Source organism: Athalia rosae, chromosome 5 (assembly GCF_917208135.1).
Source record: "Athalia rosae chromosome 5, iyAthRosa1.1, whole genome shotgun sequence".
NCBI lineage: Eukaryota > Metazoa > Arthropoda > Insecta > Hymenoptera > Athaliidae > Athalia > Athalia rosae.
The window spans coordinates 13028184-13316541 of NC_064030.1; the positions used below are offsets into that span (position 1 = coordinate 13028184).

At 43.6% G+C, this 288358-nt stretch overlaps 15 protein-coding genes, 3 long non-coding RNA genes and 1 pseudogene across 44 annotated transcripts; 16 read left to right on the forward strand and 3 right to left on the reverse strand.

Moving 5' to 3' along the window:
- The first annotated feature begins 15964 nt into the window (after positions 1–15964).
- Positions 15965–51455, forward strand: LOC105684351. 3 transcript variants are annotated; one of them, XM_048656130.1, is made up of 4 exons: positions 42555–42713; positions 42814–42968; positions 43074–44204; positions 45169–51455. In XM_048656130.1, the coding sequence occupies exons 2-4, from the start codon at positions 42874–42876 to the stop codon at positions 45515–45517; spliced, it is 1575 nt and encodes a 524-aa protein (XP_048512087.1). In that variant the 5' UTR covers positions 42555–42713; positions 42814–42873; the 3' UTR covers positions 45518–51455. The 3 variants fall into 3 exon arrangements, with proteins under 3 accessions (XP_012253060.2, XP_048512087.1, XP_012253061.2); XM_012397637.3 differs by lacking the exon at positions 42555–42713 and adding an exon at positions 15965–16807 and having other exon boundaries at positions 42814–44204; XM_012397638.3 differs by having other exon boundaries at positions 42814–44204.
- On the reverse strand, positions 21243–27109 carry LOC125501124. Of its 4 annotated transcripts, none has more exons than XR_007278638.1 (8): positions 26974–27109; positions 26194–26355; positions 25111–25725; positions 24877–25012; positions 22864–23063; positions 22644–22790; positions 21880–22014; positions 21243–21775 (listed from the first exon to the last, which is right to left on the reverse strand). It is a non-coding gene; the product is annotated as an uncharacterized LOC125501124 (long non-coding RNA). The 4 variants fall into 4 exon arrangements; XR_007278637.1 differs by having other exon boundaries at positions 26194–26379; positions 26974–27101; XR_007278636.1 differs by lacking the exon at positions 26974–27109 and having other exon boundaries at positions 26194–26926.
- A 1945-nt stretch (positions 51456–53400) lies between the features above and the next one.
- LOC125501123 lies at positions 53401–63680 on the forward strand. 7 transcript variants are annotated; one of them, XR_007278635.1, is made up of 3 exons: positions 53401–56372; positions 62148–62233; positions 62338–62474. XR_007278635.1 is itself a non-coding variant. In XM_048656131.1 (3 exons), exons 1-3 carry the CDS (start codon positions 58060–58062, stop codon positions 62590–62592), a joined length of 474 nt encoding a protein of 157 aa, XP_048512088.1. In that variant the 5' UTR covers positions 57499–58059. The 7 variants fall into 7 exon arrangements, 1 of the variants encoding a protein (XP_048512088.1); XM_048656131.1 differs by lacking the exon at positions 53401–56372 and adding an exon at positions 57499–58192 and having other exon boundaries at positions 62338–62592; XR_007278631.1 differs by lacking the exon at positions 53401–56372 and adding an exon at positions 58200–62084.
- On the reverse strand, positions 63583–76512 carry LOC125501126. Its single transcript, XR_007278640.1, has 3 exons — positions 76142–76512; positions 63815–63906; positions 63583–63712 (listed from the first exon to the last, which is right to left on the reverse strand). It is a non-coding gene; the product is annotated as an uncharacterized LOC125501126 (long non-coding RNA).
- Positions 67389–72537, forward strand: LOC105684369 (RNA exonuclease 1 homolog). 3 transcript variants are annotated; one of them, XM_012397675.3, is made up of 8 exons: positions 67392–67808; positions 68243–70228; positions 70294–70442; positions 70502–70963; positions 71026–71323; positions 71402–71567; positions 71678–71937; positions 72006–72537. In XM_012397675.3, exons 1-8 carry the CDS (start codon positions 67709–67711, stop codon positions 72089–72091), a joined length of 3507 nt encoding a protein of 1168 aa, XP_012253098.2. In that variant the 5' UTR covers positions 67392–67708; the 3' UTR covers positions 72092–72537. The 3 variants fall into 3 exon arrangements, with proteins under 3 accessions (XP_048512085.1, XP_048512086.1, XP_012253098.2); XM_048656128.1 differs by lacking the exon at positions 72006–72537 and having other exon boundaries at positions 67389–67808; positions 71686–71898; XM_048656129.1 differs by lacking the exon at positions 72006–72537 and having other exon boundaries at positions 67389–67808; positions 71695–71898.
- Positions 76513–83146: 6634 nt separating the features above from the next.
- Positions 83147–92580, forward strand: LOC125501160 (gustatory receptor 68a-like). 3 transcript variants are annotated; one of them, XM_048656333.1, is made up of 4 exons: positions 83147–85007; positions 85101–85169; positions 90824–90913; positions 91001–92580. In XM_048656333.1, the coding sequence occupies exons 1-4, from the start codon at positions 83967–83969 to the stop codon at positions 91115–91117; spliced, it is 1317 nt and encodes a 438-aa protein (XP_048512290.1). In that variant the 5' UTR covers positions 83147–83966; the 3' UTR covers positions 91118–92580. The 3 variants fall into 3 exon arrangements, with proteins under 3 accessions (XP_048512290.1, XP_048512289.1, XP_048512291.1); XM_048656334.1 differs by lacking the exons at positions 83147–85007; positions 85101–85169 and adding exons at positions 85307–89454; positions 89550–89618; XM_048656332.1 differs by having other exon boundaries at positions 83147–85169.
- Positions 92581–92733: 153 nt separating this feature from the next.
- On the forward strand, positions 92734–164866 carry LOC105684368 (Down syndrome cell adhesion molecule-like protein Dscam2). Of its 6 annotated transcripts, XM_048656326.1 has the most exons (27): positions 92735–92973; positions 107741–107860; positions 126859–127179; positions 127293–127454; positions 132050–132199; positions 142060–142385; positions 142798–143047; positions 150067–150211; positions 153600–153862; positions 153958–154119; positions 154426–154707; positions 155828–156169; positions 157280–157591; positions 157675–157974; positions 158055–158186; positions 158299–158438; positions 158678–158841; positions 159004–159218; positions 159281–159874; positions 159942–160214; positions 160293–160747; positions 160817–161090; positions 161179–161337; positions 161577–161731; positions 162437–162656; positions 163024–163114; positions 163198–164866. In XM_048656326.1, exons 2-27 carry the CDS (start codon positions 107788–107790, stop codon positions 163433–163435), a joined length of 6198 nt encoding a protein of 2065 aa, XP_048512283.1. In that variant the 5' UTR covers positions 92735–92973; positions 107741–107787; the 3' UTR covers positions 163436–164866. The 6 variants fall into 6 exon arrangements, with proteins under 6 accessions (XP_048512287.1, XP_048512283.1, XP_048512285.1 ...); XM_048656328.1 differs by lacking the exon at positions 162437–162656; XM_048656329.1 differs by lacking the exon at positions 155828–156169 and having other exon boundaries at positions 92736–92973.
- On the reverse strand, positions 115296–146803 carry LOC125501161. Of its 3 annotated transcripts, none has more exons than XR_007278690.1 (3): positions 146237–146803; positions 116013–116139; positions 115296–115950 (listed from the first exon to the last, which is right to left on the reverse strand). It is a non-coding gene; the product is annotated as an uncharacterized LOC125501161 (long non-coding RNA). The 3 variants fall into 3 exon arrangements; XR_007278688.1 differs by having other exon boundaries at positions 116013–116159; XR_007278689.1 differs by having other exon boundaries at positions 116013–116162.
- An 11635-nt stretch (positions 164867–176501) lies between the features above and the next one.
- On the forward strand, positions 176502–178406 carry LOC105684345 (cytochrome P450 9e2-like). The gene has a single exon (XM_012397629.3). It carries the CDS (start codon positions 176653–176655, stop codon positions 178159–178161), a length of 1509 nt encoding a protein of 502 aa, XP_012253052.2. The 5' UTR covers positions 176502–176652; the 3' UTR covers positions 178162–178406.
- A 140-nt stretch (positions 178407–178546) lies between these two features.
- Positions 178547–180786, forward strand: LOC105684346 (cytochrome P450 9e2-like). The gene has a single exon (XM_012397630.3). The coding sequence runs from the start codon at positions 179136–179138 to the stop codon at positions 180639–180641; it is 1506 nt and encodes a 501-aa protein (XP_012253053.2). The 5' UTR covers positions 178547–179135; the 3' UTR covers positions 180642–180786.
- Positions 180787–180932: 146 nt separating this feature from the next.
- LOC105684329 lies at positions 180933–187278 on the forward strand. The gene is made up of 3 exons (XM_048655996.1): positions 180933–182923; positions 183963–184048; positions 185585–187278. The coding sequence occupies exons 1-3, from the start codon at positions 181419–181421 to the stop codon at positions 187168–187170; spliced, it is 3177 nt and encodes a 1058-aa protein (XP_048511953.1). The 5' UTR covers positions 180933–181418; the 3' UTR covers positions 187171–187278.
- Positions 187279–187428: 150 nt separating this feature from the next.
- Positions 187429–189959, forward strand: LOC105684330 (annotated as a pseudogene).
- A 2861-nt stretch (positions 189960–192820) lies between these two features.
- On the forward strand, positions 192821–194692 carry LOC105684359 (cytochrome P450 9e2-like). The gene has a single exon (XM_020851371.2). It carries the CDS (start codon positions 193055–193057, stop codon positions 194567–194569), a length of 1515 nt encoding a protein of 504 aa, XP_020707030.2. The 5' UTR covers positions 192821–193054; the 3' UTR covers positions 194570–194692.
- A 502-nt stretch (positions 194693–195194) lies between these two features.
- LOC125501078 lies at positions 195195–196197 on the forward strand. The gene is made up of 2 exons (XM_048655955.1): positions 195195–195378; positions 195452–196197. Exons 1-2 carry the CDS (start codon positions 195195–195197, stop codon positions 195718–195720), a joined length of 453 nt encoding a protein of 150 aa, XP_048511912.1. The 3' UTR covers positions 195721–196197.
- Positions 196198–196340: 143 nt separating this feature from the next.
- Positions 196341–198306, forward strand: LOC110116906 (cytochrome P450 9e2-like). Its single transcript, XM_048655998.1, has 2 exons — positions 196341–197047; positions 197147–198306. Exons 1-2 carry the CDS (start codon positions 196511–196513, stop codon positions 198014–198016), a joined length of 1407 nt encoding a protein of 468 aa, XP_048511955.1. The 5' UTR covers positions 196341–196510; the 3' UTR covers positions 198017–198306.
- Positions 198307–198372: 66 nt separating this feature from the next.
- Positions 198373–202419, forward strand: LOC125501076 (cytochrome P450 9e2-like). Its single transcript, XM_048655953.1, has one exon. The coding sequence runs from the start codon at positions 198881–198883 to the stop codon at positions 200387–200389; it is 1509 nt and encodes a 502-aa protein (XP_048511910.1). The 5' UTR covers positions 198373–198880; the 3' UTR covers positions 200390–202419.
- Positions 202420–202923: 504 nt separating this feature from the next.
- LOC125501075 (cytochrome P450 9e2-like) lies at positions 202924–204740 on the forward strand. The gene has a single exon (XM_048655952.1). It carries the CDS (start codon positions 203121–203123, stop codon positions 204630–204632), a length of 1512 nt encoding a protein of 503 aa, XP_048511909.1. The 5' UTR covers positions 202924–203120; the 3' UTR covers positions 204633–204740.
- A 1401-nt stretch (positions 204741–206141) lies between these two features.
- On the forward strand, positions 206142–207421 carry LOC125501077 (cytochrome P450 9e2-like). The gene has a single exon (XM_048655954.1). The coding sequence runs from the start codon at positions 206355–206357 to the stop codon at positions 206937–206939; it is 585 nt and encodes a 194-aa protein (XP_048511911.1). The 5' UTR covers positions 206142–206354; the 3' UTR covers positions 206940–207421.
- A 12907-nt stretch (positions 207422–220328) lies between these two features.
- Positions 220329–277548, forward strand: LOC105684371 (Down syndrome cell adhesion molecule-like protein Dscam2). Of its 5 annotated transcripts, none has more exons than XM_048654999.1 (28): positions 220329–220600; positions 239785–240105; positions 241353–241514; positions 241919–242068; positions 248168–248285; positions 253190–253433; positions 254425–254629; positions 256569–256865; positions 257200–257310; positions 258911–259069; positions 265113–265463; positions 268986–269105; positions 269490–269669; positions 270244–270391; positions 271524–271822; positions 272259–272407; positions 272518–272672; positions 272749–272930; positions 273163–273474; positions 273556–273852; positions 273924–274065; positions 274136–274263; positions 274537–274965; positions 275034–275318; positions 275402–275688; positions 276382–276637; positions 276735–276838; positions 276960–277126. In XM_048654999.1, the coding sequence occupies exons 1-28, from the start codon at positions 220477–220479 to the stop codon at positions 276990–276992; spliced, it is 5748 nt and encodes a 1915-aa protein (XP_048510956.1). In that variant the 5' UTR covers positions 220329–220476; the 3' UTR covers positions 276993–277126. The 5 variants fall into 5 exon arrangements, with proteins under 5 accessions (XP_048510956.1, XP_048510958.1, XP_048510955.1 ...); XM_048655001.1 differs by having other exon boundaries at positions 220330–220600; positions 276382–276641; positions 276960–277101; XM_048654998.1 differs by lacking the exon at positions 265113–265463 and adding an exon at positions 261580–261918 and having other exon boundaries at positions 220331–220600; positions 276735–276825; positions 276960–277548.
- The last annotated feature ends 10810 nt before the right edge of the window (positions 277549–288358 follow it).

The window sequence follows — 288358 nt, forward strand, 5'->3', positions numbered from 1 at the left end:
TTTAGATGAAAATTGACAGTCTTCTGTTTATCACGTTCAAATATACCTAGTTGCATGCCTGTTTTTACTCATCCAGTTCGCTTTGAGTAAAACGTCCCGTATTTAGTCGAGAATTGACTTTGTCAGTTTGCCTGTGATGCACAGCCGCCTCTCTCAGACCCGCCTCAGAATGATGCGAATAAACATAGTTTCAGCGCAAAATATTTGCTCATCCGTCTTATTTGTCTTACGAGAAAAAAATCGCCGAGTGTTTGGAAAAGTAGAAAGAAAAATTCGCAATTCGCGGGAACAATTACCTCTAATAACAGCAATGAGGGGAGAAAATATCGTTCTATTTTTCGATACGCACAACTGCGAAAATCGATTTTGTCTACTTCGTGGTAAAACATATAATTCAATCAATTTTTTTTTTGTTTTACTCGAATTGAAATTCCCTTCAAGATACTTCTTCTCAACGAGATTTGACTTATAAAGATTTCATTCCTCGATATGGATGTGTTCTTTAATTTTTCGACCCGTAATATTACCTGCCGCAAAACAATCTAGTAATCACCTGAAATGTGCCTTGAAATAGTAGCCCATTTTCGAATCAGCGAAACTCTTTCAAAAGTGAACAGATTCCGATGACAAAAAATTGAGTTTTAGAGCTCTTACTTCAAAACCGCAGTTCTGACTCTCCTTTTTTGCACAAGGTTTCATCAAGCTGTACAGCTTTGAAGCGACAGCCGCCAAAACGTGCGGCTCTCGGCGGAAAACAATCGCACGATAGTGAAACCAATCGGATTTTAAAAGGAAAATTCCAAGCTGCGAGACTCCTGTGACGCAATTCTTGTGCGATTTTAATAACACACGGTATCTGCACCGTTAAAAAAACAAAGTCGGACAATTTTACGGCCGTCGCTGCAAAGCTGTGTAACGTAATAAAAAATTGTGCAAAAAAAAGAAAAAGAAAAGAAGACAGAGTAACGGTTTTGGAATCTGAACTTTGAGCTTCGAAACTCAAATTATTCCGTTACAATTCGGGTTTTTTTTACAACACTCTTCGAAACAAGCGGTCCTCCAATTTGGAAAATCCAAAAGTGCACGCTCATGTTATTTCAATAAGAGTTGGAAGAGCGAAATTTCAGGATCAGATTAACGGCGCGCTATCTATGAACGTGAAATAAAAACTACAAACATGCGCTTTAGCGTACATACCTATATTTCTCTCTATATTATTTTTTGCCGATGAAAATTACAAATCCGCGCGTTTCAGATGGAAGAAATTTCCGACGGTGATCAGTTCTTCAATTAATTGTAACCAAACTATGACAGTCGCTGTAGCGAAATTCATTAGGGTTCTATTGTACCAAATTCTCGACGTGATAAACATGAAATGAGCTCGATTATTCGAGTCTTTCGAGAGACACCGTGCCCACGCACACGCGTAACGACGTACGAACCAATATTTACGTCCGTAAATAAATATTCAATTAGCTCTTTACATAATAATCTACATAAAACGACTTTAGATCATATCAGAATTATTGAATGGACTGCCCTCGTATTACGAGTGATATTTTTCATTAGATAAGCGTCCTACGAAATTAGTGGCGACGATTGGAGATAAAAAATCACGTTTTTTATTTTTGACCGATAATAGAGTCTAACCTGTCCCCCGCTTCGCGTCCGAGACGTGCAATATACACAACAAAGTATGTAATCTTTTTTTTTTTTTTTTTTGATTCCAATATCCATATGCATGCCGCGCGGATATTTTGTTCACATAATTCATAGATTGCCTGCAATCACGTGTTATCATTTCTCAAGTGTAAAAACAACATAATTATGTCTGTCTGCAGCACATTACGTCGGTAATAGTACCGGGCTATTTGTCATCATTTATCGTACAGGTTAGAATTTTTCAAGCTGACGAATTGCGGAAATATGGGGGGAAAAATCACACTCCACGCACGACCTTGTGCATGGATACGAAGGAGGCGAATAAACTCCGCCGTCTGGGAGAGAGAGAATTATAGCTGGTGTAGGAGTCGGAACTCACTGATCAAAAAAATGGTATTCAATTATCCAGTTTTTTTTTCCCTGTGTGAAGCTAAATAAACGAGAAACAAATTGGCTCCAAAAATGATATATGGGTCCTCGCAACTGTATGTATATTATAGGTTATGAGCACATATAATTATTTAAGCTTCGCTAGGATCGTTCGATTTTCAATTTTGAGTTTTTTGCGCCTCTAGTTTAATGTTTTTAATGAGAGAGATCGGTATGTACCGATGAAACATAAAAATCTGTTTGTAAGCTGATCTTATGAAAATAAGATTCCCTATAATTGTATTGTAAGGCTGGTGGGATGTTTCAAATTACAGACAAAGTAACTCTAGAACGATATATCAGACTCTGAGAGAAACAGTTCAAATATATTATAAAATCATTAGTGGTAAAAGTCTTTGGTGAAATTAGAAAGATCTGGGAATTTTTCTTCTGGCATGATTGGATTTATTGCGATATCACATTTTCCCTTTTTTTTTTCTGTAATGCGCTTTTGACGGGAATAATTTTATTTGTTTTCTCGTTTCTGACCAGATTTCTGACCAGCAACGGTTGACTTAGAGTAACGAGAGCTCTTAGATGATCTCAATAAAAACCAACACAATTTTTCGAACACTGCGGGGCACTGAGGATATTACACATAGATTCCATTCAATTTGATTCATATTGATCTCATCGGATGTTTTTTTTCCAATTTTTTGTCCGAACGGTTCGAGGAACAGAAGAAAATTTCTCTCACCTCTGTCGATATTATTTGGCAATTCATGGAGTCCAGGTCCGTTACAAAAACGAATGCGGGAATCCTGTTATTTTCGAAAGGGCTCTCCAAAAATATTTTCAAATTCTATACATTCAACAGTTCCTTGTTACAGCGTTGCTTTTGTGATCTTTTTAACACATTTATAATTGTTTCGAGCGTGGCTGTACAAGAAATAAGTGAAAATGAAAAATTATTAAGATGTAAAAAATGTGCCGACAAATTGTGTTGAATGAATCAGATGTTGTTACATACGTGCTTGACTGTGTATCTAATTCGTTAAATATTACTTTTTCACCCACGTTATCGTACTTGAAGAATTCTAGGTTTATGTATTTCCCAAAAATGCGTCGGAATAATTTTCGACTTCAACTCATTACAGTTTCGACAGTTTTCGAAGCTCCATCTCTTAGGTCGCGCCCAAAAAATTCGTTGCATGTCATTCATCGTAGTATCATTTTGTAGAATTTGAGAAAAAAAGAGTTCTTATTTGATATTTTTTTTTCAAAACCCAAATTCTGAAGAAAAAAAAATCGCCAAAACATCTTTATCGGTTTGGCACTGAATGCCGGTACATGGACATAAAAAAAAAAAAAAAAATTCGATCGAACTGCAGAAATTGTACGTCAAAGCAGGTTGGCGTAAACACTTCGGTCGTCGGTTGTTTCTTTTTTTTTCCATTTTTATCTTCTTTTTGCTAAAGTTATTCGATTCCGTTACGAAAATGCGATTTTAATGGCGCCACTAATGGAGCCTCACCTTCCAGAAGACGGTTCTTCCGCTGAGCAGTGTTCGTCTCATCTTTCAAAAGAAGCTGAGACTCGGAATGCCTTCCGTTTTTTATAAATCGCAACAATAATCTACGCCGGACGTGCAGCCGGGCCGGGTAGGGGGCTAGCGCGGGAGGAGTAATCGAGTTGCATTTTGCAGTAGCGCGGCACCTGCGGGACCTGGATCTTTTGGAGGGACGTCATCCCCGAGTAAATTGTAAAAGGGGAGCGATCGATCTCCCCAGACAAGAACAACTTTCCGCCGTTTTGCCAGTAGTTCGATCAATAACACCGAATAAATCATTGTCAAACTTGTTACCCACTTGATCTGGGGTTCCCCTTATTTTGTCTGCTCGCTTCCTCCTCCCTCACCTCCCCTCCCCTTCCCATCGCACGGCAAAGAAATAGCTCTTCAATCATTTAGCGAATGTGCCCGGGTCCGTCCGCGTTCACTCCTATCACTCGTTCTAATACGTATACTTTCTTCTACGATATATGTACATACATTTACTTCTTCTCACAATCAGCGAACATCGGACGATTCAAGCCCATTCGTCAATAATCTTTACTTTTTTATGCGGCTAAAAATGTTGTCAATTTTAATCTAGTCATAATAGTTGAACTTTGAAACACAGCGGTGGAATTTCACGCTTGGTATGAAAATTGCAGAGGCGAAACTTAGCGGGATCCAATCGATTCTCTTTTTGCCTTCTTTTTTTTTTTTTTTTTTACTTCACTTTAAGCCCTGTACGAAAAATTGATGTCTGCTTCTTTTTTTTTTTTTTCAAGTTATTTCGCTTTCATATGTGAGAAAATGTTTATTCTTTACATCTTGCCTGAAGTTTTACTGTTTTTTTTTTACCATCGAGATGCTCAAGTTTCGGATACAATCAAAATTTCCGAAAGTTGGTTCAAACCGTGTTTACTTTTTTCAAAAACATTGATCGTTTTTTTTACTGTACGTAGTGCTTGATTTTCAGATACTTCACTTCGAATTTGAAACTTATATTATGAATTGGCCCAAACAAATTTGAGATTTTCATAATTTTTTTTCTGATGTACAAATTTTTGAAAAACGTAAAATATTAATTTTTTTTTCCTCAGAAATTCGAATAACCAGTGAGAGGAAGAAACTTTTTTCGATGCGACTTAACGTTCACGTTGATAAAGTATTAAAAAAAAGAAACAAATAAGTGAATGAATAAAGATCACTTTACCTGATTAAAATTCCTGATTCCATTTACTCACGGTAATTTTTTCTCCAACCCTCGTTTTATCGATATCGTAGGAATCCAGAGCAGGGAGAAAACAATGAAAAACAAAAACGAATAAATAAAAAATTTGCTCTCCTTTTTTTTTACAGGGCATGTAATACGTGCACCGACCGTATATTTATCGTTCGTAGTAAACAATAACTTGGAGAAACTCCCCCGTGGCATTGCCCGTATACATATAGCGGTTGTGTATTTTGTCGGTGGGATTGAGTCGGGGACGTAAATTTCATGTAAAGGTATATATATATATATATATATGTATGTGCATATAGGTCCTGTACAGGGACGTTAACTCCCTAGAAATGTACTACGCACGTCCCCATAGTGTTTTTATTATTGTCGTTGGCTGAATTAATATTCAACGGACGTTGTTAATTATGATACAAATGTGACGTGGTTAGCATGCCCGGAGAGAATCACGTTAATTCACGTTCGCATCTACCAATGCCGATACACGCGCACGGGTGTTACGTGAAACACGCGACGAACGTGACCTATGATCGTGATAAATTGATATCAAAAATATTCCATTACGGATGGATATAGTTTTTTTTTTGTTTTTTGCATTTTTTTACGTCGAATTTAATTCAACTTGCATTTTTACATCGCCGGAAATGTTTCCGCGTGATTGAAAAGAAATGAGAAAAAAATCGGCCAACGATTATGTAGATGGTATTAGGCGATAACGTCGTAGACAACACTTTTGAAAGAATCGTACAATCGATACATTTTTGTGACGTGGGAGGCGCTTCACGTTTTCGCAGTAGTTTGAAAAAAAAAATTATTTTATTCGTTAGGACGTTCTCGCTTACTCGTCGGCGAGAATCAGTGCGCTGATAATTCTCGATCGTTGACGAAGAAAGTAGTGAAATTGAAATAATTCACAATTCACGCGATGTGAGGTTCGAGACAGTGATGGGATTTGAGGCGAAAAAAGGGCAAAAACGTTGAACTCTATACGTACACGTCAACCGTGCTGCGGGGAAACCAGGATTCGGCGGAGGATTTACACGACGAATTCCCGAGGGTGCGAGCTGAGCAGCCCGTATAGTACGCCGTTGTTCGTGCTGCTGAAGTCACGTGACTTTATCAAATATGTGCCCGACGATATTAAATATTCGTGTTTCGTGTGATTGAAGCCGATATATAATTGCACTACCTGAATTTGCACGCAGCTGTGACGTAATTGTTTTTATGTAATCGCGACTCCGAAAGTTCGATTTCGGAGCGTTGGATGGCGGTTGAGAAGCGAGCGATTCTGACTCCTGATCGACCTAACCTAACCTAACTATTTATTATTCCACAGGGCGCAATTATAGAAAATATTATTTCACGATCTAGTTGTTTAAATAAAATACATGTAGCAATGTATGGGATGAGTCTGGAAAGTTCTAGGAAGAACCAATAACTACAGATTCGGCACTCTACAGGCTTATGGCACGCAGTATTTTTTGCAACACCTGCCTTGAAAGTTAAATGTTTTAGCACTAAGTGTCGTATCGTAAGCAACCGATTTATTCTTTATTCAGCCTCAATTAACCATTCTACTTTGCTGCAATAGTGCGGTAAGTACTCTGTAATTTCCCTATTTCGACTTAACTGTATCTACTGTAGCCGTAAAGGAATGTAACGACCGGTTTGAAATTGAAAATCGTTTTGTTGTTTGTTATTTTGATTTAAAAAAAGAAGCGTAGCGCCGTCTACCAGACTCGTCGTCACGTGACGGCGACATAACCTGTCACGACGACTCGATTTTCGAATAATTCCACGTGTAGCATAAACTACTATCATGCAAATTATGATTCGAAATCCGAAGTTCTGGAGAAATTCGCTACTTTAACGTCACATTTTTTAAAATTCTTCCCTATTCGTTACTCTATCACAGAGCGCAGCCTTTATGCTACTCACAATCAGACGCATCTCGTGAATGATTTTTTTTCATCCATTTGAAAATTTGACACGCCATTTTTTTGGTTTTCCTAGTTTTTTCTTTCGAATAAATTCTTCTGACAGAAGTAAGCGATATGGCTATGAGAGCGCCAAGTTTTTTTCAGCGTTCAAGAATTTTCAAAAATATATAGGTAATTCAAAAAACCAGAAACAATTCGAAGGACGAAGGATGTGCATTAGAAAATACGAAAAAATGTCAATCATAATTGGAGAAATTGAAGAGATTTCTGGAAATACAAAATTGTCATTTTATGGAAAGACTTTTTTGAAACGAGGACAAAAATAAAAATTATTATCTTTCAACTGAACTGCCCCACTTTTCCCTGCTTTGCCGTACCAACGGATCGTTCCCGAATTTTTCTTCTGACAGCTCGAACCGTTCGGACGTCATCGGAACTTCACGGGGGTTTCTCACAATTCCATGGAATTCTAGAACTGCAATTCAACCACGTAATGGTTTCCCCCTTCAAGAATTGAAACCCTAATTGAAGTCCAACCTTCACCTGACCATGGTTGTTTCAACGTGGCATTGGTCTTCCGTACAGTCATCAGACTTTTTCCGTTCAGGCCGGAGCTGGGGGATCAAAGTCTCACCGGCGGTGCTGCCATTAAAATGTCGTTTTGAACGTCTCACGTTATCTCATCGGCTATCGATTTCAAGATATGCGGTGTATTTCACATAAAGTGTCTGCCGGCAATAAGGCCTAGTTAAAAGACATTTGAGACAAAACGAAAAATATCCACAAATTTGAACGGTAATCGCTATTTTGAGGCTTTTTCTACAAAATATAAACGAAAAGTGGCCGTTCTTACCGTGAACAAAAGAAAAAATTAAAAATCCTAGGTGTAGTAGGGTAATAAGGTCTACAGGTTTAGCATACATATATACTTAAATAATTGAAGTATACCCAATAAATTCGTATTTGAATTCAAAAATCATGCGAATGCAGCAATAATACTGTGATTGTTGATCCTAATTTCCAAAAATCTTCAAATTATAGTTAAACTATTCGATAATGTTAAAAAAGGCCTTATTACCTTCATATAGTAAAATAAGGCCTATAACATGTAAGGTTTTTCAAATCGTTTAATATTGTTTTTGTTGGTGGTGAATGTTACCATGTTTTGTTTTTATTTTATGGAAAATAACGGTTTACATCAAAACTTATTGATTAAATTGCATATTTTTTGCATTTTATCACAAATATCGCTTATACTACACGCGGGTACCTTACATACTACAAGTAAATATCGGCATCGTTTCACGCAGAATATTGAAGAAACTTGGAGCACTTCCGCAAAGAAAAATATACCATAACATAAACTTCAATTTTGAGGAAAAGTTTACTCCGATTGTGACTTTTGGGAAACAACATCTGGATCCAATTGGGCATTATCCCCCTTTTCCTGCGGCTCCTTTTCCCGCCCCTCCCTCTTCCTACCCAATCTTGCACCTTTTGTACTTTATGGATCGACTATCGCCTTTTTTTTTTTTCTTTTGTCAAAGCAAATTTGCCCGAAGGGGCAGACAATTAGAACGAATCACTCGCTGCGAAGTTAAATCACGTTTGCAACGTTCTGCCAATCGGGGAGTTCGAAGTCGCTTCCGAAATTCACCGTACGTGTTCGAACGTCATTCTCATTGGTGTTTGCTTTATTTATTCATTCGCTTATGTTTGTCGACGCCATGGGAACTATCGGAGACTCGACCGCAACGTACGTACCTCTGCATGAGGACATCGAGTTGAGCCGACAGATTATGTATTCCGGTATCTCGCATAAAAAATGCAAAACAGATAACGGCACTTGAGTTACCAACTCTTTCGCTCGCTTCTCCTAGTTCAATGTATCTATGCTTCCGATATACACCATTTATTCATCTATGTTCACACTGGGTCTCAAGTTTCACGTAAAATACTTGCGATCCCCAAGATGTTCGGGGATCTTGTTTTTGAATTATTTTGTTATTTGGCTTCCCGTGCCACCTTGGAAGGTCTGATTACCAAACCTTCACAGTGTTCGAATTTACATTCCGTACGTTGACTACTTGTGCTACGATTTAGATGACGAATTTTTTATTTCTCTCCATTTTTCTTCATTTTTGTGATCCCTAGTCATTTTCTAACAGCTGGCACTCCGTTTGATGTGAACAGTGACAGAAATCGTGCAGGCTCACAATCTCAATATGGTTGTGAATTCGAAAGGCGAATTGAAAAAAAATTTCCGTTTTATGCATTCTGACGACAGTTGGAAGCTTTCGGTAAATTTTTCTCCAGAAATAGCGCGAAACGCGACACACGGTAAAAATTTTTATCTGTGAGCGAAAATTCCTTTTTGTTGGAAAAGGGCAACGATTCGTAAAATTGAAACAAAAAAATTAAGGCGTCATTACATGGTTACTGGGGTGGTCTTTATTCGGGTCATTTTTCAATTTTGTGGCTCCCCGGGGCTAAGATTACTCCAAATAAATGAACAAAAAGGTACGCGAAACCCGAAACTCGTGACTGAAGTTTTAATGGTTTCCCGAAACCTTCGAATTTTGCCGTATAAATAACACGTAATTTTTTACGCTTGGCTATAATAATCTGATCTGAATCTGAAAATTGCCAAATCTTTTATCTGTATCGGCAGATAATTGACGAAAATTTCATGGATTTTTTTATCGAATAATTGTCGCGTCGATCTTTACGAAATGCCATGTTTTGAATTTATTATTGTCATTCGGCATATAACTATAGTTTCGATAATTACGTAATAAAAAATCTCTGACGATTATATTTTCAGAGAATTGATACCACGAATAAGAGATTTGACGAGTTTCAGATTTTTTGGAGCAACACGGGAGTGGGAGCAAAAACAAAAAAAAAACCGTTGAGTCACGAAAATCGTACAGTGTTATTTAAATGGGAAAATTCTAAGGTTTCGGGGAACCGCCGAAAATTGAGCTACGAGCTTCGGGTTCAGCGAGCATTTCTGATTATTCATTTGCAGTATTTCCAGCTATCGGGAGCAGCAAATCTGAAAAATGACCAACCCAATGGTTACTCGCGTGCGACACCTTTTTAATTATTCAATTTTTCTTTTTTTTTTTTATTTTTATCGAAAAAACTCTCGGCAGATACTCGAGCCACGTTCTTACGAAATTTTGGAATAATTGCTAGAAAGTAGTGAAAACTTGTAGGGAACGGATATAGACGAGTGGGCGCGAAAGTGTTTTCACCTCAAAGTTGCATAAAAATGCGTGCCGTCTCGGGACGAAACGCCATTAATGCAAATGTCACGCGCTGACCATTCTCGGGCGAACGATAACGGCGGCGCGGCGGGCGAAAAAAAAAAACCAACCGGGAGCCCTCGCGAATTTGTAACAGCTACGAACGTATTAAAAGACAAAATGAATATTCAGCTTCATTAACCCCCCGAATATTTTCACAATATCTTGGAATTTTATAATTCAGTTTTTTTATTTCTGGCTTTTTTCTCGCGACCCATAATTCCGATATTGCAGAGCACCAGCACGGAAAGTCGGAATATCAATTCGGTAAGGCAAAGTTTAGAATTCTTAAACTTTGCAAGAAAAGTCTAGGACCTTCGAAACAATCGACTTCGATTGATCTCTCGCGATTGCTTTTCGGATTTCTTTATGAACTGTACCTACGTTTTTTAACAATATTTTTGTACCAAATTTATGAACATGAAGCACTACAGGTGCAGTCATCGGAATCGCATTTCTAGGGCAAGTCACCCCAAAGGACTGATTCCGGAGGAGCTTCGATTGGCAGATGACCAGTAAGAATGGACGAAGGCGGAGACTCGGCCAACTGGAACCCCTCCCAAATCAGATCTTTGACGCGACTCGCCCTGTACATTGAGTGCAAAATATATCGCCGTAAATATCGGACTTCGCTCCGCATCGAATCCCGAGGTGCGAGTCAATATTTACCTACACATAGGGGAATACGGGGCAAAACGAGGTTCTCGAGGAAACCGCGAAAAACAATGGAAAAAAAATTTCGAATCCATAATGACGTTTGACCTTTTTTTCGACCATTTTAAAAAAAATTTTTACTAAATTTTCGGGTCACCCCATTTTGCCCCGTTTATCCACGTCTTCCCCTATATACCTGCGCTCTCGTCCGATTCATATCTTATTGCTACGACTTTCACTTGTTTCGATGAATTTTTCTCTAGAGCTAGAGATTTTGGATCGATTCTTTCTAATTTTAGTTTTCTTCGTCTGCCTTCTTTCGTCTTCGTTAACAAACCCAATTCGTAGATGCGATTTCCGGACAATCAGGTGCGGACTTCGCGCAGAAATTGAACTGCAAAAAAAGAAAAATTCTCAAGGAAGGGATCCGGTCAAACGATCGATCGTATATTGCGGTATGAAAAATACGAAAATGAAAAGAATTGAAAAATTAATCAATCGATTTATCGATTTTTTATTAATTTTCGTCACCAGCCACAATAAAGAATCGTTAAAGAATTTTCCAAACGATCAAATTTATGTGCGCACTTTTTGCACCCTGCGCAATTTCGAACGAATTATATGAATATTTGCCGATTGATATGAAATTCGTATGCGTCGTGTGCAGTTTGCATACGTAATTATTTTTTTCAGAAACTGCAGCACTTTTGGTTTCCAAATATGAAAAGACGCTGAAACTTAAAAAAAATTCATCGAACCCGTCTGTTTTTGAATTTGGTAAATTTTTTGAAATCAGTTGTATACAGCATCAATACCGTAATCAACATTTTTTGAAAAAACATACAATGACTGCAATAATTCTGATAACATATTCCACGTAGTTTAAAAGCAAAATAAAATCCCAAAAAACAAAAACAACATTCACCAAACCTTAAAATATTTTCACAATTTCTATAAATTTGGTTCAAAATTGCTGTTGATTAATTTCTCGAGTTTTACAAAAGGTTGGGTTGGGTTCCTGATGTTTTCGTGGGGGTATTTGAAAATTTCAATCCAAGCATGTTTCATTTTCTCTTCTTTGGAATTGTGAAAAAATATTCGGCCACATGTTTCACCAAGTTGCCCCTTCACGTGTATCGATTTCATTCAATTCGGGCAGCGCGTTACCCTACGCAATTCTCTGAAAGCAAAAAAGACTTTCACTCCTTCGTTCAAACTTTGAATTTCAACGTAATGAGAATTTCCAGATATAACTCTATTCCAATAATCCGAACAATACGACTACTCTATACTCCGTAGAATCCAACGCCTACTCGAAAATTAGTATCGTTAATGGCCGAAGTTTGAATGCCAGTTATTATAATAAAATTTTCAGGACAATTTTACTCTTGGAAATTTTATATTTGCCCAAGTTGTTTTTTTAACGCGATATGACTATACGAGTATTTACCTACTCACTTACATTTCCCGACACTTTTCATACGTAGGTATGCGCAGAATTCAACCGACTGCAGCTGTCTCTTGTATTTTCACGTTCGCAGCTGGCGCGCGCACAGATTTTTTTCAGCTGTCACGTTATGAGGTAAACATGTTCATCTATGTACGTACATACATACATACTATGTTTGTACACCTAGGGTGGTTCTTTTTTGGGTGTGTTTGAATTTTTTTTTACGTGAGTCCTAAATCGGTTCAAAATATACAAAAAAAAAAAAAATGCCTGCCGAATTTCGGCCCTTGATTTTAATATTGACCCGTGCCCCTCGGCAGTCAAAGTTTTTAATGTAAATAACGTGTGGAGATGTCATCTCGTTCTTTGCAATTCTGTAAGTCGTTGACATATATACTTAAATTTTAGACTCTATGGTTTCTTATAGGAGATTTAACGCTCTACAAAAAAGGTCGATTATGATTTGTCGCTAACTTTATCGGTGCAATAGATATTCGAGGTCAAAGTTTAATGTATGGGCTTCATTAATTTGCCACACATGTTGTAAAAAATGTATTCAGAAACATATCTTTTTGTTCATCGTATTTTCAAAACAATCTATTTATTACATATTTGATTTTTTTTAAGTATCAGGAAACTGTTCTCTATGATTCTTAACTAATTGCAATACGTAATGAAGTTGTTTTTCATCCTCAGTGTATCGCCCACGAAAATCTTGCACTAATTCAACTTCTCTCTCAGCACAGTCAGTCACAATTGATCGCTCTGATTCATACGTCGAATCTCGCGACATCGATTAGTCCGATTGATAAAATATCTTCGTCGCGAGTAAATCCGCTCCGATTTGTAAAAATCATCATATGAATTTAAACGTCCGTACATCGGACGATTTCGCGAATTGGTAATCGATTTGAAGAAAGGATAAAAAAATACTGTATACCCCGTTCGACTATCGTACGTATTTATTGAATGGAAATTCTGGAAATTCTGGCAATCGTGATTCCCGATATAATAAGTGCTGATCCTCGCAGATCGAGGACCACGGTATTCAATTAACGCACTTTGAAAAAAAATCTAATTAAAACGGGACTAATTAACGTCTAGTTTGCGGATTCCTTATTTTATTTTTCGATTAGCTTGCCGCGAATTCAGGACTCGCAATCAGAAAGAGGAAGAAGTAAAGAACGTCCTGTGCGGCGTTCTTCGGGGAATTATCACAAACTTATTGTCAAAGTTGCAATTTTTTCCACATTCTCGTGGGAAAATATACTCAAAATTAACGAACGCAACGAATCTCTCTGCAAATATTCGGACGATGTTTTCAGGACAAGGAAACTATATGACAATTTTTTTATCGATGAAAAACTACGTAATTCTACAGTTCCTACGGAAATCAATTCTTAAAAGGAAAATATGGTCTAAATTGAACCAGCAGGATTTTATCCTGCTGGTAAAACTATGTCGCTCATGATTCACATGTATGTACTTTAGGGTGGGTCAAAAAAAACTTCAATTTTTTTTTTTTGACTCTCACACACAAAAACTTGTTGCTAGGCACCTTTAGAAAGGACACAGCCAGTATGGGCTCTTAATATTAATGGGAACATCCTCCTCATCATCGATTTCTATCTTCAATTCAGTTTGATATCCAAAAAGTCATGTTTTATCACCAATAGCTTGTTAAGCCCGTACTGTGGTCGATATCTGTAGGAAATTGAATGCTGTACAAAAATGGTCTCTTATACTTTTTCGATAAATCTTACCATTTCAAAGATATTCAAGATCAAAAATTGAAGAATTTAAAGAAAAATCAATTTTTCTTTCTGAAGTTTGTTACTGACTGAGTAATAATTATTATCGAATGAGCTGCATTAATTCTTGTAGGGAATTTAACGCTTTACAAAAATGGTCTCTTATACTTTTTTGATTACTCGAACCATTTCGAAGATATTCTCATTCAAATTCCAATATGCAGTACATATGAGAAAAAAAAAAAAAAAAAATTCGAAAATTCGCAAATTCGAAAAAGTATAAGAGACCATTTTTGTACAGCATTCAATTTCCTACAGATACCGACCACAGTACGGGCTTAACAAGCTATTGGTGATAAAACATGACTTTTTGGATATCAAACTGAATTGAAGATAGAAATCGATGATGAGGAGGATGTTCCCATTAATATTAAGAGCCCATACTGGCTGTGTCCTTTCTAAAGGTGCCTAGCAACAAGTTTTTGTGTGTGAGAGTCAAAAAAAAAAAATTGAAGTTTTTTTTGACCCACCCTAACGTACATATAGGTATGTGAATCATGAGCGACATAGTTTTACCAGCAGGATAAAATCCTGCTGGTTCAATTTAGACCATATTTTCCTTTCAAGAATTGATTTCCGTAGGAACTGTAGAATTACGTAGTTTTTCATCGATAAAAAAATTGTCATATAGTTTCCTTGTCCTGAAAACATCGTCCGAATATTTGCAGAGAGATTCGTTGCGTTCGTTAATTTTGAGTATATTTTCCCACGAGAATGTGGAAAAAATTGCAACTTTGACAATAAGTTTGTGATAATTCCCCGAAGAACGCCGCACAGGACGTCCTTTACTTCTTCCTCTTTCTGATTGCGAGTCCTGAATTCGCGGCAAGCTAATCGAAAAATAAAATAAGGAATCCGCAAACTAGACGTTAATTAGTCCCGTTTTAATTAGATTTTTTTTCAAAGTGCGTTAATTGAATACCGTGGTCCTCGATCTGCGAGGATCAGCACTTATTATATCGGGAATCACGATTGCCAGAATTTCCAGAATTTCCATTCAATAAATACGTACGATAGTCGAACGGGGTATACAGTATTTTTTTATCCTTTCTTCAAATCGATTACCAATTCGCGAAATCGTCCGATGTACGGACGTTTAAATTCATATGATGATTTTTACAAATCGGAGCGGATTTACTCGCGACGAAGACATTTTATCAATCGGACTAATCGATGTCGCGAGATTCGACGTATGAATCAGAGCGGGTCACGTGTTTCATTTTTTGTCTTTTTTTTGTGTCGACCGACTGATCCTTCTTTTTTATCTCCTTCTTCTAATTGAGTTTGAGTCAGCTCGGCGGGCGATTACATACCTGTTCCAAAATAGTCGAGCACCATTTTTAAAAACCGTTGCCACGTATCCGAACTGGAGGTATTTCCTGATACGAAGTTTATCTTTCATCGACTTTTTTTTCACGATGCAGGAAATCGGATTTGACATGAGATTACGCAATGATGTTACTTATGTTGTCGCGATACGGTGTTAGTTTAATTCAAGATATGTACATTTAAATTACCATTTTGAGATTGTCGAACCACCCTATCAAACAAATTCCAAATTCGAAAATAAACTATTAGAAATAATTCGAGCTCTATGAGAGCCAGAAGGGCGTACCTTTCAAAGTCGTATACCACAAAATAGAAAAAAAAAACAGAATAGAAATCACGCTTTTATTCCATAATGAATTGACAGCCGTCTCCTGGAAGGAATTAAGAAAACAACGGAAAACCGAAAATTGAGATAAAATCGGGCATTCCGAGTCAATTTTTCGTGTCACCCATTTCATCGTCGAGGACTACGCAATGCGTTCGTTATCCTGATCGCGTCAGTGGTGAAATATTCGCAGTTCGTCTTCTAGTCGCTGCGAGTTTTTCCTCCAAGTTTTTATTGTCCGCCTCGCCTACCTCCTTTTTGGTTCGCCGGCGGCGCGGGGCGCTGGTGTTTGTCTCGGGCGTCCTGAACCGGTCGTCCACCAGTCGCTGCCGAGACGCCGCGCCGGGATAACGCGAAGGGACGTCGCGACGCCCGTTTGTCCGGTAGGGAAGGGAAGACTAAACTAACAACGGAGCGACGATCAGCTGTGTCCCGCGAAAAAAGAAACAAAAAACGTGCGCCATTTTTCGCGTACAACCCCCGAAACGAACACGTGATCCTCGACGTCGAGGACGAAGTAAACTCGCGTTCGGATTCCAACGGACGAAATAGAAACGATTCGAAAAATCGTCGCGAAGAAAAGAAGAACAGATTTCAGGGCCGTCGTCCTCGACCCGCGCAGTGTGCCTAGTCCTGTCTCTCTAAAAACTGTGATAATCTTCAAAAATCCGATTTTCGAGGTGAAATAATGAAAAATTTCATCGCCCCTTCATCCGGATCTCGAGACGCGGAATGAGAGCAAATGTTTTCGGAGTTTCCTTCTTCTCCTGAGGTAACTTGTGCGCGATGTAAATAATCCCCAAGGAGTGTGGAAAACAAACGAAAAACAAAAGAATCAAGAAAGGAAGACGTATCATTCCGTCTCACGTCGGACGGACTTTATACTTTAATAAACACAATTACCATCGGTGTAAGTTTTGAAACTTATGAAAAGTTTTGTGATTGTTATCGCCCTGTTTTTTTTTTTGTTTTTTTCTCCGACTTCGCTCTTTGTGTGTGTGGAATAATATCTGAGAGGTGATAGCAAAATATTCTGGTGAAAAATCGAGCGGTGAATCTCACGTGCGGTGATCCCGCGCGGCTGGTGGTTGTTCCCCTTCAACTATTTCGCGGTGTCACCCTGACCTTCGACGTCTCCGTGTTGCGGCGAGGGTCTCAAAGATTTCTGTAAGTTCGATAAACGATCGGCAACATTTCATGCAGATCCCACCTCCCCGTCATCCCGCCCTTCGTTCCGTCCGTTTCTTTGAAAAAGTAACGCGCTATACGTCCGATATTCCCAGCTCTTTTACTCCCCGTACATCGTGCGACGGATAATTTTTTTTTCATTTGTCAAGGATTTCCCCACGTCCCGTCGTCTGCTCTGAGATTTGAAGAATAAAACCGCAATGTGAGCGATTAGGTTTAGACCGCAACGGCGTAGATATTCGCAAATTTTTGTGTCGATTCGATGGTATGTAGCCTCGTACATTACGGAAAAATAATATGTATCCCGCTAATCTGAAGGTAATAATTCGTCACGTCCATCCCACGAGGATTCGAATATCTCGTGGTCCTGAAAAAGATGATTTCTAACGTTCCTACGATCCTTTCAAACCTACCCTTTACCTTTTACCTTTCAAACGTTTCCAATTTTTGAATAGAAATTTTCAATTTTTTTTTTGACTACGTCTTCTCGAAATATTTGTATAAGCGTTTAGAGTTCGTGGTTTAATTACTGAGCAAATTACACCAAAAATTCTGTATTTTCTGCGGTTTTTTTTTCACAAATTGATTAAAAACTGCAGTTTTTACGGTTTACGCGGTTGTTGGGAAGAAAATTTTTCGATTCTCTTATCAATTAATTTATCTTGATGATAATTTATTGCAGAAGAAAATTAAAAATTATTAATACTTTCTGAAATTATAATACAAAAAACTGTAAGCTTCTAGATTATTTTTCATTGCTTGAGACAAATGAAAAAGTAAAAAAGGCTAGCCTATCTAAATAAATTAAAAAAAAGAAATTCAATCCATCCATAGCATTCATCGAATGTTGAACTGAAGCAAAAAATGATCACTTGCACAGATTTACCGATTTATCGATTCATCGATTCAGAGCATCATAGATGTATTTCGAGTCGATGCAAATCAAAAAAAAAATTTTGAATTTTCTTTCGAAAATCATCAAAGAAAATTGTGCTGCACGTGTCCTTGTCGAAATTTAATAGCTCTAACTTTGGGGGGGGATTTTTTTCCGTGATTAGAAACGTTCGAGAGGTGCTCGTTATAAAAATTTGAAAAATCCCCCCTTTAATGGTAATTACAAATCGTTAACTGAAAAAAACTCTACAGTCCACGTGGTGAAATGGAGCTACAAAATATACACAATGAAAATAAAAAACGCATCGGCCTCCTTAGAGGTTGGCTGTATAATTACCATAAATTATCAGTAATTAAAATTAAACGGTGGTAAACGATGTGAAATTCATCACGAAATAATAAATGTCACCGCACACACCGCGCGCCACGGTGCACGCGCCGCGCCGCGCCGCTCTGAACTTAAAATACCTGAATAGGGTCTACTGCAGTCGCTGTTACAATATTTAGTCCGTGCAGGTTATCAAATAGTGATTGTAGGTGATTAACGTAGGCCAGAGAGACACGTATTTATAGATATTGTACTCGGGGCTGTAGGTCAATTACGTGCACAATTCGTTAGCAAATGTTGGTTACGGAACGTTTCACGCGTGTAACCATCGACACTAGATCTATACTCGATAATATTTCTCCATATTTTTACCGGCAGGGTCAAATTGTTAACATTCTTCGGTCGACAAAATCTCATAGAAAAAAAAAGGAAAATTTCAGGCTATTATACAGGGTCTTAATCTTTTTTTTTTTTTTTCCCAAAAAATGGGGGTCTCGCGAATAACCATTGCATATGCGCATATTATCCGATTAACTTTTACCGCGTCATTATTCATGGCGTGTCATTAATGAGGGGATCAAATTTGTTTTCGTTAAATTTTGTTCGAAAATTTGAAACTTTCCCGAAGTATAGGTGTAATCAGGAATTATAGCTTGTTATATGCGCGCTGCCGTGTGACGCAAAATATACATAAATGTAGTTTTATCGTCGATTTTGTCTCCGCCCGATCGACACTCTCTACTGTTTAATAATATCAAAACACGTAAATCGTTATATTCAGGTATTCAAATAAGTTCGGTGAAAGTGCAGCGCGGAGACGAATTAATTAATTTATGCTTTCTTATAATCCGAAGCAGACGCTCCTCGTCGATGCGTGGCAGCGGTATTAGGCCGCATTATAGAAATTCATCGCGTTTTTTTCTCTCCTTCTTTCTTGTTCCTCAATCCTATCGCGTGTATTACTCGTCCAATCGTTGATTCTCCATCATTTTGCCTTCTTCCTGCGTCAAAAAATTAACCGAAATTTCCGATTTTCTTTACTGCTCAACGAAATCCGCACCAGAGACATTTTGTTTTGTGGCGTCATCGAAGGTGGTCTGACAAGAATGTAAGAGTAGACATTGTTTCAATTTACTTGGTTAGAATTGGACAGTTTTTAGAAAAAGTTCGCTGCACTATCGAGAGGATACCCACTGATAATTGGCTCGGCCCACGTATAATGAAAACATTTCAATTAGGAGATTTTCCCAAATCGTTGATCACGATTTTTTACTGACTCCGATTCACTCCGTAGTCTCCAACCACCCGATCTCCATCTTCAGAATGTTTACAAATCGAAATTAATATACCTTAGACTGGTCGTTAAAAATTGATTTTTCGCAGTTTGATTTTTCGATAAAATCGTAGTTTTTTAGAAACACCTCGTCGAATATGCAGATTTGAGAAAACAACCATAGAAACAATTTTGTAAGAACTTGAACTCTCTACGAAAAAGGATCCATCGAGGGATCTACTGTAAATGCGTATTTATGATATTTAATTTAAAAAAAAAAAAAATTCGTAGATTTATATATCGAGCAATTTAGTAATAACATTTTTTCTGAAAAATCTTCATAAGTGCACATTTCATACAAAATAGAAAAAAAAAAGGATACAACATTTTTCATGAAAACAATTTGATTTTCCACAAAATTTTTCTACGGTCTTACGGCACGTGTTCTCTTAGTTAGAAAAAAAAAAAGAAATCCTGTTATTTTTCCAACAAAAAAGGAGCCGCTCACGGGCTGTCCGCCAAAACTTAATTTTCAAGGACCAGTCTGCTATGTATTAAGCCACGGCGATTATTGGAACAAGAACAATTGAATCGCAATTCAATTATCCTACAACAGAACTCGTACCTGATCAAAGAAATTGTCACGTACCGTAGATAACTATAGTCAAAAGTATCATATCCTGTTAAAGTATACGATTATCTGATCGGCCGATGGCGTGCGCGCGTTGCAATGTATTTCACGATTTATTGTTGTTAGTATAAAGTTGATCGTAGCCGGTAGCCGCAGCGGCAGCGGCAGCGGCAGCATTCGTTCGTAAGAGCGTAAGTTGTTGTTGGTTTGTTCGTGAACAAAAGTCCTCGACAGCGGGAACACAAACGACTAGCCCGACCGGCGAGCCAAGATGTGGAGCCCCTTTACTTCGCCCGGTGGGGTGAGCAGCGCGGCGCAACACGTCAGCTGCTCTTAAAGTTTACGACGAAGCTAACTGACGTAAGAAAATTAACTTACAATAAGCGGTCCTCACGCAACGACGTGATCAGCGCGCGGTGCGGGCGAACGGACGGACGGACGGACGGACGGACGAACTCGCAACGAAAAACATCCAGCTTAGATACATAAACGAACGAACCCAAAGCGCACAACTTGTGTATAGCTTCCGGCGAGCCTCACGGCGAGATTCCATCACCGTGAGCATCTTCTAAGATTTGAGGTCGACGACACGCGCAAGCCGCACCGCTCGCTCTATTCTATACTCGTATAATGATTGGCTGCTGCCACTATACTGCTGCTCCTGCTCCTGCTCTCTGCAACTCTGCAGCTCCGTGATGTTCGGACAAAAAGAAAAACCGATTCGCTTCGGTTGAGAAAAATTGAAAAAAAGTTCGGACCGATGACGGGGCGTTGAAAGGAATCCGCGGATCATTTGAGTTATGGATATTTCACGGATGTGTTTTATGCACTTTGCATGAGCAGAATTTTTTTTTTTTTCTCTTCGAGTACGAATCGAAGTCTCCAAAATACAAGTATCCGATAAGAATGGAAGACAAAAGAAAGAAACGAATAGAAAGAAAAAAAAAAAGAAGAAGAAACTTGTTCGTCGGATTCATTCTGCCGTAAATATACATGATTGAGGTACTCAAAAATGCAGAACTAATTACAAGTCGCTCATCCTAGTTCTACTTTCTATGGATGGTAGATGAATTGTACGGTGAAGATTTTACAACGCGACTTTTTACAGTCCAGTGATCTACGTAGGTATATTTAAGTATATTACAGTCTTTACCTGCTGCAACAGCAGGAGGCTGAAAAACTTTATTATTAAGTCTGTTTAAATTATTAAAAATCGTTTGTTTTTACGACTCCTTAACGCGGCGGTATTATGTCTATGGAAATCTGTAGACATAATTCATTTGGAGAAACTACCGTCAGTCATTTTTGCGTAACTTTGCTAACCCTAATGAGCAAAGCTTAAGTGACCGAACGGCACATATAGAGTAATTTTTTATTTTTTTATACATTTTTTTTTTGTTTCACAGAAACGAACGCCACTTGCACTAAAATCATTCTTGTGATCATTATTCTTCTCATTATGCGAAATTTTGCAATATTTTTCAAAGAGAAGTGAGACTTAATTCATATTTTTCGATGATGTCATTTTGAATTTTTTGCCTATAAGTAAAAATCGTTTTTACAGCATGTGGAAATGCGTGATTCGTGAATACAGCAGGATCGATCTTTTTTCATTATCAATTTCATCATATGCATGAAAAACACGTCCGTGTTTTGTCAAAATTTCAGCTCGTTCCGCTCCTCGGTTAAAGCCATAAAATGAAAAATCGGCGTCGTTTCAGTCGGTAAAGAAGGGCTGTTCAGCCGCCCGTGAACCGCAAAGCTCGTAGCGATGCATCTCCACCGGAGCTCTCATCGTACAACATTTCCATACCCACCCTACTAATTAGCAAGGCAAAATCCGAGGATTAATTTATTCCACATTTCTCATGGATTTAGATATTCGAAATATCATTACTCGGGGGTTCCCGGTGATATCGGTGTACCTGTACAACTTCCGGATGTGATTCGCTCCAGCCATTGACAGACAATCTGATCGTTATCGGTGGAGATCTCCTCGGAGCTGTCGTGTTCGTTCGTTTCGTACTTCGGTGGTAAAATACTTTCAATTTTATAAAAGCCTGTGGATTAGAAGAGAAAGTTGATTCAATTTGTATAATTTGATATCAACGCGGGTGCCGGAATGTATAACCCCCTCGTTCGAAGACCCGTTCGAGCTAACTCAAAGTACACACCGCACCTCAACAGCCCAAAATTACACAGAAACTACCGCGACAGGATTTTGTCATTCAAATATTTACTCGGATCAGACAAATCTCAACAAAGCTCTCGCGACTCGTTTTTCAACTGCGTTAACGACCCGTCGCTTGAAATCATCCTTTCGTAAAAGTTCAAAGCCATCTCTCACCTAGCTAATTAACAAATCATTCGAGCACATTTTTTTCTCAGCTTCGTAAAGATTCAAATGTAAATTATTCGGAATCAATTGTCATCTTGACTGACACGTTCGCTATGAAAAGGAAGATTTTTTCGAGTCGGGAAGACGTACGTCGAGCTAAAAAGTCAAAGAATTTAGCGTAACGGGGATGACATCTCTTGGAGAAACTAATTTTTTTAGAAATTTCATCACCGCGCGAAAGCAAGCGCGCTTCGAATTCCTTTTCAAAGTTTTCAATGATCGCGATGACACGTCGACTCGACGAGAAGCTCATTGAGTTGCGAGTACGTGACTCGTGTGTGTTTCACCTACCTGTAATCACCGATGTGATATGTAGACTCGATTAGAAGCAGCACATTAAGTCGTAACACGTGGTGTTACCTGCTGCCTGTAAACACACCGGCGCTAATTGCGTCACGCGTGACCTCTACGACTGCACCGTGGAATATTATGATAAAACTAAGAGAAATCACGAATAATTAATTGTCTCATCGAATAATTCATCGTTTTCAAATATTCGGCATCGCCTTACCGAAGGCTCAATTTTTTTACGCCACGGTAACGTGATATCATCATTTTTCTGGGTTAATATCGAAGAGGTCATCCGTCATTCGGATCGTTAGTTCGATGTTTTTTCGTGTCGCGCGTGGTTTAAACGGTCCGTTCGAATTAGTTCCCAATTTTGCCGTTTTCCGTGATTCGAGACATTCCCCTTCCGATGTCCTCACGTACCTTAGAGAGAAAAAATACAATTCGAAATTGACAGTTAGCATGAGTGTAACGCACGTATAGAAACATTGCGTAACGTAACGTCAAACGACTGGAATTACAAGAATATTGTTGGATAACGCAAGAGGCAATTCTTTCCCAGCGTTATCGCATGTTCCGTTCGTATTTGCATAACCTATATTTTTCGCTGGAAGACGCACCGTGCAGATTGCACAGGTATATACGTCCATATTGTAAACGTGAACCGCGTAAATTACGTTTTAAGAAAGTAAAAAAAAAAATTTGTACATTTCAAACGATTCCGGGCACGCTCTTGTACCTTATCACGTCAGAAATTTACGCTTTTCTGAATCCGTGCGCGGGCTGCCAGCAAGATTTCACGCCCGAGGTGAAAGGCGACTTTTCTCGTTGTGATTCAATTTTTTGAACATCCATTTTCAAATCCGCGTATCTTTTCGATTCTCTTGCACATTATCCACCGATGATTAATCTTCACGAAAGTGAAATCATTCAGGTTAACATTATTCGATTCGATGTTAATATTTCATTAAAAATTGAAATCATCTTCGATGTTTTTATAAATTTACGCTATTTCGTAACCCCATATCTGCATTTTCTTTCAAACTCACGTGTAAAAAGTTGCTCACCGAGCGGCAAAAAATGATAAAATATCCACAAGAATTCATAACTTCTGCAGACTAAAAACTCCTGATTTTATTGGCTTTTGATAATTTACAACGAGCGAAAAGATTTAATCTTTTTCCCTTCGATAGTACCTTTTTTTTCCCCGTAAGAAATTTAGCACATGCGTTTCCAATTCCATTTTATCAACTTCGACCTGGCCAAGCCATAAAAATGCGCATGATCTCCTCGTCACTAGACAGCTTATTTTTATACTTCTGCTAATAACCGCCAGACGTCGGGTCTGAACTGACCGCAACTACGCGTTTTATATCCATCTGTGAACGATATTTTCTTAGACACATGACATTAAAATGATCGAAGACTAAATGCGATTATACCGCAATCCGAGATTACGAAGACCGAGTGATTCACAATTTAGTAGTGACGAACGAATGCAGAATGCGTATGGGAACCGAATAAAGTGCGACGATATTTTATTGCATTCATAAAAACCGAAGTCTACAGTTTTCCTTTCCCTCCCCCAGCTGTATTGAGATTCTGCCGCGGCGAGGAGTTGGTTTTGACAATAAAGAAGAGAACCCAGCTGCAGTTCCTAACGGTGGAACGTACGCCAAGACCAGACGTTGCAACAATTTAAAGTTTGTCTCGGAAACCACCGCGGCCCCGACTCCTCGACAGAATCTGGAAGTTATTGTTGGCGCTATAGAGAAAATTCTATGCGCAAGTCACAACTGTTCCGACAATTCACCACCTGCAACTGCGATAATTCTTCGTGATTCAAAAGTCGGTCGCACGTACGTTGAACTTAATTACATCCCGTGAATGTGTTATTATCATCGCCGTTATTATCTCGGATCTACGTGAGAAGGTCGATCGTTCCTCATTTTCGGAATTTCCGATACTTGGACGGAAGCGATGATCGCGAAACCTTGAAGAATTTTAGGTTAGGTCAGGCTTCGCCTCTTCGCGCGGAAGGACGCTACAGCAATCGAATTCAACTCTCGTTGGATTCGAGTGCTTTTTATCGCGATTACTTTTTCATACTGTACGATTCTTTGCCGAAGTGAAAAAAACTATAATTTAAGGCCGCCCTTTTGTGAATTCATTTTTGTTTTTTTCCGTCTCTAATTTCTCTTTGTAATCAGTGTTCGTGAAATTCGACTTTGCTAACTTTTAGTCGGCTGAATTGCGCAACTCCTCGGTGCCCTTACAGTTCGCTGCCACCGGATCTTGGAACTCGGCCGTACCAAAACCTTGCGTTTCTCCTACTAAACTCGTTCCCTCTCCAGTCATCGGCGCTCCAGCAGCTGCAACACGAAAGTATTGTGGGTAAAAACCGACGGAAAACTCATTACACTTTGTACTCGTTCTCCAAGTTTAGATTCTCGAAATCTAACGCGCAAACCTTTGTTAAGGTGGAATCGATGTCCTCGTCGATCAAAGTAGAGCTTTCTCTATTTCCAGTTTATTATACCAGACATTGTTTGCACCATATATCTAACAAATCCTCGAAAAGCTAAGATTTTTCCCCTTCTTTTTCTCTAGCGCGAATTTTTTTTTAATGGACTTTTTGAAATTCAAAAGTACATCAATTTCTTTAGAAAAAATTGAAAAAATAACTTACACGTCTTACACTCATGACGGTGCGCGTAACATCATGGATACTCAAGGTCGCTTCAAATTACGAAGGTACGAGTTTAAGGTCGCGTTTTTTTCGCGGACCTTATTTCTTTGTCCAGGTTTTCTCGACCGACAAATATCTCCCATGGTAACGCGCGTTTTTTTTTCTAGTTTTTTGCACTCGAAGAGAAACTGTACAAGCGCCGTTCGGACATTGAAATATTCGACATGGAATGGGATGGAAAGAAAATGAAGAACGTTGAGAATCTAGTTGCAATATACACAGACATTCAACCACATTACCTCATCGTTATTACCGCAACCTTGACGTTCGTACGAAGGCTTCACCTGAGGTTATATCTATCTGCAGGTTCATGAAGGACCTCCGGAAGATCTGATCCTGCTAAATGTCGTCCAATTAACGCTTTCAATTTTTACGATCGGATCGCACATCCGGAAATTTGCCTAATTTAGTAGTTTTAGCGGTATTCAAACAGATCACCACGTATGCTAGTTGAATATCTGATATATTTCCGTCTAGATGAAGTTTAAGAATTACATTACATCGTCGCTCTGGTAAAAAACGTACGTGTGGTGGTTAGTGGAAAGTAAAGTGACCTTCACGAGGTCGAGTTTTACCGACCCTTATTCTTGTATTTATACAGCCAAGTTACAGTTGGCTTCAAACCGACGACAAGGTGACGATTAATCTCGTGAAACTCATTAGAGACCGGCGGCTAAATTTCAAGCTAATTATCGCGCTAATTAAGTGCTTTGCATAAGCTGCACACCGGTACACTTACCTCCACTTAAAAAAAAATAAAAATCAATTCCGACAAATATTCAATACAAAAAAGTCGAGCTTCACCTGTCCTTGACGATATTATAGGTGTACGTCGTCCAAATCAAATATTTATTGGAAATTAGCAACGAGTTTATTTCCTCCCTGGAGTTACAACCACTTGTTTTTTCTTCTCACTTTTTTTCACCTTCAATGCATCATATCGATTTAGTTTACGAATCCGACGACCTGCGCCAAAGGGATCGATTCCGTCTAATTTGAATGTCGAAAAATATTTTCGCGAGTAAATCAAAAGTAAGTCGAAAAAATGAGTGTGCAAAAAAATTGAAACATTCGATCAGATCTGTAGGACTCAATTATGTCCGTGAACTTAGCTCCACCATTTTGAAAATGTGTAAAGATTGTGCTGCATTTGTGCTCCGCTGTGCCACAAAGCTCACGAAAAAATGTTCAAAAAATGACGAAAATGGAGCGAAAAAGCATTTTTTTTTCAACGTCAAAATTGATTTTGTTATTTTTCAGTTTCACTGCGATGATTTTTGAAAACCTCGATTTGTGCAAGAACCGTCGCAGTTTCTGCAAATACGCCGGCGACACAACGTTCGATGCACCTTCCACCATCCGGCACAATAATTTTTTTTAAACAATTCCAAAATGGCGGAGCTACTTAAAAAAAAAAAAAACGCTTTTTGACTCATTTTCGTCATTTTTTTATCTTTTTTTCGCGGGCTTTGCGGCACAGTGTGGAGCACAAGTGCGGCACAATCTGGCACAATGAACATTTTTAGACATTTGAAAAATGGCGGAGCTAAGTTCACGGACATGACTTAATTCCCATATATATACCATGTGGCCATTGCCTATTTTATTGTGGGACAATACACGAGATCGCGACATGGATAGGTAACTGTAGTAGGCAAGTACGTTCGCCGCGGTGTTGATGACAATGGTGATGGAAGTCTGGCTAACAGGGCGGATAATAATCACTTCGGTACGTCGTCTCTGGAGACCTCGTTATATCTCACGCTCGCGGGAACACATAGTCGAGTCGAGGCAGTGTACGTGCGCGCCTATAACGCATGTACACGCGCAGAATGTGATTTTCAACTGCAATATCATTATTGTCATTATTGTAGTTATATTATTATTATCATTGTTACGGAGCGTGTTTATCGATCGATATGGATTTAAATGGTTTTTAAGTACATAATACGAATCAATTGAAATTCGCATAGTTCGTAGAGCAGGCGGTAGCTATCGATAGGGTATATACATAGTGTAACGTAAAATATATCCTACGCGGATAATTATTTCGACCTTTCTCTCGACGGGCCCGTGCTATAATGTATGTGGTCACCTTATACAGCGGTAATCGCGAGTGAACGTTGAACAACACATAATCTTACGCATGGGCGCTAACAATAATTAGAATTCTGTGATGGGCCGTGGTTGAAAAAAAGAAATAGAAGAAAAAAAAAAAAAATAAAAATAGAAGAAAAAGGTTGCCGGTAAACTTTACTTCGAAACCAGCAGCGCCCTCTTTCATACGATAGCGATTGTGCTGTTCGGTTATTAATCGTGCTACTCGTCGCACGCTTTGACCTTTCTTCGATAATCGAACCGCACCGGTGTTCACGTGTAATGCAATTAGCTACAGCGATTATATCGATCTTTTGATTCATTTATTTATTCGTTGCAAGTCTCGGACGCGAGGCGCGAGAGGTTAGGCTCTGCGATTGGTCGAAAATAATATACGCGATTCTTCAGCTCCGATCATTGCCGCCTATTTGGTACGACACTTGGATGACAAAAGAAAATCACTGATGTTGAGAGGACAGTCCGTTCAACAATTCTGATATAATTTCCAGTCATTTTAGTGAGATTAATACAAAAAAAAAGCTCATTGAGTATTTATTGACGTTTTTTTATAAGTTTAATTCCCTACGAGAAAAAAAATCTAGTCTAGTCTAGTGTCTACTTTTAGAATACGGGACGATATCTCTCGAAAGACTCGACTAACCGAGCCCATTTCATTTTCAATGCGTTGAGAAATCGGTACAATAGAATCTCATTGAATTTGACTTCCTTAACTTGCGTCGTTTGTTCATAATTAATTAAAGAAGCGATCACCGTCGAAAGTTTGTTTAATCTAAATCGCGCAAATGTGTCATTTTCAGCAGCTGAAAATAATATAGAGAGAAACTCGCTGAAGCACATGTTCGAAGTTTCGATTTTACGTTCATAGATGGCGCGCTGGTAGTTCAAGCCTGAAATTTTTCACTTTTTCAACTTTCATCGCATTAACACGAGTGGTACACTTTTTTCTTCATGTCAACGAATATGTATTCAATTGCATCTGGTGCTGGTGCAGATCGGTCGATACGGAATAATAAATACAAATTTGAATAAATTTGATTTATGTCTGTAACGAAACATATTCCAAAGACTTTCTGTTAATTATATTGTACTCGATTGGTATCCCATTCCCGATTCATCAACCCATTGTTCTTCTTTTCTTCCCGAACTATTGAGAATTCTGACGTTCTGAAATAAAGAGAAAGAAATTTTTCTATTCCATCTTCACTTTGACACACCTTGTACGAAACGTACTCCGACAATGAAGCGAAAAGTCGATGTTCCCTGTTCCCCTTCGTCTGTACACGACATCGCCGCAAGATCTTTGTAATGCGATAAAGAAGCATCGCCTCAATTCTAAAGACTGAAAATACTCGGAAAACGTCTTGTGGCCATTCAGATGATTGAGAGATTTGTAAAGATTCTTACTCCGATTTCAATCACGGATAGTATCATCCACGGTATTCAACTAATCTAACAATAAGCCCGCGTTCCCACCATCTTCAAATGTCACATAGCCGTCGCATGAGAATTTCAAAGATATCATCAATATTCCATGTGAATCATGGGACTTCCGACGTTTGTGAAAATATTCTTCATCGTCACGTGCAGCGATAGTTCCAAAGTTGGAAAATACGTCCGTCGATCCGTCCCCTACAAAATTACGTCGATTCATTATTCATCGAGAGAAATTGAACTTCTTGAAATGTCTCGCAACCTTGACCTAGAAAACCAGAGGCTTTTCCTCTCATTTAGCGTCTGGCGGATGGAGGGTCAAGTTTTTTGGCATCGTTTCAATTTCAAAAACTTCGCAGTTGCCAGACACGTGGTTACCGTACGAAGGGTTCGTTTGCTCAGACGGAAATGTTGACACTCGTCGATATTCCGGTTGGGGACAACGACGTCAGCTGAGATTTCATTGGAAGGATTCCCTTCAACTGAGAATGAGAATTGAGTAGCTCTTCAGACGTATGGGAGATGTAATTTTTGAAAAACATATTCAACAATCTAACGACTAATTGCCTAGGAATTTGCACCAAAAATTATTCATCATCTTTCAAACTTTCACTGTGTGTATATTATATAAATATATACATATGTACGCAACTTTATATATCGGCTAACTTTGTATTGTTCGCAAAGTTCTCGCCCTCCGTCTCCGTCTTTTACTTGACGTCCCAACGAGGATGCTTGTCGACTAATTAAGGCGGTGCTTCAATTAGCATCTGGCTACCGAATATGCTTGGGGTGTCGCGAGGAAGTAGCGATGAAACGAAACGAACGTTATTTCAAACAAGTCGCAACTCGTTTCACGATTCGTTTCGAACTTTTGAATAACCTAGTAAAAGTTGAGATCGAGAAGAAATTAATCGGGGGATCGAAAATTTGGTAAGGTTCCACATTCGGAGAATTTGATTCCAAACCCCCTCAAATTTGATGTAGGTATAGGTATATCGAACAGTCTCGCATAATATTCAACGAAACCTTAGGAGATTCTTGAAAACGTACGCGGATGCAATATTGAATTTAATTAAATGTTCGCCGAATTTTTATGACTTCGCTTACCACAGAATTCTGCACGTCCCGAAATCAGTTGTGTAGATAACGTACCTAACTACGATTCTCAAGTCTTTGGAATCGTCGGGGTCTGGATGAAACGTATACGCGTTCGAATAGCTTATTTTCTAAACCCTAAACTTGCCGAAAATGGATGTACATAAAAAACACCGTATTCTATCAGGCTGGATATATCGGAGTTCCGTTCGGAGTGGCAGTGGCGCTGAGATACGTGCGAAAACACATTGCAGACGGTAATGAAATTTCCTTGGCGCACAATGCGTCGTAAAATATAGTTAAACGTGAATAAGTATATATGTTGAGCGTACCGAGGGAACGGATGTTAGAATCTCATGGTTTCGACGTTGCCGTGTGGCTCGAATGGCGATGGTATCGATGAACTCTGAAATGAATGTGCATGGGGTGAGACATTAAAAACTCTAAGAGTTCAGTTTTTTTGCCCAATCAACGCGCAGTGCACGAAAAAAATTGAAAGAATGAGAAAAGTGGATTCTAAAGTAAATGATGCTCAATGAAAAAGTCTAGTCTGCCAAAGCAAGCACCTCCCAATTTCGGAGTTCAGAAAAACTCACTTTTACGCGCTAAGAAACACTCAATTTTGAATTTAACTTCGGCTGTCACACCAGATGAAGATCGAGAACACAGCTGATGTCCGGTTTTTCAGATATGACGAGGTTAGGTTTTGACAGCTCCGGAACAGTGTGCCTCAAAACCAAACTCCAATAATCAGCTATATTGCAAACAATGAAATAAAATCGATCAACCAATATTTTTGCTATAACTTTTTAAAATTATGAGGGTTTGTTGTGTCAGTTTGAAAACTATGCAACTCAAATGATCCTAAACCTAAAAAAATGATCAGATGATTAAACCTGACATTGGATTGACCAAATGAATAAATTATTATCAATCCTTTCTGGTATTAGAAAGGTGGGAATCACAACTCCAATGGAAAACTGTAACTATTCGATGAAAGTCGTGTTACAACCCTCGACGGAGAGCCATACTCATCTGCTTCGAAGAAGTTTATCTCCTCCGCAGAAGACAGGCTTCTCGAAGAGATCGCTGTTCTGACCTAGAACTTCGTTACCCCCATCTACACCATAGGAGTTCTTTCCTCCGTAGAATATAGAGTCGAACTAACCCTAATCGATCCTATCAAAATGTCTGAAATCTCTGATTGGTTTTGACAGCTGAATCCAAAATCTGAGTATATTGGTTATTCCGCGGAACAAATGTACGGATTATAGGGTGCGCAATTTCACCGTGACCGCTCCGTAATGTAGACGTATATCGTTCGCACGCGATATTCGTAAACTCATAAAAGTGTCGCTGATCGTACGTTGCAGACACTCCGAATCACGACCAAATGTCAATTGGGTGAACGAGCAAGGCTGGCTAAGCTCACCATCGTGGTGTGGAACATTATGACTCGTTTGAAACAGATTAGCAATCGTGATGATTTAATATACCTCGGGCATGAATAATCATGACGGGGAATTGCAGCATGGATTGGACATTATCACGACAACGATTTGAGAATTCGAGTGTGCGACGGAGACCCCGATTTACGTCGGGCATATCACACGACACGGTTATTTTCTCTCGACAAATTTAACTGCGACACGCGCAAAAAAAAAAAATCAAGTTCCAGCTGACTGACTTGGCACATGCTAACGCCTACCGATTTCTTTTTTCTTTTATGTCTTCGTAACCAATGACGTGGTACTGTACTGTTCACTCTGATTACCGACAGGACTTGCATCGCCATTGGCAGCTTTGGTTTTTCAGCATTTCTGATTATCTAACCGAATACCATAAATTAAATTCAACGATGAAGTAATCGGAACGAGTGTCCTTGATCCTACCAGAAATTGAGCATATAGTCAACGTGATGAAACGCAGAAAAATGAGAAACCCTTACGGGCTTTTGACTCGGAGTTGTGAAATATTTCAGACCGGCGGTTGTCCTTTTCCAGTAATTATAGACTTCGAACCAGGACTTGCCTTCTCTTGTGGCCCATAAGTTCGTGTAATTTTTACGCTCTTATGTGCACCGGACTTGACCTGATCCACACCACTGTGCAGAACTTTGAAAGTCGAAAGATAAGAAGAAGAGAAAGTCCAATATTTGGTTGTCCTTTTTCGTTCAGCTAGAATCCTGTCGTATTCATCGATCTTTGAGTTGCAATAGGCGCCATATTTTTAATGTTTGTACATTTTATGGAGAGAAAAAATTTGACGAAAATTTTGACAGCCAATTTTTACTCGATCCATTAACGCACCTGAAGGCGGACACGGTGTTTATGGAAATGGAGAGCATCGAGATTCCTCGAGCCAGGTCAGTGGGTGACCAAAGCAAAATAGCCAATCGAATGTGGTTCTTGTTAACATCTTTTTCAATCGTCAATGGCTCGTAAAGCTTCACTTCTCCATCGGACCACCCGCGGAGCTCTTGTACCTCACCATTTTCCACCGTTTCGATTGGGAGTCTCGAGGGGGTTATGATTGAGGCGAGTTCCTTTTTCGTCCTTTTTCTCTTTTTTCACTATCAGGACGAGACGCCGCGAACCCCCCCGGGAAAGATTCCTTATTTCCACTCGACGTCTGCGAGCCACTCGTTCCTTTCTCGATAATTGAATAACTGACCAATCCCACCATCGCGCCTCGCGTCTTCTGTTTTTTGAGATCCCAACTCCGCTCTCCGGTATACAGCGGAGATTTATTACGATGTATTTTTATCGCGTCGGATTCGAATCCCCATTCTCTGCAATCGGACTCGAAATTTTATCACTCCGCTCAATCCAGATGTTGTATCTTCCGTTCATCACCACCGCGTGCGAATGACATGACGTGACATGATTTTCTGTAAAAAAACGAAACCGCCCCTCATTCATTTTTGATCTTTTCCCGGTTAGCAATAACTTTTCGCTCTTGACTTGGATAGTTTTCTTCTACGAGAATTTGCAGTCGAATGAATTTTTACAAATGCGGTAAGGTCCGGACTCCGGAGCCTGATATCAGGCCGTGAAGTCAAGGTCAAACTGGAACAAGCAAGGGTATATAAGTTGAAATAAAATAAAAGTTGAAATAAATGAGAAGAATAGCCAAAGATGAATTATACATCGATCCCTAAGATTTGGTAATTGGACACCCGACGCCATTTTCAATGTTGAATGTTGAAGCAAACCAGATACGAGCACTACCGTTCAACGATCATTATTCTACCGATCATTTCCGGTTTTTTCCAGATTTATTCAATTTTTCACACTTCGTTCGGTCAAAATGTATCCGCATTCTTATTACACAATACAATAATCGACGTTCGCACTCAGGAACTAAAAATTAACGTTTTACTGCTACGATTGAATTCACCGTCTTCTTTTCAGCATTTCGGCCATTCAATCATTATATCGTTAACTTTTTGTTTCAATTTATCTCATCGCTTTTCAATTCTCCTATGTTTTTTTTCTCTATCGAAGTATCATACGCGCAGCGGTGTTTTGTGGGAAATAAGTTTAGCGCGATTAATTAGTGACAAAAAAAAATTAGAGACGCTCTATTCGCTATTCACGGGATGAACTCTAACGGTCCAAACGCCGCACACATTCTCTGGCACGTAGGAGCTCGTTTCACAACACATGTGCCTCGCTAATTCCTTTTCAGATATAACAGTATAATCTTCCTACACATACGATTTGCAAATCTGACTCCGCGTGTCGTTACGTTTCGGAGACCCTTTTTTTTTATCCAACTGTCAATAATACCCAGGCGAAAATCACGTCGAACGATCGTAGTAGGTACCAACATTTTTCTAAGACCTTACGCGATCTGCTTCGATTTTGACGATCGGCAAACTTTGGTGGCTGAAAATCGACGAAATTTCGTCAAACTCGCCGATGCGGACAATCGTGTCATAAATAAATAGTTTGGACCCATGCGAAGCCCCGTAATTTTTCATCGCGGGATCGTATGTGGTGTAAAAAAAAAAAAACAGTCGTTCCTCCGGGTCATCAACTCTTGAGATGCCGACAACAGTTCTTATGTTTTCCAACATTAGGACCCTGTAAAACACGATCTTGATTGTTTGCTTACGACAGCGGGACGCCAGATGGAATGATTTATTAATCCGTTCCGTATACGCTTCCACGAGTCACGTTACACGGGTGTGCGTACATGTAGGTACCTACCTACCTACCTACCTATCCGTCGGCGATACGGCGAGGTGGAACGTAGTACAGACGGTCGGTCCAAAAACGGCACAAAGCAACTATGAACGTCACGATTAGACGTCACGGGACGTTAAATCGGTGAACGGGTAGAATTATGACGACGATCGGCGAGTATAAAGATGAATGATGATGATGATGATCGCCTGGTAACCACGATTTGGTTAACATTCGGCGTGTGTCAAGTCCAGTTGTTAGAACTCGACGTTTTCGAGTCATGTAACAGTCGTCGGACTCGGGAATATATATACCTACCTACTTAGAGAATGTGGAGTAGATTAACGGTACTTTATCTCCGACGTGTAGCGAGATCGACTCTTAACGTGGAGGTGGAACGGACTCTATACCGCTCGTGAGTTATATCTTTACACATAAACCGAAGCGAGCGCTTAGATCGGACCGCACGACTCGCGTATACCTATGTCGTATTCATCCCGTTTTTCAAGCTCGCTTGTGTGTCACCGAAAAAAACGCCCCCATCTCGCGTACTCGGAATCCTTGGAAAACCTCAACAATCTATGTATCAACGAACGATATGAAAAACTTTTTTTTACTACAATTACATCCGAAATGTGTAACTTGCACTCGAAACTTTGACCTTGAATCGTAGGTTAGGATAAGTCGTCTGCATCGTGCAGATTTTTTCCGAACATGACAAATACCTATGGCAATTTTAATGGAATCTAATGGGGAACAATCTAACGACGAAACGTTGAAGACATTTTTTCTCGCGAAAGCGGATCGTTTATGGCGGCATGGCGTGTAATTGACATCTTGGGATCCAAAAGGCACGTAGATTACGGATACAACGGCCGATATTTGCTGAACGAAAGTCAAAGATGTGTCGACGATTTTGCAAAAACTATTCCATCGCGCGAATCAAACTTTGAAACACTACGTCGGTTTTCGTTCGATTCCGAGATGATCTGCCATTGGCGGAAGGAAGTCAAAAGCGTGTCCGAAAATGTCTCAGGAAATTTGACATTTTTTTGGCGATTTTTTTCCAAGTCCAACGAGTTACGTCACATCCGTTAATCGTTGGAAGTGGTCGTATATTCGGACGCCAACTTCGCAGTTCTGCGAAACGTATCACGTCCGGCCGAACGCATTTTGACGAGCTTCGCATCTGGTACGTACGTACGTTGCACGCAAGCTGGATTGAAAAGAGTTTTATGATTTCACTGAGAATCCGGTTGAGAATCTAAGAATTACGGCCACAAGAATCGCCCACGCAACTGCAGGGTCCGTTCGAAAGCAACGGAATTATACTCACGTAGACGAGGCTTGGAAATCAAGGTTAGATCAGATCTGCTTCAACTTTCTCAAAAAGAAGATCTACCTTGCCCACCGGCAAGGTCGTTCCGTCTACTCTTGCGGTTCGTGTGTTTCAGGTGAGTCGCTACCGAGACCCGTCGACCGCGTCGAGCGAAACGACGTTTTTTCTCTCCTCGAATTTTCGGTCGCGAAAACGCCGGTCACGACAGCCGTCTGATGCGGATCACGGCCCGGAGCGAATCGAGCGAAATTTTCACAAGAATGAAAATAACCAATCGCGTCGAAATATGCGCGGATCTGCACGGTAAACTCAAGTCGACGGAACTCGGATCGATTCGGATGTGACGAATACCAATGTGGACACTTTCTCGATGAGGTATTTTGTTTTCGTATCGACCTTATGTCCCGAGATATTTGATCCGAATTCAATTATGTAAAATACGTCTCGTTTCGTCAGCATCTATCCGCGTGGATATACAGGGTGGGCCTAAAAGAGGAAAACGTCAACTTCCCGCGATGGATTCGAAAACGTCGAGAAAATTGCATGAGAATCTAAAAAAATCTGCTAAAGCTTTTCCTACTGGTGAAGTAAAGTTTTTATTCCGTTTTTGGGAATTTGGAGAATCCCAAACCCTCGCGAGAAACCAAACACTCGAGTTCGATTTTCGAAAAATTGCGGCGATTCAAAAAATTCCTTCGAATTCTCTGGCTCGTTTCTGGACTTACGACTATGTGCTTCTGGAACAATATTTGGAACAACTAAAACAACGTGGAACAATCGAAAAAATTTTAATTCCTGAAAAAGGGGCGGACGGTTCAAAAGAACGTATTTTCGATGTTTCGGAGATTCAGTGTACACTAGACATTGATTTTCTGGAACAATAAAGAACAAACCTAGAACAATTAGGGAGAATCGAGAAAATTCAGATTTTCGAAAAAGGGGCGATTAAATCCACGGAGGTCGAGTTCGGGGGTTTTTAAAAAATTTTGCCAAAATTTATTCACGCGTTCAGCCCGAAATTCACGTTTCGTATTGACTGTAGATTTTTTTTTTGTTCTTCATTCTGGCCATATCTTCACGTACTCAGAATCAACCTTTGCCTTCTACAGGGTGTGTTACAATTACGTATTTTCGCTTTTCCGCGTGTTTTTCGAGCTCAAAATCGTCGAAGATCGTCGAAAACTTGATGTAACCGGTACAAGTTAATTTTGGCCCTAAAAATTGAGGAAAAATTCTTATTGGCTGAGAAAATTTCAGTTCTTGAGAAAAACAAAACTCTTCATCACTTTATCTCAAATTGCTTCGATTTTACCTCAAATTACATAGAGTTTGAGTTTAATTCTGCCGATTTCGCGGCAACAAAGTTTTGAACATCTTTACCGATCTTGAACCGCAGAAATCATACGGTAGCGCGGCGATAGATACGTGATTTTTGCACACCCTATATTCGTACACGAAGCTATGCCCACATCAATTTATTCATACGCGACAGCGACGTGTGCATCCAATTTTGATATCCGGCCTCTCCAAGGCCCAACGTTACGAGCATGTAAATATATATCTTCATCTTGTTAATGGGATTGTCAATTTGAAGAAGCATAATAAGTGCTTTTCACGTGAGATTGTTAGAGAATATATAACTTATATGCGCTCATCATCGTTAAATAAACTACAGAATACGTACATTTGTTGAAGGTCTTTTATGTACCCCGCACGACACATCGTACAGATAAGGAGGATAGAGAAGAAAAAAATGGATGAAAAACGTGCCGCTATTTTCCACGCGTGGAACTGTAAAAACCAACCCCGAGACGAAGAATATAACGTCAGTTTATTATATTCGCAGCGTACATAAAATTGGTTATACGCCGGGCGTAAAAAAAAAAAAAAAAAAAAGAAAAATCGTAGACGCGATATTTATTCATATCTTCGCAGGCGCATAAACCCCCCCGGGTCGTTTCTAAGTAATATGTGACGCCCGCAAATTCGCGCGCGCAAATACTGTTACATTAGCATATTTTTGTTTTTTGTGCATTTTTGGAATGTACCGGAAAATATGAGCGATATTTCGCGATTTTCTGAATTTTTATTTTACTCGAGAATCCGATCGAATGTTGAATAGAATTTTGTTGAACGAACTTTTGAAAGAATCGTCTTCGAAAGTTCGTTCCTTTTTTCAGTTCGGTAGAAAAAATAAAATTCAAAAATTGAACGAAATCGATGCTTCCGTTTCCTTTGGTTCGGAACGTAAAGCCGAATTGAAAATTGAAGATCAATCGTAACTTTGCACTGCAATAAAAGGGGATTAGTTACATGTTATTGATATTATTCTTGGATCGATTAGTGGAAAAATTGGACCCAAGTTGGACCACCATATCTTACTAAGGATAATAACGGACTATTTGATAAAGTTTCCGCGAAATTCACATTTTTTTGAAGGAAATTTTTTTGTTTTTGCCAACCAACACGTACATATATTTTTCGATATGGTGCAGGAGTGCATGTATTATATTGAATAATAATCGATATTAAATTGCCACAATGTAATTATGAACTTGTCCCATTGCACTCGAGGTTTTCTCATACCAGAGTCACTTCGGCTCTCGCTTTGGCTGCTATTTACTGCAGACCATTCGAGTCCCATGTATGACCTTGCGGTGTCACCGGGATGGATTCCGGTTGAGAAAATAACCACGCAGATATTGCGCAGAAGTGAACTTACAGTGAGCGAGAAAAAAAACCAAGCTACACCGTCGACTGCAGATGCTAGAAACGAAGCGGATCAGATTTTTGAGTCACTATAACTGAAAATGAACAACCTCTAAGAGAGACGTGCTCAGCTAGGCGCTGATTGAAATTTGAGGATGACGAAAAACAGGCCTTCCAAAGGTTCGGAATATTGGATTTCAAAGAGTTGTTCGTTCCAAATTATAGATTTTAGATTTTTCTGAAAAATCAGAGAACGGAAATTTTGGAAGATAATGACAAAAGACTTTTTGACCCATCGAACGGTAAAGTTAGAGAAATCATCAAAAAACTTTCGCTACTCTTTCAAAATGAAAATTCAAGCCGACAAAAATTTGTTATTTTCTCAATGCCGCGCATATCGTAGGTTTTGGCACAATGTGATAAAATTCGACACTCTTCTTTTATTCACATCTAGATAATCTTCTCGTTCTCAAGCGCACGCAGCGGTATAGTCGTGATTATTTTGAACTGCGGAGAGATTTTGGTAAATCTGGATCAAGTTATCCCAACTTCTCTACCGCGCAGTTCGCGACTATTCCGTTTATTTATACTTTTTCTCTATACTCGTTAGACCATAAAATTCCATAGAACGTACACCTAACCTAACCCCCGCCCTCTGACACGACACACTCAAGCCTATGGCTCTTGGAAGATTTACGATGCGGTGCGATATTCTGCCTTTTCTTTTATTTCGTTTTTCTACAAAAGAGTAGAGCTTGCGTCGACTCGCAAGTTCCCGACATTTCTTTACTTTATTTTATACGAATCTGAACTTATATCGTACAGTTCGCGCGAAAAGTGCGATTACTTGAACGTGTGAAGCGTATTTAAAGTGAGATTGGCAGAGCATGCGGAAAAATAAACAACTTCTCAAGTATGCGAATCGAAAGATTCAATTTGTGGTAAACCAAAAAAAAAACGAATAAACGTATAGGAAATGTCCGTTCAGGTCTCAATTTCTCTGTACATTTAGGGATGAAAGAGCCAGTCTGAAGTTGTTTTTTTTTTTTTCATCTCGAGAAAGTATGAAAACTGGAATTCCTGCCTTTCATGTTTTTAAACTGATTGGAATTTTCGTGGCAAAAAAAAAACAAACACAAACAAACAAATAACGAATTACAATAAACTGTTTATAAAAATTGATCTCAGATATATAAAAAAAATGGACAAACTAATAAGCTCGATTTTGGAGTTATTAACAATGATTTTTTTCAAACCAAAATCTTTCGGATTTCATTTTTTTTTTTTTCATCTTTACAAAATCGAAAATTCTTGTCGCCATTATCAATAAAGTATTTGCTTTGCAGTACATCTTTTGTGTTTAAATATTTTTCAATGAGATTGAAATGAGAATTTATAAAAATTTTCAGATTCCGGATAAAGAAAAAAATTTGTACAAATTCAATCTCGATTTCTGATTAAGGTTTTGCAGGTCAAATTCAAAATTTTTCATGCTATAATTCGTATTCGGATTATGTGGTGTTCAAAATTTGTTCAAAAATATTCTCAGGTATTTTTTTCGTGCTAATATGCAGATTGAAAAGTAATGATTTTTTTTTCGTTTCATTGAAAAAAAAAATTACACTTCATAATAAGGTTAGTAGTATTATAGAGGACTCCAGCGATATTATACACGCTTGGATCCGATACAGCGACGTGAGATGTGCAATGGGCCAAAGTATACGCATACGTTTATGAATTACAGGGATTTAGAAAGCGCAGTGAAAATGCAATGACCCGCAAAGAGCCGGGAAGAATTAGAAAATTTTCGTCGCTGCCGGTTACGGGAACAAACACAGCCTCCGATTAATTACACATAGCAAATAAATTACGATTTCCGGATCCCCGGAACCAAAAATTGTAAAAAAAAGTTGGGTCCGGTGCTTGCAGTCTATTCGATACGCAACTAGATTCAAACTTTCTACAAAATCGAACCTCGGCTCTTCGTCAAAAATTACATTCAGTGTCCAGAGTAGCAGGCATCCGATAGCAAAATTCACGAAAATAATGTTCTTACTCTCTTCCATCTTATGGAAATGAAAAACAAAAAAAGATTCCGAATTTTTATCTCGGTTTCAAGAATTCATACGAATCGAGCGTGTTCCGTGAATTCTTGACGAATTTACGATCGGCGGCTGCCGAATGGAAAAAAAAAAAAAAAATTAATGCTCGGAATTATTGGTTAAGCGAGTCCCATTAAAGATGTCGATCGAGAACGTGAAATCCTGCCTAATGTCCCGGAGTGGATGGAATAGAAAAAATGAGGAAAAAAAAATGGGCAAAAAAAACTATCAGTGATTCGAGGCTGCACAGAAATTAGTCATTTGGATATAATTTTAAACCTCGAATTATCACGGCTTATTTAAAGTGAAACGAAAGTATCGCCGCAGCTGTGGGTTACTTATGCGTTATATATTACTACATCGAGTTCAATTTAGGCGCGTTGTGGCAAGGTCGTCTGAAAATAACTACGGTCGCTACGATTTTATTTCTCTATTAATATAGGATTTTTCAATTACCGAGAGTTTTAACGGAAATTGAGCTCGATTATAGTTTCATCCTATTTCTGGCCACATGATAAATTAGATGTGGAAATATTGAACGAAAATTTCATTTAACGTTGAACAACAATAAGTGAGTACCCATACGAGGACTTTCTAGACGAATCGTCATCGCCGGTTTTATTCGACGGTAGCGAAACGCGAATATATATAAATTTCCAGGATAATTAAAACTGCTGCAATTGCGAAAGTTTCGGCGGCTATTTATAATTTCCCTGTAGTTAATTAACGCGCTGTTTTAATTAACGAATTCCCGAAACGCGATCCTATAATGTGCTCGGAGAAGAAAAGGAGGCGGGGAGGGGAGAAAAAAGAGTGGAAAATAAAGTGGAGCAGGTATAATAGTGAATGGGATTCGTAAACGATAACCGATTCGTGTAACGAGAGTGGGAGTTGAAATTCGCGTTTTCCTCGTCGTTAGCGCGAAGAAAAAAAAAAAACATTTTTTGAGCCAACTATATACCACAAGTAGAGTAAAAAAATGCACTCGTCTCCTAATTTCAGTCTAAAAATAAAAGTCTAAAAATTTATGTCGGAGCAATTAATTTTTCTACATAACCTGAAACTATCCATAAATTTTTGCAATAAAATTTACAACGTTATGGCGTCCGTTCAACGATAAATTTATCGCAGCCTCTTTCGATCAGAGTAGGTATGTACAGGGTGAGCCGTCCGAAAGGTCCGATTCGGGAGGAGCTTCGGTCGGCCGAGGCTCTACGTCCGTCCTTTCTTACCTTTATCCTCAAAATGTCAGGCGCCAATCAGCGATCATATAGCGTGTCATTCGAATGTTTCTATTATTCCGTTTATAATGTGGAGCGAGACAAAAGATCTACGCAAATACGATCTGGGCGAAAGTCGGAAAGGGTTAGTTCAAATTTTGAGGATAACCAGTGAGAATGGATGGAGGTGGAGCCTCAGCCAAATAAAAATTCCTCCCAAATCAGACCTTCGAGGCGACTTACTCCGTACGAGTACGTTTATCACAACTGCAAGTGAACTTGATTTTTGAATTCCATTAAATTTCCGGAACGTCGACGAAACCGAACTATTTATTCTACCGTTCGCAACATCCGTGTGAGAAAAAATCTCTTCGAATTCGAACATTGCGACGATGCTCGTAAACCTGTTTGTAGTTGGAATTTTTTGTTGTTTTTTTTTTTTGTTTTAAATTCGTAGCAGCAGAAACGAGGGAGTTTAAACGTTTATTGTTAGTTGCCGCTACCGGAGGCTCGCTAATCCGAAAAGTAAAAGCCTGCGTGTGACCCTCGTGTAACATATCGACGCGGGTTTGCAATATCAGTCCATCCAATTGTACCAGTTGGCTCGTATCAGCCGAGCAGGAACCTTTGTTTGGTTTGTATACCATAAAAAAATACGTTTGGAATTAATTGAAAACGGCCGGTGTTTCGTGACGTTCATTTGTCGCGCGAACAATACACCTGTAGCCGAATAGCACGCTCCGAGGAAAAAGAGGAATAGAATTTCACCATTTTCCAAAACACATGTGGTTCATATCGGAACGGAAAATTATGAAACTTGGAACGTGCAGCGAACTGCAGCTACGTCTTATCTCAAAACGATCAGCAGCAACTGACTTTTTCATAGTTGTCTTATCTACACCGTGTAAAAAGAATAACATTATCTTACTGTCGCCATAGTTTTAGTTTTCCGCTCGTAATCTAACGGCAGAAATAGTCACGAGATTATCCAATGCGGCTCAGTTGGCCGAAAGAACGTTAAGTTGTCAAACCGTGTCCCAGGGAAGTGGAATGAAACGTTTTCCGAAACGATGATATACGCTCACTGTTGTAAAACATTATCGAATATCGTAAAATGGTATTCATGACATTTCGACTGATCACGAAGTCCACGTGTGCTTTACATTCGTTCCGACCGACCGTCGTGATAATCCAGTTTGTTTTTCTTCTCTTTCCAGATATGAAACGCTCGAGTAGAACGTGATCTTTTGGAAAACCGTATTGACGCGACAGCGAAGATGTTACAGTCCTGGTGCAGCGGGAGCGCCCGCTGCGTGCGAAAAGCGCTATTTTTCGTCTTCATATGGGGCCTGATAATGATAGCAGCGATACAGTTCCGTCATATGGAAACAGTAACGGAGAATTCGGCTGGTTCCGGATCACGCGGGGCCAGTCTAAGCTCCGGTCGTTTTTTATTACAACAATTGATTGATTCCAGTTACACTCGAGAACCGGTAGTCTCCACCACTCAGAGTCCGCTCGAGATGGAACCGCTTCTCGACAAAACACCGTCGAAAACCGAAGAAAAACTAATAGAAGAAATCGAAACGAGGCTGCCCAGTTTGCCCCTAGCTTATTGGAACCGCAACAAAAACAACAAGGCGATGCATTACAAGAACGAGAGCTGCGCCAAATTTCCCAGCATATTCGATCTCGAATTCAACAACATCTACTGGCAGAGCATGCACACCACCAACGGTTCCTTTCAATTATTCGGCGCTTTCTACGACACGAGAAAGCTCTCGAGAATCGGACCGGCTATCAGGATAGTCGGCATGATAAACAGAATCGAACCGACGGTGAAAACGTACTGTCAGATCTGGTACGAAGGCGAGAAGGAACCGCAGCTGGTCGATACCCTCGAGTACAAGTACATCTGGTATCCGAAATGGGGTAACTACAAACAGGGCATTTATCAGCCTTACATAATCGCGTGTAAGGTGCCGCAAACTCACAGAAAACAAGTGCCGGCTTCGGTGTCGCTCGTGGCGAAGGCCTGCGACACGGCGACGAACAACCTTAGAGTGATTTACAACAAACCGCCGCGGAAAAAAGACTTCGCGGTATGCGTAAAAGGTCTGGATTTCTTGCACGACGATCTCTCCGTGAGGCTCGTCGAGTGGATAGAAATGATCAACCTCTTGGGCGCCGACAAAATATTCTTCTACGAACTACAGGTTCACCCGAACATCAGCAAGGTTCTGAACTACTACGAGAAACAAGGGAAGGTTCACGTCACACCGCTAACCCTACCCGGCGGACAACCGAATGTCCCGGCTTTCCAGCACATGTATCTTACGAAAAAAATGAACCACAAACGACAAAATGAACTGATACCATACAACGACTGTCTGTACAAACATATGTACGAGTACGAGTACATCGCACTTTTGGACATCGACGAGATCATCATGCCCGTACAAGATTCCAATTGGAAGGAACTCATGGACAGGATATTGCCGAAGGCGTTGAAAATCCGTAACGAATCCAGAGCTTCCTACAACGTAAGAAACGTTTACTTCCTCGATGATCTGTTACACTCGCATGGCTGGTTCAAGGACGTGCCAAGGTAAGTTCGATCGCTCATCTGGAATTCCTTTTCTGATTTAGTTTTGGTGGAAAATTATTAACGGAACGTATTCTGCATAAATCGTTTTCAAAGTACACTAACCTCATTCATAACTGAAGTAGTTAGACACTAGGCGGTATGATTTGGGTTGGCGCAAAATAACCCTAGTGAAATTTACGTGCGATGGATGCGGGTCGAGCCAGACCACACATTTTCGGCCCTATTTTTACCCCTCTGGTGAAACTATCAATAATCGTCCTACAGTCCCGGGAGTTGAGACTTTCCTCCTCTTTTTGAATCGTTTTGAAAATTTAAAAATTCTCAATCAGTTTTTGAGATATTTGAAAAAAACCAAACCCCCGTTTTTTTTTTTGACTCAATTGTTTATAACTTTTGCAATTTTTGTAAGCGGACCTTGATTTTTTTCAACAATCATCTACGTGTTGTTCCGACTTGAATGACACCTCGTTCATATTTTTCCGAGACTGCTAAAAAATGTTGACCGAAAAAGAAAACACTCGTCGACCAGGTCTACTGAAAATTTCGATTAGTACCAACCCATTTCTCCTCGCGTTCTGTCTAACTACTTCAGTTATGAATGAGGTTTGTGTACATCAAAATTTGCAACAGCTTCGCTTCAAGGTTATCCATTTTTTTATTCCGAGCTATTCTGCTTCTGGTTGAAATTCGATAGATGTCCGGAGATCCGATCATGTCTCAACAAGATCTTGGGATCATTTTTCATGAAAAACTGTTGATATTAAAAATCTTTCCAATTGAAATATCGCCGGTACAATGTGGAGCGGTTCCGAGTAAAACGAACCCACGAAGTTTTCCATTTCAAAAATTCGTTTCCTTCAGAATTTGGTGAAAAAAAACCATAAACCCACCCGCTGCCACCCTCGAATCCGATCGAAAGATTTGATGCGAATCATTTTCCGTTTTTTTTTTTCTTTGTTTTCAGGTACATGCACATGCTCCAGCACGTCTACAGGTCACAAAATTTCACGAAACCAAATCAGTACGTGAAATGTTTCCACAATCCGGAGCGCGTGGTGACTTTGCACAATCATTTCCCGCTAGCTTGTCTCGGTTCTGGTTGCACAAGTTACCCCATAGAAACTGGTGACGCTCAACTTCAACATTATCGCGCCGATTGCGTGAAATCGTTGAAGAAAACCTGCGTCGAGTACAGGGAGAACAGTGTAATGGACACTACGATATGGAAATACAAAAGTAAATTGATCGACAGGGTCACGAGGACGCTCAAAACTTTGGGGTTTTTTGGCCCCGGCCACATTTCGAAGAGATAGTCAACGGCCCCTAAGCCGAAACGCAATTCGAGAACGAGGCGAATAAACCCGTTAAGACATAGGATGGACTTCCGATGATGGCGCGCTGCGAGTCGGAAGAATTTTAAAGCTCTTGTATTCGCGTCTACTGAGTTCTAGGTTCATGGTTGAACACCGAAGGTTATTCGTTTGTTTGTGCAGTGATTAAGTTTTGCCATTATTATAGTCAAAAATTAAAGAAAAAAAAACATCTTGTTATCCAGAGTGCATCGTGTGATGGGGCAAGCTGTTGATTATTCAAAAGTGGTGAAAATCAAAATTTCAAGGTGAAAGTCGAAAATGGTCGAGATTTTCGTAAATTCACTTAAGGTTGATAACTTTTGAACACCGAGTTGAATGGGATACCCTAAATTTTTTAATTTCCGAATTTAGTGAACATAGTAATTCTTTTAAAAACCTACGAATCAAGATTCATTGAAACTCTATTTTCCGCATCATATGTTTTCAAAATGGCATCAACGATAAACTGTGTTATAAAATATGAACTTTGTTGACGTGTGAAGTTCTAAGAGGTTCTAACGCGATCTGATCGTGATGTGCACGTTATTCCGAAAGATCGAGCTAAAATTAAAAATAATTCAAAAAGTCGAAGATCTTATGTAACCTAACCTAATTGGCCATTGCCAAATTAGCCTCAAACTAACCATGTGCGGTGAAATCGCTCTGGTAAAACCCACGCATTCCAACTTCTCCGGAGATTCGCCCGAATCTTCCCGAATCAAAGAAAAAAAAAACAGTGAATAAAGAAATGAATGAATAAATCGTCGTATGTAAAGGAAAAGAAAAAAAATAAACGAAAAACAAATGAACTGAAGAAAGACTGACTTCGTGCACACGATACCCTGATCGGCGTCGCGTTATTCCCGCGTCAAATGAATTTCACTAAGCACACCCTATAGATAAACGGAACACATGATCAGTCAAATAATAAATCTCTGGAATTGTGTAATTAGATGACATGCATATATGTTTTTACATATATCATAATGACTGTAAGTTATTAATTAGTGGTGATATTTTCTCCTACTTTATAAGTGCCAACCCAATAAATTGAGGGTGTCTCAGTGCCTACGGAACTTAATTATATGATATATACATGTAGAGTAATATAAGCGTTCAATTTCGTTAATAATAATTTCTCATGGGAATCGTTATTGACTGTATAATGTATATAAAAAAAAAATGTCCTCGATGCTTTTCTCTTTTCTATGAATTTCGCATCGCTGAGAAATCTTTAAATTATTCCTAATTATGTAAATTCATCTATAGAATATACATATTAAATCTATAAATATATCCACGTACGCATAATATAACGATAGGTACGATACATATGCATATATACATGTATAGTAAATTTTTCTCTTTACCAAAAAGTATATATCGTATCTCTTCGAAAATCGTAACATAATAAGCAAAAAAAAAAAAAAAAAGAAGGAAAAAAAGACGAAACAAGGATATACGAAGAAGAAAAAAATCGAAGCTTCCGCAGGGGGTTCCCTCCTTTCCATTCACCGCGGGGGCGGGCAACCCTATTACATAGTATACCTCCGATTCAAGCCAAGTCTCTTAACCGAAAACCATTTTCTGTCACTGTACAAGGCTTTTGAACCCGTCTCAAAGTCTCCAAAGGATATACGCGGTGGCTGAGAACGCTTCACTCGCTCTTATTTTATCATTATGATTTATTTTTGTTTTTTTTTTCTTTTCGTTATACCTAACACAGCTTCACAGCTCGGCAAACCGAAGTTATATTCCCGCGCGGAATATGTCGTCCCGCGTTTATCCGCGTGAAACAGAGAAAAAAGCGAGTAAATAAAAAAGTGAACGAACGTGGCCGCAAGCCTCCGGTTGTTTTTCTTTTTTCTTTTTTTTTTTTTTCAAATTCTGCACCGCTCAACGGCTGTAAAAACAAAAAAAAAGAACCAAACAAAAGGAACGAAAAAAAATATGAAAGAAAAAAAGACTAAACACCGCCCTTTGTTTCCCAACGGCTTTACAGAGTCTCGGATTATACGGCGATGAAAATGAATGAATTAATGAATAAGTAAAGACGTGTATATAAATAGAAGATATGATAAAATCGTGATTCTACTGCAGTCCGTGTGTAAAAGTGACGTGGTAATTTTTTATATATTAACGATGTAAATCGTCGTTTCTTATTCCGTACTCGTTACACGTACGTAGAGCGCGCGATCATTGTGTGTCGGAAAGTACGTAATATTTTGTACGCGTGAATTCGTACGGGTGCGAACGATTGGCGAGATCTCGTTGCAGTCGAACATAATCCGGTTAGAGAATTTCGGAATAACATACGAGATATTGACGGTCCGTGAATACCGAATCGCTTCGTCATCGCGTGAGAAATTTATCACGTTTCCGAAGCTGGCACATCTCAGAAAAGAAAAGCCGAGTATCTCGATTATCCTCGTATCCCGACGGTGATAAAAGTCTCGCATTTTACACCGCGGCAGGAGAGGCTCCCCCCCCCCCCCCCCCCACCACCTCCGTCATACCTACTCCACAGTGCAGTACGCTCCCGGGCTTGGTATTAGTGCCGATGCCCCTCGCCCCCTTCCCACCGTCAGCCCTTCTTTTCTCCGTCACGCATTAATCCTGTCCTTGAAAATCTTGCGCGCCCTGTATCTTATCTACTAAGCCTCCCTTTTTTCCTCTCTTTTCTCTTTTTTTGATTTTTTTTTTTTTTTTCAAGTCGCTCTCGCCCGAAGAACCAGTCTCGGGTATTCGCATTGCATCTATACCGGGTAGGGTTTGTAAACGCTGCGCACGCATTTACGATTATCTCAATTATCAGAGGCGTTTGTCGTATGTTTTTTTCGAAAAAGCTAACTTGGGGATTTTTTGAAGTTATTTTAGATTTTTATGAAGTCAATGTTTCGTGATTGAATATTGTCCGATTGAATTAGAACGCCTTCTGAAAATCTATGTATATCTATACAAGCGAATCAGATTTCAAGAATTTTTCGATTTTCACATATCAAAGTTCAAATAAGATTTCAATTTTTCGAAATTGCATTTTTCAGTCTATATATCATATCTTCAGCTAACAGTAGGAGAAATTCGTTCTTCTACTCTTAGATCTTCGTTTTTTGGCGGTGTGGATTCATACTTTTCTTTTACTAAAATCTGAAAAAGGCAAAAAATGTCAGATAATTTGACGAATGTGACGTGAAATCCCTGTATTCCTCGAACATCGAGGATCTCGTGAGTCGAGAGGGTATTTCCACCATTTGTATGAGTCGCTGGAAAAATTGCTGTCCTCGTTTATCGCGATTCACCTTCAAATATCGACATATTGCGTCAGTTTCTTTCGCCACTACTCGAACGTATCGTATGTACTTATCGGTTATAGTTTCCAATCAATTTATCTAACGATTGCACTCTTCCCCCATATTTCTTGTTTACTGCAAATTGCAAATCCTCTATAAATTATCGCACGAGAAACAATCTCTTTTTTTTTATCTCCTATATTTTTTCCTCGCCTCTCCGACTCGATATCTCCACCACTCGTTGACGCGAATCGAACGAAAGAAAAAAAAAACCGGCAACCGTAAAATAAAACGGCGTGAAAACCAGCAAAAAACGAGTCGGAAATCTCGTCGATTTTCGAACACCGTGAAAACCCCCCCTTTGCGGTGAATCAATTATCTCGTACATCGTTTCGGATGTCTACCACCGGGGCAGCATAATTCGCGGAATTGTCCCCGTCTTAAGAACGACGAAAGGAGAGAGAGAGAGAGTGTGCTGCCCTGCGGGGGCCGAGACACTGGAACGAAGCCGACCCCCTCCCCTCGTATTTCTCCCCCTCCCCCCTCCTCTCCTTCGCACCCGCCCCTGCTACGCTGATGCGCCGTTCGACGACGCTTTGTTCTGGAGATCTTTCAAGGATACGGCTCGACTCGAGTACTGTAGAACCCACTTAAGCGCCGGATGTAGACGTCCTCTGTGTGTATATTATATGTGATATATAACCCGACGTGCATATCCTTACGGGTGTAAAATGTACTATGGTATTGCGTGCGTGGAGGAGGTGTGGACACGTGGCGCTGCATCGGTCGTAAGAATGTGTCAAGAATATTGTAACAAGTGCGCAACGTGTGGTTCTCTCTCTTCATCTTTTTTTTTCGATCGAAGGCCCGGTTGTACCGAACCTTCGACGAAATTGCGATTTATTTTATCATTTGAAAATTGATGAAAATCGTTCGATCGAAAAAGTGCATCCTACAATTTTTCAGCATCGCTGGTACAGGCGATAACAAAAAAATTTACACACCTCTCGATCCGCCGCGATGAAAACGTCGACGCGTGAAATTTTATCCTAACGCTACCGCGTTGCGGAAGATTACATGCGTCGTCGTTTTTCGTAGCAGGATTTCGATTCGCTGCGATGAAAATTTCTGGCGCTTGGAATCTTTCTTCGCGCAGCTGATCGACACTTTTTTAAAGCACGTGCTATCGAGATCTAAAAAATTTTAGCGTGCATTTTTCATCGTACAATTTTTAGCAGTAGTTTGTAGAATAACCGAAACATTCTTCCTCGATTTTTACTCGAATCAGGAAGATGAAAGATCCGAGAGGCACACTTTAGTTTTTTTCATCCGATGCATCGCGAGGAGCTACAGGCTCGAATTTCAGTGAGCTTGCTGCCCGACGAATAAATCGTAGATAAAACTGAATTTGGCAAGGAAAAAATTCCAGTACTTCGTGAGCGTTTCCGATTTATCTCCAGAACGACGCTGTCCCCATTCTCATCGCTGTTCCTATAGCTTCATGGCGAACCTTGATCGCTTTAACGATCAAATCGTGTTGTTTTTGTTGTTATTGTATCATTATTATTAATATTATAATTATTATATGCTCTCCAATTTCAAACACTGTACCTTTACTGTTACATACATAACCTGATGCTACAATTATGATTATAATCGTCACCTTCGTTGTCATCGTTGTTATTACTATTATCATTATTATCATTAAAATTATCGTCATTAATTATTATTGTTAGTATTTTTTTTTCATTCATTGAGATGCGTGTTTCTCACGAAAAGAAGAAAAATCAAAAAATCTGGTGCACGGGTTTTAATTATTTTGTTGAATAGAAAAACAAAAAAAAAACATTTTCCAACACGACGTCAGGTGTCCGTTCCGGAAAAAATTTCTCACGCCGATTTCGTCGATAATCCAAAGCGACACGATAATCGAGTGAAATTTATGCCCGATTTTCAGAGGCGGACGAAAAAACAATTAAAATCCTACAAACTAACTGATTTTGAGTTGGATGTAAAAAGACAGTCAGAGTTAAGTCTGATTTTTAATTAACTTGGTATTGCGTTAAGTGAATGATTTGAAATAATTTTTGCTCAAACATCGTTTTCACAATTTTACCTCACTGTTTCACGTATTGTTATGTAATGGAATGTAATTATGAGTAAGTAAGGTGCAATTTTGGATTTTTCATTTAATATAAATTCAAATGAGAAATCCGCTGTTTTGTACCGCAAATCAAGAACATTATAATCAAGAACTATACATGCAGTAATCAAACTTAACTTTTTTATATTCAAGAATACATAACGATAACAACGATGAAATAATAATAGCAACAGTAAGGATAATAATAACAGTTGTAATCGTAATGATGATAATATCGATATAAATGTACATTGAATATCGATAATGGTATTAAATCCATAACGCATAATAATATATATAGGTATATAATACCAATGATAATAAGAATGATGATGATTGTATGATGGCGATAATCATAATTAACTATATAATATTATTACTAGAAATAGTACCTCCTATTGTACTTTAATATCACGCTCAATATACTATAATTGTGGTGCTACGTAAGCATTATGTTAATCGATAATCGCCAGTGTATTTTATTTAATACCTACCCCCCCCCCCCCCTTTCCCCTTTCCCCCACCACATTATACCAGTAGCTACATTATAGCATAGCCATATAAATCATACACAGGTAATTTTCGTCGTCGGTCATCCATGCAAATTTTTCACATCTGCTTTTTTCATTTTTCTAATAATCATCGCATTGGTTCATATTAATATACTTCGAAGATCGTTTGACGAATAATTGATTTAAAAAAAAGAATTTTAAATCAAATTGAACAACCCGTGTCAAAAACGTATACGTTTTCAAATCGTTTATAAGACAAAGGTATGCAAAAGAAGCTATTGATTTGAAATAAAGAAAAAAAAATAATAATCAAACGAATTGAATTACATTGATTAATGATATAGATCTGGCGATTGCTTAGCGGAAAAAATTATAAGGTCTGATAAAATCAGGGAATTTTTACAACAGACTTTTGATTTTACGCATTTTCGTATTTTCAACTGGAATTACCAATGAGTCACTCTATTCGTCTAGCCACCTTATTGTTAGTGCGTGACGCGCCGCTCTTGTTATCTAGGTACACCGACCGTGTTCATAAGTGAAATATGTAAACACGACGCCATCTGATTTAGGTTCTCGCAAAATATCCCTAGTCGAATTTACAGCAGCGCCACAGCAGAGGTGGGGGGGATCGCATCGACCGGCCACGATCTGTTATGATCCACGGCGTGTTTACCGAAAATATTAGAATCTATCTGTCGATAATATCGTAGAAATCACGACCGATGTTGTTATTTTGATCAGAGAAATGATACGGTGAATTAAATAGGATAGGATAATCGCCGTCGATGACTGAGTTAACACTTGCCATTGATGCATTCGAAATGAGTGTTGTAAGAAAAGGACAATAAATGAGACGCATTAAGGATAATTGCATGCCAACTTCTAACTGCTAACTCCTTCAGACTGCTAACGCGTCTCGTTTATCGTTAAATCATCGTTGAATGGCTGTGTCTGTTTCGTGAGGTCAACACGCCGTGGATCATAACAGATCGTGGCCGGTCGATGCGATCCCCCCCACCTCTGCTGTGGCGCTGCTGTAAATTCGACTAGGGGATATTTTGCGAGAACCTAAATCAGATACCGTCAGGTTTACATATTTCACTTATGAACACGGTCGGTGTACATACGTGTAGTATACATACTTCAATATAACCTCGTGCATTTTTTATCGAATGAACCAAGTTATCGGTACTTTCATGCCTCGTCCGACCACCATGTCCGTTAGTGGACGACTTTGATTTTCGCAGACACTCCATAAACAGCTTTTTTTTTATGACAAAATATATGTAAATCTTTCATGAAATATGCCAATTTAAAGGCACAACTATAGACAGAATTTTGTGGTAATTAAATTCTGTACGAAATAAATTCATTGGGTATTCCATCTGAAATCGACCCCTTTCGGTTTAGATGGATTTTTGTCAGGAGTTTCTTTTCATTATGAAGCAAAGTCCTGCCGATGATCAAAAACAAAAATCTGAACAAAATCTGAATAAAATATTTGGGGTAATGGAAGAAAAATACATATTGTAAAAAACAATTTGAAAATTGATCACTTCACAGAATTTTGAAATTTAAAAATCGGAAAAATCGAGATTTGGTATTAAAAAACTGGCCTAATTTTTTTTGAGTGTATTTTTGAAGCAATAAATTTTGGAATTTCAATTAAAAAAAAATTCCTCAATTCACTTTAAATGGTGGTTTCTTGTAGCAAATGATAAATAAAAAAAATCTAAATCTGGTAAACTTCGATCATTTTCTTGATTCAGAAGTAGAATCTAGAAAACGGTTTTGGAATTGACGTCATCGTTTCTTCGTTTTACTCTTAAATTGAGAAAGAAATCGAATTTTACCAGGATGAAGTTTCCTCTTTTTATTTTTTACTACAAGAAACCACCATTAGGAGTGAATTGAAAAAAAAGGAAAAAAAAAACAACCTCTTTCATTTCACATGACTTAAGAAAAGAATAATTTCCTTTTCTTCTCACGGTAGGACTTGTCTCATGATAATAGGAAACTCCTGACAAAAATTCATCCAAATCGAAGGGGGTCGATTCCAACCATCGGTCGACTCGAGGTGAAATGACCCAATTATCTTTATAAAAAACTCGTAGATCTTTTATAGTAAGCATTTTAACGATACCATTTTTTTCTGAAACAGCTTCATAAATACACATTTCATAAACGAACGTGAACGCATCCTTTTTCGTAGAGAGAATTTAATTCTCTGCAGAATTGTTTTTATGGTTTTTTTCCTAGAATATTGCTGAAAAACTACAGTTTTATCGAAAAGTTACCTACGGTCGTCCTACGGCACGTGTACCTTTTAAATACTAAAAGAAAGAAATTTTCTCAAATTTTTTCATCAAAAAAGCTGTTTATGGGGAGTCTGCGAAATTTTAATCTTTAACGATCCGCAATCTATTCAGTAGGTTGGGTCGATTTCTTTTTCTTCAAATTTTATTTACTTATATTCCATCGTTGGAGTATCTATTTTTATTTAATTCGTCGAAAAACTTGCAAATTTTTTAACGTTTTTCATGATCAAGGCTACAAGTTTTGTCCGTGACGGAATGCGGAAGCGAGGATCACATTCAGGTAAAAAGCAAATACAATAATGACCGCAACGTGGCAGATCTGACTCATGAAGAGGCGTTTCGAAAGAATTTTTCAAAAATTTCTTTGCCCACGCGTCTCTCGAATAAGAAGTTCGTAAGACGGAGTGATGTATTGTTTTACTTTTCGTCACCTTCGAGGTTATACGCAAATTTTTATCAGTCACGACGAACTCACTCGATCATCTGCCGAAACAAACCGAAGCAAGAATCAAAAATTCGGCAAATTCAACTGACATGGGGATAAAATATGACCACCCTGCCGTTTTTTCTAGCCGTTAGAAGGATTCAAAATGGCAGACTCAAAATGGCGGACGAAATCTGAGAAACTTATGTATTTGGATCACCAGTTGCGAAATGGAGATTGAATTTTCGAAATCCAAAATAGTCAATTTCGAAGCATGAAGAAAAAAATATATGTCATATTGACCAAAATCCCTCATCGTCATACTCGATGGTATGTTCAACCTAATTTTTAAGATCTCAATGTACCAATAATAAAAAAACAACAACAACAATAACACGAAATTATGTGGATACGAAATTTTCAGGGGGTGATGGAAATCTCGAGGAGAGTATGAATTATGCTCCTTGGCCACGGCGAACGTATTTATTTCAATTTACCGCTGAATTATTATCATTATTATTATTACAATGGCGATGGATCATCGACTGGCAACTACGCAGCCACGTATGAATAGTTCAAGAATTTCCGCCCAATTTCGAATAATTCATCTTCGTAGAATCTGATTGCATAATATAATTCGGAGCTAGGCCGAATAAGAGGTGCACCGGGTGTTCCGCCGGCTGAAAATCATCGCGCTCTATGCAACACGGTTGATGAAATAAACAACTTTCACAACTCATCGCGGTATAGGTGTAACTACCGAAGATAATGTTTGCGCTACGCGATGATGATAATCAGTTAATATTGCGTAATGAGAAACCGTGCGCAGCCGAAGGGCAATTCTCGATTGGTCTGAGGGGGTGTTCTGCAATCAAGCGAGGCGCGAATTTTTGACGTTTTTTTGAAGTTCGATGAAAAAAAAAAAACAGAAGATGGTTTTGCTCTAAATTTGTTTTGCCATAGATTTATCGATGTTTGAAGAATACACAGACAAATTCGAAAAAAAAATTCATTCAAAATTGAAAAATTTGAAAAAAAAGAGCGCGGTCCGGTTGATACGATTCCAATCATATAAAACAAAAAAAAAACAAGATTCTCGATCAATACAAGAATGTCCCTATGGCTCCTAGCTTAGAGAAAGAACAAAAAAATAATCGGCAAAATGGCGAATGTTTGAAAAAAGTTATTTGGTTTTCAGTTTTTTGAGTTTTTAATTTTTTTATCACGAAACGCTTACGGTATAAAAGAGATGGTACCAAATTTCAGATAAATAGATTCTAGAACTCGAAATGTCACGTCAACCGTGTTGAAAAAAGTAGTTTCCAGAAACACGCGTTTCAAGATCGGCGATTTTTGATCCGTGAATTGAAATTTTCAAAATACCTTCAAAAGATATGTATTCTTGAAAGTCTAAACTTTGAAAGTATGAAAAAAAAATCGATTCTCTCAAAATCCCAGAATAGAATACCGCCTCGAATTGTGCCGCGAAATACATCAAATTCGAGTAATTACTCTGCTGGAAATGGATATTTTCAATTGACTAGGTTATTTCTAGCAGCCCGGTTTTATTCGTCGGTGATATAAATTCAAAGACTCGTAATGTACCGTGGGTGTACGAAAATAACGAGACTGGAAAGCGAAATCGGCCCTTTGGGTTTCGGCGCAGAAACAATATTATTCATTCCAGAGTAAACATGCGAATATTTGTGTGTACGTAACCTGCAGCGCTACAACGGCCGGTATCAGAGGCTACGGGATATCAGCTATACCCCGTCTACGGTATTATTATACGCTACGTATGTTTGAATTTCGATAAACCTAGCCTCGTGAAGTTATTTGTTAGGATATAATTGTTACCGCGAAGTGAAACTCCGGGATACATACACCATTGTTAAAACACGACGTGACGTGATAAGATTCGGTAGGCTTACGCGCGCGCCTAACCGTTACGCGTAACACTGCAACAATAGGTTCTCACCTACCGGGGCTGATTGTGAGACGAATCGGTCAATAGCAATCTTCGGCTTATCGCCGGACTGCTGAATGGACAAGAGAAAACATACAACCACCACCGCCTCCGTTCCCTCCACACGAAACACGAACTTGGTCCATTTATATGTATATTGGTAAGAAGGATCCGCTAGGCGGAATTTGCTACATTTTTTATATCTATTGACGCGATCGACTTCAAAAAAGCTTCAGCTCCGAACGCGGTTAGGGGTTAGGTAAGGTTTTACCGTTTCGAAGTGAAGTTTAGAAACGAAAAGCAAGAGGAGCAGCAGCTTCGAAATGGAACCGGAGGTTCTGCTTTTTCGGAGTCGAACGTAATTTAGTGCGGTTTCGAAGTGGAACGTACGGTTTTGATGGAAATCGAAAAGTCGTGATTTTATGAGAAATGAAAAGTCGATCGCGATCTGTGGGTAGCTGCCGAATCGGAACTATGATTCGTCCATCGAGACCGATTGACGATCCAGATTAGTTCATTTCAGTGAAAAAAATTGAATACCACTTACATGTTTCAAAAATCTATAGATATCGGTAAATGGCAACAGATTTTTCGATTTTAACCATTCAAATCGTGGGTTTAATTGGGCATGTATGTTGTATCGATTTATTGATTGAACGATAAAATCATATGGGTATCGAAATTGATGAATCATTGGAAATTCCATGACTGGGTAACGTTACGTATCAAGTAGCAATTGTTACTTTCCCAACGACTTTTGATGCAATCAATAGGGTGGGTCGAAAAAAAGGATTCTCTTTTATTGGGGTTAGAATTTGTACGACATAAAAAAAAAAAAATTTGTAACATAATCTCAAAAAACGATTCTTACAATGAGATGTTTTTTCTTTTTAGAAAATATTCGAAATACGAATTATACCCCAAGCTGAGAGAAAAAAAACATGAAAAATTCGACCTGACCTAAAAATCAAGTAAACAAATCTCCAATTTTCTACAAACCAGATTTGCTGCTGATTAACGAGTTACAATTGGTTATTTTTGTTATCAGACTAGAATTTTTCATGAAATAGCGAAAAATCAATGTGCACCATGGAGGTTTCAAAAAAATCGACACGCTTTCAAAATGTTCTCTCTTTTTCCACGGAAAAAGTTTGGAAAAATTTCCATCGACCGAGATGAACTGGACGACATAATTTCCCGCGCATTATCTCATCGTCGAAATAACGCAGATCTGTATCGCCATATTGGCCACAATTATGTATAATTGGGTGTTCTAATGCCGCGGACCAGAAGCACCCACTGTGGTGTCGTATAATGGAAATAACGTCACACATATCAGAAGCCTAGCTCGCGTATCTGCAACACCAGAAAGGGGTGCAATCCAATTAGCAACATGTGGTAATCTGAACGCAGCCGCGATTTGACGACGTTTACGCAACGGTGACCAACAATACGGGGCAGATGCCCGTGGGGATCAGTTCGGAGTTCGCATTGTCAAACCGATTGTAGATTCCACTGTGACTAGATTTCGACTTACGATGAAACGAATTGCTCGTGCGCTTAAAGAGAGGTTGGGTACCATTGGTCGTACTCTTCGTTTCGCGCTCCGCGGGATCGTTCCAAACGACCTTGAAACGCTGCCCCGAATAACGGAACGAACGAGCTTCCATCTTTTTCTCGTGTTATCTACGAAAACGCGATTTCCACGTTTTTGTTTCTTCATTTTTTTTCTCACGACGACGTGTACGACGTCGGAATCGTGTCTGTTTCGTACGAGCCGCGGTAAATTGCGCCAAGGAAAATGAACGAACGGATCGTGGAGGTTAGGGTGAACATGTGGCGCCAAAATGCGCGCAGATGTTGGAAGTTCAGAGGTCGGAAACGCGACGAGAACCAAAATGAGGGTTGGCGATCTTCGAGTTTCGCTCGCTGTTCACCAATCTCAACTTTTGCCGGGCTGTTCGTCGGAATCCTTCGACGGTAAAATTTCTATAAATACCCGAGCGTTCGAATTCTGCGGCGTGATTTTATTTTAGCAAACAAAACTTTCAGTGCATTACGCCTGGATTATTATAGTTCAGTGGAGCAACGTGGAACTCAATTCGCGTATTCAGTCCATTTTGTCTATCTATAGATATAATACACGGCGTTAAATTATCTGTAGACCTATAACAGAAGACATTGGAGGGACAATTTCGTAAAGGGTTGATTGGGTCGTTGGCTCGCAGAGCTGAGATTGAACAATTGCAAGCTGCGATAGTTACGATGGTATGACGCAATACCTCAATTATATTCGTAAATTGTAGCTCCACTTTTTAATTTAGATTAATCTACCGCATCGTGAACTCAATTGTCCGGGTCACGTTATTAACCGTTGACAATATTCTCATCGCATAATTGAAGAGTCTTATTCGAAGAAAAAAAATTAATCATACTAATAATGGTTTTTTTTCAACAAACGATACCACAATGTAATAATTATTATTCTCATATGACGTCGATTCTGATATCGACTCGTCGTTAACCACGTCAGCCATTTTTTTTTTTTTTTTTTCTATTCAAATCATTTTTCTTTAGGTTATTCTATTGAACAAATGCGTTGAAGGTAAATAGCATTCAAGGTCAGGATCTTCGACATTTACTACAGCGTATGCGCAGTAATCCAACCGGTCTCGATAATTTCACTAAAAATTGTTCGACAAATTCGCCTGGCGCTTCGTTCTCATTTTTTTTCCATCTCTGAAAAAGGCATTGAAAATACTCAAACAGACCATTCAGAATTTTTTTTGAAATTTTGGAATATTATTTCAGATATTACTCTATATGGTTACAAATTAATGAAGTTTGAAGTCTGACTAACGTGACTCTGAATGGGTTTATCGAAACTCAAAAATTTACAAAACCTAGACTGGATGTTTTTTCATGAAACTTTGAAAAAAAAAAAGAAATTTAATAAAGCGTCACATGTGCACATGTAGTGTTCAAACCGATAAAATACGGTAAAACTGAAACTGCGGAATAAAAGTTTTTTCAAAAAAAGCTCGACAAGGCTCAACCAAAACAGGAAACCTGCAAGTCCACCTTCGATAAGTTTATGATGTCTTTTTCGTGAAATGTAACAAAATGAAATTCACGCGCCTTAATTCTGAGTATATTCAGAGTGCAAAGTTATACTCCGCACGTCATTCATCAAACACGTGTTTTTTTTTTTATCATTGATTCGATCCATTGTTAGAAAAATCGGATCTACCTTACCGACAATCGTGGACGAGCGATTGACGCGATGCAATAATTAGATCGTATCGGATCAAATGCGACGCGACGCGACGCGACGCGAAGAAGTTTTTCTCGCAAGTATTTTCTATTCCGTCAGCTCGAAGAAGTTAATGGCAAGGCGAGCTGGTTTTATTGCCGTAGGCGACTGTGCTCTGCTTTCGACTCGGTCAGGGCCGTTCTCGCCGATGATTCCTCGATTTGCGGACACTGTATAAATTCAAACAGTCTTGAATCGGCACCTGCGAAACGTCGCCGGCGACGAAAAAATGCATCCGTATGTAAGTAGGTATGCCAGCCGGTCAACAGGAGTTTGTAGAATCATTTGGTTTGGCATCGAAAATGTTTTGCTATTTTATGAGCACATATATGCGTGTATTGTCTGTCACGAATAGATATAATCCATGAAAATTCGAGGACATACGCATCCGATTAAAACGTTGGAAACAATTTCTCGAAAAATCTGTTCCAAAAAGTGTTCAAATTTAAAAGAAGAAACAAGAAACAAAAAAAACTACGTAGTCAGTGATTGTTAGTTTGGGATCGGGAATAGAATTGAATTGTAAAGTTCATCGGCACATCTCCTCGATGAAAAAAGTATCCTCTTCAAATTTCAGAAAAATCAGTTCTGTGCTGCTTGTTTGCCTAAAGTTTTCAAAATTTCTTCTGAAATTCACTCAAACAATTTTCAAAACCCCCTTTCCAAAGATCTTATGAATTTGGATAATTTGAAATCGCATGTGTGCGTTTCGAAAAAAAAATTTTCCGTGAAGAACTTCTTTGAATTTTGAAATGAAAGTTAGGGAAACATCATAATGAAATATGTATGTTTTATTTTGTTTAGTAAAAATTTGTATTTTTTCTTAAAGTTTCTGAGAATTCCTTCTGAAATGAATTCGTTAATACGCAGATAGAAATTGAACGTTCTGATTATTCAAAAAATATAATTGGACGATATTTTTTCGGTAGAAATGAATAAAACTATTATGACGTAAACTAAAATGAAAAAAGAATCGAAATTTCAATCACGGATTGTTGGCGAAATGTAAGAGAAATGTAGTAATACAGGTTAAATCGATACACGTACAAGAGTGATCCTCGAAATAGTGAGTTTTTAACATTTTTAGGTTCACTTTTCCAACGGTTTCATTATCCGAACAAAAAACTCCCTGAAGTTTGAGCTCTCAATCTTTTTGTGAGATTTTGGTGAAGAATTTAAAAAATTTTTTTTGCTTTCGTGTCCACTTATAAAAAATAAAAAACGCTTGAAATCGATATTACAGATCGGTGAATCTCTACAACTTAAGCATTTGTTGCCTGATCTTAAAATTCGACGAATGCTATGTAAATGAATCTAATAGTAGTTAATACGGTATTAATTCAATATAGTGGTATTTAAGTAAATTTTGAAAGAAATTTAATTTATTCCTATAGCATTTATCGAATGTCAAAATCATAAAAAAGTGTCTATTTGCACAGATTCACCGATCTTACCGAGATATCGATTTTGAGCATTATCAAATTTTTTTCAAGTGAATACGAAGCAAAAAAATTGATTTCTAATATTTTTTTTAAAATCACAAAAAAAAAAAAAAAATCCCGCGGTGCGTGTTCCCGGCGGAATTGCCATGAGAGCTCAAACTTTTGGGCATTTTTTTCCGTTATCGAAACCGTTCGAGAGGCAAATCTCAAAAACAGAAAAATCATCATTCTACATTCTATACATATGTATACTATATTTTTCATTCCTCGTCGATAACATGCTTTGAATATCATCAAGGTATCACGATGTTAACGAATGTAAAGCTAATCTATCGATTTATCATTTACGAGTTTATCCGAGTATAGGCGTGGGGATCATTGATTCCAATCGTATAATCCCACTATAATATTCGATGGTCTGGAGTTATGCGGTAATAATATCGATTCATTGTTTTATATACGAATTTACCATCAGTTTCACACGAATCGAGTTCAACTCCGCATATACAGGGTGAGGCATTTGTCTTGAAACACCCGAATATCTCGCTATAGCTAGACGTTATTCGAAAAAATGGTTCACGACGAAAAGTTTTTGGCTTCAAAGACAAAAAACGCCATTCTTTATCAAGATTACTCAAAGGTGACCGTCGGTTTTTCTGACATAAATCCATATTTTTTCATCAATTTCGTAATTTGTGGAAAAAACAAACAAATTTTGTCCAAATAGTTATTCCGTTAGGCCTATATTTTTCAGACATTCGATTTCAACTTTTCTCACATTACATGGGAATTGTCGATCAATAATGATCTCAATCCAAAACTGAATCTAAAGCTGCCCATATTATGGTAAAAAATGCTCGAAATCATCAATATGTTCAGCTTATTGTTCGGTTTTAAATTAACAATAAGATCGATCGACAATATTCCTATGAAATGTGAGAAAATTTTGAAACTGAAGTCAAATACCTTTTACACATTGAACCATTTGTTCGAAAAAGGTTGAACTATAGCTTGTTTTCGATCTAGCGAAATATCCAGGTGTCTCAAAATGAATGCCCCACCTTGTATACCGTACACTATATGGACGAATAAAATAAATGGCACTCCCGAAAAAAACGTAATATTTAAAGCGAAACTCATTATAATTGTCGCTTTTAAATCTATTTCGATAAATTTTCAGTCGCTCGCATTTGGATTATTCAATCGGAGGCCTTCGTCATCGCCTTGTCCCAGTGCCATCTGAAACTATTTTGGATTTTGAAATTTGTAAGCGTATCTGCCGTTACGAAACCTATGTATAATATAAATATATAAGTTAGTATGTGACATAAATATGAGTTAGAAGTTTATACAAACATTTCCTAATACAGTGGGACGAATTCGATGTCTTCTGGAAGAGATTCAAACCTGTTCGAAAGTGTTTCTATTTTCTATTAGAAATTCGCTTGCAGATGAATATCTGTACGATGCGTTACAGAGAGCAAAAATGTTCACAAGCGTTTGGTCAGTTGCACTTTGAAATAAATTTAAAAAAAATGAAAGAATCGAAAACCGTGTTTTTCACGGTCATAATTGTGATAGTCGTACTTTTTTCGTTTTTAACTAATTTTATTTGTAAAATGTAATCGATTCGACAACTTCAAAGTCACTATTTTAGATATCGAAATTTCATTTCCGATTCCTAACCTGCAAGGATCCAAAAAGTATTCCAAATTTCGGTTCGTCTTTTCGAAAAAATTTCGAAAATTCAACATCTGCAGATTCGTCATGATCAACGATTCCAAAGATCCGCTGTCACTAAATGTCACGATTTTCAGCGATTTCGATCGTCTATTTTGACTTCTTTTGCATAGCAAAATAGTTGGAAACGGACCCACGGCGGAAATCCCTCAAGGACCGATGTAATTTTTATCTAGCCGTTTTCTAGATCATCGCTGCATTCCGTTGGAACGAACTGCGACATTTTTTGAGAACCTGTTCATCTTTAGAAAATGGAGATTCGGGATCCGAAGATTCATTGAGATCATAAAAAGTTGTCTTCGATCAAAACTAATATATCAATATAATTTTTTCTTGCATCACCGAAAGTTCTGAAAAATAAAAAACATACTCCCAACGAATATACATATATAAATATTTGTCTGTGATTATTTCGGCTTCCTCTATGAATTTTCCCGCGTCGTTCCTTTCTGAAGAGTATTATCCATATAAAAAAACGAAAACCTCATAGGATTACACTCGTGTTATCTGTCTCTCTGTCCGCCCGTGACAGCTATTTTTCTCCGAATCTACCGCACGAAAAAAGTTAAAAATTTGACAAATATGCAGGAGTTAGATGACCCAATCACAGACGTACGGTGTGAATAAGCGAATTCCGATTTTGGGGATTGATTTTGGCGGGCAAATTGGAAATTTTTTCCAAACGTATCGCATGATACGTATCGAACGAAAGGGTTCGTTGTGAGAAAAAAAAAAAAATACATTTTTCTCGTAACTTCGAAATGCATAGTTCAAAAAATATCGACAAAAAATGTACGAAAATTGAGCATCCCCCGCCCCTCTCTTCTTATCACCGAAACTACTGAGCCAAAAATTTTGAAAAAAATAGGGAAAATCTTGAAACAAAACTTCTAAGTCTTCAAGTTTTCATGGAGAACGGAATGAAACGAAATCACCGGTGTTTTTTTTTTTATCCTCATGGCAATTTCCGTAGCTACATCCCTCGCGATTCGACGTGTCGATCTCCTGAGAAGAATATTAGAAAAAAAGAAATAGAAAGAAAAAGGAAACAAAAAAACGTAAGTGCCGGTACGTAGGTATGCATGGTATAATTATACACCTACGTACCCGATGGTCCGGGTTCAGAAGTACAGTTGTCGGTTCTCCCAAGCAAAAGTGTCGCGTGAAAGTTATAATGCAGTTTCTCCGGTTGACCTTTCCTACGCAAAAAAATAAATAAAAAAAAAAAATAAATAAAAACAACAATAAAAAAATCATGGTATAATACATAAAATGGAAACAAATAAATATACAATAATAATACATGCATCGCAGTTTAATGCGAAAGTGCAATGTGCTACTTGAATACCTACAACAACGATGAGCGCGTGCACGCATCTCCATTTTTCAACATAATATTCATATAAATGTGCACGCAAAAATACCGGCCGTTTTTCGGTCCAAATATCGAAACTTTACTTTGTCTCGAAGAGCTTCACTTTATCCTTCGACTGAAGGTTAACTTATTGCTAGAGAAAAAAAGGAGGAAGGAAAAATCTGTTTTTCGCTATTACCTGTTAGGGGTAGGCAAAACGGGGTACTTGGAAAGTCCGAACTTTGTGAAACTTGATTACGACGAATATTCTTTCCATTATTCGTATTCAAAGTGAATGAGAAAGATTTCCGGTGTCCAAAAGAAATAAAAAATTAATAATCATTTCATTGGACATTGATAATAAAATTCATACCTGTTAACATTTAAAGTTACCACCATCAATATTTCTTGGAAATTAGTTTGAAAGAAAAAAAAATCAAAATCCAGGACGATGCTTGAAATCCTTTATTGCGATCATTTTAAAAAAAATGTTCACACAATTTTGGGGGTACCCCGTATTGCCCCATCTCCCCCTACATTTCGGTCTCGTCGAGAATACAGAGGTCGTTAACGCGGATCTTGCGCCCATGCTCGCACATCTGCTAAACTAGAAGGCATGAAAATAAAAGCTGAAGAAAAAAAGACCACCGCGTTGAAGTCTCTCGGCGGATATTTTTTCGCGCTCCGCCGACCCCTTCATATAGATACACACTGCAAGTATACAGCGTGTCCCAGAATTCGCGCCAAGTAAGTACGGAGCGTTGATCCTCGTAGAAAACTGAAATAGGAAGTCGGGGTGAAAATGTTTTAGGTCCTACGTGTAAAAAGACGAGGGGTACCAAAATTTCACCGATCGACGGGCACCGTCGACTGGAATCACGTTGGTAAGGTTAGGTTGGACCTGGAACATTGTTACCCTGACCTCCCTATTCCGGTTCGTTTACCAGGAACAACGTTGCGTACTTTTCGCGAATTTCGAGACACCCTGTACACGTATGCATAGGATGACTTCACCCACTTTAAGAGATGAAAAATTAAGTGAAGCCCTGCCGCGCTGCAGACGCATTCACGTCATATTATTCCTTACAACTTGTGTAGACACAATTTAACCCGCTTCGAATTGGATATTGGATCACTTGATGAAATTAATCTAGAACTACGTTGTGGTTATCCTATTTTTTTTTTTCTTTAAATTTTTTATTGTAGATTTGACAATCACGCTGTCGTTTCATGTTCGAATTATTTATCTCACTTATAGCTATCTACTATTTGAAATTTTATCATAACTGTCGATCTTTATGGTAACACTATTGATAATTTATTATTATAAAATTTCAGCAATACTTTATTTCTTATCTTTGAGATACTCGTACTATAAAGTATGTACCTATAAATTTTGATCTTTCCCCTCGTCTCCTGCACCGACTTGACTATTATATTGTTTAAATAAATATCTAGTATTTATTGGTTATTTTTCACCTGGTAATTAAAAAAAATGAAGACAAAAAATCGCTGACATGGAAAGTACGTGGCAACGTTAAACGGGTGATTGATTGTGATGAAATTTAAACTTGGATCGTTTTTCATTAGACCCCCCTGTGAATGGGCAGTAGTTCCGGAAAAATTACGTAGCGAGTTCATCTTTTTGTTTTTTGTTTTTTTTTTTTTGGTTTTCACGAATAAAATAACATTGCCCGAACCAAATTTGCCGCTGGTTCGTTTTTCTTCGCTACGTTATCAATCTCACCGCAAAACAAAAGTCTCGATCCGAAGAATGAATTGCAAAAAAAGTATGTTCAAGTTACGTCGTATCTTTGTTCGTCGCCGAGTTCGTTGCAGTACAGAATAGATGTAGAAACGACTAGCATACGGAGAAGAAAACTCTCTGTTTTAGCTTAATTTGATTTTATTTTTCATTTCCAAAGTTATTACGTAATTTAAAGTTTACTAACTGATAATTATATTCATGGAAAGACGCACCTCGTTCATCAGTATCATTTGTCTCGTGCGCTGTGCACGTGCAGATAAAATTCAGCGTGCATTCCAATAAACTACGGGAGAAGCGAATTATTGACGCACGTTATTCGAATGACTCACAATCGGTATTTCGTTTGGTTCAAATTCAGGTATGCGTGATATTTGAATCTACGAATACGCCTCGTAGGTACGGTACGTAAATGCTACTCAAAATATGCAATGACAGCTGCGGTATTGCTGACACAGGTATTACCGCATTCTATTGTCATTAATAGTTTTCAGTGCAGATGAAATCGGTGAGCAACAAATCACGTACGCGAAACTAACCGACTAGTGATAAGAATTTTGTACCCCACTAAAAATCGCGACGAAATTTTTCGACATTTTTATCTACAGTAGGCACGTTCCGTATTTGGGGATGCTGTAGTTTTATAAGTTACAAAAACTAGTTCCAACTGTTTACGCAATTATTTTGAATTATGTATTGATAATTATTTTTTGGATGGAAAATTTAATTTTTTACTATAATTTGAATATTATAAGATCGAATGAACAAACAATTATTGCATAGATGAAATGGAGTTATGTGTATTCAAATTGATAATATTCATAAATTGTAGAAATAATTTTTGAATGAATTGAAAATAATCACTGCAAGCAGGACAAAACATCGAACCCTGATCACTCGAACAATGTACGCTTTTACTTGAGCTTTTTGGCGCAATTAGGTGATGCCAGGATTCTTATTTTTAGAACTTTGAATGCTTGTTTTCTCGGAATTCGCTGTTTAACAATAAGTATGTTTGTGTGTTAGTGATGTACCGACATTATTTTCTGGTAAAAGGTGTACCCCTATTGGCGTACATTAGGCGCCTCGTCTTTTTACCTGTTTAACCAGAAAATTTTTACCCCAAATTCGTTATTTTGGCGTTGACTGGAAGATTGGTAGTTAATGATATCGTTTTTTTACGAGGAACGACGATTCGTACTTGAAATTAGGGCGAATTCTGGGACACCCTGAATGTTGGACTGGTAATATCAGCTTCATATTGAGTTGACAATAAGTTTTTCATGGCATACCCTCTCCTCGAATTGTTTTTGCCTGTAAAAAAAAGTTTGCACGTGCCAATCGAAACTCATCGTGGTCGGTTCTGTATCTTTACCAACGAAAGTCTGAATTCGTTGATCTTTACCTTATGTTTGAATCATACTAAAGCTCTGTTTTATCGTGAGTTGATATACATTGTGTAAAAAATGTCCATCTGGCGTCTCGCCCGTGCATTTCGTTACAAATGTATTAACTCTGGCGAGTGAACCGATGACTAAGTCGTGGGAGTCGAATAGTCTGAGGAAGACACAAACGCCTTAAAGAACGAAATATAACCTGAAATCTACAAAACAGTGTAGATTCGATCCCGTTTTTGACAATAAAAACTTGAGCGCTCGTCTGATAATAATAACGATTTGATTGTTGACAAAACACTAGGATACTACGAGCTGTAAATAATCAATTGTCAAATGAGAAATATGGGTTTGCATAGCCATGAAAGAAATTAATTCGTCGCTCATGTCATGTCATATAGTTGGACCGAAAGACAGAAATTCACATTTTGTTACGATACCATTATGATCACGTGTTAATTCATATTTATTCGACGGCATACATAGCGATGTTGCCCTCAACAGGGTACTTTAAAACAATCAACTGCCCATTTTATGACAGTGGGTTGTGCGAAAGGCCTTATTGTCACTTCAAACATCCGAGGAGAGGTAATCAGTCTATTTTATGTGTATATCATTCCCGAGTTTCGAAATTCATGTCTTTTTGAACACCACCGAAAAGTTCAATGGTTTACTTCTATTTCAAAAACGTGGTAATGGATAAAACAATCGCATCTTGCATTGCAACCCTATCCCAATACTGTCCGATGACAATAATACTAATTATTTTGTTCCATCTATGCGGAAATGGATCATTTTTGAATAGGTAACCACATCTCAATACATTCAGTTTGAAAAAAGTGCATCATTAATATTTATGTCCTCATCTTCTATTGGCAATTAGAAATGATCTATCGAAATCATTTTGCTTCTTTGGAATTTGATCTGAAACTATAATGTTGAGATGTAAAAAGTGATCCAAGAGAACATCTCGATTGATTTGCTTGAATAACAATGATGCAATGCAAATTATTTTTTTGCAGATGAAGCGGCAGCAAATTCTGGTCTACCGATTCAAGCTGTGGCATTAAACCAAAATGAGGGAATTGCCGCCATAGATACTCAGAATTCTAGTACCTTCCAAGAGTTGGTCTCCCAGGCAGTGAAAAAGGTTTTAGCTACCCAGGATGTGACTGAAACGGCTAAGATATCAGACAACATTGTATCCAGGGTAGTTGAGGAGCTCAATCCAGCCTCCAGTTCTGCGGTTCGACCAGTAATTCCAACACCTCAGGCCACAGTTCAACCAACACCTTGTGTCTATAATCCTACACCTATAGCAGAGTTGAAGAAAAGGCACATTCCTGTTGTCCCTTACATGCCCACCAGAGATAGTAGAATAGCAGTGAAACGCAAGACTTCTCCAGAGAGATTCAAACCCTGGCTTAGTGTTCCGCAGGATATTACCAACTCCTTAGACAATGCTTTGTCCGGGCCTAGCTATTCAACTGGCAAGGTTACGGAAATAACTTACAAACCTACTGCGATAACAAACATTACAGACACCACTAATGTGCAAGGTTATATACCAACCACGAAATCTGATTCCTCATCTTCTAATTCTTTCGAAGATGGAAACTCAAGCGATTACATTTTCAAGACGAAAGAGGAGTACTGGCCAAAGTCCAAAAAGCGCAGAGAGGAATATGTTCCAAAGAAACTCAAAGTCCCCCTAAAGATTGTACAGCAATTAGACGAGCCTGATGCAGATCAAGCAGTAGCTGAAATGGGGACCACAGGAGAGGTTCCAAATACTAATGAACACAATACCGAACGACTTGAAAACAAGGGCTTAGAGGAATATGAGCTGGAAGTAGAACCACAATTTTCTGATGAGGATGAGCGCGATAAAATTTGCAATAATTCTACTAAAAAAACGAACGAAGCAGAAGTCACGAATTCGGAGGAGTCTAGAAGAAGTCAGAAGTCGAGTAGTAGATCAAACGACGTAAAAGATAGTAGCCGTGGCAATAAAACAACGGATAAAACGACAAGCAATGTTAAGGATAAGGAAAAGTCCAAAGAGAAATCTGATAAGGATAAGAGTAGTAAAAAAGAAAGGAGCAGCAGCACAAGTGAACGGAACAAGGACTTGAAGGAAGTGAGTAATCGAGAGAAGAGCAAGGATAAGGACAAGCATAGGAGTAGTTCAAGTTCAAAAGAAAAATCCCATTCGTCATCTTCGAATAAGGATAAGAGTAGAAGACACGCAAGAGAAAAAGGGAAGAGCAGGCACAGTGACAATGAAAGCTCAAGGCGGAGCAAAGAATCCTCTTCTAAGTCAAGCAAACATAAGGACAGGAGTGTGAGAGGAAAAAGCAAGGATAGTCACAAATCTAGCAGTCGGGATAAGCACAGAAGCACATCGAGTTCGTCATCCAGCAAAGATAAACACTCCCACAAGTCAGACAAGAGTTACAGATCGAGTACAAAATCGAGCACTTTGAACAAAAAATCCGAATCTAGGAAAACGAGCGGAAATGAGACTAGCAGCAACGAAGACCACGACGAAAAAGAGAATAGCCCATCGATCAGGTACAGACCCTCTTCTCCGTTCTCCGAAGAGATTCTGGAGATCTCCGACTCTGACCACGATATTGAAGAAGAATGCCTCAAGATATTTCAGGAATACGAAGTTCCTGACCACCCAAAAGAGACCAACGTTGCAGAGCGGCCTAAGCCGGAGCCTCAAGAAACCGGAGAAACAGGCCGCAAAAGAGTAGCTCATCCCTCGGCGGATCAATTTTGTGAAATCAAAAGGGTACCTGCTAAACCACCAAAGATACCAGTGAATCCTCATCTTCGATTGACCGAAAGGTGGCGATTAATGAAGGAAGCAATCGCCACTGCTAATGCCGAGAAAACAACAGCTCCTACCGCCGTGATTAACGCTTCGCAAAGCTTTTCGGCAGAGTCGAAAAAAACTTCAGGAGGAACAAAACATACCGAACAAGTCGTCAATGGAAACGGTAAGTTACAAGGCTCCTTCGATCTCTCGCGTACCCCTCAGTATATCTCACCAATTTTTTCACAGGTCGTTTGAGAATCGCGCACGTACCTTATGCAACTTCTCTTGCATTGGCGAAGCAAAAGGTAACGCAGGCGATGAATAAAGCCGTGGAAAACAAAACTGTCGCACAAACGGCAAAAGGTGGATCTCGAGTTGCACACGTTCCGCAAGTGGTGAGTCCATTCCTGTGTTTTGAAAATTACGGCTATTAACGAGCAGTGCGTTTTTTCAGATTCCACAGTTGATAAGACCGGAACCATTGAATGTGGTAACACAGAAATTCCCGCTCAACGTTCGCCAATACTACGTGAACATGATGCAAGATGTTTGTGTTCAAATATATACAAACGCCGAAGACGCGGCGCAGAGGGCTGTGAGGGAGGAATTCGCTTGTCACGAACGTTGTAAGGCAGTGGCTGTGTACAAGAATTCTTGTATGTTGGCCACGCACAGGCTTCGAAAAGAGTTGGACCAGCGATCAGGTGACAGCGGTACCTCTTCCGCCAGTGGAACAGTTTCGCACGAATCAGTGCTCGCTGGAAAATCCAAGGGGTCATGGAGCGTTGTAAAGACGAAGAGATCGGTGATGGAATTCAAGGGAGCAATACTCTACACCCTTCTCTCGAAATGGATTCTGACGGAAGAACAACTCAGAGAAAATGGATATCCTAGGCCGCACCCCGACGGGCCTACGGTGAGTAAATCAATCCCTTTCAAGGGAGTTCTACGACATGGCAGAATTTTTTGATATTCCAGGGGCGCGTGAAAGTCTACGTTACGAACACGCGGGGTCAAACGATTCTTTCCAAAGTGCCTAACGAGAGATTCTGCAGTCGCTGCAATCAGCCTTACATGGTTGACAAGCACGGATACGCCACCGCGCAACAAAACTGTATTTATCATTGGGGCAGGAAGTTTACGGTGAAAGGCGAGGGAAGGTACAGCTGCTGTCGCCAGTACGGATCCGCGCCTGGATGCTGCGACGCGAAAACGCATGTCTGGGACTACGTGGATTACGAAAATCTTCGCGGTTACGTTAAAACACTGCCAAAAGGTAAGCCTCTCATAAATAACTTTTGTAGAACGTTCCGACAGTTTGCCGTTATTTCACTCCTCTTCCCTCTTCTCGAAGATGACCTACCGGTCGAAGAGCACGGGGTCTATGCCCTGGATTGTGAAATGTCCTACACTACGCAAGGTCTCGAATTGACCAGGGTGACTGTGATAAACGAAGAGTGCAACGTCGTTTACGAAACATTCGTGAAACCCGTCCACCCTGTGGTAGACTACAACACTAGGTGAGGAAAAAAATTTCTTCCAAAAATGTTTCCAACTACGAGACAAACGACTTTCAAATTTCCAATTGTGAATGTCGAGAATAAAAATGATTTCCGTGATGTCAATTCAGATTCTCAGGGATTACAGAACAAAATATGGAAGGGATCACCACTACCTTGCTCGACGTTCAGGCCACTCTCTTATCAATGTTCTCTGATAAGACTATACTCATCGGTCACAGTTTGGAGAGCGATTTCAAGGCTCTTAAATTGCTCCATGACTCGGTGGTTGACACCAGTATTATGTTTCCTCACCGAAACGGGCCCCCGCAAAAAAGAGCGCTCCGAAATCTTTGCTCGGAATATCTACGGAAGATAATTCAGAACGACGGTAAGTGAATATCGGTCGATTCGTGGATGAGTAGAAAAGGATTTTATGAACACAAAATAATTTTGCAGTCGGTGGTCACGACAGTAACGAAGACGCTGTCTCGTGCATGGAGTTAGTCCTTTGGAAATTGAAGGAAGAAGCAAAGTCGCAATAAGAAATAACTATGAAAGAAAATTATCAGACGATCCTAAAGAAACAGAGGGGGTTACGAATCGCTAACACCGTTCAATTTTCCTGTAATTTGCGTCTCTGTTCAATAAACTATTACGCACCTCTTTGATTTAATTTTAGCGTCGCAGTCAATCTGTCACAAATGTTGTCACTTTTATTTTCTTTTATTTAAAATATATCTGCGTATGGGTTCGATTGTGTTTCTGACCGCACGATAATGCAGAGTTGGCGCAAAGTACAGGGAGATGCACGGACGACGATGAGATCTGAAAAGAAAGAAAATATTGAAAAAAAAAAAAAAAGGAAAGATATAATAAAGAACAAATACCAGTAACAGCTATTTCCTTCGTATATTTCGATCAATAATATTTTTGTACTCAGTTACTTACTTAAATCAATCGGCACATTAAAGTGACAAGATCAGTCGAGTCCCAAATTTATTTTTCCCCCGAATTCCCGGCCCCGTTAATTTCATCAAATCTCCCAACACGTTTGGAAATTCTCGAGATCTCGCTGCTAATGATAATTTACCTTTCGCAAACTGTGAGACAGTGTTAAGTTTCCCCGAGGGTGTGTATCCAAGGGATCTCATGCGGAGGTTCAAAGCAGGTTTGTACGGATTGAAGTGCACTGGGAATTCCCCTTAACATTTCACAATGGGATATAAACTGCATAATGTAATAGAGCTGCGAGCTACGTGAGCTTTATTTAGGTGTGCCTAATACAACGCTGCAACGTCTTATTATGACGTAGCATGAAGAGGGAATTTTTTATTTATCTTCTCTCAGTTTTCCCGTTTCTTTTTTTTACTCTCCCTCTCTCTCTCTCTCTAGTTTTTTTTTTTTTTTATCGCGAGCGTTGTAACACGCTTGAGCTCTACGTGCTCTGCCACCCTAAACAAACACCTATTTCAAGACGATGAATATTTTAGCGGGCGTATGAAAGCCCTGTTTTTTCTCTTTATTATTGTCCAGGCGACAAAGAGTACCGGGGCACAACAGCACCGCACCGGTACCAGATGGTGCGGGATGTACACCTATACACCCCATGTTTAGAAAAAGACTACCGAGCGTGAAAGGTAGCGCTTTCCAAGGACCATCGTCATTGACGCGGAGGGGTGCCACGGGGGAAGTTGAACGTAGGCGAACGAGATCGTTCGGGAAAATCCAAACAAAAGCCTCCCCTTTGTTTTAAACTTGAAAAAAACAAAAAGAAGTACCAGCGCAGTTTCTCTTACCGCACTGTTCCGCTAGTATCTGCAACCCTCCCGCTAACGCCGGGCCCACTTTTGCCGATAGCGGATCAATGAGAAAATTCTCCGTACGGCGTGAAACAAAATCGATTTTACGATTGCGCACGGCCGAATGAATAAGCCGTCGATGATTTTTTTTTCTTCACCACAAATAAGACCCGCGTTGGAACGAATCACCGTGACACGCATGGCCGATCGGTTGATAATTTTAACGGCGATCGGGCGTCCGCGCAAAAGTGGACAATGATTTGGTGAATAATTGATGGGCGCCACCGATGACACACACTCTATTTCCGAGCGAAAACGTTCGCGGAGCGTAATGTAGGCGTTCATATTTTTTGACCTAAAATACACACCGCGGTACCGCTGGTTATGCGTAATGGTAAATAGTACGTTTTAGCATTCGGAAATGTTGTTTCAAAGCTGGCAACCCTTCCGAACAAGTAGTACATTATGTATACATATGTATATCCAAGCTGGTAGGGACGTGTATCTGTCACGTCGGTAGGTACGTACATCTGTTTCGCAAATCGAGTGTGAATTTGTTCTGTTTATTCATCGAATTCGCCAGCGATCCTGCAGAGCAAGCCTTTGCGCCGTGCTCGGAATCTGGGCACACGAACCCGTCGGAGTTCTCGTATGTACGTACGTACGTATCTACGTAGAAATGTGTTATACGTATACAATATGGGAGTGATGGTTGAAAATTTTATACGCCAAAAAGAATCCAATTTCGCTAATGTATACCAATATAATTAATTAATTTTCCTTACCCGCATCACCGCACGATTTTCTAGTTTCTCGACGGTAGTATATTCGAATGAAATTTGAATCCACTTTTCACGCATGTAAAATTGAATATCACGAAGCGCAGGTATACATAATTATATACACTTACGACTTCGTGTACATACTTATGTATACGACGTCGCGATGTTATAGCCGTTTATTGTACGCGATTCATTTATAAGAATTTAAACATGAGTCAATGTTTTCGGTCGAATTATTTTCCGTTTACGAGAGAAACCTGGTTTATTTATAAATACGTGCGCGTACGTACGTACACCGCAGCACTCGATATACCTGGACGCAATGTGCGTGTGTTATACGAGTGATGCGAATCGTGCGCAGCGATATTAGAGTTAGCGGGCAAAGTCGAGTAATTAGATACTGTCTACAGCGGTTAATTAGCGTTGGATTCGGTAGCAGCTGCCGTTCAAAATATGCATATTACTCGTTACAGCAGCACGGTTGAAACGGGTAATAATTCCATTTTATAAAACCAATCGAATTCCGTGACTTGATGTATACGTAGGTACAGCGTATAGGTATGTACGCATATATACGGCGCAACGATAATTCCTATTAGAGAAATCCCTCGTTCTGTTGAATAATTTTCATTAATTTAACTCGTTTCCTTCTTTCAGAAGCAGCAAAATTATACGCGCAATCCGTAATTGCAATTAATTCGCGAATTCGATAATTAGGGGTATAATTCTCATCGGCATAGCCGGATTATCGATCTGACGGAAGTACTTTGATTGAATAGCTACATACATACATAGGTACTAGGGTGGTCGTTATTTTGGGTATTTTTTAATTTTATTGACGATAGTCCTAAATCGGTTTAAAATCTATATATAAAAAGATGCCTGCCAAACTGCAGCCCTCAATTTTTAAATTAACCCGTGTCTCACGGCAGTCGAAGTTTCAAGTGTGAATAACATGTGGAAATGTCATCTCGTTCTTTGCAATTTTGTAAGTCGTTAACATATATATTTAAAATTGTAGACTGTATGGTTTCTTGTAGGAAATTTAACGCTCTACAAAAAAGGTCTGTTATAATTTTTCGCTAACTTTATCGGTTCAATAGATATTTAAAGTCAAAGTTGAACGAATGGGCTTTATCAATCGTGACTGACTGTGCTGAGAGAGAAGTTGAATTAGTGCAAAATTTTCGTGAGCCATACACTAAGGATGAAAAGCAACTTTATCACGTATTGCAATTAATTAAGAATCAGAGAGAGCAGTTTTCTGCTGCATTAAAAAAATCGAATATGTCATAAATAGATTATTTGGAAAACACGATAAACAAAAGTTATGTTCCTAATTATATTTTTTACAATATGTGTGGCAAATTGATAAAGCCCATACATTCAACTTTGACCTCGAATATCAATTGCACCGATAAAGTTAGCGAAAAATTATAATCGACCTTTTTTGTAGAGCGTTAAATCTACTATAAGAAACCATAGAGCCTCAAGTTTTAAATATATATGCCAACGACTTACAAAATTGCAAACAACGAGATGACATTTTCACATGTCATGGGGCACGGGTTACTATTAAAATTAAGGGCTAAAATTTGGCAGGCATTTTTTTTTAAATATATTTTGAATCGATTTAGGACTGTCATCAAAAAAATTCAATTATACCCAAAATAAGAACCACCCTATTAGGTACGTATCAAAAACTAAAAACTAATGAATGCCGCATTTCATGAAGGGTCGACCCAAGAAAGTAGGTGAAAAAATATTTCATCGAAACTACGGTTATTCGAATAAAATGTGCGACGGAAAAAAAACTTTGTTACAATTTTTTGAATTAGCTTTGTCAAATTTTCTTTCACGCTGACGAGTCCTTGCGTTCCTTCAATATGAAGAACCGAAACGATGTTTATATTCGCATCACATTTCACTCGAACGACCATAATTTTTGGTAGATTTTTTGCTTAACGTTATGGATTACGCCCTCGTGATCGTTGGCCCTTGATTTTTATACCTTAAAACTCGTTATCCTTCAGACGTTGCAGAATCCAATGTGCGGCCGGTGGACTATTCGCGAACTCCATAATTACGGGCATTTTGCATCAGGCGAACGGTCGAGCAGCCGGAAGTGGTCCATTCGTCGAATCGTTCGCCGTTTCGAGTTCGCCGAATCACTTCAAACGATGACAATTATACGCGAGCGATCGAGACGAGCGGAGAAATCGCACGAGGATCTCCCCCCGACAATACCTCGAGAGTCAATAAGACAAGGGAGAGTCGCGCGAGTTCAAACGGGGCGAAACGGACGCCTTACGTTTCGACGGGCACATGCGGAAAAATTGCTGACGGCGAAAAATCGCCCGTTTTATTGCCCCTCCTTTTCCTATATCCACACGAGGGGACGGGGGGGGGGGGGGGGGGGGGGGGGGGCGCTTAACCATATGAAATGAAAGTTCGGGAGTTATCGCGTAGCTTTTCACTGTCTCAAGTGAATTTTTTTACCTCCGTTTTTCGTTCCGTCATTTCTTTCTTTTGTGGCAAGGGTAACAAGCTGTTGCCTTGAAAAACCCGAGAACCCAACGTCGCTCTTATACCTTGTACTCCAGTTCACCAAGAGCTATACGCAGACCGCAGGTATACCTATACCGCGCTTATATTTATATATAACGTGGAACGCCACGACGCCCCTAGTCGATTTACAATTCAAATTTTCTGGCGACGCCTTGACTTGATAAATATATATAGCGAGGTTCCGCGAAGTACTTACCTTCTCGCCTACACCTCCCCCCCCTCTCCCCCCTCCCCCGGTACACGAGCGTCCGTGTACGTACAATATTGAATACACATAACCGAGAAACTAGTGCGGCGTGACACCCGCGGAACTTGGTCAAACGAAAAGAAAAATGAAGAAAAATGAAGAGAACAAAAAAAAAAAAAAAAAGAAACGTCTTATTTAGTAAGTCGAATGAACTTGTAATCCGGTGCACAAATCTGCTTAACTGAAACTGGAGAAAAAAAGGGGGGCAAAGTGCATGGGTAGTTTTGTCTAGAACTGGACAAAAAGGAAGCGTCAAAAATCCGCTTCTTATCGCACAGAGGTTCCGAGTAATCCGAGACGATCTGAAACTTGAAAAATGTCATTGTGATCACGTGTAGAATGTGATGGTAAAAAAGAAAATTATCGATTTCAAAATATACGAAAACTTACCAAATCCAACAAAGTCGCGAAGGATTGACTTCGTAGATAATCTGTACGGTTGGTCTGGAGGTGCGAGTATCTGAAATGAAATGAAAAACGAAGATTACAGGTCGGACAATTTGAACATTTGTCGGAACGAAACTCAACTCACTCGAAGGATTCCGGCTTCCCATCATTTTTCAAATAATTGACGGCGTCATTTCAATGACGTTGAATTGAAAATAAAAACAAAAAAAAAACAATTGATATAGAAAGACGAGACATTGATATGGTTTAAAGAGGAACTTTTTTTTCTTATAAAAGAATCAATGAGTCGGAGTCAAAAAATTTTGGCCATCTAAATAGCACCTTCTCTGCATTCGGACTAGGTAGCTATGTCGAGCCAGCCGCAGGTGGGACGTCCTGATCCCATTTGATATAATTGTGAGTGCAACTTGTTTTTCCACCGAAATTTCGGTATTTTTACCAACGAACAATTATCGCGATTCGTTTGTAAATATCGATGAAAAATCGCGAAGCTGCGCGAACAAATTTGGAATAATAAAAATCGAGCGACAATTCTTCAAAATTGAAAAATCAAACGCACGGTACACCCTCATGTCGTATAAGAACCATGAAATACGTAACCCACAAATATGAGCAAAAGAAAAGAAATCACAAAAATTACGAGCGTTCGTATGAAATGTGATGCGAAAGAAACTTCATTACAGTTTTTTGAAATGATTTTCTTTTCGGCGGATCGCTCCGCGTAAGGTAATGAAAATTACGTGCTTCTCAAAGGTCCTATATCACTGGAAACAAAAAGTTTACTACTAGAAATCGTGGAAGATTTATTTTTTTTTGTTCCTTTTGTTCAGAATTGTAAACATTTGCCTGCCAGGGCTGAGATATTTGAAAAAAAGAGCTTTGTCATAAGCGAGGTTATCCGGAGAGTTCTAACTACTGACAATGAGAAAAATTTTCGTAAAATTTCAGATTTCATAGGTAAACTACAATTGGTCATCCCCCCTCCCCCCTCACCCATCGCGAAATTACCCTAGTTGCATAATTTTGTTGTACAGCAACTATGTATATAAAGGCGATCGATCCAAATTTCACTTGATTCTAATATTTTTCAATTTTTAGTCACACCCGAAAATTTCGTTTCGTTTCGGTCAGAAAATAAGTCTCGCGGAAACTGCAGCTTGACAAAAATTATTTAGAGGTCGGTCAACAATTTTGAAATTTTTTCTTTTCAATTCACCTCAATTTACCCCCAAGTTCTCACCCCTAATTTCATTTTATCGTCGGATTTTTACATTGTGGCTGAAATTTCTAATAAAAATATCAAAATCGAATGGTCTCTCAAACATGTTGAGAAATTTCTCAAGTTCAACAATTTACGTAAACTCTTTGAAAAAGAAAATTCGATCTCTAAAATATTTTTTGTCAAACTGCAGCTTTCGCGAGATTCATTCTCTGACCGTAATTAAACAACGAAATTTTTGGGTGAGACAAAGAATTAAAAAACAGAAGCGAAATTCGGGTCACCCCGAGCAACAGATTCTTCGTTCGATTTTTCGTTAATCGTTACCACGACGTTCCAAACACGTGCATTTTTACGCGCTTCACACCGAAGGGGTATAAAACGTAGAGAATAGGCTGAATATGACCCTAATCTTTTTCCGGCTCTATTCATAGCGGCGATCCTCGATACCTGGCTGTCGGGAACGAGACCAATAGCGTGGAAGGAAAATGCCACTGACCACCGCGTCGGTGTACATCTGTATCCGCCTAGGTATACACATTCAATTTATCCAATTGATCGACGCACCCGTGAGAATCCCACAAAGTCGTACGCTAGAAGAGAGAGAGAGAGAGAGAGAGAGAGAGAGAGAGAGAGCAAAAGGGTGGAGGGGCAGGGGAGGAGAAAAAGAACGCCCGCGATAACGAAAAAAGTGAATAAAAAGCTGCAGGGAAAGAAGGAATCCACGTGCCGTTTTAACGACAAAAAGATTATGGAGGAAAAGAAGAAAAAAAAAAAAAAAAAATTCTTCATTTTTTTCAAATGCCGGCTCGCTAGGCTAGGATTTCAAAGACCCATTTAAGAGGATTACATTCTACTTTGCGTAAGTTCCTCGACGACTCGTGCATTTGTTACCAAATGACGAGTAGAGGTATAAGGTACACAATAATCGTATTTGAATCTTTTCGAAGTTACCGTACTACACGTTTTTAGTTTAATTTACTACATTATTTGATTTGCCGCGATGTCTCCCTTTTTTCTTTTTTTTTCTTTTTTTCAATGCGAGTCGGAAACTTTTCATCTTAAGTCCGTCGGCGCGTTCTACGATTGCTAGATGACCGGCGGCGCGACGGGGTACCGTGTTTCATAAACTTGTTCCATATATTCGCACCGAAGGTTGAGGAAAATAAGAGAAAAAAACCAAAAAAAGAAAAAAAAAAAACAAGAAGGTGAACATGCGAAGACGAGCGTTAGTGTTTTCTTGAAAGAATATAGATTTTATGCATGAGTAGAAAGAGGCTGACACCCGCGTGTTGCAGGGACGGTTTTCAGTACCTACCCCTACAGCTATAGGTATGTATAGCCGTTGGCTGCTGCTGCCGCTGCTGCTGTATCAGCGCGCGCAACGTTGGTCGAGAATACTGGGGATATTGTACAGCTTTTAGAGAATTTATTCTAGCGCCCAACCATCTCTTTTTTTTTTTTTTTGTATTCTGTTCTGTTTTTTTTTTTTTTTTTTTTTTCCATTTTTTACTCTCAGCTCTCACCCTGAACCAGCCGCAGGCTATTCTGTCACCAGCCGCGCGTTGTAGGCAGACGATGCGTCTGCATTTTACGTTTTTGCGATTTTATGAATACACCTCCATCTATATTGTGTATCGCGTACAGACTAAGACAAAATTCGAGCAAATTACACAGAGAGAAAAAAAAAAAAAAAAAAGAAAAAAAATTATCACACCCATTCCGATATAATTGAGCGACTAACTTTCGTTGAACGGAATACCGAAGATTCGAGTTATTTTTTCCCACATCCGTTATCCATAATTCAATGGTATTAAGCAATAACGTTCTAACCAACAAAATTCAAGATTTCCACGTTTTTAAACGGTTTTATTTAGCTCGACCCGTACGGAATTTATTTGTTTTTTTCCATTCGATTTGATAACTTGATTTTTTTTTTGAAAATGTTGGTTAGGACGCTATTGCTCGATACCATCCAATATGGCGCTTCGATTTCTTGGTTGAAAAAAAAAAAGAGGGAAGATTTTTGTGACACGAGGATACGCGTTGTATTTCCGGTCAATACGATCCACGTTTCAGGGCGCTGAAATTACCAGCGACGGTATGAATAAGATGGATGAAAATTTAACGACACTGATCGAAACAGCGCTTTTAGGGTCCACGTTAACTGCAAACTGCAAAAGCTGTACCGGACGAACGATATACGCAACATAACCTCCCTCGCGGCTAACGTAGTCTCTGCAAGCCTGCAAGGTTAACGAGCGTGAATGGATCACCGGATGGGAAAGGAATGTGAAACCTGAAAATCCTAGCCACGCAAAATCTGAGTTCAAAGGAAAGTTCAGTTGACACCTTTGAAATGTACGCTTCGGGTTATTTTGACATGATTTTATGCTTCATACGGAAACGTGTCTGTTTGAGGTTGTCAAACGAAGATCAGGACTCATTAAAACGGTAATTTAGTCGTGTTTCAAATATTATTTTTCGACCGTCGCGCGGGTATATTTATAGCCGAATAGTCTGAACAAGAAATGTTAGGAAAATGCAGATCGAGTAACTTTCGGGTGACATCCTTCCGTCTCGTTGAAAAAGTCAAGTTACTTCGCCCGACGTAGCTGGAGATATTTGAACGAAATTCTGGCTCCATCGAAGCAAAGGAATCGCAGCCTCTCCTCTGCAGAGATATCTTGAGACCAAGGATAATACTTATGCTGCAGTTAGTTGGTCGGTTGGTTGGTCGGTCTGTCGTTCGTCAGCTCGTACCGCGCGACGCGACGGGAGGAAAATCTTCTTTTAAACTTAGTCTTTTCCGATATTTTCTTTACTTGTTCTTGACGTGTTGTCGACCTGCTTACACCACTATGATATACAATAAAAATCCCACCCAGCTACCTCCGAGGAGAAAAATACGTCAAACCTCTTGGATATTTCTGCTGCTGCTGTTGCTGTTGCCGCTGAGAAAGACGTTATTAGATACGGTATACTTGCACGTATCAATTCCCAAACCTGCAAATCTGAAATATGGCTGCACTTGTTTTTATTTTTCACCTTTATTTCGCCGATATTTCATAGAAATTTTTCGATAGCTCCGCCTATTCAACAGCCCCGTTCGACTGACCAACCTAACCTCAAATATGATCTGCTATCGGCCCATGAAATAGGTACATATGGAATTATACGGGGTCGAGATAATCAATACCACGTAAAACTCAACTCCTTCCTGTGTATGCACCAATTAGTCCTTGTGCGATTGGTACCACGTATCATGAATTTCAATCGACACTCAACGCCCAGACGAAATACTAAAGAGAGAGCATATACGGATGGTCGATCTTGAGCACCAATCAACTGCGGTGATTTCGTAGGTCATGGCGCTATTGGAGATCGTTGCACTTCGGAAACGCGATTAGTAGTTTTGGCGAAACAGCACTTTGCATTGATAAAAAAAACTTTGAGAAATGACAAATTATTTGGGAAAATATTCGCTGGAATATTGATTTGTTCAAGATTTTGGAATATTTTGTACAAATTCCCCTCCCGCAAGAATGAATAATGCATCACTTATCGTACTTTCGAAATAATCAGCTACTCGGCGATAAAGATGATTCATTTGGAAAAATAGTTCACCTCATATGAGAAAAAATGATCTGAACACTTTCCGATTTTATGAAAAATTCAGTAGCTATTCCTATGATGGAAGACACTAGAAAAAAATAAAATCGGATGGGTGAAATATTGGACCAATTTCTGCCATAAAAGTGTGTCGTTTTCCGAAGTTTCGTGTGAATCCAAAGCGTCATGTCAGGGAAACTACGAATTGGATTCTTGAAGCGGTCAGACTATCCAATATGGCCGCCAAGATGAGCGTTCGGCTCGCGGTCATACCCACGCCTTATCGCGATTCAGCGCGATCGTAAGGAACATCATCTACTTCCTGTTTGTTCCAAGGTCGTCAATCGTCACGCTCTTGGTGCAAAATATATCTTTCACCGTAGATCGTGGTTATGATCTCCACAGTCTCGGGCAGATGGTTTATAACACAAATATGGTGTTCTGTGAGTCATCCGGAAACAAAGAATGTCATTGGAGTGGTGAATGTTGAAGCGATTTCGGAGGCACGTGTACGATCTCATTGACACGCGACAAGCCCACGTGCAAAGTCACGTTTGTATATACATCCGATAATAACGACGATGTTTTGGGTAAACGGATTACACAGGCGACGCTGATGTCATACGACAGAGAATGCTCAACGAATTTGAACGTTTGCTCAATTAATTATAACGACTGATCGTTTTTCACATGCAATATTAAGCGGAGATATGTGTCTGCACCTAGGAGCCGGAGAAAAAGGTCATTTTTGTGAATTTTTTCAGGGAAAACTATTTTAAATTTTGGATTGGGCTTTTAATTATTTTAAAGCATACACATTCAAAAATATGTTTAATTTTTTTTATTCAAAAATATCAAAAATGTACGAGGATATTGTATGATCCTTGGAGCGCCGTAAACAAATCTGCGTACACGGTATCCACTGGCGTTTCTTCAAAAATCATCTGAAAAAAACCAAAAATATTATCAAATTAGATACTATAATCTATTACATATCACAATTTTTTTTTTCTGATACTTAGTTTTTGTTATAGGCAAAGTAATAACTAATTTTTGGTCCAAGAATCACTATTTATTTTCAAACGTCCGCCATTTTGTCATAAATCGATAATTTCAAAATCGGCTGTGACAAGTACAAGATTATTGTATTAAATTCAATAAATTGTTTTTTTTTTTTCAAATGATTTTCGAAGAAATGCCAGTGGGTACCGTGTACGCAGATGTATTCACGGGTCTCCAAGGATCATACCAATATCCTTGTATATTTTCGATATTCTTGAATAAAAGAAAATTAAACATATTTTTGAATGTATTGAAAGCCCAAAACGTAATTTCAAATGGTTTTCCTTGAAAAAATTCACAAAAATTACTTCTTCCGGCTCCTAGGTGTACATCTCCCCTTAAGTATTCGACGTTGTCGGTATCTTGAAATTTGGTATTTCCAATTTTTCATTAGCTAAAAGTGTTGAACGCTGCATAATTTGTTTGCGTTTTGTCGTCCCTGCAGAAAACAATCGATCGATCGTTAACGATTGAATTAATTTCTCCGGTCACTCGGGGAAGGGAATACCTCCGTGACCATTAAACCTAATTGTTGATGTTTTGTGCGACAATGGAAAACATGTCAAAAATCGGTCGACGTCAAATCGACGATAAACTATTCACGATACTATGCAGGTGTGCATGCGTTAACTCCGGAGTACAGTTGCACCCGATACTTCGATCTTCCGGAACCTAATCGGATCGGAGTATCGCTTCTCGCGAGCAAAATAATCCCAGAAAATGTTGATCAGTTCGAACGTGTACGCTAAATTTTTATACTTTCTGGTAAAGATCTCCGGAATGGCTCCCTTCGTACTGGAAAATAACAGAGTGTACTCATTCTCATGGAAACACCTGATTTTCTCCACGTTTCACGTCGTACTGTGCGTTTCTCGTTTCATCGAACACGTTTTGAACAGATCGAATTTAAAATTCACCGATCAGACGGTAATGATACAGCTGAGCAACACCATAACCGCTCACGTTTCCAACTTCGGCAGCGCTCTGTTCCCCCTGATATTTTTGCTGAAGAGAGAAAAGCTTGTGAAATTATTACGAGCTATCCAGAAGGCGGACGATCTGCTCGTCGACCTGGGGGTCGAACAAAATTACGAACGGTACTTCAGACCTCGCGCGATCGGCGTTGGTCTGACGTCCTTCTTCATCGTGACATACGCCTACGGATGCGCCGTTTATTGGTACAGATCGCAGGAAATCGATTATCGCGGATCACTGCTCTCATTGGCGCTGATATTCTGTCCCTTCACATTTCTGGTCAGCCATCACGGTGTACTTTTGTTCGCGAACGCCGTCGACTTTTTACGAATAAGATACGAACAACTGAACGGCGTACTTCGCGACATCTGTTCGCCCGAACGACCGCCGAACGATCCGAAGCGATCGGGTTTCTCCGGGCGCGGGTGCGGGCGATCCAGAGTTCTTCCGGCGGAAGTTAACGGCGAAATCTACATAAAAACCACGCTTGAAACGGAACGGCATCGTCGCCAGGAGTTCAGAAAAATTGGTCAACTTTCCCACCATCTTCACGATCTGACCGAGCAGCTGGTAGATCTGTTTTCGCTACTGATCATCGTGAGTGTCGCACATTACAGCGCGGCATGTTTGACGATCAGCTATCAGTGCTTCGTTCTTGCCGTGATTTCGTACGACGCATGTGATTCGAAAACTGTTTACCAACTGCTCAGCATTTTGTGGTGGCTGTTCGTGGTATTCGTCGAACTTTTTTACATAGCGATCGCGTGTTCGCGGATCCAGAGGAAGGTGAGAAATCGTTATTGTACCAGCTTCTCGTATTGCCCGATCAATTTTTGTATTATTTTGAAAATTATTGTAAAATCGATTCCGTTGCTTCAGGCCGCGGGCACGGCATTGACGCTCCATGAAATGTGGATCAAGCACCATCCCGTCGAACTGAAGAATGAGGTACGTGATAAACCAGTCGATGGACTGACCTGCTCGCCAATTTTTTTTTTCGTTCAATCGATGCTTTGCTCGAACATCCTCTGTTGCGTCCAGTACTGTCCAACGCTGTCCAGCGTCACGCCATCCTGATTCAGTTATCCTTTTTTTCGGCTAAAGTCCTCCGGACTGTTCATCGATGGATCAATGTCAATCGATGTAGTGTTTCCAAGACGTCGAATTGGAAAGATTCACGATTATCCCTGATCGGAATAAATCTTGACCTTCGCGTTGTCCTTCCCATCACTCGTAGCGGGGATCTGGTGAAGAGTCATTTTGACTCGTTTGTGTGAATTATGGTCTTTGGTTTGAATTGACCTGTGTCGATTATTTTAAAAATTTCATGTACGGGCAGGACAATAAGGGATCATACAACAATAAACACACAATTATAAATTATATTCGAAAAAAGGTTTGCTTGTTTTTATATGTTTGTGTTTTTTTATAAGAAAGATTTTGTTAGATGTACTTACCTTGTAGATGGGTATGCTTGCTGCGGATGTGAGAAGTAATATGTGGTTGTGTTAGGGTGATGCGTATATGTCGCTGGATGCTATGTTACTATTGAAATTGTTTCAATGTATTTCGTGTGGATGAAAAATGCTGTTGTTTTTTTACTTGTGTTCGTGACGTCGATTATAAAATGTTCTTTTTGATAGATGTCTCGTGTGCATTGATGCAATAAATTCTCGATGTTCGTCAATCGTAATGTCTGGTTTCACGGGGCGAATACTACCTCCTAATGCCTCAACACCTTATTTCGAACTTCTTCCAAAAATCCGCCTCTTCTTCCCCGTCGTTCTTCTTCTTTTTTCATTCTCTCTCTTACCAATACACTTTTAACACATCTTCGCAATTACGATGGACTAGATAGTTTTCTTGGTAATGTACATGTTGTTATTAGCATTCGACTTGATGGATAAATTATAAACGAAACATCCGAACGAATTCTAATCATTGTTGGTGCGGAAACAAGGTTGAAAAAATATCAAAATGTCGTTTGTAAGAGTTTTAAACCTTCTGACTTATGATTTGTCATTCTTATTTTCATATCAGACGGGCTTTGATAATCCAAAGTGTAGAGCCCGATGAATTTTAGTTGAACATTCGGTTGTATTCGATAACTGACCAGCACTGTTCAGCTGAATGATGAATCGAGTGTTCCGAAAAACAATTCGATCGATAAGATTACTTTCGATATTCATTTCCATCGTAGAATTTCACACACATGGATTTCAGGCTGATATTCGTGAGTACCCATCGAATCGCTTCATTACTAATTGAACTCAACCGCTGACCGAGCGTTATGAATATGTATAATATCGAAGACGATTATGCGCTGACCAATTACGATAGGTCCTCGGACAACAACGATAACCGCTTTTACTACAATTAGTTCGGGCCATCGAGCACTGTACCAAAGTCGCTCTAAGCGGGTGATGGTCTTTTGCTCACTAAAAACTAATTCAACGTCATTCTAACAATGAAGTTTACCTCCACGTCGGATTATCAATCATGAATAATCGCGCGCACGTGCAAGCTGAAATTTTCTATGATACACACCGAAGTTTTCGGACCTTGGACCGTTCGCTTCAACACCAGAAAAAAAGTTCACCCTGGATCATGGCTGGAAATCGTATACTCCCTGCCATTCGCATGCCCGGGCACACCCGGCTTCGTTTTTGCGGTTTTGGACGGCGGTAACGTCGGTTACACGTTGATCAAACGGTCATGACGAGAATCACAAACTACTCGTCTGATCACATCGGTAATTCGTGCAGCTGCATTTCTCCGACAACGCTGGAGGCCTGATGAACAAAATAATCACGGACGCGTCGTCAACGCGACGCACAGAGTGGACGAGCTCTCCTCGCGCTCTTGTGGAGTCGAACGAAATTACGAGTAGTACTTCAAATCACGTACCGTTTTACGCGTTCTGTTGTAGGTAGATACTAGTACAAAAATGACAGTCGTCTATATGATGACGGCTGGCAACTAGCTTGGTACGTTGGATCGTCGAGGTATTTTTTTTTTTTTTTTGTTTGTTCGCTGCTCGTGTGGGTCGTCTCGGAGATCGTCGCCGGGCAGCTGAACGACGTGCTTGGAAATGTGCGTTCGTCTTATTACCCGCCCAATAACGCGAACAATCGGCTTGGCGATTCTTCAAACGTTCCACCGGATTGTCAACGACGACGAGATCTCCCATCGCCCGAGGCTTCGATGCAAGTTCAAAAACATCGCGATCTCTCGCGACGAACCGTCAAAATTGACGAATGATATTCTCCAAGTATTTTCTCTGCCGATACTTCGTACCGTCGTGTATGTCTACAGAAAGGACAACGTGAAATTGCGCATCCGATTTTTGTGCGCAAGCGCGAATCGAAACGACAGTCGAATTCATCAACTGCTAGCGTGTTGTACCAACTGCCTGAGATTTCAGCTTTAGTTGTCAAATTGACGATCGCCAATACAGCCGAGATCGCGGTATTTGAATGTGACTGGGGTACTTTGTGTCAGGGTGAATAACGTGGCACAGATAAGTAGGGTGGCATAGCATGAAATAAAATTGATCAATTCAATGAGAGATTAATTAAATTTAGACGGAAATACACTCATCGAAAAGTTTAGGTTAGGTCCTTGAATTTGACAGCTAAATTTGAAATCGGAGCGTGTTGGTCATTCCGCGAAACAAATGGCGACTGTCGGCGCACGCGCAAATCGGGTGCGCAATTTCACGTTGTCCTCTCTGTATTATATATCATTCGGCGATGTCGTTGACCATAGTTCTTTCATCGTTTATGATTGGGAACGGGATATCCGAAAGCAATTGACGAAACGATGGTCGAACTTGTTTGTCTGAGCATCATCCCGCCGTCATCGTCGTCGTTTCGTGCACTTCGACTCCAAAGAACGGTACGAATCAATGGAGAAGTATTTTTTCCGGTGACGTTTCATTTTTCTTGATTTCTGTTCGGGGGGAACTCGACGGCCCGGTACCCTCCGCACTCCTCGTCAGGCGTTGCATCGATGTTGACGTTACGTCCGCTTTTGTCGAGTTCCTTACTTTTTCCCCCGCTACCGATGGGTAGCGTAATATCGATCCGTTTAGTGCTTGTTTTACGAGCGCTTTTGTTAGATTGAACAAATTAGCATTAAGATTGATTGGAACGGCGGACGTACGTCAGCCGGCGTCGGTGCTGGTGACGAGCACTCGAGTGTCGCCTCCGAAAAGACGAAGATGTACGGAACACGTCGCGCAGTAAGAAAGTCAAACGGCTGTTCGAACATGCACATCGTTTCCCTCTACTATGTGGCAAAGATCTCGGGATTGGCGCCGTTTTCATTCAGGGACGACAAAGTTTCTCGCGGCTCGCCGTCCGACAAGATATATTCCCTCGTGTTCGCCGCGCTCGCTCTACCGATTTCCGTAGTAGTGCCGGCGTTATTTCCCGCCTCGGCCGTTACCGCCGTCTCAGAGATCGCCGAGTTGACCGAGAGTTTTTTGTGGTACTTGGGCTTCTTCGGGGGGGTTATACCCGTGGCGACGTTCGCCAGTAAGGAAGGAATTATCGTGGAAATCATAAAGACGTTGACCAAGGTCCAGGAGATTATCCACCGTTCGAAGATGCGAAACGACGACCGACACAAGTCGAGAGTGCTCGCGATTCAAATCGGACTCGCGATATTCGGCTTCTTGTGCCTCAACTGCGGTGCGGCCATTGCATATTGGTACAGCATACTCGATTTCTGGACTCTGGGCGTCATCGTGACGACCTACTTGTATTGTTTCACTCCTCATTTGGTGATCATCATTTTTTTGAACGTATTATCTTTCGTAGAAAATTATCTCAAAGAGCTGAACAACGGACTGATGAACTTTTGCCAACCGGACCGTGATTTGACTTTGGTTCGGTTTCGCGGCGACAGAATCGAGAATTTTCTAGAACCGAGGACTGGCCACGAAACGACGGAAATCGAGATTCTCTTAGAGATCGAGTTCGTTTACCACAAACTTCTGAACGTTATCGAACAAATCATGGAGTTATTCTCTTTGCCGATATTGTTGACGGTCGGCTATTATTTTTTGAACCTTTTGTTCTGTTGCTTTTACATATTCACCACTTATGTGAATCTCTCGAAACTGAGCGCCACGGCTACTTATCAGGTGATCGGACGAATCTTTTGGATCACGTTGTACTTCTTGGAGTTGTTCGCCATCGCGAGAGTTTGTAGTTCGGTTCAGAATACGGTAAAAATACGACTTTTCTACTGGCTAACCACCAGCGAAACTTTTCTTTATGAAAGGTTTCACCGATTGAATTATTTCTTCTGTTTCGTATTCAGGGGAAAGCTACAGCGATTATATTGCACAAGGTCTGGTTAAAAAGTCATCACAATAAAATGTTGGACGAGGTGAGTTCTGTGTTGCCCGATCTCATTTTTTCCCAAATACATACTTCAATCGCAACACCTCCTGTAGATATATCTAAACATATTTCCGATCATTTTTTTGCCTTTCAAATACGATCATGAAGCATTTCACCAGGCATAATTTTTTGTTTCGATGTAAACGAGTCACATGAAACTTGTATCATCGCTCGCCTCAGCTCTGATGGTAATTGGTACGGTTCGTTTGCATTGCGAACTAATCGTCTTAAGTGTTGATCCGATGAGCCAGCGGACGGCACATCGCTAATCGATCAACGTCATTTCGATTATAAAATATTCACGTTATTTGACGGGTGGATCAGCGTGTGTGCGTTCTGGCACAAAATAAAGACTGCTAGAACCAGAATCGACAATACGCTATTTTGCTGTTGCCAGTTTTCGTGGCGTTGAGCGAGCGGCGGCCATGTTTTGACCATGTAGATCAGTACAAGATGGCCGCCAATGCTACGTCTATTCATTGATGTTTCAGAGAACGCGCCGGAAAATACTTGTTCGAAACATGGCGACCACCGTTCAAGGCCACGAAAACTGGCAACAGAAACATCAAAGGACCCGCCGTTATTGTCGCTTCTGGTTCTACTGGTCCTTATTCTGTGGTTCTGGCGTATGGTTTGCACGACCGGAAAAAGTTGAGCTCTTCTGAGCAACGCGCACGAGTAGATTCTCGTCGTCGAAAAAGTCCAGAAGACTTTCCACTGACGCTCTGATACATTGGATATTTCAATGTACCGGGCAACAATGGGTCACCTTGAACGAGTCGTGCACGATACAATACGATTTAATTATCGTTGTCGTAGAAGCCGAGGGCGGAAAAGCGACATTAAATATTTGAAGAACTGGTAATGAGATACGTCACGAGTGACACAAAGCTAACCACTCACGTCCGGACATGATTTGCAAAATTTTTTCCGCACGACTTCGATCATAGTGTGAAATTTATGGTATGCTCTTTGAAAAATCGTTGAGACTACAGCGATATGCGACATTCAATGTATTCCCTCATTCCGCATTGGCCAAAATCTGTTTCTGGTTTTTTGCAAGATCTTCTTTGAAAACTTGTACCTAACCTAGATTCCCCGATCGTGTGGTGTGTGACATTGAAGGTCACCGAATATCAAAGTGTCTCCAACGACGTTGTTGAATAATCGGATATTCGCTTTGCTTTGCAGATTCAGATGCTCTCTCTCCAGCTTCTACAGAGACCACTGACGATATCGGCCTTCGGTTTTTTCTCCTTGGATTATTCTTACCTCTACAAGGTGACCGCGACTCCGAGAAGCGACGGTTCGATATTTCGCAATGAAAAAAGAAAAAAAAAAAAAAAAAAACTTTCCAATTTTCCACAGATTTTCTGCGCCATGGTGGCCTACTTCGTGATCATGGTGCAACTGGATTCTTCGAAATCGGAGCCCTCCGCGCTCCAGCACCAACCGAGCACTTGGAACGTAACGATCCCGATTTGAGGTAAAGAATCGCAAGGACTCGAAGCGATCGCAGGTTAGGTCGTCAGGTGTCACGTTGCCGTACTCGAATTATTCCGGCGATCGCTGCCCCCCCCCCCCCGCGGAGTTGAAACGGCGAATGAAACCGGCGTGGCTTACCGTTCGTAGTTACCGGAGTCGGTTTCATAACTGTACAGAGTCCAAGGCGAGGGAATACGGAAGGGAACAGGGACGAACGAGGTTAGGGCGAGGCGGGCCGAGGCGGAGGGCGCAGCCCACCCCAACTATTTCCCAACAATTCTAGCGCGCTGCTGCAATTATAATTAATTGCAACCCCGGCCCCCTATTAGAGAATATTCTAGGCGTTTGCACCGAGTGGAGTACCGGTATAACTATACCAATGCTCTCCGAATACAATAATCCATTTCACGTGGCTCCGCGGTCTTGTTCTGGGAGTACGAACCCTTCGTATCGCTCGGACCAGACCCTCGGACCCGCGGCCCGCACACCCTTCTCCTCCTCCCTCGGCTCAATGCAGTTCGCTACAAGGGGGTCTATTACGAGTGTCACGTGATCCTGACGACCACCGAAATGCCCGTCATCGAGTCGGTGTCAAATTTTCACCGCGGAGATCCGCGTGCGGACCGATGAATTTCGCAGGTCGTCCGATCGAACGTTACTTCGTCTGTCTCGGATGGATTCCACACCCCGCATCAAGGTCGTCGATGATTAGCCTTTCGACTATGTGTGTTGTACCTTTCACTTAGCGGCATCGCGTTATGCTGATTCGTAATTGTTTGAAGTAGTTGTGTAGTTTACCGTGAATTGCATCACGTCGGAGATTGAGAACCGGAGGGGCTTCACTCGCGAAGACCTAACCCAAGTTTACCCACAACGGCGAACAAAAAAACTATCATCGAAACTACGGGTGTTCGAATGGAATGTTATGTCAAAGAGCAGTTCAGAATATTTCAATTTTTTTTTTGTGTCTTGTGTTTTCAATCATTTTTCAATCATGGATGCGCGTGATTTGGTGAAATTTGAACTTTGATCGCTGCCAAAAAAAGGTCGTATCATCAGCGAAGAAAATTCAATTCCACAAATCACGCGAAGAACTGATTTCGATGTTTCTTTATTTGTCAATTTTGTGCGGTACGCTCCTATGTCAGAAAATTGATCCAAAATCAAAAACAGGAGGTCTTCGTTGTTCCGGTTCTCGTTGTCAGCCACCCTTGTAAACCCTTAAAACCTATCAATGTACATGTATGTACGCTTAAACCGCTCACCAATAAACATATAATTCTCGACAAGTTTTTTTTCCCACCAAATTCCGATTTCCCCCTTCTTCAGAATAGATAGCGGCAACTCACGCGGACTTCATCCCACTCGAGGGGACGAGAAATCAATGTTTGATAATTTAGGTTTAATGCGTCAACCCCATCCGACACCTTTTACCGTAAGTCGGTGTTTCCGCGGGCTCGCATCTGCCGGAGAAAGGAATGTGGGTGGCATAAGTGCGGAGGCAGAAAACGGTCCACGGGGGTGGGGTGGGGTGGGTCTCGTGAGTACTCGGGCGGTTTCGGTGGGGGCCAAGGGATGCTGGAATCGCGCGTTCGCACGTCAGTTCTGCGCGCGGCCTCCCTACGACCAGTGGTGTGCATGGACCAAGTTTAACCACCACCGTACGCGATACGCAGATGTAGGAGCGAACGAGCCTCTTTATCAAAACGACCCGTGAATGATCAGTGAATTGTCACGCGATTTCGGATTCGTTCGTCAAACGTCCATATCCCCGAATCGTCGTCGAACAGATACTCTCACACGTGGCGGCCTCGAAACTGCATTTCCCACCTTTCGGAATGTCCGGCGACTGCAATGTACGTAGCATGCGGATCTAATTTTTCATTCCCATCTTTACCTCATTCCCCATTCGCAACTCGAACGTCTCGATTGCGATCGTCGAACGACCGATCCAATCGTTCGGGACACACGTAGCACGGCGGCGGTACCACGAATGCCGTCGGAACGGCGCGAACTTCGTTTTTCCGAAATTCGTCCGGAAATCGAACGCCGGATTCCCCTGAATTTCCGACCAATAGAATCATCGTCCATTATCGCTACCGATCGGCGAACGGAAATTCGCCGAAGCCCCAGATTTAAACTGTACATATTTGACTGAGTTCTATTGTTGGAAATATCCACGTTTTTCGCACAGAAATCTGCATTTCACGTTCTCATTATTTATCGATCGATGGATCGATCGATCTTCATTGATCGGTAAGAGATTCGGCTGCTGATGAGACGAAACGTGCACCACGCTTACCGAACGATCAAGCGGCTCCGTTGTCGACCCTGAAAAAGTATAACGTTAAAAACTTTCGCGAGTCAACAAAAAATGTACAAACGAACTAATAAAGCAATCAAGTTACCAGAAAACCCAAAAAAAAAAAGACCAAAAAACGATGACGGAGAAGAAAACAATCTTTACGGAATCTGAGAGCGGTGTGAAATTGGCCTTCATTTGCACGAAAGAACGTCGTCTTTTGAAAAAAACAAAAAAAAACAGCGTACACCGCCGGTACACCGGCGTAAAACTCGGCCAACCATACAGAGAGAGCGGGGCGGGAGGAAGCAGACGAGCTAATGAATAAATAACTTTGAATAAATCAACAAACAGGCGGCGGCAATTACTCACCAGATTATAAATGAGGGAATACCCTTCCGTCATTGGGTTCGAGCTAGGGAGAAAAAGCCCCCGGAGGGGGGGGGGGCAGGGCCGTTGTTGAAAAATTTCAACCTCGTTGAATTCCGAAGAAGAATTCCGACGTCCGCGGATCGAGATAAAAGTGGAGAGGGAATGAAGTCGATGAAGACGATCCCGAACTACTCGCACCGTTCTCGATCCTTCTTCGAATTTCTGGTTCCCTCGTAGCTAAAACTTGACTTCCGGTGCACATTTCGTTCCTCAGAAACACCCCTCGCCTATAAGTTACTACGTAAACACGTACGGCGAAAGCATACGCTCTATTCCGTAGGCCAATTATCGGGGCAATCTACTTGGAAATTGCACAATTCGAAGCACCTGTTTCCCCCCATCCCAACGCGCGCAGCCCCCCAAAAAGCTTACGTAGACAGAATAGCGGAAGGAGGGAACAGGTGCCGCGTCCCAGAGCTTACCGTGAATACAAAAATTTATGTCCGACTTTCTCGTAAACCTTGAATTTCTCGGCGCTATCCTCCGCCTCGCCTTTCAATTCACTCGAGTGACGAACATCCATCAATTGCGGTCTCGGCGTCACAGAGACCCGGTCTTCTTCCGTCGTCGTCATTTCAGATTTCCGAAGAAACGATTGGCTTCAAAAATTCCAGAAACATTCGAAAATTTTTTCCGTAACTCGTCCGTCGAAATCAAAGTGGTCGTGTAATTTTGTATGGCGCACGAGGAAAGAAGTGGGTATGGCTTTCAACAAAAAAAAAAAAAAAAGAGAGAAGAAACAAAAAGCAAACGTACGCGAGGGAAGGTGCAGATTGCAGAGACAGAGAGTAACAACGCGGTCGGTCCTGGTTGCCACCGTTACTACAGCCGGCGGAACGTTTTTTATGCAATAGACAGTAGTGGCGGAAGTTCCGTAAAACTGGGTCACCTTCTATTCTTTTTTTTTTTCACTCATAGATTTTTGTCAGGTATTCGCATACATCGCCCGCTAAATTCCCGGACACACACTCGCTCTTACAATTATCAATACCGTTGCCACGTCGCACGTTTAACCCTCCCCCCCCCACCCCCCCCCCCCGGAACACCCAAAACACCCGAAACGATTGGTACTCGAAGACACGACGAATTGATTCGCTGGAGGGGTTAGGTCGGAATGACGTACGAGGCGTTCCTGCGTCTCTTAAAATATCGCCGAAAAAATGCGACCGCGAAATTTTTATATCCCGACGAAGACACACCCGGAGTTCTCTCGCACGGTGAAGACGTAGGGAAGAACGAAAAACTAAAAAAACGTCGTGTGTAATAAACAAAAAATCAAAAAAAAAAAAGAAATGGATGAAAAATAATGGAGGGACAATGCGCTCCGGGAGTTTTCATCCGATATCGCGCGCTCCATTTATTTGCGCCGGTGTTGGTACGCGGCAGCAACGACCGAAACCTGACGGATGAGGATAAATCTAACGCCGCGGGAAGGAAGTTTGGCGCGGGTACTCGACCGTCTCTTTACTTCGGAAGGAAACCCGCCTAGTGTTGCCGCAATTCATGCCGGGCTCGTGCGCCGGGGATTTCCCGCTGTCGCTGCACCGCTGCGGCTCCTGCGTTTTCTATTCGCAATCGAACGGGTTTCTTTAGGTACGACACACGACGCGAAGTTCCCACTAGTTCGGTCCACGAGTGGACCACATGCACGAATACACGTTTTTGACACAATAAGGAAGGTGAACACGGGCGCGTAGTAAAACGTACTAGTAACTTTCGGAAAACAAAGCTTTCCACGCGTCGCTTCTGATCCCGTAAATATTTCAGACGGAAAGCCGTTCGAGAGCGATTTTTTCCGTAACTGCGAAGACGGAAAAAGTCGACTCGCTCGAAATTCAAAGACTCCGTTAGCTTATCGAACTCTGATCGTCGGATTTTCGCCGTCGGATCTTTTTCTCGCGCGCGTGCACTCCTCGTCACCGTTTTTTTTTTTTTTTTTTTTTTTTTTTTTGTTTTTCGAGCGTAAACGCTCGCCCTTTGATCGCCCGCCGTACGAATGATTCCGATGATTATTGGCTAGAATAAAATCGCGAGACGAGGTGAAGCGGAGATGAGAGTCGAGCTCGGAGGAAATAGAATGAGGATGAGGAGGACGAAGAAGAGGACGATGACGAGAACTAGGGTGAGGACGAGGACGAGGGTGAGGTCGAAGAGGAGCGAGAAAGAGGGACGCGGGATCGACGTCGGGTCTACTACGGAGTGGCGAGGTGAGGGGTGTCGGTCGATGGGTCCGGGACGGCGCGATATTGACTAAATAATGCAGGGGCTATCCTACATCGTGTGTGTGTGTGTGTGTGTGTGTTACCCCTCCTCTGTTGTGTTGTATCATCGGTGTACGTACGCCTCGTTGAAATATACCGGCAGCTAGCGGTGGAGAGAGAGAGAGAGAGAGAGAGAGAGCGAGAGAGAGAGGGAGCCTGGAGAACCGTTGGGCTCACGCCCATAAGCATCACCCTCTTCTGTTTCAAATCTCAAGTACATTCGTACAACACAATGAGAGCGCGCGACTGCCGGCCTATTCGGGGGTTACTACGATTCTAGCTGCGTAACGACGCCCTCGGTCACGAACTATACATACGCGAACGCTAGATAATCGTAACATTTCGCTGTTCGAGGATCGGTGTTCCGGTGGAAACGACGCCGTGGACCTTCGATATTTTATATCGATACGTCCGACGGGAAGGCCCGCTTTCTCACGGACAGCTGAATAAGATCCGATGATGAACCGGGTCGGAGATGGATTCGTCTCTCGCGGTTGTTGCCTTTTTTTTTTCGTTTTTTTTTTCTTCTTTTGTTTGATTTCTTTTTTTTTTTTTTTTTCTTTTTCACACCGGGGAATAAGGCGGGATAATGAACCCGATGCGAAAGAGTCATTCTCCGGAAGAAACCCGCCGCGGTGTCTTTCAAGACTCTCGCTTACTCCAGACGCGCCTGCGGACGGTAACAGATCCAACAATTACCGCTAATGAGGATAGCAATAGCGTTATTAAGTTTCGAATTTACTTTTGTCGCAGTTTGCCGGTGATTGTTGCCGAGCGAAATAATCGATGAATCGGACGAACGTTTTGAATGAACGAAGGAATATCGTAGATCTGCGGCATCGGTAAGGGGGGATCAATGAACGATATTCATCCGTCGGAGGCTATTGAAAAATTATCGGAGAACCGGCGAAAGCCTGGCGCTCTTCAGTCAGTCCGTCGAAGTTAACGAAAGACTCGCCGCCGATTCTAGTCTTCGGTCGTCCGGAAGCCTCGGGATGCCCCGACGTACGTCGGCGTCGGTTCAACGTACGACTCTTATCGCCGTCTTTGAAGTCTTCTTGTTATTCGTTAACGACGGTCGGGCGGACCGGCTGAATTTACGGGGGGGGGCGAAAAACGTCTGGCGATTTCGCGGATGTGGCGACACGTGACGCGAAGTACCTAACCTATAACCCTAGGCACCCGAGACGACCGACTAGATTTTCTCGTCGCAAAGAAATCGGCCATCCGGTATGACAAGGTTATCCGATCGCGAGACGTAACTTCACTTCCGGAAGTCCGAAGTCTAGCGGGGGAGGAGCGGCTAGCTGTAGGGAATGTGGGCGAACCCCAATTAGTACGTATGGAAAAAAGTTGGTGCGCGCGATAGGGGCGGCGGCGGGGGGGCGATGGCGTTTCCATCGGTTTCGCGTATAATCTGCAAATCGTAAGATTGGAAGTGGGTAAACTGGAAACGGAGCAACGTAGGAGTCCGTGGACGGTTTTGCTGGTGTCGGTGTGTGTGCGCGCGCGCGCGCGCGCTCATTACCCGAGTACAATGAACGCGTCCGTACAGAGTCCCGGAGTATTGGCGTTTGCACGAATTCCAATAGAATTTAATTGGAGAAGATTGAACTAGCGGGCGCACACCCCGGCAGCCGGGGCATAAAATGCCCCGGCTGAACGCGCCCGACGAGAGTCGAGCTTAGCTCGACTTTCCGCTTTGTTCCGCGGATTTTTCGCCCCCGAGGACCCCCGAGGGAAAAAAAATCGCCCGACGATAATTTCGGCGTTACCGAGCTACCGACGCTCCGTCGGCAGACGCTACTACTTCGATCTGCTAATCGAAGGCTGCTCCGCATCCGGTGCGGACCTGGCCTTCCGGTTATGTCGGCCCTTCTTCCGCCCGCCCGCGCTCTCTTCGGTCTGTCTCGAGTCGATTTCACGCCGAACGAATGTCATCCGGTAAATAAACGACGCGCGTTACTCAGTTTCCCGTCAAACGGTATCATCCGGTCAAAGGACTCCTCGGAGGACTCGGGATGATCTCGTTATCCTAAACGCCTCGGCTTACGTCGCGACGTCCGACTTTGCGAAAGAGGGTTCGTGGAGGGGGGGGGGGGGGTTCTCGGCACCGAGGAGCCTTCAGCGGTTAATCGTTAACCGCGTCTATTACGAGTCTGAATTATGAATGAAATCGCCGAGTGTCGACACTCGGCGTCGATAGGGTTCGCCGCACCGGTTTTATCCAAGCGCGGTTTCCGGCGTCGTTTCGCCGCCTGGGCGGCTATCGGGCTGATGAATTTTTAATTAGCGATCGTCGGGGATAGTTTGCGAAAAGAAATTTTCTCGCGACTCTTTTTTTTTTTTTCTTTTTTTTGTTTTTTTGTTTTTTCATCAAAACTCACGGCGCACTTAACGAACCTCGGTTACTCGATGTCACGCGACTATTGATTCAGAGCATTACCTGCAACCGAGAGTTGACGGTACACGGAATAGTTGGTCGGCTCGTATTCCCACCTGGGATCCTGGCGGGGTTCTCAGGCGCACTTTTTTCCTATATTTCTTTTCCGGAACAAAAAAGACAAAGAAGAAAAAAAAAAAGAGAAGAAGAAGAAAAAAAAAGAGATTTGAAACGCTTTAAAACTCTGGCAAAGTATCATCTTTTTCCTACATTAGGAAGATAAATACACTGTTGCATAACGCGCACTCAATTCCAACAAGCCATTACGAAGGCGGCAGCACTTCGGCTGAATGGTCGGGACACATCCCTTGTTCTAAATGTGCGCCGCTCTTACCGGCTGGAAGACCTGATGCTTCAAAAACTTGACGACAAAATACAACGCCCCCCCTCCCCCCCCCTATTCTGTTTCGCGCGTCCTCGAGGGCGAGACGCCGAGCGAATCGAAATCGAAATCGGAATCGGAATCGGAATCTGAGTCCGGGTCGCGGTCGCGGTCGTAAATCGGACCGGCGTCGGGACGATGTTGTTCAAAATTGAAATTGACGAGGTGAATTTTTGCACACTCGAAAATCGCGACGCCGTTAGCCAGTCGGGTTCTCAACAGTTCGTCCCGTTCCCTTCCCCCCCCCCCCCCCCTCTTTTCGGCTTTCGGAACGCTCGAGGGAAAGTCGCGATGAGTTTGAGCGTCGTTACCGTCCCGATCAAAGCGATCCTCTCCTCGCGACTCTCGAGGACTCCTTTGTTCTTTTGGTTCGACAATCGGATAGAGAAATCTCTCGTTGTACTTTCCGTAACGTCGCGGGGGGGAGCGGGGGGGGGGGGGGGGAACGGTCTGATTATATCTTTTGAAGGCTTTGGACACTTACAATTAGAATACGATCGTTCGAGCAACGCGCCGTTTCAATACCGACGAAAAGAAGCGAGGTAAATGAGAGATGGAACTTTTTAATCATGTCCGAAAGTAGACTTTGCACTCGGAGGTTAGGTTTTCATTCTGCTGTCGCGATATACCTCGGTGAGAATCGATTTCGTTACTCGCGAATAGGTGTTAGGATGTGATTCTCAAGAAATGGGACGTCCACGTTCGGTCGTCCGCGGAAGGCGAAGAGAAAGAAAAATTTATCAATAGCAGCGGTAAGAGAACAAAAAGCGCGCGAAGTGGTCCACCTTTTTTTATCCCGGCTCGGAGAGTATCTCCTCGGCGTATCCGAGTCGCCGAAAGTTCCGCATTATAGGTAGGTGGTGGGTACCTGAAACTCGACACGGGGGTGTCGGGTTGCGCGGGTCTTTTTTTCCTCCCTCCTCCGGATGTTCACTTTCGTCGATGAAGCGGCGTAACCCGCGGCAGGGGACATCGGGCCCCACCGCTAACGGAGCCGAAAGTTCGAGGGACGACGAGGGCCTTTGTAATCTTCTACCGAGTCAGAGTCCGCTGGAGTATTTCTGAAAACGTTGGGGCGATGATGTTTTACATGAGAGGCGGTATAATTCGTGCTTTTTATTCAGTACGTCGCGGCGGCGGCGGCGGCGGCGGACCGCTGGAGGTTCTTCTTCTTCTTCCTCTTCTTCTTCTCTTTACGTTGCGGCGCTTTTTGAAACACGAGTGTTTCATTTATTCCCGAACATGTTTTACCAGCGGCAGCGGTACTCGCGGCCTCGCTCGGCGTTGTCGTGCCCACGTGTCGTTTTACGTTTCACTCGATTCTACACTCGCGACGGAGCCAACGAAAATTCCGAGCGATCGGACTCGGCAGAACGCACCCTGAGCGTGTCGCGTTCGTTGTTCGGAAGTACCCCACGCGCCGGCCAAACTTTCATCCGATGTTGTCGGTCGGCTAAGTTTGCCGTTGCGGAAAGTTAGGTTAGGTTGGCGCGACGGGTTGACTTTGTGCGAAAAATGGAGGACAAAGGATTCTCGAAGATTCTGACGCCGAATACGTTTTTTTCATCTCCCGAAATCCGTCAGCGGTCCGCGCTCGCGAAGAGGGTTCGGGTGGTCGGAAATTTTTGGAAACCGATTGGTCGATCGCGCGAACGGATTCCGGGTGTGTTTCGCCTTCGATTGACGCGGGCGTCGCGGATCGAAGGAATCGACGAATATCTCGCGATTCATCGCGGCCGGGAAGCCGGAACGTCGGGACGCCAAAAAATGCGGGCCGCCTCGCCTTTCTCCGTCTCTCAATCGCGCCGCACTTCGTTCGTTCGTTCGTTCGTTCGTTCGTCGGTCGGTCGGTCGGTCGGTTGGTTTCAGCCCCCGCAGAATTCACCGCGTCGTATAGCCGCATACCTCCGTGCGATCCTCGACGTACGTTCCGCTTCCCAATATCCGCGAGTCATAATTTTAATGAAATTCTCCGGGTATTTGCGGCGCTCGTATATCAGTCTTCGATAAATAAAAGGCTTCGCCGATGAAATAGTGAAAAATGTCCATGGATCGCCCGCAGCGGGCGCACCCTATAGTGTCACTTCGGGTGCATGTTCCTGAATAAAACAACGAGCGTTCCGCCATATACGCCGTTTCATTCCGGATTTATATCGCCCAGCCGTACCTGACGCTCTTTGTTTTTTCTTCGCGAAGACACCGCCACCACCACCACCCCCTGGAGGGAGACGACGACGAAACCGACGTATACCGCACACCGCGGTCGGCGTTCCGTCAGGTTTCCCCTCCTCGCAAGACAGACGGGTACTAATTTTGAAAGTGGTTGCCGCACTTGAGGGTTGCGATAGAATATAGAGTTTGAATTCTTTCAACGTGACTGAGCGCTGGATTCGTTCGCGTATCGTCGATGGCGATGCCGGGTGGCTGGGGCTGCTGGTGAAGTCGGCGGCTAGGGGTTCGGCTTTGGGGATGAGAGGGATATGGACGAGTGGAGACACTGAAAGAAGAAAAAGAGGACTCTCGTGGAGTACCCCGTCGACGACGGTGACGACGGTGACGGCGGTACTGGTGGCGGTGGTGGCGGTGGTGGTGGTGGTGGTGGATGGAAGCGAGGTACAGGGAGACGTCAGCTTGACGGGCGAGGGATGCTCTTCGAGTTTCGTAGCGATGGGACGAAGCTAACCGTGGTTTGATCCTCGCGTGGAAAAAAAAAACATCCCGCTAGAGAGAGAGAGATAGAGAGGAGTACGAGTCTACGATCCTCGCGGATCGGATTTCCGGGTGGAAATTCGTCGGCGAGTTTCGGCTCCGTAGTCGGTCTTTGGAACAATACCTCATCGAGAACAAAGCTCGGCAACAAGAAGCTCAAAGACGTCTTTCCGCGTCCTTTGGAACCGACGATTAATACCGGCGTCACTCCGCGAAGCCGAGAAACGAACGGGGAAAACGGTGAAAAAGACGCGTATCGTGACGTACGACTCAACGATATCGTCGCAAACGTCCGAACGGCATGACGTACGGAACCTCGGGCATCGTCGTCGGAATGTCCTTCGGCGGTACGCCCGAAGTCAAACGGAGACGTTGCCGCGCCAGCGGAATGCGCGGAACCGTTCCACATGTCGCCGATCCGTCACAAAAAAAGTCCTTCTCCGAGTCCTTTTCAGGGATCATGTTTTTCCAACGTCGACGTGAAAGAGAAAAAAAAAGAAAAAAAAAGAAAAGAAAACGTCCTTCATCGAACTCCGGCAGACAATCGTGAGTGACGTTGTCTCCGATCCGGTCCCAATTATCGCGGCTAATTATTAATCCTTTCGGCTTTGGGTGCCGGAGACGAGTGGGGGCGGTTTTTTATTTCTACGTTTGACGAAAGAAAGATTGCCGAGGTTCTCGGGATTCGGTGGCGCGAGGGTGAGACCGACCGACCGAGCGACCGCGCCGTTCGGGAAAGGGTGAGCGAGAAACGGGACGAGTGGAAGACGTGACTGTGCAGCCGTGAGGCGAATCAAACGATTTCACGCTCCAGATTGTACACCTCTTTGAATCAACGAGGCGACCGAGCCGAGGAAACCCCTGGAAGTGTCGCGAGCGATTCCCTCGCCGAGCGAGGGTTCCTTCCTTCCTTCCGTGAACTTGAAATGGTCTTACCTTCGACCAACTTTGGTTCCACACCCCCCTCCCCCCCCCCCACTTTGAATTTCCACAACGAACCGATTTCAAAGCGACGAGAGCCGAGGCGGCTCGAATCCCCGTATTGGGGGTTCGATGTTGCGGAATTTTTTCGAAATCATCGAACGATTTTCGTCGTTTTCGCCGCGATCGGGAACCTGGGAATCGGCGATCCACCGGCGACGTTCCTGTTGCCGGTAATTGAAACGTATCCGCGTTACGGATATTCGACAAAACGACGATAACTTTTTCGAATAAGTTCTGGATTCGGTTCGAAGCTTCCTCGCAGCTGTACGCGTTTTGAAAATTGTTCACGGTAACAACTCATTGTACTTATCATACCACTCGCAGCACATCTTGCGGTGGGACCTGTACGGATCTCCCATCCGAAAGAGAGCCTCGAACGCGAGGATCTATATTTTATGCAAAGTGGTTCGAAGGAAATTATTCAAATTGTCGCGTCGGCGTGCAGGTGGAAAAACGAAGTGAAATAGGGACGGGAGGGGGGATTTCGTTTTCCCAAAGGTCCGTTCCTTATGGGGTAGAGAAATATTTCGTCCAGACTCGATTCGAATTTGGAAATTCAATTCCCCGATCCAGATTCAGCTGCGGAGAAAAAAAAAATAATGAAAAAAATGGTTCCGCCGACCTTTTAGCATATTACAGCGGCGACCTTTTCGTCGGCGTCGGTGGGAAGAAAAATGAAAATGAAAAACAGGGACAATGGTTTTATCTTTGATTAGTTCAACCCTCATGTGTAAATATAAGGCATCCGATAAAACATGCAGCAGCCTATCGCTTTTCGGAGGGCGGAAAAAGTCCGGCAAACCCTCCGGCGGATATATCGCTCCAAGGCATTCGGAGGAAGATAAATATATATATATATGGGCCATTCCACGTGAACCGGATCAGTCACCTCTCAGATATTTTTTTAATTTGGCATGTCGATTGTCCATGGGGAGTTAGATTTTTGTGCCAAAGGATTTTTGAATTAGTGCAAATTTCGATTTATTATGAACAATCGAAAAATTGAGAGGCGGTTTCTTTAAAAAATCATAACTTCGTCAAAAATGATGTTAGATTTAATTTTTTTTTTTAAATTTACGCGGATGAGGCTATAGATTTATGAAAAAAATAAATCGTGCCGAAAAAGTTTATTTATCATTTGTTTATTTGACAATGAATTTTTAAATGATTTTTAAAACACTGATGGATAGCACCGAAAAATTTAAAAAAAAATGCTGACATATACTTTGAACTATACTACAGCCTGTGAATTAATTTCAGAGATGCGTTCGGCTTTGTTTTCGAGTAAAAAATCATCGAAGTTGGCGGCGCGCATGAATTCGAGCTCGTCGACGCCTATGCGCGTGATGACGCGCGTCGAGCGACAGAGACCCTATCTACTCTCTCCGGACGCTACTTGGTGTACGCTCGACCGCGGTATTCACGAATCATTTTCGCGATGATAGACACCGTTAAAAAATCTGGAAAAAATTCCATAGCTTCCCCATAACACGGCAAAGCCATAGAGTAAGTTTCAGAGATGTAGTTATTTCTCGTTTTCGAGATATCCGGACGCATTGGGACTCCGCGCTCGCTACTTGGTAGACACTCGGCGACGGAATTCACGAGTCATTTTCGCGATGATCGACACCGTTTAAAAATCTGAAAAAAATTCCATAGCTTCCCCCTAACACGGCAAAGCCATAGAGTAAGTTTCAGAGATGTGTTATTTCTCGTTTTCGAGATATCCGGACGCATTGGGACTCCGCGCTCGCTACTTGGTAGACACTCGGCGACGGAATTCACGAGTCATTTTCGCGATGATCGACACCGTTTAAAAATCTGGAAAAAATTCCATAGCTTCCCCATAACACGGCAAAGCGATAGAGTAAATTCCAGAGATGTGTTATTTCTCGTTTTTGAGATATTATTGTGGCTTAATATGTCCAAGTAGCGAGCGCGGAGTCCCAATGCGTCCGGATATCTCGAAAACGAGAAATAACACATCTCTGAAACTTACTCTATGGCTTTGCCGTGTTATGGGGAAGCTATGGAATTTTTTCCAGATTTTTAAACGGTGTCGATCATCGCGAAAATGACTCGTGAATTCCGTCGCCGAGTGTCTACCAAGTAGCGAGCGCGGAGTCCCAATGCGTCCGGATATCTCGAAAACGAGAAATAACACATCTCTGAAACTTACTCTATGGCTTTGCCGTGTTATGGGGAAGCTATGGAATTTTTTCCAGATTTTTAAACGGTGGTCGATCATCGCGAAAATGACTCGTGAATTCCGTCGCCGAGTGTCTACCAAGTAGCGAGCGCGGAGTCCCAATGCGTCGGATATCTCGAAAACGAGAAATAACACATCTCTGAAACTTACTCTATGGCTTTGCCGTGTTATGGGGAAGCTATGGAATTTTTTTTCAGATTTTTAAACGGTGTCGATCATCGCGAAAATGACTCGTGAATTCCGTCGCCGAGTGTCTACCAAGTAGCGAGCGCGGAGTCCCAATGCGTCCGGATATCTCGAAAACGAGAAATAACACATCTCTGAAACTTACTCTATGGCTTTGCCGTGTTATGGGGAAGCTATGGAATTTTTTCCAGATTTTTAAACGGTGTCTATCATCGCGAAAATGATTCGTGAATACCGCGGTCGAGCGTACACCAAGTAGCGTCCGGAGAGAGTAGATAGGGTCTCTGTCGCTCGACGCGCGTCATCACGCGCATAGGCGTCGACGAGCTCGAATTCATGCGCGCCGCCAACTTCGATGATTTTTTACTCGAAAACAAAGCCGAACGCATCTCTGAAATTAATTCACAGGCTGTAGTATAGTTCAAAGTATATGTCAGCATTTTTTTTAAATTTTTTCGGTGCTATCCATCAGTGTTTTAAAAAATCATTTAAAAATTCATTGTCAAATAAACAAATGATAAATAAACTTTTTCGGCACCATTTATTTTTTTCATAAATCTATAGCCTCATCCGCGTAAATTTAAAAAAAAAAATTAAATCTAACATCATTTTTGACGAAGTTATGATTTTTTAAAGAAACCGCCTCTCAATTTTTCGATTGTTCATAATAAATCGAAATTTGCACTAATTCAAAAATCCTTTGGCACAAAAAATCTAACTCCCCATGGACAATCGACATGCCAAATTAAAAAAATATCTGAGAGGTGACTGATCCGGTTCACGTGGAATGGCCCATATATATATTTTCCGCTTCGAAATACCCCGCGGAAGATTACGCGCGCGGTAGCTAATTAATTATTCATCAGGAATGAATATTTCAGCAAACCCTTGAATCAAAACACCTCGTTTTCCACTTCCATCTCGTCTGAAGGTGGTCCACGAAATCCCCGAAATTGAACGAACTTCACTCGACAGCCTTTACCGAAATTTTCAGTTTTGTTTATCACGCAATGACGGATAACGTCGTTGCTTTCTTTTTTTTTTACTCACACCCTGATCCAGTCTGGTCTCGTCCGTCGACGTTGGAAAAAAAAAAAAGAGAAAAGGATCCCGCCGATGCCGAGAAAACTCTATTTTAGGTTCCGCGACATAACCTAACCGGAAGTCTCATGAACAATGAAATTTACCGACTTTCACCCTTGATTACGCTGATATTTATGGTCGAAGTCCAATATAAAGGAGATTGAATACGTGTCCGTTCACTTATATTTATGATTTCATATTCGAAGAACCTTGGAAAAATGAAAAGAAAAAGGAAAGAAATGAGATACCGCGGATACCGGAGGTTATAAAACGGGAAACGGAAGCTAGATGGGCGGAGAAATTGAACGCCGTGGAAAATCTGATTATCGTATAAAATCAATGGTTCCGAAGGTGTCTGCGGAAGTGGCCGTCCACATATCACCTATCCCCTCCTCCTCCTTCTGGCACATAAATTTCATCCCAAGATTCAGCCACTCCGATAACGCGCAAAAATCAAGGACTTTCGTTCTCATCCCGAGCAGCTACTCCCTTGGCTTCATATTTTCTTACGGGTGTACCTTGCTTTTGTTTCTCACTGCGTTCCGCTCTGGTTTGAATAACATTACCGGGGAAAAGTGTACTCCACGTTCCGGAGAAGAACGATAAAAAAGTTCCGATTCAACCGCCGAGAATAACATAACCTCATCAAACCGTGGCGCGATGGTGACGGCATCCGGTACTTTTCGGCGTCGACTTTCGACAATCTCAATTATGAAAGGAGCTGAAAATTAACGAAATGAGAAATAAACGAAGAACGTCTTTTTCCAGAACGAATCACCGACGAAGTTTAAAAATTAATTTCAAGCAGATACGGACGGGCGAGACGTGACGCGGACCGTATAAAATTCGCTGAATAATTGGTCACCGTTGAATCGAGTAAAAATAAAAGGAGAATCGAATCGAACTGAAGTAAGGATATTCGTCCACCGCGGAGATCGCGGAGTGTAACGTAATCGCGAATCGCATCGGACGCACGGTGTAGTACGTCGACGCTGGAATAAATCGACATCGACGTCAACGGCGGCGGAAACTTGTGCGGGATTGTTTGGACCGCGGACATGTGTTTCCGCGTGTTTTGTCGCCCGATTTAGATCCTCCCAGTGTTTTACGTTGCGCGACATATTGTTACGTGTCGAGGAGTGAAGGTAACCGCGGAGTTTGCCGTATGGAAACAACTTCGTTCAACCGACGCTGACGCGCCCAAGGGGCTCACAACCGCCCCGTCTGAAGAGACAACGACGACGAGAAGTAACGATAACAATTGTTGATTCAAATCAGCCGTGTATTGAATTGAAGTGGTACGCGTAACGCGACGCGTTCGCCGCAGCGAACGCGAACGTCCGAAATACGGAGTTCCGCACTAGCGATAACCGAAAATAAATTCTCCCATCGACCGACGCACGCCCCGGAATAATTTTTTTGTTTTCTCCAATTTTCCCTCTCGACCCCTACGCGTTCTACGCGTGTGTACCGCGACGTGTATGTCGAGCGCGGATTCCGCGAATTTACACGGACGCCTCGGTCGAGACCGGGGAACATGTAGAACGTGGGGCGCAGGGTCGTGTTCGTAGGAATAGACAGGGCGCGATAGATGGATAGCTTGATTGATTGGACGTGCTTGTATTGTTTCAGGAGGAACCTGAATCGACGTAGCGCACGAAGCGCTCCGGGCCACCTCCATGGCCTGCTATCTACAGCGAAACACGGCCTCCTACGCCGTGTTCCTATTCGTCATCGTAGTTTTCGTCAGCGGTGAGTAACTATTTTTTGAAAAAAATCCCACGTCATTTTTTTAACGCCGTCCGATTTTCGGCGCTACCGTAACGACGACGTCCTTCGATGGGCGTCGCCCGTAATCGCGCGACCGAGACCCACGTTTCGCGGAGGTGAAAAAACGGGAAGAAAATAATAATAATAATAATAATAATAATAATAATAAAAACAACGATAAAATAGAATAAAATACCTCGGGATAATTAAACGCCTCGGCCCTCCATAATATTCTCGCTACTTTGGAGGGAAAATTGAAATTCTGGGAAACGTGGGATCGTCGCGAGTAGAACGCGAAATACCGTAGTCCCGGTATCAACTTCCAGGAATCTCTGTATCAAGAAGTAAATAAAGAAACTTTGCCAAAGAATTTCCCGAAATATTTCCTGGGAATTCGCCGGTTTTGATATAACGCGAAAGCTTCGCCCACAGCTGTTGTATTCGGTGGCGAGGAGTGAGCGGCGGGGGGGGGGGGGGGGGGGATGGGTAAAATTCGGCGATAAGTAAAACCGTGAAAATTCTGCCAGCCCCGATAGCTTTCGTTGGAAGGACTCACGCTCCCGTTCACAGACGCCCCATTAATCTCCATCCCCGACCGTTCGACGCCCGGATTTAGGGCCGGACGGAAATGCGTCGGGGTAAATAATGACCTTTGAAAACGTAAAGCGCACGAGAATAAGAAAGAAAACATCACAACGAATATAAGTCGTTCGACTCGCGATCTTTCGAAATTCTCCAACCTTTTTTTTTTTTTTCTTACCTTCGTTTGCGACGAGAATTTGCCGGTTCACGGATCGCGTCAAAACTCGTCCGTTCTCTCCGCCGAATCTTCGTTTCGGGGGTGCGAAACGAGGAGCCGAAGATATTCTCGCTGGCTGAGGGAGGCCGTTAAATTTTTTATCGCTGCTTATTCCCGTCCGCACTCTTCCGAGCGCACCGGTGTGAATTTATCGCAGTTTGGGCCGCCCGCATCAACCGCTCCCCCCCCCCCGGGTTCCTCCTCGCTGTACCACCGTACCCGAGGTACGATTATTTCCGCCCGGACGATCCTTCGACTCGCCGATACTTTCACCGTTGTAATTGGCCGTTCGTCGATCAACGGAAAACGCGAAACCGATGCGGCGATCTGTAAATGCGAAAAAGTGTAAAAATTTTTCAAGGATTTCTTCTTCAACGCCGGAAAAAGTGAAGGAAAGCGATCCTGCCGCGGGAGGAACGCGTGCAGAAGTAAGTGTTGCGCGTTAAAGGTGATCCCACCACAGCCAAGACGAAAATAGAAAAAGGCCAAGTTGGCCGGCGACGGAGAAAGTAGCGTCGAGTCGCGTCGAAGTGGGCGACGGGGGTGTTGGGGGGTGGTTAGGGGGGTTAGGGGGGGGGAGGAGGGGGGCAATAGTCGTGAAGGTTGAGGTAGCGATCGTGGGGTGGTTTCTTAAAGACGTTTGCCACGGAGGCACACACTTGTTGCTCCAACTTTGCCGATGAGACGACTACGGTTATATACGCCCCATGTGCCGTTGTGTGAGCGCCGAGCGGAGCTTTCCACCTTCGACCTTTTACCTTATTCTTCCGCGCTTTTCACAGACTCCTGAACTTATAGATACGGGTTGGTGTCGCCTGCCTTCTCCTCCCCCGCCCCCGCCGCCGCCGCCGCCGCCGCCGCCGCCGTCTCTTTCCTCCCGCACGGCGAACCCCGAGCCGTGAGAATGGCGCCGTAGTCGGACGACGGCTAAGGGAATCGAATTGATTCTCCTTTATGCGCTAACGCTACCTATAACCCCGACCCCCCGAGTGGGGTTTTCTCTCAACTTATTTACCGCCCTCGTACGTGGCGTGAAACACCCGAAAGTAAGTAGCGTCGGAAACACCGCAGAGTTCCCGGAACGTTCGAGCGGAACAAAAGGTGCGGAAATATAAAGGGTAGCTGTCGGATTTTGTTCGGGTCGGATCGGATGTAGGCGGAAATGAGAACGTATCGCCGCCGGTGGTTTCGGACGCCACGTAAGGTGCCCGTCATTTAAGGTCAACACCGCCGGGATTACGCAACGGAGTTCGTTCCACTAAATGCTGGAAATCGAGTTTCGGCGGCTTCTTTACTTTTTTCTCCACTCTCGTTTGACGCCACGCTCTTTTTCATGGAACTCTATACGGAACCCGCTACCACCGCTTGAGTTTTTTTTTTTTTTTTTCGCCAATTTCCTTTGCATCAGATTTTTACCGATGGTCGTTAAAATACGCCGAAAATTGATTGGCGTCTCGCTAAGATTCAATTTATTTTTTGATCATCCTGAGAGAGTCGAGAAAAAATGAGAAACACAAGGTGCGGTGTAATGAGCTCGGTAATCGTTATGAGAAAAAATTGAACGACGAGGTAAAAATGGTCGGCCATTTTGAGGTTATTTTATTTTCTTCTTCAATACTTTTCCCAGGGTTTCTAATTTGCCATCCGGATTTTATATCCCGGTGACGTCATTGGATTGATTTTCGCGCCGGAACTCCAACGAGGTTCGAGGCTCTTCATTCTTCGTTTTTACGACAAGTTCCGAATAAAAATTTGAAGGAATTTCTTCTTTTGGAATAAAAAATCATCGCCCATCGCAACAATTTTCTTTCAAAAAAATTTCCGAGTTATTTGAATGGAAGATTATATATGGAGATAATCAAAATTTTCAAACTGTGAGCTCTTTTATAGTTTTCGAACAATTTTTTTTTTCAACATTCTCAACAACCTGAGCCTGCGGCGGGGCCGAAGTTCACAAATGACGTTTCCGAGAACCACCCGACCGAGTTTATGTGTCAGTCGTCATAATTTTAGGGCCTCTGTTTCTCCGTTCAAAATCCGAGCGGTGTAGGCGAAACTTGGTGGAAGGGCGCGATTTAACGGTTGGTCGCTTCTGTTTGACTCCACGAGAGGGATTCGCGCTCTACCGCCCCGAAACTCTCAAGTCACATTCGCCGCTCCCTCGTCGACAATTTCGAAGCAAGTCCGTCCCGGCCCTGGATATTGGCATCGGTTTTCAGCCCTCGGAAACGACCCGTAAAACTCACTACTTCGTTCATCGAATCAATGATCCTCGAATCTTGTCGGGGCCACCGAGGACAGTTGTCCAGCGAAAGTTCCGGACTTTCGCGTTTCGGCGTCACGCTTCGAAACCGAGATAACCTCGAACTCGAAGGAGTCCGGAATGACGAGATCGAGGGGAAAAAAAATGAAAAAATTTCCGAGTATCGCCGGGACCGTTCAGAATCACCGGGATTTCTGCGGAGTTTGAGTAACTCCTACGCGAGGTTTTAAAAAAGACGGGGCTGAAACTCGACCGTTTCGGGATACACCTTACGGTTGTGTGGGTACTATTTGATTATCACGGCTGTCTGCCGCTTTGGTAGATGGCGTATTTCACCCACGAGCACCTTTTGATCTCGTCGGACTCAGTTCAAAGGACCACGTCGTCGTAGTCGTCGTCGCTGTCGTCTCGTCATTTTCAACGGCGCGCTAACTCCGCAATACCATTTTAACGTTCGTGTTTGTGTTAATTCATCTTCGTGCTCGTGGAACGCGCGTGGTTAGACGGATTCAAAGAGGGATCGGAAAAATCATCGCAATCGTCCGCCCGACGGATGCCTGCGAGACGATGTCGCGTTCCGAATATTTCGATTATCCATTTATTTATTCGTTCTCTTATTTCCACCCGTTTTTTCTTTTTTTCTCTGCCGTCGGCAAAATGTGACGCTTAAGATTTAACGGAACTTTGAAGACGTTTCAATCACTTGAGAAAGTGCCAACGCTATTCGAGCTTGTACTGGACTACGAAGGGCTCGAATCCGAGATTGTAGGCGCCCTTTTCCCGCAAAACGAAAAACAAAAGAAAAACAACTCGAACGAATTAAAATTCCAACACGATCAATAAAAGTTTCTTCTACGAAGGTTCGTTACACGGTTAATCGAATCGGTAGTACGGGTGGAGATAATGCGATTCGTCCTATAAATTCGCATTGACGATTAAAACTCTCGATGTCAAACTTTGTGAAACGATGTTTCCGTTAATTAGAAACATAATTGCAAGGGCAAATGTAGTTTTGGGGAGGAGCGTGTGTACGACGCGCACACGTGAACGTATACACCAACGGGGGAAACGGGCGAACTTCATTTACTCACAATCATTGCATAATGCTGATTATACCGACTGTACACAACGGACATGTTCGGACGTCGGTGGCCGTGGGTGATCCGGAAATTGCAATTCCGTTCTACCCAGAGCGACGTAAATTTCTACCCTTTGTAATTAAAACGGCGTGGTGCGGCTACAGAGACGCATGATGGAAATTTTTAACTAGGCTTTTCAAAGGGGGGTTCCAAAAAAAAAAACAAAAAAAAACCGTTACCCACTACGGTGCGTCCCATATTAATCTTCTTTTTTTTTTTCCCCCCGTTTGTGCGTGTATTGTTCAATTTGGTAAAAAAGGAAAAAAAAACGAAATCAAAAAAACAAGAAAAAAAAGCTAAACGAGTCTCTATCGAGTACGGGAAATGAAAATTCGAAATGTTCCGAAAAAAGAAAAAAGCCAAAAAAAAAAAAATGATACGCGGGCAGTCGGATGATGTGCAAAATAAATATGTACATACATACGGCTATATGCGACGTGTACATATCGGTGTAGTTAAGTATACATAGGTGTCACCTTAACTCTGAGAAGCGTTAATTGTAACAACCGTTATAAAGAAAGCAAGTGAGCGAGCGAGGGAATGAGGAGTGACTCGGTTGTTTAAGTTGAGTAAACTTTTACAGCACGGTGGGACTTTCTTCTCACTCGCGGGAATAATAACCAAGTCTAGCGAGGAGGCGGGTGCCCCCCTTCCACCCCCCCTCCCCCCCCCCCCACCCCAACCCCGTTGTACATGTACAGAAAACGTACAGTGGCTAAACTTTTCGTCTTATAAATACAAATTCGCAGTACCTAAGGCTATTTTTCTTCGAACGTTCCCCCTGCAACGGAAGAAGAACTGAAGAAGAAACAAAAAAAAAAAGAAAGGATCGAGGTATAGGTATATACGGGAATATTTTTAACTTACAAATCACGTAGAGTCCGATAAATAGATGATTCGAAAAACGGTGTCTGACTTTTCCCACGGAGAGGCCGAGCGCGAGATACTTTCTTGAAATAAACAGCGATTCGTCATCGATGCGACGTTACGCCGTACGGTTTAGCGTACGTACAACGTACGTCTCTACGTTATGCGTTCAGGTAGCGGTTCATTTTATACCAGCCTCGATATAAGCCATTATAAAAATAGTCTCGCCTGCGTTGAAAACGCAGCAATTTACGCCCATAAAGCCCATTGAATATGCCAAAGCTCGCGATGTGTGTTTCGCGGTGGTATAACCTAGCTGCATACGCGTATAACGAGTGCAGCTCCTCTGCAGCCGGAGTTCCTAATTAAGGGTTTTTAATGTGCGGAGTCGTCACAGTGACGTCGCGATACGAGCACTAGGGGTCGCAGGTGTGCGAGGATTAAAGTTCAATGACTGAGCGCGCATACCCTGAAAAAAACTGCGAACGTAATAAAAATAAACTGTCTCACTTTTTCGAGATTAAAGAGTTTCTCAAATTTCGAATCTGTCTCGCGTACAGCGTTATCACGATGGCTGTGAAAATTATTTCATCAAATCTGATCGCTGTACTCAGTTTTCACGTTGAAAATGGACACTCGCGGATCCGCCGATTTTACCGTTGGTGACTCGACCGATTTTGATAATTTTCATACTGGGGGAAAATCAGTGGCAATTGAACGCCGTGAAAATTCACCAATTACAATGAGAGAGGCGCGCACGTGTGCGAAGATAGCGGCGAAGCTTCTCCGGATGATGTTTTTTTTCGAGGAAAATGAGGATAAAAAAAAAAAAAAAAGTGTCGATTGGCAGGGGGAGCGGGAGAAAAATTTAATTTTATCCGGTTGTTGGTTCGCAGTGTACGAAATTGTTTCCTCCAAAGCCCTCGAAAGATGTTTTAAAATTTCCACCGTCTTAACGTCCTTCGCAATTTGTTGAGACTAGCTGATAGAGCTTAATTGAGCGCTTTAACGTTCAAGTCTGCTGCTGGCGACTATTCGATTACCCCTCGGAGAAAGTTGTAAAGAGAGAGAGAAAGAAGAAGAGAGGGACAGTAAGGAAAGGGAGAGAGGGCGACGCCGTTCGGTTTTCTCCAGAGACGTGAAATGGAGGTGTGAGAGCGCTCTCGCTACCGAGAGAAAAGCAGAGAAAACCAATAAAAAAAGAAAAAAAAAAAGGATGAGGCAGCTGCTCAGCTCACCTGCACTGGCTGAACTTTCTTAAACCCTTTCAAAGCCAAAACAGGAATTATCTGTGCTCGGAGGGATTACATTTGCATAAGTTATTACGAACCGTGTCTTTTTTCAATATATTATACGAAACTCTGCAACTGGAAATAATAAAAATAAAACAAGAGGAAGAAGAATTCTCAACCTTTTTGCGAAGGGAAATTCTCAATCGTTTTTCAATATATTCATCATCTCCGTCGTCTGACAATGTTCAACGATAACGATCGTGAATTTCTACCCGACGTGATCGTCGGAGTAAATTTTTATCCGAAAATCTTGCTTGGGTTAAATTTTTAAGCGACCGAGTTTCGCGGTGTGCCAAAATAAAATATATCCGTATAGGCAAGTGCCTACCGCTTAAAAATGACCCTTCAACCGATTCTCATCCTCGAAAAATCGGGCGCCTAATCTCTTTTATCAAGTTCAGTCTACCCTTACTAACCGAATTCAAGGTACAAATTCAAAGGTGAAGAAGCTAACGGTGCATTTCAAAGCACCCTCTTGCGGCCGAACATTAGTCTGAAGTTTCAGGTAACAGTTACGAGGGTAATTACAATGTACTTATAATTATAAGACATTTTCCATAACTTGATGATCATACATCTACATTTTAGGTTAAACTTACTCATCGTTGATGATTATGCGCTCAATTCGTAGCCCGGCTTGGAGAGTGTTGCGAAAGTGGATTGGTAGGACCAATGAATGCGAACTACATTGCAAATCAAGCATTCGCCACAAGATTATGTATTTGATTCACAATTATAACGCACAAGCGTCACAGGACATGACAACACAGGTAGCACGTCTTGGCTGAAAATATGTAATGCAGGGTAGAGGTGAAGAGAGACGACTCATGTAGGATTTTCAACGAAAAAATAACCACCGGAAAGCGACCAATAGTAGTTTGAGAAATCACCAGAACGACGCTAATAGGCAATAAGGGTTCAATCTGACAATGAAACTTGGCGGTTATGAATATACAGCAATTTTTTTAATAAAAATTTTGCTACAAATTTCATTCTCCAAATAAATATTTTAACCCTAAATTCCATAGTTTTCAAACATTGATTTTTTTTGGGGGTTTCTTTTAAACGTTGGACTTAAGCTATAGCAACGTCATTTCAATTGTACTCTGGTTCATAGACACTTTCCGTACACGGAGATGGTCCTAACCTCTACCCTCCATAATTGAGAAGAAGAAACATAGACTAGATGCAAAGCCATAGACGGCATAACTCGGCTCTAGTCCAGATCAGTCTAGTCGTAGAGCAAAAAGAAAAAAGAATATCGTAGATGATGGTCGGGCGTTTCTGAATTTCAAATTCACGGCCAGAAATTCTTGGAACTGGCGTCGTCGGATCAAAAGAGCAAAGAAAAAAAAAAAATTAATTCACTTTGCCGAGCATTTTTTTTTTTTTTTTCTTTTTTGCGATGATAATAGTTTATTGTTCAAAGTATCCAGCGGAGTTTCGTGGCCCCCTGGGGCGTTCCTCTTCACTTTTTCCTCTCATACTTTTCTCACTTTCTTCGCCACCTTCACGAAATATTTTCTCCTAAAATTCACTTGGGCTCGCGTTACTTCGGGGGGGTATATTTTTCCAGGTGTTGTCAACACTTTTTCCGCTCAGGCATCGAGGGATGTGGAAATCCCGGAACACTGAAATGCTCTATGCCAGCTAAACCCAATCTATTGTTCCCTGATGGCGTCTCGAGAGAGGGTTCGCGCATAGAAAAAAGGCTTTTCACGAAAGAAATCGATAATTAACAAGCTCGAAGTCAATTGTGTAACGTAGGACGTACCGCGTTCCAGAAGAGTCGCACAGCCGCCGCTAGTACGTGGAAAAATAAATTCCACCCATTGACGTTGATCCATGTCATCAGTGCCGCCAACTTAGGAGTGACACTAGATTTTCTCCCCTAGTCTAACCTAAAATTCGGTGATTATCTCTACTGAATAAAAAAGAATGAAGAAAAAAAAAAAACAATGTAATTACGGCAAAATGGGTCCCTCAGAAACGGAATAGATTCCGAGGGATGAATTTACAGAATGGATTCCGAAGAGGAATGGAATTCGTAAAGGAGAGACTGCCGTACCTCCGGGGTGCGAGAGGAAGGCGTTGCGGGGGAGGGAGGGAGGGTGGAGGGTGGACGGAGGGGGGGGGGGGGGGAATTGAAGCGAGGAGTTTCCGCGGGTTTAATTGGGCGTGAAAACATCGGCGTTGCAGTACGTTTCGAGGTAGTACGAAGTTGTGAGACGTGTACAACCCGAGAAGTAACAACCGCGAGCGATCGATGGTTCTCACGGGCTTCCCCCGTCACCTAGAACGATTTAATTCAATCGATACTGTGATCGCACTAGTTTATAAATTATTCGAAATGGCTGGCTGCTCTCCCGGCGTAGGACTGTAGAACTCGAATCGGGGAAAGCAGCAGACCAGGTAATATCCGCGATTCAAATTTGATATAATGTCACTAAGCAACGACCTGATTCAAGAGGAAATTGCGTTGAGCGTACCACAAACCTGTCCCCTCCCTCTACCTACCGACCGGAGTAATTCAGCGGGGGGGAAATATAATCTCCACGCTCGTACCGAGTCACCTTCGGTATTGTACCTGCGCGTAATTTTTACCTGCAATTTCGTCGTCGCTCCGGCAGCAAATTGCTGGGCGAATGGCACAGACGCCGAAAATCTGGCGAGAGCGATGGCACGGAGACGGGGCGGCTCGCAACACCTTCGGCTATATTCAAGCCAGTGAAGCGACGTGACTTGGTTCAATCAATATTAATTCTGTTAGCAGATCGTGGAACCCTAGCCCGCGGGGAGGTACGGTGGAACTTTAAGGTCGGAGACTGAACACCGTAGTGTTGAGAGTGGAGAGTGAAGTGGATGGCCCCAGCGGGGTTATGGGCGAAGAACCTGTAGGAGACGAGGTGAAGGTTCTATTGTCCGTAATAGGGTTGAATTTGATTACAAGGGCGAAGGGACGCGACCGGCGCTACAAAATATTTGAATGTTTACACGCACGGTTGTCGGGAATTCCTCCGTAGATTGGGAATCGCCATGGACAACCCGTGGGAATGAAACAATGCGCGTCGAAATTCGAACTACGACATTCGCGACCGATATGAAAATCGGCGCCAGTTATATGCGATCGACGGACTTCGCGTCCATTCGTCTTCGTCAGACCCGGTGAGCAACGGTTCCGATCATTTTTATCTCTCCTCGATCATCCTCTCCATTCGACCATCGAGAGATCAAAGCTGCGGGTCGCGTTGTACACTTGGCTTAATCATAAGTGGTACAATTAGATATTACGCGATGAGATTCAGGTTGGCACAAAATATCCCCAGGCGAAATTTAAAGCAGTGGTGATACGAACGTAAAATCCTCCTAGGGATATTCTGTGCCAACCTAAATCTCATCGCGTAATGTTCAACTACACCACTTACTATTGAACCGAATGTACACCGAACGTGTTCATCAGTGAAATATGTAAACACGACGCTATCTGATTTAGGTTCTCGCAAAATATCCCTAGTCGAATTTACAGCAGTGGTGGGGGGGATCGCATCGACCGGCCACGATCTGTTATGATCCACGGCGTGTTTACCGAAAATATTAGAATCTATCGGTCGATAATATCGTAGAAACCACGACCGATGTTGTTATTTTGATCAGAGAAATGATACGGTGAATTAAATAGGATAGGATGATATCCGTCGATGACAGAGTAAACACTTGCCGTTGATGCATTCGAAATGAGTGTTGTAAGAAAAGGACAATAAACGAGACGCATTAAGGATAATAATTGCATGCTAACTTCTAACTGCTAACTCCGTCAGACTGCCAACGCGTCTCGTTTATAGTTAAATCATCGTTGAATGGCTGTGTCAGTTTCGTGAGGTTAACACGTCGTGGATCATAACAGATCGTGGCCGGTCGATGCGATCCCCCCCACCTCTGCTGTGGCGCTGCTGTAAATTCGACTAGGGATCTTTTGCGAGAACCTAAATCAGATAGCGTCGTGTTTACATATTTCACCTATGAACACGGTCGGTGTACATGCGATCCGTGAAGAAAAATTTGTTCAATCATTCGATACCGTCCATATAATTGCGACGGAAGCAGACTGAGAAAATGAAGTTTTCACTATCGTTTGATGAGGGCATACGAACGACGCTTAATTGAACAATATTTCGCTGGATGGCAAAGTCGATGCCTCGATTGGATGGGAAAATTGCAACCTCTGTAGTCGGAGCCAACAATAAACTTCGTACTACCCACTGAGGAACTTTCGCTTCAAAGAAACATGCTCCAGCGTCGCTTCTATTCCGTCTCAGTGACGAGAAGAGAAAATAGAATCTTCGCCCGGCACGCACTTGCAGTTTACGTAATGCTCGGTTGAGTCCCGAGCCGTGATCATCGCATGAACGTGAGCCGTTCAACGTCGGCCGTCCACTTCGACCCCCTCTCGTCAGGATCAACTTCAGTCTCCGTATTACAAATGAGACGTGTGTGCGAGAATGCGTAGCGTTACGCTCGCGTGCTTACGATCGCTGTCCACCCGGACTAACGCGATTTCAGCTTGGAACTCTGAGCTTTTAGATTCCACGAGTAAACTTTATGCGGAATCAACGTTTACCCGAAGGCGGAATATTTAACGTTCACTGTCCCGAGAGATTCCCACCTCAACATTGAGTACCGAAAAGAAGTAATTCGGAAGAATTCTGGGGATGCTGCCATAAGGGCGTATCCGAAAATATGGACAAAAAAAAAATTATTTTCAGGTTAGGATACGCCCTTCCGGCCGGCGTGTCGACGTGATTGCGTCCAATTCGCGCTTTGAGTGCGAAAATAATAATAATAATTAAAAAAACAACCATTCGACGAATTTCAGGAAAAACTGTTTCGCGCGTCGTTTTTCATCTTCACATTACGTGTGACTTTGATTGGTTCTCTCGCTTACTCTGGTAGCAAGACATTGCCGTTATTTATCGTAGGAAAGTGCAAAAACTTAGGGGTACGTCCTTAGGATCCTTAGCCCTTGATACAAAACGTCAGCTTGTTTCGTGTTTTCGGAATGTTGATAAAATTCTGGTCACAACATTTGAAAGTCTGAAGATAAAAAAATGAAACGTGTTCTAGGTTAGGTTCAATTTTTGTTTCAGTCGAAAAAAAAGACGACGACGTTGAATAAATATGTCGCTGACTTTTGTGTCGCTGAATTTTGTGATGCTGAATAACAATCGATAGTCATTGGAATCACGGAGGTGCAGGTGTCCAATGAAAAAAGGGTTGTTTCAACGTCGCCTAATCGCACGGTGGCACCGATAGGCGTCCCACGTTAGTTCATTGTTCTAACGCAGAGGAGCGTTGGTTGTACCAAATATTTCCCCGATACCAAGAGGGACCCGAGGTGGACTCTGGCGCTTTGATTATCCACACGCGTAACGGACACCCGAGGGACCCGATTAATTTCTACAAACTAATTAATCGGAGAACCGGACTATCAGGGAAAGCCGTACGATAACTGGATATCGTACGGTGGCATCTACTCGCTCCTCCAAAGTACCGGTTGAACCCGGATACTCCAGAGGTGCACGTCAACCGAATTCACCAACACTATTTCACTCCGCGGGCACACAGAGACCATCGCCTATCGAGGACAGTCCATTTAATTACGTTCTCTCGTGAATGGCGGCGTATCCCGCGGAAAACTTGACTTGTTTCGAAAGATTTCCTCTAGGGAGGCTCTTCATCATAGAAAAATTGCCACGGGCTGGACGGAACGTGTCCGAAGGGTAACGAAGCCAGACGAAGCGATCGGAAAAAAAAGGAAAGGCAAAAATAGCGTTGCCGCTCGACGTATTTTCGTCGACGCCACGATGAGTTATACCGTTTCGCTCGTTTTTTTTTTTTTTTTTTTTTTTTTTTTCTCAATTGTCGACATTTTACCGATGTCGAGTAACAAAACCTGAGCACGGATTAGAGGATTATCGAGTAAGTAGAATGGAACACGCCCTCCATTATCCACCTAATTATAAACACGAATGTTCGTACCGTCCAAGTAATTACCAGCGGATTGTCTACAGCTACAAATGCTGCGAACAATGGGGGTTTGCATGTACTACCAAACCACATCCAACCATCGGGTAGCTTGAAGAATTTATACACACTTCTATTTAAATTGTAATTAACAATGTTTAACCGCATCGGGTGTATGCACATATAAACGCAGTTTCGAGCAATTAAAACGTGCTACCCAAAACAGTTTCCTTCTCCTCTTGAATGAGAATTGTATGAAATTACAGTTTCTCCGCACTTACTCGCCGAAACTCTGCCCTTTCGCCTCTAATTTATGACCAGATTATGAATAATTTAAGGCTCACTCCGAACGTAAGGTAACTTCGCACGTGAATACAGCGAATAATCGAGAAAGCGGATCCACCAATTACGATGCACGTACATCGGAGAGATCGCATCATTTTTCGTCGCACCAAAGGGGCAAGGGGGGGGGGGGGGTGGAGGGTGGAGGTTCGGTTTCGACGTGGAATATCGTCGATTGGAAGAGAGCGGGCGGTAGCTGAGGTTATGTCAGCCAATCAAGGATGACAACAGCGAGTGCTGATGAGAGAGTAGTTAATCCAAGATATCCCCGGAGGGTTTACTTGGAACCCTCTACCCGCTGCTCTCTCTCGTTCCCGCGTTGTATCCCGGCGGGTTCTTTATTCTCGCTGAACAACCCCGTACCACCCCGTTCGTCTCGCCCTCTCGTATCCGCGAGAGCGTCTCTCCTCTTTTCTCTCTTCTCACCGGCGAGGCAACTGTATCTTCCTCACCTGATCGATATTCTATTGTATTGTTGCGCTCGAGCATCCTGTCATGCCTCCGTAGTTCACGAGTACCCGGCGAACCCTATTTCGCGATACACGGGGTAAAAGGCAGCACACGTACCCCGTTATATGAATTCAACGTGTGTAACAATGTTACGCGACCGTTTCGCTACTTGACACAATACGCTCTTTGCTACGGAGTGAAATACGGAGATCGGTTTAGAAATTTCTTCTTTTTCCTTTTTTTCTCTTTTTTTGTTTTTTGTTTTTTGTTTTCCTCAACCAACGGCGTTAATTGTTCTCAATTCATTACCCGCAGTTTTATAAATAGCGCGAAAGGCTACCGTTGTTCCCCGGAGACCTTAGAATTTCCCGTTCGTTGGTTGGTCGGATTTCGAACACACCAGTCATGGCCCCGGAGTCTAGACTAGTCATCGGTGTACCGAGTCTACGCGGTAGACGGGGAACTTCCATAGTTTTGAATAACCAACGGGCACAGAAACCCACCTCGATGGTCGGAAACCCTACCGACGACTCGTTCAGGTGTTCCATAAATGCATGGGGAGCATATTTTACCCGACCCGGAGGAGATGGCCCGAGAATCTTTCGCTCGTTAATTTTCTCTCCATGACGAACGCCTCCCCCCCCCCCCCCCCCCCATCGCCCGCCGGATAAAGTTTTCCTACCGTATTGAATATCGAAAGCAACCGGCGTGTACCTTGGCGTAGAAAATTTTCAGTCACCCTCGCGCTCGGTAAAAAATTAAAACAAAAATGACAAAAAAACGAAAAAACAAAAAACAAAAAAAACGCGATCGCTCGACGAGAAAAAAAAATCAAAACAAAAACGGAGGGTGCGGATTTTTATCCAACGTGTTTGCACTGCACCCGTATAAAACAAAAGCGCTGTACATACATCATGTTTTTTGGCAATCATAGGAGCAGGTTTTCGTGCCTCCATTTTTAGGGGCTGAGTGAGTTGTTGTTTTCTTTTTTTCGTTTTTCCGTTTTTATCCTTTCACGAAGGACGGTTGATTTTTTGCAGAAAATTTGGCAACGCCAACCGCCCTCCGAACGAACCTCCGAAACTCGGGGTGTCTGAAGTGGAACTCTCTCTCGCGCGCTGGAGGGGGGGGGGGGGGGGGGAAAGGAGAAAAAAAATATCGCAACGGATAACGTCGGGTGCATCGCGGATTTCCCCATATCTCGCCTACCGGGTCTATTTCACGTGTTTACGGCAGTCGTCACGACTCTCGGTCCATCGGCGAGTAACGGCCCCGCAGAAGGGCGGGCGGGCGGGCGAAAGCGGGGAAGAATAAAGAGGCGCGCGCGGCGAGGAAGCCGCAAGCCAGTCGCTCGGAAAGTACCCGTAAATTTCGATTAGCGTGAAACGGGTTGTCGGCTGAAGTCCCGCGCTCTTACCGCCGCCGTGAAGTGAGATGTATACGCCGGGAAGTTCGGAGGTGATGATGGAAATTGTCCCAGAATTACCGGAGGTACTCGAAGGACTCCGGAGCGCCACCCGCCTCGCCGCCCCGTACGTGCGCCTGATCGGGATAAATTCCTCGAGACGTTCGCACGCCGCCGATACAGCCGAGAGATGGTGTTGGATAATTGAACACTCCGCGGCTCGATGGGGTGTGAAAAATATCGTCGGAATCTATTAATAATTCGTCGGGAGGTACGAAAATTCCCCGCCGGAGTGTCCGCGTCAGACGTATACGTGTAGGAAAATATCGTCGGAGGGAAAAGGGCGCGTGCGAGTCGAAGATTTTTTGACCCACCACGTTGATTGCGCCACCCGTGGGGACGAAATCGGAGATTTTTCTCGCCGATCAAGCAAACGGAGGAATTTCCTTAAACGAATCGGGAGATACTGAAACCCTGGGACTTGGGGGCGTTCAGACTTCGGTCTAGCATGAAGTTGAGGTTGATTGCCGAGGCCCCCTGGAAAAAATATATGTGCTGGGAGGAACGTGATAAGTCGCGGTGAAGCTGGGGGAGGGGAGGGGGGGGGGGGGGGGTGAGAGAGCTCGAATTCCGCGAACATTACAATCCATTTACTATGAGAGTTTCGTGATATTACGAATCGACAAATCGATCAAGAAACGCGCGAGATATAGAGATAGATAGGGAGAGAGAGAGAATATACGAATACAGAGATGGAAATGGAGACGGAAATGGAGACGGAGCAGAAGACGGCTGAAATTGCCAGTCACAGTCTACGAGGTACGAAGGGATTAACTCTCGGAGGAATGCGCTGCGAGGGCCGCATCATATATATATATATATATACACCACCACTTTGTACATCTACTTTACGTTTGTTCGATCGATTTCACGTGCCATTTTCGATAGGCAAAACTGCGCCGACCCGCTCGCTCGCTCGCTGGTACAACCGCCACCCCTCGTTCCGATACACGACCACTTTTATTCCTACGGATCGACCGCGAACGGAGCAACTTGCGTTTCTTTAGTCAAACTAGTTTCGCAAAAGCATCGATCCGCGAGCGTACCCGATGCCGACGACGCGCATGAAAAGGGGTACGGAAAATAGTCACCGTGTATAAATGATCACCCGTCCATTAATAAATATACTTTTATGCCATCGGCGCACATCCCGCGCAACGAGAGCCGAGCGTAAATAACGGAAGAATGATGATCACCGGCATATGCGAACGCAACCCCCCCCCCTCCTTCTCGTCGTCGTCGAGCGGCACGGAGTGTGGATTGGAATAGCGGCGTTGAGTTTCCATTCGAAGCGGAACAAATGACGGGTACGACCTATCGGTGGCGCCCTGGGTTTTGTCGAGCCGCAGCAAATGCATTTTTTCTTTTCTCCTCGTTTCTGTTTGCCTTCTTTTCTTTTTTTTTTTTCTCTTGTTTTTCACATCTTTGTTTTTTTTGTTTTTTTTTTAACACAATGATTGGCGCGGAACAATGTACGACTAATCCGCGAACTAGGTATTGTGAAATATCGCGAGCAGAAACTCGACTTCTCGACGCACGGATCGCGAGAACCGAATACATTTTAATTCGGAGTCGAAGGATGTCTTCATTGACGCGTTTCTTTTTTTTTTTCTTTTCTTTTCTTTTTTTTCTTTTCTTTCCTTCTTCTTTTTGCCATTTTTTTCCATTTCTTGTTGACTCTGTCGGAGTCTGCGGAGCACTTTTTCCCTCGAGAACTTTATATACATTTATTCAATAATCATTTCAAGTAATTGAATATCGTTACGGCTACGGGTTTCGTTTAATTCCCCCGATTTGCGATTCCGATTCCACCCGTTAGAAATACATATCTCTGTCGAAGAATGACGATTCGCGCGCGAGGAGAAATATTATGAAGAGAGAAAAAAAAAAAAACGAAAAAGAAAAAAGAAAACAACGCTTCTCCACGTTAGACGAACAAACGAGTCGACAAACATCGCTGTTAACCTACACCACCTAACCTCAACTTTGAAAAAAGTAAAAACGGAAACACCTGACCTAACCTTCTTATTCGATGCGATAGCCATTGTTCACTCTTCGCGTTCTCTTCCATTATTTTTTCAGACACTATTTTTCGGTTCCTTCCGCGAATGGAAATAGCATACGTTAAATTCGGCCAATTATGTCCGCGTACGGCAGCGGCTCGGTGAGACGCGGAGGCGGCGGACGGCATATTCGAACGAAAAGGCACCGCTGAGCGGGGGTTGCTTGGTAACCCGCGGGGCTTGGAAACGTGTCGCAAGGTATACCGAGCGTACGACCTAGGCTTTAGCACGAGCCCCCTGCTAATCCAATATATCTGAGTGTTGGTCTGATGTTGATGCTGTCCGTGCCAAGGTACGGCGTACGGCGTACGGCGGTACGGCGTAACGTGGCACAAGTAGAACGCGCTTCTGTAATTAATCACTGCTCAGTGCTTGAATACGGAACACCGCCCAATGGGATTCGGAGCTGGACCCGAACCTGCGGGGATCCGCAGGATCTGGAGCCGCACGTCGACCCGGTCGGACCGGGGCTGAATACAGAGAGAACGCGGAGGGTACGGACTGGACGGGACACACGATTGCCCCGATATCCGATATTTGTAAACGTGCCGGGCAAACGACGAATTATGATTATGTGGGCGTACGTTGTTGAATGACTTTTGTAACGTCGCGTCCATTCGGATAGAACTGACCACGGAAACACCACCCTGCACCCCAATTCAGAGCCGAATTTCGGCTGGCTAACCTAAAAATGCAAGGAAACTGCGTTGTTTTCCGCGTCGTTTCAGTAGCGTTTTTTCATTCTACATAAAAAAAACAGTCGACATTTCAAAAAAGTTCACATGTTTTACCATGGAGTACGAAAAAGCTCGTTCTGAAAACTTCAGACTTAATAAAGAAGACAACAAAAATCGAAATTCGAATTCCGGACGAAGTAGCAATCTGAAGTCACTTCCTGATTGCAGGTGCGTTCGAAACTTGCGATCGTCCGAGACTCGTCTAGAAGGATATCAAAACTTAATTTGTGGGACTCTCACGTCCTTCGATATAATTAAAAAATCTGAAAGCCAAAAATCGAATTAGGATTGATTGCTCCATTTCGATGGATATTAACCATAGATAGTGGGAGAAAAATGGTCGAAATATCGAGTTACGAATCGACACCTGGAATTTGCGAAGTGAGAGGAGAGTCTGTTTCGGGTATACCGCTTTGGTTTATCTTAGCTGGCTAATTACGAACCGCATCCGAACAAGAAAGCGAGTCAAGAGTTTTCCCTCTGTTCGGGCTTGTGAATGAAGGAAGCTGCGGAGCTGAAATAGAAATGTTTGGGGTGAAAGGATGAGTTTTGTTGAGAGATGGAGAACGGGGAAAAGGTGAAGGGCTTTTCGGCAGTAAGATTTCAGGATAGAAATGGTAATGAACAGATGTTTTTTTTTTTTTTTTTGTCCAACGTGGCCATAGACACTGTTCGAAATCCAACTCCACTTGTCGAAGAGTATCTTGTTCCTAGCCTAACGACGTGACCTCAGCTGCCGATCAAGGACGACCTCTGTCAACGAATATCATCTGTTTCTGATATCACAGTGGCACGGTAATGACTATCCTGCGAAAAAAAAAAAAAAAAATACTGCAAATAACGGGGGAAAATGTGAGAGAATGGACAAGTCTATTTCGATCATTTCGCTACGCGAAGATGGATCCGTCAAAGGAGTTGTTTGTAGGACCGTAAGGGTCGTGCGAAAGCCAGGAAGAAAAAACAGATGTCGGAGTCAGTTAAACGTGTCAGCGACAACACTTGAAACGAGATATTCCGACCAAAGAATAGGGCCGGTAACCGAGTAGGAGGCTGAACCGAGTCGCGAAATCTATTTCTCGTCACCGGCTCGATACATCAACGCGCGAGATTCGTCGGCAAAGTGCAGAGTCCGTCCACCGTTTCGAAAAAGCTTCGAGCGACCGGATGATGCGAGGGAAAACAAAAAAAAAACAAAAAAAAAAAGAAACCGCTAAAAAGCGGAATGAATCACGTCGGCGAACTACGTGCACCGGCCGCCAACTCCCATTCGTTAGAATAATCCTTGCAGTATGAGAAGCGTAATCATTAAACCGATCCTCCCGTCGCATTAATTTCGATAACCCGATAGCTGCGGAAAACGCATTTCTGTCAATCCGTTAAATTTATGTAACATAATCCGTGGCGCGGGGCGTTGTAACGCCGTCCGATAAATCCCAGCGATATCGAACCAGACGTTCACCCTGCTATGATGTATAATTATCCCGACCGTAGCGCGAGTCCGTCGTCGCCCGATGAATACGGTGTGAAAAAAATTTGTTTCAGGACGAGGCGTGATACTGGACAGTCAGGGGCCGGTATTGGTGGCAGAGCCGAGATCGACGATAGAATTCGCGAACGACAGCGGCACGATGATGCACTGTTCGGCACACGGGAGTCCGGCGCCTCGTGTGGATTGGCTGATGGGTGACGGGGCGCCGGTGCTACCGATACCGAATATCCGCGAAATGTTGAGGAACGGCTCCATGTACTTCCTGCCGTTCAGCGCCGAAAGTTATCGCCACGACGTACACTCGGCTGTTTACAGATGTCAAGCCTCAAACAGCGTCGGTCGAGTCCTAGGCCGAGAGATCAGCGTCCGGGCTGGTGAGTGCGATACCTTGTCATCCTCCTACCGAAACGTCGGAGTCTGAAACGCCGATTGCTCTCGATGATATTCCGAGTTTTTTTCTCTCTCTATTTTCCACCTTTGCTTTCAGTTGTGAGGCAAAAGTACGAAGTCCAAGTGCGCGACACCTACGTCCTGGCCGGAAACACAGGTGTCCTCAGGTGCGAGATACCGACCTTCGTCAAGGAGTACGTGGCCGTCACCTCGTGGGTCCAGGACTCGGCGTTCAACATTTACCCGGAGCCAAAAAATGGTTAGTATTATCGCCCCGTTAGAGTCGATCGGCGACTCGGGACTCGACTATGAGTCCGATCGGCAGCGTCCGCGGGAGAAGAGGTTGGGGGATTTTGGTTCGGTACCGCGATAACCTCGTCATTCCGATAGGTCGAGGCGAGGCTGAATCGATTAACGACGCCATCTTGACGTTGGCGGGTGTGTGACGTGTCGTGCGCGACCGTGAATTCGGCAAAAAAATATTTCACGTCGATCGTTGGAGCTGCCGGTGAGAGAAAAATGAGAGACGCCTGGCGCGCGTTCGTTACGTTCGGCAACGGGGATTCGAACGAAGCGGTTCCCGTCCAGGCCTCTCGTTGTTCGCTCCACTTCTCCCGCAACTCCTAACAGATATGTACCCTAGCGATGCACGGATTGTGGAAATTGCTTTCGCTCTCATAATCGCCGGCCTTCCGGCTGTCTCTCGAACCATTAAGACGTACTTTGGACTACACCCGGACCACCTGTGCCGGTAATTTAGTCGGACCATTAAGTAGCGTAGGGTCGCCCTCCCTCGACGCCGTTGCGCTCCTAACTTCACGCCGAAGATTGTTATCGCGTACGGCCGCAACAAAGCGACACCGGGCGACGGCGTTCGCCGGCTCGAACGCGACGACGTTCATCACCCGGCGCTGAAAATATCCGAACGCTTTTTCGGACGAGATAACGACGAGCTTGTACATTTTCGCGAAAAATTTTTGTTTCACGGTCCAGGAGTGCGCGCGGTGCCCCTCTCGGCACTCGGAGCCGGTAGCGCTGTTCCCCAGCAGACGGAATTGGATTCCGACTACGTTCCGAGTCAATATCGCAGTTAATTAGTGGCTGAGAGGGCAATTCGAATGCGTGCACCGCGGAAATGTTTTCCGCAGTGGAAGAGAAGAGGAGAGGAGAGAAGAGGAGAGGGGAAGGAGAGGGAGCTTACGGTTCAAGAGTGTGGAAATCTAGGTCTACGTTGCTCGCGGCTGCTCAACACGGAGTAGTGTATTAATGCTGGAAGGGTCCGTTAGCTCCGGAATACAGCTGCTCTCCATCCCTCTTGGGGTGGTGTTTTGTTCGCGTTCCGTTCTAGCGCTCCATCTTTCTTGTTTCGCCATCTCTCTCGCTCTCTGTCTCTCTCTCTCTCTCTCTATCCGGCGTTGAAACAAGAGAGGCCAGGCGAGAGTTCGCTCGTCTCCGTCTTCGGGGTGCAGGCTCCTTCAAGCGCGTTTGTTTTTCGGGTGTAATTCCACGTTCGCGGATCTTCGCTTACAAGGGTTGAAAGAGACGAGGAGCGATTATTCCCCCTCCGGCCGCTCATCCTCGAAATACCGAGCGCTGGATCGGTATCGTCGTAACATTCAATCGACGACCTTCAAACACCCGCTAGAAGTCCCCCGTACCGCGATAAGGAGTTCGAAAGTTTTCGTGAGTGTCGCCAAAAGTTTCTCACTTCTCATTATCGCGGCCAGCGATCCGACGCGATAGAGCGTCGATGAAAAGAAAACGCCGTTAACGAAGGTATCGAGGATGCGAAGGGGTCCGATCGATGGACGCCTACCGCCCCCTCGAGAGGCTCACGGTTGATAAATTTTCGTACCATCGAACCCGTCGGCGCGTTCAGAATCCTTCTTTCGGTTGGTACTTGGTGTGGGGGGGGGGGGGGGGGCCCTTCCATTCGTTCGTCGGCGGAGACTATTGAGACGAGAAGGAACACAGTCGGTGGAAGCCTTTAATCTCGCTCGTTACAAAAGAGTTGTGAAAAGCGGCGCGGAAACCGCGCCTTTCGTCCGCTTAATACCGCGTCGAACCGTTCGCGATACCGTCGAGAGAAGAAAACTTTCCGCACTCTGGAAGCGTCGCGGAACTCCTTTGTCACTGTCTCTGGTCCCGGCATCAAATGTTGGCGAAGTTTCGATCGACCCGTCCGCGCATCTCCGCCCTTCGCGCTACCCTACCCCTTTACCGCGTTATACGGCAGAACCTGTTCAAACATCGGGTACTAAACTCCCAATGTAAATCCGAACTGGCTAGCCAGCCGCCGGTGTTCGACTGTCCACCATTATCGCGTACGAACTACCAACCTCACCTCCGCACACTCGCTTTCGAGCGCCCCCCCAACCTCCTCCGGTTCCAACGCCCGCTTAGTCGGCCGCTCGGTTCGCCGAACTGCGTATTGTCATTATCGTCATCGAGCAGCAGCTACTGGTCTATCTCTTGAACGAGTACGGCGAACGGGGAGATTCGGCTCTGGTTTCGTTTCATCTCCGTTTCTACGCTGTCGGGGTTTTCGCGGTAGAGCGTAGGCCGCGTCTTTCGGATCGGCTTTCGTTATCGGAGCGATTAAAGTTGCGAGTAAATAAGGTTAAAGCCGAACGCTGGCTACGGGGGATCCATAACTTGTGGTAATATTGCTCACGACGTCATTTTTTTCGCGTCAATGATCTGAGTGGGTTTTTGAAAAGTCGAGAGCCCCAGTAAGGTTGAGTATAGCGCTATACCTCGCGTTTCAATCCTCGTGTACGAGACGCGTAATTCTGACAAGCGGAAATATTAAAATGAAAAAACGAAAAAGAAAAAAAATGACGACGGTCAAGTTTCTCTAGTACCGGGAGAAAACGATCGAGAATTACTCCTCTCTCTCTGGATGGGGTGTTTCGCAACCACGCGATTTTTTTTTTTTTTTGTCAATTTTCGTACCAGGGTAAAACATAAAAAACGAATCAAAGCGTTAAAGCCGTAGATAAATTCGGAAGAAAATTTTTTGTTCGAGCGAATAATAAAAAGTAAAAAGTACAACAACGCAGCGTTACGCGGTTTTCTTGATTTATCGAAGCTAGTTAGCCGGCGATATTTTTACTCGGACGTTTCGCTCCGGACTAAAGCAAGAAAGAGAAAAAAAAAAAAAAAAGAAGAAAAAGTCCAATCTGGAAGTTGTATACAATATTTAAAACGCGGATAGCACGGCGATTTAACCGGGTATTTTCCCAACACCTCGGTACACGGGGAACCGCGGAACCCTTTTTTTTTGTTTTTTTATTTTTTTTTCTTCTGTTGTATTATCAACGAAACCGCGTTGAATAGGGAGGTTCGTAATATCTGTAAGCACCCCGATGCGACCGAGTCGGCGGTATTGCGATGCGGAATTCTTTGAAAGCGTTCATCCAGCAGCAGCGGAGGGGGGGGGGGGCGGTGGGGGGGGGGGGGAGGTACGCGCCACGGCGATATCCAGCGATATTCCCACTTAATTTTAAAAGTCGGAATTTTATAGTCATATAACTTTTCAAGGCTCCGTTTATAAATGGGCGAGGTTACGTGCGGCCGGTTATACTATTTCGGCGTATATTTTCATCCGTAAATTCGATTATGCGCGATACACAACCAACTTTTCTACGGGAGCCTGACAAATTGGTTTTGAATTCCCGTATACCATGAGTAATACCGTCAATACCGCGTACCAACACACACACACACACGCACACACACACACACACACACACACACACACACACACGGCGAACTTGCATGCGGAGCCGCCTGAGCTGGTATCGATAGAAAGTGTGGAATTATCGGCATATTGGATTTCATATATTACTTTATACATTTGCCGTACACGAGCGTGCAACCCGAGCTGAATTTGAAACAAGGCAATAAAATGGCCGTGCGGAAAACCGATGCGTTCTCTGGCTCGAAAAAAAAATAAGTAGAGAAAAATTAGAGGGGATTCGAAAATAATTTCAGGGAAAAATCTTGCCCAGCGTCAATTGATTAGCGTTCAAACTTTCGGATGGGGAAAAATAATTCGGGAACAGAAGATGAAATTTATCGTTGCAAAACTCAGGGAGCGCGGCTTCCATCGTGGAAATTCCGAGCGTTCAAAATTTTCGTTATCTCGTTAAAGTTCAATTTCTAGAGCCTGTCGGGGTTGATGGATGAGATAGTGGGAGCCTCACGTCTGAACGGATATATATATATATATATATATACTTGAGTTGAAAATCGTATTCGTCAAGTGAGCAAATTACGCCGAACTGTCGGACTCGTTTTGCAGGTTATACACGGTATGAATGTTGAAACAACGGGTTGGGTTAGGTTGAAAAATACAGCCGAACGGTGAATCAATTTCGTCGGTCGTCGGTCTATGAAAAGATTAGGAGTTCCTTACGTGGATCCGATGAGAAAAATGAACCCGAGCCAAAGATTTCGGAGGTTAGGAATAAATCCACACGCGATTCATCAGAGTTTCGCGAAGTTGGTTAAACGACGTCGAGCCTTAACCCGACAGCCTCGAAAGGAGCCTAAGATTCTCGCGAAAAAGAAGTTCTTCCCTTTCCCCCGTACTCGCACCCTTCCCCCCTTCACCTTTATTCCCCCGACCGACTCTCGCCTCAATCCCAACCTCCGGCTCATCGACAAAGCGTGAAACCTGTCGAATGTTCGCCGTAATACCGACCCTTATCCGACTTTCTATCGCTTCTCCCACACACGTTTATACCCACATTTCCGAAAATACCTGTGAGCCAAGGGGGACGAAAAGTATGGTAGATCGATCGAGTTGGAGAATCTGAGTAATGACCGTCTTTATCATCTTATTTTCAGACGGAAAATATCACATGCTGCCGACCGGAGAGTTGCTCATATTTTCCGTGAGCACCGCCGACGCCCATTCGAGTTACCGATGCCGGACGGTCCACCACGTGACAGGCGACACCGTCGAAAGTTCGTCGTACGCCCGTCTGGTGGTTACCGGTGAGTCTAACGATAAGAGTTAGGTTAGGTACGTATCCCGAAAGCTTTTTTAATCAGAGGAAGAAGAAATCCAGGAATTACGAGCCTCGGAACTCGAGCAATAAACTGCATTCGGTTCCTTTCGAGGATCTTTGTGGTCCGTTAGGGGGCGTAAAAAAAAAAAAAGAAAAGAGTCGATAAAAAGGGACGGGACGTGCGAAGCGATAATAACCGGTCCCGAATCGCGTTCCTCCCTCCCGCGGAGGGCGAATAAGACAACGAATCGAGGGGGAGGTTTGCGTATTAGCGCAAAATGAATCCTCGCCCCGCTCCAGGGATTCTTCCTTCTCTTTTTTTTTCTCTTTTTTTTCGTGTTTTTTTTTATTGTCACTGCCGCTATTCCCCTTTCAATAAAACCTCCGAGGCTAATCGCCGGGCCAGCTGATCGCCCCGGCGATCGATAAGTTCCTCGCCGTTCGTTTTTCTCGCTTCGCGTTTCCAGCGTTCGTTCATTTTCCATGCAATAAGGAGGCAAACAAAGGGAAATATTGTCGAACACGGGGGGGGGTAACGGGGAACAGCGGAGTCGTCGAAGGTGGGGGGGGGGGGGGGGGGGGGGATAGCGGCGGTGGTATCTGTGGGTTACGAGCGGTGGATAGTCGGTACTCCTCCGAGTCCTTTCCCCCCGTTGGAAAGAGTCGGAGAAGCCAGGCCGCGTTGGATAATGGAGAATGAAGGTATGGGAAGAGAAAAATGACACCGTCGGGAAAACAACGAGGCACTGATGGAGGCGGACGGACGGAGTTTTCTCGCCGTCGGATACCCGGCGTTACCTTCCCAACATCACGTTCCTCTTTGCGCCTTCCGACAGCAGGTTACGTGTATCGGTTAACGGATGTTTCCCATAAACTAGGCTTCCTCCACCGCCACCACCTCCCACCCCCGTAACCCTCGCCCTTCCCGCTCTCACGGCAAATTATTTTATTACATTCTCCACCTAGCGCGAATAAAGCGCGCGAATTAACTCTCTTCCTCCTTTTCCCCCCTCCCACTGAGCTTACGAATCTCATTGAGAGTTTGAAATTATCCCGACACGATTATATCCTTCGGATGGCACAAAAGTGACGGAGGATACAGCTTTTTCAGACGGCGTATTCCTTTCCAACGTTCGCCGAAACGAACACTACTCCGATTCGCTCGGCGTGAACGGAAACCGGAGACGACTTTGATCGACGACCGCCGGCTCCGGAATCGGATCTAACCCAGGCGGCGATCCCCGTCCGTAGGCAGAGTCGAGCGGGGCAACTAGTGACCGTAGGGCAACCTCGCGTGAAGCTCGAGCTCCGCAACTTCCTAACTTAATTACCGCCGAGGACGGATACTGTAGGGCGCCGTTGAAAGCACCCGCTGAATAGAGCGGATAACGCGCCGCGGAATCCAGCGAGTTTTCCAGTCGTTACCTTACGTTACGCGTAGCGTTACGGGGAACGTGAGTAACCGGGAAATAGAAGCGAGGGGTAAAATTGAGTGAAACGGGAGAGGCGGGCGAACGCGAGTGGCGTCCGCATATTCCCGGTTTCGCTACAATAACCGCTTATCACGTACCGCGCGCGGTCCACTCTACCGGTTCGCCGTTTCCCACGCGTGTTGTTGTTGTTTCCGTTGCTCTTCGTCCGCCGTTTCTCTCTTTCACTTTTTTTTTCTTTCTTTTTTTTTTGTTTTTTTTCCTCTCTCCTCCTCTTCTTCTTCTTTTTATTTGTTAGTTTTCCCCGGTATCAAGCCGCGTTATTGCGGTCCCGCGTTCGCTGCGTAGAGATTACACCGTTCCCCCTACGGTGTTTTCGTGCCTCCGACGGGCTGGGGCGCCCGTCAACCTTTTCCCGTTGACCGTTCTATCCAACGGTATAACTCGCTTACCGTCGCTGTCCCGCGCCCAATTTTCTTCTCCAATTAAAAATAATCATCCACTCTCTCTCTCTCTCTTTATAGCCCGCGTGCTCTCGAAAACAAAAATATTCAACGCCGCGATACTCCATGTTTTCATAAACAATCCGACGAAACGTCTTCCGTTTTTGCGAGTCATTTTCATTTTCATTTTTTTTTTTTGGGAAAAGTATTTTTTAACGGCGTTGGTAAAATTCAACTCGATTGACGAAATGAATCGGATAATTTGAACAACGCTAAAACTCTGCGATACGGAAATCGTTTTGGACGAATGAAGTTTTTTCATCAAGTCCAAGCGTGATAAGTTGGTCCACTTCGGTTATCGGCCATAAAAACAGCTGACGAGTATTTGGGCGAAAAACGGTGTCAGAAAAGTCTTGTGTTTCGCGTTCTTATCGTTGATATGGTTTTTACTCTTTTGTCGGGGGAAGGAATGTGTCTGACTTGGCTCGCGGTTCGGGTTTGGCTTGGCTTAACGTCGAGATGAAGAAGAAGGAGAAGAAGCAGAAGAAGCAGAAGCATCAGCAGCGGCAGCAGCGACTCTACATCTTTCTTTGTGCATTGCGGATTCCCAGCGTGACGTCGAAAGACGGGAAGAAACAATGCGGACGGTACTCTCATCGTCTGGGATCTTAGCCAACCAAACTGGCCGTGATGAACGTCGAGAGACGGCCGCCGCTGCCGTACACGCGGGGATAGAACAGAGACAGACAGGAAGACCGAAGAGAGTGGGAAGATTTGCTTGCCGCAAGTTTTTTAAAGGCAGAATAGCGGCAAGTCTGCGAACGTGGCGCAGTTCGTGTTTAATCAAGGTTTGAAAAGTGTATCGCGCCGATCGATACTCCCCCCCTCCTACCCGCGTTATCGGTCCGCGTCAGTGTCGGTTCAAAGACACACCAGCCCACGGTCTCGCTGGGCTGCCGCCGTCGCAAGTGGCGAACAGCCCCCGTTCCTAATTGGAGGCAACTTTGCAGCGCGGAGATACCCGGCTGCCTTTTTTCCGCTGTACCCCCAGCCGCACCGCGACGGGGCCCCGTTGAAAACTACCAGCCAAACGCGAAGACCGATTCCCCCCCCCCCCCTCTCGGATTTCGTGACCAACGATAAAATTTTCGCTTCGCCGCTCGATCCCGCTCGCGCGTCTTCCACTCCGCTCTTCGTTTCACCGGCGAACGAACGAACCAACGAATCCCGGCTGCCCCGTGGCGCGGGAAAACGACGGACCGCGAAACGGACGCCTGGCCCGACGGCTCGCTCGCTAACGTTCAACGTTTATCCGTCTGTTGTTTCGCGCGGTTTCGGGTGGCAAAGCTTTTCTTTCGAGCGGTACGTTTCGATATAATCGTCGTACGCGCGCGTTTGCGTCGCGGTTTACCCCGTTAACCTCAAATACTCACCTCAGCAAGGCCTTGCGGCGGACGAGGGTTCCCGACGTCTCGGATTTTCGGCGAATATTCAATATCGTCTTTCGTCGAATCCAAAGGCCACGCAGCCGTTGATCGTTAAGTGGAAAGTGCTGCCGGAAATAAACGGCGCCTTTTATCGACGGATTTTTTTTTTTTCTTGGGGACGCAGAGATCTCGGATAACGATCAAAGGAGACGATGATGGGGTCGAGGACGATGATCCTGTCTCTTAAGAGTGCGGATCGTTTGTCGTGATCGTAACGCGCAATTTCAACGCACCTCCGATACGTCGCTAATAATCACCTGAGACAGCGGATTCCGAAGAAGGTAGAAGATCGCGAACCGTTTTCTATCGCGTCCGCAGCGTCATCTATCTTTCATTTACGGGAAAGTCGAAACTGACGAATAAATGAAAACAGAATGAAGTTTGACGGATGTTCCGTTGACCGTGAAACGGAGCAGTGTGTTCGAAGTCCACGTTGAGAACGAGGGGTGGATTGATTGATTCTCCTCAGGGCGAGGGAATAGGATGTCCACTGAAAAGCACTTTCGAAACTATAAACTTCTCGTCTATCCTCCCCCCCTCCCCTCCCCCCCCCCCCTACTTTCTAATGGCCGAAAATCAACGCTATCTCGAGAACCACTCGCTAACTTCTGGAGCCCAGCGCATCGGCGGGGGAATCCCGGTCCGACGCGAGTCTTCCGAAAGCACGTGGGAGTGTGAGAGAGAGAGAGAGAGAGAGAGAGATGAAGAAAAAAAAAAAAAAAAGAGCCATCTCCCCAAAAACCACTCCGCGGGGAAAGCGAGATAAAGTATGTGCGTATAATACCGACGGCGGTCGTACGTATCTCCCTCGCTATATCCACCCGGAGCTACTCTCGGTAACATTTTTAAAAAGTAAAGCCGTTAATGTTCTCCTCCAAGGCTATCTAAAATTTTTCATTCTTTTTTCCTTCATTCTTTTTTTTTATATACCTTCTTCCTACGAGTGTACGAGGGGCGACTGGGAGGGGGGGGGGGGGGGGGGGGGAGGTATTCCGCGACGCATCGTTGATGCATTTGATCGCGCTCCCTGCAAAAACCGACTAACTGCGTAAGTGCAGCGGCGAATCCGGGCCGATTTTTTGCTCGCGTTTCCTTTTTTTCCCCCCTGAGAAGAACGGGAAGCGAAGAGCCATCCACTTGTCTAGACGGATGGCATTGTTCGGACGGGCGTCAAGAGTTCCGGTTAGCGAAGTCCTACCCCCGAGTATTCATTCTGTCCAGAAATTGTTCCTTCGCTCGGACTATATCCTTCGCGGGTCCCGGTGCTTTCTAAAATCCGCGGACCCGTCGAGAAACGCGTCAACGCGAACGCGAGAGAGAGCTCGGCCGGAAAACCGTTCGGCCGAAAACGACAATCTGCTGGTTTTGAGGTAAAAAATTTTTCCAAAAGATCATCGGCGAGGAATGGAGGGGATACGGTTCTCAGCAGCGGCGGCGGCGGCGGAAAAAAAAAAAAAAAACAAACAAAGGAGAGGAGAGGAAAAGTTTCGAGCGAAACTTTATCAGCTTTGACTTTAAAGGAAGTGACGCAGCGGGTGGGTCAATTTATTAGAAACAGGGGAATGAACGTATAGCCGGGGACAGTTTTTGCGAGTAATTCATCAGCCGATCCATTAGAGCTGAGATAACTTTATCACCGACGGAAAAAAAAAAAAAGGAGGAGATTGAAAAAGGAAGTTTTTGTTCGGCGCGGGTCTGATTATCGAATATAGTAAACCGGTACCGTACTTAATAACGTCGACCGCAATCTCCGACCAGATTATGTCGCATAAAATCCATAGATCGATGGGGGGAGGGGGCTCCACTTTACGGGGTATGAAACGATCGGCGGGGAGGGGGTAAAAAATTTCCGAATTTTCACGGGACGATAAAGCGTAAGGCAATGACTCCGTATTATGTTTTTTATTTTATTTTTATTTTTTTCCGTCCACCTTATTCGTTCGCTTGTTTGTTTTTGCCCCCGTTCCCGCTTTTCGGTCTTTCGTTTGATGACGCGACACAATTTGCAAATGGCGGAGGCTGAAACTGGACCATGTGGAAAACGGACGATGCATTGGCGGAGGCTGAAACTGGACCATGTGGAAAACGGACGATGCATGCAAAGCCCCGGGGATGTACGAGGCGAGTGTGCCCAGGACCGCGATCAATATATCATCAGCTTAAATTACAATAATACGCGAAAACGGGGGCGGTACTGGACTTGCCATATTATGAAGTACCGGGGGGTGAGGAGGGGAAGGGGGGGGGGGATGGGGTGCAAAAAAACACTGGCGCCGGTCCACCGCCGGAGACCATCGCTAACAATTTCGTCCCGATGTATATACTCGCGAATAAACTTCCACCGAGGCCACGGTTGTACGTACAACCCCCGGCGATCCTACCCCGGAAATCGACTCCGGAAGGCTTTTTTTTTTTTTCGAAAAACGCACACCGCCCCCGAACCCCCCGAGTGGGCGATTATAACTTTTTAAAGGGTTGCTCGGTTACGGGGACGTACAAGGACGAAACAATTCCCGATACTCGTCATCGCCTATCGGGGGATAACGAGGATACGGCAGGTGTCCATCGATTTACTCTGAGCTGTGCCGGGAGCGGTGTCGAAACTGATGTCCAGTTGCACGTAGCCCGGTGACGTCAGCAGCGGAGCGATCGAATCGCGTCCCCCCAGTTTCGGGAAGCGACTGGTAATCTGCGGATATCCAAATATGGACGTCATCGTTCGGTAAGGTTAGGTTAGGTTCTCGTTCACGTCTGTGCGACGATGCGGCGCTGACGGTTTTTCCCTCGAATCGGAAAAAAGCGTTTTTTTTTTGATCGGCGTTGGGAGAAAAAAGTTTGAGAAAACGGTCACTTGAATCTTGGGGATGATTAAAGTCGGCGGGGAGCGTAGTGAGCTCGGATTGTTAACTCGAAGGTTTTGTATTCGACGTGGTACACCTCGGTTCACCCCATCCGCGCACAGCGAAGGAGAGAAATTCCATCTGCAAGTCACTCCAAAGGTTAATCTCGTGTAAAGCCTCTCGTGGATCCTTCGCTGAAGAAAAATGCTCTTTGTGCTGGTTTCAAACTTCTGGAATTGCGGCCCCGTGCGGCGTAGGACTCGAACCAAAAGTTTTCCTTCGACTCCGAGGCGGGAGGAGGAGGGGGAATATACTCCCCTACAGAAATATGCTTTTCAAATTCAAAACGTCGGAGCAGCAGCAACATCGTGTGTGATCTGCTCGCCGTCGGTGAACCGGCCCCTTGTTTTCCAGATTTACGCCGGGTCTATTGACATTTTTTTTTCTTCGAACGGAATCTAGAAAACTTGAAAAATATTAGAGGCAAGTAATCCGGTAGGTTGTTAGTTATTTTCTTCAAAATGATATCGCGAAATTCTGACGGATTTTCTTTGAGTTTCATTTGTGATCAAATGTTCCACACTTTTTCCCGCGTTTCTATCGCACGAGGAATCTGGAACGAGTGCATTTTCGAGATTAAGGTTTCCGAGAACATCACGCGTTGTTTAAAGGGGCAACAAATTTCAATTCTCATCAGGTTAATGCTGGCTTACATGCTTCTAGCTTTAGCTTAATCAAGACACGCGTGCACCTTGTGAAGAATCCGTGCGCCTGGGAAATAAGAAAAAATTAAACATCTCGGAAAACCGACTTCAGCAAAAGTGTTCAGTTTTGGCGACTGAAATAACAACCACATCACGCATCGCGACGATACGACGAACAAATTATGAAAATATCTTTCCGAATGTGTGAGTGAAATTTGCTCACTGTTTTTTACCCCCCCTCCTAGTTCATTATTTCCCTGTTCGCCGAAAACGTAATTTTAGGTTGAATTCAGTGGCGTCGTAAAAAAAAATAAAAAGAAAATGACAATGATTTTTTTCACAGCTCTAAACTTTCACAGATTTAGCAATCATTTCTGGAAATGGAAGCATTTCGATTTTTCAACCACCAATCCGATGATCAGCCCCGATGCGTCCGAATAGGACGTTCCGAGCTAGTTTCAGAAAAAATTCATCCCCACTCGTCACTCGCGTGAGCTTTTTTCTGAATCATGGCAATCTGTAGATCGACAGATTCTTCGAAGTAGAAGTTTCAAGCTTCGGATCGATTCTTACCATCACATCCGACCTCGTCCCTCGAAAATTCCTTTCACCGGAATCGAATGGATTTTTGGACACGCTCTTTACCGTCCTTCGGATACACGTGACGGCACATTTGACACGCATACGGCCTGATCGCCACTGATCAAGGGCAAACAATGTCATGTACCGATTGGCGAAGAGCGATGGTCTAACCTTTGTTTCCAATACGTCGGGGATTCCCAGAGTCCAAAATGGAGATTCGGGATTTCTGACCAGCAGAGGGCGCAATTCATACCGAGAAAACCATAAGTTTTGCAATTATTGTTGATTTATTATTGTAATTGAGAAGATCGTCGATTTCTGAGAGCAAACGACTTTATTTTACGCGTTGAATTATTTTGCGAAAGGGAAGCGTTCGTTCCGAATTCTCTTATTCTGGCGGGTCGGCAATATTTCATATCGGAGCGATATGACTACGCGGCGGGGGGTTTGAAGAGTGACAGAGAAAGAGAGAGAGAAAGAGAGAGAGACGAAAAGATAAAACTGCGAATCTACATAAAATAAAACTTTGTCCCATCCTTTTGGAAGCGCGAATATTGTGGATTCGGAACTTTTGTACGAGGTTTCAAAAGCTCAAAGCTGCTTACCAACACCGGCGCGTTCGGTGCAGTGTACCGCTTTTTCTTTTTCTCTTTTTTCCCTCCTTTTTTTCGGCAGATGTCTTTTTAAGAAGCTCTCTAAAGACCCTCCCCCCTCCTCGGAATCGGCGTATTGTCGTGAGTCGATCACTTCGTTTCTGAATTACTACCAAGTATCGTCGTTCACTTTGCGAGGAACACTTGCCGTCGAGAGTCGAGCCTAAATAAATAAGAGCGTCGTCGAAGGCGACAATGTGGCCGCAATCTCGATGTGCCCAAGATTTCAGGGTGGCCGCGATCGATCGACGATCGATTCCCCTCTCGTCCTCCTCATCCGCCATACTTCGCCTCGCACGTGGTCTCGCGAGACGACACTGTTGCTCCCGAACGAATGTCGGTCTCGCGAGACCCGAGGATCCCAAGGACGATGAGAGCCGCTAATTTCGAGTGTCGAAGCTTCCCGATCGCGAGCCGCCCCGCGCCGGGACCAGGTTAGGTTAGGTTCGTCCGTTAGGTAGGACCTTATTCGACACGCTCATTGTCATACGTGTGGGGAAGGAGCGCTTTGAGCTTACCACCATCCAACGCGCAGTCGCCGAACCATTATCATGCAAACCGCATCGCATCCATTAGGATTCCCAAAGAGCAATTAGCGAAAGGTCGCATATCGTGTTACCGGCACATGCGCTCCACTAGGTGCACCATCTCGAGCCACGGTGTCCTCAGATGCGTCGCACGGTCTCCTTTCGTTAACCCTTCGAATCGTTTCCTTTTTTTTTTCCGGCACTGCCACGCCATATGCCGAACACTGGCGCACACCGACGCACGTCCGCAACCGCGGACGGGGTATCCGGAGCAAATGGCGGCTCGCGTGTACCAGGGATGACACCCTTCCCCGCCGTCCCGAATCCCGGTAAATTACACGCCGTATAGGAAGCCCTGGGTCCGGCTGGCCGGGTGACACAGTGTCAAAGGAGGAGGGAGGGAGAAAGGGAGGGAGGGAGGGAAGGGTGGTAATTGCTCGATGCAAACCGGGTGCTCGCAAAGTTCGTCGATTCGGAATCACCTTTTTCAGCGGACGACCGTCGATCCGGAAGTACAAGAGGTTGTAGGAAAAGGTCGCGCTGTCGTAATTTATACCGGTGGAAATTCATCGTCGGTTCAGCGAGAACCGGCAGTGAGGTACGTTTGGACAGAAATCGTTTGGACAGAATTCGTGTCTACAGAGAAAATTTGCCCATGGTTCGTTTGGACAGAAACTGATTTCTGCAGCGAAAACGGATTCTGTCCAAACGAACCGACTTAGGTACGTTTGGACAGAATATGACCTTTCTGTACAAATGCAGCGAAAGCGGATTCTGTCCAAACGAACCGACTTAGGTACGTTTGGACAGAATATGATTTGGGCAGCGAAAACGAATTCTGTCCAAACGAACCGACTTAGGTACGTTTGGACAGAATATGACCTTTCTGTACAAATGCAGCGAAAACGGATTCTGTCCAAACGAACCTAATTCGATCGGTAGAAAAAAAAGCTAACCTAACCCATGTCAGTGTATTTGGGCAGAATTCGTTTTCGTTGCCCAAATCATATTCTGTCCAAACGTACCCTCAGTTGAAATATCCTCTGTCCAAACGAACCCCGGGCAAATTCTCTCTGTAGAATCGAATCCTATCCAAACGATTTCTGTCCAAACGAACCACTCCCAGAACACCGGTGAGTGTCCGACGGTTTGTTTCAAAGTGATTTTCGTCGGTTTTCAGAACACCTGAACCCGGTGCCACCGCGATTCAACGAGCGGGTGAGTCCGGCGCCCGTGAGGTCCGGGGAGACGGCCGTGTTGTCCTGCATCTCGCAGGGTATACCGCCGCCGAACTATCTGTGGTTTCGCGAGAAAGGCAGCGTTTCAGAAGTGGTCGGTAACTCGGAACGGGTGCACGGCAGGGCCGGGGTGCTCGTCCTCCAATCGGCGCGTACCGAGGACGCCGGTCGTTACGTGTGTCACGCCAACAATACCGCCGGTTCCGAGAGGGTGGAGCTGGAGGTGTTCGTCATCAGCAGCCTATCGGTCCATCTTACTCCGCAGCAGGTCAGTAATGATCAGCGGGACGATTCTATTGCACGTGATGGACGATCGGGCTGGCGGGAACGCCGATGCCATCGAGCGCGATGCGTGGGTCCTCGTTCGAGGACGAGGATCGAAACGAAGGCCGAAAGGGACGTTGTTCGATGGGAAGAGGTGTTCCCGACCGGGTCACGGGGTTGAAAATTTGCATCTCGTTGTCGGCTCCTCGCTAACTTGTTTGGGGATAGGTGGGCGACGATGAGCTTTCAAAAGGCTTTGTGAGCGATCCTTGATATCCTTTCTCGCAAATCCGCCCTTGGAAGCTCAGGGATCGCGTCGAACTAACAATATCCCCCCCCCCCCCCCCCCCCCCCCCCTCTTCTCTTGAAAACCAGATACACCGTACTTTTTTCTTTTTTTTTTGTTTGTCACGCAGATCACCGTCGACCTTGGAAAGGACACGGAGTTCCAGTGCGTCGTTACCGGGCAACCGAGCCCCGTAATTTCCTGGACGAAGGACGGCCTACCTCTGAGAGACGTTTCGTCGAGCAGGATCAGAGTGGTCGGACACAGCGGATCGACGCTCCACATCACCGGGGTGAATCGAGACGATCGCGGGATGTATCAGTGCTTTGCGAAAAACGACTACGAGATGGTGCAAGCCACCGCGGAACTCAGACTGGGGGGTGAGTGTGAGAGATCGGGACCTTGTCTCCTCGATTTTCGTTCGGAAGTCCGCGCGTTGACAGAAATCGATTGCGTAGTGGAGGAGCACTTCGAGTTCGTATTATACGTAATTTGTGAAGCATTGGGCGGGATGACTTCGATTCGCGTCGGATTAATATCGAAACATTTCATAGAAATCCCATCGGCGTCTGTGGTCGATGAAAATCCGGAGAGGGCTAATCAGATTCGTCAGCCATAGGCGAAACGGGCGCTACATCCGTTTCAAATTTTTTTTCTTTTTCTTCCATTTTACGGTCTTCCGAAAACAACGGAAAATTCTGATTAGACTCGTTAATAGACTGCGCCAAAAAAAGTATTTTTTTTCTCTTTTTTCCGATTAAATATATGTAAAAAGCTCAATATCTCGAAAATTGAGCTGGCGCATAGGGGGGTCCCCTTTCCCATTTAAAATACACGAGTAAAATTTTTTTTTTTTTTTTTTTTGGTTTTAAAATATCTACATGAATAAAATTGTTGAAAAATTTTACTGCTCATTATCTTATAGGAAATTTAATTCACTACAAAAATGTTTTTCGCGTTTTTTTTCTAAACTCAATCGCAACGAAGTTACAGAGCGCTGAATAAAAGTAAAGAAATCAATTAATGAATTAAGAATCGAAAAAAAATTATTTTATCAATTTATCAATTAATTAACTCAGAATACGCAGAGAGCAAGTTTGTAAGGAATTCAATTCCTTATAAGATAGTGAGCAGTAAAATTTTTTAATAATGATATTCATGTAGATATTTTAAAACAAAAAAAAAAAAAATTTTACTCATGTACTTTAAATGGGAAAGTGGACCCCTCTATGCGCCGACTCAATTTTTGAGATATTGAGCTCAAATTTCAGGAGAATTTGTTTTTCAAATTGAAGAAACTTTTTACATATATTTAATCGGAAAGAAAAAAAATTTTACTTTTTGACGCAGTCTACTCGTTAATCGCGACGAGGTTCTGCGAAGGATTTTCATCTCTGAAATAGAATCGGCTATCGCAGGATGAAAAAAAAAAAAATTTCGTTCACTCCGAAAGCCGAAAATTCCGAAGCCCATCGAATTGGATTTGTAAATTTACGCGTATTTTGGGCATCTACGTTGCCAAAATCAGATATGAGAAACTCGGTAAGGAGAAAGGATTTACCTCACGTGACCGACGGTCTCGGTAGCGCTGAATCTAGATTTTCATATCTGCCTCGGAATTTAATTTTCTTTCGCGGCGTCACGCGCGTTATTTCGGCGAAGCTTTTTTCGATCAATTTGCCAAAATTTGCCAACAAATGTATCGACAAAATTTCACCCCGTAACGCAATTATCAGCTTTTAATGAGCGCGTGTTTCGACGCGAGCGTCGGAGGGTGTTCGAGTGTGCTAAAATTTGGACAAGAGCCTGCGATTTTTACGGGGTAAATTTTGCGATACCCGCCTGGAACTTATCCAACGGGCGAAGTCGAGCTTAATCGTCGTTCGCTTCGGCTCATACAGCGACCCCCTTCCGAGGCGCGATAACGAACGCGGATCCCTCCGCCCATTTTACCGATCGTCCTTTTTCTCGACCCCCGCATCAAACCCACTTTTTGAACAAATTACAGAACAAAAAAACAAACGCAGCGGGCCGAACGAAAAACGATAAACAAATGCGAGGACGGTTGAAGGACCTCCTCTCGATCCGTCTCTCAGCGTGACCTTTCGGTCACCTTTTCTCTCGTCCCGTTCCCCACGGTCGATGGACCAGGCGAGAAAAGATCGCGTGCGTCCGTCCGACCGTCCGTTAATTTCGTTGGAGCGTTCGAAGTCGACGTTCGAGAGTAAGGAAGTCGCTCTCGGAAGAGAGGGACGATCAGTTTTGTTCGTTAGGCGTCGTTGAACCGTAGTGGCGCGTTTTTTCGTTAAGGTTGAAGAAAAAAAAAAAAAAAAAGAAAAAAATAAAGAAGAAGAAGAAGTTCTCGGTGGTCGGGGTTCGACTTTAGTAACGGGACTGTAACAACGTGCGGAAACATAAAATGCGAATGAGAAAGTAGAGAACTAGAAACACACTGGGGCCGCGCAGTGGTAGCGGGCGGGCGGGGGGGTTGGTAACGGCGCGCGGGCCGCTCTGGCGTTTCGTTAAATAAATATATCCCATTTGTCTTTGTCGCGGTCGCGGTATAAAGGGGAGAAACTTCCCTGGCAAAAACCCCGAGAGCGAATACCCTCCAGACAAATAGCGCCAACGTGCCCGCCCGCCCGCCCCGTTCGCTTCGTACCATCTTTAAAACCTAAACTGGAATCCAGTTCGCTACCCCACAGTTTCCGCTGCCAAGGAAAAGGTAATCAATTCCCTACAACCGACAATGCTATTTGGGGGGGGGGGGGGGGGGGGGGCTAAACAGCTCTATTAATAACGTTTGCGCGTGACGATGCTCCACACCGCGAATTCGATATTAAACGTTGCAAAGTCGCGCCGTGGGGCTCGTTCGTCGGGCCTCCGAGAGTCCTTGGAAATTAATCCGTGAAACGGAGTCGAATCGATCGGCGGGGACTCCGTGTATCGAGCATCCGAGGATGGCGCGAAAATTTCGTCCGGCCGGTAAAAATTTTTCGCCACGACGTTATCGCGTCGTTTACGAGCACGCGGTAAACTACATAATAAGAAGAATTTGGCGAGTTTCAGGTCGTTTCGAAAGCGTCGGAAACCCTAATGGTTTAAGTAGTTGAGAAGTTCTCGCTCGGCGACATTATTTAACGTGTCGGTGGAAGTGGAAAGTTAATAGCGCCGTTTTCCAAGGTTTACCACTTCGTGGATTCGCGTCACGTCTACCGAGCGAAACGCCGCTACACCGTGTCACGCGGTTCGGCGCTCGCCTCGCAAAAATTTTTCTTCTCCTTCCAAATTTTTTACGCGCTTTCGCGCCTATCGCGCGCGATTCCGGCGATTCTGATCAACCCGAGTCGAACCACGAAACGGTCGATTTTTCCAAATTCCCGCAGCGAAATTGAGTTCGGAGAGAGCCGGATAAAAAATGAGGGGAAGAAACGTGGAAGAGGCGGACCGGAGGAGAGGGAATTATTAAATAATAATGCCCTCGCCATGATTCCGTACACCTTGTCACAGCTGAGGCGTGATAAGGGTGGTGGTGGTTTAACTTCTGTTATAAATTCGTTATGACTTACTTCACTTTTCCTCGCCCCGTGCGATAAATCCCGAGGCCTTGGGAACGCCCGAAGCCAGCCCCCGCGACACGTTACTCGGTTCAATTTTCATCCTCGATATCGCCAGTCAAATTATGATTTTCCATGCCGACGAAGCGAATGTATACATATATATATATATATATATATATATATACATCGGTTAAGACTATGAATAGACATTAAGCGAGGAAATTTTAAGGTTAGGTAACGACGACGACGACCCGCCGCTGGCGGTTGAACTTCGCGCTGAACAAACAGCCGGCACGACGGATATAAGCGAGCCGTGCGCGGCTGTGGAACAACAGATTCCGTTTGAACAAATGTGCTCCACAGGAGCCGAATGAATATTAATTTACGAGACGTATGTACGTTGGTATCTTTGAGGATCGATCACCGCCGACCAGATTGACGTAGAAAAGTGTCAATGCCCCCCGACGGCTACGCGGACGCCGATCTCCTATAATTTTTCTCTCATCGCCGCCGTTCCGACCGCATTTCAAATATCACGTCGTAGCCGAAATATCCGTTCCGTCCCAACCGAGAACAAGGCAGGTGTGTGAAATTTAGAAAAAAAACACTCCGACACGCATTTTGAAAATGCAAATCCACGTACGTATGTACGTGTGCGCGAACGGCGAGCAGCTGATTATTATCGGTTCGAGCGCAGCCGTATATGGGTAAATAATTGATGTTCAATAGTTACATAACATGCAGTGACAGTCCACAAAGAGCAGCGTTCGACATAATTGATAATAATAATAATAATAATAATAATAACAACAACAACGATCACAGCGATAATTCTGGCACCTGCAAACCCGATAATGATGATAATAATGATAATAACGATGATAATAATAATACCAACAACTGCAACAACAATAATGATGATAATATTGAAAACATACAGCGTGCAAATGGCGTGCGTTGGCGTCGACGTCGGTTGTGTTTGCAGTTTGTACGGGTTAATAGATTATAATTTATGTTTGTTTGTTTTTTTTTTTTTTTTTTTTTTTTTTTTTGCAAATTAATTAAACGAACAACGTGGCGCGGGGCGGGGGGGGTGGGAGAGGGGGGGGGGGACGTCGTCGGAGGTCGTTGAACTCGCGAGGGCGTTTCGTATGGACGAAATCGGGGTACGGAATATGTTTTTTTTTTTTTTGCGATGTGCCGGTGCGCGAACACGTTACTGCACGTAGAACGCTAGATTATGAGAGGCCAAATTTATATCGAGGTTTCGTTCCACGAGGCGGGCGGAGGGTGCGAACGCGAATGTGGGAAAAGTAGTATCGGGTACGTACGCGTACGCGTGAGCACCACCGGCAGCTATAACCGAGGGGTGAACATGCAAAGCCCATTCGTTGTGTAATTTCGCGGGTTTAATTCGCGAGGCGGTACCGGAGTTCAGGCGTCAAACCGCAGATCGATAATTCACCCCCTTCGTACCTCTTTGTCCCCTTCGCCCACACCGTACCGAAACCCTCCCCGCAGATGCTACCTAAACGTTCTTCGATGTGTAATATTCTCGTGTTGCGTCAAACGCTCCCGAAGGCACCGAACAAGGTCCGGGACATGGCGCTCCCGAATTGCCGCCGCGTACCCCGAACTACTACGCAGTCATCTGCGGTCGGAGAGTGAAAATTTATATACCGTGAGGGATCATTGTTACGCTCGCTCACGTCGTTCGGAAGGTTTTTTTTTTTCATATAACCTTGCATCATTTTCGGTAATACACATATGCATAGGTATTAGGGTGACTCGAAGTTCTCGTCTATTTTTTGATTTTTAATCCCGCCGAAAAAATTCGTCGTTCACGGTCAGACAATGGATCTCGCGGAGGCTGCAGTTTGATAAAAATTATCTGAAGGTGGCTCAATGATTTTTAACAAATTTTTTACGACTTTTTTTTTTATGCATCCAACTTCTCACCCCTGATTTTATTCCATCGTTCAATGTCTGATTCGTGGTTGAAATTTTTATTGAATATATCAACATCAAATAGTCGTTCAACAATTTTGAAAATTGTTTTTTCAATTTTTCGAAATCCGTATACTCCTAATTTTATTCTACGTTAGATGACTAGTTCGTGGTTGAAATTCTTGTCAAATATATGCACATCAAATGGTCGCTCAACAATTTTAAAAATTGTTTTTTCAATTTTTCGAAATCCGTATACTCCTAATTTTATTCTACGTTAGATGACTAGTTCGTGGTTGAAATTCTTGTCAAATATATGCACATCAAATGGTCGCTCAACAATTTTAAAAATTGTTTTTTCAATTTTTCGAAATCCGTATACTCCTAATTTTATTCTACGTTAGATGACTAGTTCGTGGTTGAAATTCTTGTCAAATATATGCACATCAAATGGTCGCTCAACAATTTTAAAAAATGTTTTTTCAATTTTTCGAAATCCGTATACTCCTAATTTTATTCTACGTTAGATGACTAGTTCGTGGTTGAAATTCTTTTCAAATATATGCACATCAAATGATCGCTCAACAATTTTGATAAAATTTTCAGGTTTAACAATTCGAAATTGAAAAAAGAATTTCGAACATTTTTTCTCAAGATTGTTAAGCGACCATTTGATGTTCATATATTTGAAAAGAATTTCAACCCCGAACTAGTCATCCAACGATAGAATAAAATTGGGAGTATACGGATTTCGAAAAACCGTAAACAAACGAAAATTTCCGGTGAGACTCAAAATTAAAAAATAGAAGTGAATTTTGAGTCACCCGAATAAGTGAGTATGCATTTTTTTTGGCTCTATTTTCTCCGGGGTTTTTACCGCGCCAAGGTGAAAAATGTATCCCGGGCTTTTTCCGAGCGAAGTTCGAGAATCGGGAGAACCACCTCGGGGCAGACATGCGGCATGTGTAATCCGGTTAGACGTGTACACTCGTTTTTCCATACGTTTTCGCGCTCGCAGATATCGCGGTGGAGCACGGAAAGGGGGGGGGGGGGGGGCGAAAAGATTCGTGGGACGAGACACGTTGCGGATTGGATCTTTGAGGCGCGCGAGATAGCGAACGAATTACAACAAAACTGCCTTTTTCGAACTGTAACCGTACGTGCCTTCCATCTTTCTTTTTCCCTCCGTTTTTTTTTTTTTTTTTTTCCCGCCCCGCCGTCGTTCCATCGAGCCGAAAATCCACGTAATTGCGACACCGAAAATTTTCGTCGCCACGCAATCGCCCTCGGCCGATTCGACGACGTGAAATTTCACGAAATATTGCGCACTCCGCTCGTGTCGAAATTGTGTCCGCCGCGATACTGTCCGCAAAAAATTTGAAACACACTCGCCCCGGGCGAGATTTCCCACGCTCGATGCAGAAAAAAAAAAACTTTTTCGAAAATTCGCGGCACATATTCGTGCCCAGGGACGAGGTAAACGACACGCGCGTTGCCGTGGCGCATTTGCGGAACGGAAATGCAAATTCGTGGAAACATTTGCCCACCGCCGCGCCGGATCGCTCCGCGTACCGGATACGCCGGGGGCAAAATTTTTCTGCCCATAAATGTGACGTGTGCCAAATGAGTTTATTGACGCATGGTAACCGTTTGCTTGGCGGTAGTGTACTTTGTGCCAAATTGGCTGTAACAATTATGTAGCGCGGGCAAATATTGACCTCTAGGAATTTCGTAACGATGATTATGAAACTATTAGAACAACGGTGGGGATTCGGCGATTCCTGCCGTTCCACGAAACATCCCGAAGTAATTGCCGGTAATATCGCGATTAACTCGAATTATTTCGCCAGTTCGACCGGGGGGGATAAGAAATTCCCATTAATTGTTTTTAGACGCCGCTCCCCAACTGGTGTACAAATTCATCGAGCAGACGATCCAGCCGGGACCCTCGGTGTCTCTGAAGTGCATCGCTGCAGGGAACCCGACGCCACATTTCACCTGGACTCTGGACGGATTCCCGCTCCCTCAGAACGACAGGTAAGAGAATTTTTCCCACCCTCGTACGAAACCGAGGCTGTTCGTCGATCGGGTGGCGATTCCGAAATCAGAAATCGAGTGGCGACACCTCGGGAGGTTCGTGAGGAGAGCAAAAGAAAAAAAAAAAACTTTCTTTCAAGCTGAACTCTGAGTAGCTCTCGCTTCGCTGAGTGACTGATGCGATTTCGGGTCGTCTCGCTGCATTTTTTGCGCCCTTCCCTTCTCCAAGTTCACAACCATATTTCCTCTTCATCCTGGAAATTGAGCCGTTTCAAAGGGCTGAGTGAGACGATAGGATGGACACTAGGGTGTTTCGAGAATTTTTTTTTTTTTTTTTTCTATTGATGGTGTCGAGGAGTTGGAAGTACATTCAAAAACGAGAATTTTGACGCCTATTAGCGCCCTCAATATTGATATCAAGGTTTGTCTCAATCCGTTTGCAATTTTTCCATTTAAATAACACAGGAAAATTTTTTTTTTCATTTTTGAATTTCAATTACTCCGGAATGGCTTGTTTTCGCAACATCCCAGTGAAAGGTTTTATAGGGAATTTCACGCTCTGCAAAAAACGTCTGAAGGTCAAAGTTCCTCTGATCAACCGTTTCAAAGATATCATCAATCAAAAATTTCAAATATTCTCCAATAAAATTGCGAAAAAAAATCATACTTTATATTTAAATATAAACATAAATATAAAAGTTAAAAATATCAAACAAATGATTTTTGGGTCTATTTTATAACAAATTTATTTTATTTTCCACCAAATACTAATAGATTTTGTCGAACAATCAAACCTTTATAACAAAAAACAATATAAATATAAAGTATGATTTCTTTTCGCAATTTTATTGGACAATATTTGAAATTTTTGATTGATGTTACTTTTGATCGCAGATATCTTTGAAACGGTTGATCAGAGGAACTTTGACCTTCAGATGTTTTTTGTAGAGCATGAAATTTTCTATAAAACCTCTTACTGGGATGTTGCGGAAACAAGCCATTCCGAAGTAATGAAAATTCAAAAATGAAAAAAAAAATTTTCTGTGTTATTTAAATGGAAAAATTACAAATGGATTGAGGCAAACCTTGATATCAATATTAAATGCTCTCATAGGCGCCAAAATTCTTGTTTTAAAATGTACTTTCAACTTCTCGACACCATCAAGAAAAAAAAAATTTTTTTTTTTTTTTCAAACACCCTAATGGACACAGGTGGACACCGGTTCGATTATCTCAAATTGCTTCCGTATCTCCATATCGCGGTCGTCTAATCAATCGACGCCGTGTTTTGGCTGGAATTCATCTTCGTCAGACTCGTTCTTTTTTTTCTTTTAAATCCCAATCGGTATCGATCTCGATCCGATCCGTAGTCGGATATTCTGTTTGGAAAGCATATGGTGTTTAGCGATAGACAAAAAGCTGAACCTGAATCGGACGGATGAAATATGGCGGGGGGAAATAAAAAGCGAGAGGCGTAATCGTCGGTAGGGGTGGCCATATGGATTGCCTGGGTTATTGCTTTCGCGAGTCTTCCCGACATGAGACACGTTATCGTCATCTAAATGTTAATTCAGACGCGAATTCCTCAGTCTCACCGTTCCGAGACATTTCGCAGGTAGGTCTTAATAAGAGACAGAAATTTAATTCGTCATTTAATGAATCGTCTACCCTTAACACTGCGCGCTGACTTCTTTAATTAACGGTTGGGATTAATTAAACGGCAGCGGCGCAGAATTTCTCAACCCTTTCACCGCCACCGGCACCACCCCGTACACCCATACAAACACACCGGCGGCTTCGTTGGTATCCACGGTGTCATAATCGATTTCGCATGAAGTCAAAACTGTCTTCGAGAGCGGCCATCTTTTTCAACGCGATATAAATCACGGCGATCTCTCGTATTTTTCACACTTCGTCTCGAGATCAACCCTGCACCATGCCACAGCAGCGAGACACGTAACGAATTCTGCTTCACTTTCATCGCAAAATTAAATTCGCGTTCGGAGATACGTCGAACGTCGTCCTACATCTTCACCTGTGATCCCAAAGTATTTCAATTCTGTTACATCACGTCGAAGAGTGGAGTGGTAGAATCTTCGTCTCGGATCGGCTTCGTAATCCAGAGTCTGGGCCGAGTTGCGCCAGTCCGCGTTGTTCGTAGCCTCGATAATATCGAGAGCGATGGGCAATAAATTTTTAATTCCAGACCTCCGGACGATACGTCGGATCTTCGGACATCGCCACGTTTGGATACACCCGCGTTGTATTTCGCGCTAACTACGGACGGGCAGTTCAGTTGGCAGAAAAATGCGAAGTATTCTGATAAAAGACAAAAAAGTATTCCATTCCAGCCCGACGTTTCATCACCTTTTCCGCACCCATCTGGAGAATATTTTCATACAAGCGTATCCCGACGCGGAATCAAGGTGGCATTCAAAGACGTGCAGTGTAAACGCGTCGCAGGACGAACGAACTATGAAGTAGCGCAAATAAGCTTCGGAAAGCGAAGGGTGGGCTGATGGAATTAACGTTGTTTGCCGTCACGTTGAAACTGCCATTCGATTCGCGCGTATTAGTTCACCATTCGCTATCGGAATTGCAGAGCTTCGAATTATTCCGAAACAAGTCGATCGCACGCTCCGCTCCACAGACACATTTCAGCGTTCGAGTTTCTTCGAACGTAAATCATATGTTACGTCCGGACATCGGTCCAAACGTCTCGCCCAATCATTCTTACCAATTCTCAATACATATCGATTATTACCAGCAATTCTACCGGATGCAATTCGATATCCCTTCTCCTGCCTTACTATTTCAATTGCCATCGGTCATTGCTCGACCTTGCATCAGCATGACATGGAAGTGGAATGACTTCCCGATTTGCACCCTGTCAGCTACACGTGCACTCCCACTCCACCTAACCCCCTCTTTCAATAAACCGAGTTTACCTTATTCTTTATCGTTGTATCAAAATCACTTCCGAACTTAGAACCAAACAGTACGGCTTTCCAGGACATAGTTCCTTGATCAAACACCGAAATCCTGGATCGGTCACTCTACAAAAATTCATCAAACACACCTGTAAGCCTCACCGAGCCTGGTCAATAATAATCATTACTTTTCGAGACTTAAACACGTCTGATTACGCCTGTAATCCTCCCCGAGCTTGGCAAATAAATATACTTCGCATCATAATCATCTACAAACTCTGAATCGCCTTCATCACTTCGAATCGTTTCCTACAGTTGCATTTAATTGCATAAAACGAGAACGAACCTAAATAATAACGCCGGTGAACCTTTGACCTACGTAACAAATTGGTGGCAGCGTTTACCAGAAAAAAAAAAAAAAAACAAAACAAAAACAAAAACCAAATACTTTTTCGCAGATTCGTTATCGGTCAGTACGTCACGGTGCACGGAGATGTTATATCACACGTGAACATCAGCGCCGTTCGGGTCGAGGACGGAGGGGAATACAAGTGCTCGGCCTCTAACCGGGTGTCGAGGGTCCATCATTCGGCGCGTCTCAACATTTACGGACTTCCACACGTCCGTCCGATGGGCAACTACGCGGCCGTTGCCGGCGAGACGACCGTGATGAAATGTCCGGTCGCCGGTTTTCCGATCGCCAGCATCACGTGGGAAAAGGGTCAGTGTTTTCCCGAGAAAAAAATGTCGCGCGAATTTTTCGCGCGGAAAAACGATCGACCCACGAATCGCTCTGTTTGTATTCGTTTGTCGCAGATGGTCAACTGCTGCCGACCAGTCGACGTCAAGAAGTTTCCGGTAACGGAACTCTGGTGCTACATCACGTCGACAGCAGCACCGACAGAGGCGCGTACACCTGCACCGCCAGGAACAAACAGGGTCACTCGGATTCGCAGACGGTACAGATCGAAGTCAAAGGTGAGCCGGTCGTATTCGCTCGACGAAAGTCAGTCGAACACGTTGAACACGATGAGACTCTTAATGGAATTATTGAGACAGGGGTTCCGGTTGGATTCAGGGATATCTGGCATCCGAGCTGAACGAACTAGCTTCTACTTTCAGGGTTACGAGACGAAAATCCTCCGGAGCGGCGCTTTTCGACCCGGAGAACGACCCTGCTTCTGATCCAGTGAAAAGTTTTTCGTTTTTCGTTCTTCGTTTTTTTTTTTCTTCAATAACGTATCTTCGCCGTTTGAGATATTTTTTGCACCGTTGTCGTTTCAGTCCCTCCCAAAATCGAACCGTTTAGCTTTCCCGCCAATATCCAGGCAGGGGCGAGGGTCCACGTGACCTGCGTGGTCAGCGAGGGTGACGCACCGATAAAGATCACATGGCTGAAGGACGGGCGTTCCCTGAAACCGGAAGAAGTGACCACCCACCAGATCGGGGAGTACGACCTCGCGTTGAGGATCCAAAGCGCGTCACCCGCTCACGACGGGAACTACACGTGCGTGGCGAGCAACGACGCCTCGAAATCTACGCACACCGCATTGTTGCTGGTTCACGGTACGGTTCGCGGCTTCGAAAAATCCAAGGATGGTTCTACTCGATCGGGACGTAGACTCTTTTCGCCGGGGGGGGCGGGGGTAACGGTAGAATCATCCTTGCGATGGGATACGTAAATTCGGTCGATCGGCGAATCGTTAACGACCGAACGAAAAAAACCCAAACCCCCTACGGGGTAAAATTCTTCGTCACGTGTTGTGCCGACAACCAGAACAACGCTCCAGACTCCAGACTTCAGACTCGTCGCTACACGCTCAGCTCTCTTTGGGCGTTAGTCACGTGACACCCTCTGGTTCTACGTTTCCTCAATTACCCTCAAACAACTTTTCCCTTTGTTCGCCAACCCCACGGGTACGCCTCACCGGACAGAGTTTCTCAACTCTCCCGCTATCGCAGCACGCGTTTTCCGAGCGAAGGCTGTTCGGCCGAACAACGCCATTCTTGATCTTCGAAGGATCACACGTCGGACACTTTTCGTTCGACGGTTCAATTGGGACGAAATTTTCGTCGTTCGAAATCAAGAGACGCTATGACCGGTGAGGCGTCATCCAGATCCCCACACAATTGTACAGTCTCCGACAATATATATTTTTTTTTTTTTTTTTTTTTTTTTTTTTGATACATCGTGAGACAGTCGTACAGTCTCTTACACAATACTTCACTACACAGTTTCCGGGGGAAACATAACCTGCGAAGCAATCGTCGAAAGCGAACGACGTCATTTTACAACCACTGTCATCCCACGTTCAGCATCCTCGTGATCTTGCCGTTTAGTAAATCTGTGTAGTATCGAGTTACTCTATTGCGTCAGAGCTACCAGATATCCTTATACTTGTATCCAGCACGCTGTAACAGCACTGTACGTCATCGCCGAATTCAAGGCGAACTATTTTGATCAACAGATTTCTGATATATCGGATACATACGGTATCACCGGAAGATTGGATTACGGCTGAAACGATGTTTCTTCGAGCACTCGATGAACATGAATTGACGTTATTTCAGTAGAATTTGATTGCAAAAAAAAACAAAAAAACAAAAAAAAAAACAAAAAACTCACGAGAATGAAAAGAAAGATATTTTAGTCATGAGAACCCGTGTTTATTCTTGTGCGTTACAGTTCCGCCTAGGATAGCTCCTTTTAGTTTTAACAAGGACTTGTCCGAGGGTGTTCGGACCCAGGTGACCTGCATGATCGAAAAAGGTGACCCTCCGTTCACGATCACCTGGTTGAGAAACGGTGTTCAGATCGGCACCTCCGGCGGAACGATTTTCGGCTCATTAGGAGCCTCCGGATCTTCAAGAGCGGTCCAATCTCCTGGACTGAGAGTGACCAGTATCGACGCACACTCGAGTACCATAGTTATCGAAAGGGTCACTGCCACCCATACCGGAAATTATACGTGCGTCGCCCGGAACTCCGTCGCAGAGGTCTCTTGGACGGCAGAGTTAGTCGTTAGTGGTAAAGTAGATTGCGAAACGCGACACGTTTCAAAGTCATTCGTTAAATAAAAAGTAAAAAGTAAAAAAAGGAACCAAAAAACAGAAAACAAAGAGATAATTAATTAGAACGATCGCGTGTCATAGCATGAATATTAACTAGACGCAGATTTGCCATGCATAGAACTCAGCAGCCACGCCAGCAGCAGCAACAGCAACCTTCCGCCAGTCACCGCCAGAGCACAAAATGCACGTGATATAAATCGACGAATAACGATGAAAAAAAAAAAAAGAATGATAATTGATAAAGAAATGAAATAAAATGAGCAACGCAAAATAGCACAAAAGCACAATGCCTAATTCACAGTATATTGCACATGCACCACATGCACCACATATGACATTCATCACCTCCTTTTAGTAACAATCCAAGGCGGTTCATTTCCGTCGATCGATTCGCTTCGATTCAAACTCTTTCGTAATTTTTTTCCAAGAATTTTCTTGCGGTTCGTGTATCGAAACGAATCGAAAACGGAAGTGGATTTACCTTGAGCACCGGCACACAGTCAGCACCAAAACACATTCTTGTCTATCCTTGTGTTGATTTTCCTCTTTCTACTGTCTTATCACCGTGCACAAGTCTTCTCGATTGATTGTTTTTCGATTATCTTTTTATTGTCACACAATTTTGCGCATCACTTTCTCTAATGTCAATTTGGCGCACAGTTTCTGGGTGTCGAAATGTCTGCACAGCACTGATAATATTTTTTATCGTAAGAGTAACACGTACAACGAGTCCTTGAAATATCTTATCCAAAGTTTGGTGTTTACTGTCTTAACACGGTATTCGGTATCACGATCCGACAATCATTGATAAATTTTAGACGAGATTGAGTTTCATTTTTCTTTTTTTTTTTTTTTTTCTTTGTAGGTTACTTTCCATATCATTGTAAGCTTACATTTGAATTCGCCTCAGCCTTCGGCATAGAGTCCAAAAAAAAAAAAAAAAAAAATGTTCGATTCAAGGAATCAAGAGAAAAGAAAGAATTGAATATGATAATTGATAGGCGATATCTTGGCTCCGAAGAAGATCAAACGTCATTTAATCTGAATATCTTGTTCACGAACGCAGTTCCTCCGAGATGGGTAATGGAACCCCAAGACGTTCACGCGCCGGAAGGCATGCCGCGTCTGGTGTTACATTGCCACGCGGACGGTTTTCCAAAACCGGCGGTCACATGGAGAAGAGCGACCGGCAATCGCCCCGGCAACTACCGAGACATAGCGCTGGCCAATCACGAACACACTCAAGATCTCAGAATTCATTTGAACGGTTCTCTGGTGTTCGGCACGGTCCAAGAGAATCACGAAGGCTTTTACCTCTGCGAAGCCATGAACGGAATAGGCGCGGGCCTCAGCAAGGTCGTCTATTTGACGGTCAACGGTTCGTACCGAGAGAACCAATCTTTCGATGGAACCTGACGAATCGGGAGGCTGATATTTCATCATTTTTTTTCTCGTCCGCAGCACCGGCTCATTTTCCCGAAAAACATCGAAATCAAACCGCGAGACTGGGATCGAGCGCGTCCCTTCGATGCGAGGCGAAGGGCGATCATCCCTTGAAAATAGCGTGGCGGAAGGCCGGCTCGGCTCTGGAACCGGCTGTCTCGGACTATCGTTACATGGTCAAGGAACTGAACACGACCGACGGAGCCGTTAGCGTTTTAGGAATAGTCAGCACAACGAGAGACGACAGTGGCCTATACTTTTGCATAGCCTCGAACGCCTACGGTCGCGACGAAATGACCTTGCAATTGTACATACAAGGTGAGACAATGTGAAAATTCACCACGAGCATTTCCGAATCCGGAACAGAGTCGAACGTAATTATTGTCGATCAATTTCAGAACCACCCGATTTCCCGCGAAATCTTCACATCATCGAAAAAGGCAGTCGATACGTCAAGTTGGGATGGACCACCAGTCAGGATGGAAACAGTCCCATAACGCAGTATATCATCGAGTACAAGACCGACGCCGGTGAGTCTCGAGATCGGATCTTGAATTTTTTTTCAACGTTGAAACTTCGTGATTTCGATGACGTGCCTGAAACTTGTTTTTTTTTTTTTTGTTGTTTTTCTCCATCCGACAGAGGTTTGGCACGACCACACTTTTCACATCAACGTACCAGGCAGCCAAGCGTTCGGCCACGTCAGTTCTTTAAGGCCGGCTGTCAGCTACCAGTTTCGTCTTTTTGCCGAGAACGAACTGGGTCGGAGTCAATCGAGCGATGTAGGTAACGCATGCCGGAGTGCTTTTCGCATATACTTTTCCGTTAAACGAGACTAAAAGGTGCTCCAAAGTCCATTTGGCACAAAAAAAAATCAAAAGAAAAAAAAAATCCCAGTGTTACAACCGCCTCTCTTTCTACCTGTCTTTTTCTCCGTTTTCGCGAAGCGAAAAAATTGATATGGTCCAGATTAGTCGGGCCCATCGATTACCCGTTCATGTTTCGAGATACCGTTCCCCAGATACTGGACGTAACAACGGAGGGAGAAACGCCGGGTGGACCGCCAAGGAATTTGAAAGTAGATCCCGTCAGTTCGACGGAATTGAGAGTAATTTGGGATCCACCGGACCACGATCTGTGGAACGGGGAAATACTGGGATACCACATCGGCTACAAGGAGCACAGGTGAGTACGAAAAATCGAAGGGTCGGTAAACGGAGCGGTCGGGAGGGTAGAGATTTTTCCGGGGTTTCGAGGTGGTACGAAATTCCGACCCTCGGTCGATAAGTTCTTCGCCGCGGAGCGCGCGTACCCTGCAGACATCGGTGACCCTTTGACCTTGTGCAGAGTCGCCGCGGAGCAGTACACTTATCGTACGGTCGAAGGGAGAGTATCGATCGCGAACGTGGCGCTCGGACTCGCGCGAACATCGATCCCCGGTCGGCAGTGCCAGCTGACCGACTTGAAGAAATTCACCAGGTACAGCATCGTCGTGCAAGCGTACAACGCGCTCGGTCCCGGACCCGTCACCACTGAGGTGGTGGTAGCCACACTTGAAGACGGTGAGCAGATCTTGGATACTAATTTTCGTTTGGATGTTAAAATCGCGGATATTCATTCGCAGTTCCGAGCAGTCCACCTCAGGACGTCAGATGCACCGCGTTGTCGTCTCAGTCGCTACAGGTGTCATGGGATTCTCCTCCGGACTCGAGTTTGAACGGTGTACTGAAGGGGTACAAAGTGATCTGGGAGAGCATGGACAACTTTGTAGCCAGTTCCAAGTCCGAGACGAAAATCACCACCGGTTTGACCGTAGTGATGCACGGATTGGAGAAATACACGAATTATTCGGTCCAGGCGTTGGCTTACACCAGAGCTGGCGACGGTGTCGCGTCCTCGCCGCTCTATTGCCTCACGGAGGAAGACCTCCCGGAAATGCCCGCCGCGGTGAAAGCGGTCGCCAGTTCCGCGACGTCCATTATGGTCTCGTGGCAGCCCCCGATAAGAGCGAACGGGATAATAACTTCCTACAATGTGCATTACAGAGCCGTTGGTCCGGAAGGCGAGTGGTACCGAAGGACATTGGTACCTCAACGTACCAGCTACGAGGCGGAAAATTTGCACAAACGTAATCAGTACGAATTCGTCGTTGCCGCTGTGACTTCCGTCGGTGAAGGGACTCACACCGCTTCGATTATATTGGGACCGTCGGTCGAAGGTAAGAGAGATGCGTCGATCGACGAGAAATCTCCAGTTAGTAGCGACGATTGTCCGTTTGATTTCAGTACGCGCGGCGATATACTCTTTCGGAATGGTATTCGTGGTGCCCTGGAAACAGGACATCACCCTCCCTTGCCAGAGCGTAGGAAAACCGGAGCCCTCGACGACGTGGAAGCAGCGCGGCGGTCAGCTGGTCAAACCGTCCGCAAAGATATCCATAAAAAGTGACGGCTCGCTGAGAATGTCGGAACTGCAACGTGACGAGAGCGGAAACTACACTTGCATAGTGGAAAACAGACACGGGTCAGATCAGATAACGCATCGTTTGACCGTCCAAGGTGAGTCGATGACGGAAGCAGAACGATTTCAGGAAGGGGATGAACACGCTCTTAATTTTTTTTTTTTTTTTTGATCAGTGCCCCCAGCGCCTCCGCTCCTCCACGCCACCGTGTCGACGAGCACCTCGATAACGGTACAGTGGAAGCAGGGCGACGACGGCGGTGCGCCGATCAGAGGCTACGTACTCCAGTACAAAAGGGAATACGGCGAATGGGAGGAGGTCAAGGTTTCCCACAAGATAAGCAGCTATCTTCTGTCCCAGTTATGGTGCGGCACCAAGTATCGAGTATACATGACGGCCTTCAACCGCATCGGAATGGGACTGAGAAGCGACATAATCGACGCCATGACGGAGGGGTCCAAACCAGACCCGTCACCGGCCTCCGGCGACAAATTCATCACCGTCAACGTCTCCTGGATAACCTTGCACCTCCACACGTGGCACAACGGCGGTTGCCCGCTCCTCTATTTCGAACTCGAGTACAGAAGAAGTGGTGAAGATTTGTGGACACTCGTATCGAACAATATCGAGGTGAGCGTCCACTTTTTTGGTAACTAAACATTCGACGGTCCTTCGTTACACACTCTCCTCTTCGCACAGGTGCAGAGGACCTACACCCTCAACGAGCTTCAGCCTGGCACCAGCTACGAGGTGAGGATTCGAGCGCACAACAACGCTGGCTCAGCAGTTGCGGAGTACCGTTTCACGACTCTTCAGCCGGCCGGAAGCTCGACCGTACCCGCGATTGATTTGGACCAGTTCGTTCCGCAGCACACTCCGCTCTACTCTGACCTCAAGCTGATACTTCCGCTGGTGCTGAGTTCGTTCGCGATAATAGCCGCGGCCGGAGCGGTATTCTATTGCTTCAGAAAACGTACGAATCCGATTTGAAATTGCCAAGTTATGGGCACAATGATACCGTTCTCGCGTTTTTCTAATCTCACGGCGCGACGCCTGTGCAGGACCGTTTCTGGGCGACGTGGGTAGCTTGCACGACGCCCAAACAGCCGCCGCTCTGGACAACAAACAGAACATGGAACAGAGGGAACAGTATTACGCGACGGTTCGAAAAACGCTCAGATCACCGATCAACGAAATGGCAACCCTAGAAAGGATACCAGGTAAGAACGAAGGGTATTTATTGATTTTCCCGTTTAACGCACCTAATGCTTCGCTACGCCACGAAGCATCGTCCGGATAACGTTTCGCATCACTCGACGACACACGTAGGAGAGTGTAAATAGATTTCTTGATGAATCGCTCGACCGGAAAACAAAAAAAAAAAAACATGTAGGAAGTAGCAGAGCATCGGTTTCGCTTACTAGTTTGTACTGTGGCTGCGATGGCTGACTGATTATAGAATACTCCGAAGACATCTACCCTTACGCGACGTTCCAGCTGAAGGAAAGCGTACCAGCGCCCGGAGAGAGCCGTTGCGGCTCCGCTGCGCCTCTCCAGACATTCGTTTATCACGACCCCCGACTTTCCACTGCCGATACCCTTCAGCTGCGGGAGGTAAGTAGAGAAAGAAAAAAAGTCAGTTCTCATTCTGCTACGATTTATTTTCAATCACTTCAACGGAACATTGCTGCAGCGTTTTTTGTAACTTGAAAGTCAATTTTGATTATCTCTACACTCTTTGCTATTGTTTCGTTATGAAAATCGCACCTTTAATGGCCTGTTTCTGTTACACCAACACCCTGTGTTGACGTAGTACCTAATGCACGGTTGCTCGATAATGTTGTATCTGGCCTACACAACTGTCACCGGATCTTTGATCATGAGTCCCGCTGCGGTATGCGATACCTCTCCACCCGTCCGTACCCTCCGATCCTCCGATGTTATTCGCTCTACTTGGAATGAAACATTAACCGTCGGACTCGATAGTGGAGGTCAATTGCGAGCTCTGCGCTCCTGCCGAATTTCGATGATAATTAAGAGTTGCGAGTAGCGGAAAGCCAGACGGAGGTTCAAGGTCTCTACCGAGGTCAATGTCAATGAATCCGAGTAAAACACGTTGCGTCTGCTGGTCCCCCTTTGACTCGCTTCCGAATTTGTACACAACCGGTGAACAAACCAATGAAACACAACGTAAAAACCGACAAACCGCCGGTCGTCGACAAAAAAAAAAAAACAAAAAAACAAACAAAGTAATGAAAACCATCAATGAAACAACCAACCAATCAACCAACTACCAACAAATCCCCCGTATGATTGCAGTCGGATTGCAACCGGTACGCAAAGGTTCGCGGCGGTCGCTCGTCATCGGTGCCATTGCACAAAATGAACAAGGGCAATCAAGGGAAATCCGAATCGGAAGAGTACGACACCCTGGGCTCGGACAGTGACACGGAAGTGGGGACCAGCAGCCGAACGGAATCTTCGAATCACCTGGTGGACTCCCGGCATCCCGTCACCAAGGCTGATTCGCGTGTTCACAGTACGACGGTTAAAAAAAAGACAAAAAAAAAAAAAAACCAAACAAAAACGAAACAACAACAACAGCAAACAAAGACAGATACAAAAATCGCACAAAAGCAAACGCATAATGAAAACAAAAAAAAACAAATCTTAAACGAGCCCTCCAAACGGCTGTTCATTACGCTCTTCCGAATTTTTATTCACTTTCTCTTCGTTAAATGTTCACTACCACCGGATTATTTCTCTACCGTCGATTATTTAGGCACTGATCTGAAAGTTATCTGCACGTTTGCACAAAAATGAATTGAGTAAAATAAGAAACAGATGGAAAAAAAAATGGCTCCAGTCAAATTTCGATCGATGAAATGATTCCTTTTGTCTTACAGACTTCCTGTACCATGGACCAGAATCTAGCACGTCTACAGAACCCTCACCGATTTTTGAGAGAAAATCGTTTCCTCGAAGAGGAAGACCCAAGTGAGTACGAACGCCCGTTTGCCCGAAGCTTTTTTCCGTGCCGACGCAACGAAAAATTCTCTCTCTTCCTTTTTTTCCGCCAGGATGCTACAGCTGGCGCGTTATACCAGCGAGGAGACCCGTGCAAGCCTCGGCTCAGTCGCCATGTCTGGCGGTTCCAAGCACCAGTCGAGCATCGACGGATCAGGAAGCTTGTTCGCCACCAAGTTGGATCCACCCTCGGGTTTCACCGACACGCTTGAGTTAAGTGAGGCGGAATGTGACCTTGACCGGGGTCGTGGCCGGCATCGCATACCTCGGGACTTTACCATAGCAGTATGAGGAGAAATTTCGAACGACGGTACTAGTCCGGAGGATAATTCTCATGACTCTGGAACCGATTTTCAGATCGAATGACTACAAATTACTGCCACTATTGTAATTCGTTTCAACGCACAAAAAAAAAATCATTCTTCTTTCGTTTTATTCATTTCACTATTGTTAACATTGTTCATTGCAGTAGTACGCATACTTTCAACCGATTTTCGACTGAAATTCGCAACGACTTGTGGTAAAAAAATAATCGGTTCCATTTTCTTTCTTCGTCAGAGTTTCTCAACAGTGTTTCAACGTTCGCGATGGTTTTGAACAATGGTAATTCTCTCATTGAATAAAACTAGTCGCGAGAGTCAACGAATTTACCTCGTTTATTCAAGCGGGAAACAAATCCTGAGTAAAACAAAAGGCTGAACGTTTTGCGTCGCGTACACGGTTTCAATATACTTCATTTTTATTGTTTTCACTTTTATTGAAGTCACTATCCAGCGCATGCTTCGCTACAAAGTCAAATGAGAGAAAAAAAAAACAAAACAAATTGAATAAAGATCCAAACCAATAGATACAATGGAAGTTAATTTATGTGTGAATAGAAGATGAAATGAAGTAACGTCTATTGAAGTTCTCTCACATCTGTCGATCGTGTTGCAGAGAATATTGAAGGTGTCAATGAAACGGCGCGGTGCTGATGATGCGTATAAATTCGACTTTAAAAGCGATTTAGAAAATAATTAAGATTATTGTTTGGGGCATCCGCTCCTTCTATTTAAGAATAAGTGAACCGCATACATGTTTTGACATCGCAACGTTCGGACCAAATTCTATATTATATTATTACTAGATTGAATAGAATACAAAATTATGAAAAGAGATTATACGGCCGAGGGAGGAATATGATTGAGAAGGAAAATCTGAGAAAACAAGTGAATGAAATTAAATTAACGAAGATTTTTCTATACCCCCTCACGATATAAGATAAATATTTCTACGAATACGAAGAGTAATTTTTATACGACTGAATTAAATTAATTGGCTAACTGAATCTGGAGTGGCCGGGTCATGTGGTTCTGAAAGTCAAAGTTCAAGAATGATTACTTAAATTTTTTTTTCTCTCTTTTCTTCTCCTCATCATTTTATAAAGAAAGTATCGATCGCGAAGTACGGTTTTGAGGATGTGATTCAGAATTCGGTATATATACACACATTTTGGCACCGCTGCCAAAAAAAAAAACAAAAAAAAAAAAGAAATTGAAAGAGTGATCAAACATCGCATTGAGAAGATGTAAAAAAAAAAAAAAATCAGAAAAAAAAAACTAAAATAGTTTATGTACTATAACAATTAACAAAAAATAGATTTTTAAATTATACGAAGTAATGCAAGAATATCGTGATCTTTATCTTAAGTAACGAACGAGATGCACTACTAACTTGACTAACGATAAGATAATTGATCACTTACACCACTATAGTTGAATTGAATTTCTGATAAATGAGCATACAAGGAATACAAAAAATGAATAAGAACGATTAACAAAAAATAAAAAAAAAAAAAAATACAAAGAATAATGAGTGTGAAACTACGTCATAATAACCATAATTACAATAATATAAAAAAACGACACACAAAAAATTGCTGACGATTATTATGAATATTGTATGGAAAATATATGATATAATATATATTATATATATTAAATATGTTATATATACATACGATATAATATATAATATATATATAGGTTGTAAGTCGGAAAAAAAAAAAAAATATTATTACGATAAGATGTAAATTGGTAAAAGTTTTCCTTCATTTATTTCGTCGATGAAAAGATATCCGCGCGCACATATTTTATCCGCAGCTCCTCCTAAGGCGATTAAACGACCCGATCTGCATAGTAAAAACGCCATAGGAAAACGGCCCGGATTTCAGACTGGTCCGATGATTATAGTTTGACATTATGCGAGAAATCATTTCGTCGTCCCAACAATTTCTTTTTTTTTTTTTTTTGTTTTTTTTTTTCATTTTACCGCCGGCGGATTTCGACAATTTTTTTAATTGAGAACAAAAAATCAGAACTGTCATAGGTTATTCGTCAACATATTCGTACATTGATCTGATTTCCTCTCTCATTTCGTATTTCCTTCGCCGTGTAGATGTAAATCATTCGGAAGTAATTCAACGTCAATCAATAGGCGACGTAGCCTATGTACACTCGCGTTGTAAAATTCATGGTATTCAATAATGAACTTAGGCGTAATCCGTCGCGACCTCAGTCAATCAGCGATCGGATAGCCTCGGAGAGATGCCGCGATCGGGGCGGTGGGTGATAATTTTCAATTTTCTTCATAATCGAGTTTTAAAATTCAGCGACTCCGGGGACGGGTCGATTTTGCGGTCGGTGTATCCGGAACCGCAAATTTCGTCGGGTGACGGTTCTCTGCTCTGTGTCTGTAAAAGGGGGCTCGGTAACGATACGAAAAAGTGAGCCTTCCACCCCTGCGAAGCAAGCAATCGTCGGTCTGCGGGTTCAATCTGGAAGGTTGATTTCGTAAATATATCGCGGACGAAGCGAAAAAGTGGAAAGATCCGGAATACCGGAAAGGGGAAATAAACAGAAGGAAGCGGCGGGACGGGGGCGGGGGGAGGCGGCGGAAGCGGAGACGGAGGCAGAGATGTCGGGGCGTGGAATTGATCGCAAGGTACAGTAGCGTAGCGTTGGATATTTAAAAAATGGAGATAATAAGGGAGCCCCGGGCCTATGATTCCGAGATATCGATTTCGGTGTTAGTCGCGAGTAAGGAATTGCTGTCCTTTCAAAATTTTATTTCGCCAAGTGAACAAATCCCCGCAAAATATTTACGAATATCGAGCCGAAATCTTAGAGGAGAGAGAGGCCTCCGAAGGTACGATAACCAGATCACGGGTAAATAACGAGAATTCCAGGGGTGGATTTTCCAGCATAGGATCATCCGGCGGTGCGGATCGGGGACGATTAAAGGTCGTGGGATTTGCGGTTTCACGTGAATTTCGTCTTTCGATGGGGGTAGAAAATGTTATACAGTCCTGGATGATGAAGTGGAAATAGCGGGGGTTGTGCGCCGGTCCAGATTAGGCTGTATACCACCACTACTGGTACCACAACCACCGACGTTGCCGCAACATCAGCAACCTGCAAGACCGCAAATTTCTCTCTCCTCGGTTACCCCGCCTCGTCGAGGTCGTTTTTCGCCCGTATTTTTGTTTTTTCGTCTTTTTGTTTTGCTTGTTTTGCTTTTTTTTTTTTTTCTTTTTTTTTTTCTTTTGTTTTTGACTGCTGCTGACAGCTTTTCAATTAAGTCCGAGAGAACTACTCAGCGGTGAGATCTGTTGGTACTGTGAAGGATAATATTGATGTTGTCGAGGATGAGTATTATAACAGAGGAAGCTGAGGACCAGCTCGGGTTTTATAATCGCGATAAATTAAAAGTAAATAAAACATTCGCCCGCTCCTCCTTCTTCGAGCGTCAAACCTGATCAAAAAAGCTTCGCGCTATCGACGTGAACACATTCAAAGTAAATACTCCGATAAATGAATGGAAAATTCGACGGCAAGGCGGATCTTAGCGCGAGAAAATGAAGAAAAAAAAAACCGAAGAAAAGGTGAGCCACCACCGTTTCAGGAAAACGAAAGGAACTGGTCGTTAATTTTTTTAAAAAGAAAAAATCGAATCACGGTAGACGCATCAAATACCGCTTCGATTTGGATATAAAAAAAATTGGAAAGTTTGCGGCACGGCGCTCACTGTCGTCGAAGAATCTATCGCTTCGTTTCGAAAGACGAAACGGTAGCACCCTCCGCGACGGGGGAGGCGCGGAAAACGGAACATGTATAAAACATTATCTTCTTCCGCCACGAGTGGATACAGAAATAGCGAGGTAACTTTGCGACTACGGTTTATAAATCAAATTTTCAGCCCGAATGAGAGAAAATAGAAGGGCGAAAAAAGAGAGAGAGAGAGAGAGAGAGAGAAAAAAGGGAGAAAAATAACCGTCGAAAGTTATCGCCGGCAAAAGTAACTTCGCGAAACCCCTCGTATTTTTCTATCTTTATATTTTATTTATTTGCTCATATTCAATACTCACCGGCTGCTCCTCTATATTCACTTACCTCGGATGAAATAACTTTAATGACCTCACGCTCCGAAGAGAGTCGAAGACTCGTCGAAAGTAAGGTTAGACGTATCGCGCCACGAACTTTGCGCTTATAAAGAAGGGAAACCGTAACATTCGTCCCGGTAATACGAGGAAATGGATACACGGTGTAAGATTCAGCTATCACCTACTTATATGCCCCCAACAAGATAATATAAGCGATCTCTGAGCCGCGGCCTTAGCTCGAATCTCGAGTCGACCGGAGCACCGGCGCGACAAGGACGTGCGGAATGTCTGTACAAAGATATATGTACATATATATGTATGTAGGTAAACCGTTCGAGTCGGGCACATGGACTAGCACAGAGGAGGGAATAGAGCTGGTCCTGCGGGAGATGTTACGGAATGGTAATAGCCTCGAACCGTTGAGGGAAATTCCCCCCTCCGCCTCTCGTTCGTCGTTTTCTTTATCTTCCTCCCTGTTTCGCTTGTCCGCACCTCCGCCTACGCCGTCGACTCGAAACTCCGCCGCCGTTGGAACACCTCGACACGCGATCCCCTCGGATAATCCGTGACGTCGTTCGCTGCAGTCCGAACATTTTCTCGATTTTAGACGAGAAATACGAACGTGCAGCGATACACGCTTTTCGAAAGAATTACAACAGCGCTTCGAGAATGATCGATAATTGAACTTGGCAGATTTTGAAAAAAAAAATGCGGATAATCGGACGAATCTCATACGAAATGAGATGTGCTTCTTTTTTTTTCCGGGGAATGTATGAACGCGAGACTCTTAATCCGTATAAATGCATTCATCTCGTTTTTTATCCTCTGAATGATGTTTGCTACTTTTTTTTTCGTTCTCAGCAAGAGACCATTTATGGAACATCATATAAAGCGTGTTTTGACGATTCTTCACCTTTTTCTACTTCTTTTTCTTCTTCTTCTTCTTCTTCTTCTTCTTCGTTATAGAACTGGAACTTGTGCTCCGAGAATTCCCCAGCCATTTCACCTTTAGTTTGCTATACGTACGCTACGACGTACCAATTTGCTTACGCGACGCAAATCGACGATTTGAAAATTGCTGGGTTGTCTCGACGGTACTGCTGACGGTTTTCTTTCACCGTTACTTCGGAATTCCTCTTTTTTTCGACCCCTTTTATTTCCAAGACGGTGCCCGTTCTCTTTCCTGAATACAAATGGCGAACCAACGCTACATCGTCTGTTAACCTTTAACCCACTTCTTCTATTTAGAACGACTGATAAATTCTTTTTATTCTCATATTACCTCGCGAGAATCGGATGGTCGGTTTCAATCAACGACGAAACAACACTCGGTTTCCACATACCCCGTAAGACCAACGACCAGAGTCGAGTCGATCATACATTCCATGGAAATGTGGTCACCGGCTTCAAGATTACCGCTCAAAGTGAATTCTATTCTCAATTCCCGAGGGTCACCCTCTGGGTCGACTGTCTTCGGTAATTTACCGAGTTGTTGTTCTTCGTCGATCCAACGACGAGCTCAAAAAAACTCCGCCGACGAATCTTAGGGGCCCGAGGTAAGGATAAATGACTTCCTACGGCTGATGGCTTGGTCCAGTGGCTGATCCGCGCAGGACGTATAATTCCCGGTACCAGAAGCTTTCCCGTAGGCGAGCGGAACTGCGACGCGCGGTTAAGGAGGAACGTCACCGTCATGACGCCGAAGATATATAATAAAAGAAGCCTCCTAACGACCAGAACCTCTTTCCTAAAAGGTTCGCTTCTTCGCGGTGCGCCGAGATAAAGTGCTGCGGGTACACGGGACTGAAGAGTTCGTTCTCCTCCCCCTCCCCCCCCCCCCCCCCCCCCCCTCGTCCCAACGTCCCCTTTATCTGCCTGCCCCTGACCTTTCGCATGCTCGACCCTCTTCGGTTCGAACAACATTTTTTCACCATGCCATGCCCGCTGCCATGGGCTAGAGTATTGATCGAGGGTTGCTCTAGGTGCGGTATGCGGTCCAGGTAAGATTTTCTGATTCCCGTTAGACAACCCTCTTTTCCGAGGCGGACCGCGAGCCACCCGACGCCAACTTCGGCACGCAAACATTTTCACGGTTTGATTCGCCGCTCTGCCAATTTTATCCCTTAAAGCGTAATATTTTTATTCCTTTAGGAAAATAATGAAAATGAAAAAAAAAAGTAATAAAAAAATAGAAAAGCGCCGGTAATATTGACCGCCGCGCATACCCCGGTGGATTGACCGTCTTCCGAATCGGGGAATACCCGCACCGCGCGTATCCACCGAAGCGGTTTACGGTCGCTAAAAAGAAACGAGCGGGGCCCATTGTGAGAAGGAAATTGCCAATTATCGAGGTGGTTGGCTCATTTGTTGAGCATGAAGAGGAAGGTGAAGGGAATAAGCGGAGGGAAAAAAAAAAAAAAAAAAAAAACTCGAAAAAACGAAAGCGGCTCGGACCCGCGTACGAGTGGACGAGAATTAGTTTTCTCGAGGAGCCGGAAACCCGGAAAACATGTCGCGAAGAACGGCGGCATCTTCGCCGTATTAATTTCGACGAGACGGACGTTACTCGCTTCCTCGATACATTCCCGGTTGCTAACTATCTCCCGTATTTTTCGCTTGCCGGGAGAATCATTCAGTCGACGATCGCGACGCTCACTTGGGGGGGGGGGGGGGGGGGGGGGGGGCAACCGAATTTCCATGAAATAGCGTTGAGTGCGAATATCTTTCGGACCGGAACGGGAGCACCGCCGACGTCATCCGACGGAGTGGCCGCGCGTTAAACGAGTGGCTGGCAAAAAGTCGGCGAGAAGAACAATTTATCTCATTGCATGAAACTTTCATGAGGACGAGACTCCTAACCCCCCCCCCGTATAAACTCACCTCATCTTCGAAGCAGCTGGCGAATGTTGTGCGCTCGGTAAAAATCGCCTGGCTAGCTCCCGTTCTTTCTTCTTCTCTTCCACATCCCTCAAGCTCGCCCGCCCGCCCGCCCTCGACCTTTTAACACCAACGCGAATTTCTCCGTCGAGGCGGGCTATTAATTATGATCACACGGATCGGAGGTCAGCTCCGGAGTCTGCGCCGGCACCATTTTCTCCGGGGGATTCCCCCGAGTCTGTATTAACTAATTGTACGTTATGTGTTCTCCAACTCACCCTACGGTCTGTCCGTGCTCCGCCGTTGCGAATACACACCTGGACAATGTTGCGTTCTCGTACGCCGGCGGAGGCGGAAGGACGAAGAGGAGGAGGGGGAGGAGGCGGCCGCCCCCCCGACTTCCAACCGAAACTCCTACTCTCCCTGACCATCTGTGGAATGATGAGCAAACTGTCAAACTGACTCTGCAGCAACCGACCGCATATGTTGCACGGACACAAATTCCGAGCTTTTGTTGACTCGCGGGACTCCTCTAAAGCAAATCAAATTACCGTCAAATTCAATTCCGGGATGATGGCGTTTACTCTGCGGCTCGCTATTCCTCTAGCCTTCGCTATAAATTAGAGGCAAAAGAAAAAAAAAAACAAAAAAAGGAAAAAAAAACAAACGGGGGGAAAAGATCCGTTTCGGTAGCGTCGAATTTCGTTCTTCTTGACCCCATCTGGCGGCGAAGATTTTCGTCAAATTACGGAAGCGGCAAAATTTTATCAAATCGTCATTCTTCGTTGTTTCGTTTCATCTGCGGTGAAAACTTTTCTTTCGAAAAAGTCAAAGAGAAATGAGAAGGTCCGGAAATAAAGGAAGGACGATCGCGAGAGGGAGAAAGAGGGAGAACGATCGTTGAGAGTACTCGAAAATGAAGAGCGCTCGTAACACGAGACACGCCGATGGAGTAACCGAATGAGTGGTATGCATAGGATCGTATATCACCTGTAAAACCGTTCGGAATCGAAGCTGTGCAAGATTGGAAAATGGTCGTAGAGCTCGGCTCGAGTTCCAGAAGTATTATTTATGGTGGAATGTTGATTCAGGCTAATTGGAAATTCGGAAATCGACGGCGCGACGGTGATACAACCTATGGCGAGGCGATGTTCTCGAATGTGTTCGCCTTCGGTCGGCGTACAGGTTAGGTTAGGTTTCGCCATGTGGGGTTTCGGCATACATACTGGGACAATAGTGCGTCCGCTCGATACCCACATGCGCTCACATTCTCGTAGATGTGGATCGCGCATTGTCCCCCAGTTTCGCGGTCTGAGGCACGCCAAACATTTGTCTGTACAAGTGCGTACGGTACAGGTGGTACATTGCACGACTCGGTATGCCGTGGGACCTCAGAGGGAATCACTTGAATGAATGAAAGTGTAACAGATACGGAAAATGAATTCATTCATCGACGACGCGAAATGGCGAAATTTTATCTACACTTCATCTCATGATACCGCGACCTCGTTAAAAATATTTTAGAGAAAAATTCTGAACAAATTCCAACCATCCTAGTGGAAATCCATGCAACTTTTCGTCCTCTGACATCTTTACCGAAACCCTGTAGTTCTTGGATTACGCCGCATTTTCTGAAACTTGCCTTTTTCCCTAGAAATCCAATGATGGCGCGCAAAAAAAAAAGCACAAAATTCTTTGAAAAATTGAAAATGAAGTTCTTGACACACTTTCTCAGTTTTTCATAAAAACAATACCGTTGAATAATTTTTCCGTAGGTTATGCACCCGAATGGCTACATTAAAAAATTTGTACCGTCTCCAAAAAACTAGTAAAGTTTTTTCCAAAACAGCAAAATGACACCGAATCTGTCCCCCTCAAAACTCTGTTTAAAAAACCAGATTATCTTTTTTCTTTCAATCGAAATATCCAACTTTTAGTGTGACTAGCAATCTCGACAAGAGTATCCAAACTTTCAAGCGGCATTGTACGTGATTTTTGCGGAATAATAAATCTCAATACGAATTTGTACCATGTGTAACGCATATCTAGATGTGTATCCCTGATATTATTTCCGGTCTGAAGTTTGAAACGAAAATTATCTTCAGCTATAACTACAGTTCATCCAGAGGATACATCGCGCTTCAAAAAAAAAAAAAACGATAACGAACATCTTCGTTTGAAAAGAGGTGCCGCAATTAGGGGAACCTCGACGAAGAGGTGAGCCAAAATGAGATGGTTCGATGGTTAGTTTTTCAATCAGGTCAGACCACTGTGGAGTTGATCATTGACTCGGTTTATCTGTTCATTCGATAGAATCTTGATTTTCTGGTGTGAAGAGAAGAGAAGAAAATAAAGAAAAAAAAGAAAGAAGAAGAAGAAGAAGAGGAGAAAAAAAAACCGTGGCGATAGCCCGGCAAGTGTGATGAAGTGTTTCTTCTCAAATTTTTTTTACCTTTCGCTCTTTTTATTTTTACAAAGTTTTGATTGCGTGGAGCGACTGGTAGGTGGTAAGGGAGTCGAAAGTTTTCGAAAAACCTCACAAATTGCCGAACTTGCTAACACGAGGCGGGTTTATTCCCGATCCGTTGGTTCGGTGGAGGTGATTCCGTCATCGATTAATGTGAAAAGGTTCGATTCGCATGCACGTCAGGTGTCGGGGGTAAAACCCTGGACCTTTGAATGTCGTCGGGACGTTCGTTCGCCGTCGGAGTCCGGTCGGTGAGCTTTGCGCCGGCGAGAAGAAAGCCCTAAAAAGCCCTATTTGCACTAAAATTGAAACAGAGCCAAAACGGTTTAAAATTTCTTATCTGCTGACGCGACATTCACGCCGCCACCTTTTCGCGTCGATACATCTTGTTAAGTCTTGGTGGGTCTTGGCGACCTCCGTTGATACGCGAAGTTTGCCAGTCTGACCTCACCTGGATGCGACAATGAACGGAGAACGTGGACGGAATATAGTCGCCGTTCCATCAACAACGTCAGGTTTCAGTCAGAACGTTCCGCCACAACAAAACTTATCACTATAACGTAGTCTTCCTTCAAGAGGGATGACGTGACGTGAAGAAAACTTAGTCCTCGACCATAGAGTTCGGTGTGGTTATTGAACGGCACAAGATCGCTGACGAATAAACTCCGAGGAATTGGAAAAGCTCGAATCACGAGCAGGCCACAAAAATCTCTGCAGTTGAAAGTGGGTACGGTCGACGGTGTAGCGGCGCTAATTCATTTTTCCGAAATAAATGCAACGGGCACGAAGACGACGACGAAAAAAAGGAGGTTAGGTAGAGACGGGAGATAATTCCTTTGAAAGAAAATTGCATGTCCCAATAGAATACATGAGGGAGTTGGAAGGACGCAGGAAGATCCTGCAGTCGGTGTGCCATCGAATGAAATAAAACGCTCGATAAACGGCCGGCTCGGAGACCGCTTTTAATCGGATAGAGTATAGCGAAGGTAGTACCTCAGTTGTTCGAGGAATTCTCTCCGGTGTGGTCGTGGTGCCGCTGCTATTTCTATCGGCACACATTCGCCGTCTCCCTATCTTGGGCCAACAAACTTCTCCCGACTGAATTAAAGATACGATCTCACCCTTCGCACTTCAGTCATACCGCTTTTGACCTCCCCTTCCACCCTCGAACCAGCGGCCATCTCTTCGTGGCTACTTGAACCTTTTTTAGACTTCCCTAACCTCACCCGTCTTTGCAACGACGCTTTTCACCTACTCTGTACACGTATACTGGCTGACGATGCTCACTCGCGGTTATGAGAAACCACGGGTAGCTGAGGAAGTCGCTAGCCTATTTTCTACGACACGTATCTCGTCGTCGTATCGAATATGAAGTTTTTCAAGTCTTTCAGAGGTTAGTATCCAAAGACAAATTGAATCGCTCGAATTCACGCACGTTTAAAACTGATCTTTGATTCGAGAAGTTTTAGAGTGAGAAGAGTAAGTGTCAGTTACAATGCACACAACAATTGAGGGATCACTTGAATTCTGTCCTAAAAAAGACACATTTTTTAACGAGTGTAACTTCGTGGAAAATGGGCGGAATTCGATGAAAAGATGCAGTTTCGGAGCTTGAAGCTTTGACTTTGAAATTGTCATCCTGAATTTGGGGTTTGCGAAGTCTTTCCTTAAACTTTACAACTGTGAAGTTATGAATGTCGAAATTTTGCGTTTTGCTTTTTTTTATTTTGTAACACGGTAACCATGTTTGGAAGAAATTGCACAAAGATGGCGTCATATGGGGTTCGTAGCTCGAAAATTCCCCTTGAAAATTCTTTTTTTCCATCATTGTGTAATTTTTTGTTACCGAGTACTTCGTGTTTGAACCGTTGACTACATTGTTGCAAGTTGGTCGTCAAAAGTGTCATTCGGCAGGAGACAATCAGGCGATAGTGAAGTATGCGAGATTTATTCTGGCGAGTCACAGGAATTCGAGAAGATTTTTGAGTACTATGAGATCACCGCGGCGCGCTAGAAGTCGTAATTTTGGTCGGCAAAGAAATAAAGAAAACAGAAAATTGCAGGTATCACTATGCTTCATAAGATTGATGCTCAACATTCCGTCTACCAGTATCACGAAAAAGTAAAAAAAAAAACTAAAAACCAGTTTCAACTTCCTAAATTTTCAGTTTTTCGTTCGATTTCTCGATACCGATCGATCGTAGGTAAAAAATTCCTATAACCTGAATCTTAAAACTTCGTCTGAACAACAAATAAACATCCGATCATAATTCTCGTATCACCACGGAGAACCGACTTATCGGCAAAATAACGAAATTTCACCCTTTTCCATGATGGCGGCGAACGCTCACGGGAAATCTTGGTAAACGATGCGAAGTCAAACTTTTCTCAATCCCCCCCCCCTGCCCCACAGCATATCCAAAAATCAGCTTTCTCGGTTCATTATCCTTTCCAAGCCCTTTTTTCGCATTTTACAATTCCTGTGATATCATACCACTTGTCAAACCTTGTAGAGCGCCGTGTATTGCATTCGGCGACAAAGACACGACGAGAAACTGAGCTTACGGAGAGAAACCAGGAGATATGAGGCAGGTGGGCACGGACGGATAGCCTCGCAGGTGGATGGGTGGGCGTGTTACACTCCTGCTTTCGTGGTTCCCTCCGCTAACCTCGTATCAAGGCCTGAGCAAACACTCTACAGTTTGCCTACCCATCCAACCTCTACTTATGTTAGTGACGTTGCGCGTTACACGACAAGTTTAGGTACACGTTTGCGGGGAGAACGGTCCCCGGGATACGCTATTATAAGTACTCCGGTTCATGACGCTGTTCCATCTAATCTAACCGAGAACTTATTCATCTACTCTGTGGGTTCTTGTAATGGATCATGCGAACAATTTCGGAACACCCGAGGTGAACACGCAGCAAATCAGTGGCAGCGAGTTTTTGTATAAAATAAATGTCACGACAGTCTGGATAATGTGTGGCAAGTAACTTATTTCCGAATTTGAATGTTAAACGAAATCATTGAAACGTCGGTTTTTGTAGATCGCTAATTTTGTCGAGCCCGTTCTTCGCTGTACAGCTACTTGAAATTAGGTCAAAGTTGTGGAGTACTTGGATAGAATTGAGGGTGTCACATCATGTGATTTCCAATTCTACCATTTTTACATCTTTTTTGATTATTACGAGATCCATTTCTGTCTCCTCGCGAAAAATGCCCTTCGCGATTCCTCTTTATGGAAACCTGAAGTTTGTTCACAATGTCAAGTCGCAGCGCAAAGACTCCAATCAAATTTCAACAATTCGCGACAAATTATCTGTTAAAATTACAGAACATTGTTGGTAACGTAGACGTTCAAGCGAAAAACTGATCGTCACTAACCAGAAAAACACCGTTAAGCCTGAACAAAGTTACTCTTTAGTGTATCGTTATCGCAGGAGCGAAGTAAAAGCGGAATGATGTTTTCAAATCTCGAATTGAGATGGCAGACATATGGCGGATAAACAAGCGCGATTAATATCGTACGACTGATGAAAGTTGTATGTACTCGGCTCGCGACATAAATAGCCGGTGATCTGGTCTCGTCGCGTTAGTGTAATGATTGCTCTTTGAGCAGTCCAAACAACCGGAGTAGCGCAATCCGATTCCGGAAAAACAAACGCGCCATCGCGGCTTCTGAAACTGTTCACCGGGTTTTGCGAAATAGCGAATCAGAGGAGAAGTTCTTTTCCAAAAAAAAAATGGATTTGTGGACAATCTTGGTAACTTTATTAGTGGGTGTCGTTTGCATCTACTTGTTCAAGAACGTAACCTGGAATCATGTTCACTTGAAGAAACTGGGCGTTCCGCACGTCAAGCCGCTTCCACTTTTCGGGAACATGGCGGGTGTGGTGTTCCGAAAAAAACTGTTAACGGATATGATGAACGAGGTGTACTCCGCGAATCCCGAAGCTAAGTATCTTGGCCTCTACGACTTCGGAAGCCCGATAATTTTGATCAAGGATCCCGAGCTGGTGAAATCCATAGCTATCAAAAATTTCGACAGTTTTCCGGACCACAAGTTCTTCTCCGATCTGACCGGTGAAACTCTGTTCGAAAAATCATTGTTCTCGCTCAAAGGTGACACTTGGCGGAGAATGAGGGCCCTATTGAGCCCCTCTTTCACATCCAGCAAGATGAAGATGATGTTCAAAATAACGTCGGAGTGCTCGGTGGACTTCGGGGAATCTATAGCGTCGCTCGATCCGCTACCGGAGGCGATGGACATGAAGGACGTATTCGGAAGGTACTCCATCGACGTGATAGCGACGACAGCCTTCGGCTTGTCCATTAATTCCATTAAAAATCCGGACAACGAATTTTACCGAATGGCGACACGGCTAGCGTTCAGCAATACTCGAATGTCCAAGTATTTGCTGGTCAAAAGTTTCCCTTGGTTCGCTCGCTTGATCAACCTGAAACTCCTGGACGTCGAGGCCACCGAGTACCTCGAAAACGTCGTGCGAGACGCGGTGGCGGCCAGAGACGAACGGGGAATAGTCAGGCAGGACATGTTGCAGTTGTTGATACAAGCGAGAAACGAAGACAGTAAAATTTCGTTGACCAACGACGACCTGATCATCCAGGGCTTCGCCTTTCTCGTCGGAGGATCCGACAGCCCCACGATGACCATGTGCTTCACAGCCCAGTTACTGGCTCTGAATCCCGACGTCCAACGGAAGCTTCAGGCGGAAATTGATGACGTCCGAGGTCGAAACGGTGGCGACGTTTCCTACGAGGAACTGAACGCGATGAAGTACATGGACGCCGTAGTGAGCGAGACGCTCAGACTGTATCCACCTGCGGTCGCCATGGATAGGGTGTGCGTGAAGAGTTTCACTCTACCCCCGCCGCTGCCGGGCGCGGAACCGGTCGAGGTGAAGCCAGGAGAAACTCTTTGGATACCGGTGCACAGCTTCCATCGCGACCCCAAATATTTTCCGGATCCGGACAAGTTCGACCCCGAAAGGTTCAACGATGAGAACAAGTCCGGTATAAATCCCCTGACTTATTTGCCCTTCGGAATCGGACCGAGAATGTGCATCGCCAATCGTTTCGCTCTAATGGAAGTTAAACTGGTATTGTTTCACTTGCTGGCCAGGTGCGAACTGTTGCCCTCTTCGAAAACAAGATCGCCGATAAAATTGGGCGCGAGAGGCCTCATTGTGATGCCCGAAGAGGGTTTCTGGCTGAAAATTAGAGTACGGTAGCGATTCGATGTATGGCTTGGATAAATAATGATGCGTACAAATGTAATATGTACACGTAGCTTTTGATTTCACTTTTTTTTTTTTTTTAATAAATTATCGATCGGAAATTTATAACTTGACCGAACTATTGCTTTTTAGCTATCACGAAGTGGCTGTGAAAATTGTAAGGCAGGTAACTGCTAGTCGTGTAAAAAAATCAAATAATGGAATAAATAGTCAAAAAAATCTCACCACATTCCTTGAAATGGAGAATAGTTCCAAATCTTTTACTGGATTCCCCTGAATTTTTTCAGATTTCACAAAATAGTTTCAATTGGAGAAAAAGAAGCAAAAAAAAAAAAACAGTTATAACTCAAACAGGGCTGGTCGGAAAATTTTTTTTTCAAGTATTCCAGAGCTCGGACAATGCCACAAAAAAATCACGAGTGGAGTCTGAGACGGTGAGGTCTGAAAAATTTCTATTCATTTGAATACGGCGACGAGCTATAAAGTAATGCGAATTTAAGTATCTGACCTAAAAGGTACGTGAGTTAATCTGCGAAGTTGGAGGCATCGTTCATCGCGTTGGTATTGCGAATAGCTAGCTCGGACCTCGCAGCCGGCTGCGTGCCACTCCCACTCCGCTTCACCCTCGTGTCAATTGTTTGTTCGTGCGTTGTTCAATTGTACCGAAGGAGATATCACGTGTATCGTAACGACGTGTGATTAGGTGATTAGTGGAAAAGGCGTAGATTTGTCCCTCGTTCGACTCGGAGTACATTTAGCGGAGTAGTCTGTTCCAAACTGCATTCGACACGACTTCGCTGTCAGCCCCTCACGGTGGAACTGCGTTCGCGTGAATAAGTCGATAAAAAAACATTAGATCGATTCTAGCAAGAATCAGACGCCTCACCGAATGCGAGTGTGATTAGCGACGGTGTCTTACATCGAGCCGTCCGGTGCGCTCGTTCGATTTTTGAGATATCGTCAGCACCATGGAAACGTGGGTGATACTCCTGACGATACTGGTGGGTGCGGCGATCTACTGGTTTTCCACTCGCAATTTCAACTTCTTCAAAAATCTCGGTATACCGTACGTGAAGCCATGGCCGATCTTTGGAAACATGGGAAAAATGTTCTTCAGGATCGAAGCGATGCCCTACATGATTCAGGAGGTCTACAAAAGCCACCCGGACGCAAAATACATCGGATTCTTCGACTTTTCAACTCCGATCATAATGATAAGGGATCCCGAACTGATAAAGCAAATCGCGATAAAGGATTTCGACAGTTTTCCCAATCACAGGATGTTCATCACCTCGCCGAACGAGCCACTCTTCGAGAAAAATCTCTTCGCTCTGAAAGACGACGAATGGAGGGAGATGCGGGCGCTTTTGAGTCCAGCCTTTACTTCCAGCAAAATGAAAATGATGTTCGAAGTTGTGTCGCGATGCGCGATCGACTTCACCGACTACTTGGCGGCACAGGATCCTCAGCCCGAAGAGCTCAACATGAAGGAAACCTTCTCCAGATACACCCTGGACGTGATCGCGACCACGGCGTTCGGACTGTCCACGAACTCCATGAGAGACCGCGATAACGAATTCTACAAAATAGGAAAAGAGGTCTCCAATTTCACCGGTTTGAAATTGCTCAAGTTCTTCGTCATGCGAAGCTTTCCCTGGCTAGCGAAGCTCGTCAACGTCAAAATCCTTGACGGCAAATCGTCCGATTACTTCACGAATGTGATAAAAAGTACGATAGAAACGAGAGAAAGAGAAGGAATCGTAAGACCGGATATGATTCACTTGATGATGCAGGGAAGAGACAGGAAGGGTAAGTCCGCCCTGTCCTTGGAAAGTATGACCGCTCAAGCCTTCATATTTCTTCTTGGCGGACTCGAGAGTCCGGCAGTGACGATGTCCTTCGTTTCCCAACATCTGGCGCTGAACTCTAACGTTCAGAAGAAGCTCCAAGCCGAAATCGATGAGATGATGAAGAAAAGTCGAGGGAAAGTCTCCTACGAAGAGATTAACGCGATGAAGTACCTGGACGCCGTCGTTAACGAAACCTTGAGGATGTACACACCTGGTGTAATGTTGGACAGGATCGGTTCCAGAGGATTCACCCTTCCCCCCGCGTTGCCGGGACTCGATCCGCTGCACATGAAACCCTTCCAAAACGTTTGGATTCCGGTGCACTCTCTGCATCACGACGAGAAGTATTATTCGAACCCGGATCAATTCGATCCCGAAAGATTCAATGACGAGAACAAGGACAAAATCGACCCCTTGACTTACCTTCCCTTTGGAATCGGTCCCAGAATTTGTATCGCGAATCGATTCGCCCTGATGGTGGTGAAACTCGCATTGTTCTACTTATTGGCAAAATGCGACGTCTTACCCTGCTCCAAAACCAAACCGAAAATCCGAATTTGCGCCAAGAGTGCCAGTCTAACTCCCGAAGGCGGCTTCTGGTTGAAACTTCGGACAAGAAAATAATGTTTCATTGCGCGTGTATACTCGCTCTATAACAATATTGAATATCGATCGTCGGTATTCCAGACCATTTTTCTCGATGTCATCTTTCGCTGGCCCATTCGAACGTGCAACCGGAGATGAATAAAAAAAAAATGTAAATTTCAAATCGAATTCGATTCACGTTTATTGCATGGATTCCGTTGCCTCACAATCATCATTCTTAATTTTTTCCCGATATTCACTGTACTTCAGATGATCAATAGATGCCGAAGATTGTTTATTCCGTCTGTAGCGTTGGGAGCATAAGGTGATCGGCAATTACGATAAGCGCTCGACCAGTTGTAAGACTTGAAAACAGCGTAAGCACGCTTGTCGGTCGACTGCTGCTGACCATACGAGCCTTACTGTCAACGACGAAGAATATCACGATCGACGCAGATTAGGGGCGAGGCGATTAAAAATACTGCGACGAAGGTCCACGTCACCAACTGAAGCGAGTCGACTTTCATTCGGGACGAACTTCAGCGCTGGGGTCGAGCGCGGGTGACGAAATGCGACAGAGTTTATCGTATCGCGCTGTCAATGAGTAAGTCGGAGAGGCGTTCCTCCTAACCATTGCGTAACTTGAAGCAGCCGTTGAATACGGCAGTTGTGTCCGACGTACGTAAACACCACTTCGCGGTCGGTGCTCGTTCGAGCCTGTACGGATGATAAGTTTCGTTTTGGGCCAACATACCGGTGAATGAAATACGTTTTGACGCCACACAGTCGGTCGTTTTCCATAAATTTTAAAGCGCTATGGACTCCTGGACGATCGTACTCGCGATATTGGTGATAACAGTGGTATACTGGTTCTCTACTCGTAACCACGACTATTTCAAAAAACGTGGCGTTCCGTACGTCAGGCCGTGGCCGATATTCGGCAATATGGGCGAATTGATTTTTCAAACAAAATCGATGCCGCACGCTATACAAGATATCTACAATAGTAGCCCTGACGCGAAGTACGTCGGGTTCTACGACTTCCGAACTCCGATCGTCCTGCTGAGAGATCCCGAACTGATAAAACAAGTCACGATCAAACACTTCGACAGCTTCGCGAACCACAAAATGTTCGTCGATTCGCCGACGGAGCAGCTGTTTCAGAAAAATCTATTCGCCTTGAAAGACGACGAGTGGCGAGAAATGCGAACGCTCCTCAGTCCGGCGTTCACATCCAGCAAAATGAAAATGATGTTCAAAATAGTGTCGCGGTGCGCGGTCGATTTCGCGGAATTCTTGGCCGCTCAGGATCCGCAACCCGAAGCGCATGACGTGAAAGACTCCTTCGGGAGGTACACCCTCGACGTGATCGCGTCCACGGCGTTCGGACTCTCGACGAACTCTATGAAGGATCGCGACAATACGTTCTACACGGTGGGAAGGGACGTAACCAATTTCGCCGGTGTCGGCAAGATGATCAAATTCTTCGTCATCAGGTGCTTTCCCAGGTTGGCGAGATTCTTCAAGGTACAAATTATCGGCGACAAGGCGACGGACTACTTCAAAGATGTGATAAAGACGAACGTGGAGACAAGGGACAGAGAAGGGATAGTGAGACCGGACATGATTCAGCTGATGATGCAGGCGGGGGACAGGAAGGATAAGTCGAGCCTGTCCTTGGACGACATGACCGCTCAGGCGTTCATTTTCCTACTCGGTGGGTTGGAGAGTCCGGCAACGACGATGAGCTTTGCCACCCAGGTGCTCGCGCTGAATCCCGACGTTCGAACGAAACTGCGGGCCGAAATCGACGAGGTGCTGGAAAAAAATGCTGACGGAGTGTCTTACGAAGATTTACACGCGATGAAATACTTGGACGCCGTGGTGAATGAAACCCTGAGGATGTTCACACCGGCTTTTGCCTTGGACCGAATCGCTTCCAAGGAGTACACTTTACCCCCCGCGTTACCCGGCCTCGAGCCGATGAGGATAGAACCCTCCCAAGGTATCTGGATTCCGGTTCACGCTCTGCATTACGACGAGAAATATTATCCGAACCCGGACGAATTCGACCCGGAAAGGTTCAGCGACGTAAACAAGGATAACGTCAACTCCTCGATCTACATACCTTTTGGTATAGGTCCCAGAATTTGTATCGCGAATCGTTTCGCTCTGATGGTGATGAAGCTCGCTTTGTTTCATCTTCTTGCAAAGTGCGATGTTTTACCGTGCTCGAAAACCAATCCGAAAATCAAGATCAGCACCAAAGCTTTCACCCTACAGCCTGAAGGCGGCTTCTGGTTGAAAATCCAAGCAAGGAAGTAGATTTGCTGTTGTAATAGTTTACTTGAAACGGCCATTCATTTTTATATAAGAATTTTCCAATTCTTCACGCAATACTCTTCTTGCAGATCCAGCTAACTTGGCAACCAAGAGAAGAAATCGAACCTAACCTTCACTTCCTTATGCAAATTTTTTTAATTCTTGTATTACGATGAGAGAATTTCTTTCACAGGGATTCGTCAAACTTTTCAGATTCAGTGAAGAGAACAACAACCATCAACCAAACATGAGAATCGTAACTAACATATTTTTCGCGATGAATTGCAGAATTTCCATGAAGAATCGTGTTACTCTAGATAATTGATAGAGAACTGTTTATTTTGAGCTTGTCAGCATACTCGATGAGAAAGAAAAAAATTAATTTCCTCTGTAATATACGGAGCGTATACTGTCGACGTAAACGACACAACGTGCAACGTATAATTAAACACAAACACGAGTCGTTGGCAATATTGCTATAATTATAGTTGATCATAACTCACACATATTTCTCCAAACTAGTAAACACTGTACGTATCATAAGAGTATGAACAAGAAATAATATTATTTTTGCGCAATAACCTCGAGTCATCTCGCCATCGTGCTGTGATTCTACGAATCGCTACGGATTCAATAAGAAGTCGATCTTCAAAAAATGCAACTGACGATATTAGGAGATCCAACAACGTCATCTCGGGTCGCAAAAAGTGATGCGGATAAAATTTTAAGCGAAGACTTTGAGAATGGATATTATTCCTTATTCCGAAATGACGAAAAATGATCGAAATGTTTGCGTCTCATTATCGTTCTTTTTTCCCCCCCTTATCCGCCGTAACAATGAACAATTAAAAAAAAAAAGAAATCAAAAAATGTTAATTTTTCAATTATTTCATGATCTAAAATAGAGTCGACCCCATTAATAAATAATCACCATACACATACTGGTATAAAGTAATGAACTCCCATTACAATCGCGCAAAAAAGTCGCACATTTCCAGACCCATTTCTAATGACTTTTAATACGCGATGAATCATCAGACACAAAGCTATTCTTGAATTATTCAGAAAAAACATGATTAAAAATCTAACTAACAATAAGTTACTATCATCAATTGTGAAAAACGGTGGGTACAGTTGTCCCTAAGTTCACTTATTGTTTTCATCCAATTCCCGTGTCGGTCGAGTGGAGCCGACGAGTCTTGGACTCATCGCCAATGTCATTGTCAATGTCATGTAAAATTTTTATCATGCGTCACAACAATGAACTGATTGTCAGAAAATACGTTCTACGCAGCACACTCCAGTCGGACATGAGCTCGGAGCTATAATCTTTCCGTCGACACGTACACGGTGAAATTTCCAAATATTTTATACCTGCGCTCACACAAAACAAAACCAACATATCGAATCAAAACAAGTACGATGACGAAGCGATTGCTTCCCGTCGCCAATAGAGATATGAACAGTCTTTTTTCAGACTGACCGCATCTTATTGTGTGCGTGACGGTCAAGTGCGGCCAATTAGATACGTTCGTGTGGGACGCTATCGTACACCGACGCTATCAATGAGAGGTGATTGAGGAGTTTAATCGTTGAATGTTATGTCATTCAGAAGCACTCGTTTCAGACCGCGGCGAAAGGTAACGTACATGAAACGCTTTAGCGCTATCGGTACTTGAGAATATAATCAGTGAAGCTGATGGGATTAGGATTTTGACGCATGGCTTATCGTTTACCACGACCATCGAAATGTTATGATCTTGCTCGCAATATAGCAAACGATATTGACGAATGTACTAATTGTGTATTTACTTTTTACTCTTGATCCGAACGGTCTTTCAAAAAGTAAAACATCCCGAGCTCTGAAACATCGCCGATCGTTGGTAACTTGGGTTTTTCAGTAAAAAAAATGAAGATAATCTAGTACAGTGGATTGAACCTGAAAATGAATTTCATGGATGATTATCCTCGACTTTCTTTTGTTCGAATTATTTCTCACTCGCTTCTAAATAAATTGAAAAATTGAAGAGAAAGTCACGCTTTACCCTTAAAACTCGTATACAATATTCATTGCCGATCGGTTCGCTTAACCTTCTCAAGTTCGTACATAATGACAGGTGAATTCAAAACAAGTGAAAGCACAAGGTCGTGTTACCGCTGGTGCGACGGTATCTCCTATCATCGGCAACAGACTGTGGGCGTCGTGTATGATTTCATTTTAAAATAGTCTGTCGATCTTCCGAATGAAAAACTGTCGTTATGTCACCGCCGCAGGTTTTATTTGCATTCGGCAAGTCATCAGCTGGATCGACTCCGGATCGATTGTACCATGAAAATCATTACGCGGTTAAGGTGGCTAATTCCGACAGCATTTGACCTCGAAAGTTACGTGAGTCAATCTCGAGGATCAAATGATCGTTCATTCGGTTCATCAGTGGTGAGTATCGACACGACTTCAAAGCAGCTGAAGAACGTTCAAAGGTCAAGTGCGGCTGATCCGAATCGCGTTGTTGTGACGTTTCGCGTTCGGTTTGGAGCTGCCATTTCATGCTGCAGTCTAGTCCGACCAGCGGTCGAGGCAACTCCGATATCTATACATTGGCCGAGCTACGAAAATAGGAATTGTAATAGCGATTCGTCAACGTCGAGAATTCCGTGAGAAATTGGATTCCAAGTTTTGGGCGCAAAAATTTTTACCAATCGTCATTCGTCATTGTCAAAAATTTCCGCCGCTATGGACTCGTGGACGATAACCTTGACGGTAATAGCAGGTGCGGTCATAATATACTGGCTGTCCACTCGCAATTTCGGTTACTTCAAGAAACGCGGCATCTCTTGCGTACGTCCATGGCCGATATTCGGGAACATGGGCCCGATATTGTTCAGGATGAAATCGTTCGCGGACGTGATGGACGACACTTACAGAAGTCACCCCGACGCCAGGTACGTCGGTTTCTACGAATTTTCCAATCCGGTCATAATGCTGAAGGATCCCGAACTGATAAAGCAAGTGGCGGTCAAGTATTTCGACAGTTTTCCGAATCACAGGACGTTCGCCGATTCACCGAACGAGCCACTTTTCCAAAAGAATCTTTTCGCCCTGGTGGACAACGACTGGAGAGCCATGCGGTCGCTCTTGAGCCCGGCGTTTACTTCGAGTAAGATGAGGATGATGTTCGAAGGTGTAGCCCAGTGTGCGTCGAACTTCGCCGATTATTTGGCGGCCCAGAATCCCCAGCCCGAAAACCTCGACATGAAGGACACCTTCGGAAGATATACACTCGACGTGATTGCGTCCACGGCGTTCGGCCTGTCGACGGACTCGCTGAAACATCGCGAAAACGATTTTTACATGATCGGAAAAGACGTCACCCACTTGGCCGGGATCAGAATGATCAAATTCTTCATCATGCGAAATCTTCCGGGACTAGCGCGGCTGATGAATCTTCGGCTCGTAGACGTCAAAACGACGAACTATTTCGTGGATATCATAAAAACCACCATCGAAACGAGGGACAGAGAAGGAATCGTGAGACCGGACATGATACACTTGATGATGCAAGCGAGGGACAACGAGGCAAAAACTGATTTATCCATGGTGGACATGGCGGCCCAAGCCTTCATTTTTCTCCTCGGCGGATTCGACAGCCCGGCAACCACGATGTGCTTCGCTGCTCATTTCCTCGCCCTCAATCCCCACGTCCAAAGGAAACTGCAGACCGAAATCGATGAGGTTTTGAAAGAGCATCCGGAGGGTGTGTCTTACGAGGAGATACAAGAAATGAAGTACCTGGACGCGGTGGTCAATGAAACCTTGAGGATTTATTCACCCGGTATAGTGTTGGACAGAGTTTGTACGAAAGGGTTCACTCTGCCGCCCGCGTTACCTGGACTCGAACCGTTGGAGGTCAAACCATCCCAAGAAGTTTGGATTCCCATACAGTCCATCCATCGTGACGAGAGATTTTTCACGAATCCGGATGTATTCGATCCGGAAAGATTCAACGAAGTTAACAAGCACAACATCAATCCCTTGGCCTACTTGCCTTTTGGAATAGGTCCGAGAATTTGTATCGCCAATCGTTTCGCTCTAATGGTCGTTAAGCTTGCCTTGTTTCACGTGCTCGCCAAATGCGATGTGTTGCCGAGCTCGAAAACTTGCTCGGAGATCAAGTTGAGTACCTCGGAATTCACGCTGATACCGGCGGACGGGTTCTGGCTGAAGGTTCAATCGAGAAAAAAATAACGTTGCGTTCACTCCTCTTTCGCTTGATCCCGGACATACTCGGTCCGGAAATTATCCTGCCTTTATGAATCAGATTACACATGCAATAAAGCTGTACAGAAAATTGGACACGTGAAAAAATCACTCCGTGTTGGTCGTGTGTGTATGAAATTGAGAGAATTGGAGCTAAATTCATATGATTCCCCCAATTATTCTATTCATATTCCCATTCGACCTGATTGATGCGAACTGCGTATGAGTCTGCAGAATTGATATCAGTGAGATCTTGAAAATTCTTATCTATAGGAATCGTTATCCTGTAATGGTGTCTCTCAGATTGAGTTCGAAGGACACATTCGAATAACAACAACAGAGTCGTAAGGTCGTTCGATCTGGCGGTGCAAAAAATTTGATTTCGTACGTATCGAATGACTTATTAGTAAGAGAATGATCAACTATCGCGTTCTCGTTTCGTCGCATATTTTTATTCAGCAACTCATCATATGTCGAACGCCTTGACGCCTGACGTCGGCTCCTTTTGAAAGAATTTGACCATCGAATCACGAAAAATTGATCGATTGATCACATCCACGATGTGTCACGGATATGAGAATGATTGTACTCGACGCACAAAAAACGTAACGAATGAAAGCGAATGCAGCTAGATAGATACGACATGATACTGCTTCTTCGTGAACTCCGTCACTCGTTACGGCCAAGCAGCCTTTTCAGATGACAGTCAATTCTAACGGGCGGTCGAGGCCAGTCCGTTGTTTTTGTGCAACACATAAGTCGAAGCGTTGTTGCTCGATTGAGTCGTGAAAAGTTATATCTGCTACTGCCAGAGATAGTAGGCCACGTTGCTGAATACGCGAAATTCAACGGAGTGATTTTGATTTCGCTAGTCTCATTGCGCGCAAGCTGAACGACACCATGGATTTCTGGACGATACCTTTGACGTTGACGACAGGCGTAGCGGTAATATATTTATTGTTTGAACGCAAGTACAGTTATTTCAGAAACATGAAATTTCGTATGAGCGGCCGTTGCCACTGTTCGGAAAGATGTAGACAACGTTATTCAGAATCGAGGCAATAACTTATAAGATTAATGGAATGTATAAACGTTTTCCTGAAGCTGAGCACCCTGGTTTTTATGACTTCACGATTTCGGCTGTCGCGTAAAAAGATCCCGAACTCTTGAAGAAAGCCATGATTGAACATGTTGATAGTTTTCAGCAAAACACAGATGATGTTTAATAGAGTGACACAGTACGCAATAGACATCACCAACCATTAGGCTTCCCAAGATTCGCAACCCGAAGCAATCGAGATGAAGGACACGTTCGGTAGATGTACAATAGACATGATCGCTTCGACAGCGTTTGGTCTGTCTATCAATTCTCTAAAGGGTCGCGATAATGAGTTTTTTAAGTTCAGTAAGACGGCTGCTAATCTTTCCGGATACAGAATCATGAAGTTCTTCATCCTCAGAAGCATCCCTGCTTGGCTTGCGAAGCTCTTCGACATCAGGTTTCTCGATATCAAAACATCAAATTTTTTCATGAATATAATGGAAACCACTATAGAAAGAAGAGAGAAAGAAAAAATCGTAAGACCGGACATGATTTACCTGATGATGCAGGCAAGAGACAGAAAGGACGATTTGACCTTGTCAATGGAAGACATGACCGCTTAAGCCTTCGTCTTTCTCGTCGGCGGCTACAAAGGCCCGTCATCGACGATGTGCTATGCCGCCCAGCTTGTCGGGTCAGATCCTGATGTGAAAAAAAAACTGCGAACCGAAATCGATGAAGTATTGAAGAATAAAAAACCGAACAAAGTTACCTATGAAGAAATAATGGCGATGAAGTACCTAGATGATGTCGTCAATAAAACCTTGAAGATGTTCACACCTGGAGTATTGCTAGACAGGATTGGTTTCAAAGGATTCACCCTTCCACCTGCATTGCCTGGACTCGAGCCACCGGAGATGGAACCCTTCCAAAATGTTTGGATTTCACTATATTCTCTGCATCATGACCCGAAATATTATCCGAACCCTCACAAATTCGACCCGGAAAGATTCAGCGACGAGAATAAGGGCAATATCAATCCTCTGACCTACATGCCTTTCGGAATAGGTCCCAGAATTTGTATCGCGAATCGTTACGCCCTGATGATAGTGAAGCTGGCAATATTCCATCTTCTCGCCAAGTGCGACGTGCTGACGTGTTCAAAGACCAGTAAGAACTTGTGGTTCAGCGCTACGAGTATCAGCCCACGGCCGGATGGCGGCTTCTGGTTGAAAGTCACGGCAAGAAAATAATTGACAATAACATTTGATCATGCGCCTTTTGAATTCAAAATAGATTTTTTATATCACCGCTGTATTGAATTTTATCATTTTGACTTTGACACTGCGCATCATGAACAATTGATAAAAATGTAGATAACAAAAATGCCATCGAGTATGCTTTAAATAATTGCAGATTAACAGTTTCTTCTCTTTTTCGATATTCAACCCCGACGTAATCATGACTATAGATGTTGCGCGTGATTCTTGGTGATCACGTTAAAATGAGTTTGAGGATCGTTTCTCATTTGTTAGGACCATAAGCTAATCAGGAGCATGAGCTATTGATATCGTCGTTGTGTGTAGCAAGATCTGTTGATAGTTCCGCCTTTGGACGTAAACATGCGATACGAAACTTTTTCTCTCAAGATAGTCGAGTACAGATAAGCTGTCGATAAAATTTTGTTCAATCTCCTTAATCAATAACAAGTGCAAAATAAATCGCATCTACTCGAGATAACCTGTCCGTATTATTACGAACGGCGGTTGCACAGAACGCCATCCACTTACCTTGCGGTTATTCAGTTTTCCACGACGCCGCATCATCACATCCGGTAGTTCTAGCGGTTTGTAGTTGAAGAATTTTCAATTATAATTTCCATCGCTGAATCGAAGCGCCCTTTGATATGTGGCGTACTTTTCATCTCGTTCACGTGTTTTCAAATGTCCTCGTCGTTCCCGTCGAGTGGCGTTGTCGAACAAAAGCTCAGGGGTAGGTCGGTGCAGCCCAACAACTACGCGCAACAAATTTCAACTTCCGATTGTCGCTTCCAACCCCCCGGCTCGATGGCGAGGCCGTGTGTACATCCCTCGTATTTTCACGCCATGCCCTCTTTGTCGACTCCTCAACTTCTGCACAGATCGCTGCCCCGTTCAAAGTCCGGACTCAGCGATGATGTAGACGAACGAAGGTGATCAAAAACGCCGCAGCTACTGGACGATAAATCGCAATGGCGAGGTATTCTGAGTGGTTTCGAAAATGAGAAAAGTAGCATGGTATCCTCAGCTGGTCATCGTACCGGTCTCATCATCCGACTTGACCCTGGAATCTCCGATTCTTGAAGAATTCACAGCATCAAGGTAGGGTGACGGTCAAAAATGTCAACAGAATGAATCGGGGAGGTTCCGAGTCTGTCGCTGACCGTCCGAGTTGCAAGTTCTTCGAAGGAGGAGCCAATCGTGCCTCCATTAAATCGTCATTTTTGTCGTCTTCAAGACAGATTTTAGTGAACGTCAAATAACCCAAGATTGAACGTTTGCACTGAAAAAAGCACCTCGGGTGCAGTCAACATGGCCAAGTGTATGAACTGTTTTAAATCAATAGCCACCAAAATATCGTCGCTTAAGAATATCGTAAAATTAAATACGCCAGAGAAATAAGGTTCCCAATCAATGATTGTTTCAATTTTATGTAACCTTGCATCGTGCATAGCATTACCAGAGAAGACGGGAATAAATACGCACAAAAAACCAAATCATTATTCGAAAGAATATGAAATTCAAAAAAAAATAAAAATAAACAATTGAAACTAACAGAAATTAGATTCAAATGAAAAAAAAATCAATAATATAATAAATGGAGGTGGTGGAACCTAACGAGCTTCTCAGCAAATCAATCCAGAATTTTCACATCGCAATACATCATTAGCCTACCAAGGACCACGTCCTCCAATTTTTTATTTCATTTTTTTTCAAATTCCAATCTAATTCGTTTCTAAATTTATTTCACAATTTTATATTTTTCCAATTGCTAATTTAGTTTGTTGTGCGTGTTTATTCCAGTCTCCATCAGTATAACTCTTGTGCATGATGCAGAATCAGATGTCCTTGGCACGATATACACACAAATTTGGAACCTTTTTTTTCCGGAAAATTTGATTGCCCGGTTATTCTCGAAAAATGACTTTTTGGTGCCTATTTATTCGGAAAAGTTGATTCACTTGGCGAAGTTCTTGGCACCCGAGGTGCTTTATTGGGATTTTACTACCATTTGAAAGTTACCCACTCATTATGGGAATTCATTAAAGTGATAATGAAATATACCGAAACACGCAATTGCTGAATGTCATTTTTTTTTCATCTTATCACATAGAAATATATTAACTTTGGTCCATGAGTAAAATCTTCAGTTAATAGTTGTATGGTTGGCTCGCACTTTCACTATTTCTGCCACTCAATTGTCCGCCTTTCGCGATAACAGATATCACCACTTGCAGCAGATGAAGCAAGGATGCACCTATCGTCACCGAGTAACGGATTTTCTCAGCAAGCTTTTATTTCGCTCAAGTGTCGGAGTTTAGTCGACTAAACTCCGTGTCGCACAATATATAATCAATTCAATCAAAAATTCAAGTCAACGTCATTCCGGTATTAATTCTCAGTCTGCACACTGCATCAAATGAAACAATTGGTATTTTCGGAACGCCGACGCGAATTGCATTCACCGAATCAAATTTTCTCAATCACTGTGGCGTCGATTCGACGATTAATTTTTGGTAATGACGTCGAATCTTTCGAAGCATAAGTACATTAAGGCTTACGTATGTTCGTCATAATAATAGCAAGAAACTTCATTCATGGCATAACCTCATCTAACTGTCACTGCGGTGCTATCGAGTCTACAAGTATAACATTTCAGCAAATTGAATCAGAAGTTTCAATTCGTTGATTTCAAGCATATAATGAACTTGACGTACTATTACAAGTTTACCGAAAACTATCCATGCTTATATTATTTGAAAGCTTCTCATCTCCAAAACTTTTTTCCGAAAGACTCGTAACTGTGCAGTTTTATTGGTAGTGGTAAGTGATGGGATTGTTCGCTTTCCAGAGGATCCACGATATCATGGTGAGACTATATTGTTAGGCTGCTGACTTAGCGGTTAAAAATTGTCATACTAATTGTCATCAAATAAATGTACTCTGGATCTAGAGGTATGTATAATAACATTTTTCGAGTCCATGACGTGTAATCAAGACGAGATTACCAACAGAATCGCATCATCGTTCAATTTGCTGGTGTGAAGTATTAGATTCTCCAAGTTTCAAATGACTCGTTGGTCAGTAATTCGTAAAAATAATCGGTGATCTCGTTTTCGTTTCGCATTTCGAATATTTGCATTCGGCAACTTATCACGTATCAAACTTCCGGACATCGGATCGTTCTACCGACATTTAGATTGAAACAAATTGTTCGAGGTGATTACAATCACTGTATGTCACGGATACAACAACAGTTGTTACTTGACGCAGTGCAGACGTAACGAGCGGGGCAAAGTGTCGCTGGATGGGTATGACATAATACTCTGCTCTGCCGCGTGCCTCCGTCACTTGTTACGGACTTTTCAAACGACAGTCTAGTTTGACGAGCGGTCGAGGCCGGTCGGTTGTTTTTGTGCAACACATTAGACGTAGTGTTGTGTTGCTCGTCTAAGTTGATGAGAAGTTATCTGCCACTGCCAGAGACAGAAGACCGCGTTACGAACTGCGAGAAATTCAACAAAGCGATTGTACTTTCGCTTGTTTCATTACGCGCGAGCCAAACGGTACCATGGATATCTGGACGATACCGCTGACGTTGATAGCAGGTGTGGTCGTAATATATTTGTTTTTCAAACGAAAGTACAGTTATTTCGAAAAACATGGAATTCCTTATGAACGGCCGTTACCACTGTTCGGAAACATGATGAAACTTTTTCTCAAAATTGAGGCGCTGCCTTACGTGGTTGACAAAGTCTACAAACGTTTTCCTGACACGAAGTACTTCGGTTTCTACGACTTCACTACTTCAGCTGTCGTGATAAAAGATCTTGAACTGATAAAAGAAGTAACGATCAAGAATTTCAACAGTTTTCCAAACCACAGGATGGTTCTCACCTCGCCGACGGAGCCTCTTTTCCAGCAAAACCTTGTCGCACTAAAGGACGACGAGTGGAGAGATATGCGAACACTTCTGAGTCCAGCGTTTACCTCTAGCAAAATGAAAATGATGTTCAACATCGTAACGCAGTGCGCGATAAACTTTTCCAACTACTTGGCTTCACAGGATCCGCAACCCGAAGCACTCGAGATGAAGGACACCTTCGGAAGATGCACACTGGACATGATCGCGTCGACAGCGTTTGGCCTGTCCACAGATTCTATGAAGGATCGTGATAATCAGTTTTTCAAATTGGGTAAAAAAGTTGCCGATATATCCGGTTTCAGGATCATAAAGTTCTTCATCCTTAGAAGTATCCCTGCTTGGCTGGCGAGGCTTTTCAATATCAGGTTTCTCGATGTGAAAACATCGAATTATTTCACAAACATAATAAAAAGCACCATAGAGACCAGGGATAGGGAGAACATTGTAAGACCGGACATGATTCACCTGATGATGCAGGGAAGAGACAGGAAGGATAAATCGACCCTGTCCATGGAAAACATGGCCGCTCAAGCCTTCATCTTCCTTGTCGGCGGCTACGAAGGCCCGTCATCGACGATGTGTTACGCCGCCCAGCTTGTCGCGTCAGATCCTGATGTGAAAAAAAAACTGCAAGCCGAAATTGATGAAGTATTGAAGGATAAAAAACCGGAAGAAGTTACCTATGAAGAAATAATGACATTGAAGTACCTGGACGCTGTTGTCAATGAAACCCTCAGGATGTTCACGCCTGGTTTTTTGTTGGACCGAATTGGTCCGACAGGATTCACTCTTCCCCCTGCGTTACCAGGACTCGAGCCGCTGGAGATGAAGCCGTTTCAGAACGTTTGGATCCCAGTCTACTCTCTGCATCACGACCCGAAATATTATCCAAACCCTCACAAATTCGACCCCGAAAGATTCAGCGACGAGAATAAGGGCAACATCAATCCTCTGACCTACATGCCTTTCGGAATAGGTCCCAGAATTTGTATAGCGAATCGTTACGCCCTGATGATAGTGAAGCTGGCAATATTCCATCTTTTCGCCAAGTGCGACGTGCTGACGTGTTCGAAAACCAGTAAAAACTTGAAGTTCAGCGCTACGAGTTTCAGCCCGCGACCTGACGGCGGCTTTTGGTTGAAAATCAGAGCAAGAGAATGATATCTGATCAGATTCAACCATTATCCTTTAGGTTGTGAAGCGACTTTTTATATTATCCTTGTATTAAATTTTCCTACTCCGACTTTGCCGCCGCGCATAATAAAGAATTGATAAGAATGTAAACGTCGCGCATGATTTTCTGGTTATCATGGCGGAACGAATTCAAAAAATTGTTATATTCTCAGGGACCATCATTAGCTAATGATATCGTAGCTGTGCGCAGATCTCTTGATAGTTTTGCTTTTGGACGTAGACATGCGATACGAATTTTTTTTATAAGATAATCGAGTGCAGATAAGCTTTCGATAAAAAATTTTTTTTCATTTTCTTCAATCTAAAACATAAGCGAAATAAATCACATATACTCGCAGTGGACCCGAGACCGACCCACCGACCGACTCGTCGTTCTTATCGTCGTCAAGGTCAATTTCAGCGAACGTCAGACACTAACAACGCTTGATCAAATGTTCGTATTTTCGGCATCAGCAGCTAGTGTTTTCATGGATCATATCGTAGGGAATCGAAACCCGAGTCAGTCAAGGTGAACATCTTCGACCACGCGAAACAGTTCGCATGACATTCATCGCGGGCATTGTTAAATCGGAGATACCAACAATAATACCGAATGTTTCACCGAAATCTCACGCGAATGATGAGACTGTTTCTTCCGCTTGTGAATAAAATGCAGCCATGCACAGGACGGTGCTGCTTGGGAGATGCTAGCCGGTTCATCTGGCAGGAGCACCATTGCATTTCTATCTACCTTACGCCTACACATCCCGGCTTGGTACCGCTCCCTCACTGCGAAAGTGCGGACTTTGTGAAACGTAATAGCATTTGAATAGAATTGCGATTTGATGCAGCATTTCATTTCATTTTCAGGGTACCCCACTGAGACCTCGAGGTTCCGTAAGCTCCTAACACCCCCGAGAATGGAGTTGCCACAATGCTACATCGAGTATGACACCTTCAATTTCCCTTTTTTGCATATGATAGTCGTGAGAATAGTAAAGTCACGGAAAAAGAACGAAACTGCGACGCTCCGTTCGGATTATTCTAAGAGGCGATTCGATGACGAGCGCCGTCACCTCTCCGAAACCTTTTTCCGAAAGATTTATATACATGTGCAGTTTTTTGGCGATAGTGGGTGATGAGACCGTTCGCTTTCTACGGGATCCATGACACCGTGGTAAGACATTGTTGTTAGGCTGTTGACCTGGGAGTTGGAAATTGTCATGATTGATTTCCTAAAAATTCAATTTCGAGGAGCGGAATATATTCATCATGGCATTTGGAGCGTTAATTTCAATGGTGAATGAAACACACGCAAACCTGCGATAGTCATAGAATTTGAATTTGGCTTTCCATCATGTGATTCGAACTCATATAGGTACCCGAGACCTAGCGGTTCGTACAGTAACATTTTTCGAGTTTACGACGTGCAATCAAGACGAGAATGACAATAAAATCGCATCATCGTTTGATACGCTGGTGTAGGGTATTAGATCCTCTAAGTTTCAAATGACTTGTTGGTCAGTAATTTGTGAAAATAATCAATGATCTCGTTCTCGGTTCGCCACATATTTGTATTGAACAACTTATCACGTATAAAAGGCCCTGACATTGAATCGTTTCGAAATTATCTGACCTCTGGACCACGAAAAATTGTTCAATTGATTACACCACGATATGTCACCGGTACGAGAATGGTTGTAATCGACGCACAGCAGACGAAATGAGCGGGGACAAATGTAGCTGGATAGATATGACACGAAATACTGCTCCGTCACTCGTTACGGCCATGCGGCCTTACCAAACGACAGTCCAGTTTGACGAGCGGTCGGGGCCAGTCCGTTGTCATTGTGCAACACATCAGTCAAAGTGTTGTCGCTCATCTGAGTTAATGAAAAATCATATCTCCCACGCAAGCCAAACGACACCATGGATTTCTGGACAATAACTTTGACGTTGATCACAGGCGTGGTTGTGATTCATTTGTTTTTCGAACGCAAGTACAGTTATTTCAAAGAGCATGGAATTCCGTATGAGCGGCCGTTGCCATTGTTCGGAAACATGATGAAAATGTTATTCAGAATCGAGGCGATACCTTACAACCTTGATAAAATCTACAAACGTTTTCCCGAAGCAAAGTACTTTGGTTTCTATGACTTCACAACTTCGGTTGTCGTGTTGAAAGATCTCGAACTGATAAAAGAAGTCATGATCAAACATTTCGATGGTTTTCCGAACCGCAGGATGTTCTTTACTTCGCCTATGGAACCTCTTTTCCAGAAAAATCTTGCCGCACTAAAAGACGACGAGTGGAAGAACATGCGAACACTTTTGAGTCCAGCGTTTACCTCGAGCAAAATGAAAATGATGTTCAACATTGTAACGCAGTGCGCAATGAACTTTGCCGATCATTTGGCTTCCCAGGATCCGCAACCCGAAGCACTCGAGATGAAGGACACGTTCGGTAGATGACATGATCGCTTCGACAGCGTTTGGTCTGTCCACAGATTCTATGAAGGATCGCGATAATGAATTTTTCAAGTTGAGTAAGACAGCTGCTGATCTTTCCGGATACAGGATCATGAAGTTCTTCATTCTCAGAAGCATCCCTGCTTGGCTTGCGAGCTCTTCAACATCAGGTTTCTCGATGTCAAAACATCAAATTTTTTCATGAATATAATAGAGACCACTATAAAGAAAAGAGAGAGAAATGGAATCGTGAGACCAGACATGATACACCTGATGATGCAGGGAAGAGACAGAAAGGACGATTTGACCTTGTCCATGGAAGACATGACCGCTCAAGCCTTCGTTTTTCTTGTCGCAGGATACGAAGGTCCGTCATCGACGATGTGTTATGCCGCCCAGCTTATTGCGACAAATCCTGATGTTAAGAAAAAACTGCAAACCGAAATCGATCGAGTATTGAAGGATAAAAAACCGGAAGAAGTTACCTATGAAGAAATAATGGCGATGAAGTACCTAGGTGGTTTCGTCAATGAAACTTTGAGGATGTTCACACCTGGAGTATTGCTAGACAGGATTGGTTTCAAAGGATTCACCCTTCCACCTGCATTGCCTGGACTCGAGCCACTGGAGATGGAACCTTTCCGAAATGTTTGGATTTCACTATATTCTCTGCATCATGACCCGAAATATTATCCAAACCCTGACAAATTCGACCCGGAAAGATTCAGCGACGAGAATAAGGGCAATATCAATCCCCTGACCTACATGCCTTTCGGAATAGGTCCCAGAATTTGTATTGCGAATCGTTACGCCCTGATGATAGTGAAGCTGGCAATATTTCATCTCTTCGCCAAGTGCGACGTGCTGACGTGTCCGAAGACCAGTAAGAACTTGAGGTTCAGCGCTACGAATATCAGCCCACGGCCGGATGGTGGCTTCTGGTTGAAAGTGACGGCAAGAAAATAATTGACAACCACATTCAATCATGTGCCTTTTGAATTCGGAATAGATTTTTCAACTCTCGGCCGTGTTGAATTACATCATTTCGACTTTGGCACTGCGCGTGATAAACAATTGATAAAAATGTAGATAACAAAAATGCCATCGAATATACTACAAATATCCGCACGTTTACAGCTCCTTCTCTCTTCTGGTATTTGATCTCGACGTTCGCATAATTTGTGGCAATCATATGAGAACAAATTTGGAAAATCGTTACGCATTTTCTGAGACCAATCAGAAGCAATGGCCATCGAAATAGTTCCCGTGATATCTAAGCTGTGTTTTAAGGCTTCTTGGTCGTTTTGCCTTCGGATGTCTGTAGCGTTGGGAGCATAAGGTGATCGGCAATTACGATAAGCGCTCGACCAGTTGTAAGACTTGAAAACAGCGTAAGCACGCTTGTCGGTCGACTGCTGCTGACCATACGAGCCTTACTGTCAACGACGAAGAATATCACGATCGACGCAGATTAGGGGCGAGGCGATTAAAAATACTGCGACGAAGGTCCACGTTACCAACTGAAGCGAGTCGACTTTCATTCGGGACGAACTTTAGCGCTGGGGTCGAGCGCGGGTGACGAAATGCGACAGAGTTTATCGAATCGCGCTGTCAATGAGTAAGTCGGAGAGGCGTTCCTCCTAACCATTGCGTAACTTGAAGCAGCCGTTGAATACGGCAGTTGTGTCCGACGTACGTAAACACCACTTCGCGGTCGGTGCTCGTTCGAGCCTGTACGGATGAGAAGTTTCGTTTTGGGCCAACATACCGGTGAATGAAATACGTTTTGACGCCACACAGTCGGTCGTTTTCCATAAATTTTGAAGCGCTATGGACTCCTGGACGATCGTACTCGCGATATTGGTGATAACAGTGGTATACTGGTTCTCTACTCGTAACCACGACTATTTCAAAAAACGTGGCGTTCCGTACGTCAGGCCATGGCCGATATTCGGCAATATGGGCGAATTGATTTTTCAAACGAAATCGATGCCGCACGCTATACAAGATATCTACAATAGTAGCCCTGACGCGAAGTACGTCGGGTTCTACGACTTCCGAACTCCGATCGTCCTGCTGAGAGATCCCGAACTGATAAAACAAGTCACGATCAAACACTTCGACAGCTTCGCGAACCACAAGATGTTCGTCGATTCGCCGACGGAGCAGCTGTTCCAGAAAAATCTATTCGCCTTGAAAGACGACGAGTGGCGAGAAATGCGTACGCTCCTCAGTCCGGCGTTCACGTCCAGCAAAATGAAAATGATGTTCAAAATAGTGTCGCGGTGCGCGGTCGATTTCGCGGAATTCTTGGCCGCTCAGGATCCGCAACCCGAAGCGCATGACGTAAAAGACTCCTTCGGGAGGTACACCCTCGACGTGATCGCGTCCACGGCGTTCGGACTCTCGACGAACTCTATGAAGGATCGCGACAATACGTTCTACACGGTGGGAAGGGACGTAACCAATTTCGCCGGTGTCGGCAAGATGATCAAATTCTTCGTCATCAGGTGCTTTCCCAGGTTGGCGAGGTTCTTCAAGGTACAAATTATCGGCGACAAGGCGACGGACTACTTCAAAGACGTGATAAAGTCGAACGTGGAGACAAGGGACAGAGAAGGGATAGTGAGACCGGACATGATTCAGCTGATGATGCAGGCGGGGGACAGGAAGGATAAGTCGAGCCTGTCCTTGGACGACATGACCGCTCAGGCGTTCATTTTCCTACTCGGTGGGTTGGAGAGTCCGGCAACGACGATGAGCTTTGCCACCCAGGTGCTCGCGCTGAATCCCGACGTTCGAACGAAACTGCGGGCCGAAATCGACGAGGTGCTGGAAAAAAATGCTGACGGAGTGTCTTACGAAGATTTACACGCGATGAAATACTTGGACGCCGTGGTGAATGAAACCCTGAGGATGTTCACACCGGCTTTTGCCTTGGACCGAATCGCTTCCAAGGAGTACATCTTACCCCCCGCGTTACCCGGCCTCGAGCCGATGAGGATAGAACCCTCCCAAGGTATCTGGATTCCGGTTCACGCTCTGCATTACGACGAGAAATATTATCCGAACCCGGACGAATTCGACCCGGAAAGGTTCAGCGACGTAAACAAGGATAACGTTAACTCCTCGATCTACATACCTTTTGGTATAGGTCCCAGAATTTGTATCGCGAATCGTTTCGCTCTGATGGTGATGAAGCTCGCTTTGTTTCATCTTCTTGCAAAGTGCGATGTTTTACCGTGCTCGAAAACCAATCCGAAAATCAAGATCAGCACCAAAGCTTTCACCCTACAGCCTGAAGGCGGCTTCTGGTTGAAAATCCAAGCAAGGAAGTAGATTTGCTGTTGTAATAGTTTACTTGAAACGGCCATTCATTTTTATACAAGAATTTTCCAATTCTTCACGCAATACTCTTCTTGCAGATCCAGCTAACTTGGCAACCAAGAGAAGAAATCGAACCTAACCTTCACTTCCTTATGCAAATTTTTTCAATTCTTGTATTACGATGAGAGAATTTCTTTCACAGGGATTCGTCAAACTTTTCAGATTCAGTGAAGAGAACAACAACCATCAACCAAACATGAGAATCGTAACTAACATATTTTTCGCGATGAATTGCAAAATTTCCATGAAGAATCGTGTTACTCTAGATAATTGATAGAGAACTGTTTATTTTGAGCTTGTCAGCATACTCGATGAGAAAGAAAAAAATTAATTTCCTCTGTAATATACGGAGCGTATACTGTCGACGTAAACGACACAACGTGCAACGTATAATTAAACACAAACACGAGTCGTTGGCAATATTGCTATAATTATAGTTGATCATAACTCACACATATCTCTCCAAACTAGTAAACACTGTACGTATCATAAGAGTATGAACAAGAAATAATATTATTTTTGCGCGATAACCTCGAGTCATCTCGCCATCGTGCTGTGATTCTACGAATCGCTACGGATTCAATAAGAAGTCGATCTTCAAAAAATGCAACTGACGATATTAGGAGATCCAACAACGTCATCTCGGGTCGCAAAAAGTGATGCGGATAAAATTTTAAGCGAAGACTTTGAGAATGGATATTATTCCTTATTCCGAAATGACGAAAAATGATCGAAATGTTTGCGTCTCATTATCGTTCTTTTTTCCCCCCCTTATCCGCCGTAACAATGAACAATTAAAAAAAAAAAGAAATCAAAAAATGTTAATTTTTCAATTATTTCATGATCTAAAATAGAGTCGACCCCATTAATAAATAATCACCATACACATACTGGTATAAAGTAATGAACTCCCATTACAATCGCGCAAAAAAGTCGCACATTTCCAGACCCATTTCTAATGACTTTTAATACGCGATGAATCATCAGACACAAAGCTATTCTTGAATTATTCAGAAAAAACATGATTAAAAATCTAACTAACAATAAGTTACTATCATCAATTGTGAAAAACGGTGGGTACAGTTGTCCCTAAGTTCACTTATTGTTTTCATCCAATTCCCGTGTCGGTCGAGTGGAGCCGACGAGTCTTGGACTCATCGCCAATGTCATTGTCAATGTCATGTAAAATTTTTATCATGCGTCACAACAATGAACTGATTGTCAGAAAATACGTTCTACGCAGCACACTCCAGTCGGACATGAGCTCGGAGCTATAATCTTTCCGTCGACACGTACACGGTGAAATTTCCAAATATTTTATACCTGCGCTCACACAAAACAAAACCAACATATCGAATCAAAACAAGTACGATGACGAAGCGATTGCTTCCCGTCGCCAATAGAGATATGAACAGTCTTTTTTCAGACTGACCGCATCTTATTGTGTGCGTGACGGTCAAGTGCGGCCAATTAGATACGTTCGTGTGGGACGCTATCGTACACCGACGCTATCAATGAGAGGTGATTGAGGAGTTTAATCGTTGAATGTTATGTCATTCAGAAGCACTCGTTTCAGACCGCGGCGAAAGGTAACGTACATGAAACGCTTTAGCGCTATCGGTACTTGAGAATATAATCAGTGAAGCTGATGGGATTAGGATTTTGACGCATGGCTTATCGTTTACCACGACCATCGAAATGTTATGATCTTGCTCGCAATATAGCAAACGATATTGACGAATGTACTAATTGTGTATTTACTTTTTACTCTTGATCCGAACGGTCTTTCAAAAAGTAAAACATCCCGAGCTCTGAAACATCGCCGATCGTTGGTAACTTGGGTTTTTCAGTAAAAAAAATGAAGATAATCTAGTACAGTGGATTGAACCTGAAAATGAATTTCATGGATGATTATCCTCGACTTTCTTTTGTTCGAATTATTTCTCACTCGCTTCTAAATAAATTGAAAAATTGAAGAGAAAGTCACGCTTTACCCTTAAAACTCGTATACAATATTCATTGCCGATCGGTTCGCTTAACCTTCTCAAGTTCGTACATAATGACAGGTGAATTCAAAACAAGTGAAAGCACAAGGTCGTGTTACCGCTGGTGCGACGGTATCTCCTATCATCGGCAACAGACTGTGGGCGTCGTGTATGATTTCATTTTAAAATAGTCTGTCGATCTTCCGAATGAAAAACTGTCGTTATGTCACCGCCGCAGGTTTTATTTGCATTCGGCAAGTCATCAGCTGGATCGACTCCGGATCGATTGTACCATGAAAATCATTACGCGGTTAAGGTGGCTAATTCCGACAGCATTTGACCTCGAAAGTTACGTGAGTCAATCTCGAGGATCAAATGATCGTTCATTCGGTTCATCAGTGGTGAGTATCGACACGACTTCAAAGCAGCTGAAGAACGTTCAAAGGTCAAGTGCGGCTGATCCGAATCGCGTTGTTGTGACGTTTCGCGTTCGGTTTGGAGCTGCCATTTCATGCTGCAGTCTAGTCCGACCAGCGGTCGAGGCAACTCCGATATCTATACATTGGCCGAGCTACGAAAATAGGAATTGTAATAGCGATTCGTCAACGTCGAGAATTCCGTGAGAAATTGGATTCCAAGTTTTGGGCGCAAAAATTTTTACCAATCGTCATTCGTCATTGTCAAAAATTTCCGCCGCTATGGACTCGTGGACGATAACCTTGACGGTAATAGCAGGTGCGGTCATAATATACTGGCTGTCCACTCGCAATTTCGGTTACTTCAAGAAACGCGGCATCTCTTGCGTACGTCCATGGCCGATATTCGGGAACATGGGCCCGATATTGTTCAGGATGAAATCGTTCGCGGACGTGATGGACGACACTTACAGAAGTCACCCCGACGCCAGGTACGTCGGTTTCTACGAATTTTCCAATCCGGTCATAATGCTGAAGGATCCCGAACTGATAAAGCAAGTGGCGGTCAAGTATTTCGACAGTTTTCCGAATCACAGGACGTTCGCCGATTCACCGAACGAGCCACTTTTCCAAAAGAATCTTTTCGCCCTGGTGGACAACGACTGGAGAGCCATGCGGTCGCTCTTGAGCCCGGCGTTTACTTCGAGTAAGATGAGGATGATGTTCGAAGGTGTAGCCCAGTGTGCGTCGAACTTCGCCGATTATTTGGCGGCCCAGAATCCCCAGCCCGAAAACCTCGACATGAAGGACACCTTCGGAAGATATACACTCGACGTGATTGCGTCCACGGCGTTCGGCCTGTCGACGGACTCGCTGAAACATCGCGAAAACGATTTTTACATGATCGGAAAAGACGTCACCCACTTGGCCGGGATCAGAATGATCAAATTCTTCATCATGCGAAATCTTCCGGGACTAGCGCGGCTGATGAATCTTCGGCTCGTAGACGTCAAAACGACGAACTATTTCGTGGATATCATAAAAACCACCATCGAAACGAGGGACAGAGAAGGAATCGTGAGACCGGACATGATACACTTGATGATGCAAGCGAGGGACAACGAGGCAAAAACTGATTTATCCATGGTGGACATGGCGGCCCAAGCCTTCATTTTTCTCCTCGGCGGATTCGACAGCCCGGCAACCACGATGTGCTTCGCTGCTCATTTCCTCGCCCTCAATCCCCACGTCCAAAGGAAACTGCAGACCGAAATCGATGAGGTTTTGAAAGAGCATCCGGAGGGTGTGTCTTACGAGGAGATACAAGAAATGAAGTACCTGGACGCGGTGGTCAATGAAACCTTGAGGATTTATTCACCCGGTATAGTGTTGGACAGAGTTTGTACGAAAGGGTTCACTCTGCCGCCCGCGTTACCTGGACTCGAACCGTTGGAGGTCAAACCATCCCAAGAAGTTTGGATTCCCATACAGTCCATCCATCGTGACGAGAGATTTTTCACGAATCCGGATGTATTCGATCCGGAAAGATTCAACGAAGTTAACAAGCACAACATCAATCCCTTGGCCTACTTGCCTTTTGGAATAGGTCCGAGAATTTGTATCGCCAATCGTTTCGCTCTAATGGTCGTTAAGCTTGCCTTGTTTCACGTGCTCGCCAAATGCGATGTGTTGCCGAGCTCGAAAACTTGCTCGGAGATCAAGTTGAGTACCTCGGAATTCACGCTGATACCGGCGGACGGGTTCTGGCTGAAGGTTCAATCGAGAAAAAAATAACGTTGCGTTCACTCCTCTTTCGCTTGATCCCGGACATACTCGGTCCGGAAATTATCCTGCCTTTATGAATCAGATTACACATGCAATAAAGCTGTACAGAAAATTGGACACGTGAAAAAATCACTCCGTGTTGGTCGTGTGTGTATGAAATTGAGAGAATTGGAGCTAAATTCATATGATTCCCCCAATTATTCTATTCATATTCCCATTCGACCTGATTGATGCGAACTGCGTATGAGTCTGCAGAATTGATATCAGTGAGATCTTGAAAATTCTTATCTATAGGAATCGTTATCCTGTAATGGTGTCTCTCAGATTGAGTTCGAAGGACACATTCGAATAACAACAACAGAGTCGTAAGGTCGTTCGATCTGGCGGTGCAAAAAATTTGATTTCGTACGTATCGAATGACTTATTAGTAAGAGAATGATCAACTATCGCGTTCTCGTTTCGTCGCATATTTTTATTCAGCAACTCATCATATGTCGAACGCCTTGACGCCTGACGTCGGCTCCTTTTGAAAGAATTTGACCATCGAATCACGAAAAATTGATCGATTGATCACATCCACGATGTGTCACGGATATGAGAATGATTGTACTCGACGCACAAAAAACGTAACGAATGAAAGCGAATGCAGCTAGATAGATACGACATGATACTGCTTCTTCGTGAACTCCGTCACTCGTTACGGCCAAGCAGCCTTTTCAGATGACAGTCAATTCTAACGGGCGGTCGAGGCCAGTCCGTTGTTTTTGTGCAACACATAAGTCGAAGCGTTGTTGCTCGATTGAGTCGTGAAAAGTTATATCTGCTACTGCCAGAGATAGTAGGCCACGTTGCTGAATACGCGAAATTCAACGGAGTGATTTTGATTTCGCTAGTCTCATTGCGCGCAAGCTGAACGACACCATGGATTTCTGGACGATACCTTTGACGTTGACGACAGGCGTAGCGGTAATATATTTATTGTTTGAACGCAAGTACAGTTATTTCAGAAACATGAAATTTCGTATGAGCGGCCGTTGCCACTGTTCGGAAAGATGTAGACAACGTTATTCAGAATCGAGGCAATAACTTATAAGATTAATGGAATGTATAAACGTTTTCCTGAAGCTGAGCACCCTGGTTTTTATGACTTCACGATTTCGGCTGTCGCGTAAAAAGATCCCGAACTCTTGAAGAAAGCCATGATTGAACATGTTGATAGTTTTCAGCAAAACACAGATGATGTTTAATAGAGTGACACAGTACGCAATAGACATCACCAACCATTAGGCTTCCCAAGATTCGCAACCCGAAGCAATCGAGATGAAGGACACGTTCGGTAGATGTACAATAGACATGATCGCTTCGACAGCGTTTGGTCTGTCTATCAATTCTCTAAAGGGTCGCGATAATGAGTTTTTTAAGTTCAGTAAGACGGCTGCTAATCTTTCCGGATACAGAATCATGAAGTTCTTCATCCTCAGAAGCATCCCTGCTTGGCTTGCGAAGCTCTTCGACATCAGGTTTCTCGATATCAAAACATCAAATTTTTTCATGAATATAATGGAAACCACTATAGAAAGAAGAGAGAAAGAAAAAATCGTAAGACCGGACATGATTTACCTGATGATGCAGGCAAGAGACAGAAAGGACGATTTGACCTTGTCAATGGAAGACATGACCGCTTAAGCCTTCGTCTTTCTCGTCGGCGGCTACAAAGGCCCGTCATCGACGATGTGCTATGCCGCCCAGCTTGTCGGGTCAGATCCTGATGTGAAAAAAAAACTGCGAACCGAAATCGATGAAGTATTGAAGAATAAAAAACCGAACAAAGTTACCTATGAAGAAATAATGGCGATGAAGTACCTAGATGATGTCGTCAATAAAACCTTGAAGATGTTCACACCTGGAGTATTGCTAGACAGGATTGGTTTCAAAGGATTCACCCTTCCACCTGCATTGCCTGGACTCGAGCCACCGGAGATGGAACCCTTCCAAAATGTTTGGATTTCACTATATTCTCTGCATCATGACCCGAAATATTATCCGAACCCTCACAAATTCGACCCGGAAAGATTCAGCGACGAGAATAAGGGCAATATCAATCCTCTGACCTACATGCCTTTCGGAATAGGTCCCAGAATTTGTATCGCGAATCGTTACGCCCTGATGATAGTGAAGCTGGCAATATTCCATCTTCTCGCCAAGTGCGACGTGCTGACGTGTTCAAAGACCAGTAAGAACTTGTGGTTCAGCGCTACGAGTATCAGCCCACGGCCGGATGGCGGCTTCTGGTTGAAAGTCACGGCAAGAAAATAATTGACAATAACATTTGATCATGCGCCTTTTGAATTCAAAATAGATTTTTTATATCACCGCTGTATTGAATTTTATCATTTTGACTTTGACACTGCGCATCATGAACAATTGATAAAAATGTAGATAACAAAAATGCCATCGAGTATGCTTTAAATAATTGCAGATTAACAGTTTCTTCTCTTTTTCGATATTCAACCCCGACGTAATCATGACTATAGATGTTGCGCGTGATTCTTGGTGATCACGTTAAAATGAGTTTGAGGATCGTTTCTCATTTGTTAGGACCATAAGCTAATCAGGAGCATGAGCTATTGATATCGTCGTTGTGTGTAGCAAGATCTGTTGATAGTTCCGCCTTTGGACGTAAACATGCGATACGAAACTTTTTCTCTCAAGATAGTCGAGTACAGATAAGCTGTCGATAAAATTTTGTTCAATCTCCTTAATCAATAACAAGTGCAAAATAAATCGCATCTACTCGAGATAACCTGTCCGTATTATTACGAACGGCGGTTGCACAGAACGCCATCCACTTACCTTGCGGTTATTCAGTTTTCCACGACGCCGCATCATCACATCCGGTAGTTCTAGCGGTTTGTAGTTGAAGAATTTTCAATTATAATTTCCATCGCTGAATCGAAGCGCCCTTTGATATGTGGCGTACTTTTCATCTCGTTCACGTGTTTTCAAATGTCCTCGTCGTTCCCGTCGAGTGGCGTTGTCGAACAAAAGCTCAGGGGTAGGTCGGTGCAGCCCAACAACTACGCGCAACAAATTTCAACTTCTGATTGTAGCTTCCGCAACCCCTCGGCTCAAAAGCGAGGCTGCGAACATCTCTCGTATCTTTAGGCTATGCCCTTTTCGTTGACTTCTCAACTTCGGCATGGATCGCTGCGCCGTCAAGAAAAAAACGCAATTGCGAGGTATTCCGAGTGGTTCCAAAGATGAAACAAGTAGCATGGTGCTATAGTGTCCTTATCTGACTAGCGTACTGGTCTCTTCATCCGAATCGACCCCGGAATCTTCGACCATCGAAGAATTCGCAGCTTCGAGGCAAGGTGACGGTTGGAAATCTCAACATAATGAACAAGGAAGGTTCCAAAGTTACAAGTTTTTTGACGGAGGATCCGATCGTGCCTCCATTAAATCGTCGTTTTTGACGTCGTCAAGATTGGTTTCAGTGAACGTCAGACACTATCAACGCATGATCCAATTTTCGTATTTTCGACATCAACAGGGGGTTGATGAATACGTCAATCCCAACTATGTCAAAGTTTCATACCTCACTCAAATCAAGCTACCAAATCGGAAGGTCTCAAGGTCGACGAATATAAAATGCAAATATCAGTTTAACTCTCAGAATCGGAATTTTCGTGGTCCAAACAAACAGCGCCGAGAAACCGAAGCAAGGAGGGTGAATTCGAGACGCTCCAGGGCGAACGGGATGAAAACGTTTCTGGTCGGAGGCGATAAGATCCGACGATAAAATTGTAGAACTAAATCAAGAATAGTTTGTTGCCACGTAGCGTATTTTCAGTGGCAACTTCCTCGCTGATATGGAACGACGTTTCCCCCCGACCATTTCTGCTCCCCAGTTCTCACAGACAGCGACTATCCTCCGCGACGGCTTACAAGAAGCACCGCAATCAGGGCCGTACGGTTTGACCGATATCGCAGGGTGTTCTCATGGATCATATCGCGGGGGATCGAAAACCGAGTCAGTCAAGGTGAACGTCTCCGACCACGCGAAACAGTTCGCATGACGTTCATCGCGGGCATTGTGTCAAATCGGAGATACCAACAATGGTGGAGAGTGTTCCGTCGAAATTTCACGCGAACGATACGACTGTTTTTATCGCTTGTAAATAAAATGCAGCCGTGCACGGCACGCTCCTGTTTGTAGTACGCTAGCTGGTTCATCTGGCAAGAGCACCGTTGCATTCATATCTACCTCACGCCAACACGTCTCGGCTTGGCCCCGCTTCCTTACTGCGGAAATGCGGACTTTGTGAAACGTAATAGCGTTTGAATGTAAATGCAATTTGATGCAGCGTTTCATTTTATTCTCAGGGTACCCCCCCCCCCCCCCCCCCCCCCCCCCCGCCCCTCAACGAGATCTCGTAGTTCCGTATGCTCCCAACACCCCGGGAACGGAGTTGCCACAATGCCATATCGAGCATAATTCCCTCAATTTTATTTATTCGCATACGATAGTCGTGGAAATAGTGGAAAATACAAAAAGCGAAGGGAACCGCAACCCTCCGTTAGAATTATTTCACGAGGCGCGACGATGACGGGCGCTGTCGCCTCTCTCCAGAAACTTCTTCCGCGAGACTTATAACTGGGCGATTTTATTGGCGCTGGTGGATTAAAGTAGAATTGTTCGCTATCCAAGGGATTCGCGATATCATGACGGTACTATGTTATAGTGTGCCGTCTGGTTATATGGCGGCTGTTAACCTGACAGTTGGAAATTTTCATAATTGGGTTCCCAAGGGTTCAATTCTGGAAAGTGAAATATTCTTCTTCAAACATTCAAGGCTCTGGGGCTTCCAACTCTCGTCTGATACATCAAGGGTGAATAATTTGAGGTTGATTATTGAGGTTCGCCGAGAGGAACAAGGCTCTACCGGCGAGTTCGCCTCGAGTTGTTTCAGGTTAATGAATCAACGACTCTTTGATCACGGTATCAAAAATTATTTCTTTCCACAAGTTCGCTTCAATTCCACGCGAACCAAACAAAAAAAAAAAAAATGTTAACTCTGTGTTCCGGTCGCTTCTGCCTTCCGCGTAACTTTTTTTTTTTTTTTCCATCACAAAATTCTCTGATATTTACTCAGCAAACATTCGGAGTTCAATGTCAGCGTAAAAGAGAAAAAAAAAAAATGTTTCGAAAAAGTAAACCGAAAACGTCAAGTCAGCTTGGCTCGGCATCGCGTATGTGTTATGGAGAAAGTGAAGGATCTGTACGGGTCACGTGACTCAGTCCGCTGAACACCCTCCGGATGTTCAAATAATTCTGAACTCACCGAGCAACGATGCAAAAATGATTCCCATTGAAACGGAGTAAGGATATCGGATAGCGAAATCGAAACCTCAGAAACTACTAATTAGGAAATTCAAACTATCGATGCTGAGCCAAATTGCTGAGTTTTGAATGGTTCACGTTGAGGATGAGGATGAGAATAACGAAACAAGGTTTTAGGTTAGTTTGGCGGAAAGATCATCGTATAACGAACATCTGATTGGTCGTTGGAAAAACCAATCGACCGTCCGTAAAATTTTACGACCATTAGAAATCCATCAATAATTTTTGGAGGTGAATGTACCGCATAACATGGACTATACAAAATTTGGAAACTCTGTACATCGGAGCGTCGATCGTGAGAAATTTGTAAAATTTGGTTCAACAACGTAATAATTTCCAACATACCGAAGTATAAACCTGGAACGCGAATCGTGTCGACAGTTCGAAAACTCCCTAACTCAACCTAATTAACGTAATCAACTCGAGTAGATCGTGACAAGAGAGGTTACGAAAATGCGGAAGAAAAAAATAGCGACTTTCCAACTTGTTTACCTAATATACTTTATTTGTCGAGCGAGAATACGATAAGAAATTTCTTCTTTTTTTTTTTCTTTCACCCGATCAGCGATCCGCGAGTTACAAAAAGTTCGTATCTTTCGAGGACCTCTTCAGATTCTTTCCTATATACAAAATAAAGCAATTATATACCCGATGAAGATCGTCGCAATACGTCGTGCGTAGAAGACCAAGAGAAAAATACGAAAAAGAGCGAGTCGCGTGACCGGACGAGAAAACGCGGGCGACAGTGACGCGGTGGCGACGAGGCGGTTTCCCTCCGTGTTTCATATATATATATATACCCCCCTCGTCAGCGTCATTGGCTCTTGACTCCTGATGACGAAGAAGCTGCAGAGAGCCTAGCGCAAGACAGCGACACGGTCGACGTACGGATAACCACACGGAAGAGATAAGGGCCTGCTCGGTTCGATATTGCGTCGAGCCCAGCTGCTTGCTTTTCGGATATCGCTGACTGCAGCTGGGTCGTGGGGTTTTGCGCCCCCGAGCGAACGCCGACCTCCTACGTTTTCCGAGCCCCAACCCACTTAGCGGTTAACGTTACGGTTCGAAGCATTAATTCGCCATCCGAAGTTGAATGAAAAAAAAAAAAATAATAAAATAAAGAAAAAAAAATCAAACGGAGTACAAACCTGCAACAGTCGGAAAGTTATAACTTTGCTTACCGTCGTACGACTCGAACTTCAATACACCATATCACCCATACGGTATTGTACTTCAGATTATTGTCGTTACGCTATCTGAGGTTATTTTCTGCCAGTCGTAGGTAGCTGGGGAATGGTTTGTTTTTTTTTTGTCGCAATTGAAGAAAAGCAGGAGTCAAGATAAGTGCGATGACTTTTCACTCGGTGGGATTACACGAGGCTTGAGTGGTTATATTGTCGCGTTAGAAATGATAACTTTCTAATTAGGGATCTCGGTGAGTGGAGGAATCCTCCGATTTGGAGAATACGTCAAAGATCGATGGACCCACATTAGGAGACAAGTTACGAGTGATTAGACGTAGTTTAAGTTAATTGAATACATTTCCCTTTAATTGAATCATCCGCTGCAGGGTTTCATAGGAATCACGTATTCGTGGTTAGGATTAATGTGGGCTCGGTAAGGCGAGATTTGAGAATGCCAATAGAAGGAAACCCGTTTCAAAGGTTTCGAGAACGCAGATCTGGTTGTTCGATCGTATTCCTTGAAAATAAAAATATCACGTCAATTCGCTTGATTTGATACAAGGGAAATCAATTTTCATTTCTGACGATAACTCAAGCGTACACTACCTCATAACTAACCCATAGAACGCAGTAATATGTATTTCCGCATCGAGTAGCAATGGTAGGAAGTCTCCGATGGAACGTTAAATAGTATTTTATCACAAGGGCCGAAAGTTGGTCATTTCTTACCGACTCACCACAAGTTCACGCGATCTGGGCGGCCTTGCAGGACGTTTGTTTAGTTAGACGAAAGCGAGCAGCTTTTCATCTCGGTGAACGAACATAACCTACTTTTCATTCTCCGTAAACTAAACAATGCCACGAAAACTAACCATTATGACAAACTTTTTCATAAATTAGTTTCAACACTACTTTTTTTGTTGTTGTTTTTATGCTGTTGTGTATATCGGTATGTAAAATCTCAATGTAATTATGACGTTTGTTTGATTTGGATTTCCATAGGCGCCGCCATTCGCAATCGCCATTTTTTGACCGAAAGTAAATGAGACCGAGCGTCTGCTATGGTCCGTATTGAGAGATACGCTTTGTTTTCCTACTCCTATACGCGTCCGCACTATTTCGCAAGTCACATCCGACTAATCGTAATTTCACGTTAACGACGGGTGGATGGAACAGACGTTGTGCCTTCGTGTCGGGCCCCGGAGCAAAGTTTTTTTTTGAAGAGTTTTGTATTTTTAATCTAACCGCGAACGGTGCTTGACGTTCAGCGCTTTATGCTAGGGAACAAATAATATTGCACGGCTCGCGGTGTTTGTAGATAAAGGTGAATATTAAAGTGAATTGAAGGAACGGCATTATTTCCCTTTGTCAACTGCAGCCGCCCCGTGTCTTTCTCATTTTTATTTCTCGCCTTCCACGCTCGGAATTATACCGGAATATATATATTATTATTATTTTTTTTTTTTACCGCAAATGAGGTCAGGAGCAGAAATGAGATAAACCGTGGAGGAAATAGAACGGAGCTAAAAAGCGAACCCAAGATGATGGTTTCTTTCAATCACGGATTTAGCGGTAGTAGATTTTAATCCCGCAAGGCATTTCCCGGAGTTTTAGCTGACTGCGTAGAATTTCGATCACTTTATACGAAAACTAAGTTAAATCATCAGGCAAGACCGTGGGACCGGCATTTCTGTTTTTTTTTTTTTTTTCTCTCTTCTGTTTTTCTTTTTACTTTTCCTTCTCCGTAGCGAATTGCCACTCGCTGAATCATAAGTACCCGCTGAGAATGATATCCACGAATAATATCGGAGTCCCATGATTGTGAATAATTTATAATCTCCTCTCATTATTTCTTTTTTCTACTTTCGATTTTGCCCGTTCTAAGTTTTCCCGAATTTTATTCACCTAACGAGATATATTTATTAAGAAGCGTCAAGTATTTTTCGAGAGATTTTGTTTCGAAGAGTATAATAACTTTTCCAAGTATAAGATCTCCGTGCAATTACAGGGGATGAAATTACATAATTTGTTCTACCGTTACATGCGGCTGTATGGTAACGAAATCTAATATAAGGGAGATATCATTAGCTGCGAGTAGAGGATAAATTCGGTATAGGCGAGCCTTAAAATAAAAGCCACAAGTAAAGTAAGAAAAAAAAACGAAAAAAAAACATCTTTCGACGTCGAAAAATGTTGAAGGACTTCGAAACGCGAATGAAGGGTAATTTGAGAATAATGCCGACGTCGCCAAAGGGTCTAAATTATCGGTAATTCGATCCAATAATGCATCGAATTAATCGAGAACGTCGGATTTTCTAATTCCTTCGAATTCGTCCGGCTCTTTTGATATACGGCTGACAACGAATGATGAAAAAAAAAAAAACTTCGGTCTCCCCAGCCTTTCAAAGAGTATATATACATACGTGGGTAGGTAAGAGATGATATCGCGTGCACATACGTGTATTTACCACATATATATATATACCCGTACACGCGATATCATCTCCCTCGTGCATGAGGAATTAAGCTTTCGCGAGAACCGCCTTGTTCCGTCGCGGTGTACGTACGTATATGAAAATAAAAAGAAAACGAGGATAAAAGAGGGAGAGAGAGAGAAAGAAAGAAAACAGAAAAAAAAAAAAACAGTTCCGACAATTATTGTCTCTTCAACAATACCAGCCGGCGCACGCGACGGGGATGAGCCGCGCGCGTACGAGGGGCGATGTGCGGTAGGCCAAAACTCCGCTATGAAAAGTATCATCGTGAATGACTTCATCACTTATGCCGCTGCACAGCGGAAAATTGTTTCGCCGCAATACACCGCACGTTATATGCATCGGCATCGAAATCCCTCCAGCGATACGGGGTACGCTTCTGGTTCCGTTAGTGGAAAAACAAAAACGACCGACAAAAAATAACATACGCTTTTTCTTCTATTTTTATTTCTATTCATTTATTCGTTTCTTTTTTCTTTTTCTTTTTCACTTCTATAACACATCTATAGGGAATGATTGGCGAGGGATTTTTACCCGGTAGTCGAAGTGAAGGGTCGCCTCAAATCAGGGGAAAATATGGAAGCGGAGCCGAACTTGTATAGAGTCAGAGTTAAGACCGATAGAAAAGCATAATTTATCCTTTTTTCTTTCTCAAGGGCTAACCTTTTTCCTCCTTTATGCCCTTGACGTATTTTTTCCAGTCCAACTTTCTTCCTGCCAGGACTAGGACTCTTCGGGAGAAGGATTGAGGAAAGGAGCCTGCTTCGGATTTTTAAATTTTCACGAATCCTCGCTCTATATCCGTAGGGTTAATTCATTTTTCCTTCTAATATCATCGCAGGGCAATAAACATGTATAAAATTCGATGTTGTATGCTTCCCGGGCATGTTCTAACTCAATATTCTTTGGTTAGATTGAAAGTTACGGGGATCAAAAGAGCGGGGGCGATTACGTGGTCAAAATGTGAAGCAGCCCGCCCTGTATATATTGTTACTACGTTCCTTACGTTGCCGGTATAACTTACGGTTAGAGGATCGGAAGGCGGTTAGTTCTCGCAACTTACTTCGTTTTGCACGGCCTGGAACAAAAAAAAGTGAAAAAAATTTAACGAGACGACGGTGCAACGCGGAACGTACACGCAACGCCCCTTTTTTGCCCCGATGTACGAAGACGCGACGAGGCTACGACATGTCGTCGAGGTTGGGTCAGGTGTTGAACTCGCATCTTCGATAAAATTTAGGGCGAAATTTCGGGCCGAATAAAGCCGATGGATTTTCGCGAGGGTCATTCATGTAACCTGAAACTAATATAAACCGCGTTCATGTTTTATCTTGAGTATCTTCTACGGTCGGACAGACTGCGCGGCGCCATTATTATAACTATTAAGATCGTGCCCACAAATCATGCCAGAAGCTACCCTACCTTCTCCAAAAAGCTTTTCACGTACATTTTCTCATAAGATATTCATTCGCGAATGAATACCACGTTTCGCTGACCCTCGTATAAAATTCAACACTTTTCTCCGATCTTTTATTCGAAACACTCTCGAACAACCTATAGCGATGACTGTCATATCGAGAAATTGAAACGAATGTCACGTGAGGTTAGGTCAGAGCGGATGGGTTAGGATTTTAGGAACAGGTTATGCGTGAGCAGAGCAAAGAGAACGAGGTAAGGACATCGTCGTGTGAATACCTTTTTCGCTTCGCAGAGGGCTTGAAAATTAAAACCAGAAGCCTGTTTTTGACATGAAATTAAGTATCTGCGTAATCGAAATGTTGATCGATTTTATAACCTCAAACCTAAGTTTGTTTGAATAATTTTAAGTTGTGTACCACCGTGAATCCAAAAGCGAAAGAAACTGGGTGTAAAGGAGTCAAAAAATTTGAATCGAAAAAAAAAAAAAAAACTTATAATACTACAATCATCAAGCAGGAATGATAATTAGGGGAGGTATTATTTCAACGTGCGAGCTGGCACGGTTATATAAGGTATTTCCGTGGTAATCCGATTATTGTTTTACATACGGTAATTAAGGTCCAATTTAATAAACTTACCCCACGGGGTATAGTCCCGTCCCCATACGTTTACACCCCAGTAATTGAGCAGGGCTTCATCGCCAACGAACCTCCACTATTAAAACGTCATCCCGTGTAGATTTGTATGTATATATATATATATATTCAGGTCATTCGTGTCCTCGGAATTTTCAAACGAGCCGGTAGAACGTGATCTGCAATTTCCCACGTCGAAAAATTGAATCAACAATTTTGAAAAATTAACTTTCAATTCCATCATTGTTTCATTGTGAGGTCAGGTTGGGCACGTCAAAGGCAACCGAAGGTTTCAACCGGCGATTTTTATCTTGTAAAAAGTCAGAATTAAGACGCCCATCTAATTTGTTCATTCATTTTCGATCGAATGGAATTTGAGTGACAATAAAAATGGGCAATGAAAAGCCGAGACGCAATTCAGCGTAAAATTTATATCGATCTGCGGTCGGAATGTTACTAAACAGAGAATATTACAGCCGGCGGAATTTGAGTTCAAAGCGGGATTCTGAGTAGGCGTAAAATCAATTGATCTGAATAAACAGGCGGCGCGATAAACATTGATTTAACGCTAGTAAAATGAATGAAAACGTCCCGGTATGAATTTGAAACTTGTCGTGAACAATTTTCAGCAGTCGATATAGCTGTACGAAACGTTGAACTTTTGCCATTAATGGATGATGAGATGTTGAGGAATCTGAGTATTAGTGGCGATGTTATATTCGAGAGACCTATACGCCGTTAGTTTTACCAGTTTACCTTACAGGTTATTAGGTATTAACTAACTCTCCTCCAGAATTTCCCGAGGCTTGATCCAGTCGAGCTCGGCTAACCCTCGTTTCTGTAACGGTGCAAGTTTCTGGCAACACGTCTCGGCATCGGATGTTTCTCGGCACATCCGAAACTTTCATGCTTTATAATCTTCCTCCCCGATATCCTCTTCCCCGCATTTTTCACATTCCGGAGTGCTCCATTTGCTCGCATTAAACGAAAGATTCATCGGAGCCATTCCACGTTTGGACTAGCTCCCCGTACTTGGCTCACCGCAAATCAACGAACCCACACCGTACACCTCGTAAGTAATGCACGCGCCGGCTGTGCCGCCGCCGCCACAAAGGGAATACTGGGTGGGTAGTCACCTCGAATCCATACACCGTGTTTCGTACTATCGAATCTCCATTAGCATTTCATCGATCGATCATTCCACGAATTTCGTCTCATTCGCCATCGGTTTGAAAATTTTCAGACGATTCCAACGAGTACCCGCATGGCCGGGTTATTTTTTACTTCGATCTTTCAAAAAAAAACAAACTCAAAAAACTCAAAAAACCCCAAAATCTGTTCCAGTCAAGCCACAACTGCGAGTCACGAGGTCGTTACCGGGTGAAGCGTTCTAACTGGTGAGAATCGTGGGTGGTTGTCGCACGCCGTGTAATTCGAGGGACGAATGCACGTGGGCACACGTTGGAATCGTCCTTTGAAGGGCATCCCGGCATTGAAAACATTCCTCGGGCCGCCACAATGTTTCTGCGTAATCCCGTGGCGTTTCTACTCAATGCTATGATAGAGGGATTTATATTGAGCCAACAAGCGTGAAAGCCTCGCAGATGTTAACACGTCAACCTTGAGGATCGAGGGTCCCGCTGTTAGTGAAAGAAGAGCACACCTGTACGTTCAGAGAAGAAGCGTTCCTCAAAGGACGCCAATCCATTGAAAGATCGAGACAAGTGAAAAGCTCAAAGGTTGCTCCACGAGTGTTTCGAGGACTCGTTTTTGTCTCATCTCCAGTTTTTCATAACACCTGCGAAGAGGAGTATATATATGCCTTTTCAACCGTTGTTCCAAATTCATTTTTTTTTTCGTTTTTATCACCGCGCGTCGTCTGCCGACATAAATTCACGGGTAGTACATCGCGGATTGTAATTGACCCCCCGTCCCGTAAGACAGGTGGTTCGGTTTGACCGCGGTGCTCGATTCGGCTAATCTCATCCAGACGAAAATTCATCGAAACAATCTGACCGTTCGTGCATTTACTCGAGCGTGTTATTGCAGGCTCACCGACGACGCTGTTTTATCGAGCTGCCGTGCGTTGCCCCGGCCAATATACGAAATGCAAGGCCTCGCCAACAGGAAGGACCATCGCATCGGCGTAGCGGGAAAATCTGCAATTAGTCGGGGAGCGAATTTCTCGCGTCGATGAATCGCGTCTGGAGTAGATCATTTTTGGGGGAAAATTTTGGAAAAAATTACTTCAGATCGTCGTCGGTTCGCCCGTGACTGCCATGCCTTGATTTTTTCGAATGCCCCGTTTTTTGTTTGTTTTTTTTTTTTTTTCTCGAGAAAATGTGCGAAGACGTACTCGAAGGCGACTGGTGTGTTCGGACGAGAGACGGACGAATACGAGAACGAGAAATCTGGAGGTCAAACTCCGGGAATTCGGATTTTCACTTTATTCAGTGAAACTCAGCTAACTGCAACGGAATGCAAATATTTCATTTTCCAATAAAGAATGCGGACGCTCCAGGGGAACGAATGGGATGGCGACGATGACCTTTTGTCAAAGTATACAAAAAACAAAAGAAATAACAATTTCCAACCACGCTATACTTTTATGATTTCATTTGCATTTTTCCATTAATTACACGCTCCGTCTAGCGTGATGCCTAACGATATTTATGTCCCCCGGTGTACGTTATTCTTTTTTGTCGAATCGTTTTATTTTTTACCAAAATTTTCCTCAGGTATTTCCCTGAACTTTGAGGAGGGCGGGGGGAATACATGTGAAATTTCCAAAGAAATCTTTTTTTTTTTTTTCAAAACATGTTAGTGCAACACTCTGAGAATATGTCACCAAATTTTCAAAACTTCATTCGAAGAATTTCTCATTTTCCTATACTTTGCGGCGCCGCGATGGAACAAAATTTAAACGAGTTTTTTTCGAACCTACATCATTTCTCAAATCGGTGTGGGCGATAACCCAAAGAGTTTTTTCATCAATCTTGCCGAAATTTCGCGCACATCTTTTCAATGACATCACTTTCTATGTCAACCTACTCGTTTTGAAAATTTGGCTGAAAATTGATTAAAAATCTAAATAACTTCGGGAAAGCGTTTTTCGATTTTTCTAGTCTCACCGATAACTTGTCACGTTACTAAACACACAGAATTATCTTTCGTTTATTTCATACCAATAGAACAGATGCGACAACCCACACCGATCAACAACTTTCCCGGAAGACTGCATCGCAAATCAGCCATTTTGAAATTTTGAGAAATAAATTCTTCCAAATAGTTCAAAATATTAACGAATCACATGTCAAGCTTTAAAAGCATCGAGTGAATAATTGAAAAAAAAAAAAAAAAACATGTTCACCATATCAGCTGGAATTCTTGCTGCGGGGTCTATACGTATGCAACCTTGTCCCTCAACCCTCTGCGGACGAGCCACCCGACGAACGATATCGCTGAGGATTTCTAATTTCCTTCAAAGCGAACGTGACCGCTCAGTCCAGCGCGTGTCTCGTGATTCGAAAAGATGGACGTACGCGGGCCCGTTTCATAATACGTTATCGCCGAGCTTTAAGCAGAATCGGGCAGCCATGCCGCCGACACTCGTTCGCAAAGTCCTGGGATTACCATTATACCGCGGTAAATAAGTGAACCTCGAATTTGATTTCGTGCGGTGGAAATTTCTACGGAATCCAGTGCCGGGACCGAATAGAGGAAGGAGGGTAGGTGAGGGTAGGTGGGTGGGGGGAACGGGGGTTAAAATCTCCCGCGGTGGAAGAGAATCCGGAAGCAAAGAGATTTCCTGCAAATAGAGATATACGATGGCTCTGAAAATTCCATCTTGCCTACGGTTTTACGACCCTTAATAAGGAGATATGGTTCACAATGTCAGAAAGTTTATCTAGACAATTACGGCGCCACCACGGGGGTGGATTTATCGGCGTATACACCACATTGAAAAGTATGACGTATCGGTTATGACATGCGTCCCGAATAAAAGCCACGATACATTTTTCGCAAAATTCGTATATCTGATGGCCGCGAATTTTTTTTTCTCCTCAAAAACTTTCCACGATATTTGCAAAAAATCGATTCCTCATTTCCGTACCTCCGTGTACCGAAAATGAAGACGAAATCGAGATCTGGAAGGGAGGAATAAATTACTCCTCGACTACAGGGTTGTGATTTGATTCGAAAAAGAGAAAAAACAAAATGCAATAATACTTTTCATAACAACTTCGTCAAAGGGCGCATAGACAGGGGTTCGCGAGGGTTCGGAAATTTCAATGAAAATCCGAGCTGTTTTCTGTAGGCAAATCGTATTTTGATATTTAATTTGTTGGCGGTACAAAGTTTGCCGGTGAGCTCTTTGAGGTAGCGGCGTCGGGCGGGGGTGGAGGGGGGTGGGGGGGGGGGGTGGGGTGCGCGCACGGAATATGGGTAGCCCTGCTCCGTGTGATTGGGGGTTGGCGGCCAACGGCGTGCGACCCTGCGGTCGGACGCGGGGGGGCGGCGGCGGGGGGCGAAGACTGCCGAGGATAACCGGAAAGGTGCGAACTTCGCCGCGAAGCGCAGCTTAAGCGGCAGTCTTCGGTTAGCGGTTATAGCGTGTAGTAGCCGGAAGTTGGCTGTCCGTAAGGGTGAAAAGGAGGTGCCCGTTTTGTAACGGAAGTGGTGGACGACCTTCCGGTCGGGAGACGGCGGCTCGCGATGCGGCGGGTTGTCCGTCCGTGGCAATCGACGCGTTTCAAATTGTCACGCGCTCGACGAGGCTACGCGGCCCACGTGGAGTCGATCTTAGCGATGGTTCATCTCCTTCTGGCGCTCACACCCGGTAAGCTAAGATTTCTCGCGTCCGACCAGACCGTCCGGACTTACCCCCTTTCCTTTTTACCGATCGCGAGGACGGAGGTGACGATCCGTCGATGTCCTCGCACGGGAACGTAGCTGCCGATCGCGGCGACGAATTTGAAAAATTCTGTCGCGGAGTTGGAGAAAAAAAAAAAAAAAAAAAAAATAGATGGCCAAAAAATGCATCATCGGGTCTGTCGAAATGAATCGGAATCGAAATTGAAGTAACGCAATTACCGTATAATCGAGTCAATTTATTAACCGCATTTCGATTAAACAATTATACGGCATGAGGTTACATTCGATAAACTAATTAACGAGCACTCAAAAAATGACCACGAGTACCTTTTCCCAAGTCTCGCTTAACCGCGCAACGGAATACGTGCGCTGAATAATAAATTTGTGCAAAAGGTAAAGAAGATGAGAGAGAGAGAGAAAAAAAAAAACGAGGGCTTTCTTTCTCAACGATGATAATTAACGAGCAAAAATGTGCATCGCTTTGAAACGAAGACAAAAAAAATTGGAGGAAAATCGGTATAGCGACGCGCTATACGAGTGCACATTGAGATCGAAGAACGTTGAAGAACCGCAATGTTTGTTAGGTCTATCGAAAATTGAGAGTTGAGATGAAGACGGATCGGATTCTTGATGAGAAAAAAAGTTTCTCGTTCAACTCCGCGGAGTAGCGTTATATACACGTATCCATGTACCGTCGTCGAACACTTCCAATGATCGGAGTTCAGAACCGAAGAGGGTCTCGCAAAAAAAAAGAAAAAAAAAAAAAAAGACGAAATAAAAAGCGAAAAAAAGTAAACCACCCCGTTTAGACGGATACCGTCCCTTCCGGCTGGAGAAGTGAAAATATTTTCCTCGGGATTGATTCGGGATTGGCGAAATCATGGCGCTATACACGATTGTCCCTGGAGGGAATTATAACGTGGTAGAATGTTTCGTACGTAGGCGGTAGAGTTGAGCGGATGTTGAGAGTGTTGATCCCCGATTTTCTCGGATTCCCCGAAGACGCTAAACGGTGAGGGGCGAGGGTAAGGAATACCCGTGCAAAGAAACCGCGATATAGAAAAACGTTGCGAAACGTGTTTGCTTTATCGCGTACAAACGACGCCGAGGATCCCGAAAACTTATTCACATACCCTGAAGAGTCCCGTGATCCAATAGCGGAGAACAGGCCGTCCTCGTCCTCCCCATGCAACGCCGTTCCGTTTTCGGCAAAAAAATTTTCCAGCGGCGCGCCACAAGTGTCTTCCGAAGACGCATAGAGTCTTCAACGACCTTGCGCCCCGTCCCTCTTTCTCCCGCGGTATCTTCCGCGTTATTTAATCTTATCCGACTTAGCGGGTAACTCGAACCTCGGTTACCGTGAATGGAATGCATTAAGGAGGGTCCTGTCACAGCAAACACGGACCTTTCCCATCCATTTCGTTCCATTTCCACCACTCCATGCCGTTCCGTTTCGTTCCGTTCCGTTCCGTTCCGTGCCATTCCATTCCATTTCGATTCCATTTTCACGCGCTCTTCGGATCGTGCCGAGTCTTACGCGCGGGGGATTCCCCCAACCCTTTTTTCCACCGGCATCAACTTCACTTGACCGTAGTCTGTTGCCATTAAGGTTAACCCGGTAGCGAGCGTCGAAACCCTGCCGCTGCCGCGGACGCCGAAAGTCGTAAGGAAGAAGAGTTTCTGAAAGCCTCACCTTGTTCCCTGCTAGGGTAAGGGTATCAAAACTTGGCCCCGGACTGCCCCTAAGTGCTTTTACTCGTTAATTAAACAGCGAAGAGTTTAAAAGATTCGAAAGTTTCTCTTATTCTCCTCCCCCCCGACCCGCTATTTGTCTCATTGGCAAGAAGCGAGGGGGGAGAGGAATCGTCCGGGATCTGGAACGGAGGACGTAACGGGTATCTGCATCCGAACGATCACGAGTCACGGGGGGTGAGGGGGAGGAGGGGGTGGGTACGGTCCGTACCGTCGCCATAAAATTCCACCTCCGCCGTGCCGAGCGGAATGAGAAACTGTCGGTCCGGAGACCGAAGCCACCCCAGCTGCGGCCCGTTCCTCCCCGTTCCCGTCGACCTTCACCTACCCTACAGCTTTTCCCTCCCCCCCCCCCCCCCCCCCCCCCCCCCATAGCCGCACGCGTGTCCCGTCCGTATGAAAGCTCGTGGAAAATATATTTCGTCCGCGGGAGATAACCCTGAAATACACGCTCGCTCTCGTTTCTCGTTGGCGGGTCTTCTTCCCGCAAAAAGTTTAGATCGGGTCGCGTTTCTCAGCGCGGGGATCGATATTTAATAAACTTCGAAATCAACTCGCGAGACGTCGGATCGCTGATTCTGATCTGGTAGCGGCGCGCGCGCGGGGGAGGGGGGGGGGGCAGGGGGTGGGGTGAATTTCAGAGAAAACATTCATACTCCTTGAGGAATACCGATAATTTCCACTCTCGGCGATTATGCCGGTCTAATTAGCTTCGAAACTCATTAACGCCGTAGCGAACGAACGAACAAACGAAGTACGCGCGGTGCCGCCAGTATGGATATACATATACATATATATATATATGTATATACATCAGCCCGGGGACTATTCACCGGCAACAACTTCTGGCTCCCTGCAAGATTTCTCAACCCCCCCCCCCCCCCCCCCCCCCCCGCCGAACGAGCTGTCAAACACAGGGAATACCGCCCGACAGTTGTAATTCCGACCTGCATCACGAGTCGGGGGTTCAAAGTGTTCTCAGCTGCCCCGGGTTTTCAGCTGAGAGATCGCTGAGAAAGTCTGCCGGGGATCGTCATAAATTGCTGAAAGGGCTGGCTGGCTGGCTGGCTGGCTACCGATTCTTTCCATCGTCGCGACTCTCTTACGTTAAGGATTATTCGCCGAGTTTGGGCGTCTTCGAATAGTTACGTACGTATAATCCTACTAGCTCGTGCGTAGCTATTCCCGCGGAACTTACCTTGAACGACCCCTCCCGACTTGTAATTTACAATTCCGCCCTAAGCTCTGCCTTTCTTATCAAAGTATTTAAAGCGAAGTAACCGTGGCGGGTGGGTGGGGGTTGGGGAGCTCGGGGCGCAAAGACGAATTCCCGTTGTATCGGTAAGACAAACTCGAGTTCCGCGCAAACTTTTATCGTTCAGTAGCCCGAAAACCGCTTCATTAACAAACAACCTCGCGTCGTTACAAATCGTCGAAAGTTGGGACGTTGATTTTATTCCAAGGTTCGTTTTCCACCATCCCGCGTTATACCTATATTCCATCGTTCGGCTAATGTATCGCTAGAAATATTTCATGAATCATTCAGATATCCGAGAGATTATGGCCTTAATTTCGAATGAATTATCTCGAACCGCTGAAAATCTGCAAGTCTTGAATTCGGCAAGTTTCCACCAATTGAATATTCATATTCCGGTTTTGAATATTTCTCGTCCATATCGCCGCTGTATGCATCGCCCCGCGAACACCCGACCAGAAACCATATTTCAACGATCTTATTTCTGCGCCGTTCGGTGCTCCGTTTTTTTTTTTTTTCTTTTTTTTTTTTAATACACATGCACCGCGGTGACGCAAAAAAACGGAAAAGAAAGAGAAAAAAGTGGAGAAATTATTTTTACCACAAATTCAGAGCTACCGCGGTCTGTTATGGTTATGAATAATAAGTAATTGGACAAAGTCCTACCCACGTAGTTGGCAACTCTCATGTTACCTATTATATATACATATATATATATATATATATACATATATATATATATATGTGTGTGTATGTACAGTGCGAACCCGTATAACATACGAACGGCGCGTTCATATTTCAAGGGATCGTCGACGGGTTCCCGAGTTTCGCGATCGGTTGATATGAAAGTACGGGAGAAAAAAAAAAAAAAAATGAACGAATGAAAATAAATAAAAATGCAACAAAAAAAAGTTTCGCACGCGCAAAAACAAAAAACAATAAAAAAAAAAACGAAAAACAAATCATGGAAACAACGAAACCGAAAAATAAAAGTTATATATACAAATGAAGGAATAAAGAAACATTGGGTGGCCGCCTGTTGATTTTACGGGATACATAGATATCGCCGCAATATAACGCGGGTGTGGAATAGGGAGGGATTCCTCTCAAAGGCCAATCATCGCGGCCGCCGCTATCCGGCTTCACGGTACCGTGATATTAATCGTGGATTCAATCTGTCGCTGCCAAACATTCATCATTTCGCGCCGCTCTCGAATCGTCTATTTCCAAAGTAGAAACGTGTATTCCGATTGTTATTTTTTTGAGGGAAGTTTTCTTCAAAGGTTTCACCGAGTCAGACGCTCGCCGCGGGACGCGAGGAGTACGAAATTTCTTTTTTCATCACCGCCTACTGGTATTCGCGACGTGTCTACGAGCGGTTTCACAAATTCCAGGTGTCGATTTTCACTTGAAAATTTTCGACAATTTTTTTTTTTTTTTTTTTCTCAACTTTCGTCAAAATGAAGGAAGATCCACGTCGATAGATCTTTTTCCGGCAGGATTTCATGCCGATTTTGTCATTTCGTGGTTTCCGCTTTTCAAAGATTTCACAGGAGATGAGAGTCCGGCAAACAAATTTACGGAAATTCGCCGCACTTTCGAGCGGAATTGGTTTCACGAGACTCGGACGACCGCAAGTTGAGAATAGGTCACCTTCTTCGAGAATACTAATTTCTTTTTTTTTTTTTTCTTTTCCTCCATCACGAAATATTCCTCGCTTCCTCGCGCTTCGTGGAAAGATATGTCAATTTTTTCGGGATTCCGACCGCTCGGACAACGTATAAATGGAAGACTAAAAAATCCAAATCAAAAAAGAAAGCGTGGGAAAAATTAATGAATAAATCTAAACGTAGAGTCGTGTTATCCGGCGGCGGTGAGAAGTGGTCGGTTAGTTGCCCCCGCCGCGATAAGATCAAAGGGCGATCGATTGAAATGGTCCTTTTGATGATCCTTTCAAAGCGTCGGTGAGCCACCGCTTCCATACAGTATCCGTTTCCGTGGTAGCAGCTGTGCTCAAAAGAGATCCGCAAAAGACGATCCCTCCCCGCCCCAGCCGGTTGCTTGCTTCTACCCCGAAGTTCCACCAACTCTTACTTCATCTGGACCGCAACAAGAAAAGGGGGAAGGCCACCTCTCCAGAAGATAACTAAAAAAAAAGAAAAGAAAATTCAGAGCCTCGCGACAACGTTACCGTTATCCCAGCCAAGGATCTCCGAAAGTTTTGTTCCTCCGTCGAGAATGATAAACACTTTTCTCATTCATTCGTTCATTTCGTTCCTTTTTTGTTTTTTTTCATTTTCACTTTTGTCAAAAGGTAGGGTGCTCGGTGTCTTATCTAACGGTGGTGAGAATTAAGGGGCGGTATAAAAATTTGTTGCGTTGAGCTTCGCGGACAGTTAACCGTGCGAAAGTACCGCGAGTCGTCGGTAACGTACGGGTTTCTGCTGGAGATGAGAGAAAAAAAAAGAACAAAAAAAAAAAAAAAAACGAAGTAAGGAGAAAAAAGAAATGAGAGAAAGACTGAGGGGGGTAGAATTTTCTAAATAACACAGAGCGGGAGCACGAAGACCAGTTCACCGGGTCCCTAGAGTTGCGAAAGCTCTCCGAGCAATTCCGGAGAAGGTTGAGGAGGAATCGTAAAAATGTTGGAGCTGGGGGAGGGGGTTGGTTCCGACGCTATACCGCGCCAGGTACAACGTAAAATGGCTCTGGAATTTTATGAGGGGGTGTAAAAATTTGGAAATTCCATTTTCACGATAACGTTATTATATAGATCGTGTGTATAGATATCGCGGCACGGTGGTTATATTTATTTCCTTCTTCGTCCGGAATCAATCGCGCCCGTACAGGTTATCGTGACGTTATTCCTTCGCGGGGTCAAGAAAACCCCTCCCTCTTCGACGTTCCCTCCTTTTACGCCCGTTTTCGAACACCCTGTTCTCATAACCGCGTACGGTGCAATTTCATTAGGAAAAATCCAATATCCACTAAATTACCTCCAACTACTCGCGCAAAGTTATTTCTCAGCCGTTGCACCGCTACGCGCTGCGCTCTACGCCTGCATGGAAGAATATCGCGCTCTCGCTGTTCGCCGTCGCTACAGCTACAATAGCCTCGTACCGAATTTCAGAATCGCTCTTGTGCCATTAGTTTCTACGTCTGAGCAGACGTCGTCGTCCGGCGAAACTCGATCGGAAAATTAAACCGACCACCACCACGAACGTTTCGAAGCTCACGGGTTTCCTCGTTACGTGTTAAAATTGTGCGACAGTTTCGGCGTTTCTCCGACGGGTGTACAGAGGTCGCCCCGGACGCTCCGCTACCTAAGACGGACGAGAAACTGGATAGCGGATTTTTCCCCGGCTTTATCCAAGCGAAATTCCTTCTGCCTCGAACCACCGCGTCCGCGAGACCCGTCAGAAGTGTCCGGCGAGCTAATCGAATCCATGATCACACGATTTACCTTTTGGTATCCAGGTCGCCGATTCCTTCCTCGATGCCCGTGTGTTGTGTACAGCGTTTCTGCCATCTCTTGTTTCTTTTTTTTTTTTTTCTTCTTATTTTTTTGCATTATTATTTCCTTTGGCTCTCGCTATTTTCCGTTGGCCTGCTCATCCGTCCGTCGTGAAAGAAATTTCGAATTTATGACCCGGTTCTTTGAACCGTCACCTACGATCTCCAGGTCACGGAAATTCGTCTGACCGAATCCTAATTTCGGTGATGGGATTCCTGCGAAACCGTTACGTGTTGTTATCGTTTCAGAAATTTCCTCCATTTTACCTTCCGCTATTATTTCTGTGTACGTACAGTCAAATTGCGGGACACATGCGATTGCTCCAGAATTTTCGGGACGTGGGAAATTGCGGCCGATTGCAGAACGGCGGTAGCGCGGCGGCCAAAACCACGTTGGGATTGTTTTTTGTTTTTTGTTTTTTTTTTTTATAAAAACAATCGTTCTTTATTTTCTTGCTTTTTTTGTTTTTTTTTTTGGTGTTGGCATGCCGTGCAGTCGAAAACGCGTTTCATTACGACAATATAAATTCCCCAAATTGTTTCGCGTACCCATTTTTTCATGCCGGTTTTCTTCACTTCGCCGAATATTCCGCGATGAATTCTTTGGCTTCTCGATTTTAGACTCGTAATCGGATTCGTTGGCTTCTCATGTACGAATTTCCGTTGAAAAAAAATTGTCGTCCGATTGAAAAGGAAAAAAAAGTTCAGTCCATATTTCCCGAGGAATTGAATAAGTCCGCAGGAGATGCCGCTGATTTGGAATTGATAAAAAAACCAATCCGATTAATTTTTCTCAAAAAAAAAGAGTTGACCTGAATTCCACATCATCACATCGATGCTCACGCGTTTGCAGATATCGGCTCAATTTTTAACCAATCTTGACACAATGGCCAGGCATTTTTTCTATATTTCCATCGTCGGATTTGAGGGGCGTGCGACTGATAAGCGTTTTTTTTCTTTTTTCTCCATATTTCAACCTCGTTCGCACGGAGCGAATCAACGTTTCGTATCTGATAATTTGCGAGGATTTTCCGATCGCTGAATTGCGGAATAATGGTCTGAAAATAAGGTTACGTTTGCTCCGGTGGCCAAATCGGGTTAGGTTAGCAAAGGAAGCTATCGCGTATCTACCTGAAATTTGATTCGTTCCGATCGAATGATACCGAGGCAAATACGGTTAGATGAAACAAAAGTTTCAGACCTGAGTGGGTACCAGTAATTTACGTGAAGTGGCAGGCGGTGCGGTAGCGAGTTTTTCGCGCAAATAGAACGTCCTACCGCACGGAATCGTTGACCGGTGTAGGTTATGTACGAGCTCACGTATACGAACCCGCTCGTTTACCGAGAGCTACTGTATACACTTTGGAAAGAGTCGGATCTGCTAACTCTAGTTTACTGCACGCTAGTTTTCCATACCGCAACGGCAAAGTTCGGTTATTCCAGGGATTATCAACCAAAACCCGACGGCGAGAGTCGAGTTACAAAACACAACTCAACGTCGCTTCTGCAAACTCGAATAATACCCAATTACGAGTTACACGATCAGTGACACGAAGAATACAAACTGAAATCTACGGTCGGCTGCAAAAATTGAATTCGCGTTGATGAAGGGGTAAAGAAAAAATGCTCGATCGACGTATTCGTCCGTACCGGACTTCCGGTTGGCGCGATCCGTACACGCTCAGTCGGTAAAAAAGGATGACGTTGAAAAAACTTTCAAAAATATTTCCGCGTCACGAAAACGCAGAAAATTTCTGAGACGTTGGGGTCTCCGTGCCGATTCGCGGCTCGTGAAGCTCCGTTAAGGTTAAAATAATGGGGGGGAGCGATGGGTTGGCGGTTGAGGAATAGAAAAAGCAAAAAAGACGGGGTTGCAGCGACACGGTTTCAAGTACTTCGGACCATTAAGGTCAAACAACCGGGGTCGCTCCGGCCACAATACGGGGGGTTTCTTAGCAGGTGGTAGTCGACGTGCGGCCAGACTGTCGACACCAGGTTTTCGGTTAACTCCAGCGGGAACTACAAGGTTGAAATGTGAGGGTAGGTTAGCTCCGGTTAGGTTCGCCGGGTGACTTTCCGGAGCAAAACCCCGCGCCAGCTCGCCGTACACACGGTGGAAGGAGAACTGGCGAAGAGGAAGCGAAAAGGAGAAAGAAAGGAGAAGAAAAAAACCAGATAAGGGTGAGGGCTTGGCGAACGTTCCACGGGTCACCGCCACCGTTGCCACCAGAAAACACAATACAACTCTACACAAACCACTTTGCTTTGCCATCTATATCCCTCTTACTTTAGAAGGGAGCTGTTTGCAGCCCATAGCCACCATCCTGCGCGCAGTCTTCCACCCACATCCTCCCTTCTACTCATGGTGGTCCTCTTTCTTTTGCGCGCCCATTCCCGTTTTTTTTTTCCTTCCTTTCCTTTTTCTTTTTCTTTTTCTTGTTTAAGGTTAGTTTTTTTTTTTTTTTCTTTTTTTTTTTGCTTCTTTCATTTTGTCCGCGTGCCCAGCGTGGCGAGGAAATAAATGAGAAACGTAAGTCAAAGCAGGAAGGAAGGAGATAAAGAAAGAAGGCCAGAAGCATGAAAAAAGGAGGTGGAAGCCCGCCGAGGGTATGTGTGTGTGTATGTGTGCGTGTGTGCGCGCGCGCGCGCGCGTGTTTATAACAAACAGGGAATCTCGCGAGCGGGAGAGAGGTCGGGTGCTGCGGTCGGGATGTGGGCTGCTAGGGGGGAATGAAACAAGAATTCAGATAATTGCCGCGGACCGCGGAAACGTTGAAAATTATTTCACCTTTGATCCCGAGTGAAATGAAAATGGCCAAAGTTGTTTTCGCCTCTCCGTGGAGATCGCCTCTGCCTCGAACTGAGGCGGTGCCGAATATCCATCCCTCTACCGAGAACCGCGAAGGTGAGGTAAGGTAGATGCGAAGTCGAGGGAAGAGGAGAGCGGAGGCGAACGTGGAACGTAACTCCGCTCCGACGTTCGCTGTGTTTCAAAGTTATTCCTTCCTTCGATGAAGTGAGTTTTAATTCACGACAAATCTCGCGAATCGCCGCTTTGCCATTTTCGCTATAAACTTCCCGCCGATGATGATCGTATTTTCCTTTTTTCATTTTCTTCACAGCTTCGCCTTTTTTTTTCTTCTCCTTTTTGACGGGGATGAAAAATGTCGACGAACTTTTGATCCCGTTGCAGAACGAATTGATCTCAGTTCGATTTGCTCCGATCGCAGGAGCGTGTGAGGAGGATATGCGAAAAAATTGTGATCTAGCTTCGGGTCTTTACCTGCCCGCCTGCCCCGTTCTACGTTGCATTCTTATACCGTGAACTCGTTCCTCGCGGTTATATAAAGATCGGGGGTCCGCCCACGTTCGTGAACAATAAAGATGCAAGCTCGGAAACTTTTTGCATGGAAAACGTGCCAAGAAATGGAAAACCGTCTAGGTGCGCCAAGTACCCATCTTCCAAGTCAGCCCCTTTATCAAACCTCCCCAGATAACGTCGACGCAGCAGAGACTCAGACCCACCGACTACATCTCCTCTCTCCATCTCTCTCTCTCTCTCTTTATCTCTCTCTCTTCCGTCCGCTTCCTTCTCACCCTCCGTTCACCCTTTCCGCGACTCTATCGCGGGTTTCTTTTCTCCTCACTCCTCGTTCACACCGCCCGTATCAACCAACTTCTGCTGCAGGTTTTTGTTTGTTGATCTCCGAGCAAACGATGCAGTATCCGTCGTCCGATAAATCGTTCATCTCTTCGTCGTTCCGAGATCGTCTCAATTATACGGAGAGGACAACGTGAAATTGCGCAACCGATTTGCGCGTGCGCGATCGTCGGCATTTGTTTCACGGAATGTCCAACAACGTTCTGATTTCAGATTTAACTGTCAAATACGAGGACCTAACCTCAACTTTTCGACGAGTGTATTTCTGTCTACATTTAATTAATCTCTCATCCAATTGATCAATTTTATTTTATGCTATGCCACCCTACTTATCTGTATCTGGTTTTGTGCTACATTATTCACCTGTCACACCATACCTCAGTCACATTTAAGTACCGCGATCTCAGCTGTATTGGCGATCGACAATTTGACAGCTAAAGCTGAAATCTGAGGCTATTGGTACAACACGCTAGCAGCTTACAAATTCGACTGTCGTTTCGATTCGCGCTTGCGCACAAAAATCAGGTGCGCAATTTCACGTTGTCCTCTCTGTGTATCGGAGTGTAACCTAGCTATACCGGATACGGAGATTCTCCGCTTCATGGCGCGGGTTACTCCGATTTGCCGATAAGACGATTTCCACGAGAATATCGAAACGTTGGAAACGGATGGTTTTTAATATTTGGCCAAGTTGTATCATCGGTTTCTCGCCTATTTATGGGTAAGGAGGAGACGAGTTGAATTTCTCCAGAGTCCGGAGAAGATGAAATCTCCCTCGTATCCGAGCACGTAGTATCTCGCCCGCAGTGTTTCGTCGGGCAATCGTCACCGCGTGGCGGGTGAAAGCGGTGAGGTGGGTCGCGCGCCGTTCGAAGTGAATGAGGAGAAGCTGAGGCGAGCGATGCTTTCGGCGTTTAAAATATTTGATCGATTTCCCGGAACCGATATCCGACCGCGTCACGCCGTACCGTACGTGTTACCGTAAAAAGTGCGCCCTCGAGTGATACTCTTGGGTAAAATGTAAGCCGCATCTCTAGCTCGCGGAGGCAAAATTTGCCCGGGGGAATCGTGTGCGATAAGTCGCGGAACAATTCCGTCAAAACAACCCGGAGTAGAATCGGACAGCACGATAATTTGCAATTAGTAAATTTACGTGCCGTTGGAAATCTCATTACAAGCGACCAATGACGCGAGAATGGTAGCCGAGCCGATGTGTTTGCGGGTGTTGGTATATACGTCAGGAGGCTGTAGGCAAGAGTTGGAGAACGTGGGGCCGGGGCCGAGGCCGGGGGCGGGGGGGTGGGTGGGGATCGGGGGATCGGGGGGCCGGAGGCTGCTTCAACATCCACCTCAACCCCTCGCCGTCGCAGGCCCGTACGTTTCAATTTGTCCCCGGTCTCTGATGTAACCGCGCGGTCTCATTAGTTCAGGGGTGAAGGAACGACCTTTCATCTCTCTCTTGCACAACGTACGTCTCACCCACCCCTTCTGGAACTCCCCCCGTTTCTCTTTCTCCTTCTCCTTCTCGCTCGCTCGCTCTCTCTCTCTTTCTCGCTCCATCCAGCGTGCAGACGACGCGCCTCTCTCGCCCTCTCGCTTTACAATCAACCTTGCCGTAGCAGCAGCACCACCACCACCACCACCAGCACCAGCACCACCTCGACCCACCCGGATCCCAACCCTGACTGCGGATCCATCTCCGACCCTCGGAACGAACCCCGTTCGCTCCTCTATCCCGTGTAAGGTATACGTGGGAGGCGTAGATTGTTCCTAAAACCGAAAACAAAGACGCACGCGGAGGACCTTTTTTTCGGTTTTACATTTCATTTGTGCCCCGGAGCAGTCGGTACACCGGAAATCGCGCACTACTCCGAGAGCACGCGGCTAAGACGTCGTCGGGCCGAACGGAAGGGGAAAAGAAAAGGGCTTCTTCTTCGTTTCCAGACGCTGTAATCACGGGCCCGTGGAAAGAAAAGCTGAGGGAAATTTTTCCCCCGTAACGATATACCGAGCCTTTGTTTCCAACGTCTTACCAATCAGCGCTCATCGTCAAACAACCCAAATTATTCGATCCCCGTTCCCCCGGACCTCCTTCGTCGCACGGTCGCCACCGCAACGACACTCCACTACGGATCTCATCAAGCCAGCGAAATTATAACAAGGGAAAATATTTCACCTTTTTTTTTTTTATTCACCCGAATTGCCACCGAAGTGACACCAGAATCGATCGGTATCCATCCGCGTTTCGGGACCTGCCCTGGTGTTCCGTTCACCCGACGCGACTAGGAGAGAAACTAATTTCCGGATAACGCTGGCTTCGACCGTGGCGCCACGTTTCGTCGCGTGCCTTTCAAATTTCATTGTACGTCCCGACCGACCTGCACGAGTGCGACAACGTCGGCGTATCCAAAATGTACTCGGTTCGCCGGTCCGGCAATGCAGGTTACGTACGTTCGGCCCGGATCGAGGCGTGTGATGCAATTAAGTTGAGGTGGGTTAAGTTGTTTCGGGTTAGTTGGCCCCCCCACCCCCCTTCGCCCCTCGGCCAGCCCAGGTGGCGGTAGCTGTAGTAATGGCGGTGGCGATGCACAAGAGCGCGAGATTAAGTTCGGTCAAATTAGGTTTGGCACCGGGATATTCGTTCGCAGCGGTGACGGCGGCGGCGGCGGCGAACTTCACGGCGTTATAACTACAACCGAGGTGCAGGTGACGGTGGGGTGACTCCGCCACTCACCGAATTTTCGCACCAAATGCAACGCGAGCCAACCCCTAACCTCCATTTCGGACGACAGTTCTCAAAATTTGTAGCGCGCGCGCTCCCGCGAAATCGTGAGTGCAAAAAGAAGGAATTCCACGGCGACCGGATGACAGGGGAAAAGATGTTCAGACTGAAATTTATATTGCGACATGATAAAATGGAGAATTTACAGTATTTTTACAATTCTCAGGAGTCCAGGAGCGCCGGGACTTCCCCATCTCCGTTTTTTTGTACGGCGTAACTTTCGCTCCTCGTATCTCGTTGTCGCGTCGATTACAATCGACCGATCTCGCGGCGCAGTTCGTTAAAGGATAAAATTAAACCGAACGATCGTATTGAAATATGGGAACATTATTGGTTACCACGCTCCGGCGAAGAGGATGGGGGGGATCGGCTGGTACGGTTGTTTTTTCATCGGAACGGGGTGAGGGTCGATAACAACGCGAGAGCATTGTTTACCTTTAAAATAAATATCGATCGTAAGCTCGACTCTTGAGTCTTCCGAACGCGACGAACAAAAGTCTAAGTATGCAAATAACTTGTTCGAAGCATAACATTTTCACTGTAACCGACTGGAATTTTACTCTCAAGAGGATTCAACCCCCGTACGATGCTAATTCAAGAGGTAGTGCGGTACGGTACTGGTTAGAACGGGGGGTGGGGTGTGTCTCTCTCTCTATAGGTATGCACAACGTACGTTTTCAACTCGACAACAAACCAGCCGCAACCTTTCGAGTGGATACGCGTCGATCCCCCGCTAAAATTGATCGGAATAAAAAAGCGCCCGTACCGAACGAACCGTTCGAATCTCGCGAGATATAATTTCGCTCCTCCCCCCCCCCCCCCCCCCCCCCCCCCCCAGTATAAAACGTTGGAAAAGGAACCGGTGAAGGAACTGCAGAGTATTTTGTAAGGTCAGCAAAATATCCTGCGGGGGCTTTGGCGGTTAGCGAAAAACCGAACGAACTAAATCGACCATGATAATTTACGACCGGCTTGCAACTTTTTTCGCGCGATCGCGGTAATATTCCTCGGGGAAAAGGTGGCGGCGGAGGTGGCGCTGCGTCTACCTACTTCCCGAAAGATTAATGTCCGAGACGGCATCGGCGGAAGAACAAGGCCCAAAGAATTTCGCCGAATTTATCGATTATCGAAGGAAAACAAAAACCGTTTCATTTTCGCAACGAGACGATCGTTCTCGGATATCGGATCCCCCTCCCCCCCCTCTGCCCCCACGGCGAAGATTCGGCGCGCACCGATATTTCCTGTGAAATTCAAACAGACGAGAATCCGGCTTCGTATATAATTGCGCGCAGGATGTTTAATTGCCGGGTGCACCGGAGAGTGACGGAAGGGCTCGTTGATCACAGAGAAGCGGCAGATGTCGCACCGCCGCCGCCGCCGCCGCCACCGCCAACGTTACGTCTTCGCATCTCTCGAGCGACGATTCACCCGCGATTCTCATTTCCGGTCACCAAACAGCACCTACTACTCCGACTTTCAATTCCACCCGCCGACAGGTTTTCGCTATGGTCTACGTCGAGGGCCAAAAGAACCAGAAGGGCGTGTATAACCTCACTTTTTGTACTTTCGATCAATTTTATACGGCGTAAGGGCGCATCCACCGTGCAAACGAAAACTCGCTTCTTCGGGCGAAATGTCATACGAAATAAGTTTCACGATTTTTTTATACGAAGAAAAAAATTGTATTCGAAAAATTGTAGTTTTTATGATTTATCTTGCTTACTTTTGTGGGTTACGGCCTCATGGCGACAATCATGGGTCGTCGTGGACTGCGCTTTCTTGGACTTCGATGGTCAATGCACATTATCTGGATAAACGACTATTGGATTCGGTGTTAGGTTAGGTTCGTATCCGTAAAAAGTTGTTTCTAATGCAGATTTGAATGATAACGATGTATTTTTGTGTTTCAAAAGTGTTGCAATTTCACGAATTTGGAAAGCGCATTTGGAGTTTTTTTGAAAAACAATTAGGGTAAGTCAGGGGTAGGTGGCCAACGATCAAAATTTTCCCATCAAAGCTGAGAATTTTCGAAAATCCTTTTTCTTTGATTTTTTTACAAAATTTCAGCTCTTGTGGACAAATTTTGGCCGACCATTCTTTCCCAAATTACCCCGAATTCCTTGTTTTTTCCTCTACATGTTGTCCATGTAATATTCAGTTTCCAGACTCACCAAACTCTCGAGTTCTGGGGTACGGACATTCTAAGAAATGAAAGAAACAAAAAAAAATCTAAATGCAGAAAACACCCCGTCACAATAGTTGGTTAGCCGGTCGTAGTAATTCGTGGATCCAAAATTGAAGCGGTGATCAAAGAATCTTTCGACCCGTTCAAATTCCGTTCTTAAGCGAGCTCACAACGAGGATATGCACGTTGTATGTGTGTACTAAAAATTGTATGAGAACATTTGAAAAACGTACTCAACGAATATGGTGAGTTTGCTCGAAGCTGCTGCCGAGGAGAAAATCCGGATGAGAGTAGTTAATGAGAGTTATTATTGTTACTCGAATGGATAAAGAACATATATATATATATATGTATATGCGGATAGTTCCTCTCGCTGAATGAGCCACGCCGCCTCCCGTTTCGCTCATATACGTGGATAAAAAGTAAATATACCAACACACGTACACCGACGCCCGGCATGGGCGGTTGGTTATAAATTCTATACGCATTGTATTATATCCCCACATAATGAGAACTTTTACCTTCAGGTGCCTGTAATACTGACGTTTTGTTCAAGTACAATTACACACTGGAATTGTTCCCTAGACGAGATTAATTACGGTGTAAATATAATGACCGCCGTAACAGGTACGCGCACGTGTAACGTACAACGTCGTAGGAGATTAAGAAAGCTGAAATTCGAGGTTAGGCGTAAAACGTTCATCGGAAACCGCCGTCAAGTTTCCCATAACCCCCCGCGTCGTCGTCGTCGTCGTCGTCGATTGTGTATGTTTTTTTTCTTCTTCTCTTTTCAACGTAAATCGAGGGAAACGTTTCTAATTTACCAAATTTCGTGCGGAGGCGAAAGGAGAATGGTACAGACAAGCGGGAGGTTGGGGGGAGGGAAGGGGAGAATTAGCGAGGGGCGGAATGAGGTGAACGGAGATTAACGGAGAGACATGGACCAGCCGTTCCGTGCGTTACGGATGGGTGTGGATAGCGTGGATGTCGGTTGGCATGGGCGTATAGGTTAGGTGGAGTCTGGCGGGGTAGTGAGGAGGTGCAGGGGCCGGACCTACAACACACAATCTCTATGTATGAGGTTCTCGACTCCCGCAGCTTCCTAAGTACACAGTATATTTGCATTTTGGTCTTTGTGTGCCGACGTGTGCTCGGAAGCTGCAACCCTCTGCCGCAAAACTGAACCCGGCATTACCCGCTCACTGTTTACAAAAGTCAAATCAAAGCATTATGGGCTTTGCCCCTCTCGTCAACCGCCAAAGAAATTTTTTCCCTCCCCCCCCCGTCCTCTCTCCTTTCCTCTTCCTCTTCCCTTCTCTTCTTTTCTTCCCTTATTTATTTACCACGGACGAACGTGGTGTCCTCTTTTCTATCTCGCTGATGCTTATCAGAAATTACTCTATACTACTCCGTTATCCCCTTCATTGCATGAAAAAAAACCGTCAAGTGAACACCGTTCAAACAAAAACCGGGGGAGAGGGGGAGGGGGAAAAAAAAAGCGCTCTTTAAAACCGTCGTACGGAGGCACGGGTACAACGTTTACGGTCGGTGAAAACGGGGGACACAATGGGAACATGATCAATCCCCCGGGGGAGTCTGATCCGAAACTCCTTCCGCGGAGGATAGGAGAAGTCGGGAGACGCTATCGACATCGGTATAACGCTGGTACATCGACACGGCCAGAAGCCGTGTTCTCCGGCGTGTTCATCTGGATATATTGATCCTTAGCGGTAGCGCGGTTTTGTGGCCGCGGAGTAAAATCGCGAATTTATCCGGATTCCCGACTTTATATCCAGAACCGTATTGTGCGGCACACGACGTTCCGTTCCATCGCGTTAGGTTTTCATCGACGTCGTACGTCGACGTCGACGTACGTTCGATGTACAGGAAATTACCGAAAACGTACAAGTTTTTTGGCAACGTTCGAAGCGGCGCCTCGCGTCCGTATATCTCTTTAATTTTGTAGCGGCACTCCGTTCGCGGGGGCGGGGGGGGGGAGGGGGCGACAACTTTCGACTGGAAAAGTTTCCCGGTGGAGAAAATTCGTCCATGAAAAATTCAGAGTGCCAAGTGCGGAAAATTTACGGTAGGTTGTAGCCGTGTCGCGTGGACTTGTTTGTACTTCGGAATGATCCGAAGGCGGTATAAGGAACTTGTTCTCAATTTCGCGGTGTTTCAATTTTCAATGTAAAACAAAAACAACAACAACGACGCTCATTCGGTCGGCTCGGAGACTCACATATTATATGAGGATTGCGGTCGCTCGTTGAAACGCAGTTGCAGCTCGGTGAAAAGCGACGACAGCGCAGGGTGATCGGAATGAGCTGAAGGAACAATGGAAACAATACATTGAAATGCGAAAGTTGGTTTGCATTGTTGGGCCCCCTAACAACGGTGAGCCCCTATGCGAGTCTCTCTGTGAGGAAATATCCGCAGCACAAACTCGTCTGTCCGACGCAGACTGGAAAAAGAGAGAAAAAAAAACAGAAAAAACAGAAAAAAAAAAAAAAATGAAGAAATTCTAAGCCTCGAGAGATGAGCCATGATAGCGGAAGGACGACGTTTTCCCATTTAGCGAAATGCAGTCAACGGGGTACAATTGAAATATACTTTTACCCCACGTACTCCTGTCCCCGCCGCACTCATTCAATCCCCTCGGATTGAATTAGGCACACGACAAATGAGAAAACAACCACCGCGAGACCATATATTCGTCCTTCGCTTGTCGTACCTCTTAAAATAATTACTTACCGTTTTTCTTCTTTCTTCTTTCTTTTTTTTTTTTTTTTTTTTCTTTCTTACCTTTCCAACATCATGTAGGTTCTCGACCGAAATCGGACGTACACCATTGATCAAAAATACTCCACTGAAATTAAGAGAACGACGATCCGCTGCTCGCGAAACTTCGAGGGATACCGATCGAAGAATCATGATAAAATGATGGAAAAAGATTTGAAAAAAAAAAACAAAACAGAAAAAAAAAAAAACGTTCGTATAATTGCTTGTTAAAACGGGTTTGAAAAGGCACTACCTCATCAGAATGTCTACACAATAGCCGGCTATCTATCCCTCGAGGATTTCCTCTTTGAACCCCTCGAGAATACTGCGAGGGGTTGCCGATGCGGCTCCATACAGTTTGAGCACAGACCACGAGCGGAATTCACCCCTAATACGCCAGCCCCGGCAGCGGCCCAACGCGACGTCACTTACACGCGATGGAGATGACGTCGTCGTCTTTTCTGGCGGAAAGTTGAAGTAAAATTTAGACCCGAATTAAAATCATGGCCAACGACTATCGGCCATTCGGGACCCAGATGATTCGAGTACCATATTCTTGAAGTACTTGGGCTTCGCATGGCGCACCTGAAGTGTGCTTTGTTGGTAACGCAAATATCATCCCAACCTCTCAGGTTCGGGTAGCTCACTTTACCCGAGGTTGTTGGGGGCTGATTAGGAGAGGCGATTCCATTCGAGTGAGGTTCGTTTGGACAGAAATCGTCTGGACAGAATTCGTTTCTTTGGAGAAAATTTGCCCAGGGTTCGTTTGGACAGAGGTAATTTCGCCTTAGGTACGTTTGGACGGAATATGATTTGTGCAGCGAAAACGGATTCTGTCCAAATGAACCGACTTAGGTTAAGTCAGTCTATTTTCTACCGACCGACTTGGATTCGTTTGGACAGAATCCGTTTTTGCTGCATTTGTACAGAAAAATCATATTCTGTCCAAACGTACCTAAGTCGAAATTTGATCTGTCCAAACAAACCCTGGGCAAATTCGCTCCGTAGATACGAATTCTGTCCAAACGATTTCTGTCCGAACGAACCTCACTCCATTTGTACAGAAGAATCATATTCTGTCCAAACGTACCTAAGTCGAAATTTCTTCTTTCCAAACGAACCACTCTCTGGTCCGACGGTCTTGCATGCGATACTTAGAAAATGAGCAACGCCTCTAGCGTCCAACTGACCGTTCCATATCCCTTCTGTTTGATATGTTTCAGGAAGTAGAGCGTCCTACGAAACGCAGGGTCCAAGTTTCGTGACGGAACCGTTGTCCAGGGTAGAATTCACGAACGTCAGCGGCGGAAAGGTGGAGTGTACGGCCAGAGGTAACCCGGCGCCAACGGTGGATTGGCTGGCCGCGGACGGAGGCAGCGTGGCCAGTATTCCCGGGATTAGGCACGTCCTCGAGAACGGGAGCATTCATTTTCCGCCGTTTGAGGCCGAAGCTTTCAGACAAGACGTTCATTGGGCCATTTACAAATGCGCGGCGGTGAACAGTGTCGGTGCCGTCGTCAGTAGGGACGTCACCATAAGAGCGGGTGAGCACGCTTCTCCGAAAATAAGCGTCGAACTATGAATCGTCCGCCCCGTCCCCTCCTCAGAGTCTTACGTATCCTTTTTCGCGTTAGAAAAGTGTACGATGAAAAGGGTAAGAAAGTAATTCTTCGGGGTCGAAACTGAGGAAAAGTACTTTCGCTGACGGAGCCTCTCGCGGGTGATTAATTCGGTGACCTCGTCGGACGGCGGGGGCGCATTCGGGGCTACCTGGTCATAATTATGCTTCATCAATCACGCTATCTTCTTCCGAGGGCCGGCCTGCCTTCTTCGTAGAGGAACAAACGTCGTCGGGCTGCCGCTCTAGCGATGACGTGAAAGTAAATAGAATTCCTCGGGGTAGTTGCCGCTTCGAAAAATGCCCGCTATGACTGATCGCGTTTCGTCGTTCCAGGCGCGTGGTTTTTCCCATTCTTTGGTTAGAAAAATTGATCGGCCAAATCGGAATCGCGTATGTCGCACGGTTAGAGGATTCCCGGATGAAAACCCATCGGTCGCAGTTTCGCACTAATTTTTAAAACCGATACGTTCGACGCTCAATATTTCCAATAATAGGAACCGATATCGTCCGACCGATCAGCTAACGCGGACGGCTCCGTGGATTTTCCCAGGTCCGATGTCGCGGTTGAATCTATCGATAAATCGTATCGAAAATAGAGAAAGAAATGAGAAATTACCACGAAATCTCGCACCCGCTTTGCACTCGGCACTCGAGAAAGATTAGTTTCCAGATGGTACCAGCGTCGGGGGTGTACGCGAGCGTTTCGCAGTTATTTTCAGATTATAGAGCCTGTGCGTAATGTGAAAGGCGGAGTTTCAAGCGTAGAAAGTAATACGGCGGTCGGCTTTGTGCTTCGCTAGGTTCTCTAGTAACGGACGTTCGCATGTTTGCGAGAGGGGTAGCACGAGGGAGGGCAGGGAAAGCCGCCAGGAAAGCGGGCAGGTTTTAGAGGGTTCGCGAGTGGTTGGTGCGAGTCTGCCGCTGCCTCGGTACCCCAGCTACTTCGTTCGCTGAGTACGGATTCGAAAGTAGAAAACTCCGCTGGTTTTTTACGCTTGTGCCGAGGTCTAGTGGTTTCTGGAATGGCATCGCGGGGTTCCTCGAGTTCTTAGCCCCGGTTCAAGAGCCTCCGCGTTTCTCTGTTCCGGTTTTCCCCCCGACTTCCTCTCTCTCTCTTTCTCTCTCTCTCCTCCGTTTCCGAAGGCTACAACACGCCGTTTTCCGTTCCAGTCGTAAATCAGCGGTACGACGCCGAGGTCCAGAGCCCCGGTGGTTTTTTGGGCAACAACGTTCTGATGCGATGCAGCGTTCCAAGTTTCGTGAGGGAACACGTTGCCGTGACTTCCTGGCTCCAGGAGCCTTCCTTCAACATCTATCCATCGACGATAAGCGGTAAGTTGATGAATTGCCGCGAAACTTTTGGCACTTCGGTCACGAGTCGAGCTCTCGGAACTCGACTAACACCGTAACTGTGTTCAACAGCTCTGACGGTAGTTAATGTACCGCTGGGTGCGGGATGAGGTTGATGAAGTCCTCCGATGCTTTTTTCTTTTTTTTTTTTTTCTTCGAACCGCAGAAATTATGAAAGAAAAATGAGAAATCGATGGGCCTCGACGAGGGGGGCGGATCCGTACGTGGTTAGAATTTGAATTTCGATACGAGAGTCGAGAGATGATAAATCTAACTTGTTGTACGGAGTGGGGTGAACCGCGTCAATGAGATTGTGTAATTTGAACGCACGAACGTCAAACGCAGGATGTCGAACATTATTGGATTTCCTGTTGTCTGTTTTACAGACGGTAAATACCATATGCTGCCCACCGGTGAGCTTATGATAATTAATATATCGAGGAGTGATGCTCAAATGACCTACAGATGCAGAACTCATCATCGGCTGACCCAGGAGCCGGTTGTCAGCAGCAACGTCGGACGCATACAGCTGACGGGTGAGTCGGAGCGAAAAATTTTCATTAAAAAAAAAGAAAAAAAAAAACAAAAAACAAAAAGGCGGAATTCGATAAATCCAAAACTGCAGAGCGTTTCGCAAAACGGAATCCATGTAATATGGCTAAAAATGTTCATCCCGATGCAGCGCACGGGCTATTATTATTAAATTAAATAAACTCAGAGAGGGGAATAATTTTAGTACACATTCACCGGGTTGACACAGGGTTCTTCCGTTGATTCTTAATTAAGTAAAAAATTCCGCTCTTTTGCCTCGCGGAATCCTGCGACCCGGCAGACGGACAGACAGGAGTAGGCGGGCAGCCGGTCCGCGATAGGGTGAATCAGATAAGGCATTGTTCGTAGCTGTTCTGGCCCACGTCGGCACCCGTAACGCAGCAGAAATTGTCCCAAGTTTTTAGCGGGGAGCGTCAAAACGCCGCCGAAGTTTCGGACGAACTTAGTTGGTAAACTTAACCTCATCAATTCTCGGCGGGGCCGAGCGCATCGCATCGCATCACATCGCATCGCATCGATCCGGACGCAGTGCCAGCGAAATTTCGTGCATATGGGTTAACGCCGAGCGATGCTAATTATAGACAAGCCCATCGATAGCCAATTTAACATTTTCGATTTCAAACGGACGCCATTCAATGACCGGAACGTCGCACCGCCTCATTTTTCGTCGGCCGGACAAAGTGGATCCCGCCTTCGGATTTTGATGGAAAAAAAATTTCGTTCCACGAATCGGAGTGGAAAATACCGATCCGAAATTCTCAGACAAATCGAGTACGTCGCGGAAACAATGGCTCGTTGGCAAAAATTTTGTAATTTGAGGAAAATTCCACGGTCGTTCGTCTTCGGTATATTCGCATCGCGGCGGCGTCGCATCAGTATCGAGTGAATGGTTTTCCGCTAGTTCAAGGGATGCACTTTATTTGATTTCTATCTATTTCGAGACAGAATACGTCGTACCTCGGCGCACACGTGTCGTGTGCGGGAGCGACGGACGAAACCCGTCCTCACATATATTTCACAAGTCGGCGTATCGCGGGGAAAAGGTGGTTTCGGTATCGTTGGAAAAAAACCAATATTTTTCCACCCGCGCACCGCGACCGCACCACCGCGAGGTTAGGTTGGCTCGGCGTTTCTTCGCCCTGAATTTAAAAGCTCTTCGTATTGTTGGCCGGAGTTTACTACCCCCATCTCACTACGTTGTGTTATTATACTGTCTTCTGGCCAACCGTTGCCGGTGAATCGAAACCAAAAGTCACGTAAAACACGCCAGAGATTCCTTTAAGTGTGACGCCGGAAGACACCCTGTGAGACGTGCCGTATCGGGGATCAAATTTTCCGTACGAGAGGCGAGCTTTTTTCAGGCCGTCGTCTGCCCCGACGACCCGGATTAAGATGTCCTCGTAAATTCCGGCGGGGTTCCTTCTCCATCGAACAATGAGGTTGTAACCCTTCCTTTTTCGTTTCAACCGGAACTGAACGAACTCTCGACACGCTGCGGAGGTTCGTTAAATAAAAATTTCCGACGAATCTGCAACGAATCGCAGCGCAGGTGTGGTAATTATTTTTCGCATCGGGCCAACGAACGAAATTTCGCGGCAGTTTATTACCCGAGAATATCTATCCGTTTTCCGAAATTCGATGACCGGACTTTTTTAGGTTAACTTCAAACTGCAACCGAAGCCGCAACGCGTCACACGGTCGGTTGAATTCGATAAATTATAGCGACGGTGACAAAGCTCGGATGTGTAGCGAAAATGGGGGGGAGGGGGGGTAAAAACGAAGTTCCATTCGTGTTTTCGAAAAATTGTCCGCGGCCGTGTATTCGGCCGGTGTTTTTTTGTCAGACTAGTTTCTTGTTTTCGCCGTGATTCCTCATCGTGAAACTGAAACGTCCGGACAGTAGTATTTCTCCTCCACCTCCCTTTTAATATCTCCCGAAAGTTTTCATTAATATTCTAGAACGTTGCGCCATTGTTTCGACTGCTCATCGGCAAATAATAAACAGTGAAACCATCATCCCGAGCTTCGCTCACGTGGTATGTAAAAGCTGGCACAGTCACCGGGTTATCTGCGGTGGCGGAGGCATGCAAACACATCGCGTGTTGTTTTAATCAAAGATATTGTGATGCGAACGATCCGCCCGGGCTCGTACGCGGCAATTATTACCGACGTTTCTTCCAAAACCGTGCGGTAGAAGGAAGAAAAAAAAAAAAACAACGAAACAAAAAAATGTTGAAAAAAAAAACAAAAAAAAAACGCAAACAGTAAATGACCGACTGCAAGCGGAGTTGCACCCTGTTGATTTCAACGAAACGAGCAGCAGACCGAAAATGAAAGCGGGATGAGAAAAAAAAAAAAGCATCGTCGTGAGACGCGGGCGTTCGGGCATACCGTCGAACGAAAATAACGTTTAAATCTTTCGTCGGATATTTCCGCGATATTCCGTTATCGAATTCCTGCATTAACGCCCGCTACGGAATCCTGACAGCGTGCCCTTCGCGAAGTTTGGAATGAACGCAGGGGGGTGGCGGGGGGGGGGGGGGGGGAAAGGCAAAACGTAGGAGGCGTCGAAATTCGCAGGTGTAGCGGGCGGCTACGCTCGTCCCGTAAATATTTGACGCGCATAAATGTGCTTCCCTTGTTCCGAGCGTGGCGCTAGCGAGTCCGTCGAATTTCATTCGTGACTGGATTCGATTCCCCGTTAATCCCACGTGTTCGAAAATTCCTCGAGGAATCCCGGGGACTCGAGGATCAAACGCCGCTGCCGGTAGTTGTTTCACCCCCTTGAACTTAGCTACCGAGCGAAAATCGGCAAGTCGAACGGACGGCATCGATTCGACGATAATCCGATGCCTACCTCGGTACGCCGAGATCCACGGGGTTTTCCCCGGAAATAACGAGGTTGCTAATAAGAGAGCGCGGAGCAGTCCGGGCGCTGGAAAGCCGAGGGAAGAAGACGCGCCGACCTCCTCGCTACCCAGGGCTGTCGTGTTTCGCGGAATTGTCGGAACGCAAGCAAACCACCCCGTGGGCTGTTGGTAGGTAGAGTCGCAGTTGCAGCACCGGCGGCGGCTGCAGTAGCACGGTGAAGTTGCAGAGCCGGAGTGGAAGGATCATTAGTTAGCTCGACTGGAGTACCGCCGTCTCAGTCCCCCCCCCCCCCCCCCCTCGCCCCCCACTCTGGACGTCCTCAAACCTTCTCTTCGGATCGCACAGAGGCGTATCTCTGGTACGTCGCACACCGGGTCTTACTCACCGCGGCATTGATCGCCGGTGTTTATTTACCCCCCCCCCCCCTCCCCCCTCCCCCTTTTGCCCCGGAAACCAAAATAGCGATACGCCGTATCGCGGCTCTTACGAGGACGGAGAACATCCCCTAGCCGATTCTTCGCCGCAGAGAAAACAAAGAGCGATAACGCGATGAAGGAGTAAATAAACCGGCGGCGAGGATACCGCGCGCGCCGCGAAAGAACGCGTTAACGGATCGGACAAAAGGCCGGGGAGTCCGGGTTGGATATTAGCGGCGTGTATCGCGGGGGTCGGTTCGCGTGCTCGGTAGCAGTTGTGCTTTTCAAAAAAAGGGATGTGAAAAACGGGCGGGCGTCCAACGTTGCGTTTCGTGCCGCCGGTGTAAAAGTAAAAGCGGGACACGGTTCGTCGAAGAAGAATGCTCGCGCCCGTTTTCACCTGGTCGATGCGCCACGGGGTTGGGGCGCACCGCCGCCGCTCCACGGAGTATTCAACGCCATAATTTCCCATTACATCGGGCTTTCATGACCCGGACTCCGGTGTATTCTCAATTATTTACGAGACTACCGGGCCAAACATTTTCCATAGATCACAAAAGGCGGACTGAAGAATCACCACCTGTGGTCCGCCGAACGTAATAATGGCACGGTGTCAGGTAATGTCGCAGGACTTTATCGAATAAAAAATATGCCCACACCGAATTACAGTTACTTTCCGGGGTGGGGGAGGCGGGGGAAAATGTTCGCAGATATTTGCAGAGTCTATCGAATTTTTGTTTCTATATTTTTCACTCGTCAAGAGATTTATTTAGGCGGTATGGGGAACCCGTCGAAAAACTGAATCGATTCAAGGAGAATCGCGCTAGTTGGTATTATGGAAAGTTGTGATTTATGACCGAGGCCATACGGGTGTCCAATAAAGTTTTTGTGCTTTCGGAGCTCCCTTGATATCGCTGAAAATGGTGTCACCTTTTATCTCCTTAGCAGATGCCAGTAAGATTTTATGATCCGATATTGGTCACTGTCAATGGGTGAACGGGAGATCCGAGGACCAGAAGGACGTAACCCACAAAATTTCAAAGATGATCCCGTCAAAGCGTATCTTGCATGAAGGTAAAATTTAGAAGAATAAAAATCACAACTCTTCGAATGGAATAATGGGGAGAAAACCCTTCTGGACAATTTTTCAAATCAAATTTTTTTTTGTTTTTTGTGATAACACACCTCTTTAGCAGATTTGTAAAATTCGCGCTTGACGTGCCGCTAGAATGATTCATCATCACGGAAAGAACAACAAAAAATTCATTCAACGTAATAAATAAAATTGTAAAAAAAATCATTATCTGTGATTTTGATTTAGTTCCACTTTATTGTTATTACAAGATACACACTTTTGCTCCAAGCCCGAGGGAAATTTCTCAAGAGTCCAAAAAGTGAGAGTTACGCCCTTGTGGTTCTCGACCCTATATGAGGCGCATGTTTGTTATTCAATTATTTTTCAAGTGAAACCTGTTACTCGGGGAGTTTTCGGGGTCGTTGATTTCGATTCTGATGTCAAAATCTACTGTGTACCGAAATCCAAGGTTAGAAATGAACTGACAACTCCTTATTCGCCAAATTCTTCCCTAAGCAACGTAATTGGCTGTTGTTCTTTTGAAATTTTGAAACTCGATTCAAAAACTCTCAAAAGAATCCCGACTGTAAAATAAGCAGGAAAGTAATCCGGGATAAAGTCGACAGTTATCGAGTATTGCCAACAGCTTTACACTCTTATCAGCCGCCATATTTGTTCCAGCGTGTTCGATTTTGGCTTTCATGATTTTTGATATCAGTATCGAAATTGTATAGCCACCCCAAAAACCACCAAGGTAACAGGGTTCTAACAAATAATGAAACGAAACGGAGCTCGCTTAAAAAATAAAAAGGTGTCTTTCCTGGAATACGTTGATTCCACATTAATCGGATACCTGCTATGCAACTTTCACATTTCGAACCAGAATAGGTTTCCCTTCAGTTTTTCGGGACGTTGAATTTCGTGGTACGATTTTCCATCGATAATAATGATCGGTCCTTATTTTTGATGCCCCGTCATTCGATCGTTCTCGGGGTTGTCCGGGGTTGGGAAACAGTGGAGAGAGACGGTCGAAGTTGGACCGCTGCGGGAAGGATGGCCTTAAAATTTTTTACCGAGTTACGTTAAAGCTGCCGGGTCAGCTATCTAAGACCGGTAGTGGTGTTTAACGACTCTCGCAGACTCGTATTTTCCAGTTTATTTGCTCTTCCTGCCACGGTTAGCGGAGAAAGCCGCGCTAGCGGGTGTGTGCTCGGAAGAACCTCTGCGGATCACAGTCAGACCGGAAATTACCGATAACTAGTCTCTTTTTTTTTTTTTTTTTACAACTCGCGGGTGGGTACGTTAACGCGAGGAGAAATTGTTCTCCATCCGACGCGGTAACGTCGACAGCGCGCGGCGCGATGCAACAAGAAATGAAAAAAAAAAAAAAAACAAACAAACAAACAAAAACGAACAAACAAACAAAAAAGGACGAAATCAAACTAGAGAAAAAAAGGGAAACCCACGCTCGGGAGTGCGTACATTTCCACCCTCGCGCAGCAAGTTGTTAGAGAAACACTTGAGCCCATCCATTCATTAGTAAGCTATCGATATTGATTTCAGTTAATTAGCGTTTCTCGATGCAGCGACGCCGAGAGGATCCAGCCAGTGTTTTGCCAATCTATTCATACGATACGTCAACTTTATATATCGTTAATTATACTTTTTTTCTCCTCGATGTCGAGAATCGTCGGATTTCACCCGTCGTTTTCAATTTTCAGAAATCCGAGGCTCCATGCCGCCGATTCTGAACGAAAAACTCGTCTACTTCTCCGCACGGCTGGAAGACACGGTCGTCATCCCCTGCGTGGCCTACGCCAATCCGAGGCCGGAAAACAGGTAAAAATGTCAACGCTTGTTCAGGGTGAGAAACAAATGAAAAAAAAAAAGTACGAATCGAAAATCAAACGAGGGTATTACGATTTCGTTGGAAAGTGGTCGGACTTCTGTATCGAGCAAATTGGGCGCCTCTGAGCGAATATATCGGAGGCCAAAAGGCGGCGGAAGCCACCCTTGTAATTCTAGAATTGGCCGGTGTACGTTGGTAACGTGACGAAGCTGATTCCAGCTTTGTGGACCACAAAACGTGGAATTCCCCGAGCGCTTCAATTATCGCGATCAATTAAATGCATGCATTCGCCTTTGCTGGGCTTGGCTGGTAACCCGACAGCTGCACTACCGTGACTCTATGAACCTATATATTATACCTCGAGGTATCTGTATAGGTATATCGAGCAAGTCCGGTGGGAGGTCAGGAATCTGACCTCACGATACGTCCGTTTCACTTGGCTTCACGTTCCGCGTACCCTACATTGTGTAACCAGAAATAGATACGTATTGTTCCTACTGCAGGACGTTGCGTTTAGTACCTCGCAAATTGGACCTCCTCGATTACCAGTATTTTTTAATTTCCTACCTCCTCTGTATCTACCATTTTCCAACATGGCCGTTACCCGGAATTGAATATCCATATCCGTCCTCCTGTCTATTCGTAATCTATGGCGATGAGACTTCGACCGAATCTCTCCAAAATGGTTCGTTGGACTGGTTTTTGATTCATGTATTTTGTGCTCACGAATTCGCATCTGGCGACCAAATAGGCTAAATCTCGCCAAAGAAAGCTTCGCAACGAAAACTTCGGGTCAAATTTGGATTTCTTCTTGAATTTTCCATCAGAAATGGGTGTACAGGAACTTTTCCCTCGCGGAGTCTATTGGAACTAAAAGAGGAAAGAAATTAAAAAAACAAGTAGCCTTTAAAAGTGAGTTTTGCACGTTCGGGTCTGCAAATTTAGAGAAGGTTCTCGAAAATTTTCACTCGCCAGGACAAACATTTTGGGTATTATTAAAATCGCCGAAGCAATTGTTTCCTACTTTATGCTAACCTCAAAAACACGATCTGTTGACTGAATTCGGGTAACGCTGAATCTGATCGAAAAGATTGGCGTTCGCTCGAATCATTTTAACAGGTGGATCGATTCGTTTGGCAGATTCGGATTTCTCAGCTCAATTACGTAAAGATACGTTTATTCGAACGATTCGAAGGATTCGTAGGGAATTTTATTTGGGCACGTGTCCCAAGAGGAAGTGTGCCGCGTGCCAAAATATTTGGGGGCGAACGTGCCGCGCGTAAATGAACCTAGACCGAAAACAGCAGTGACGGAAATACAGGGTTCGGTATTAATCTTTTTTTTTTTAAGAAAAAGAAGAAGAAGAAGAAGAAGAAGAAAAAGAAGGGTGTGTTGGATGTGTTCCAGTTTCGGTTGACGGTCATTTTTGCGATAAAAGAAATAATCAGATGGGAATAACGTCACAACGAAAAGATTCGATCGGAGTGGTACGAACCAACACCAGGAGCATTCGGAGCGAGCAACTGAATTGCAATTAGTTTTTCCATTTTTCAGATTTCCGCTCGAGAGCTTCGACTCTCATTAACGATACGTTGTTTTCCTATTTAACTTTAATTCGGAATCGGCGAACCGTGAGGTAAAAATAATTCAAAAATTGGAGGCGGAAAGTACGGAATGGTAATACTTTTCGTTCGCATATAAATATTTAGTCCATTCGTTAGACGGCACCGCAGCGACTCGGATAAACCCACTCAGTCCTTAACGAAGGACGTTGAAGTAAATTAACTCAAATATTGTTCCTCGTAGGCGTAGTTAACTACAACGTTTCACGACAAACACCGTCACTCCCCGCTAGTCAATTGTCTGAAAAGTTTAATCTCGAGTCCTGTTTCGCCACCGAAAATATTATCGCCTGTACGCCGATAAGACACTTGAAAATTTCTAAAATCTGGAAATAAAAAAATTACATCTGACAAAAGTGAGTTGCCTTGAAATGCTTGATGAACTTTTTTCATTTTCCGATCTTGCAGATTTTCCGGCGAAAATAATTTCGGCGGCGAGAGAAGACTATGGTATCTTTTTGAAGCAGAATCATATTTGTCGAATGACGAGTAGAATAAATGTGAATAATATATCGGTAAGGGCTTCGTCAAAGCGTGTAATGTGTAAGAAAAAATGAAATTTCCACGATATATTGTAAGTCGGCTAATTCCAGCGTACCTGCGTCAGCTAGATTTTTAATTGCAGAGATAAAACCACTTGTAAAGTTTGTCCGAGTTTATACTGAAACTGTAATTGGCACGAAATATAACTGGCTGCCCGGGGCAATTAGCGTTAATTACAAATACACAATTCTTAAGTAGGTACACACAAACAGCCCTGTTACCCGGCACGCCCAAAATATTTAGAAAATTAGCATAACTCGTTAGACTTTACCTCCGCACTGAAATTTCACATTTTCATCATTACTTTATGTAGCCGTAACCCGCATACCTAATTGCGAACGGCGTACACCGCCGATATTGATATCATTTCGGAAACGGCTCTTAGGGGAGCCCGAGCAGAAGAGCGTAAAAAATCACGACTCTCACCGTCCGGATAAAAATATGTGTGCGTGCAGTACGCGTTGATATAACGAGTCGCTATCGCCACGGGCGTGTGGATGTATTCTACCTGGGAATCCAGACTCTCGTATTTTCCATATTAATGCTAATTTTAAACATTGAACTCGCTCCTAAGACCTCGGAGGTCCGTACCCAAGGTTCCCAACCTTATACCGTCCCGCGAAGTACGTGAGGTCGGGCTCCGGGCCATTGACACTTCACCAAGGGCGCGACGAAGGGTGGAGGGAGTCCCGAAATGTAATCTATTTAGCTCGGCGGTTAGGATGAAATAACGTCCTCGTAAACCCATTCGCTCGTGGCTGTTGATTTTTCGCCATTCCTCGTTCTGCATTATTCCACCTATTTTCGGAGCGAAAAATTTCCACCGGATAATATTCGAGTTTCTCCTCATCGCCCGGGCGATCCGAAGTCCGGGGACCGCCGTCGCTGTTGCCGGGTTACTATTAATGACGTCGCCACTTAGCGTCGGGGGTGCCGGCAATCTCGTCCCTCTCGGCCCCGCCACTCCGCTCTCACAATAAACGTTAGACGATAAACGATTCGCCTCGTTTTTTGCGGAAAAATAAACAACGGACTCTGTAAATTAGACGATCTGCCGTTGACAGGAGCATTATTATGGGGTTAGCGAACGTACAGCTCCGTTGATAGGTCGGTGGTACCTACCCAGAACCACCCACGGTTTTAACCGACGTGAACTTAGCCGGCGAACTTCAGCTTCCGTAATTCTTATGATTATGAATCGTTCGTAATTCGTAAAATAAAAAACAGGATGTAGTTAACCTACAATTTTGCTTCCGATTCTTTATTTCGAGAAGCTGAGACGCGTATTTTGAAGGAAACCGCACGTTTGTGAATTTTGGAATTCCGCGATTATTCATATTCAGCGAACTTCGTCACGATCATTGTTCGTAGGTTATACCCCCCCATGGGACGGTATCGTCTGCTAACGCCACGTTGAATTTTCCTCCACGAATCGAGATCGTTCCGATTACTTGAAAAACTTTTTAATCGATTTACGGTCACTTACAAATTGCGTACCAATCATCTTACGATAATTACAAGCGAATTACAAACGATTTCTGGCGAAGAGTAATTAAATTCCGCAGCGCCAACTTCACACCGATGAACGCACGAATGCAACTTCGCGCCACGAATCTCAAGAATACACGTACACCGCTCAACGCTGATAATTATCGACTCGCAAGACTGGAAATTGACGAATTCGTTACTCCCAAACAATTCCAGGTCATAAAAGTTACGAGAGCTGAGGTCGATCGGCAAGTTCACGGCGGCGGGGTTTTACCTCATTTTCCGGGTAGTAAAAATCTATGCGCGAGTAACCCGGCGAGTGAGGTTAGTCGGAGCTTTGTGGGACCTCGGCGATACGAAGGGGGAGGATTTATCGTTAGTTTCGCTCTCTGGGAAAAGCCCGAAAAAGCCGACGTCGGTCTTACCTCCGTTAACGCACGGACGACTGACCGACTCTCGATCGATTCGCTATTATCGTGTACGTTCTACGGTGCTTTGTACCTCGCCTCGAATCGCGAGAGGAATTCAAAATAATTTTTTTTTTTGGATTCCGAGTCCGTTCGGGCGGCACTTTCGGCGACGTCAGGTGCGCCCGCCTAGCAACCGACCGCCGATTAGCGGCGTGGCTTCGACTCGAACGAAAACAAATTGGCACAGGAGCGAATCAACGCCGATGACGAAGCCTGCCGCTGACGGGGCGTCAAATATTTCAAGTCTCCGTGGGAAAAGTAAACGACGAAATATAGTTGTTCGGTGGTTCGACGACGACGATGATCGCGCTCCGCATCCCTTTGTCGTCCGTTCATAACGCACGGAAAATCCAACAGACGCGATTCCGGCGTCGGGAGAAAAAAAAAACCCCCCGTCTCTTACGCCGCATTCGAAATCTGAGTTCTCGGTATTCGATTATTATTTGTATTCGTCGCCCCCGAACGACATTCCGCGGGCGTACGTGAGCACCGGGAACGAGATTCCTGTCACAGTTCCTCGGATTGGAAATATCAGAATTACCTTCCGTAGAGGAAAATATTCCGTATGAGGGGGAAAACCTTCTCACGTCGAACAAAATCCTGACCTAACCGACCGTCGAATCATCGATCATTCCACGGTTTTGAAGAAATCCCAACCTAACCTTCGAGCCCGAGGTCAGCCGGCCTCGAACCGCTTGATTTTCCTCCTCGCGGTCGGCCGCGCTCTCAATTTCCCGACCTAATCGATTCTAAGCATCTGTTGTTCCGTAGGTGGTACTACAGACGTCATCAGAGAGAGGAACCCGTCGAGGATTCTTCGAGTCGTTTCATGGTGCGCGACGGTTCGTTGATCATCCAAGCGGTCCAGGAACCGGATGCCGGATCCTACTTGTGTACAGCCAGCAATAACGAAGGTAGCGAGACTCTGGAGGTGCGACTGACGGTTTCGGCGCCTCTCGGCGTCCACGTGCAACCCGTGATCCAGACGGTAGATTTGGGGAAACCGGCGTACTTGGTGAGTCCGTGACAGCCTCATAGCGACGGAGTGCGACGTTCAAGAGAAGATTTACACGTGAGCGATCACCGGGCTCACGGTCTTTCTCGGATGAAATTCGGAGTCGAAGTCTAATAACGTCGGATGTCCCCGACTGTCTCTGACAGGTCGCTCTTTGCCGTCGTATCGCCCGTTACCGTCGATGTAGCGAATGTGCAGTATTTCCCGTGGTTTTTCCTCCGGGGAGTACAAACTCCTCGTACGGTTTTATTTTTTCCATGTTTGTTCCGCTCGGTTTTCTTTTTTTTTGTTTTTTTGTTGTTTTTTTTTTTTTGCTGTTTTTTTTTTCACATTATCACGGCGATGCGGGGAGAAAAATTTATCGTCGGAGCTGCCGTAGACGGTGGTACACGAGGTACAGAATCGTAGCTACGTACGGGGCGCGCGGTACTCCGGGGTATGAAAAAAGGACGGAAAAAAAGCGGTAAAGTTGATCGCGGGAGTTGGAGATAATTAGCGGGAGTAATTAAAAGTTGTCCCGCTGAGTTCGTCGAACTTGGCGAGTTTGAGGGCTGACTAAATATGCGGAGCCCGCGGAGAGCTACGTAATCGTGGAACCATGAAACCACGAAGCCACGTGAAGTGGCTCGCAAATACTAGATTAACTCTATTGTCTGCAGTAGGACATTCGGCTTGAATACAGCGGAGGAGCCCGATTATCCGGGTGAACCGGGAGCCGGGATCCGTCCCTCCCCCGGCGTAGCGAGAGCATCGATGACCGAAATAATATTTACCCGGTTTTTAGGTTATTCGTGTTTGAAAAAAAAATGACTACGACGAACTTTTGCCTCGGCTGGGTATTTTTCTTCTTTTTTTTTTTTCACATTCTCGGAAACGTGCAAACCGGACGGTAAAATCCCGTTGAAGATCCGAGGCAAACTCACTCGTCGTTCGCCGAAGTTTTAGGAACGAAGAGGAAGCCTGTCTCTGACACCTAACCTAACTGTTCCAGACATGCAGCGCGAACGGTTTTCCCCAAACGGCTTTATATTGGCTGAAGGATGGGCAACCTCTACGCACCGGTGCCAGGGTAAGAGCCGTCTCGAGGGAAAGAATATCCGTCACTTCGGTAGCGAGGGAGGATCGCGGGATGTATCAATGCTTTGTTAGGAATGAACACGAAATGGCGCAAGGGATAGCCGAGCTGCGTTTGGGAGGTCAGTTTTACCCCCAATTTCTCTCATTCTCGTACGCCCGCAACGTTACGGCGGTACAACGGATAACCGATTCACCGATACGGGAAAAACAAACGCGACTCGGAATATTTAATCTAACTTTGTCGCACAGCTTGTGCGTACAATGCGAACGCTTGTGCGTCGGAAGAGGGGTAAAACGGGGATCGCGAACAAGATAATAACGCGCGGTATTGTTTCACGGTCGGAAGGGAAGGACACCCTTCCATTTACTCGGTGACGGAGGACCGACCTACCCTCTCCTTTGTTCAACCAATGTCACGTTCCACGGACAGACTGGGACCTCCTTGTTTTTGTTCGGCATCAAGGACCAATTGTCTTGATACGTTAATCAAAAGCCTCCAATGTTAGGCTGAAGATTATTCGGAACGGGGTCCTTGATAAAATTAACCACGTGGAATATTGAAATAAATAAATTACCGCTCAACGCTCGACGTCTCACGTTATTCGGCAACCGTCGAGTATACGGGGGTACCACCTGGTTCGGTGCGTACGCTGAGCTGCTACCTACCACTCCATCGATTGGATTCGTCAAACGGCTTTCCAATTTCCGATCTACTCGTTTTGAAGACGGTTTCGGTAGGTCGGCCTACGTCGATTCCCCTACGAAATTCTCGGAAGTTTATCGGCTTATTTTCCACATCCTTCGATTGTTTCGACTGATTGCGAGTGAGGATGTCGGAAGACTGTTCTCCGTTACTCAGCCGATCAAAGAGACGGTCAGAAGCTGATTGATTGATTCTTCGGCGGAAAACAACATCATTGGTTCCAGATTCTCACCACATTTACAGTAGGTTTCTAACGGAAGTTTTGGACTTATGACTACGAAGAAAAAAATGATAGAGCAAAAATTCAAAACAGGTTCAAGAGGTTGGAGTATCCTGCGTCCGATGACTCATTTTCGAATTTCGAAAAGAGAACACACCGTCAGTTATGAACACCGAAAGGTCGAAGAACGTGTTTTTTTTTTCGGTGTTTAGCGAAGTAGGTTAACTTCGAAGCATCACCACTCGTTAGAAAAGCATTCAAAAAATTTGAAAAAAATTCAGAGATGTTCCCGAAAGATTTTCCAGAAGGATACTGCTGAAAAATTTCGAAAATCTGAACAAAACCACGCACCCAGGAAGTACAAAGAGGCGATCATTAACATTCGTCATTAACATTTGAAGAAATTGAAGACGTTGAACGGGCGACCCAGCCGCTGCAGCGGCCCTGCATTCTCACATCTTACCGCACCGCACATAACTACAATGTAGTGAATTTCTTTCATAAAACCGCAGATGGTTTTCAAAAAAGCAGCGACACTGCAGCGGCTGGTTCGCCGGCTCAATGCCTTCAGTTGCTTCAAAGTAATTGGAGAATTTGAGGTACCTAACGTAACCTAACCTACTTAGCTTAACCTACCTTACTTAACATAACGTTCGGTGTGTTTTCTTTTTTCCTAGAAATTCGAAAATGAGTCATCAGACGCAGAATACTCCAACCTTTCGAACTATTTTTGAATTTCTGCTCTATCCTTTTTTCCCGTAGTTACAAGCTTCCAAACTGAGAGCTCTAAACTTTACGCGCCGACAGTAGATGCATGAAGCCATCGGTGATGGAGCGATATACGATAGTGAAGTCCCTAAATTTGCATAGGTTAACTAGGTGGTAGCCTTATCGAAGCTCGTGACTTTGCGGAGTGAGGTAAAGTACATTTTGCAAGCTCACTCGACCCTCAGAGGTCACCGAGAATTCAACCAACCGCCGAATCGCGTTTGCGCCGAGTAAACGGATCATCGAAGTCCAAAATTGCGCCGATAATTGACCGCGGGATCGACCGACGCCGGTCGTCGTCGTCGTATTATCCTGAGATGTTTCTCGGCGAAGCGATCAGCCCCGCAACGAATTTTACTGTCGACAGAAATTTCGCCGCAGCTGGTCTACAGATTCATAGAACAAACGATGCAGCCCGGTCCATCGGTTTCGCTGAAATGTAGCGCGTCCGGCAATCCGACACCTCAGATATCTTGGCACCTCGACGGTTTCCCTTTGCCTCAAAACGACAGACTACTCATAGGACAATACGTCACCGTGTACGGCGACGTTATATCCCACGTGAACATCTCATCGGTAAAACCTGAGGACGGTGGTGAATACGAATGCACAGCCAGCAGTAGAGCCGGGGAGGCGAGTCACGCGGCAAGACTGAACATTTACGGTGAATGGTTTGAAATTTGCATTTTCAGTTCTGAACGGGTAGAAGAAAAGAGAGGAAAAAAAAAGGGGGAACGGGTTTCCATTTAACTTCACCGGCTGAACCAGTTTAAGAGTAATTGATTCACATTTCACCCCCGATACTATTTTCAAAAGCATTCCATTTCCCGATAAATACTGGAAGCTCGAACCCCTCCACTCGTTATCTACCCGTTGCAGCTGCGTTTACATTGAGGTAGAAAAATAGAAAAATGTATACGCCGCTCCACACCGGAACCGATAGAAAAACGCACACTTACTGCTTTTTCTGTTTGTTTTATTTTTCATTCCATTTCTAGGGCTGCCGTACGTGCGACCGATGCCCGCGGTTTCAGCGGTAGCTGGAAAACAACTTCACATAAAATGTCCCGTGGCGGGCTATCCGATTGACTCGATTATATGGGAAAAGGGTAAGGAAACGTAGCTATACTCCCCGGTAGATTCCCGTAATGCGTTTTATCATAATCTTTGTTTCCTTCACACTTTTGCTATCTCTATTTTTTTTCCATTCAACGGATTATTGAATTGGATGAGGAGCGTTCTATATTGTCATCTCGACCAATATATGATTTTTCCTCGCCGTTTTTGATTCGCTTCGCGTGTTTTCATACAATTCTCTGATTTTAAAAATGCATTCGTGAATTCCGTTAGGATTTTTCCCTCTCATTGTTGTTTTTTTTTTTTATGATTATTCGAACCCATCTCAGAATTGGATTCTTGTAAGAGTCTTAAAAAATTTTCATCGATCAGTTTGGCATCCGTGCCATGTCGGGCCGATTGTTTTTTTGTATTTTTTATATTGTTCATATTGCTCGCGTTAAGCTCACGAAAATTCTTGAATTGATATCAAAAATTCTCAATGTGTTACCAAACATTCTGTGGTCAATTTTGAATCTCGTAATTTTCTTAGTATTTTGGGTAATTTTTTGAGAATGTTCATAATGTTGATACACGGCATTTTATTTGTTTAAAATGTTTGAAGGGTCGAGAGAAATGAAAAAAATACGGTCCATCATATGGGACGGGTGTAAAAACGATCGTAACAAAACATGAGATTTTTGAGAATCTTTTGAGATCTTGATAGAAGTTCAATCTTCAGATGGGTTTGATTAATCATAAAAAATTGACGGTCAGAGGAAAAAGTCTGAAAAAAATTCACAAGTGTTTTTTTGGAGACTGGGGAACTGTACGAAAAATTTCGGGGCGAATCAACAATGGCGAGGGAAAATCATTGGTCAAGTTGACATTGAATGACCCATGCGTATTGTTAGACTAACGTTTATTCCGAGTTTTTCTCAACCTTCTCCTACCAAATGTAATTATATATCAAGGGCTGAGGACCAGAAGGACCTAACCCACAAAAAATCTAGGCATGTTGCCGCGAGGCAAATCCTAAGACAGTAAAAAAAAACAGAAAATTCAAATCATACTTTCTCGAATGGATTATCCTTTGACAAAAAAATTATCGACGATTTTGCAAATTGAATTTCATTTTCATTAGTGATCGGGTCGTACGCTTTTCTGGCAGATGGCTCAGCGTCATTTTATGAAATTCACGCTTCAGATGCACGTGCTCGAAAAACGTACCGTCGGCGAAAAAAATTCAATTCATCCGTTTTCGATGATCGCTTCGGCAGGAAAATTGCTTACAAGTCCAAAACTAAAGTTCACGTCCTTCTAGTTTCAACCTTTGATATTCACAGTTGGTCACGCCAACATTTTCAGTTAATTTTTGATGTCGCTCTTCGTGCAGTTTCGCGGAAAATTGAGCGACGAGTTATTCGGTAATTGATAACATCAGACCAAAGGGCTGATGATTAGGTCAGAACCTTCGTAACGCCTTGAATTAACGTACATCTCGCGACATGGGACAGTGGCTCACCAGATGGTTGGAAAGCATCAAAGAGCTCACAAAGCGAATATGTGTACAGGACGAAAGGAACAAAGGAGAATGAAGTCGAGTATTCTGGACGATCCATAATTCTTTGGTTTTTCGGTTTTTTGTTCCAGACGGAGTCAGATTACCGACGAATATGAGACAGCGAATCGGTAACGGAACTCTGCTCATTGAAACTGTCCAAAAAAATGCCGATCAAGGTACATATACTTGCACGGCAAAAAACAAGCACAATTACACATCTCACAGAGCGGTCGAAGTTCGTGTTCTCGGTAAGTTTTTCAAACCAAAAACCCGTAAAAAATGTGCCAACTAAAATCAAACAGATGAGGAAATAAATTTAACAATAATTTCAGTTCTGAAAAAAAAAGAAACCGGAAAAAAATATCATCCCTCGTTATGAATTTTAGTGAAAAGTAACTAACCTAACCTAACAATTTCGTGTATACCCAATGGACGAGAGGTCCGCTCGTCAAAAGTAAAACATCAATGTTTACGATAGCGTGATTTTGACAGAGGGGGAATACCGGGTAGTATCGTTCGCCGACGAGGAAAGTTAATTAACACATGATAACAGCATTCCAACGAGCGTTGGAATTCGTTAGAATATTTAAAGGGAGTAAATTGATTGTATATAATCGCAGAGAAAAGATAGCAGGCATTTTCTGGTGTAGTGTCACGTCAGCTCGGTGATTTTTGATGCTCGGTGATTTTAGTCTATATAGTTTAAAACAGGCTAACGGATGAATTTTCTCGAACTTTCTACGATTCTCCGATACAATTACAAACTTTATTACAGATTAATCCTGAATCTATACCAATGAAATTAACGAGAACGAATCGTTCGACGCTATCGAACGTATCAAAACACAGTTAGATTCGTTAGTAAGATGAAAGCCTTTGTCATGATTCATTTCGTAACATCGGATGACTCTGGCATCCCGATAAACTCTTCTTTGATTATCGAGAAAAAAAAAAAAATCAGAAAAAAACGGAACGCGATCCAGTAGATTATACATAATCTTTTCTCGGTAATGCCAATTAACTTGACACTCGATGTCAATCGGGTTGTATTCTGCAATTTTTTAACAATCGTGTTTTCTTCGTATCAGTTCTGTCCAACGCGAGTCTTAGATTGTATTATTTTCAATTTTTTTTTTTTTTTCTTTTTGACAAACCGCGGGAGTGTGCTGTTGAAAAAAAAAGTAAACAAGAAAAAAAAAAAGAGATAAATTTTCTATGAAAGAACAAAATACAACACCCGATCAAATCTGCAGCCCGGCTTTTATTTCTCTACTATATGCGTGATGGATGAATAATTACTATACTGTGTACTCCAAGTTCGCTGCTTATCTTGTCAAAGAAACCAATATCCGGCCCTGATGATGATGATGCCTACCTATCGTTTTGTGTCATGCTTTTGTTTTGGCAGAATTGCCGTGTCGGATATGCCGGATATATATTTGATATATATATACAGGTATATCGCGTTTAACGAAAGTGTTGTTGAAACATAAGTGGAAAAATGTCCAAGCACAGAGCACTGCGATTTTACTGCACCGCTCGAGCACTGCCCTTCTTGCACGCGTTACACTTTGATATTCACTTCACCATGTTTGCAAAACCGAGTTCGAGTTCACCGGGATTTCGTTTCACCAAACTTCGATACAACGAGCGTTTTTTTTTACGCTCAATTTAGCGGCGTCCGGTTATCCTGGCGAACTCGAACGCCCTTGTCTACCAGTAAAAAAAAAAACTGACGGCAAATAATCCCAACTCTGCACACGTCTCTGTGACGTTGAAATCTCGTTATATTCACCGTTTCATGGAGTCTCCGTGAGTCAGGTGGAAAATCGAGACCCAGGAATCGTTCGCTCGAATTCAGTTTCAACTCCGGTAATCAAATCGGCGATAACTTCGCCTGTGACACCGGTGTGCAAAATCGTGTGCTTTACGCTCGGGAGATTCTTTGCGATTATTTTGAGAAAAGGTTGCGTGTAACCGGAGACTCCATGTCAATGAAAATAGAACAAGACCAGAAATCTTCAGGCTGAAAGCTGTAAGGGCTGAAAGTTAAAAGCTTGCAAGAACCACTTTCACTCTTATCCAGCCTATCGATTGATCCGCCACCTATTCACCACCGCTGTACTCCACATTCTCTAACCTACACACTTCGCTCGCTGCTGTACCTCACGAATGCACCGTGTAGCTAAGAAGAGAAAAATCACCCCGGGGTATCGGGGGAGTCGCGGAAACTTCATAAAACTTTTAAACTCCGCTCTCACCTGTTTTCACTCAATTTTTCAAAGGAGTTACTTTAAGTGACGAGAAAAAAAAAAAAAAAAAAACCAAAACGAAAATTCCGATGTCTCGCGAAAAAATCTGTTGTCAAATTAGCCTCACGTCCCGTCGCAAGCTCGGGGCGAATATATCCAAAATTCCTGACGACGAGGTTAAAAGATTCACGAAAGAAAAAAAAGAAATTCATTCCGTCTACCGGCGAACTCCACGTTACCGCAGAAATTTTCAGGTGTCAGAAGAATTCGCGGTTGACATTTTTTTGCTTCATTCCGTTCGACGGAATTTTTCGAAGAGAGCTAGTTTTTTTTATTTTTTTTCACGCAACTCCGGGGCTGCTAATCGCGTGATATTCGTGGGGTAAAATTTGCGTGTCGATGTTCCGATATGTTGTGTTCTCCATGCGAATCGAATACCGTGAGACACGTGTCTGTTCTGTACCGCTTTGATATGGAATGCCACCTGTTCTGTATTGTTCTTTCAGTGCCACCTAAAATCACACCTTTCAGTTTCGGTCGCGATTTAAACGTAGGGGACCGAACTAGCATTCAGTGCGTTGTGGCGACGGGCGACCTTCCGCTCACGTTCACGTGGCTAAAAGATAACGCATCGATCGAAGCGTCCTTGGAAGTGCCGTCCAAGCAAGGTGAATCTTCCCCTGTGAATGAACGGGGCGGGAAAACGATCACCGTACGACAATTCGACGAGTTTAACAGCGCCTTGAGCATTGGAAAGATCGCCCCCGTTCACAATGGCACCTATACCTGTCGTGTAGCAAATGACGCTGCTACAGTCGCACATTCCGCACTCCTCAACGTCAACGGTAACCAACCGTTGGTGTTTCTCAAGCACCAACCTCAATTCTTCACTTTCTTTTCTTATCTTAAAACACCACGAAACACGACTCACCGCTACACAATCACGGCTGAAACTCACGAGTCACGTGTCACGTGTCGCTCTGACCTAACCTGAAAATATCCGAAGAAGAATATCGCTCGATTCCGCAGAAATTTTGCGATTTAAATCACGTCGCGAGACTTGTGGGTTTTGCCAACTGGTAGCGTGTTAAAAAAAAAAAAAAAAAAAACAAAAAAAAAATGAAGGAAGGAAGAAAAACGTACAAAATTAATAAACGCTGCACGCTGATAACGATCGGGACGAATCGCAATCGCGGAGGGTGGAAAAAAAAGAACTTCTGCCGTTGCGATTCGCCAATCGAATCATCTTGAGAATAACTTGCGAATTTCTTATTCAAATTTTATTATATACTTATTTCCCCCCATCCTGCACGCTATCTCTTTGCACGCTGATTGCACGCTTATTATTACATGTATATGTATATATCTATATCTACTAAAAATACATCGTACCTGTATGCGTATAGATGAAGTCTTCATTAAAATTTGATTGAAGTGTTATATTTATTCTTCGTTTGTTCGTTTCGAATTTCAATATCATCGGCACACGTTATAACGTACGTTTGAACGTAACGGTCTAATACCTCGGGAAACGAGATAGACAAGGAAGAATTATTTCGGAAGCAAGTTATTCTTCGTTAAAAAGGACAAATGAGCTGTGAAAAGACGTCCAATGAAATGGAACGAAATATGATATTAAACGAAACAAAATAGAATCGAAGAAAATGGGTTGGAAATCGAATCGAATCAAATAAAATGAATCGAAATGTGATAAGGTAAAATGAATTAAAAAAAAATAGAAAATCAAATTCATTAAAATTGATGGCTCACCACTTCCATCGTGGTTCACTTTTCAACGACCGAGGGATCAAAAGCATAATTACGAATAGGATAGATCGAAAGCGCACGAGCGTCACTCGAATTACCAAGTAGAGCGGAAAAAATTATTTTCAATTCAATTTCAAATTATTCGATTCTAGTCGATTTTGCGAAATTTTATTGAGATTAATTTTCTTCAAATTCATTTGGTTTTATTCGTTCTCACTACGTATTTATTTTTATTTTGTTTTATCTCATATTTTATTTCATCAGAAGTCGTTTTAAATCAGATAATTTTACTTTACTATAAAAAATTCGATTTGATTTTGTCGGATATTTTTCGATTTGCCTTGTCATCAAAAGCGACCACAAGTAATTAGATTTATATTCAGATTAATGCGGTCACAACTTGGGTTCGCAAAAGAAAAAAAACGGACTCGAATTCCAAAAAAAAATTATCATTGGTTAGAATTCTCGGAATAAATAAGTTTTGCGTAGAAAGTGACGTGGGCATTATTTGTCCTTTTTGACATCGAATAATTTTCAACCGAAACTTTTTCTCGCCCCTCGTATCTCATCTAGCAAATAATTGGACCGTAACGATCAAAGTGGACTAGTTTTTACGAATCGTCCACGTACGTATATTTATTATATTCTCACACGCCGTTTTATATGTAAATACACTCGTATAAAAAATTATCATCTTAATGCGGTTGGACACAACGCAGTTTTTTACAATGCATCATCCGTTGATCTATTATATATTATTATATAATTACTTATTCAGCGTCCGTAATATTCAGTATTATTGTATATCCTTGATTATTGTTGATCAATTTTTTTTCTCTCACTCGTATCATGTATATTAGCGTTTCTCACGATCCATAATTTTATATATTCATATAATATTTAAATGTACCACACGTGTCATCGTTTGAATCCAAAGTACATATATGTTAGGGTGATCCTTGGAAGCGTCATTTTTTTTATTCGAATGCTCCCATAGGCTCAAATTGTCGAGAAAGCTGATGAAAAGAATTTGGGCCACAAAAAAACTGTTCATTTTAATGTTAACCGTTTTCCCATCGCCTCGAAAATTTTCCGATTACATAATACAGGAAAATTCAATTCCGAAACTACAACAAAGCCGATGATTATTTCGCTTCAACATTGTTGCAGTCGTTCGAAAATTTGAGAAAGAAAAATTGCCTGTTTTATTTAAATGACAAATTTTCGAAGCCACATGGAGAGATGGTCCAAGTTAAAAAGGAGAGCTTTCCGGTAGCTGACCATTATTTTTTTAAGATTCCCAGCAATTTCAGCCAATTGGGGGGTCTGAAATTTGAAAAATTACATTTCGAAGGACCGCTCTGATTGTACAAAGTAGGAAATTTTTTCAATGAATGATCACATGTCTTAAGAAAAATATTATCGTTGTGTATTGTGTCGTATATTTGATCTGTACAAGTTTCTACTTACCTTGATCTTCTCGGATAATTTTCTATCGACTCATCTTACCCAACCGCTCGTATCTGCAACGCGACCCTAAAAAAAAAACAAGAAAGAAAAAAACAAAAACTGCGCGTACATGAACACGTCCAGTGCGGGATCTTTGCGCGGCTGATTTCATGTCCGCGATGATCAAAGTACGGAGTGACGTACCGATCGGTAGTCGATCGTTTGACAAATTCAATTTACATATGATAATGATAATTTTATTCATATTCTTTTGATATAGTCGTATATACACTCGTATTGTACCTGTCGTGGGACTACAACATTATATATCGTAGCGTTGACCGAAAAAAAATCAGCCTAGGTACACCGCGTTTCCAAGTTGAAACTGGTGTCTCGTCATATGGGTAGCCTGTGTGCGGGCGCCACAAGATGGCGGTTGGTGACGCCTGCAAAATGGCCGCCCACGGACCCCCCAGTTTTAACGCGAAAGCGCGGTGTAGTCACAAAGAAAAAAACAAAGGGTAGACCGGTAAGTATGAGTAATGATAAAATATCATCAGTAAAAGATCATGAACACGCACAGAGACATACACGCAGGGTGAGCCAGGCGTCGTCGTCCCGCAGGAGAGCGAAATTCAGGGAATTGGGTTAACTCGGATTAGGAGCACTCGGAGCTATTAGGAAATTGAACGTACGAATGTAGGAGTTATTGTAGCGTAAAGATCCGCGTGAAAGAGCGATCGCCTCATGTCCGGTGTTTTCCGAACGTCGAGGACTCCCTTCGTAAAGGTAAAAAATGCCATCAATGCTACTACCCTTATAGTTCCACCGAGGATTTCGCCCTTTTATTTCGAGGACGGAGTGACAGAAGGCATGAGGACGCAACTAATGTGCACCACAAGCCAGGGCGATCAACCGCTCAACATAACCTGGCTGATGGACAACAAACCGATACAGATTGGTCAGGTCCTTGCCGGTTCGGGGGATCAAGGTCAGGGGCCGAGCGGCGCCGGAACCTCTTCGCCGTCGAACAGCATTCAGATAAGCGACTATCCACCGTTCTCGAGCATTCTGACGATTAATAGCGTCACTGCAAGACACAGCGGAAACTACACCTGTCAAATCAGTAACGCCGCCGGCATTGCTGAACATTTTGCGAGCCTCTTCGTCACCGGTGGGTTAAAAAAACCCAGTACAAAAAGAATTCTGCTAGCTCTAAGATAACAATTAATCAAACGTGAACACCGGCAAGCTCGTATCGATATCACGATATTAACGGCGGCTGTGTGACAACCAAAACATACGAAAGGAATTGAAATTTCACTACACTTATCCTTTCCTAGTGTTTGGTGACGTACGTCAAACCCTATCCTATTGACATGGGCACCTTAAAAATCAGCACCAGGATGATCGTCGGGAGTTAGCTGTTCCTTTCTTTCTTCTTTTGATTTCAAGTTCTCCTTTCGTTAGATCGCGGCAGAATCGAGCACGGAACTAAAAAGCACGTGGCACATAATATATATATCAACAGATATAACAAAACCCATGAGAAACACACTGACAATTGAAACTATTTTTTTTTTTTTTTTAAAAACTAGTTCAGCAGCTATAAGCCGCACACTACAATACTTATATTATTTTAATTGATCGTTCGTTATTTCGTCATCACAATTTGTATATATGAATAATAGTTAGTGCATGGTGAGATATACACCTAGATGATCATTGTTTAATTAATGTATATATCGTTTGAAAATTATCATAGCATATTCAAATTAAACGGGGATAATTTATCGTATCTACCTTCGTTTGATCCATAACTTTCGTAATTAGTAGTATATATATATATATAGATAGATAGAACATTACACCTTCCATGAGCAACGTCACTGTAAACACGAGTAACGACAAAAGTCATTTCGTAAATTTGCGACAAACATGGTCACGGATTTGTACACCGAACCGACTGGATACATCGAAACTGACCGGCATGCCGTTTTGACAAATGAACACACAAGACAGAGCTTTTCAACTAACGTCTTGTTTCGTCTCTCCGCGTTTGTTTGAGCGAGAAAAAAAAAAAACAAAAAAACACTCCAGCCGCGTTTGTTCCGGGAAAAGAGCTTCGTCCGGGCTGAATACGTTTTACGTATTCGGAATCAGGACTTGCGTTTCACGTTCCAATTACCTTTGATCTCCTACAGGACGATTGACAACGTATTCTAGTCGGAGGGGGTATCGCCCTCCGAACATGATATTCGATATCGGACCGAGAAACGAGGGTGAGAATTGACATAGTGGGAATGAAGGTCACCAGAGGTGGATAGTATATTCACGTGAACGAACCGGAGCACGCGTTGCGCAAATTGGCATACGGTAGCTGTTCGATGCCACCGGTTGTGTGGACCAATTAAAAATTAATTAGTTGCGTCTGCCCGTGTTTGCGTTACCTGGGATTCAACGTTCGGGAAAATATGCAATTTCCGGTCAATGGTATTTCCGCGTTCGGCTAATAATTAAACACCTGTTAACCTCCTTTTGACATTTTATTGAAAAAAATTAGCAATCGAAATGACGCTTCACCCGAAGGCCTTCAATTCCGCGCGCGATGGATTTTCACGCTGGTTCTCTCATCCTCTTCGAAAATCCATTTTCGTTCCGAAAGTATTTCACCCTCATTTGCCGGTTAGCTCGCAACCGCGGGGAGAGAACGTTTCGCCGAAATATTCATCGTCACATCCAACAGCCACACGTTGTTCCACTCTCACGTACACGTTATTACACACACGCACACACAGTTTAGAATCAAGTTCGAAAATGCATGAAATTTCTCGGTATACGATACGTAAAGTTTACCTTACGTTTACTTATACTATAAACGTAGAATGAGTAATGAGCTAGTTTAAATTACATTGACGAAGATCTGGCGTGGTAGTGTACGCGTCACGGCTAGTAGGCTGCAAGTTATTCACAATCAAACACGTAGGTACCCACCCGCCGAACCTGCACCGGCAGAGACACGGACGCAGACACCCTTATTGGATACTCTAAAAGGGGGTTGTTACCGTCCGTGTGCCAGCCGCCTGTCTGTGATCACGGGGTGTTCCAATTCCTCGTGTAATTTTCGCGCAACGCTGATGTTTACCCGGGCGATAACGAAGGCCCGAGGGTACGCCGCCAGGTTAACACGAGTACAGCCCTCTTCTGCACGGTATCACGATCAGTTTATACAACAGAAAATTAGTATCCAATTTCAAATTGTTATTGCCAATTAACAAATATCCATCCCTCGGACGATTTTTATTTTTATTTTTTTTTCTTTTACTTTCAATTTTTTTCGCTTTTTTCTCTCTCCTCTCTTCTTTTTCTCTGACTTTGGAGCGGAGCTCCGCGCACGCGGTAGGGAAGAGTGTCCGTATGTGGCATCGAACCGTTTTTATTTATACGAAACAGTTTTTTCTTCGATTTTCGCGCTTCGTCGTATCTGAGAAGCGAACCCTCAACGATTATTTATCGACCGGTGATCCAATGAACAGAAATCCAGGTATCATAGATCCCTGTTTTCGAATTATGACGTCATGATGTCACGCTGATTGGCCACATTCTCAAGTACTTTCAACCAACGCCCTCTGCGGTATCTTGAGAACAAACATAACCCCTTGAAATTTTTACATCAAATGTTTTTTCAATGCGTAGTACAATTAATATGGCGTATGTATGTTCATTTTACTCGAATTCTGATGTAATGTCCACGCATTCGCACCGTGTCGCGAAACAGCCGTTAGACTTCGCTTCGGAGATTGTTTAAAAATCGCGAGAATCGAACGATTGTGAAAACAAAATACGGTTCACGGTACGTGGAGCAAGATATTTCTTATCCGGCTGGTTCAATTATTTCAGCACTCGGCTTCCTATTACTCGAGCTGAAAGCGTTGCGCTTGTCGTGTGAGAACTGTCTTAGTGTATCGGCTCTGCGATATTTTACTATTTCGTTATTCAAATATTCATTTACCCAACACGTCACTCGATATTTGCTCCCACGTTTTTGTGTTATTCTTTATTATTTCACCGTTTCAATAACGTCTCGCCAATGAAAACTATACGAAACGCTAATTGAAGCCTCCAGCTAGATATCCGAATAACGACGTCGACTGAAACCCCGAATGTCGGACCGGGAATACAGTACCGATCCTCGCCAAATGAAAATACAAAATCCGAGTTTGACGTACCGCGATGTTCACGGGGTTCGAACGTTGAGCATACGAGAATTGGAACACCCGTTTTCTCCGGACACTGATCGGTGCTCGAAAACAATCGTATTTCTCGGAAGTCAGCTCGATCGATCCTGCTCGACTCGATCGATCGATGATTTCTGAGAATTTACAACGTTCAATCTGCTGTGCACCGGGTACGTATTTCTGATATTAAAACTGAAACTACTCCCTCGATATAGTCGATACCGCGAAACCGAATCGATCATTCCGACCCCTTGACAAGGCGATCGCTTCCAGGGTCCGATCGATCTCTTCGAATGTTCTGGTCAAAGGGGTTCATCAGTATCCATACGACCCGGTGAAGCAGACTGGTAAATCGAGTGGTCGGTCTGGGAAGGAGCAGGAGGGAGCGCGGGGGTGGGGGCGGGGGTGGGGGGGTAGGGGCGGAAATAGATTTTCGGTAAACGGAAACATATTTCTAGTTCCTCCAAGATGGACCGTGGAACCTATCGATCAGACCGCCATAGTGGGTCATGGTGTTTCGGTAGCCTGCCAAGCAGAAGGGTTTCCGATTCCTTCGGTCACTTGGAAACAATCTATAGGTGAGTTTCACTCGATATCTTAAAGCATCTTTCGGGTCCTTGCCCCTCGTGATGAGAAAACATTTGCTTTAGGAAAGTTTTTTTTTTTCTGAGGAATTTTTTCCGACGGAACTTACTTTTGGTTCTCGTGACGAAAATCAGGGTGACGAGCGCAACGATAAAGTGTGACAAAATGAAAAAATCGGCATTCTCTTTTCGTTAAACTTATTTGACCGGCAAATAGTTTGTCAAAATTTGCCACATACCCGTATCCGTTTGAGCAAAAATGATGATTCAACAATCAACTTCGGATCAAAGAGCGTTTCGAATCGTTGACCTTCGAGGACCTGCTCAAAATTGGACAGAGACAAAGATAACTATTTTTTTGGAAAATGACGTTTTCAGGAGACACACCTGGTGACTACAGAGAGCTTGGTTACGGCGGTACCGAAGGCGCCGGAGTTGCTGACAACGGTTCTCTGGTCATTCCGCGAGTTACCAAAGAGCACGGTGGATTTTATCTCTGCCAAGCAAGCAACGGGATCGGTCCAGGACTGAGCAAACTAATACGACTAACCGTTCACGGTAAAATATTCAAATCCTCTCTAGGATATTGTTACTCCTCCTTCTCGCATCTGACGTGGGTTAGATATCAACCGAGAGGGGGTTTCTCGTAAACCATCAGGAAATATTTATGGAGAGACGTTTATAGAGAAACGTCGTATCTCTACCAGTCTCCGACAACCTCACCACCCGTCCTACCGTCCCCTCAGCCGGGCAATTTTTATTTATGAAAAAAAAAAAAAAAAATGAAGAAAAGAAAAAAAACAGGCTTACACACACATATGCAAGGCTCGCAGCTATTTATGACCCCCGCACGTACGCGTGTCGTATTGTTATTGTTGTTATTATTATTATTATTATTATTATTATTATTTTTACCGTCATTTCACCGCACCGAACGAAACTGTCCCAACCGAAGTGTACGCGGGAACGCAGTTGTCAGAGGAGACTTGGCGCTGCGAGTAGTACGGACATGACGGAAATACTCAGGTGTACCGACCCCGTCTACATGTGTGGGTTATATGGGTTATATGGGTATGGGTATGGTAAAACGCTGCTAATTGTATGACATGAGAATCGTGACTCGTTGCCGCAGCGGGACCGAGCGTGACGGTGAGGACGAGGCAGGAGTCGGTGAGGAGGGGTGAGGCAGTCACCCTGCGCTGCGAAGCCGAGGGAGACTCACCCCTTGAACTCAGCTGGCGTGCTCGCGGCAGTCGGGTCGACCCTAACTACGACATTAGGTTGGTATCCAATCCACTCACGTAGCTTTCTCCAGCCTCACCCAACAGTCCCTCTCACCCTCTCACCATCCCCCTCCCCTCTCCCTCTCTGCCCCCCCCCCCCCTTCCCCCTCGCAATTCCTCCGCAGGACAAACTAATGGTTGACGCACGCGGAGACCAGACCACATCGCGGAATGCCATAGAATATAGCCAACTCCGAATTCGAAGACCCCCTGCCCCCCTGCCCCCCTGACCCCCCATCCGTTCCACCCCTCGATACAAACTCGTGCCGCAAATCCGAGCACGTGCCTCTCTCCTCACGATTCTCCGAAATCCAAACAACCTCGCGGGAATGACACCTCGCGCCCCGTATCCCTCCACTCGAGGGGGATGTGAATTTTTCGGAGGGAAGAATTCCGCCCGGAGGCAAATAGACAAAATAAAAAAAAAAGGAAAGGAAAGAGAAACAAATATCTATACGTGGGATGAAAGGGGAAGGATCTCGTGGAAAGTAGGTCTCGATGGATTCGTTGAAATTCTTTAATCATTCGTTTCGTAACGATCCGAATGTGGAAGAAGACTCTCGATAAGTCGGGTGAGAGTGAGAGAGAGAGAGAGAGCTAATAGTTCGTTACGGTTCAACCGGCTGATGATGTTCGAATTTGAAACTGATAATAACCCGATTGAATAGACAGGCGAAGTTTGTCGTTGATATCCATTGTTCACGAACGACTCGCTTCGCCGGGGAAATAAGGGGCGCGCGCGGGAAGTAATTGTAGCCGTATTATATACCTGTAACGTGCATCGCGCGGCCTGCACTCACAGATTAAAGTATCATTAAAACTTTTATACATCTCTGTTCGGCCGAGGAAACTTGTACATTAAACGTTACCCTCGTATTACTATACTTCGAATAATAGAAAAGAAGAGGGAAAATAAACCGTCATCGAGACAATGGTTTTATTAGCCGTGGGGTCGGATGGGATACCCACCCTCTCTCCTTTACCCTTCACTTACCCTCTGTTTACAGAAAGGTCATTGGTGAAAGCGGCTTTGTCTGGCCGTAATTTGCAATTAAGTTGTTGCGTGCGGTTCTCTCGGTCCTCCCCCCCCCTCGATTCGCTTTTCCACTCTCTTCTTTGCGTGGTTCAGGTACGCTTTGGACAACTCTCCGATACCGAAGGGTATGATCTCGGAATTGAGGATATCCGAGGCCGGCCACGCCGACCGAGGGGAGTACACGTGTATCGCCAGTAACGCTTACGGTCACGATCGCGCCAACGTTCATCTACTCGTACAAGAACCACCGAACTTTCCGAGAAACTTACGCGTGGCCGAACAAGGAAGTCGCTCGATACTACTCGCCTGGTCGCCGCCCTCCGGCGACTCGGACCCCGTTCACCCCGACTCTCCGATCATCAGCTACGTCGTCCAATACAAAGAAGCTCAAGGTTCGTATCGGAGGATATATACTCCCGGTTTCCTGGGAACGGGAATCCTACCGCAGCAACTCCTATTTTGTAACTTCTTCTTGTTCGCGATGTTCGACTCCATGACTTCCGTCTCAGTTTCCGTTCGCGTGGTCGGCTTTCGTCGCGTACGGTGTACACGGGGGAACCTGGCGACCCGTTTGTGCAAATTCATCGACGTCGGTATTCGACTCGGCAAACTTTTGTAACTTTGCGAACTTTTGTTTTTCCGTTTTTCTGCTTTTCATTTTTCGAAGAGCCCGTTCAACCCGAGTGCCGTTGTACCGAGCATGTATTTTTCCGCTACATGCCGATAACGGCAAGAATCGCTTTCGTTGTCCGTTGAATTAAAACGATGCAACTTTGTCGGCGTCGGCGTTCACCGATCGATAAACCAATCGATGAAATTGATCGACAGACGTTTGGCACGAGCACAATACCCAGAAATTGGTAGCCGGCGACAACACCGTCGCTCTCGTTACACCGTTGAAACCAGCCACGACTTACCACTTCCGTGTATACGCCGAAAATCATCTGGGAACATCGGCTCCGAGCGACATACTTCACGTGAGTATAACGTCGTCGTCGTCGAAAACGGTTATTCGACGATATTTCTCATCCCCGAAAAAAGCAACCGTAGCGCGACGCAGCTTCGTATCGATATTTTTCGACTCTAGGCGCAAACGGACGGCGAAGTGCCCAGCGGACCGCCGCGACAGGTGTCGGTCGAACCTCTGGGACCCCAACAGCTCAGGATAACCTGGCAGCCGCCCGACCGATCGCTTTGGAACGGCGAACTCCTCGGTTACACCATCGGCTACAGAAACTTGGGGTATAGATTTCGCGGTGACGCGACAACGTCCCCCGTGCTCTCCGACGTGCCGTCAATTTTTCCTCGCTGTTTTCAGGAACGACGAGAAGTCGGTGAACATCACCAGAGTCGGTATCATGGGAAACGGCGACGGCTCGTACGACTACAGGCTAACGGGTTTGGAGAAGTACACACAGTACAGCGTAGTGGTGAAGGCTTACAACAGCAAGGGTGACGGACCCGGTTCGGATCCGATAGTGGCGCAAACACTCGAGGACGGTACGGTGGCTGCCTCTTGAATATATCGGGTAGAATCCGAGTAACCCAAAGTCCCGTGAAAAAAAAAAACAAAAAAAAACAAAAAACAAAAAACAAAAAACAAAAAACAAAAAACAAAAAACAAAAAACAAAAAACGAAAAACAAAAAACAAAAAACAAAAAACAAAAAACAAAAAACAAAAAACAAAACAAAACCACCAAATCCGACTGACGCTCGTCTCTTTTCGCGCAGTTCCCAGCGCTCCGCCTCAGAACGTTGCCTGCGTCGCTCTCACGGCTCAGAAGGTCCAAGTTACTTGGAAACCACCGCCGTCCGACAAAGTTCACGGTGTCGTACAGGGTTACAAACTTCTCTACGAAGCGGCGAACGACGCGGCTTCTTCGGAGCTACAGGGTTCCCGTGAAACGAAAATCACTCATGCCTTGAGCATTGTTCTTCACGGTCTCAATCCCTACACGAACTACACCGTACAGGCGTTGGCGTACACCCGTGCCGGAGAGGGAGTGAGCAGCAGCCCCGTCTCGTGTACCACCGAGGAAACTGGTGAGAGGGAAACGAACGCTCTTTTTGTCGTGCGATTCTTCGGTAACATCGGAAGCGATTCTTCGTCATTTTTGTCCGCAGTACCCGACGCGCCGGAGCGTGTGAAGGCGGTGACGAGCGCCGAAGACTCCGTGGTCATATCGTGGCTACCGCCGCGGAGACCGAACGGCGTACTGACCAAGTACGTCGTTTACATAAAGACGTCCGATCAAGGGCAGGAGAAAAAAATCACGCCAAATTCCGTCCCGGCTCAAAATCTCCATTACGACGCGATGGGATTGAAGGTTCGCGAGTCCTACGAAGCTTGGGTTACCGCTTGGACCAAAGTTGGCGAGGGTTCCAAATCGGCGATGATCAAACTGCAACCGAGTCCTACCGGTAAGCGTGCGACGACGTTACTTCGATTCGTCCAGAGGACGCAGGAGTGATTAATCGACGATTGTCAACAGTTCCAGCTGCCATTATATCGTTCGGTGTGATGGTCCTGGTGCCATGGAGAGTCGACGTGAATCTCGCGTGCGTTTTCGTAGGAAATCCACGTCCGGTCGCCGAATGGCGACTCGGAGACGTGAAACTGCAGAAGCAGCAAAGGTGAGGGTATTCCGCCGTTGGTCGTCGGATTCGGTGATTTTTTTTTTTTTTCACACGGTGGTCATTCCAGATTGGAAATCAGCGCGGACAACAAGCTTCTACTTCGAAGCGTGCAGCGAAGTCACGAGGGGAATTACTCGTGCCACGTCAGGAATTCGTTGGGATCGGATCAGATCGTTTACAGTTTGCAAGTACAAGGTAGGCGTCGAGGACTTTTGTGATCTCGTGTAATTCCGGCAGTTTTGGCTAATTAATTTTATTTTCCAAGCAACGCGCGGGCGAACATTCAGCCTCAGCTACTTCGCCTCATTACATTTCACGTCATTCTGTAGTTTGAACGCGCATCGAATGTATACCCGATTATATCCTCGCTCGTGTATGGAATAATACAGACATCCCGTCTACCCCGCGTGTGGCACTTCGCAAAACCAACTTCCCTGCTAATTGGGAAACTTTCCACTTTGTATCCAGTGCCGCCAACGCCGCCGACGCTTTTAGCTACCGGTACGACAACCGATGCGGTTCAATTGCAATGGAAGCAGGGTGACAACGGTGGTTCTCCGATCAAAGGATTTTTGCTGGCTTATCGGAGGGAATTCGCCGAATGGGAAGAAGTCATGATAGATCGTAAAGCCAGCACTTATTTGCTCGAAGGTCTGCAATGCGGGACCAATTATCAATTCAACTTGGCAGCCTTCAATCGCATCGGAAGCGGAAGTGCCAGCAAAACCGAGACCGCTAAAACCAAAGGGTCGAAGCCGGTTGCTCCGGCCAAACAGCATCTCGTCAGGGCCAACTTGACGTCGATCGTACTGGAGTTGGCCTCCTGGCAAGACGGCGGATGTCCCCTGCTCTACTTCGTCGTCGAATACAGACGACTTCCCGGCGACTGGCTTCTGGGTAAGCGGGTATCGCATCGTTTCGATCGTTAGCCTGAACCGATTTTGTTCACGTACTTCCGGTTCCAGTTTCCAACAACATTCCGCCGCACTCGAGGTTCTCCATAGTCGACTTGGAGAGCGGCGCCAATTACAACCTGAGGCTGACGGCGTACAACAACGCAGGCTCGACACAGGCGGAGTATTTGTTCGCAACTCTGAGCCATAACGGTGGAAAGAGAATATACGACGGACCGGCTATCGAGAGCGAAGAAACGCCGCTGTATCTGGACGCCCAAGTCCTCGCTCCCAGTGTGGTGTCGGTTCTGGCTGTGATATTGGCCGTAGCTGGCGTCTGTTTCTGTTTGAGAACTCGTGAGTATCCCGGACTTCGGAATGATTCGTATCGGCGCGCGTCGTATCCGAGGCCAAAAGGCTGATGGAAAATCGTGTTTCAGATCCCGGAAGGGCAGGATCGGCTAACGATCCGCCCTCCCAGACTCAGGCGGCTCTGGACAACAAGCACAACATGGAACAAAGGGAACAATATTACGCGACCGCGCGAAAACCGGGGCAGCAATCACCCTGCAGAGAAGTTAACGCGTTGGAGAGAATCCCGGAGTATTCCGAAGACATTTATCCGTACGCGACGTTTCATCTTCCCGAACAAGAGAATCTGTCGGCCAATCCCATGCGACAGGCTTTTTTCTACGAGCGTGGAGAGACGATGCTTCAGGGAGCGCAGGTGATTTTCGAATATAAATACGTTGATCAGTAGGGTGGGTTGAAAAAAAAAAAAATTTTTTATATTCTTAGCATGGGGACAGAATTTGTACCTTATAAAAAAAGAACATTTTCCAAATGAGGAAAAAATTTTGGAGTTGATATTTTGAGGTAGCCCACTCGTTTTTTGAATAAATAATTAATCAAGTGGGATACTTCGAGCAAAAAAAATTTTTTTTTTGGTCAAAAATCATAGAAAACATCTGAAAATTGTCGATTGTGATTGTTTTTTTCTCGTTCACTGTTCAAAATTTTTTTCCTATTATTTTTGTAATTTAAGTATAAGATAAAAAAATGACATATTTTTTTTTTTATTTAAAATTGAAGTTGACTAAAAAATAATCACAATCGACAATTTTTAGATGGTTTCTATGATTTTTGACCGAAAAAAAAAATTTTTTTTGCTAGAAGTACCCCACTTGATTAATTATTTATTCGAAAAACGAGTGGGCTACCTCAAAATATCGAGTAAAAAATTTTTCCACATTTGAAATTTTTTTTTTTCTTATAAGGTACAAATTCTGCCCCCATGCTAAGAGAATGGAAAAAAAAATTTTTTTTCAACCCACCCTATTGATCAGTATACGAGCATACCTTGTTTTTTTTTCTTGTGGCATTTACATGTCTCTTGATGCAATTTTTGGCGGTGTTGCAGTGCGACGTGGATCAGTACACCAAGGTGCGAGGACGTTCACGGCGCAAGTCTCACTTCAAGTCGGAATCGGAGGAGTACGATACTCTGGGTTCGGACAGCGACACCGAAGTCGGTACGAGTAGTCGTACGGAATCGTCGAATCATTTGGACGACTCCGGACCGACTTCGATCATGGCGAGATCGCCCGGACCGAATTCCGGAGCCCATCGGAGTCGAGAACAACGATTGGCTCTGGTACCGCGGGCGGTTCATCATAGTAAGTTAGTATTCGGACTTCTGTGTTGATCTTTCATCGCCACGCAATTTCACTTGTTATCCACGTTTTATTTTTGTTTCAACAATATTCACAAAAGATGTGCTGTACCACACGCAAGAATCAAGTACATCAACCGAGCCGTCACCAATTTCTGAACGGAAGACTTTTCCCAGATTGGAAAAGCAGAGGTACGCAGTCATTGTACGTCTTCTATCGCTTTTGTATATCGCCTTTCTGGATTGCGAATTCGCGAAAATCGCGGGCGGCTCGCCATTCCCTCGCCCGCAAATGTCGCGTAACGGACGATGTTGTACTCTTCCAGGAGTCGTGGAGCAACGCCAGATATTTCAGTTGATGCCGGCCGCGTTCCCAGCGGAACTCGACCTATTTTAAAGTTATCGGAGGCTGGAACGCGCCCGTATTCGGCGAACGTTTCGCCCAGCCATCCGCCGACGGTCGTCTGCAATCGAACGTTACAGACACCGAGCGTCTGCGATCGACTGAAGGAGTTGAACGCGCGAAAATCCGTCGAGTCACTTTGTCTGCTGGGTGAACCCCGCGACTTTCGGCGGTTACAGAAAACTAGAAAGCAGGATAGAGACGAAGACTGGGGTAACGAGCTATCCACTTTGGAACTCAAACCACCTTCCGGCTTCATGGATGCCCACGAAACGAGCGAGGCTGAGTGTGACATCGACATGAAGCTCAAACTCCACCACAAAAAGGGTGTCACGCTCAGCGCACTCTCAAAGTCACCAAAAGACTTCACCATCACTGTTTAAGTGTAACGAATATCAAAATGAATGTATCTAATTGATTATTAGGGTAAGAATAAATTTGAATTATATAAATTGACTGTTTCAATCGCTGCTAATAATGATCTATGTACAATAAATACATATTTTTACATACATTCGTCTTCGTACGTCTCCACGATCCGATCCGATTCCAACTTCTTTGCCAAAAAATCTGAACTCTCCTAGCAATTGCTTCTTGAATTTGAGTCATCACTTTTTTTTTATCGTTCAGGAGATTTTTTTAATTTTGGTAGCGGAAAAAAAGGTTATGTACTGCGCTCGTTGACCGGATATTTGTTGTCATCCGTACGCTGTAGTGCGGAGAAGACTGAACGCGCGCAGTATTCGAATTACTAAAAAAATCCCAACGCTCTCAAGCGTTGACTGAACTGGAGTTTGTTCAACGTTACCAGCAATTTCGAATACCGACAGCCACTCTGAACATTCGTTACTTTTTCGACAGCCGGTAAGATAGGGATCGCTTTTCGAGTAATCTGAGATTCAGTAACTGCAGTCGATAGGTTTGCACCGGTTTGTCGCCGTTGCATAATTGTTATGCACTGATGCAGGATTATTGGCTGCAGATCATGGCCCAATAGAGTTACCCAAATGATACGTTTTTCGCGAAACGAATTTCGGGCTGGTTATCATGTTTGGTGACTCTCTTATTGTTAGTTTCGAATTTTGAATTTTTTTTTTTCGAATCACAGCCGTAGTATGAATCAAAATAGATCCCACCTGCATTCAAATCGATCTTACACGATTCCTCCGTCTTACAATCATGAATATTTCATCAATGCGCTAAAAATTTGATCATTCAAACGTTTGATAGCCAATTTCAGTATTGGTGAATAATTGTAAATACTATACTGTTTTCAAATCAGATATTATCCCCACCCAAAGCGACGCGGAAATAAATTTTTTTTAAGGTATTCAAAGATTCTAAAAAATTTGGGGCAAACGAATTTCGAGTCTTCGATAGATTGCATTAGTCAACTAGTCAATGGATAAATTCTACTTCGAGGGATCGAAGAATATACATTGTGAAATAATCGGAAAAATTTTCAATCGATTTAACACAATTCGAAGAGAAATGAAAATTTTATCGATTAGATAAAATTGTGTTAGATTAGGTTGAATCAAGTCATACTCCAGAAGAAATGAAAGTACACGACTCAGAAAATTGCATATCCTCGTTAAACTTCTAATCAAGCTAATACCTATAGCGAGTGAATTATCGACATCAAAAATGCAGGTAATTCAATTTTCTCTTCAATTTCATCAATTTCAGTACGGTACTTTATAACAGTCGTCATCGATACGGTTCCGCGCCAATGACAGTTCTAAACAGAAAGAAAGGATCCAATTTTAAATTATGATTGACACAAGCGCAATGATTGGTTAAATTTTATTATTCTCTTCTTAAAATCCTTTTCTATTTTTTCGTCTTTTTTAGAAGGAAAAGAAACAAATGTACGTTCGTGACGTACCCATATCAAGGCTGTCTTGTACACCAATATGTAAGCATTATGCAGAGCGCGTTTATCGAAAGTATTCATGGATAGGTTAAATCGACATTACATTTTGGCCCATAATGTCACGCTGGATGTAAAAATAGGAATCTACTTTAGTTTTCTATAGATTATTTTTCATCGGTCGATAAACAACCATTTGGGGTTGCTTCGCAGGTATGAAAGAGCGCGATAATCAGACGTGCGTTGGTAAGATCATTTTTTATTATCATAGGTGAAATGATGAGAACTGATTGTATGTGAAAGAAAGAAAAAAATAATCGGATAGCCAACGACTGGAAAAAGGAAAGGAATTTAGAAAAAAACACGATTCAATGCTAATAGTGATAAAATTAAATGACAAAATGACTGATATGAAAAATTACTGGCATATGTTGAGTTAAAATCGGAGTCAAATTTAAATTATTCAATTGTAAAAACGAATATAATGACCGAAGAAAAATCTACTCTTGTGGTTTTTTCCGTTATATTATTACCTCAATAATGATAAAACTCTCACATCGCTCCCAATTACACATGAATTCTCGTGTTTTTTTTTTTTCTGTTTCAACGATTCCGGGCGAAAAAAGCTTCCCATTTTGGCGGGAAAAATCAGTCGAAACGAGAATAAAAAGGATAAACGACAAACTAAAAATTGACGAGCCGTTCGGTCCAATTCCTTCGGAGTAATCGATTGTGGGTGAGTTCCCTATGGGACTGTGATAAGGAGACTAGCTTCTGAGTTTGTCGTCAGGTGACCTTGTTTGTTCAACGAACCAACTGTCTTCTGCAGGTGGAGTTGGAAAGAAATTAGCTTGTTGTTCATTTTACATCATCTCTCACTTCTTTCGAAGAATCTTCTGCAACGTATCGCTTGATGATACGACAAGAAAAATGAAAAATCGATTTCGCTATTCTATGGCACTGCAACGTCTCTGGGGATCTTTTTATATTCGGATTCTCCAGCGTTGTTGCGCTACGCAAGCAATGATGAATTCCTTGGTCGGATAAAATGAAATGCAGAGATAAAGCAATGTGAAAAAAAATTCATCAGTCGACGAACTTACAAACTAACATATCTGCTTATACTGAGATGTAATAAATATTTTTCCTTTATCTTCAAATACGTATCCAACTCGTCTGGCCGAACCGCGAAAAATTCAAAGATTATTCTCTCCCGTTCTTTCCTTCGCCAATTTTTCGAATTGCGAGCATTCGTGAAACGGATAAACGGAAGAAAGGACGACAGAAAAAAATCACGGGTGCTATTTTTTTTCTTATTTTTTCTTTTTCGTCAATGTTCGCGTTTCAGGTGGCACCGATTCGTCGCAACTGATACGTGTAACATTCCGAGGGTATATTAGCAGATGGGAGAGTCGAGAAAAAAACATTTTTAAATCAAGTAAAAAAAAAAAAACGGGAGGAAAAGAAGAACGAGGAAGGAGAGGAACAGAGCTCTATCGACCCGGAACACGGAAGAGAGAACCCGGAACAGGAGGCGAAACCTTTTAAACGGTTGAGATATACGTCGAAAAACGGTTTGCCGACGACGACTACTGCCGCCGACTGCCGACGTGGGTGAGGAGAGCTATCAGCGATGGGTGCTCCAGGAGAAAGGGGATCCCGAAGGAAGAAATGTAGGATAAGAAAATAGGAGAGAGAAGGAGGCTGTGTGTAGTCACGAAGGAGAACAAGTGGCGGTCTTCAGGAACAAAAAGAGAAAAAAACAAAAAGACCCTCCCCCTCGTCGTCGACCTTTCGACCTAACCATTTCTCCTTTATTTTCACAGTGTAATAAAATCGGAAATTGACGATCTATTCGTCCTTCCTTTTTTTTCCGTTTTTTTTTACATCCTGATTTCTGTGATCTGATGATTAGTATCTATAAAATTGATAATTCATACGAGATCCTTATGGCTCCTGGGGCTCACCAAATAAAACTTTAACATCGGGAAGAGCGGACGTGATTTTCATCGTGACATGTACTTTGAAGTGAACATTTTTTACATGTTAAATAATTTCCACTAGTTTTCGATTGTTTTACTATCGATTGGGTAATTTTTTTCCTCCCCGGACTCCTCTCAAGAATCACATACCGACATTTCTTCCGCCGAATAATATTTTTCATCATCGTAATTCTGATTATTATCATTAATCTTATACGCGATAATACGATCTGCTGAGATTTTTATACATAGAATTTATGTAAATTATCTAGTGTATATAGGAAGGCTGATTTTTGTTGAATAATTCAAAGAATTTTAATTAATTAAAACGTATAAAATACAATAAGACTGATATTTAGTATATATATATGTATATATATATATATAGTATATATATGTATATATATATATATATATACGTATACATATGTACTGTATATAGTATATAGAATTAGGATTTTCCTTATGAAGTAAAACTCTTCAACTGATATATAACGAGACTTTATACAGGAATATATGTGCATATTTTTTTAATTAATATATGAATCGATTTAAATCTTTATAATAATCTTGACGAAGAATAATACATAATCTCAAAAGTTTATCTCCTTACTGGAATCCTTATAATTGTATAAACGGTTTATAATCAAGAGCCCGTAACATCTGCATAAAAGTGAGCTGGAAACGATTTCCTCCTATTCGTTTTTTTTTGGTGTTTCGTTATTCATTTATTCAATTTTTTGCACTTTACACGGTACGGGGATCTATACATACCTTATCGCACGAAGCTACCTGCACACTTGCATTGCACTGCACATATCGGTATACCACATGACCTTGTAATTAAGTAATTACACCCGGATCAACCAGAGTTCTATGTATAAGTATATAATATAATATGTATATACGACCTTCTCGATTACGTTGCCTTAATAATTCCGTCGTACTGCATATTCCGCACAGCAGTAGCCATCAACCTCCACAAGTTTCTCTACCGACCTAACCTTACATACATAGTAACACGTCATTACGATATTCTCTCACACTGCGTATGTACGGCGATACGAATAATCGAATTATCGAGAGACGCGAAAAATCTGTCTCGACATTTTCTTTTCGAATAAACTCGAAAACAGATAAAGGCGAAAAAAAGAGGGGATACCATCCGTGTATTCTCTTTTTTGAAAACGTTTGTTCCAAAATCTTCGAATTTCCACATGAAATTTGAAAAAAAGAAGGAACAGGACAGAAAAGGGCCAAAAACTCAAAATCTCTAATTTGCTAAAAAATCCTTGCGAAAAATGATTAAATTGTCGGGAATCAAGGACGAATAATCTTCCACCCTTTTAAAAAGCTCTGACGAAAAAAAAAATATCCGATCTACCCGAGAGATTTTTTTTTTTCTTTCTTTTGCTGCCCGGCGCGGGATTGTTATGTATATTTATTAACGAATGATGAATAATTATGACGAGAGCCGATCCTCATCCGCCGATTATTATCATTATAATTATGATTTTTATTATCTCAGCTTTGGTTTATTATATAACCTCGGCCATTTTCATCGGAGCTAAACGAACCGCGGAGTCCCCTTTTTCCGGAAGTAGAAAACCCAGCGGGAAGGGCGGTGGAGGTTAAGACAGTTTGGCGGGAAACTCGCGGGTTAGTCACTTCGAGATAAGCTTCTCATGGTACTCCTTGTGGGGAGCAGTACGAGGAGGGCCAAAGTTCATCCCCTAAGAAAACCGAGCGGAACGAACAACCGGAATGGTCGTAGCGTCGTTCCCGCTCTAACCCTTTAAATGTGCACTCGGAACTTTCGAGATATTGGGGGAAAATTTTCGTCAGGATCTGAAAATTTTTCGTTTCTTCCTCATCGTCCTTTTCTTATTTATAAATATACAATACGGAGAATAATAACTTTTTTTCGGCCGACTGATGCGGTTGGCAAAAAAGTTTTCCTCGTCTTCGAAAATGTTGAAATAATATCTTCCCCTCGCCAGTACGGATTTCCTGGCTGCGGGAACTGATGCGCGTGCAGATTCGATTTTTATAAACGCGTAAAGGAAGAAAAGGTGATGATAATTCTATTTTATCTGATGTACGTAATGGGATTAGTTCTGTCCTTTGTTCGGTACATTATCTCGTTTGATATCCTTTGTTTGTATCCTTTCACCGCGCAAGTCTGGCTCAGTGGACTTTTTGCGGCTCTTGATATATCATAACGAACAATTAAATAGTTGGAGTAACGAAAGTTGATTGGACGACGAAAGTGGGATGCTGTGTAGGATCCTGAAGTACGGTTATAGGCGGTGCGGGATGTGGAGGATCGCGTTTGAGGATCAAAAGTTGGACGCGATTAGTGAGATTAGAAAAAGGGTCGACGTGATTGATTACGTTCGGTCCTCAACCGATTAAGGCGATCAACCGTCGTGTCCGATCCTCCAACCTAAACCAACCCAACCTGAAATACTTGTCCTCGGGCTAGACGAGTCCTTAGCAAAACGAACTTTTCTCAGACATCCGTTTCTCAAGTTTTCAATCCGCTTCGGACGGTCAAAAAATTACCGAATTTCGAGTAACGTATCTTCAAAAAAATCAAGTTGCGAGCAGTTTGCACAGGGGCGGACAAAAAAGTTCAATTATTTTATAATTTTGCAATTCTAGAGTTCCTCGCAAACAATCTTTGCAAACTTGGTGTCGGAAATCAAAACGAGGAAAAATTTTCTGTGAAAGATATTTTGTCTTCGAACGAACCTCCGACACACGCGAAAAAACAGTTCCTTTGTTTTCTTCATTTTCTTTTTCACTTCCGCAGTTTCTGAATTCGAAAAAGTTGGATACGAAAATGAAGAATAGAGGAAGAAAAAGGAGAAGAGGATGAGGAAAACTTGTAGAAATAGATTCCCGATGTGTAAGGAATTTCAATTAGTTGTTGGAATAAAAAAAAAAAAAAATCCCAAAAAGAAACTACGAAAGAAGGAAGATAGCGAAAAGAATTTGCGAAAAAGAAAAGGGAACAGAAAAAAAAAGCGGCGAAAGACACGATGAAGAAAAAAAGGAAAAAATTGGACATAACATTCGTTGTTAAAAGTTTTAACGAAGGTAATCAGTGGGACGTCCAGTCTAGGCGTCGAGGATCGCGAAAAAGGAAGGCAAGGATTATAGAAAAATACGTAAAATCTGTAGGACAAATAAACCATAAATTTTTCAATACCGTTTCGTAGTTACAAGCTATTACAAGTCAGCCTCCGTCTAGATTTTCCCATTTTATTCTACCTTGTACTTCTCCAGTGTAAATTTATATTTCATAACGATATTGGGAGCGAGATGCAAATTGATAAATTTACGTATCTTGATTAAAAAAAAAAGACAATCTCTATTAATTTTAACGCGAATAATTTTTCTCTTTTCACTGTCATATCGTTGTCGAGTTATTTTTTTTCTGTTCAACGAATTCGAAAAATTCAAACCAGAAAAAGGAACTAGAAATTATTTTGGAGAAATACGAAGATTTTTGAGGACGTCAGAAATTTTTCCTAGTAAAAACAAAACTAATTATACTTTGTGCACCGAAAGCGAAAGCGCTCGTTTTCGCTCCGCTGTTAAAGAAAATAATTTCTCCGTTCATTTTTTCCACACTAACTTACATCTATGATTGCTATAATATCGAAACGCAACGCTGCAAAATTCTGCATTGCCAATTTGAATTATTATTATTATTATTATTTTCAGTAACCGATGTTGATTTCGCAGCCATATCCACATAGGTATACCTATATACATCTACGTATAGGTACAGCTACAGCACAACGTTTAAAATAAAATCAAAAGTTAAAATTGCCAAGCGCCAAGGAAGGGGCGGAGGAGAGGCGAAGAAAGGAATAAAACGATGTAAGAAAAGGAGGAGGGAAAGGAAAAGAAGAGCTGAAAGAGCGGGAGGCCAACCCTCGCATCTGTCTCGGAAATTGTCCCCCGGGTGTACGTCGCGAAACCAAAATGAGTGCGCGGAAAAAAAAAGAAATAGCAAAAGCAAAAAATAAAACAGATCCAACTCCTCCCGCGTGTCTCGTGGATACATTTTTCATTCTTTTTTTTTTTCTTTTCCTTCACGTAAATCACATGTGAATGTAGGTACCTATGAGATTGAAATAACCCTACGTACTAGAATCGCGTTCGAGATTTCCGAACTTGAAAGTTTCAAGAATCGACCAAACGTCGGAACCGTTTCTTATACAATAGGAGTTGGTATTAATTTTGAAATTTTCAATGCAAATTTCACAGTCACATTCTATTTTTCTCGTTATAACGAAGGAGTTTACGGTACACATGGGGGACAGGGGTGTATAATAATAATTAGACTGCAGGAATTGGAATAAAATATGGAGCGAGGATATTAGCATCAGAAAGGAGAGAAGGTAGTAAAATAAAATCAATGGTTGCGAAAAATTTCCTTCGTGATTAGAAAGTTTGCGCTAAATTTATGTTGAAAAAAAAAAAAAGTGCAGCGGAATTTTAACGTGCAATTGGATGTAATCAGGAGAAACCACAGGAACGCCTCGACTTGAACTAGGACTTGATAATTTTTGTGGAAGTTTGTCGGAAGATTGAAAAACAAAAGGCATAAAAATATCAGTGAAATAAAGAAGAAAATCCAGAAGTGGGTACGCGCCTCGAACGCTCGTGTTGATCGCAATGAAAGTTGAAAGAGTAAGAAATTCAGGTTAGACTACCGGCGCGCCATCTGTGAACGTAAAATCGAGACTCCGAACATGCGCTTTATTGGTAGCGAGTTTCACTCTATGTTATTTTTAGCTGCTGAAAATGACACATTCGTGCGTTTCAGTTAGATGGGAAAAATTTCTGACGGTGATCACTTCTTTGATTAATTATAAACAAACGACGACAGGTACGGCAGTGAAATTCAATGGGTTGCTATTGTACCGAGTTCTCAACGTGATAAAAATGAAATTGGTTCGATTGATCACATTTTTCGAGATGACGTCCGAAAACAAAGATTCATCGCTTTTTTCTATAATATATCTGAGTAGTTCTCTCAATGTTGATGATTTTTTTTTTTCTATATAATCATTGTACAAAATTAGTGGCAATGATCAAAGCTGAAAAATCACGTATGTGTTTTATTTCCGACCGATAAAAGAGTCGAAGCTTTTCGGCTTTGCGTCCGAGGCGTGCAGAAAAAATGAATGAAAAATATTGGCGAGGTTCGGCGACTGTCGCGGGCGCCTTACCCGTTTCCCCCTGAAGTTGACGAAGAATGGCCCGTACCTGAATGTTCGGTGTACAGTATATCCATGGATATATCCGGAACGATGAGAATTTATGGTTGTTGTAGAAAATGTAAACATTACATATTATGTGTAATATATAATTTAATTTAATCCAAAGTTTGGAGAGTTTGGTGGTACCTTGGAGAGCATCACTTCGTTAATCGATAAACCAGAAACTAGCTCATATACGGTCTCCGCAGCTCTTACCGGGTGGAACAATTAATTTGTTATAACGTATGCGGATACTCAAATAGATTTTGGCACACCGCGTGCCTCGAGTCGGTGTTAGATTAGAGTAAACAAAAAACGGAAGAACGAAAATAGGCAGAGCTGTGGACGACGCGTTTTTCCGAAATTCCATCTCTATATTTGTATAGGATGACGACAACTCCTGGAGAAAAGCATGGTTAATTGAGTTGGCAACTAATTAACATAAAATCAGTTGAGCAAGCAATTTAAGAGGGTCTTTGCCTCATCAATCATGGGTCAATTTAACCCGCAAAAGGGGCTCGAGCTCGAACAGGTCGACCGAACAAATCTATAGCTTCTCCTGTATGGTCGACGCGAAGCGACGCGTTTCTGTGTACAAGGGATGTTTGCTGTCTAGCGTTTCTAAAATTTTCATCCCCTTTCTTCTCCGTCGCTCTATTTCTTTCTCCGTTCTTACCTCGCTTCTCCACACCGAGCAATCACAAAATCCTCGATACGTCTGCAGACTCTGTGGTTACGTCTTAAATATAGATCGACTGCTATCGCTTTTGCTGGACGTACAAAAAAGCTGGCGTGAATTAATAATCGATATCATCTTCCGAGGATACGAAATACCCGTTCGTCTCCGGTCACTACAGTTATTCAACTCACACTGAACCCGTTACAAAAATTTCACAAGTTTTATTTGATTTCTTTTTTTCCTCCTTTTTTTTGCACATACCTAACCAAAAAATTGAGAAAAAATCGAATTTATAGGAATTTTGGGAGAACTAAGTGAAATTTATTTTTGCAAGGATACGAAATTTATTCATTTACATAAAAGGATCTTTGATAGGGGGGATGGAAAGCGTTGGTCGTTGAGTGACGTTTTCTTGTTTGTTTCAAATTTTTTTTTTTTTTTTTTCCTTCAAGGAAGAAAAAGACCTGTCTTGTAGCCAAATCTTTGAAGGCAATCGCACAGAGACAATTATTAGTCGAGTTTTCTGTCTTTCCATGATAATAAATGTACGTACATTATAACAGATAAAAACGTGACTAATCGTAAGATAAGCGATTAAGGTAGAGGTCGATGAACGAAAACTGTCCGTAAAACGGTTACTGAAATGATAATGTTAAATATACAAGAATTGTCGATTCTCACGCGATTCTAGTAGAAATATTCACATTGGTGTGAAAGAAAAAAATTGAAAAAAATGTCAACAATTAGGAACAATAACAATTAAAAACTTACATATACACATACATAAAATGTTCAAATACAACAGATCACACTTCAAAAATAAATGACAACAATTTTCAATACCACCCATTTGGTATCAGAAATTATAATTTAACTATGGTTGCCGTATTATGGTCACCTGATCAACTGAAAGGTACCGAGAATATTCTTTAATTTTGTTTGTAATTTCTTTTCCGTCATAAAAACTGCAATCCCTCACATGTCAACGACTTTCATAGGAGTAGATTGTCTTAAAATTTTCCACATTTTCCCACGTATGATATGTATATTGTTTTATCGGAATTCTATCAGAGTTTTCTTTCTCTGGTATATTCTTCGTTCGTTTCATAACATATAAAACGACGAGAACTGCAATGAGAATAATAACAATAATAATCATAATAATCATAATAATAATTATCAACGTGAAACCAGAAGCGGACAACGTCCATCCGTTTGCGTTACGGGATGACCCATGCCCGTTCGTTTCTCTCTCCGTTGTTATAGGCGAACCGTGAGTTATTATAGTTTATGTTACGGAAGATTGGTAGGATGTCGCAGTTTGATTGGTTTGACGGGTTGATTTGAACATAGTTTCTATCCGCATGGTACCACGTTCATCTATAAGGTGTGTCTATAATATCTGATTCTGAGTAGGCGATACGCGCATAGAAAATGTGAAGGAATAGTTGATCATTCTACGAGTGAAGTAGGTCTCGAATTATTTGACATGAGTTCGTACAGATGTCG

Bases quoted from the DNA above. Each gene is read 5' to 3' on its own strand.
- LOC125501078 (XM_048655955.1), top strand. From the start codon at position 195,195: ATGTTTCACCGAAATCTCACGCGAATGATGAGACTGTTTCTTCCGCTT. The intron at 195,379-195,451 runs GTGCGGACTTTG...TTTCATTTTCAG, and splicing joins ACCGCTCCCTCACTGCGAAA to GGTACCCCACTGAGACCTCG.
- LOC105684359 (XM_020851371.2), top strand. From the start codon at position 193,055: ATGGATATCTGGACGATACCGCTGACGTTGATAGCAGGTGTGGTCGTA.
- LOC125501077 (XM_048655954.1), top strand. From the start codon at position 206,355: ATGTGCTATGCCGCCCAGCTTGTCGGGTCAGATCCTGATGTGAAAAAA.
- LOC105684351 (XM_012397637.3), top strand. From the start codon at position 42,874: ATGTTACAGTCCTGGTGCAGCGGGAGCGCCCGCTGCGTGCGAAAAGCG. The intron at 44,205-45,168 runs GTAAGTTCGATC...CTTTGTTTTCAG, and splicing joins TGGTTCAAGGACGTGCCAAG to GTACATGCACATGCTCCAGC.
- LOC105684368 (XM_048656326.1), top strand. From the start codon at position 107,788: ATGGCCTGCTATCTACAGCGAAACACGGCCTCCTACGCCGTGTTCCTA. The intron at 127,455-132,049 runs GTTAGTATTATC...TCTTATTTTCAG, and splicing joins TTACCCGGAGCCAAAAAATG to ACGGAAAATATCACATGCTG. The intron at 160,215-160,292 runs GTGAGTCGATGA...TTTTTTGATCAG, and splicing joins GCATCGTTTGACCGTCCAAG to TGCCCCCAGCGCCTCCGCTC.
- LOC105684345 (XM_012397629.3), top strand. From the start codon at position 176,653: ATGGATTTGTGGACAATCTTGGTAACTTTATTAGTGGGTGTCGTTTGC.
- LOC105684329 (XM_048655996.1), top strand. From the start codon at position 181,419: ATGGACTCCTGGACGATCGTACTCGCGATATTGGTGATAACAGTGGTA. The intron at 182,924-183,962 runs GTAGATTTGCTG...ATGAATCATCAG, and splicing joins TTGAAAATCCAAGCAAGGAA to ACACAAAGCTATTCTTGAAT. The intron at 184,049-185,584 runs GTGGGTACAGTT...GAATTCCGTGAG, and splicing joins ATCATCAATTGTGAAAAACG to AAATTGGATTCCAAGTTTTG.
- LOC105684371 (XM_020851373.2), top strand. From the start codon at position 220,477: ATGCGGCGGGTTGTCCGTCCGTGGCAATCGACGCGTTTCAAATTGTCA. The intron at 256,866-257,199 runs GTGAATGGTTTG...TTCCATTTCTAG, and splicing joins GGCAAGACTGAACATTTACG to GGCTGCCGTACGTGCGACCG. The intron at 275,689-276,381 runs GTGATTTTCGAA...GCGGTGTTGCAG, and splicing joins CGATGCTTCAGGGAGCGCAG to TGCGACGTGGATCAGTACAC.
- LOC125501076 (XM_048655953.1), top strand. From the start codon at position 198,881: ATGGACTCCTGGACGATCGTACTCGCGATATTGGTGATAACAGTGGTA.
- LOC110116906 (XM_048655998.1), top strand. From the start codon at position 196,511: ATGGATTTCTGGACAATAACTTTGACGTTGATCACAGGCGTGGTTGTG. The intron at 197,048-197,146 runs AGATGACATGAT...AGCTGCTGATCT, and splicing joins AGATGAAGGACACGTTCGGT to TTCCGGATACAGGATCATGA.
- LOC105684369 (XM_012397675.3), top strand. From the start codon at position 67,709: ATGTTGCCCTCAACAGGGTACTTTAAAACAATCAACTGCCCATTTTAT. The intron at 67,809-68,242 runs GTAATCAGTCTA...ATTTTTTTGCAG, and splicing joins CTTCAAACATCCGAGGAGAG to ATGAAGCGGCAGCAAATTCT. The intron at 70,964-71,025 runs GTGAGTAAATCA...TTGATATTCCAG, and splicing joins CGCACCCCGACGGGCCTACG to GGGCGCGTGAAAGTCTACGT.
- LOC125501160 (XM_048656332.1), top strand. From the start codon at position 83,967: ATGTTGATCAGTTCGAACGTGTACGCTAAATTTTTATACTTTCTGGTA. The intron at 85,170-90,823 runs GTACGTGATAAA...TTTGCTTTGCAG, and splicing joins CCGTCGAACTGAAGAATGAG to ATTCAGATGCTCTCTCTCCA. The intron at 90,914-91,000 runs GTGACCGCGACT...AATTTTCCACAG, and splicing joins ATTATTCTTACCTCTACAAG to ATTTTCTGCGCCATGGTGGC.
- LOC125501123 (XM_048656131.1), top strand. From the start codon at position 58,060: ATGCGCGCAGATGTTGGAAGTTCAGAGGTCGGAAACGCGACGAGAACC. The intron at 58,193-62,147 runs GTAAAATTTCTA...ATAAATTTTCAG, and splicing joins TTCGTCGGAATCCTTCGACG to TCGCTCGCATTTGGATTATT. The intron at 62,234-62,337 runs GTAAGCGTATCT...TTCCTAATACAG, and splicing joins TATTTTGGATTTTGAAATTT to TGGGACGAATTCGATGTCTT.
- LOC105684346 (XM_012397630.3), top strand. From the start codon at position 179,136: ATGGAAACGTGGGTGATACTCCTGACGATACTGGTGGGTGCGGCGATC.
- LOC125501075 (XM_048655952.1), top strand. From the start codon at position 203,121: ATGGACTCGTGGACGATAACCTTGACGGTAATAGCAGGTGCGGTCATA.